General features: G+C 37.4%; 11 protein-coding genes across 21 annotated transcripts; 7 read left to right on the top strand and 4 right to left on the bottom strand.

Annotated features, from left to right (window-relative positions):
• The first annotated feature begins 31,724 nt into the window (after positions 1 to 31,724).
• sh3bp2 (SH3-domain binding protein 2) lies at positions 31,725 to 50,867 on the top strand. 4 transcript variants are annotated; one of them, XM_067398303.1, is made up of 13 exons: positions 31,725 to 31,820; positions 40,253 to 40,392; positions 41,642 to 41,744; positions 43,084 to 43,201; positions 43,301 to 43,368; positions 43,621 to 43,703; positions 44,097 to 44,150; positions 44,290 to 44,818; positions 46,436 to 46,547; positions 47,011 to 47,066; positions 47,309 to 47,387; positions 47,530 to 47,589; positions 48,942 to 50,867. In XM_067398303.1, exons 2-13 carry the CDS (start codon positions 40,257 to 40,259, stop codon positions 49,095 to 49,097), a joined length of 1,554 nt encoding a protein of 517 aa, XP_067254404.1. In that variant the 5' UTR covers positions 31,725 to 31,820; positions 40,253 to 40,256; the 3' UTR covers positions 49,098 to 50,867. The 4 variants fall into 4 exon arrangements, with proteins under 4 accessions (XP_067254404.1, XP_067254402.1, XP_067254401.1 ...); XM_067398301.1 differs by lacking the exon at positions 31,725 to 31,820 and adding an exon at positions 33,023 to 33,554 and having other exon boundaries at positions 46,439 to 46,547; XM_067398300.1 differs by lacking the exon at positions 31,725 to 31,820 and adding an exon at positions 33,025 to 33,554.
• Positions 50,868 to 54,425: 3,558 nt separating this feature from the next.
• vldlr (very low density lipoprotein receptor) lies at positions 54,426 to 78,346 on the top strand. 2 transcript variants are annotated; one of them, XM_067398298.1, is made up of 19 exons: positions 54,426 to 54,739; positions 60,791 to 60,910; positions 65,152 to 65,274; positions 66,302 to 66,424; positions 67,193 to 67,564; positions 67,834 to 67,956; positions 68,465 to 68,587; positions 70,643 to 70,762; positions 70,897 to 71,022; positions 71,994 to 72,165; positions 72,329 to 72,547; positions 72,698 to 72,816; positions 73,620 to 73,759; positions 74,494 to 74,635; positions 74,817 to 74,966; positions 75,498 to 75,539; positions 75,837 to 75,917; positions 77,028 to 77,197; positions 77,512 to 78,346. In XM_067398298.1, exons 1-19 carry the CDS (start codon positions 54,673 to 54,675, stop codon positions 77,545 to 77,547), a joined length of 2,568 nt encoding a protein of 855 aa, XP_067254399.1. In that variant the 5' UTR covers positions 54,426 to 54,672; the 3' UTR covers positions 77,548 to 78,346. The 2 variants fall into 2 exon arrangements, with proteins under 2 accessions (XP_067254399.1, XP_067254400.1); XM_067398299.1 differs by lacking the exon at positions 75,498 to 75,539.
• Positions 78,347 to 80,629: 2,283 nt separating this feature from the next.
• On the top strand, positions 80,630 to 82,785 carry kcnv2a (potassium channel, subfamily V, member 2a). The gene is made up of 2 exons (XM_067395693.1): positions 80,630 to 81,943; positions 82,483 to 82,785. The coding sequence occupies exons 1-2, from the start codon at positions 80,630 to 80,632 to the stop codon at positions 82,723 to 82,725; spliced, it is 1,557 nt and encodes a 518-aa protein (XP_067251794.1). The 3' UTR covers positions 82,726 to 82,785.
• A 1,036-nt stretch (positions 82,786 to 83,821) lies between these two features.
• pum3 (pumilio RNA-binding family member 3) lies at positions 83,822 to 91,507 on the bottom strand. Of its 2 annotated transcripts, none has more exons than XM_067395691.1 (18): positions 91,445 to 91,507; positions 91,096 to 91,171; positions 90,737 to 90,916; positions 90,493 to 90,631; positions 89,807 to 89,882; positions 89,623 to 89,716; positions 89,463 to 89,529; positions 89,075 to 89,249; positions 88,863 to 88,966; positions 87,386 to 87,464; positions 87,205 to 87,303; positions 87,057 to 87,110; positions 86,647 to 86,727; positions 86,382 to 86,524; positions 86,020 to 86,242; positions 85,216 to 85,303; positions 84,922 to 85,012; positions 83,822 to 84,210 (listed from the first exon to the last, which is right to left on the bottom strand). In XM_067395691.1, the coding sequence occupies exons 2-18, from the start codon at positions 91,163 to 91,165 to the stop codon at positions 84,084 to 84,086; spliced, it is 1,890 nt and encodes a 629-aa protein (XP_067251792.1). In that variant the 5' UTR covers positions 91,166 to 91,171; positions 91,445 to 91,507; the 3' UTR covers positions 83,822 to 84,083. The 2 variants fall into 2 exon arrangements, with proteins under 2 accessions (XP_067251792.1, XP_067251793.1); XM_067395692.1 differs by having other exon boundaries at positions 91,352 to 91,447.
• Positions 91,508 to 93,133: 1,626 nt separating this feature from the next.
• trappc13 (trafficking protein particle complex subunit 13) lies at positions 93,134 to 111,797 on the top strand. Its single transcript, XM_067398296.1, has 13 exons — positions 93,134 to 93,255; positions 95,296 to 95,364; positions 98,192 to 98,291; positions 100,376 to 100,460; positions 100,551 to 100,678; positions 103,715 to 103,787; positions 104,084 to 104,128; positions 104,491 to 104,508; positions 107,334 to 107,467; positions 109,355 to 109,553; positions 109,725 to 109,825; positions 109,912 to 110,059; positions 111,660 to 111,797. Exons 1-13 carry the CDS (start codon positions 93,174 to 93,176, stop codon positions 111,765 to 111,767), a joined length of 1,290 nt encoding a protein of 429 aa, XP_067254397.1. The 5' UTR covers positions 93,134 to 93,173; the 3' UTR covers positions 111,768 to 111,797.
• An 895-nt stretch (positions 111,798 to 112,692) lies between these two features.
• sgtb (small glutamine rich tetratricopeptide repeat co-chaperone beta) lies at positions 112,693 to 126,445 on the bottom strand. The gene is made up of 13 exons (XM_067398297.1): positions 126,430 to 126,445; positions 125,364 to 125,478; positions 123,594 to 123,709; positions 120,330 to 120,433; positions 120,118 to 120,193; positions 119,828 to 119,927; positions 119,631 to 119,735; positions 115,849 to 115,987; positions 115,605 to 115,667; positions 114,464 to 114,501; positions 113,687 to 113,770; positions 113,347 to 113,467; positions 112,693 to 112,830 (listed from the first exon to the last, which is right to left on the bottom strand). The coding sequence occupies exons 2-12, from the start codon at positions 125,453 to 125,455 to the stop codon at positions 113,356 to 113,358; spliced, it is 1,029 nt and encodes a 342-aa protein (XP_067254398.1). The 5' UTR covers positions 125,456 to 125,478; positions 126,430 to 126,445; the 3' UTR covers positions 112,693 to 112,830; positions 113,347 to 113,355.
• A 223-nt stretch (positions 126,446 to 126,668) lies between these two features.
• nln (neurolysin (metallopeptidase M3 family)) lies at positions 126,669 to 144,171 on the top strand. 4 transcript variants are annotated; one of them, XM_067398295.1, is made up of 13 exons: positions 126,669 to 126,806; positions 127,312 to 127,568; positions 127,666 to 127,715; positions 129,280 to 129,384; positions 130,180 to 130,282; positions 130,763 to 130,923; positions 131,116 to 131,251; positions 133,068 to 133,434; positions 136,003 to 136,204; positions 136,334 to 136,520; positions 141,793 to 141,921; positions 142,556 to 142,692; positions 143,325 to 144,171. In XM_067398295.1, exons 1-13 carry the CDS (start codon positions 126,763 to 126,765, stop codon positions 143,478 to 143,480), a joined length of 2,034 nt encoding a protein of 677 aa, XP_067254396.1. In that variant the 5' UTR covers positions 126,669 to 126,762; the 3' UTR covers positions 143,481 to 144,171. The 4 variants fall into 4 exon arrangements, with proteins under 4 accessions (XP_067254396.1, XP_067254392.1, XP_067254394.1 ...); XM_067398291.1 differs by having other exon boundaries at positions 127,666 to 127,814; XM_067398293.1 differs by having other exon boundaries at positions 126,691 to 126,708; positions 127,666 to 127,814.
• Positions 144,172 to 144,992: 821 nt separating this feature from the next.
• Positions 144,993 to 222,995, top strand: erbin (erbb2 interacting protein). 2 transcript variants are annotated; one of them, XM_067398289.1, is made up of 26 exons: positions 144,993 to 145,389; positions 182,106 to 182,313; positions 184,416 to 184,533; positions 188,875 to 188,953; positions 189,034 to 189,123; positions 190,249 to 190,305; positions 192,947 to 193,010; positions 193,255 to 193,329; positions 195,563 to 195,707; positions 196,882 to 196,954; positions 198,880 to 199,009; positions 199,689 to 199,804; positions 200,303 to 200,372; positions 204,735 to 204,834; positions 207,885 to 208,006; positions 210,446 to 210,619; positions 210,741 to 210,917; positions 212,678 to 212,795; positions 212,915 to 213,098; positions 213,570 to 215,031; positions 216,069 to 216,167; positions 217,164 to 217,220; positions 218,325 to 218,498; positions 219,317 to 219,409; positions 220,040 to 220,114; positions 220,220 to 222,995. In XM_067398289.1, the coding sequence occupies exons 2-26, from the start codon at positions 182,125 to 182,127 to the stop codon at positions 220,325 to 220,327; spliced, it is 4,149 nt and encodes a 1,382-aa protein (XP_067254390.1). In that variant the 5' UTR covers positions 144,993 to 145,389; positions 182,106 to 182,124; the 3' UTR covers positions 220,328 to 222,995. The 2 variants fall into 2 exon arrangements, with proteins under 2 accessions (XP_067254390.1, XP_067254391.1); XM_067398290.1 differs by lacking the exon at positions 216,069 to 216,167.
• Positions 222,996 to 224,615: 1,620 nt separating this feature from the next.
• On the top strand, positions 224,616 to 236,276 carry zfand5b (zinc finger, AN1-type domain 5b). Of its 2 annotated transcripts, none has more exons than XM_067398287.1 (5): positions 224,616 to 224,766; positions 230,609 to 230,788; positions 230,893 to 231,108; positions 234,520 to 234,648; positions 234,739 to 236,276. In XM_067398287.1, the coding sequence occupies exons 2-5, from the start codon at positions 230,632 to 230,634 to the stop codon at positions 234,885 to 234,887; spliced, it is 651 nt and encodes a 216-aa protein (XP_067254388.1). In that variant the 5' UTR covers positions 224,616 to 224,766; positions 230,609 to 230,631; the 3' UTR covers positions 234,888 to 236,276. The 2 variants fall into 2 exon arrangements, with proteins under 2 accessions (XP_067254388.1, XP_067254389.1); XM_067398288.1 differs by lacking the exon at positions 224,616 to 224,766 and adding an exon at positions 224,773 to 228,731.
• A 1,650-nt stretch (positions 236,277 to 237,926) lies between these two features.
• On the bottom strand, positions 237,927 to 257,791 carry smc5 (structural maintenance of chromosomes 5). Its single transcript, XM_067395690.1, has 24 exons — positions 257,582 to 257,791; positions 257,365 to 257,506; positions 255,219 to 255,271; positions 254,963 to 255,125; positions 252,859 to 252,993; positions 252,622 to 252,762; positions 250,632 to 250,793; positions 250,473 to 250,544; positions 247,459 to 247,714; positions 247,138 to 247,292; positions 246,935 to 247,048; positions 246,481 to 246,575; positions 246,257 to 246,389; positions 245,541 to 245,714; positions 244,843 to 245,012; positions 244,524 to 244,647; positions 244,330 to 244,452; positions 243,985 to 244,113; positions 243,796 to 243,891; positions 241,812 to 241,916; positions 241,608 to 241,727; positions 238,847 to 239,026; positions 238,317 to 238,412; positions 237,927 to 238,236 (listed from the first exon to the last, which is right to left on the bottom strand). The coding sequence occupies exons 1-24, from the start codon at positions 257,731 to 257,733 to the stop codon at positions 238,105 to 238,107; spliced, it is 3,222 nt and encodes a 1,073-aa protein (XP_067251791.1). The 5' UTR covers positions 257,734 to 257,791; the 3' UTR covers positions 237,927 to 238,104.
• A 2,646-nt stretch (positions 257,792 to 260,437) lies between these two features.
• mamdc2b (MAM domain containing 2b) lies at positions 260,438 to 283,571 on the bottom strand. The gene is made up of 14 exons (XM_067395689.1): positions 283,399 to 283,571; positions 283,215 to 283,319; positions 281,015 to 281,265; positions 279,753 to 279,834; positions 279,260 to 279,367; positions 276,440 to 276,723; positions 275,012 to 275,105; positions 274,780 to 274,926; positions 273,843 to 274,108; positions 270,028 to 270,130; positions 268,482 to 268,634; positions 261,583 to 261,842; positions 261,250 to 261,334; positions 260,438 to 261,162 (listed from the first exon to the last, which is right to left on the bottom strand). The coding sequence occupies exons 1-14, from the start codon at positions 283,427 to 283,429 to the stop codon at positions 261,086 to 261,088; spliced, it is 2,046 nt and encodes a 681-aa protein (XP_067251790.1). The 5' UTR covers positions 283,430 to 283,571; the 3' UTR covers positions 260,438 to 261,085.
• Positions 283,572 to 288,358: the final 4,787 nt, after the last annotated feature.

Below are 288,358 nucleotides of genomic sequence, written 5' to 3'. Positions count from 1 at the left end.
GGGCTGGAACCGACACTGGAGCGGACTCGGGGGCTGGAGCCGACAATGGAGCGGACTCGGGGGCTGGAACCGACACTGGAGCGAACTCAGGGGCTGGAACCGACACTGGAGTGGACTCGGGGGCTGGAGCCAACACTGGAGCGGACTCAGGGGCTGGCAATGCAATGGATTGTCTCTTCTTCCTCAGCCTCCTCCTTTGGGCTGGGGTTAAACTGAGTGCTGAGATTTGAGTGGACTCAGTGGTTGGAGTGGACTCTGGAACAGATGTGACGGTCCCGATGTTCAGGGATGTGGAGGGCTTGGTCATAGGCTTGGGGTGAGACTGGAGCGCCCATACGCTTTTGGGATGGAACTGGATGAGGGTGGTTATTGTCCTCTTTAACTTCATCAACCAAGAAATTGAAACCATTTAGCCAGAGGACATAATTAATGGTATTGATTAAGGATAAATTACAATGACCAGGAGACAGGAACTGAATTACCTCATTATCCAGTCTCAAAAGCAAGCATTGGGCATAGTATTGCTCCAACTCACCAGATGGGAATATTCCAAAAACTCATCCGCATACTGCTCCAGAGGACTTCCATTCTGTTGGAGGGAGAGGAGATGATCCTCAGCCATTTTTATTGTTGAGTCTTTATAGTGATCCTGCATTCTGACATGGAGTAGGTTACTGTAATAAAGCGCACGACAAAGGAGATACTCAAGGAGACTTTTAATCCAACACTAAACATACCAAACAAGAGCTAACCTAGGAAAACATACAACCACATATTACATAGAACTTAAACAATGCAGGACAAGGAACAAACTGAAATTAGGGCTTATATAGCCTACACAGAGCAAACAAAGGGTGAAACTATCTAGACACACCTGAACTGAGGACTCTAATCAGTATGTAACAATGGAGACAAACAGGCAGGGAAACTGAGAGAATGGAACCAATTAACAAACTAGAAGCAAAAGACAAAATAGAACAGACCAGGGGCCTCGTGTATCAACCTTGTGTATGCGCAAAAACTTTGCATACGCCAGCTTTCACACTCACGGTCGGGTGTACTAACAGTGAAATTAACGCGAGAATGTGCATTCCTCCACGCCAGTTTCATGTCTGGCGTACGTACATTCCATTGGCGACTCTTACAGGCAATGAAGTGAAGTTGCAAACATTACACAACAAATTGTTCTACAAGTCTATCGCACCACCACCTGTGGGAAGCATTGCTATTAATTTGCAGTTTATAAAATAATTGACACATATTGTCACACCAGCCTTATGGGAATATTCTATCAATTATGCAATTAAGTAAGAACATATAAAAGCATGTGCAAATTGATACAACCCTTAGTCTATGGCAATGGCAGCTTTGGCCTCATTAGAGGACACTGCTAATGGCATAATTCGAAGAGAATGAGTTTTTAGGGACCACAATGATTTTCTGGCCAAGGCTGATGGCAGATTTCCAAGGGCTAACCTCTTGGAGCTCTGTGCTGAGTTGGGTCCGAGAGAGAGACAGCGAGGAGCCACGCAATACCCTTTCCCTCACAGGTGCTGACAACACTTGAGGGCTGTCTCAATCGCAGAATCCTTCCAGGGCACTGAAACGTTCGCTCCCTGAAAAGTCCCACAATGCACCGTGAAAACCAGGGAGCGTCGATGCTCACTATGCTCCCTTAACGGAAGTTCTGAAGCGCGAAACTTGAATCACATGAGCCAACTCACTACACATAACGATACGCGATAGATGTTTTTAAAAATACAAACCGTTATTTTATTATATTTCAGCATAAACATACATCGCTAGACAGGTAATGAACATAATCTAGCTAACATTTATAATTTATTCATGGCTGAAATGTTGCACGTATATGTAACAAGCAAATAATTAATCATAATGTACTTTAAATAACATTACAAGTAATGTCAGAAAACATCAGCTCTGTTGTTGTTCATAAATACCAGTAGTGATGTTGCACAATGAGGACGTTGTCACGTCGCCGGAAATAGAATCATAAGTGTCCCAATGTGTGGTGAACCAGCATCTTTTACTGTCCTTACCAGTGCCCGAATTTGTGTACACGATATACTGATTCACGAGCTCGGGAGCTAGGGAACTGATTGAGACACACCCTCGGTTTCCTGGACACTGGTTCTTTCCAAAGGGAACTGGCAGACCGCTCAGGAAAAAGCCAGTCGTCTTTGAGCCGCGCAATGCCAGCGGTATGGGGCGGGATCATCCGCATGTCTACCAGGTATATAAGGTTTCCATATGATGCAGTTGACCAGCCAAACAGTAAAAATGTCATTTGCAGCGATAGCCAGTTTTCCTAATGTAATCGGAGCGATCAACTGCACATATATGCTATAAAGGTGCCATCTGAAGAAGAATTTGCATATGTGAATCGGAAACATTTTCATTCAATAAATGTGCAGATAATATGCGATGCACAAATGCGCCTAACAAATATTGTGGTAGGGTGGCCTGGGTCAACCCATGATTCATACATCCTTACAAACAGCATGGTTGGGATGAGGCTCCAAGCTGGCAGGGTGCGCGATGGGTGGCTTCTTGATGAGTGATGCATTTAAAGTTATGGTTCTATCTAACTAATTTAATTATTCAACAACCCTTCCCGCGGTTATCCACTAAAGGCGTGGCTGTTAACCCCCCTCACCAACCCACAAACTGACCGAGAGCGCAGATACAATGATGCCCATTCTCGCACTCGGACAATGGGCATCTGTTTTGTACTCAGTTGTAGAGCGGGCGATTGGGCAGCTAAAATGTCGTTGGCGCTGCTTTGACAGAATTGGGGGGGGATGTTGTTATACCGCCCTGACAAGGTGTGCCGCATTGTGCTGGCCTGTGGTGTGCTGCACAATGTCGCGCACAGGCATGGCATACCACATGGTGAGGTGGCAGCACCGCCAGATGACCCTGACCCAGGACCAATGTATGTGCAGCCCAACCAACAAGCCATTCAGGCCCGTCAACATGTGATTGCGACAATATAAATGGTAATTGGAGACAAAGTTCATTTTTTGACCCTTTCCTTTAATGAGTGGCTTATGTCTGTGATATTTTTCAGGTGACTGTATATATCTCTGATGGCCATAACGATTTGCTGTTGTGACTCCAGAACAGCATGCATCAAGACGGACGGGCCTCAGCACTGGGTGGAGCACTGGAAACGCCAGAAACACTGGAGACGCTGGGCATAGTGGGCGCCGACTGTCCAGGATTCCAAGTGCATGCCAGTGGATGTTCTGGCTGTTGCACCATATGAGTCTAAATAACTACAGGCACGTTAACTGTGACTTGAGTCTGTTCCTTATTATTGGGTACACGCATTTTCCATAAATGCAATGGATACGTAAAATCTCTGGTGTACTTTTGCTCAGCTACATTGCATGCATTTGAAAATTAAGTAGGTAAGCTATGTGTACCAAAGTAAAAACAAACAAGAAATTGGTTACCTTCGTGGCAGTCCTGTAGTAAATCCGAGTCTCCCACAGCAGCAGATACTACTCCAGAGAGTAAAGTCAAGTGTCACCCATAATTGAGGCAACTCTCTGCTCAAAGGGTGTAAGTTCATCGTCCCCTTTACCACCGCCTGTTCTGCCCACACTTTGTCGGTGAGCAGCAGTTTTCCGTTTAACGTCCACCTTTATATCGGACCATTTCTTTTTAAGGTCATTTACAGTGAGACTTTAGGATCCCACCGCATTGACGCCATCAGCCAAACTCTCCCACTCATATTTTTTCCGTTTGTTATTAATTCCGGAGGAAAAAAGTTACAAATAAAATGTTTTTTCTCATTTCTACCTCCGATAGTAGCACCTCCAATTCACTTTCTGTGAAGTTTCGTTTCTTGCCGCTTGCTTTAGTCATTTTCTTACTGCTTTCGTTTGCCAAAGTGGACTCATTACCATATTCAAATTGATTTAATTAAGGGAGGAGACTGGGTGGGGTGTTGTGCTCATGCATGTGCGCTCAATTTTAAAGGAACACTCCACTTTTTTTGAAAATAGGCTCATTTTCCAACTCCCCTAGAGTTAAACAGTTGAGTTTTACCGTTTTCGAATCCATTCAGCCGATCTCCGGTTCTGGCGGTACCATTTTTATCATAGCTTAGCATAGTTCATTGAATCTGATTAGACCATTAGCATCGCGCTTAAAAATGACAAAAGAGTTTTGATATTTTTCCTATTTAAAACTTGACTCTTCTGTAGTTAAATCGTGTACTAAGACTGACAGAAAATGAAAATTTGCAATTTTCTAGGCTGATATGGCTAGGAACTATACTCTCATTCAGGCGTAATAATCAAGGAACTTTGCTGCCGTATCATGGCTGCAGCAGTGCAATGATATTACGCAGCGTCTCTCACAAACGTCTCCATGGTTGCAAGGCACGTTCCCTGTGCAAGCAGGGGCTCACGGGCGCTGCGTAATATCATTGCACTGCTGCAGCCATGGAACGGCAGCAAAGTTCCTTGATTATTACGCCTGAATAAGAGTATAGTTCCTAGCCATATCAGCCTAGAAAATCACAACTTTTCATTTTCCGTCGGTCTTAGTACACGATTTAACTACAGAAGAGTCAAGTTTTAAATAGGAAAAATATCAAAACTCTTTGGTCATTTTTAAGCGTGATGCTAACAGTCTAATCAGATTCAATGAACTATGCTAAGCTATGCTAAAAGTGGTACCGCCAGACCCAGAGATCGGCTGAATGGATTCGAAAACGGTAAAACTCAACTGTTTACCTCTAGGGGAGTTGAAAAATGAGCCTATTTTCAAAAAAAGTGGAGTGTTCCTTTAAGTAATTGGGATGTACAAAGATAATGTGCGTTGGATCCTTCGTACACAGAGATTCATACATCTGTTTTTTTGTTTTTTGTGCATACGAACATTTACAGCTTTGTCCGTATGCAATGTTTTAGTATGAATTCAACGCAAGTCTTTGTACATGAGGCCCCAGGAAAATTGAACAAAACAGAACACGTGACAACACAATGTGATTCAAAAGATAAATAATTACCTAATGTCTGTAGGATATTTGTTTGGTATATTTTGTATATACTGCAATACAGTCAATCTTATTATTTATTCATATTTTATTTCACTCTTAAACACACTTTTGTCTTTATATAAAAACTAGCTATTGTTATTAATTGGCACTAATGGAAAAAGGGTCACCCTCTTAAAATTAAAGGTTCTTTATTCATTGATGGTTACATGAATAACATACCTTTAACATACATAGACCATTTTCATTGTATAAAAGGTTATTTATAGTGGAAAAAGATTTTAAAATGTTCTTAAAACTAAGACAAAAAGGGTTCTTTTTGTCTTAAACTGTTCACTGAAAGGTTCTTTGGGGAACCCAAAATGGTTCCTCAATGGCATCACTGTGAAAACCTGCTTTTGGAGCCCTCATTTTCAAGAGTGTAGTAGTGCACTGTTAAACATTTAAACTTTGTATAAACATTATAATTTGTTGCTATAGTTATTAATATAGGTGTTATTACCACAACAAACATGTGTTAACAAATGGAACTGGATTTTGTAAACAGTGATTTTAAAAAACAAATTGAACTTGAAGGAACGTTTTATTTTAAAACTGCATAATAGTTCAAATGCTTGATTCATTTGTAACTGTACCAAGTACCCTGGGAAAGACTAGCTTAAGTATTTAGACACATTTCCTTAACATTTGGAGACAAAGGCATTAATGAAGGCATTCAACCATCATAGTATATCTATGCTTATAGTACTTTCTAACTTACAATTTTAATAATTTAAGCGTTGCACTATTGTAGGTGCCATTTCTGTGGTCATCTAAAAGTAATTGTTCAGTTTAATGACTTGTGAAATGTGAGTTTGTCCATCCAGGCCAACATTTAATCTCATTCATGCCAACATTAAGTCAACACTATCATTAAAAACAAGCTCATTAGTTTCACCGCAAAAAGACCTTAAATGTACTTGTTAAAAAAGCAATTTAATGTTGCATTGATGAATAGGTGCAATGTGAAGAATTTGCATACTGTTAAAATAATTCTTTTCAAACTGAAAATACTGCAGAACATGGTAATTAGCACATGATAACTTAGATGATAGCATTATAACTGTAAAAATGACATTCATGAGCCTACAACAGAGGTCACAAAAGATAATTGTGTAGTAAATTGTATGCTGCTTTTTACAAAGCATTTCAAAGATCTTATTGTAAAGATTTAGTTTAAAATTTGAATTTACAGTAGTAGTTTCACATTATTTATTTGACATAGAAATAGTATTCAGACCATATAGGGCAGGGGCAGGCAAGTTCGGTCCTAGAGAGCCACTGTCCTGCAGAGTTTAGCTCCAACCCTGAAAAAAAAAACCTTCAGCTGCCTATAGCCTTAGTAATCCTGAAAAGCTTGATTAGCTTGTTCAGGTGTGTTTGATTAAGGTTGGAGCTAAACTCAGCAGGACAGCGGCTCTCTAGGACCGAACTTGCCTACCCCTGGTATAGGGCCAGGCCATTACTATATTGTAACAGCATTGTACTGTAGAATCACAATGATCACTTTATCTGCTTTTCCCAGCATGCACTGTGGCATATATTATGCCTTTTTTGCCTTTATTATTTGAACATTAATTACCATAATGGTGACTTAACCAAAAAAAAAAAAACTTAATTTTTTTGTTTTGTTTTTTACAGTGTTGGCTGAGTTTGGTCAACAATTAAGAAATATGACTTATGGCTTTCTGCCAGTTTTATGAGACACTTTATTGGCATGTAGTTGCACAGTATAAAAATATATAAACATGAATACAAACATCTGAAGAACTTGCTGAAGAGGAAAAGCACTTAGGGAATGGGGTAAATGGGTGGGATATGTAGGGGCCCTACAAAACATTTAAATGTACACTAAAATGTACTGTTAAAAGTCTCTTAATGTTTCACAGATTTTTTTTTTATTTCACATTTCATACTTTGCTAAAAACAGTTTATGGTTGGTATTAAAAACCATTTTTGCCTTACTCATTGACAAAAACATCTTTGCTTATTATGTAATACCTTCTGTCCCTGTCCATGTCTAGTGTTACTTGTTTTTTTAAAACCAGCTCCACAAAATGTCAATCATTGTAAGAAATATTTGCTGTTGGATTGCTGTTCAGTTCCCTAAAGACCACATACTGTATAGAACCTGAATCAGGATCCAGCTTGTCAGGCTAAGTATGTACAGTACGCAATTTTATCATATACATGTCAACACATATCAAACATGCATACACCATTAAACCTCTGCCAAAGGCAACACATTATAATGGTGTATGTAGTAAATGTAGACATTCAGTCTAGGGTGTTAGGGTGTTTTTTGTTTTGTTTTTTCTGGCCAGCCCTGATTTCAGAGGTTATCATAGTTTTTACTTCACTCATATTAAGATTTTGCTAAAGACACACATTTTCAATGTGTTTCAACATATAACATTTTCTGCTAAGGACGCACATTTACATGCTTCAAATAGGTTTTAAGAATGCATGGAATGAAACTTAACCTTACTCTTACTTCCATATAAACATTTTTATAACCAGAAAGGTTCCTCTATTATTGAATTCTATTCATTTTTATCTTCAAAAAGCATTTACTGCATCATTTGCATTTCAGGCATCTGGTACATTAGTGATGAACACCTGCTGTTAACAAGCAGAATCACTGAAGAAATAAGAAAAAACAAGAACTACAAGTGACTTAAGTCACAGCCTTATTAATTGCTTAATTATCTCATTAACTTTAACTCTGCTTCAGTGGGACCATATGTACTCTGAGCAGAGTTGATTTAACTGAATTTTGCTGTGTTGCAGGTGTTCATCCAGGCTGAAATGTCTGGCAGACACAGGATGAGGTGTTTTACTGACTTATTTATCATCCAAGTAAAATTTAAAATTTACACACCTTTACACACCTTGTTGGTGTAGTGCCATTAAAAATAAATATTTCATTATCTAATCTTTCCATCTTTTGTGCAGCAGGTGGGACATGAACCAGTCATGACTTTTTTGTGGGTATGACCTCAATAATAAATATGTACCACTTACATATACTGAATACTGTTAACAACATTTTGACATCATAAAAAAAAAAGAGAAAATCAATTTTTCAAAAGATAATCTAGGAAACATCTCACTTCCACAATATATCAATGACAGGAATATTGAACCTGCATAAGCTGGACATACATGCAATATGAATATCTCCACATCTCCACTGAGCATTTACTTTGCATGTAAGTAATACACAAATAATGTTTTTTCAGGGTTAAAAAAATACATATATTATGTTTATCATAATTATGGTAAGATGAGTCATTCTTTTTTCCAACAGAGTCAAATGCACCATATGCTAAATGTGGAACAGCCTGGGGCTTGGTTTTCAGTGTGGGTTCTCTTCAGGCACAAGTCTTAATATTTCATTATGCTATAACAAGGTGTACAAATTGTACAGCCAAAATTTTATCCACAAACTTTCAGTTTTAAGTTGAGAAATCCATTCATATATTTATAACTGTGAGTTGTCTTTGCCTTACCAAATGAGGAATTTCCCTGAAGAGGTATATATGTCTCTTCGATGCTGGGAATGAATGTAAGCATGACTGGTAGTAACAGGAAGAATCCATTCAGAAAGTATATATTTGTCACATTTAGTTTGATTGTGATCTGTTTTTTCTGTTCTGGCCTGAGTTTCATTGTTATGCTGCCTTCACATGCTCTTGGAGTTATTGTAAATATGAGTTTCCTAGGTAAAAATTGCACATGAACGCTCTCCAATTTTGAAGCTTTGATGCAATGAGGTTGTAATCACGACTTCAGAAGTGAGAATTATCAAATTCCCTTTAGCACATGGAGGCAGCATTAATCCTTCTTGCATGTTAATTAGTTCATTTCATCTTCTGTTCCCTATCTGTTTGTCTCCAAGGTTACTGATTGATTAGGGACCTCAGTTCAGGTGTGTTGATAATTATCTAGTTAGTTTCTCCCTCTTTTTGCTCTGTTTAAGCCTTCTGTTTCAGTTAGTTCCTTGGCTTGCTTTGGTAATGTCTACATGTAACATTGTTTGTGATTCTCCTTGGTATTCGCTTGTATTTTGTTTGTCTTCTTCATTGTGCGTTTCTCCATGGCCACTAACCGTAACAATATTCATGTTTTTTTTTTTCTGGTAAGGATATAGCAACATCATAAGATGTCTGTTTTTGACAAATGTTGCTGTTTTAAACATGTCAAGTCCACTGGTTTATTTTTAATGTAGTATTCTTCTATAGCAGAGTGAACAAATGTTTTAATAGATGTGGTCATACCAGTACATGCAATAAAAGTCCAATTAAACAAAACTGTAAACGTTCATTTTTTTCATAAGAGGAAAAAGATTATCAGTAAAAGTCGTAGTTAATGAATTTACCACCAGAGAGACAACGTATTAAGAATAGAAGTCATAAATTTCATATCAGAATGCCAATGGAACAACTGAGAAAAATGGAAATTCCCAAGAGAATGAGACCTCAAGAGAGCTTTAAAAAGTTATGATCTCTTGCTGAACACATACACAAATGTGCACTATTACTTCATAGCTTCATAATTTTATGACTTATAATATAGTATCCTGACCTCCAATTCAGATTGTTTATAGACTATGATTATGTATTAAAGTTCAACTGAACTGCATGCTTGTTTTCAACAAGAAAATATTGTGTAGCGGGGCGATTTTATTGAAGGAAAAAATCTTCATATTGTTCCTTATAATTCTGTATTAAATGAATAAAACATGCTTTTAGACAATTTGTTTTATATTATTATTTGTAAATTAAGTATGCAACAAAATGTAATGCATATATACACATTACTGTTACGTTTATGATTTATGAGTTCAAAAACAATGTTTGTAATTTATTATATTTATAATTTGCACAGCTTTTGTATATTTTAAGTAAATTAAAACCAAGCTCCAATGCCCAAGGATTCAAATTTCTGTATCCAAGAATATGTCTAGATGTGCCAGGGCAAGCTTCAAATAAGTGAAGGGAACATAAAAAAAAGTTTTGCCCTTATAAAATATGTTTTTCGAGAGCCTCAAAGACTTGACAAAACAAATGAGCAAATATATAAAAACGTGTTCATGACCATTATGTGGAAATATGTCCCATTATTTCTAGGAATTTAGAAAAAGATGTAAACAAACTTAAATTCCTCCCACACAAATCTCGTTTTACAGTGACTAACAGGAGAGGTCAAGCGTGCAGAAACTAACTGTGGCTGTTCATTAGTAATGTTTACTAAGTCAAGCGTCATTGAGGAGTCACAGCTTTTTGAGGAAAAGTGTGCCATTACTTTTCTACACAAACATTTTTTTTTTTTTTTTGTATGATAAAACAGACAAAAATACCACAGACATACATTGAAAAGGTCAAAGCCTAGAGACCACTTTGTGTAGTAGTCTGTTATAATGTTGTCTTTATTCAGGAATAACATGGGGAAAAGGCCAGCAAAAAGCCTCTTTTCTTGGGCAGTGTGTGGGAGAAGGGTGTTCATCGAGAGAAGTCTGTTGCGGTCGACAGTAAATCCTCTACGGCTATAGCTGCTGGAGCCCCACACCACACAAATCAGTTCCATGGGCTCCCTAAACCTCTGGCACAGCAGTCTGTTTACTTTGGGAGCAGTTTTCTGTCTGAGAGAATACTAGGAATTTTGTGTATGTACGACATACAGTTTGGCTGCTTGTTACATAACTGTTGATTTGTGCTGCTTAAAATGTGTTGCCTATGGCAAGAGATGTTCTAGAGGAACATCTATCTATCTGTATCTATTTTATATACAGTAGCGTCCAAAAGTGATGACCTAGGGAAATTGAGTTCCCTTTCGATACTTCACTCGTACTGCGTATGGGGAAAGGTCTCCCTTTTTCCCCGCTGCTGAAGCCTTTTTCAATAACGCAGTGTAACTGCACCGTCATTGGTTCACTCATAGACAAGTTGTTGAACCAATGACGGCGCGGCATAGCTGCGCGGCCTATGGCGACAAAGCGCGCGAATATTCCCGCCGAAATGGGCGGGGTTAAGGGCTATATAAGCAGGCGTTTCGCCATAGGATTTCAGTGTTTTCTCCTTCAGCGACGACCTCATCATCTCCTCGCTGATCTCCGCCTGAAGCCGAGAAGCTCGCCGCCTTCCTGACTGCTCTCGCCGCCGTCTGAAGAGGCTCCCGCAGCGGACTCGCCTGGACTCGCCGGACTGAGGACAGCGCCGGCGCCCTCTCCGACTGCAGCGTCAGCGCCGTCGCCGAGTCGCCGCCTCCCGCTTCCCGCTCCCGGCCGCTTCCTGTGTGTCCCCTGCCGCCATCCGGCGCGCCGTCTTGAGAGCTTCACCGCGGCTTAACGCCGCTCTAAAAGAGCGTATTTCAGCGGTTTTCACCGCTTCTAGAGCTTCCGCGGCCCTCGCCGCTCTAAAAGAGCCACCCAAGTGCCGTTTTCACGGCAACGGCGTCTTCTCAGATGCCCCGCCACTCGTGTGGCACGTGCAGGGCCCCCTGCACGACGGTGATGGTCACAGCGAGTGCGTCGCTTGCCTGGGCAAGCCCCATGCAGACGGCGCGCTCGCTGGGGACTCATGCCCGCACTGCGAGTGCATGAGTCTCAGTTCCCTGCGCTCGCGGGTCGCCTTCTTCACAGAGGGTGATCTCGCCGCTCGCGCCCTCCCGTCTCCTTCCTCCCGCGAGCCGGCTAGGAAGAGACAGCGGGGCAGAGCGACCCAGCGCCAGGAGATAGGCGAGCTCACGCCGGCCCAGCTCCCGCGTGCCTCGCCCTCTCCTCCGAGGGAACCCTCTCCCGTCCTGTTCTCTCGGCCTGAGCAGCGTCCCTCTGCGGAAGCGAGTGACCTCGTCTCATTCGGTGGAACAGACGACGAGCAGGACGACTCCATGTCTCTTGCGGCTTCCGAAGCAGAAGTGTGGGCTGGCGAATCGGACGATCCCGCCCCCCCGCCTCCCTTGGAGCCCATTGAACATGGCCAGGGCATGGATGCCGAGCTCTTCCGCATCCTATCCAGAGCCGTAGAAGAGCTGGACCTCGACTGGGCCCCACCTGAGGAGCCGTCGCGCAGTCGCCTTGACGAGTGGTTCCTGCCTGGCCGCCGCCAAGCCCCTCGCCAGCGAGCAGCGCCCTTTTTTCCCGAGGTCCACGAGGAGCTGACGAAGTCGTGGCGCGCTCCGTACTCCGCCCGCCTTCATACCACGCACCGCTCCGCCCTCACTGCCGTCGACGGCGCAGAGGAAAAGGGATACGAGCACCTGCCACCCCTTGACGAAGCAGTGGCTGCTCACCTCTGCCCTCCCGCGGCTGTGGGATGGAAAGCTAAGAGGTCACTCCCTTCCAAGCCCTGCCGGACTACTTCCACCTTAGCTGGTCGAGCTTACACTTCGGCAGGACAGGCCGCTTCTGCGCTACACTCCATGGCCATATTCCAAGTCTTCCAGGCCAAACTCCTCCGCTCTCTGGACGAGTCTGGGATTGACGCGCCGGCTTTCAAGGACCTTCGCAGCGCTACTGACCTTGCCCTGCGAGCCACGAAGGCTACGGCTCAGGCCATCGGCCGTTCCATGGCCAGCCTGGTAGTGTTGGAGCGCCACCTGTGGCTTAACTTGACGGAGATCAAGGACAATGACAAGACGGCCTTCTTAGACGCCCCGGTCTCTCCCTCTGGTCTCTTCGGCCCTGCAGTGGATGGCTTCACTGAACGCTTCACAGCGGCACAGAAATCGTCTCAGGCCATGAGACATTTCCTGCCCAAGCGCTCCAGCTCTGCTTCCAGCCGCCCCAGGACTGCGTCGGCTCAGCAGCACAAGCCCGCTCCACCTGCAGCACCGCAGTCAGCGCCACCTAAGGAGCAACGCCAGCGCTCGCGCTCTGCCAAGCGCCATCCCTTCCCGAGACGCCAGGGACCCCGGCCCAAGATTGTGCTGGACCCGGTGCCTCCGAAGTCATCCTGATCTGCCAGGAAGGAAGAGGATGGGGAATCGTCCCGTCGCGACCGGACCACCCCAAAAGCTCCCACGAACATTTTCCCCTCCGCCTCGTTTAAATCCGGGCGTGGGAAACATGTTTCAAGTGACAACTGGGCCCACAACTGTTGCGCCCACTCCAAACGCCGTTTTCACGGCGAACAAATTTTTATATCATCTAAAAGAGAGCAAATTTCCTCTTCCGCTACTCTCGGTGTACAACCCCCTCAGCGGCGGTCTGTCACACGATATCATTCAACCCCTTGCCACTCGGGCCGAGGCTTGGCAGGCCATCCCCGATGTGTCAGATTGGGTCATGGGGATCGTAACTCAGGGTTACTCGCTCCAGTTAGCACGCCGGCCCCCTCGCTTCGGCGGGGTGCTTCAAACTTTGGTCAATCCGGACGACGCCCATGTCCTCCGAGCCGAAGTCATGACGTTGCTAAGAAAAGGAGCTGTGGAAATAGTTTCCCCCGCGGAAAGCGAGTCAGGCTTCTACAGCCGCTATTTTCTGGTCCCCAAGAAAGATGGTGGTCTCAGACCCATCCTGGATCTCAGACTTTTGAATCATTCCCTCATGAGACGGAAGTTCAAAATGCTGACACTGAAACAGATCCTCGCGCACATCTGCCCCGAGGACTGGTTCTGCTCGCTGGACCTGAAGGATGCGTATTTTCACATCCAGATAGCCCCTCGTCACAGACGATTCTTGAGATTCGCATACGAGGGAGTGGCATACCAATATACGGTCCTGCCCTTCGGGCTGTCTCTGGCTCCTCGCACTTTCACCAAGTGCATGGACGCGGCACTTTCCCCTCTCAGACAGGCGGGAATCCGAGTCCTGAATTATCTCGACGACTGGCTCATTCTAGCCCGTTCGCGAGTCGAGCTGGAACACCACAGATCCATGCTCCTCAGCCATTTACAATGCCTGGGTCTCAGGGTCAACGCAACCAAGAGCTTGCTGTGCCCCACTCAACGAATATCGTTTCTGGGAGCAGTTTTCGACTCAGTCCATATGACGGCAGTAGTCTCGCCAGAGCGCGCTCTGACGATTCAGCAGCTCACAGCCTCAGTCAAGAACAGAGCCTGCCTCCCTCTGAAGTTTTTTCAGAGGCTGCTAGGGCTAATGGCTTCCGCCTCTCCGGTACTACAGCTCGGCCTTCTTCGGATGCGGCCTCTTCAGTACTGGTTGAAGTTCCGGGTTCCTCCCAGCGCTTGGCGGCACGGCCGCCTTCGCCTCAAGGTCAATCAGGCCTGTCTTCTAGCCCTGAAACCTTGGACGAACCCTGTATGGTTCAAGCGCGGAGTGCCCTTACAGGCGGTCTCACGAAGGACGGTGCTAGCAACAGACGCCTCCAACTCGGGTTGGGGCGCTGTGTGCGACGGCAGACCGGCCTTCGGCTCATGGAGCCAAGAGGAAAGCCTTCTGCACATCAACTGTCTAGAGATGCTAGCAGTGATGAAGGCCCTTCAGTTCTTTCAGGCTCATTTGACAGGGCGTCACGTTCTAGTCCAATCGGACAGTATGACAGTGGTGTCATATTTAAACCACCAGGGCGGTCTCTCGTCCAGCCGCTTATGCGCTCTGGCGAAACGTCTACTGGAATGGGCTCTTCCGAGGCTTCAGTCGCTCAGAGCGACTCATGTTCCTGGCAGGAACAATCTGGGTGCAGATATGCTGTCACGGAGCAACGTCCCCTCCGACGAGTGGACGCTCCATCCCCAGGTTGTCCTCAGGATTTGGGAGCTCTTCGGGAAGGCAAAGATAGACCTCTTCGCCTCAGAAGACAACTCTCATTGCCCAACATTTTTCTCGAAGGAGGTCGACGCTCTGGCCCATTCATGGCCCAGCACGCTCCTTTACGCTTTTCCTCCGATCGCCCTGATCCCTCAGGTCATCAGGCGCATCAGAGAAGACCAACACAGAGTCCTTCTAGTGGCCCCGCTCTGGAGGAACCAGATTTGGTCCTCGGAGCTGTTCAAGCTCTCTCTGAGAGCCCCGTGGCCGATCCCCCTGAGACGGGACCTCCTCTCTCAGGCGAACAGGGCAATCTGGCACCCACAGCCAGAGCTCTGGGCTCTGCACCTCTGGTCCCTCGATGGGAGCCTACTAACCTCCCCAGGGACGTCCTAAATACCATTTCTCAGGCTAGAGCGCCGTCCACGAGATGCCTCTACAACCAGAAATGGTCGGTCTTTGCTGACTGGTGTTCGTCACGCAACATAGACCCAATGGAGAGTGACGTATCTTCTATACTGTCTTTCCTCCAAGAACGCTTGGAAATGGGGCGCACCCCTTCCACGCTCAAGGTTTACGTAGCAGCCATTGCAGCGTTCCATGTTCCTATTGCTGGCCAATCAGTGGGACGAAACGGACTTGTCATCCGTTTCCTGAGGGGCGCTAGGCGATTGAATCCTCCTCGCCCCCTCACCGTTCCCTCCTGGGACCTGTCTTTGGTCCTCAGGGCCTTAAAAGGAGCCCCATTTGAACCAATGGGCTCAGTCGACCTCAGGCCATTGACGCTAAAAACCGCCTTGCTGTTAGCACTGGCCTCGGTTAAGCGTGTTGGCGATTTGCAGGCCCTCTCTGTGAGCCCTGCATGCCTCGAATTCGGGCCTGGAGACTCTAAGGTCGTTCTGAAACCCAGGCATGGCTACGTCCCTAAGGTGCTCTCAACGCCGTTTAGAGCTCAGGTCATCTCGCTCTCTGCTCTGCCCCCTTCGACGGAAGAGCAAGGGCTGGAGTTACTCTGCCCTGTCAGGGCATTGAGGACCTACATAGAGCGATCGCAGTCTTTCAGACAGTCAGATCAGCTCTTTGTCTGTTTTGGAGGCCGCACCAAAGGATCTCCGGTCTCAAAACAGCGCATTTCTCGTTGGATAGTGGACGCTATTACGCTGTGCTACTCCTCACTGGGAGCCAAATGCCCCATAGGAGTCAGAGCCCACTCCACTAGAGGGATGGCCTCCTCATGGGCTTGGTCCAACGGAGTTTCCATCCAAGACATCTGTGTGGCGGCCGGCTGGTCTTCGCCGTCCACCTTTGTCAGGTTTTACCATCTCGATGTCCCGACCTTACAGGCTCGAGTCCTTTCAGTATGATTAGCGGCCTCAGATGAGCTCCGCCTCACGCTATCATGGAAATAAATTTCCTCTAAGTGTAACGCAAGGGTTCGGTAAGGGCTTGCCCTCTCGCTTGTCTTTTTGGCCCCCTCTCAGGTGTCCAAACTTCAAGCTATATCGTTCCCAGCCGTGGCACGGCGTGGTTGAATTTGTTCCCCATACGCAGTACGAGTGAAGTATCGAAAGGGAACGTACTCGGTTACTAACGTAACCTCGGTTCCCTGAGATACGGAACGAGTACTGCGATACTTGCCGTGCCACGAGGCTGCGGCTCAGGGTCGTCGCTTCAGTCGAATGACACTGAAATCCTATGGCGAAACGCCTGCTTATATAGCCCTTAACCCCGCCCATTTCGGCGGGAATATTCGCGCGCTTTGTCGCCATAGGCCGCGCAGCTATGCCGCGCCGTCATTGGTTCAACAACTTGTCTATGGGTGAACCAATGACGGTGCAGTTACACTGCGTTATTGAAAAAGGCTTCAGCAGCGGGGAAAAAGGGAGACCTTTCCCCATACGCAGTACTCGTTCCGTATCTCAGGGAACCGAGGTTACGTTAGTAACCGAGTACGTTCTTCACCCTTCACCCTTTTTGTAACGGAATGAAACATGCTAAACTATGCAGACATAATTTTTTTCCAAGCTGTCATTCAAAGAAATTATGAACACATGCAAAAACAAGAGAGAACCAACAAAATATTTAGGGCTGCTACAACTTTTTGATAAAATTGATAATACTCGATAATGAAAATCATCGACAACGATTCTCATTCGCGATTAGTCGGGTCTGCCCACCGTGCACTGAAAACATCTGACAGTCACGTCAAATTACTGCACCGAATAACGCATTTCTATGGACAAAAATGCATCTAAAAATATTGAAGGAAACAGACTGAGCAGCTGCGGGAAAGGTATAGTTGTTGTTTTTTTCAGATGCCCAATTACAGTCAATAACAACAGACTGTTATTAAGATTTTTTTGGATATTATGTGTGAATAATAATTATTTATTTGTTTCAGTTTGCTATTTACGGAGCCCCTAAAGGGACGTGGTGGTGGAAAAAAAAATTAGCAAGGAAGGAAATTTTAAGTGCTGGTGGAAAAAAAAAATGGGGATGGGAGGATTTTTTTTTTTTTTTCCCAAAACTTTTGCGTTCCCCAGAGAAACTTTGCGTTCCCTCGCAAAACTTTTGCATTCCCTCGCAAAGTTATAATCGTTCCTTTGCTGTGAGCTCGGACAAACACTTCCTCTGTAATGTCCCGCTGGCTGGCAGTAGTGTTTCAGTTAGTAACATACGTTAATAATGCACACAAATAATGCGCTGCTCATAGAGTTTGAACGTGTTGGACTCAAATATAAAGAAATGCGGTCAGTGTTTATGTCAAGCAGTTCAGTAAAGTTGGCAATATTCACAGATTCAAGCTTCCCGGATCAATAACTCATGAGCTAAACGTTGTTAAACACAAATGCAGCTACTTCCAATCATAGTAACCTAGACAACAAGCTACAACAACCCAATTTTCCTCAAATATGCTTTATATTAAATTGGTCCAGGCGGCGGAGATACACGTCTGAAGGGACCGTCTGAAAAGTGCATAACCCAAAACCCTTTTGCTCATTTTATATTATGAAAAATACTCAATAACTTCACTGTAACACACTGTACTGTCACCAAATTTAGTTCATACATCACTGCTCTCTTGCTGGTTAGGTACTGCAACACTTAGTTTGGCAAGTAGCACATAAACTTTAGCACCTTCTTTACAAAAATGATGTTGGTACACAGCGTACATACTTACAACAGCTTTTGCATGATAATTGCTTAAATGATTAATTGCTGGATTTGATGGCATTACAATTTATTTAATATTTTTTACTAATAACAGTGACGTTATTGATTTTATTTAATAATCATAAAAGTTATGCTTTTTTTTTTTAATCAAACTATAAGTGTTCCAGTACAGCCAGCAGGAGAGCAGTGATGTATGAACTAATTTGGTGACAGTACACTGTGTTACAGTGAAGTTATTGGATTTTTTTTATAATATAATATGAGCAAAAGGATTTTAGGTTTTGCATTTTTCAGACGGTCCCTTCAGACGTGTATCTCCGCCGCCTGCTCATAGAGACCAATTTATTATAAAGCACATTTGATGAAAATTGGGTTGTTGTAGCTTGTTGTCTAGGTTACTATGATTGGAAGTAGCTGCATTTGTGTTTAACAACGTTTAGCTCATGAGTTATTGATCCGGGAAGCTTGAATCTGTGAATATTGCCAACTTTACTGAACTGCTTGACATAAGCACTGACCACATTTCTTTATATTTGAGTCCAACAAGTTCAAACTCTATGAGCTGCGCATTATTTGTGTGCATTATTAACGTATGTTACTAACTGAAACACTACTGCCAGCCAGCGGGACATAAAGAGGAAGTGTTTGTCCGAGCTCACAGCAAGGGAACGATTATAACTTTGCGAGGGAACGCAAAGTTTCTTGGGGAACGCAAATGTTTTGCGAGGGAACGCAAAAGATTTGAAAAAAAAAATAAAAAAAATAAATTCCTCCCATCCCAATTTTTTTTTTCCACCAGCACTTAAAATTTCCTTCCCTCCTATTTTTTTTTCCACCACCACGGCCCTTTAAGGGCTCTGTAGGCTATTTGCCTAGTAATAGGCAATAACATTTTTAGTTTTAAACAAGTTTTGATATATTCATAAAATATTTGTGTTCTCTCTTTATTATCACAGTCTAATAAATTTAGCACTGTATGTTTTTCATAGCATTCAATTGGCACATTTGTTTAAAGTACATTGGGCAGGATGTGCAATAATGTGTTTTTTGTCCCAATAATTAGTGCCATTTTTTTTTTTTTTTTTTTTTTTTTTTTGCCTGTAGTCAATGTATGTTTTATCTTGTGAGCTTTTTATTTTTCTATGCATTTTTTTTTTTTTTTTGCAAAGCAAAATAAAACCTGTAGCTGTAGTTTTGCCATACAATTGTGTCACATAAATTAACAAAGTTTAGTGTTTTGTTCTTTCCTCATATTTAAAATATTTATACAATAATTTACTTATATTTTGATGGTTTAATCGAACTTGTAGGATCATTAAAAACAAATATCTTATATTATATACACGTATTAGCAGAATTCTGACCACATGTAAAATAATGTATTGTGTTTAATTGCATTTTATAGTGGAAATTGCATTTCAAACATTTTTAAATAAAATTGTCAATTTCTCAGACTTGCTTCTTGTATTTTGAGTATCCTAAATACAATTAAATGAAATTTTAATTTACATAATTTCATAAAATTATAGCTTAATTGGAAATGACACAATAAAATATTACTGTTCAAGTAATGTTCATTTGTTATATACATAAGCTTTATTTCAAGCTCACACAAGCAAATATGCTTGTGGTGAAAATGGAAGTCTGGGTATAACAATAAAATCTGTAAAAGGAATTTGAAAAGCTTAAAACTGTTGTTTTTGCTAGCTGCTTTTATATTCATGTTTAAAATTAAGATCACGCATAGGCGTACACCCGGAAATCTAATCCGTATATACATTAAAACATTCTTTGCTACTGTTAAACTTGCTTTGAAAAATATAGTCTGTCCTCTGTGGGACAAACATCTCTAAAATGAAATGAACAAACAATAGCAGACCACAGAAATGTAAATAATAGTGGTCAATAAGTTTTAAGTCCATTTGGACATCTAATGTAAGATTTTTCACAAATTCTCAATTATATGTCCAATCGAAACATTTATGTTACACTTAACCCAAAGAGTCAAATGTCATCTGCAAACCTACTAGATTTATAGGCATCACCCTGACCCAAAGAGTACCCATCATTCCTGCATCCTGTCCTTTCTCTAAACACTGCAAGTGGGTAAAGCTGTAGCATAAGCTTCCTGGAAGCTGCATGTGGTGTTGGTTTGTCGCCGCCAACGCTCACCCATTACTGGGCCTCTTCAAAGGTAATTACAGAGTCACACGGAGGCTGCGAGATCGGCATAAGTTCAGCCTTCTCTGAGGAGGAAGTGGCCTTACATGGTCATGATTGGGGCGACGCCCATTGTGTTGACCTGTTCAGACACAGGCCACCGTGCCAACCATCACAGCCACATGCTGGTGATGATTTAAGAAAGGTCAGGAACGTGTGGTGTTTTCAAGGAGTGTGGTCTGTCTATGTGTTTGTCTATTTTTGGTAGCAAGTCCTCCTCTGCACTCTTTTTTCCTAAAACATCTAACATGTTTTTTCATGGGTCTGTGTTTCATTTTAGCGAGCATTCCCAAAAGCTTCGTTAGCCAATTAACATCGCAAGTTCTGTCATTACAAACATAGTTCAACGATTTGGTGTTTCCCGTGGTGCTACTTGTGTGGTTGGAACAACAATTCTCGAGCTGTGGTTAGAAGCATAGTTTCTTGTTTTTATAACATGTGGACTTAATAAATAATTATCTTGAGCAAAATAAGCAAATATACAAATGTCCTTTAAATATTTTAGTTTGTCAAGAGATTTTAAGCACCATTTTTGAAGAGTGTGCATGAGCATATGTTCTGTAGTACGTAAGGACAAGCCTGAATCTGGAAATAAAGCAAAATAACTGAGAAAAATGAGAATTAGTCCTCAGATGCCATGTCCATAATTTATAGCAAAAAATCTAGCATGGCTGAAAACAGGTCATTGGGAGACACTGCTTATGATTTATGGGGATTAAAAAAAAAATAAGTGGGTGGATTTTTATCACTATAGGGTGGTTGTGTACACACACTGCCAACACACATTTATGCCCAAACACCAGCAAAAGGGAATTTTGCATAATAGGTCCCCTTTAAGCAGCGAGTTACATCGCTGTATGGGAAACGCACCCCTGTTTGGCTCAGGTCTTTGTCTTTCATTGATGTTGTTTAGTGTAGGCTTGTAGTGCTATTCTCCATTGATTCTCCTGTGCTACCAAGTGTCTTTGTTTTGTTTTATTAATTTAAATAAACTGCTGCAAACCGGAAAAATATATATTTTTTGTTGTCATTTGTGAGGAAAATGCTTAGTATAGAATTGCTCACACTCAGATTTTAATAAATTATAATGAGACTTTCTGGTAGAAAAATCAATGCAGTGACTCACTCATGACCAATTATAATAAGCAGTGTCTCCCAATGACCTGTTTTCAGCCATGCTAGATTTTTTGCTATAAATTATGGACATGGCATCTGAGGACTAATTCTCATTTTTCTCAGTTATTTTGCTTTATTTCCAGATTCAGGCTTGTCCTTACGTACTACAGAACATATGCACATGCACACTCTTCAAAAATGGTGCTTAAAATCTCTTGACAAACTAAAATATGTAAAAGACATTTGTATATTTTCGAAATAAAAGCTCTACATTGTACTTAATGTCAGCTTGCTTATTTTGCTCAAGATAATTACTTATTAAGTCCACACTCATGACCAATTTTATATATATATATATATATATATATATATATATATATATATATATATATATATATATATATATATATATATATATATTTTTTTTTTTTTTTTTTTTTTTGGTGTTTTTGCATTTTTCCAAGCACAACACAGTGAGACTAACGAATGTAGGACAGCTTCTTTATTATTATTCTAATGGAAAAAGTAATATTTTTTATGTGCTTGTCACAAACTTAAAGAACAAAAATTTCACAGTGTCTAATAACCTTCAAAGGGCATAATTACCGATATATATAATTGTTGTTATATAAAAAGAAATTTACAAACAAATTACAAACAATACAACAAATACTATAGAGATACAAATTAAATAAACTTGTTTTTCATATACAGTAGGTTTATTTACCTTGTATACATTTATTTAAAAGAAGCTTATGGCCCAGTTTTACAGACAGGACTTAGATTAAAGGATTAGTTCACTTTCAAATAAAAATTTCAGTCAAAAAGAAATGAAAGTTTTTGATGAAAACATTCCAGGATTATTCTCCTTATAGTGGACTTCAATGGCCTCCAGACGAAAACCTCACTTTCGTTTTCTTCAAAAAGCTTACGCTGTATGTCCTACGCCTTTCCGTATTCTACGTACGGAAAAAATTGAACTGGCATTTTGTTTGTTCCGTAAGTTGAATAGGGAAGGAGTAGGACATACAGCGTAAGCTTTTTGAAGAATATGAAAGTGCAGTTTTGGCAGAACCACTTGGAAGACAATCATTTGTTTATATAAAGCATATACATTTAATTTTTTTTCGAAAATGACTGATCATTTCACTAGAAATGATCGCTACTGAAACTGTAATTTTGACCTTCAACAGTGGAGTCCATTGAAGTCCACTATAAGGAGAATAATCCTGGAATGTTTTCCTCAAAAACCTTAATTTCTTTTCAACTGAAGAAAGAAAGACATGGACATCTTGGATGACATGGAGGTGAGTAATTTATCGGGAAAATTTTATTTGAAAGTGGACTAATCCTTTAAGCCAGGATTAGGGTTTAGTTCAATAAGGGCATTTAAGTAGCTTTTATAAACATGCCATAGAAAAAAACATTACTGGTGTGCATCTAAAGACAAAGCAATGGCTATGACATATTTTAAGATATGTCAGTGCAAGTTGCTTTCAGTTAAAACAGCTCAAACATGCATTTTAGTCTATGACTAGCTTAAAGGGATAGTTCACCCAAAAATGAAAATTTGATGTTTATCTGCTTACCCCCAGCGCATCCAAGATGTAGGTGACTTGTTTCTTCAGTAGAACACAAATGATGATTTTTAACTGCAACCGCTGCCATCTGTCAGTCAAATAATGCTAGTGGATGGGAACTTCTACTATAAGAGTAAATAAAACTTGCTTAGACAAATCCAAATTAAACCCTGCGGCTCGTGATGACACATTGATATCCTAAGACACGAAATGATCGGTTTGTGCGAGAAAACAGTATTTATAAAATTTTCATTTTTGGGTGAACTATCCCTTTAAGCCTTGCCTGAGTCACTGGAATAAATCAAAATTTCCACCACTAAATTTTAATTTCTCATCTACTTTCAAGGCAAGGAATTTGGCATCTCAAACAGCCTAATATATTTTGAGATGTCGGGTCGGTTTTAATGGGGAATACTAGGCTTACGTTGTTCACTCTTACATGTCTGTATACAGAAAACATCTGAGGTTACAGCTGTAACCATGGAGATGGTGAACAAAACACGGTCTGAATCAACGCTTTGGGGAATGCCACCAGTGTGACTGATGTCTGAAGCACTTGTGTACACATGACAATTTCATTGGCTGACGACAGCCCATGACGTCACTACTGGAGCACCCTTTAGTATAAGAGGGCGCCTGCAATAGACTCCACCAACTACTTTGTCTGAAGAAGACGCGCAGGCAGGCCTGAGGCATGGCAGCAAGACGAAGTGTCTTATTTCCCTTGTCAGGGAACCATGGTTATAGTCGCTGAAGGAATGCCTGCCTCATTTGCTGTGCCTATGCACAACCACAGTGGGCATAGCATTATTGACTCTACAGACTTCATACAGGGTGCATCCTCATACTCAGACCGTCAAGTGGTAATATTCCCTCAACCATTACCCAAGCTCATAAGCCCCATGACAGGAAAGTCCTGACCTTTTTAACCTTCCCCTCTTCCTTATGGGCCCAGCCTCAGCCACCTATGGCCCAGGAGCAGAGCTCTAAGTTTTAGCTATGCGAGCTTCTTTAGCTTGACACTGATATTCAGGAATTCTGGCCCAGGAATACCATTTCAATACACTACCCTGGCCTACCGCTACCAGTAGAGGGAATCACAAGGGTTTCATTTAAAATAACTATTCATCCTCCTTGCTACTAATAACTCTAACCTTTAGGTAGCCACAAGGGAGCTTAAGCTCTACTGCCCCAGAACAATTCAGGGAAAGCTCTTGAATGACTAGTCCAGGGCCCCAAGACTTCCAGCACCTGACAAAGGTGCCTGATAACAAGAAGAGCAAATTAACCTCTACTTGCCAGTGCAGCAAATTAACTCAAAGGGGAAATATTAATAATTATTCATAACTCATTATGATTATTAATTATGACTAATTATGAATATTTGAATCAGTTAATCAGATTAACTTCATGTAGCAACATTAAAATTAGAATCAATCAATCAGTTCATTCTGTGAACACAGTATTGTCGAGGCCTAGGCAGAGGAGAAGGGGAGGAGGACCCTTCTTCAAAACACAACTGTCGTCCAGAAGGCCTATATTAACCCCTAAATTTAATGGTAATACATTTATTATTGTTATCTTGTTACAGGTCCATATGATCTGTTCATGTTAGGTCATTATTTAAGCATTTAATTTAATATTGACTGTTTAGTACATTATATAAGAATATACTGTTCATCTTATGTTATTTTAACCAAGGGGCCCCCAAATAAAATTCTGCTTAGGGCCCCATAAAGGCTTGGGCCGGCCCTGATCAGTCGTCTTCGTCCATTCTTTTAACCCAATACCACAACTATTCTTGTACATGCTCTAGTTACTTCACTCATTGATTACTGTAACTTTCTTGTACTGTACATGTCAAGCCTTTAAAAACATTTTGTTAAAAAAAACTCATAAAAGTCATATTTGTTCCATAATAAACCATTTTAAAATAGTATTAACATTTCATAAATATACAATTATTAATTATTTAATAATTATACAATTATATAATTCTAATTATTTTAATAATTTAAATAAAAACTTTAGAGATACAGGAATTTTATTCTTGTCCCCTCACATAATATTTTGTTAAATCAACAGATGTTTTGGTGTGCTCTTAAGAAAAAAGTTAAAGTGGTTTATTAGTGTTTTAAGTATAGGAATCTCTAGCCCTTCTTGGTACTTTTAATAGGATTGTATCTTTTATTTGATGCTATACTTGTCTTGAGAAGCGGCTATTTTAAGTGGCGACCGTGGCAGGGGTTTCTGACATACTTTTTTTCCATTTCCTGTCAGAGACGTGAATCCTGTAAAATGTCTGTTTGAGGGACTTTACAAGGGCTGAGGAGGGAGCAATAGAGTAGCAATGTCGGTTTCTCACACAGTGCAAAAATACTGTTTCTTTTTTAGTATTGCCTTCTGGGGTAACAATATTATCCATATTCTTGGCTTCTGCTTGTTTTTGTTGTTTGTTTATAAACTACATATCTCAGTTTAAATGAGTACTGAGGAAAGACAGTGACCTGCATCAATTGACGTCAAAGAAATAAAAGGTGTTGATGTCTCAGCAAATTGCTGTAATTAGGGCCGTCCCAGACCCTGTGAGCTTAAGTGATTGCCCGTTTTCCCATATTACTGGTGCAGTTAGTTATGTAGTGGGACATTATACCCACAATTTTAAACAGAAATCTGAAGGGGTTTTTTTTGACTAATATGACTAATATGCATAAATAGTATGGCTGTGTTGTCTATGGTATGCATGTGAGGGGTTTCATTTTGAATGTAAGCAATAAGGTACGAGGGGCTGTGCTGTATTGTGAATAAGTCACGGCTAAAGGGTGCTGTTAGGCACGACGCAAAGCAGAGAGCCTGCAACCCCTTCAGCCATGACTTATTCACGCCTCGAGTACCTTGAGTATTGCTTTTATAAAACAGTTACCATACAATACAAATATTGAAGCCAAAAATATGTATCAATGCAACTTTCATGAAGTAAACTTTCACTTAAAGCCTTCCTTCCACTGGAAAAAATAGTCCCTGACCGTGAACAGCAACAGAAGTTACATTATTACGCCATTAGATGGAGGCAAAGACTGTCTTTATGAGTGAGTCAGTCAGTAGCTAAGACTTTTACAATGAAAAGTCTGAATTGTTGTGAACACGGAAAAAGACACAATAGACAAATGCTTTAACTAGCGACTGTCAATTACGGGAAAACCCTTTAACTGTTAAAAGGACAAGATAATACATCGGATATTTAAACAGATTTTTTATTACGAACACAGGACTGACCTGAAGGAAAATGCTAAATCTGAATGCAGGTAATAAACTCACTCACTCGATTTCTTTCTCACAATACTCTTCTACACTATACAGTAAGCTTCAATGAACAATATCAATTGTGAACAAACAGTTTACGTTGTTAAGTGTGGCTGCTAAGGGTGTTGTGTAGTGATACACAGAACCGTTGGGTGAAGCGGCCATAGCCGTGTTTTATCATGAATAAAACACAGCTATTGACCAATCAGAATCAAGGACAGGAACTAACTGTTTTATAAGATAACAATATATCGTAAAATAAATTTTAAACAAAGAAGAAGAATTGTGGTAAAGTGATTAAAACACTGCTGAAAAATAATAATTAATTATTAAAAATAGTAAACCTATCAAAAATTTTATTTATTTAACAGTTATGTACTTTGCAATACTCAAAACATGATTAGTAAAAAATAAAATACTATTTATGTTTTATCTACTCTGCATTGTTTTGTTTTGTTTTGTTTTGTTTTGAGGCATTCCAATGTTGTTTGCTGGGTAAATTGCTGTAAACAACCCTCAGTGAATTTACCAAGACAAGTCTGTCTGTTTTATATTTGGAAGGTTCACTTTTTTTTTTTTTTTTTTTGCAATATGTGTCTCCAACAGCAGGTGGCGTCATTGACTAGAAGAAGGTGTTACAGCAACCAAACTCAGTATTCTGTGTAGGGATTTCCTGTTAGCAGTGCTGTTAAGTGCATGTATTATGACACTTTGTTGTGACAGAAAAACTATAGAAAGTACAGATTTATGTTTCTATACAGATTTATGGATACAGATGATGTGTTTACTTTGCATATAGTTTTGAATCCAGAATAAATCATAAGCTTTATCTTTTTTAAATTCAATAGAAGAGAGAAAAGTGTCTTTAAACTGAATTACTTTTTTTATTGTCACACCATATTTTTTCAAAAAAGAAATCTGGTCTTTTGATTCATTGTCAATATTTCCTTTGAATTGGGAGGTAATAATAGAAACTGGTCCCAGATGCGTGGGCTGAAGACATGCGTCAGACGCACTCTGAGATGTGGGTAGACATGCATCGGACAAGCTTTCACTTCCTCTCTGCATCAGTTCAGTTGTTATTGAATCTTTCAAAACAATATAATCATACACAGTTTTTCAGTACAAAGATAACGGACCAAGATTAAACACTAAAGAATCCTCTAATAAGCCCCATCAAAGAAGATGCATTTAATCAGATTAGTTTACTTCCTACCTCCACTAACTCAAATCACCTATGCTGTGACTTGAGTACTTTTAATAGAGAGTAATTAGTGGTTCTGCTTCATGACCTACTTTAATGCACCGTTTGATGTTCATTAATCTGCAGAATTCAAGGGCTCCTATGATGTGGCTTTGTTTGGTTGGCCGCACAAAAAAACACTTTGATATTTAACTGTTATTGGATTGGTATTTAACCCTAAATGTTTGGTTAAAAAGGCTACAGTAATGAGAGAAATACACAACATAAAGAGGACTTGTGAGAAATTCAGCATTAATTTCATGGAAGTTTTATAAAGTAGCCTACATCGATCTCATTTTTGACCAGACATGCACTACAGTTTAAAAATTTGGTCAGAAATATATATATATATATATATATATATATATATATATATATATATATATATATATATATATATATATATACATATTAAATATATCAAAAGTAAATGCTAAATTATTTCAATTTCAAATACATGTTGTTCATTTCATTTTTTATGAAAAAAACAAACAAACAAACAAACAAAAAAAAAAAAACAGTTTGACAACATCCAAAAAAGTACAAATTAAATATATATATATTTAGCTACCACTTGTAGTACACTATGGGTTCAAATGTACTATAAGTGGTATCTAAATATATTTTTTAAATACAGAGATAGTATATTAAAAGCACATTTTAGTTCATATTTCATGCTGTCTCAAAATAGCACAGTTAAATACACTTATATGTTCTTAAGATGATCTTAAGAAGTACTAAAGAAGATTTTTTAGTATATTAAGTACAAAATTAGTGCACGAAAATAGAGCACTTTAAATATATTATAGAAATGTACTTTTTTCACCTGGGTAGCATAGTTTACGGGTGGGACATGTGGGACATGTCCCCACCACTTTTTGCCAGGGTCGATATTGTCCCCACCACTTTTTGAAACGTCTTGTGGCACGGATGTATCTAAAACATCTCTAGAAACATCTCTAGTTGATTAGCAATTCATTAATTTGTGTTAATAATAATAATAGGCAATCTGGCACTGCAATGTGTTGTTTTTGAAATTATGTTGAGTGTTCGTTGCCGCTGTTATCAGTGGCGCAACAGTGTTCTCTTGGCGCTCGTGCACACTGCGCATTCTTCACAAGGACGAACACTTCAATCTATTGCTACTCTCTATTCGTTCCGGTGAAATCACAAAACACAATGCACATACATGTATCCCTGCTCTTGATATACAATCACTGACCCTGATATTTGGTTTTAATGAGAAAAAAATTTAATATATTATACGAGAGTGGATTAGAACCCAGAACTTCTAGCACGCTGAACAAAAATTCTACCGCTAATCCATCCGGACAATCTAATATTAGGGATACACGTATTTATTGACTAATGTAAATACTCTCAAGACTAACAATATATAGTAGTATAGTAGATATAAGGATGAAATATTAAACGAGGTCTATGTCAGTAAATTTTGTTAATTTATTATTGTAACAATACAATTACAATACACCCACACACACACTTTCTGCCTGTCCCACCCACTTTTTAAAACAAAGTTACGCCACTGGCAATAAAAAAATACATTGCTGATTCTGCAATTTGTAGCATAGGGTTATAGTGCATGCGGCTTGAAACTCTTAAAGATCTTCAAGTGGAAAATGTTTGTCACTGGTCTTGACTAATCGTTTTTCACTTACTATTGCTATCAGATTTGTTTAGGAAAACATACAGACCGAAATACAGAGCTATTTATATAAAACTATTTATGGTAAAGTTTACCTACTAATCTGTTATTTATTTCTAAAATGTATCTTTCTGTTGGAGTTTTTTTTTATGTCTGTTCTTTATGCAAATGTTCTCAAATAGCCCCGTGTGGGTGGAAGATAGTGGTAAGTTACATGGAAAACAAACAATAAGACATTAAGACACTCGCAGTCAGTTCTCACTTCACTGTGCTCATTTACATGCCACTTGCTGGAAGTCTACAACCACACAGCCTCTATAGTACTTCCTCTCTTTGTGGGCTTGTGTCGTTGCTTTTAATCAGTTTTTTTTTTCTTTTTTCAAAAGTGTAAATTATGCGATAACGGACACAGCAATGTATCATATATTATAAGATCGTTATGTTTATAGCGTGATCCATTAAAACGTACAATATAGCCTAATTCAGACAGATACTATTATTATTACTCCACTAGGTCTGAAATATATTGTTCGCTGCAAACATGATGATCTTAAATTTATTAATTATTAATTTACTATTAATAAATGTGTAAAGTTGCATAAAATGGAAATACTCAATAAAGTAGGCTAACTACGTTACCTCAGATGGTTGAATGGTTGGATTCCACAACTGGTAAAATAAAACATATATAAGACATATATACAACTGGTAAAATAAAACATATATAAGACAATACAACATTTACTGTAGGAGCCATACAATTTACTGATGACATAATTTTAAAAATTGTTCTATTGCGCTTCTGATTTGGCAGTGAAAAAAACTTTAACACTATTCTTCAGCAACTTTCCAACCACTGGCATTTTTCAGGAAATCTAGTTTTTCCAGGTGGATGATGTGACCCAAAAATATTTTCGACTGTAAAAGATATGACAGTACTTCTCATTGCTAGACACGAAAAACTTTCAAAAAACAAGAATTTACATGGTTACACTTTATTTTGATGACACTTTAGACATTCTACCAACTATAGTAACTTTGCAACTACATGTTAACTAACTCTCATTAGAGTATTAGTAGACTGTTAGGTTAGGTATAGTAGAATAAGTCAACGTGTAGTTGAAAAGTTACTTATAGTGTGTCTGTTGGAAAAGCATCAAAATAAAGTGTTAGCAGATATTAAAGGTGCCCTAGAACTTTTTAAAAAAAGATGTAATATAAGTCTAAGGTGTCCCCTGAATGTGTCTGTGAAGTTTCAGCTCAAAATACCCCATAGAGTTTTTTTAATTCATTTTTTTAACTTCCCTATTTTGGGGCATAATTAGAAATGAGCCGATTAAGGGTGTGTGGCCCTTTAAATCTAGTGCTCCACGCCCCAAGAGCTCGCGCTTGCCTTAAACAACATTAAAAAAGTTCAAACATCTAATATAACCCTCAAAATGGATCTTTACAAAGTGTTTGTCATGCAGCATGTCTAATTGCGTAAGTACAGTATTTATTTTGATGTTTACATTGATTCTGAATGAGTTTGAGGCTATGCTCCGTGGCTAACAGCTAATGCTACACTGTTGGAGAGATTTATAAAGAATGAAGTTGTGTTTATGAATTATACAGACTGCAAGTGTTTAAAAATGAAAATAGCGACGGCTCTTGTCTCCGTGAATACAGTAAGAAACGATGGTAACTTTAACCACATTTAACAGTACATTAGCAACATGGTAACGAAACATTTAGAAAGACAATTTACAAATATCACTAAAAATATCATGATATCATGGATCATGTCAGTTATTATTGCTCCATCTGCCATTTTTTGCTATTGTTCTTGCTTGCTTACCTAGTCTGATGATTCAGCTGTGCACAGATCCAGACGTTCTGCCCTTGTCTAATGCCTTTCATCCAGACGTTAATACTGGCTGCCCTTGTCTAAAGCCACAATCATGGGCTGGCATATGCAAATACTGTTACGTAACAGTCGGTGTTGAGATTCGCCTGTCTTTTAAACAAATGAGATTTATATAAGAAGGAGGAAACAATGGAGTTTGAGACTCACTGTATGTCATTTCCATGTACTGAACTCTTGTTATTTAACTATACGAGGTAAATTATATTTTTGAATCTAGGGCACCTTTAAGCAAACTGTCTACACTGTAAAAAAAGAATTGTTGTTTTAACTTAAAAAAGTATGTTACCTGGTTGCCTTAAAATTTTGAGTTCATTGAAATTAAACATTTGAGTTACAATGAAGACAATTGGTTTAATCAATAGAAACTCAAAATATCATGTTATCTGAACCACAATAATTATTTAAGTTAATTTGACAAAAAATGTTGTGATAATAAATCGTGAAAATATATTTTTTTACAGTGTACCAATATTCTAATGACTGCTAGTTGACATGTAGCCTACTGGACCATGTCAAATAAAGTGTTACCCACATTGAACTGAATTGTTAGAATTTGACCATATGGAACTGTAAACTAAATATTTGTGAAACTGTGATAATTTTGCAGTTCAAACAATCATGCATGCACTCATCGATGTGCTAAGATATTCAGTGGGCAGCACGGCTGATGAAACCAGCTCTTGATGAGCAGCAGAACAAAAGCAGAGTTGTAAATGGGAGGATCATAAATAACATTTTCTAGTGCAGCAGAGAGGAAGTACACTTGTCCTCACTACTAACCACTTACAATAAGCGTACAAGCCAAGCCTCCATTAGATAATCTCAATGGGTAAGTACTTTTGTTATTCTAAAACAAATTTATCTTCACTCTGTTAATAGTTGCTTTACAGTTTTTGCTTTTGTGTTAAAATACTGTGGTTGATCATGGGAATCTGTTGAGGCAATGCGACTTGTGTACATCTCACCGAACAGATGAAAAAGAGAAGGAACTCGTTTGAGTTCGCATCCTCTATCAGGGGATTTCAGCTCATTTTATATTTAGAGGATGTTGTAGAAGGCACACTTTCCTTTCCTAAATGAAACCAAAGTCTGGAGGTATAATGTCATAAGTGTAGTGCCAGCGTTGTAATTGCCATGGCAGCCTACTTCAGTTGAATCTTTCATTTGAATGTATTCAAATAATTATGTGATAATTTAATGATTTTGACTACGGTTAGGTTCAATTTTTATTCGCCGTTTAAGTGTGGTTTGAGGAGGATCAGGTTGAAGATCAGTTAGATTGTGTTGGGTGTCACATATGCAGATATACAGTATTAACTGAAGTTTGAAAAAAAAAAAAAAGGTTTTTGACACTGTTTCTATTTGAAAGATTAAATATTGTTTTTCAGTAACTTCATGGTGACACTTTTCAAAATAAATGAGGTACCTGAAATTGAATTCTCTGTAAAGTCTGATGCAAAAAAAGTTTGCTCAATATTGTGTTACAAATTTTGATCTGTGTGTCATGATCACTTGGGGTATATTATTTAGGCAACTGTGTTCATGTAATAAGGAAGTAAGAAAACACATTGTTTACCTGTGGGAAACATCCATATTTACCTTTCCGTTTCAGGAAGCTGACCATATATGACTAAAGACTTTTGTTCAAAATGTAAATGCAAACATTTTTTTACTTTTAAAATTAGTTGTTCATACCTGTTGAAAAACTTGGTGCCACCATGCAAGGCCATTGTAAGTGGTTGCTAGGGCACTTGTAGTCTGTTCTGGGTTGTTAATAGGTGGTTGCTAATTGGTCAAAGAGTTTCTGATACAAGATTTGGCATGGGCCTTTACTTCAGTGTAAGACTAAAGGATTTTGTTGCCCATTTTGGTGACAATTATATGTCTGATTGTTAAAAAAAGTTTAGTACTTAGGATTGATTAGGGGATTGGTTCAAATCTTTAACCTTAATATGAGCAATACTAATAGGGATAACCACTACCTGATGACTGCCTACTTACACTCAACCATGACAAAGTTTTTTCAAACAGAATACATCTGTTCTCAGGCTTTGGTAGACGTATAAGTCATTTGGGTACATTGATGAACATAGTGACCTACAGTTGAGCTTTGAAATATTTCTAGAAATCAACAAATGCTGTTGCAAGTTTGTCAGAGTAGTCGTGTTAACTACGTAATTTCATGTTAAAAGATGTGGAAAGTCCCTGCCAGTGAATTCAAGGCCTGAGATCTTCGGCCAATCAGTTTGTCCATACAGCAACCAAAAGGAAGTGACTTTGTGACACAGAAAAAGAGCACACCAGTGTGGGCCCTGAGAGGAAATGACTTGCACTGTGCATGAGCCTGAGATCACAGGCCGTGTCTGCTCGTCTCCGCTCTATCAGTCGTGGCTGAACCCTCAACTAACTCATTGAACTTCCGACTGTACATTAAACATCAACCAGTAAAACATGGTGACAAATACCAGCCAATACGAATGGCTCTATCGGTGAAAAAAAAGCGTTCCTTCAGTCATTTACAACAGTCGTATGCGAAGATGTGCATCCAAGACCTCTGTAACAAGTAAGTATGCGGGTTTCTTCACTTTGATGTCTTTGTAGTCCTCCTAGAAATCCATCCAAATGTCTGCGACATCTTTGATGTACGAAAGAGTATTTTGTTATCAGTTTATCTGCTGCCAAATTCATGTCTAAACGTCTTGTTTATTCAACTACTACTTAAAATTTTAAAGTTGTAAAGTTGCAAAAAAAGAAGTGAACGTAACTCCCACAAGTTTGGGGGTTACTACAGTATTGTGAGCTAGTACTGTGATAGACCATGTGTGTTGGGATACATAAAGTAAATGGGATACATTTTTAAGACGTACATTGAGAAGGTGGGTAGTTTGTGGTTGTAGACTGAAATGAATCAAATTACAGTTCTACCTATGAGTGTTGTCCACATAATGTATAATCTGTTGTTTAACTCTGGTCATGTGGCTCTGGTCAAATTTAGGTTGCAGATTTAATGTTAAGAAAACGTAATTTCAAACAAACATGTTTTTCATTCATAATGATTTAGTGAATTGTGGGGAAAGTCCCTGCCGTACTCAAGGCCGCAACATGGATGTTACATTACACCTTTACCACTAAACTCCTACCCCATGTAAATAGTGTTTACATGACCTTTTCAGACAGGGTACACTTGCGTTTCTACACATTAAAATGTGGGGGCACATCCAGCAGACTGTGAAACTATGTTGTTCTGACTAACCTGTGTAGGCAGATGTTTGAAACAAACCGTTGATGGAGGCTGTGTTACATGTGTACATCATCTCCCATTTAAAGCAGGACTCACACTGTATTTACAAGGACATTTGTTGTTAAGTGAAGTGTACATCCGACTCTTGGTGATTCTATGGCCATCTATCGCCATACGCGAAAGACTGTCCATGAATTTTCTTGTCAATGTTTCTTCCAGGGAAGGTTGCCGGGTCTTTCCCCAACCCTCCCCATTACATGGCTTGGGACTCACAAATGCGTTCACACCTACGGCTAATTGGGCATGTCCAATCCACCTAACCTGGATGCTTTGGACTTGTGTGGGGGAAACCAAGACACGGGGAGAACATGAAAACTCCACATAGCAAGGACTCCAGGCTCAAAGTGCACATATTAGATGACAGGAAATAAAGGAAGGATGTACGTGCAGAACAAAAATAATAACTGAAACTGCTGCCCACAGGTTCTTTCTTACCTTTGGTTTGTAACATAAATTAACATAAGAAACAGTCCCCTCAGTGAGAAAACCTTAAGTAGCTTGAGATAAATCAATTTAAAAATGTATGTTTTTATATTAGATTATACTTGAATCTTGTATAATTAGAACTTTTTGTAGCAGCATAAAGTCCAGTCCACTTTGCAGCCAAGAACCGCCCATTTAACAGTCACATTTATCGTTGTTTGCTGATTTTTTGCAGCTGAAATCCAGGCATTTCAATAGAAATCTACGCGATTGGGAATTTCGCATGAGGGAAAAAGATTTCACAACAAGGTTAAGTTTTTCAGCCGCGTTGACCAACAGAAAGCTGTTTGGTTTTTAAAGTGATTTCTGTGTGAGTTGTGCAATAGACAACGGACCATTTTGCCTGCAATTTCGCCAATTTGATCACATATTTAGAAAGGTAGAGATTGTCTGATTGACATGTTCAGTGACCAATGAGAGTTTGTTTTGTTTGATGTGTCATTTAGGCTGGGTAAATGTAAAATGACTGATATTACCATAATAGACCAGCATGAAAAAAAAAAAAAACTGACCCAGCAGTCCGTGAACAGCTGTACAGAAAACACCAGAAAGAATTAGCGGACAAGTACCAATTATCTCATAGACATAGTAGAATACAGAGACATCCGGTGTACTTACTCTACTACTAATATTTCATTCCACTAATCTGGCAAATCCTGGTTAGTTCATCCTCAGAAGCACTAATTTTATCATTGTACCATATAAATCTAGATAAATAAAGACTAGCCTAAACCAGACTAGACAACCTGACACACTGGTGGCTAGCTGTCACAACTTCGCTTGAGTAACATATTTTCATCATTAAAGTCAAAAGTGAAGATATTAGTGATCATGTTAGCTAGCTGTTGGCTTCATTAACTCTGATGAACTGGATGGATGACATCCTAGATTTATTATAAAATCAAACTGACTTTCATTTGTCACTTCTCGTACTCAAAATTGTCTGGTTGCTCAGTTAAAGGTGTCTTTCAGCATTTAGTTATGTCGTTTTGGTCACGTCGGGTGGTTATTTGCCTCCACGTCATGCATTAAAATCATTTAATGCACAGCTAGCCATTTATTAACTATTACTCACTCACCCACACTTTAAGAGCAGGTCAAGTATTGGTCCCTGATGGAATAATTGAAAAATGTCACGATCTTGCGTGGAAACTCTGACACACCACTGAGGTATGATATAGTATATTGCTTTCTGAAACTGAATAATGCTATCGCAAATGGAAAAAAAACAACTTTATTAATAATCTTTAATCAAAATGTAATAACTTGCTCTGCCTCTGAAACAACTTTACTTTTCCTCTGAATTCATCATAACAATGTGGGTGGGCAAAATAGCCAAATACGTTTCAGTGCCCTTATTCTTTTTCTTGTGGACTGGTTGGCTTGAACTTTTGTACTTTCAAAATTAAAACTACATTAGAGAAGAACACTGAAGATGTGTTTTCATTCCGTAATGGTTCAGTTTACCATGTTTCCTTCTTCGGTTCCCACATTTCTGGTCTTTTTCTGACTGATTCAAGTTATTATACAGATTTTTTTAAATCTAAATGTAATAATTTGATTGCCCTCCAAAGCACTGCGGCTTCTTCTCTAACCATGTGGCTCCATTCTAGCATGTAATGCCCACTTTTCATAATCCAGTTGATTCTGGATTGATAATCAAGATCTTTTACATTCTTACCCTCTGAAATTCACATCACATTTAAAAAATAAATTCACTTGTAAACTGTGTTTGACTTCCCAGCACTTCATGCTAAGCAGCACATGGAGTTACATTTCAACCAGCAGGATCAGGAAGTTGTTTGAATAGGGCTGAAATCTTCCCCACCCCACCCTGCTTTTTTTTTTGCTGTTTATATAGAACATGACTATCATGTGCCACACTGTGGATCATTGTGGGGTTTTTTTGTTTGTTTGTTTGTTTTTTTGTTTTGTTTTTTGGAGATTTACGATTAATACTTCATAACTTAGAGCAACCCATGTGTTTGTTTACAGTAGCAGGGCATTGCTGGGTCATTCTGAGTAATAGGTTACTTAAAAAAATGCAGTTGTTTATTTTATTTTTTCTTTATGTTGGAAATTGAATTAGTCCACATAGAGATACATAATGTCAACAAAATAGTAAATATCAAGCGATGGTTACAAATGGTAATAAACAATTTTCGAAATCACACAAACATATTTTTTTATTCGATTTTTTAGCTTTTAAAAAATATTTTTGTTTTGGCGTAGCACAAACAGTGCAGGATCAGTTATGCAGCCTTTTTAATACTTTGGGTCAAGAGGATGTTCAAACAATAGTGAGGCTGGTTTAGTAAACACCACTAAAAAACAACACACTCTCATTGTAATTTGTAACTATTATACGTTTTGCTTATTTAATGGCTAATTTGTATGAATTAGTACAATCTCATTCATATGTTTTTGTATGATCAGCTTAGACCCACTGATTTTTACTGTAGTTCTTTCAATTTCCTTGAAGTGAAGTCTATAAGAAGGTCAAGAGCACTTTTCTGACAGTGCCACACGAAACTTCTACTTAACTCCTAAAAATAGAATCCTCTTGCCACAAGCACGCTCCTGAACCATAATTCTTTGGTTGGATATTATAATGTCATGATGAGATGCACTACGCTACCATTAGACTGCTCATTTAGTTCACAATTGTCCCATGGGATTCTAATCTCGCCACTCCACCCAGTATTAGATGGACTTTCCTCTGTTCCCATCTATATCTGCTGACTGGCACTCAGACGTCCAGCGTTACATGTCGGAAAAGCAAATTCCGCTGTATGCTTGACAGCCCAGGAGGGGCTTGAACTTTCCAAAGGAAATGTAGAGTTTCCTGTCCTTTCAGTGTCCTGGCCAGATTCAAGGTTTGAAAATTTTGTGGTGGAGACGAGTATGTCGTCAACTCTTGGTAATCTCTAGTCTCTTCGGGCAATATGTTTAGAGAGAGTACAGCAGTGCAGAGCATCAGAAGATGTGTCAGCAGAAGGTAAGCGTTGATTGTGGACTGAGCGAGCAGTTTCAGGATTGTGGGACACTGTGGGTGGGTGTTTGGAGAAGTTTGTTTGAAGTTGAGTTCTTAACTGAAGTACAATTATGTGGTGTTTATGATTACATATTACTGTTTGTGATTATGTAGTCATATTCCTATGAATGCTCTTGATATTACTAATACGTTTTGTGGAAATTGTGGATCTATAGCTGGAATTTTATTAGAGTTCCAGTGATTGTTGGTCTCTTTACACGGTTGTTGTGTTTTTTCATTGTTTATGATAATAGACTGTCTGTGTCATCTCTATGTTTTGACTGAGTTTGCTCACTTTGTTTATGAGCATGTCCTTTTAATTTGTTATGTCTGTAACTTGTTATGTCTGGTTCCAATATTATCGATGTTGATGTTGAAGGTTTTTGTTTATCATTTAGTTTTGCACAGTGGTTCTCAAACTTTTTGACTCCAAGGCCCCCCATTGACACAATATTCAAATATTCAAAATATTCATAGTTTTCTCTATAAGGATAAGGATTTATAAAAATGCTTTCACTCACACACAAAAAAAGAAGAAAAAAAAAGAAAAATTTGAGCTTGGCATACATAGAAAAAAGTATATTCATAAAATGTATTAAAAAAATTGATAGATTTTATAAAATTACTTTGTTTTTCCAGGTCTATAAAAATAACACTTTTAAAATTAGGCTACCTGGTTTATCCAGGTTTAGCTCTTTGTTTCAAGTAACATTATCTATTTCCAACAATACAGACATATGAAAAATTATCTGGTGTTTTCAAAAGATATTTTCATATACTTAGCTTAGACGGTGTATCCTCACAGCATTTACATACAATAGATCGCTTGCCGCTGCATAAACACAGCTGCATAAACGCTGCAGCTTATATGCTTGGTAAATCACTCCACAAGACTGTTAAACATGACGCTTAGTTTAAACTAAGTAAGTTGTTGTGATTGCTCATTTAGAAATGAATAAGCAAACTACACAATATGTACAGATATATGGGTTAAAGTGTTCACATATCTTAGATGCTGAGTTCAGATGCTTTCTGAAAGCAGACTGCTAATAGCAAACACTACCAGCAACCAATCAACTGCACTAACTATGTGATCACTACTAATAAAATGAGTTAAGGACCTATCAGCCTGCTCCATCTAGAGTCTCATGACAGAACCAGGTATGGATTTTGAAGCCTAAATACAATCGGCAGATGTAAAAAGCTAAAAGTAAGCTATAAACAAACTACACCACGTTTGCTCGACTTCAAGGTCACCCTCTCTAAGCTTTCGACAACTCTTTCAGTCCTTATTTAAAAAACATTTTCCCTTAAGCCTTGAGTCAGAAGAGTTTACCTGTATGGCCTGATGACATTTAATCTCCCTGACAACTTCTGTAGTCCCATTTAGCCTCTTGTTAGCAACGTCATTTTTCAAGACACGTAAAACTTAAAAAATGCACTAAATATCTGTTCATAACAGACTTTATTTCAGTCATTTAACCAAAAAACATTTAAAAAAACCAAAAAAAAAAAACCATTGACTTCAGGACGATGGAACCGGAAGCGCTAAAATGCTAACTCGCTTCTGGGATTTGGCCTACAAAAGTACATCATCCCTATTAAAGGTACATTGGAATTCTGGCCTCTCTATTGCCATCATGTTAGATATATAAAATTGCACGTTATTTGCGGTGGAACATTATTTCGGTTTATTACATTAGTTGTGCTTCAGAAGTGCATGGGTGAATCTGATGGTTTGAGGTTTACCAAATATCAACATTATGTCAGAGAGAATCTAATTATCTACACCAAGATCACTGGTAATAAGAAAGTTCTACAAGATGTTTATTTTAAAATATGTCATCTGAACAAATAAGCATATCTGCTGTCATTGTAGTCAGGCCTTCTTTTCTTTAGTTAGTTGTTGGTTTGCCACAGATTTTTTGGCTCAACAATTCTTTCAAATGAAATGAGAAATCCTCTGTAATGTAGGCCTAGCTATATGTAGAGATGTACAGAGAGAACTTAAGAATAGGCCTACTAACTTGTAAAGTTCATTAAGATAAACTTTAAAAGTTGGTGTGTCAGAGCTCTGAAACTTAGCTTAACAGGTTAACTTAACTTAATGTAGGTTATAAACTTTAAAAGGTTTGAAAAATTCTGCAGCGGGAGGAGAGATTTGATTTTGAAAGTTATATTTGCTTTGAATAGTGTTTTATACACATAATATCGTGATATAGGCTGAATATCAGCACAGTTGTAATTTGGCCGTAGACATGTGGCCACAGGTGTTGTGGCTGTTGGGTTGTTGCTAGGTGGTTACTAGAGTGTTCTTGATGGGTGTATAGATGTTTTCACCTCCTGCAATATGGTGATCATGAAATAAGACACCCCAGCCCTTCCCTATAGAAAGGTAATAGTTGAGTATAAGGCTAAACAACATCGCCTTTCCTGCTTTCAGAAACATGGCTGCTACAGTGGTCTCCTGGCCCATTCCCATGAGGGCTATTGGAGCTCAGAATCTGCTCACCATGCCGGGAGGAGTCACCTCATCTGGATATCTGCACAAGAAAGGAGGAAGCCAGTTCAGCCTGATGAAATGTGAGTTCTGCATGGCTTGCTGGAATCCATCAGTCAATAGACAAAACATCAAACATGTGGAACAAAAAATTTTCAGGCCAGTCTTGAACACAAAGGGCAAAACAAACATTTCCGAAAATTTGAAATAAATTCAGGGTGAATAAATAATGATTAAATTAGGGAGTGAATAACCCTTTTTAAGGTATACCCTCAGGAATAATTCATCCATGGACAGGTTCATTTATGTAGAAAAGTAGTAGCAACTCACAGGGCAGTTTTATACAGCATTATAATCCAATGCTAACCAATAGCTATTATGCATCAATTTAGGCTAATGTTGTAATACAGTGTTTTTGAAATATTACCAACAGTTAATCCCAAAATGTAATGGTGGTTAAGGTTATTCCATGCAGGAGTTCAAGAGATAGTTCACCCAAAAATGAAAACTCTGTTATCATTTACTCCCCCTCAAGTTGTCCCAAACCTGTATAAATTTCTTTGTTCTGCTGAACAAAAAGGAAGATATTTGGAAGAATGTTTGTTACCAAACAGATCTCGCCCACCTTTGAGTACCATAGGTTTGGTTACAAACATTCTTCCAAATATCTTCCTTTTGTGTTCAGCAGAACAAAGAAATTTATACAGGTTTGGAACTTCTTGAGGGTGAGTAAATGATGACAGAGTTTTCATTTTTGGGTGAACTATCTCTTTAAATCATTTTTCATTTTTTCACTAACTTGGAATATTCTGTAAAATTTTACAATAAGGATCAGTTTGTTTAAGGGCCACTATTATACTTTATTTGGACGGGCCTACTAGAATAGGTTTACATGATGATATGAAAGAACGTTTTATGTTTCTTATAATTTACTTTGTTGTAGCATCTGCTTTCACTGTCTGTCTAAACTTTCTGTTAGATTCGTTTTCTTTTAAAACCCGCCGTCCAAAAAGCTTAGTCTGCTCTGAGCGGCTTAGAGCGTGTGTCGGAAATGTAAGACAGTTGGTGAAAACAGATGCTGCAACAATGTATATTATAAAAAGAAGTAAATTATACAATTATGTAAACCTATCCTAGTTGACCCCATAAACAAAATAATGAACCTGTAAATGAGCATATTAGGGGCCCTTTAACTAATGTTAACAAATGGAAACTTACTGTAAGGTGTTACAAAATATTCCTATGAGAAGTGAATGCTAAAGTATTATAAACACTTCTCTTTTCCATTTATGTACTGAAAAGAAATAAATTGATTGTCTGCCAATTCCACAGGGCCGCTTCGCTTCATTATAATCCACAAAGGCTGCGTCTACTATTTCAAGAGTAGTACTTCTGCCGCACCGCAAGGAGCTTTCTCCCTCAGTGGCTACAACAGGTTGGTTATTCTGCATATTTCCATTGGTTATTTCCACCAGTTCACATCAGTTTCCCTTACAACACTGCGTTTGCTCATATGAACTTCAGGAGAATCTGTGGTCATCCAAGCAGAGAAAGTTTCAGTAGCGCACCTCTCTTACTAAGTTTTGCAATCTGTATGTTAAGTTAAGCAGTGGCCATCTCGGCACTATCGGAGGCCACATCCTGTCCACAGCTGTGCTTTCTTCATGCAGCCTTTTTAAGTGCAAGAGTTTCGATTCTGCACAGAATTGGCCTTCGTATGTGTTTCCTGTACATTTCAATGCATGTTGTATGTTCAGTTTATTGTCATATGTTCCGTGATGTCAATGTTATGGAAAGAGCGGTGAATCCTGCAGTAGTTTTTCCTAAGCAGGTTCACTGTGCCATATGGTGAACATGTAATTATTGTGAGTAAAAATAGCACTCTAAATTAATACAGCAGAGCACAGGGAGTGTTCGCGGATGAGCAAGACCTTCCCTTGTGAAAAAAAGAAGCACACTTTAGCATACTTTTAAAAAGTGTACTTAATACGGAAATAATATGCTTTAAAAGAATATTCGTAATCGTGAACTGAATGTAATGTTTTCAGACACATAATTGCATGTTAATTGCAATTATGAACCGTTTAGCCATGTATCTGAAAAACTATTGGTTAAAGCACACTTTAAAATCTTTGTACGGTGGGGTTTGTTCAAATCACTTACCCTCAATTTAAGCATTCATTATTATTATTATTATTAAAATATTAAAATAACAGTGATGCTTGACCTTGGATGCAGTGTTATTTTAGTTTTTATTTTAGCTTTATTATAGTTTTGTTCAAATTTTGAATAAGCTTTTATTATTATGTTTTTAGTTTTCATGTTACTTGTAGTTTAATTTTTAGTAATTTCATTATGTGCTTTTGTCGTTTTATTAGTTTTTTTTTTTTTAATATTGCTATTTATTTAGTTTTTAGTTAAGTTTAGTGCTTCAACTTAAACTTATTTCAATTTATTGTCATGGCAACATTTCTACTTTTCCTTACGTTTACATTTTTCAGTATTTATATTTTATTTTATCTCAGCTTTATTTCAATTAACAGAAATGTTGAAATGTTAGTGAATGATACGAATCCTGCTTGCAAGCACTGCTAATGATCAGCAATCAAAAGGTTAAAAATTGATGTTTAGTGAATAAAAGTGTTAAAAAAAGAAAAAAAAACGTACTGACCCTGTTTGAACAGTAGTGTACATTTAAATTATTCTTATTATTTAATTATTCTTATTATTCACCGTCAATTTAACTTCCCAACGTTGCTTTTTATGCTTGTTAGAGTTCTGCGGGCAGCAGAGGAGACGACATCTAGCAACGTTTTCCCTTTTAAGATCGTCCATTTCAGTAAGAGACACCGTACATGGTATTTCTCAGCAGCGAGTGAGGATGAAAGAAGGGTGAGAACACCTCAAACAGCATTGCACAACTATGATTTTTTTTTTTTTTTATATATATATATAAATTCAACTTAAATGTGTATTTTTTCATTCTGACAGAAATGGATGAGGCACTTAAGAAAAGAAATCAACCATTATAATGATAAAAGAGATTTGCCACTTCCAAGGTAAACCTACAATCTGCTCACATTAAACACTGAAAAGCTCAATCACAGGTATCAGATATTACGTCATGCTGCACATATAACACATTATGCTTACACAACATGGTTTTTACCTCCCTATTTTTTCTAGGATTTTTTTTTCCACATGACAGTTGTCACCTCTTCCTCTTTCTTTCAATCACAGCTTGTTAATGTAATTCTTCATTGACGTGGTCTGAGTCACTTTTCTCACGAATTTCTTGTGTGTTTTAATAGTGATGACTTGGATTCTGAAAGCATATATGGGCATTTAGAGGAACCGCTGGAGATCAATCCTACTGAAGATGACCCTGAAGCAGGTATGAGGACATGCAGGGCTTTAAAATCACTATGCTTTTATACTGACTGTAACAATTATTATAAATATAATAATCTTTATTTTACATTGTCCTTGTTGCACATATTACATATAGTTACTATAGTAATTACAATGAATTGTCCATAATTATATACTACTTGTAGTTAATATTACTCAGTACTTAAATATTTAAATATATATACTCAAATATTTAATTTTTATTTTATTTAACAATGAATTTAACATTGCATTAACTAATGCATCTTTTTACAGTAAATAATAAAAAAAAATACAATTTTTAAAATCATGCATGAGCATTTAAATTAATTTATGTTTTAATTTCATTTATTTTTAAAGTAATTTTCATTTCATGTCATTTAATTATTTTATTTAGATTACATGACACAAGACGAAGACAGTGATGAGGACGTATCACCAACGTCAGCAGGTAGATGCTTGATTCTTTGTAACTTCTTGGCATATATTATTGATTATCACATTTCAGTACATCACTGTAGTTGCATTCAGATTGCCTGAGAACCTGACAACACCCACTCAGTGGAATTACTGTTTGATGTTTTTTCCAGGTCGACCCACGGTTCCACCTCCACCATACCCACCACCACCTGTTCCTTTTCAGCAATCTAGAGAACCCCGTTTCAAAGGACCTCCACCTCCACTACCCCCTCCATTCAAAAAACCTTCACCTTCAGCCAAAGGTCCTCCTCCGCCCCTACCGTACGCCCCACATCTAGAGAAATCAGACTCACACACTTCAAGCAGAGGCCCCATTGGTCCCATACCTCCTTTACCCCCACCAAACAGCATAAAGCCAATGTCAGGCCCGTTTTCCACAATGCCTGCTTTCGAGAAGAAGAACACCTCTCTCATTGGGAATACCGCGGCTACTTTACCCATCGTTGAGAACTTGCAAAAAGTGATTCTGAACTCTGGAAATAAACCATCATTTTCTAGCCAGCACTTGGGAGTGAAGTCCCCATCTGACCACAGGCCCGTCTCGCCTCACCTGTCTACTGCTGCAAATAACAAGACTCTGGGTCAGATACCCAAGCCTCCGTTACCAACCAAACCTAAGCCCAACAGACCCTCGTTCCAGTAAGTGTCTTTCAGTTTTCATTGCTGAGAACCTCCGTGTCTGTTTTGGTGTTTAGTTGAGATGAACCACACAGACTTTTATGGGGCTAAATACATTTGTGCTCATGCACAGTCCAGTTATAAAAACAGACGACAACCTAACCGCATTCTGTAAATGAAGTAACTATTTACCCACATGTGTGAGAGTTTAATATGCGAGAGGATGAAAGCATCAGGAGTGTCGCAAAATGCCTAAACATTTAGAATTAAAAAAACACTTTACAATTAAGTCTCATTTGTTAACATTAAATAATACATTAACTAAGATGAAACAATGAGCAATATATTTTTACAGCATTAATTAACCTTTGTTAATGTTAGTTAATAAAAATGTTTCATGTTAGTTTACAGTGCATTTACTTAACAGATTCAACATTTGATCTTACAAATGTTTTAGTACATTTTGAGATTAACATTGACTGAGATTAATAAATGCTGTTGAAGTGTTGTTTATTATTATTTCATGTTAACTAATGTTGACAAATGAAACCTTATTGTAAAGTGGTACCAAAAAATCCTTCATGTTTGCATAAAAGAGGGTCCACGATAAAAACATCTAAACACATTTACTCTTTGTATTCTGGTTTCATAAAGTTTTGAAAAACTTTTTTGCAATTTTCAAGAAATGTAATGACTCTCAATACGGTCATATGGTCAATTAAAAATTAAAAGTAGATTTACTTTACACCTTGAATACATGCGGGTGAACATACCTTAATCATTAGTATAAATATTTTAATAAGTTGAATATTGAATGAATATTTATCTGATGTTGTATTAAATATTTTTCGAGGTAAACAGTATTTTCATAAATATTACGTTTTTGGAAATTCTCATGACATTTTGAAAACAGAGCTAACCTTGCTTACTCATGATGATATGATGATATGATCTCTTCTTTCTTTTTTTTTCTCCATATATCTGCGTGTTGGTCGTACCACATGACATTGATTTGGTGAACAAAAGTTTTTGAAGTGAAGAATTTTTAAACATTTGTTTGTTCATTGTTAAATGTTAAATATGTATTTTGTAAGAAATAGCATGTTCATCTACTTAAAATAATGTTAATTTTGACATTAAAAACATGCTCATTACAGAAGAGATGTATTCAAGTGACTATGTAGCATTTTTAGATTTTTTTCGATTAACATAAATAATAGAAAAAAAGGCGTAATGACAGTATATTTTTTCAGTCACTATTGTTACAGGCATTACTTGTGAGATAGTCATGACTTCTGTCACACCTTCGTGAAAACATTGCGCTATCATTCCTAAACACTGAATATGTATGAACATGACTTAAATATCCATTGTGTTTTTCCAAGGTTATGACATTCAATATCTGTTCATTTGTATAAGACAACTGTCATTCATTTAGCTTGCTCTTATATATATATATATATATATATATATATATATATATATATATATATGTGTGTGTGTGTGTGTGTGTGTGTGTGTGTATGTGTATATATATATATATATATATATATACGATATAAAACCTAAGAACTTTCTCATTAGTAATCTTTAGACTGAAAGGTTATTTATACAAATTGTCTGTGCCTTTCTTGTCAGAAGAGCATCGCCGGATGGACAGAGTTTTCGTTCTTCTATTGAAGAGAATCCTTTAAAAAAACGAGTGCCAGGCAAAATTAGTGAAGACTCAGACGATGATGACTATGAAAATGTAAGTTTACATCGACCAATACGGTCATAACTTGTTCCATTCTGTTTTTATTAGGCAGATTTTTAATGAAACACAAAGCATATTACGTGAAATGTGTAGGTGGTGCATGTGCAGGTGGAAACCCTGGAAGTCTTAGGACTGTGTACTTCTTGGTTATTTGAACGAAGTCTTGTTATTATGCAGTTTCTGCTTCAAAGTTTCATCATTTTAAGGAGTGATGTTCATCATCTCTATAGCATCATCTCTGACTGTCTGTATGTTAGCTGCTGCTTTACTGAAGTAGAAAACATGAGTCACTTCCTCAATGATACCCAAAATAGATTGTGTGGGATTTGGCATAATTTCTCAAACTATCTGTACTGTTTTGTTTTGCTGTTGCAACATTTACCAAGATTTTTTATTTTTTTTATCTCATTTTCTCCTAACGGTAATAATACCTTTGGTCACATGTTTTTTTTATCAGGTGCAGTTGCCTCCCTCTGTCTTCGTGGATACGATGGAAACCAGTAATGTTGAAAGGTAAATCAAATATTTGTGTGAACAGAAATATGTGTGTGTACAGTTCCACCCCCTAGTGGAAATTAATTGTAATTCCACTGTAAACTGCATCAGTACTTTCTCTTTAGAGTTCACACAACTGCTATTCTTTTTTGCTTGAGGACCGGACATTACAAGTGTTGACCCACCAGTTGAGAACCAATGATCTAGTCCATGCTTTTTTTGACTACAATATTAATTGCGTTTTCACTTACTGATTGCAGAATATTTAAGGAGATGTACAGCTTCCCACTAAACGGTCTGTACTGCATCCGAAAATCAGGAACAGGGAAAACATCACAGGTATTGTCAACTTAACATGCATATTCATGTATAATATATATAGACTGGCAACAGGATTTCTAGATTTAATTAGAAATTTAAAAAAGTTCAAAAATCAAATTTATCTGTTTATACATGTTCACTTTTTTCACATTTGACACAGGTGCTGGTTGTTTGGGACACGGGTATAAACAAAGCCAGAAATTACAGGCTCTTTGAAGAGGTTAGTATTTTGCATGAGCTCTAAATCAGCAATATATGTAGGCTAACTGTATGTTCTTATAATATAATCATCCTGAAAGTTGTTCACCAACACAAGATTTGCTATTACCAAGTGACATGAACAAAATGCTAACTGATAGTATTTAAAATTTGCCACATAACTTGACCCACACTGTTTGGCATATAGTTTTTGCCCATAAAACGATAAAGCAGATGAACCCGTTATTAGAGACCATATCATAGAGATCAGTAATTTACCATCTAGCAATGACCCAGGAACCCCTATTAACCACAACGCAGCATGCTAAAAAACATTCAGAACACTGCATTAATAAGTTTAGAATATTTAAGTACTGTATTTCAAAGATCAAAGTGCAGATAAATGGGAGTTTTTGTCTTGAAAAAGAAAGAAGTGATTCTGAACTGCCTGAAACACTTCATCTTACTTCCTGCACAAACCTTTGTGGGTTTGTAACAAATTTGCATAATTCCAGCCTATGTCTTCATTGGCTGCCCACGAACAATGTCTTCTTTGACCCTCAAACACTGTAGTTGTAGATTAGGAGTGGAAGAGTTTGGTTTGTGTAGTCAACATGTCAAGAAAATAGTGTTTTCTGCTCTGCAATAGCAAATCCACTTTGATGCACTTCCAACGAATTAGGACTCAAAATGATAAGTTAAAACCGACGCCATCGTTACTGTTCATATCACTGTCTATTAAAGGATTAGTTCACTAGAAAATGAAATTTACCCCAAGCTTTACTCACCCTCAGGCCATCCTAGGTGTATATGATGACTTTCTTCTTTCTGATGAACACAATCGGAGAAATATTAATAAATATCCAGATGCATCCAAGCTTTATAATGGCAGTGAACGGGTCCAACAAGCATTAAGCTGAAGAAAGTGCATCCACCCATCATAAACGTGTACTCAACACGGCTCTGGAGGGTTAATAAAGGCATACTGAAGTAAAAAAAAAAATATCCACATTTAAAAAGTTATAAAGTAAAATATCTAGCTTCCGCCAGGCCGCCTTCTGTATTCAACTTAGGAAGAAAGCTTTGCTCACGTCGCGTCAGTTATGCTTTTTTTCGTAAGTTGAATACAGAAGCAGAATACCAATCAGAGCAGAGTAGACCAATCACAACAGACTGGGCCGTCTGACCAATCAAAGCAGAGTCGACACATAGTAGTGAGCAGAGCAGTTAGTGGCTCTGGTAGTGATAATGCTAATGCTATTGAATGTTGAGGAAAAGCTACTCTAGCACCCTAATTTCCTAGTAATTAACCAAAATGTCAGAACAGATCATACTCATATTATTTTCATATTATAATCTCTTTTATATTTACAGGACCAGAGGGTTTACCTGGAGACAGATCTGACGTTCCCCACTTTAGCTGCCCTGGTTGAACACTACTACATCAACCCTCTGCCCAGCAGTAACAACTCTCTGCCCAACTACTCCCTGTGCTTAAAAATACCTTACGGCTACATCCCACCCAGGTGACATCGGGCTCCTCTCCTGTGCTGAAACACCTACCCGCTCTGTGCAGCACAACCGCTGCTCTGTCCTGGACCAGACTACTGCAGACAGCTCCCTCTACTGGTTATTATCACACCTGAGTGCAGAATGAACTGAATGCATCTCATGAGGATGTGTCGCCCGTTTTACTCTGAATATCATTTGGATAAGAAATGAGTGCAAATTAACTGTTAATTTAAATCCAGTGGGTCCATATGGACACATTAATAGTAAGTCTTGCGAATTTTCAGGGAACTTCCAATTTTAGTTCGAGTTCCAGTGAATTTAACAGTATTGAATAGAAAATGTGTACATTAGTGCACGTATAAAACAGCTAATTCTGGCTAAAAATCGCCCACTTTAAGCAAGAATCATCTGACTGACATGTAATGTGATTAATCACAGTTTGCATTGGTTATACATGGCATTTGGAGGAGGAGTTATCTGTTACAGTAAAATATCTTGTTTAATTGCTATTAAGTGCCTCAAACAAAACGTTCAAAGATTTGAAGCCACAAACCTTGATCACTTCTCAAGTATATGCCCAGATCATATTTCTATCATAGATAGATAGATGGATAGACAGATGGCTGGCTGGATGGATGGATGGATGGATGGATGGAAAGAGATTTTGTTTGCTGAAAGAATATTTATTGTTATTTTGCTGAAAGAATGTTTATTTTTAGGACCATTAGGATTTGTATTACTTTGCCGTTATTGCATAATGACAATTTATTTCAATTAAGAAATATTTGTATCATGACAGATTTAGTATAATGCTACATTTTATTTACGCTTATAGTAAATAATAGTAAAAAATGTACTAAAGATAGCAAAAACATTGCTGAATTATTGTAATGATATGTAACAAAAATTCATTAAGAATAGTGGAAATTACAAAAAAAACAAATTATAGTATTGCACTACAGTAATGACAATTTGGGGGGGGGGGGGGGGACAACAAATATTAATGGTACTACAAATAGGCTTAACTTTTAATGCAAAAATGTATTTTTTTATTTTTTGGTGAATGTATTTTGAGATTTACCCGACTGTATGAAAGCTTCTTATGAAATGACAGTTTAATCACAACATTCATGTGATACACAGCACAATCTCCAGAGTTAAATCAACTCTGTGAAGAGTACATATGGTCCCTCTCTAAATACTGTTAAAATAACACTAAAGCAGAGTTAAAGTTAATGAGATAATTAAGTGATGATTGTGCATTAGTTATGAACACCTGCTGTTAACAAGCAGAATCACTGAAGAAAAGAGAAACACAAGAACTACAACATGTGACTTCAGTCACAGCCTTATTAATTGCTTAATTCTCTCATTAACTTTAACTCTGCTTCAGTGTTACTTTAACACTATTTAGAGAGAGGGACCATATGTACTCTGAGCAGAGTTGATTTAACTCTGGGGATTTTACTGTGTAGTGATGTCAGTCAGCTTTTGTTATCAGGTGCTGCACATGATCCAATATGACAGATCTGAATATCACACAGGAACCGCAATGCTTCTTCACTGAAAGATAACACATGGTTGTTTTTAATTCCAACGTAAAAAAAGCCTGAATGTTATTGCAATATTTCGGTCATCTATGTTACTTTATTGTATAAATGTTGTATTATATTGTACATAAATCATGTAATAACTGGATGTTTTTGTTGTGTTTGTACTTATAACACTGTACACAGTTGTGAAGTGAATTATACACATTGAAAATAAAAATGGTTTAGCAATGGAAAAGGCTTGTTTTACTTACTAACAACACAATATAATGTTTTTCTCACATAACATTATTTTACCTCAAATTAGTATTTATATTTGTTAAATTGTACTTTCAGACGTGACAAAACTGGCAGATCTACTGGCAGAATTCAAAATGGCCTTATATATACTAACATGTTCCATAATTTATGTGAAACCAAAGTGAGCAATGCATTAAAGGCTTCATAAAAGCATATTCTACAAATTACATATTAATGACCTAAGTATTTCAATCAGTGTCCCAAGTCAATATGTTTCCCACACTATTTTAAATCTGTTATTTTCTATTCATTCTAGTCTTAGATTTACATTCAGAAAGCCATGTTGGATTCAGAAACAATTTACTTAAATCATGATTAAGGCAGAGATTTAATATGCTACAGAGAGACTATATTTAAGTGAAGCTGCTAAATAAATGATTATAATGGACGATGATTAAAATTTAGCGTGATTCTTTTCCTCAAGCAAATGGAAACTGAGCTGTAATAGCAGGACTTCCTGAAAGGAATCTTTCATGTCATCACTACCCATGATACACTATCATTCAAACGTCTGGGGTAAATAAGAAAAAGAAAGAAAGTCAGCAAGGATGCAAAAGTGACAATAAATATATTGATAATGTTACAGAATAATTCTATTTTAAAAAAAAAAAAAAATTCTATTCATCAAAGAATCTTGTATCCTGAAAAAAAAAGTATCACTGTTTCCACAAAAATATGAATCATAACAACTGTTTTCAACATTAATAATTATAAATGTTTCTTGAGCAGCAAATTCTCATATCAGAATGATTGAATGATTTCTGAAGGATCATGTGACACTGAAGACTGGAGTAATGATGCTGAAAATTCAGCTTTGATCACAGGAATAAATTACATTTTAAAATAAATTACATAAGAAAATAGTTCTTTTAAGTTGCAATAATATTTCACAGTTTTTACTTTATTTTTACTGTTAATTTTAACCCGGCTTCCCCTGCGTCCCTTAGCAAGCACCACTAACCATTAAGTTATCACCTCACAAGATAAATAGTATATTAATTCCATATTCCTCAAAGCGTTAATCAAATGCGAGGAAGTGAAGATGTAGCAAATGAGAAGAGAAGACTCCAAGCTGTCAGGGCTGATGATTAATGAACAGGGTAAATATAGTGCTTGCTCACTGGTTTGTCTGGCTTCTGCTGACAGCATTGATCTTCTCTGAATAAAGGATCAATATGCATGAGAGGTTCCAGTGTATGTTCTGCTCTGCTCATCTTTGTGTAAACCTGTTTTTAGAGAGAAAAAACACCTTGAACTTTGATCACTACTCTTCTTCTCAGATGTTTGATCCACCCTCCCTGATGTCTTTATTGTTCTCAAAGTGATCATATCCAGGACAGTCATATGCATCAGAATATTTTATATTTTATAAGTACTTTTGAAGAATTCATAATGATCTAGGTGGATTGATCCAAAATTCCAGCTGATCTGTCAACATTTGTCAAAGGAACAGGAACTTTATATAAAAGATAATTGTCAAAAGACTGCATAAAAAATCAATATGTAAGAGATTTCCATTCAACCGCACTTCAGTCTTGTTATTCTATATTATATTCTTACATTCTTATATAAATATTTATCTGATGACGTAACATCCAGGTAGGTACGCCCTCACATGATTATGATTGGTCGATTGATACGCTCAAATCTGATTTGCTAAAGAGTTTGATGGACACAAATACGAACTGAGACCTGGCCGGGAAGTATTAGGGTATGTTTACATGACTACGATGTACTAAAAATCTAGATCCATAAAACGACTAAAAAGGCTGTATTATGCTGCCAGGCCAGTAGTTGGCAATGTCACTTTGTAAAGAATTGATCCACGCCTATAGACTGTATAACACGTAATGTGCATGACTACACTGTTTTCACAAATTCACAATTTTGTTTAAACAGAGACAATAACGGTATCGTTTCCAAAAACGTACACTCAAAAGTTTGAGTTTTTCAGGCCCATTTCAGGCACGAGGCCATTTACGCGACACCGTTTTCATGTAAAAACTGAAAACTTAGTAGGCTATGCATTTTAGCTGGTTAATTTACACAACAACAACGTTTTGGGGGCCTGGAAACACAAACTTTTGAAAACGGGTTTGAAAGTGCAAGTTTTTGAAAACGATCCCATTATCGTCTCTGTGTAAACTACAAAAACATGAATTTGTGAAAACGGTGATGTCATGCATATTACGTGTTCAGTTTATAGGCGTGTAGTGTTTCTTTACAAAGTGACTTCGCCAACTACTGGCCTGGCAGCATAATACAGCATATTTAAAGCTGCTGTCCGCAACTTTTTTTGTGTTCAAAATTGACAAAAATTATGTAATAAGAATGTACAACATGAATCCATTTTCCAAACCGTGTTTTTGTCTTACCCTGAATAATTATGGTACCCTTATAATATAAGTGTTTATATTCAGACTATTTCAGATCGGACTGGTAGGACCCGCCAAAGAGTAACTGCGTGACTCGCCATAGACATACACAGAGAAAAGTAGCTCCGGCTACAATGTTCTTCCGCAAACGCATGCAGTTCTGTTTATTAACCGCTAGAGGGCCAAAAATCGCGGACTGCAGCTTTAATCGTTTTCGTGGATCTGTGTGAATGAGGATAATTTTGACAACATTGTCATCTGTTTGGGAAAAAACGCAAAGGAAAATTTTTTTCATTTTTAGTACATTGTTGTCTTGTACACAAACAAAATCCAAGGTGATTCACAAATGGAGGACGATTTGCACATTCCAACGCTATCTTAAGGTAATCCATACATATTTTACGACGTGGCTAATTCGTATGACCTCACTCATACAAATTTGTGCGTTTCTTGCTAAATAATACGTATTTTACCAGTTGCCGAATTCGTATAAATTCGTACGAAAGACCTACCCCTAACCCCGCCCCTAAACTACCTGTCACTGGGGTTTAGACAAATTGTATGAATTTATACGAGTGAGGTCGTACGAATGAGGTCAAATTAGCCACCTCGTAAAATTCAGTAACAAATTCGTAGATTTTAAACGTTCAAAACTTTATTGAGACCAATCTGCCTCTATATTTATTGGCATTGCTAAACATCCATGCAAACTGTGATTAAAAGGTTCTTTACAGAAAAAAAAAGTTCTTCAGATTATTAAAAAGTTCTACACAAAATGATAGCTTTAATAGGTTCACTGTGAAACCCCACTTTTAGAACCTTAATTTTTAAATGAGCAGTTGCTATAGTTTTTGTAGTCTATTGTGCTTAGTTATTTTTTAATCAGATTAAAAAACTTTAATTACCCATAATTTGCTGACCTTCAGTTTGGTATGGTACCAAAACATTGGCCTATCCCTCAATTTAAACTGACAGCAACTTACACAGAATGAAAAAGAAGTTTTATTTATTTATTTATGTCTTATAGGCAAAGAGAGACTGCAACTTGTAAGGCAGGTTAGTGGAAGATATGGTAAAGAAAGGGTTAACAATGTGTAAATGACATGTTGAAGGAGAAAAAAACACGCCTGTGTTCGGCAGTGGCGCGGTTATTCACTGCAGGTTCACGCTATCATTAAATTAGGACATGGATTGCGGTTCCGTGACCGCTTCGTTTGTGTGGAGAGACTGACCGGGGAACTGCCTAAATGAGATAAAAGCTCGTGGATCACGCCGCTTTCTGTTTGTTCCACGAAGACATATCGGCTGTGCTACAATATCAGGGACGAGGCCACAGACAGACAGCACAGCGTTCAGCTCTAGCGCGAAATGGTCACGTCTATTCTGGGGCTTCTCATCCTGCCAGTATGTCTTCAGCTGTGTGGATTTTCGCGCGGTGAGTGTTTAGAAAGATGATGGTAACAATGGTTGCCATGGGAAGATCATATAGAACAATGCCGCGTTCTCACAGCGTTTGTGGTTACAGTGTTGCAATCTAATTCTCAGAAGGGATTTAAATGCCTTGTAAAACTGGGCTGTTTGGTATCATTCGTACTTTATCTGCTGGGAAAAAAAAATGTGTTCGTGTGAATCTTTCAGTGGAAAATCGTTTGATTGGATGGCCATTGATCGCTCATTTAAAATGCGTCTAAATGTATGGGCCCTTGCAAATAGTATATAGCAATCCACCCTATATACACATTATTGGTGTTATCATTTCTGAACGCGTTAACTGACTGATATAATTTCCCCTTTTAAATATAGCCTAATCATGTGCGTTTTGAAAGCGTAGCTGAACATATCTGCGCCAACGCCTTCTTGGTTTAATCGTTTATTTATGTATATGGGCCTGTTGTATTAAAACCTATAGTCTTTCCATTATTCGTTTAGAATGCTAGTTTAATATCTCAATCCGTACGCACGCCGCTTCGCTCGGTAAAGAAACGAGGCGTGTTTGGTTGCGGTAATTAAACAGGTGACTCCGGTTGAAGCGCGTGTGAAACGCGTATGCCAGCATGTATTGTAGCAGCGGTCCGCTTGGCTTGTTTATTTGCTTTGGGTTATTGCACTTTAAAGAGTTATGTTATAGGCAGCTTGCTTATGATTTATATATGTAAACTACACAATCCAAGCAATGCGTTATTGGGACGCGTTCTTGCGTTCAAAAACGGCTAGACTGAGCGCAATATAAGGGGGCGTTTTCATAATACGCGTATATGCGTTCTGTCTGAGATTTTTTTTCTTTCTTTAGTAATATCCTATGTAAACATTAGGCAGAGAATCGCAAAGAATCGAGCGATTCTGATCCCTCCAAACGATTCCAAAGACCATTTCTGATTACAACAGTACTCATATTGTGTATCTCAATATTGTCTTTGATTTCATAAAGCATTAATTTACATACATTAATTTTGAGACTAGTATCTTACCGTTCTATAAAAGCCTAGTTAAATGAGTAACCACTTTGATTGATTCATAAGTGTTTATCATTGACTAAAAAGAACCGATTCCTAAGATTTATTCATTCAGGAATCGGACCGGACCAAACCAACGCTCTTTCATGGCAATTCATGATGGTTTTACATTTTGGGTAATTCGAATGAATTTGTATAGTAGCCTATCATTTTTTACAATTTTGTACAATATGCTTACCCCCCACAGATGTTGGGTCGGGTTAGGGGTGAAGCTTCTTGATTAAAAAAAACATGTTTTCGTACAAATAAAATCATTCAAATTCTTGTGAAATCGCTGCTCCACAAAATAGCTTAATAGACTAAAAAGAACCATCTCATATGATTACTTTGTTTTGGGAATTGGCCTAAACTAATGACACTGCTATTAACTAAAATTAATCATCTTATGATTTATTACTTTGGGAATCTCAGATTATGCATGTTACATGTCAGGGGACTCATTTTGGTGAGATGTTTTTGTAATTTTCATCACAGCTTAAACTGCAAGTACAAGGTTGGGGTGACTGTGGCACAGTGGGTATTTTAACTGAAAGGTTGTTGGTTTAAACCCCAGCAGTTTATCTGTGACCTTTCTCCATTGTGCCCTTGAGCAAAGTCCTTAGCCTCAAGTTACTCCAATGGGACCTGACCTTGTGATGAGTGGTACTGTAGATCATTTTGCATGAGAGCATTTGCTAAATGACAGTTTAGAAGTACTAATTGGTATCATTCTGCTGATGAGGAAAGATAGATGGCTTTCATCTCAAGGAAGTACTACTTGATATTTCCCTCATAAGGCAATATGTAATGCTGATATGTGGAAGGTTTGGTTTTGAGACTTCTGTTCATTCTGTCATTTATTACTCACCCTCATGTCGTTCCACACCCGTAAGACCTTTGTTGATCTTCGGAACACAAATTAAGATATTTTTGATAAAATCCGGTGGCTCAGGAAGGCCTGCATCACCAGCTATAACACTCCCTTTTTCAATGATCAGAAAGCTACTAAAAACATTTTTAAAACCGTTCATGTGACAATAGTTGTTCAACCTTAATATTATAAAGCGACGAGAATATTTTTGTGTGCCAAAAATAACAAAATAGCGTTATAAAATAACAAAATTTTATTCCACATTATCTAGTGAAGGGCAATTTCAAAACACTGTTTCATGAAGCTTCGAATCTTTACAAATCATTTTGTTTTGAATCAGTGGTTCAGAGCGCGTATCAAACTGCTAAAGTTACATGAACTATTGAAGTTTCAAAACGCTTATGACGTAACCAAGCCTCGTTTACTGAAATCATGTGATTTTGGCACTCTGAACCACTGATTCAAAACAAATGATTCGTAAAGTTTTCGAAGCTTCGTGAAGCAGCGTTTTGAAATCGCCCATCACTAGATATTGTGGAATAAAGTCACTATTTTGTTATTTTTGGAGCACAAAAAGTATTCTCATCACTTTATAATATTAAGGTTGAACCACGGTAGCCACATGAACTGTTTTAAATATGTTTTTAGTAGCTTTCTGGGCATTGAAAAAGGGAGTGTTATTGCTGGCGATGCAGGCCTTCCTGAGCCATCGGATTTGATCAAAAATATCTTAATTTGTGTTCCGAAGATTAACAAAGGTCTTACGGGTGTGGAACGACATGAAAGTGAGTAATTAATGGCAGAAATTTCATTTTTGGGTGAACTAACCCGTTAAGGTCAGGCTGGTCCAAATGGTCCAGCAGTGCTTTAGATTAAGGCTCCTACTGCATTCTTAGCATCTGTCAGCGATGAAGCAAATTTATTCTGATGAATCAGAGCTTTGGGAGTCTTGTGGTAAATGTTTTACTTGCACATATATGAAAGAATAAAGCTTCTGGGCCTTTCGCAAGCTCAGACTCTGCTAGCAGGCTAAAATGTTACAAGCGGTCTTCATCTTAAAAGTGAATCTCGGAGCTGACATTTTCTTTAAGGAATGTTTGCAGAGTGTTAGTGCAGCATTTTGTAAACAACAAAATTATCTTTAATTGCCAAATGGTTTGCAATGCACTCTTTAGTTGACTTAGTAGCTTTGTATTATTTGGTAGATGCTTTGGTATTTGGGATGAATGCTATATACATTCAAATATAGTTTTAGAATAGAATGGAGCTATAGAATAGAGCTATGAGACTTTAAATATGCCTGTGCTTTTAGTCTAGAAAATGTACTCAAGTGTTATTATTGCTATTAATAAATAATATTGAAAAAGTTTATTGTAGTATATACTATATACTGCATCAGTATTCCATCAGTAGAGCCATTCTTTGAAATCACACATGCAGTTATGCAGCTGTGAGAAGATTCTCAAATGCGGTCATGGTCAAGAACAGCTGTCCTGCAGTTTCACAACCTGATAACGGTAATCTGAAACTGTAAAACACACTTATTAAAGCCAGTAGCTAGTTTAGAGACCTCTACCATGCCGTTTTTAAGTAGGTTGGTAGATTGATACAGATTTAATTAGCATTGACAGTGTTCCTAACTGATCTTGGATTGAATGGCAGGCAAGTCACATTGACATTGGGTAATGTCACATGTCACACATTGGTGCCCATGAAGTGACCGCATTGTTTCAAAGGACTGGCTGCACTCTCTCATTCAGAAGACATGCAGGCCATTTTATTAAGAGATTTATGTTATCTGTGGTGTTTTTTTGCCAGTAAAGAAGGTGTGAATTTGAAATGACCAAGTTCCAGATATAATATACACTGTAACTGAAGAACATTAGTCTTGCCAAAAGCGGTTTCTTTCCAGTTTGCAGTTAACACATGTAAGTTCTAAACAATACCCTTTTTGATGGGCTTTTAGCATCAAAAAGGGTATTGTTTTTAGCTTTTTTAGTAGAAGCCAGATCTTCTACAAAGAGCATTATAACTTTGCTGCAGGTGCTTGGATCTCTGATCAAACCATGTACTTTATAGTCAGATTATTGTATAAACATAAGTGGTTGGGTCAGGTTAGCAGAGACCTTTCAAAATGTTTTGGTTGTCAAGGGTTATGTTGATCTTTTGTTCACAGATTAATTTCTGAGAACTTTCGCACCACTAAGCAGCACTAAACCTAATTTTCAAACAGGTTTCATGAACACTCCCCCTATCAGCTAAATTGGCCAGATGAAAAAGAAATGGTTGATTAAATGGTTGATGGTTGATGAAATGGTGCTAGTTAACATGGCCCTGTTGGTAGATGTTGGTTTTCCAACAAAACCATTCCAGTGAAACTTTTTATGGGTATTCCGTGCCAGATTAGAAATGATAGAAATGCTTTATGGTGTATGTATTGTATGTCTTTAAAACATAGCATGTTTTTATCTCACACGATGTGCTTAAAATGACAAAGCTGACAGCTCTAACTGGTACAGGAAAAGCTAGCACAAAACAATGCTTTGTTTTTGACCAGGCCTTGAGAATTGGTATCGGCTCTTGTAACTGCATCTAAGATGCAGACACAGAATGTGTGCTATAAACAAAATTGGTATGTAAATACCATATAAAATGTATGAAAATGGCTGAAAGGCTTGTGTGATTCACCAAAACCTACATTCAGAACTTACAATTCAGAGTTTTTCTTCTTCCTCTTTTTAAGGATAATGACATTTACTCCTACTTTATGGGTAAAAGGTCAATGGAAAATGCAATATTGCAATATTATAATGATTCATCCATGCCGAACATGATTTTAAATGTATGTGCCCTCATGTTCTTGAATTGAAATAACTTTCCCTCCCTCTCTATTCTCTGATTACGTTTACTAGCGCGAGGGTGGGGTACCTTTCACTCGCATGAGATCAACCAATAGCAAACCACAACCATCCAATCGATTCTCCATGGAAAAAATCAAGCTTCACCCTACATATGTTCTTATTCAAGAAGCCGTTTCCCTCAGATATACATAACAATAAGGAAGAAAAGAGTCACAACTTTTATTTCACTCCAGATTTAAAGGGTTCACACAAAAATGAAATGTCATTAATTACTCGCCCTCATGTCGTTCCACACCTGTAAGACCTTCATTCATCTTCAGAAACAAATTAATCTTGATGAAATCAGAGTTTTTTTTTTTTTTTTTTTTTTTATCCCACATAGAAAGCAACATAATAACTAAATTCAAGGTCCAGAAAAGTATTAAAGATATTGTTAAAATGTCAACCACCGTAGTAACGATCAACCTTAAATTTATGAAGCAATGCGAATACTTTTTGTACATCAGAACACCGACTCGGTATTGGCCGACGCTGTTCATGATGCATGCGTGTGATGCTGACGCAGGAGCCGGCCAATAATGAGCCGGTCTCATGACGTTGAACGCAGAAGCGCTGAACGTAAACAGCATAGGAGAATGACACGGAAGAGAAGATATTGTTGAATAATATTCAACAATATTTTTTTGTTTTTGCACACAAAAAGTATTCTTGTCGCTTCATAACATTAAGGTTCAACCTTGAATGTGGTAATTGCGTTGCTTTATATGGGGGATTAAAAAAAACATTTTTTATATAAAATATGAAATATTTTAATTTGTGTTCTGAAGATGAACAAAGGTCCTACGGGTGTGGAATGACATCATGGTGAGTAATTATTGACAGAATTTTCATTTTTGGGTTAACTAACCCTTTAATGGAAACTTGACTAGTGTAATATTCTTGTGGCTCCAGTTAGTCACATGGTATTTACAGCTCAGGTCATTGCTTGAAACAATTTGGCTGTAGAACTGGGCGCCCTTGGGCCTTGTGCAAAGATGGCAGATTTCTCCGCACATAAATCTGGGATGGGAGAAAATTGATTATCCCATAAAATATATTTTCATCAATATTGCACACCTCTATGCTCTGTTTTTTTTTTTCTTCTTTTTTTTATGTACAGAACTTGATAATGGGGGAGATTTAGCCGATTTTGTACATCAAGTTGTTACAAGACTGACTGTAATGAGCTGAAGCCATTGACGCTGCCTCCTCCTTCCTAACAGGTTCCCGAACAGAATGTGAGCAGTCTCAGTTCCAGTGTGGGAATGGCCGGTGTATTCCGTCTGTATGGCAGTGCGACGGTGACATGGACTGCTCGGACGGGAGTGACGAGACGTCCTGCGGTGAGTCTGTTTGCACTGGTGTGTATGAGAGCTCAAGACAAGTCATCTGAGAATTACATCAGCTCGACGGCACAACATCCGTCATTGTTCTGACGCGTGGGCGTGTTTGTCTTGATGTGCGCCACGCCTACAAGCTAGTGTAATGCCAGCATGTGATTTTCCCTGATCCACAGTTAAACTAGTCTTGATCTTGAGAGCTGATGTAACTCTTGGGTAATCTGTCGTCATGGGTGCATAAACTGATTGGCATGCAGTTGGGCAACGCACAAAATGTAAAATATTGATGAACTACAGTTTGGCTTTCATCCATACGATTGCATACTAAGTGGTTTTTATGCGTCAAGATTGTCCTACCAGGGTGATCTAACTCTCATCTGCTAACTGGGTCATTGATGCAAGAGAAATTACAGACAAGAGCCGGCACAGATATGAGCTTGAGTCTTTTTTTGGATCCATGTGTTCTCATTTAGGCCTTTTCACCTTTTACTCAGGGGCGTTTCCTCTGAGATGGCTGTACCTCCTTAAAAAATACAGAATGGAATAATTACAGAATAAAAACACATTATGAGATATGAAATTGTGGGTTTAAAAAAAAAAAAAAAAAAAAAAAAAAAAATCCAACAGCGACACCAGCAGATTAAGTTTTAGAGGGCAGCAGCACCTCTTTTGCTTCCCTTGAGGTCATCTTGACAGAGACTATATCCCTGTGTTCACCCCCTTCCCCATTGAATATCCTGTTTCACATTACAAAAGTAAATGGGAATTGCAAAAAATAAAAATTATATAGGTATAGATGATTGATTACTATTGTAGTTTAAACATTATATTTTATAATGGATATAATATTTGAAATATATTTTAGATATTTTATCATGCATCATATTAATATTATTTGCGCTACTGCTAAAAAGTTTGGAATAGTTTTTTTTTTTTTTTTTATGTCTCTTCTGCTCACCAAGGCTGCATTTATTTGATCAGAAATACAGTAAAAATCATAGTGAAAATAATTTTAATTTAAAATAACTATTTTAAAATGTAATCTATTCCTGAATGCATCATTATTACACTGTCGCATTATCCTTAAGAAATCATTCTAATATGGTGCTATAGAGGATGTTTTGTTTTATACATTTTTGCAATATTACTTGAAACTGTCTTTATTAACTGATAAAAGACTCTTTATTAGGTGTACTGAAAGGAATAATATTAATATACATCATCTGTGCACGAGGTAGGGCCTTAAAAACATCAGCCAATCATTTACGTGATCATTGCGTAAACGATTGGCCTTCTGGCTTGTCAATCACTGCCGTGACGGTCCTTGTGAGAGACGAGTGCGGCTGCACGCTCCAGTAACTTTCCACACTCTACAGGCGCCGCATGCAATGTTTTTGTCAGGAGACAGGAGTAATAACTGCAGATTATGAGTTACCTGCGGTGAGTCTGACATAATGAATCCACTAACATGACACAGCGAATGCCGGTGGTAAACACTCGTGTTCCAATACTCGTGCATGAGTTTTGGGAGGCGTTCTGTGAAGGAGGGGGGTTGTTCTTACGCATGCGCTCATTTCAAAAACTCAAGGTGCGTCCCAATTCGCGTACTTGTGCACTATTCTATGACGTTTTTAAGTATAAATAGTGCGAGTAGTGCGTTCACACTGAAAGTTCCAAAAAGAAAAAGTACACTTTGAATACCCTGATGATGCACTAAATTAACGGAAAAAAACGAAGTGTGGAATGTTGGACACTTTGTGCACTCAACTGTCGCAGCTTTAATTACGTAGCAGAGGAGAAGGGAGGATCGGACTCCGTTGTTAAATGACAAAATAACCTCATACAATTCACGCACTACATGGATGAGTGCATAGTGCGCAAGTACATAGTGTATAAGTGCATAGTGTATAGTGTCATTTGGGACGCAACTTCAGTAACAGTCTTTGGATTCTCAGTCGACGAAAAAATCCCCTCTATCACCTTTAAGCACAACTGTTTTCAACATTGATGATCAGCCATGATGCTAACATGGCGTAAAATCTTTTTTAAACAAAAACACAACATTGATGATCATAGTAAATTTTTCTTGAGCATAAAATCAGCATATTAGAATGATTTCTGAAGGATCATGTGACCACTGAAGACTCTGGGAATAAAGTAACCTTATATTAAAAAATAAAAGGCAGTTTATTCAAATCATAATAATATTTCACAATTTGACAATTTTTCACGATCACAATTTTTGATCCCAAAAAAATGTAGCCTTGGAGTTATTTCTAAAACATAAAACATAAAAAAAACAAAAAAAAAACATAATTATTCAAAACTTTTTATTCCAAACCATTTGTGTATATGACAGATACGATTTTAGGTTAATATTAGGTGGTTTCTTGTTGATGCTATGCAGGTAAAGGTTTTACCACAAGCTTTACTCCTGGGAAAACGTGTACATCACATGCAACTGGAACATAATTTTTCACTGACTAGAGTTTAAAAAAAAAAGAAATAAGGCAAAATCAAAGAGGGGGAGGGGGCCTTGGCCTCCATTTGAGAAATCGCCTAACGCCGCATTTACTGTATCCCAGCAGTGGCAGTAAACACTCGGCCCTGTGTTGAGAATGTGGGTCCTGTCAGTTTGTACTACTCCGTCTCCTATTGCCATTCTGTCCGCAGGAGGCCTCCTGCTCTGAGTAGCACTTGTGCTCTGAGTAGACATGAAGAGACTGTGAATGTGTCTGAGATGGGAGGGAGCTGCTCTTTACTTCATATTCTTGGATTCAAAGAGCCCCCATCTTAAAGTGTCACTCTAGGATTGAAGGGTTTTCTTTTAAATCAATATCCAGTACTGAATTAAGCAAAAATGTGCAGGCTTATGAAGTGCTGATGTTTGTAGCCCTCAAACATTTTAAAATGTTAATGGATGACATGAGAACTCAGCAGAGATGTACAGTAGAGGTTATTGTTTCTCCATGTAGTAGATATAAGCAGAATTATGCCGTGGTCACAGTAGACTTTGAGCATGCAAAATTTCTACTGAAACTGCAACTGTCGTGTTATGATGTCACAATCTCTGCCGTCTTTTTTAAAACATAAATTCATAAAAAAAATTAGGGCTGTCAAATGATTAATCAATGCCTAATATATGTGGGTGTACTGTGTGCAATTATTATGTATATATAAATACAAACACATCCATGTATATATTTGAGAAATATTTATTTAAATCTTTTATTTAAGTATATGTATTTATTTATATTTTTATATAATTTATATTATATATAAATACATTTTTTGTACATAAATAACATATTTCTCTTAAATATATACATGAATTTGTGTGTATTTATATATACATATTATTTACACACATTACTCACACATATATTATGCAAACTCAAACTTTTATTTTGTATGTGATTAATCGTGATTAATCGTTTGACAGCCCTAAAAAAAAAAAAAAAAATCATAAATGCACCCAATCAGGACCTTGGCCCACCCTGGCCCCACACCGCATAACAACCAATCACAAAATTGTTGAGATCCAGTCCAGATCCAGTTTTTATTATTTGTTTTTTGGCTGTCGCGATAATAAATGTGTCCCACCAGGAATATCACTTGGCCCACGTTTCATTTCATCTGGATAAGGGCCTGGTCTCTAGCCGAAAAATGATGTAATTTGACAAGAGAAAGTGGTGTTAAACTTTATACGGTTAACACATCAACAAAAATGGCAATTTTTAAACCTCACTCCAAACACATATGAGTTGCATTCTTTTGTGGAAAAAATAAGATTTGTAAGGGTCAACCCCCCCACCCCCCAATTACAAAATTTTGACCTTATATACTTACATATACTGACACATACACATATACACTAGTGTTCAAAAGTTTGGAGGTCATTTTGAAACATCTATCCGATCTGTGCCACATGGGAGGAAAAAAATCGGAATTGGGTCATTTGAACAATGTAATGTACATGCGACCTAAATAATTCCTAAAATGGTTCCACATTGCATTATTTGCTTCTTACGTGATCACACTATGTGCCAAAGTCTAAAATTTGCAATTCCTAAACAGCTTTTCTAGACCTTTGCTTGGATACCTTGGGTCGTTGACAAGCATTTCAAGCTCTCTTGAATTGACATTCTTGTCAGTGGCTTGTTTTTTTATGCCTCCCTTTGAGCCTGTGCTAATTCTACTACAAAGTAGGTTTTATAACTGTTGCGTTTTCTTGACCGTTTCAGTGAGGAAGACTTGTGCCGAGGTGGACTTCGTCTGTCGCAGTGGACAGTGTGTTCCCAAGAGATGGCAGTGCGATGGTGAACCAGACTGCGAGGATGGCTCAGACGAAAGCATCGAAATGTGCCGTAAGTCAGATTTCACCTTTAACGCATCAGATTTATTCACCTACTTCACAGTGGCTTTGCGTTCGCTGCATGAACCCTGTCTGAGTGGGTCATAAATCCCTAGTTACCTTGAAAGCAAGATCATACAGTTTCCTGTTTATTTTTAACTTGAGCGCGAGAGTCTTCTCAACTGTGAATTATATTTAGATACACCCCTGCGTGTTAGTTTAACATTTTACATGACATCCATTACAAAAGCACATGGAAATCTTCTCTTTTTTTGCATCTTTTTGCATATCCTTGTTCTGTTGAATAGAACGGGAAGTAGTTCATTGGTTTGAGCACTTATTACGGCTTAAAAAGTGATCTGCTGCTTTAATAACACACAGTGGCTGTACGTTCTATACAGTCCAGTGCTGAAGTATAGTGTACGTGCAGTTATGCTTGGCAGCTCTCTATATCAAGTCTTGTTTGACCAGCTGTTGGAAAGTTAGTCAGCAGAAAATGGAAAGGGATCAACAATGTGTGTGTGTTCGTGAACATTTGCACATGGGTGACTATAAACTCACAAGTGAACTTTTAAAGATCCAAGATTTCACACATATCAAAGGTTTCATGGATTACGCAACAGACCTATAGCACCATTCCTCCTTTGATTATTAAGTTTCCTGTCGTGTTCATGAGCCGCCAACCTCTCTTAACCATTGCAGTCCTTGGAGGGTTGCCAAAGAGATAAATGTTTAAACCTAATTGTTCACATCAGTCTAAAGGTTATTTCTATGTGAAGGTTTACACCCATGTTATGTGTTGTAAAACAATATTTGTTTATGCTAAGCCTGTCAAGAACTTAGTGTGGATTATTTTGCACAGTTTAACCAATTACGTGAAGGCACTTTCTTTGGAACGCAGATAGTAAATGTTACAGTTCGGAAGGCTAAATTCCAGCATTACTGGCCTAAGCATGGGTCACCAAATTGTCTGTAGAGTTGTAAAATCTGTCATGTAAGGTGAATTAAGTCATACGGTCCTGACTGGCTTTTCTTCTCAGACACGAGAACCTGTCGAGTGAACGAGTTCAGTTGTGGCGTCGGCTCCACGCAGTGCATTCCGGTTTTCTGGAAGTGTGATGGTGAGAAAGACTGCGACAACGGAGAGGACGAGATTAATTGTGGTGAGTCACTAGACACAACCGCCTTTCAATCAATTTCAGTTCCAGTTTTGCTTGCCTCTTCTGCTGCTGCTTTGCATGTAAAGCCAATAATTGGAAGTGAGTCATCGAGAGCCAAAGTGAAACTCATTACAAAGTATATTGTAATCTCAATTGTTTGTTTTAAGCCCTGTTTGAATAAGGCTAGGATAGGTACATTTGTGTTTTACGGACCAATTTGTAATCCAGTCCCAAACAAATATGTCTGTGCTTTTGTCCTGAATAACAGTCTATAGAGTTGTGAATAATAGACTCTTGTGTCTCCTTCAAAGTTTCTTAAACTATGCTCAGATTTGCAATCAGGGATTTTACTATAGTTACTATTTTCATAATTCTTCCAAGACCAAATATATGAACAATGTCAAATATATGGAGACTTGAGATGCAAAAGCCTCTAAGTGCCATCTGAAATTTTCTTATAAAAATGAGCATTTTTCATCAAGCTTGTATGTTTATGTTCAGTTATTTCACTTTAATGGCAATGGAAATTACCTATTTATTGCCATTAAAGTGAAATTACTGAACCTAAACATACGAGCTTGATAAAAATGCTCATTTTAGAAGAAAATTACACTTAGAGGCTTTTGCATCTGAAGTCTTCAAATATTAACTTGCTTGCCTACTTAAAGCTATATTTTCTAGAAATGTTCAGGGATCTCCATGAAATTTGATCTCCATTTGTTGAGCCCTTTTGACAGCTGCATCACACGTTTTCCTTTGTTGTTTTATTAGGTAACATTACGTGCGCCCCTCTGGAGTTCACCTGTGCCAGTGGTCGCTGCGTGTCTCGTAATTTCGTCTGTAATGGTGAGGATGACTGTGGGGATGGCAGCGACGAACAGGACTGTGCTCCGTCCTCTTGCGGCCCCAGTGAAGTTCCCTGTGGGAACAATACGTGCATTCCTAGAAGCTGGCTATGCGATGACGATGTGGACTGCCAGGACCAATCGGATGAGTCGCCAGAGCGTTGCGGCCGCAACCCAACTCCGCCAGCTAAGTGTTCACCTAGTGAGATGCAGTGCGGCTCTGGGGAATGCATACACAGGAAGTGGCGCTGTGACGGGGACCCAGACTGCAAGGATGGCAGCGACGAGAAAAACTGCTGTAAGATCTTTGTTGGGGTTGTTTTGTTTTTTGTTTTGTTTAGTTCCTTTTTATGTTGTTGTGTTGGTTTTGTTTTTGTTTTTTTGCATGTTTTATTTGTTTTGTTTTTGTTTTTTGTTGTTTTGTTTGTTTGTTTTGTTGTGTTTTTTTTAATGGCTGGAATATATTGTGTGTTCCTGTCGTGGAAACATGACCTTTTGTTTACTGCATATTCTAGCTTCTGGTTTTTGGTTAACTAACAGGTCTCTGTTTATCCATGTAATTTCCAGCTGCCCGTACCTGCAGGCCTGACCAGTTCAAGTGTGATGACGGCAGCTGTATCCATGGCAGCCGACAGTGCAACGGGTTTCGAGATTGTGCAGACGGCACAGATGAAGTCAACTGCAAAAACTGTGAGTCTGTTCCCTCATTCACTCAGAATGCTCTTCCTGGAAAAGTAACACACATCCTTAAAATCCAAGAAGAAACAACAGCCTAGTAATATGCAAGATTATGACTGAATATGAAAGTAGACCATTTTATATAATGGCAGAAGTGTTTTATAATTTATCCACCAGCATAAAACTTTGAACAAACACTGGACCAAACATTGAATTAGTATTAGCCATATTACCAAATGGCAGATTAATCTCAGTAAAAGTATGTCAACAACCAACAAAAAAAAAGGTTTTATTTTATTTTAATTAAGCCTATTTTGCTATCTTATTTATGCATGAATATAATTGTTATTATTGCATTTTTTTTAAAACAGAATTGCTATCCTATAATTGGGTCATAACCCACCAATTGACAACTGCTGCTCTACAGTATAATTTTACGTTTTGACTGGTTCACATCAGATGTTTTTGTTTGATTTATTTGAATGACTGAAACTGATGTTCTCGTTGTCTGTTTGCTCAGTAACTCAGTGTAACGGTCCTGACCAGTTCAAGTGTCGGAGTGGAGAGTGCATAGAGATGAGTAAAGTGTGTAATAAAGTCCGTGACTGTCCTGACTGGAGTGATGAACCCATCAAAGAGTGCAGTAAGTGTTTTGCTGTTCTTCTCATTACCAAAGACCATTGAGCTTTCTGACATTAGTTTTTTCTGTATAAATCTGAAAATGTGAGTGAAGGTCTATCACCAGTGCATGCAAAGCTTGGAATAAAATATCTTGTGTGTGTCAGAGAAAAAAGAAATCTTGGTTATTCTTAGAAGTGTGTAATTTCTGTGCTTGACACCTAACTGAATTATATAATAACTGTTTTTAGAGTTTCAGTATTATTTGATGTATAATTTTCAACTTCTCCATCTTTGGAATTAACAATAAATTATAGTCTAACATTTGATTTATGCATGAATAAAAAAAGCTTAGATTTTATTCTGCCTTGCTGAATTGCATCATCGGTTCTGTTAAGTTACACTGGTTTTACAATGTAGAGTTTGCTATAAATTATTAAATGGTTACAAAGCCAATCACAATTAACTATGCAAATAAACATAATTAAGAACACAAATCATTCAGTTTGTGACTATTAAACATTCTTGTAATGCATGTCAGTGGGAGATTTTTCGAACTTTGATCTTAGAAAAGTTTACTTGAAACAGTTTCGGTTGTGTGTAGTGTGCTGATTTGGTTAAATGCAGACTGAAGCATCATGGGTGCTTCAGGAGGGGGAGAACCTGCCGTATAATTAGTTCACACAGCAACAGTAGTCTGTTAGACAGCATTGTTGAGTCTAAAGGTTTGCATGAGGAAATTGTTTCAAGCTGTTTGTTTTGACCTAAATGCTTAAGAGGTTCCAGATGTTAGGGGTGTGAACGTGACCGTGGGGACTGATAAGAGGGATGCTATTCTGTTGCAGGATCAGTTCTTAAAAATAGTGACTAAACAGTTGTTGCTAAAAGACTTTGAAATGGATCGCTATGTGAATCTAGTCAAAATAATTCAGATATCTGTGCTTAAAGGAACACATTTTTTTTTTTAAAAAATAGGCTCATTTTCCAGCTCGCCTAGAGTTAAACAGTTGAGTTTTACCTTTTTTGAATCCAATATCATTACCTCTGCTGCACCCATGGTACGGCAGCAAAGGTCCTTGATTATTACGGCAGAATGAGAGTATAGTTCCTAGCCATATCGGCCTAGAAAATCGCAACTTTTCATTTTCTGTCGGTCTTAGTAAACGATGTAACTACAGAAGAGTCAAGTTTTAAAATCTAAACTCTTTGGTCATTTTTGAGCGAGATGCTAACTGTCTAATCAGATTCAATGAACTATGCTAAGCTATGCTAAAAGTGGTACCGTCAGACCTGGAGATCGGCCGAATGGATTTGAAAACTCAAATAAAACTCAACTGTTTAATTTTAGGGGAGTTGGAAAATGAGCCTATTTTCAAAAAAAGTGGAGTGTTCCTTTTAAAGGGATAGTTTACCTAAAAATGAAAATGGTTTTAATTTACTCATAAAATGGAAGTCAGTGGTCACCAAAAATGTTTGGCTACCAACATTCTTCAAAATATCTTTTTTTTTTTTTTTTTTTGGGAACTAAGATTTAAAAGTGAAATAAGATTTTATTTTAATATATTTTCGACTTTGGATGTGTACTCTGTGTGAAAAAAGTCTTTGAGGAAATGAGCAGAACTTCAGCTAAACTCTTAAGTTGGCAACCCTGCATTCATAACAATGTTTTAGTTTCTGTTAACCTTTTTATTTTTTTATTCATAGCTGTTATAGGATACCATGCACAAATACAAAGTAAAATGTCCTTGATCCACAAACCGTTTTTGCCATATAATACAAGCATAGCTTATGTTGTGATCCACAACTAGTTGACACAGGCTCAAAACGTCAGTCATCCAAGCTATAAAACACTGAGTGTTGTGGCTCATTTGTCTAGCATGGAGTCAATATTGAGTAGCACGCTCCATGTATTCAAACCTGATTCAAGGACATAGTTTCACCCTGGGGGATGTTCATCATGTGGAACCCCTCTGGATTATTGATCCCTGTGAATCTCAGCATGTCATATCCGTGCATCTCCTTTGAATGTTCTGCATTGATATTCCAAGTGTGTAACGCAGCCATCCACCTTTTGTTTTAGATATGAACGAATGCCTGCTCAATAACGGAGGCTGCTCGCACATTTGCCGCGACCTGACGATTGGCTACGAGTGTGACTGCACGCCAGGACTCCAGCTTATTGATCGCAAGACCTGTGGTGGTATGAATAGCCACATGTGCTGTACAAATGTAGTCAAAAAATGAATTTAGTATTGATTTATCATGGGTCCTAAAAATTGATCTTTGTGACTATGCTCCTCAACAGGAACTGAGACTATGATTGTTTCTCCACAGATGTCAATGAGTGCCTCAACCCTGGTATATGTAGTCAAATATGTATAAATCTTAAAGGAGGCTACAAATGTGAGTGTCACAATGGTTATCAGATGGACCCCACTTCTGGAGTGTGCAAGGCTGTAGGTAAGAGCTGGTCAAGTTCTGTACTTCACTTAGGGTTCAACTCAGTTTTTTTTTTTTTTTCTTTTTAGCTTGACTGAATTGATTCAACAAATGGTGATTTGTTTTAAACATTGGATTTCACATTCAAACAAGTAAGGAATAATTGATGACAGACCACTGAGTTATTGAAAATTTAATGCACACCAATGGTGGCAGAGGAATTTTTCAGTGATTCAAACATGCAGAATCATGTAATAGTGGTACATGTGTTTTCAGGTTTTCATCTTAAACACTCCAATTATAAAAACTGAAATAGATCGTTTTGAAACAGCCCACACAATTACAAATGCAAGTTTTGTTTCCAAATGACAAAGAGTAAAGATATGGTCTCAATTTAATAACATTTTAAATTTAAAATCCAGCCATCTAATTCACAATGAAAGCATACAAACTGCAGTATTTAACATGTATAACAACTGCAAAGCTTCCAATATGTAAACAATATGATTTACACACATAATCTGCATATCTGCATTACTCCTGCATAATCTGCATTTTTTTTAAAACACTCATGTGACTACTTGCACCTCGCAACGATTGACTCCTGTCTGCCGTTTTTTCACATTGCATAAAGATGAGCATTTCTGAATTTTTCGACATCTCTGATGCTCTCAAAAGATCCACTGTCAATCCCACAAGCCACGTTGCTGGGTTAGCATAGAAATTAATTAATTAATTAATTAAATTAATTAATTAATTAATAGCACTTCATTTGCAAGCAGCACTGCATCTTTACATCAGAGCCCCTGGACACAGCAGTGTGGAACGGTTTAAACATGCTTTCTCCAGTCTTTCATTTTTATGTGCCATTTAAGACTTTTTGGCCTTAAATTTAGAAAAGGTGAATTTTAAAATATTTTAATACTTTTTTACTGAACTGCAGACACTAACTTTTAACTCCTGCATTTATAGTACTCATTTTGCATTTGCAGGTAAAGAGCCATGTCTTATTTTCACCAATCGAAGAGATATCCGTAAACTAGGCCTGGAGCGCCGTGAGTATACTCAGATTGTGGAGCAGCTGCGGAACACGGTAGCTCTAGATGCCGACTTCATTCAGCAGACGATATTCTGGGCTGACCTGGGGCAGAAGGCGATTTTTAGGTAACTGCTGGCTCTCTGTCACCTCTGCCTCAATTTAAACTAGAGCACAGTTGTATAGGAATAAGTATTTGTGCATAAATGTTTTTGCTCTCCGAACTATATGAATGGTTTACAAACCCATATTTGCTTGGTGATTTGGTGCTTTTTTTCCCTCCCTCTGCAGCACAGTATTGGATAAGCAGGAAGCAAGTCATATGAAAGTGATCGACAATGTTCAGATGCCAGTTGGGATTGCTGTGGACTGGATTTACAAAAACATCTACTGGTCAGACCTGGGCAGTAAGAGTATAGCTGTGGCCAACTTCAATGGGACCAAGAGGAAGGTGCTCTTTAACAGCGGCCTGAAAGAACCAGCCTCTATTGCTGTGGATCCTCTTTCAGGGTAAATTGATTGGAATAGGTATTATCAAAACACTGTTCTCTAAGTTTCCAAATTTGACAGATTTGCTCAGGTAAAGCCTTTTTAAAAGTGACCATCTGTTTTGAGCTAGTATAAATTTCAGATAATTGCATATTTGTCCTTCAATTACAGATTCCTGTATTGGTCAGACTGGGGAGAGCCAGCTAAGATTGAGAAGTCTGGTATGAACGGGATTGACAGACAAGTCCTAGTTGAGACAGACATTCAGTGGCCCAATGGAATCACTCTTGGTGTGTGATTTCACCTATTTATTTATTTTTTTGAACCATTAAGTCAGGGTTAGCCAAACCTACTCCTGGAAGGCTACCTTTCTGAAGACTTGAGTCAGTGCTGACCTTGCTCCAACACACCTACCGTTTATTTTCTAGTAATCTTGAACACCATGATTAGCTCTGCTGGATGCTAGCTCTCCAGGAGCAAGGTTGGCTACCCCTGCAATCAGGGTATTCTGCTTAATACCCTGGGTAAACTAGTGGTGTTTGCCCATTTGTTTGTGTTTGGGACAGGGATGTCAAACTCAGCTCCTGAAAGCCCCAGAGTCCTGCAGAGTTTAATTTGAAAATTGCTAGAGAACTACAGGCTGGGGTTTTGGAGCAGAGTTGGAACTAAACTCTGCAGGACTGTGGCCCTCCAGGAGTGAAGTTGGACATCTGTGGGTTAGGGGTTTGTGGAAGCATTTGGACTTCAGTTTGGACCATTTCTGATGGGTCAGTGGTGCCAAATGAGAAGACCATAGTCCTGCACAGTTTAGCTTCAACCCCAATTAAACACAATTGATCCAGCTAATAAACTCCTTTAAGATTACTTAAACTACAGGCACCTCTGGTCAAATTAATTTCCTGGAGGGCCACAGTCCTGCAGACTTTAGACTTTAGACACTGGTTCAGGTGTTTAATTAGGGTTGGTGCAAAACTCTGAAGGACTCCACTCCAGTTGAATGGGTGGTGGGCTCTTTTGACTTGGGAACTGTGTGACCAACTAGCAACCAGACAGAATCATAAATTATCCCCTGACCATGCCTCTTGTCTTGTAGATTTGATTAAGGGAAGACTCTACTGGGTGGATTCCAAGCTGCACATGCTCTGTAGTGTAGACTTGAACGGAGACAACCGCCGGAAGGTGCTGCAGTCACCAGACTACCTGGCCCACCCTTTTGCCCTTACTGTTTTTGAGGTACACCAACTAGATCTATTAAAACTGACATCTAATGCCTGGTTCATTCTGAATTCTTGTTGTGTCATGGACAAGACTGTCAGACTACACGTTGCTTTCCGACCAATCATCGCTTGCCGTCTTTAACAACGTGTGTGATGTCATCGAGAAGGCAGAAATAGAGACTGACTTCAGAAGAGTGTAAACAAAGGTTGTACTAGCCTAATGCTAATTCCAGTACTTACTGGTTTGCTGAAGCACCTCCGCTATCGTTTGCCAGCATGTATCTTTTTTTCACTTTGTTGTGGTACTCACTCGAGGAAACATCATATAGGCAGGATTATTATTGCCACAAACCTTTCCTCCATTGCATAATTCTAGCAGCAACAATACAATCGTCTTTCATTTCGCCATGTTTGAAAGTTGCGCACGGAAGAGCTTCTGTGCTCATATTGGTCAACATTACAGATATGATGGAACCTGTTGTGGATGACTGAAAAAGATAAAACATGCTAGTCTTTCTCTCGCGACGTCGTGAAGCGTCATGGATACATTGTCAGTTGTCACTATGACACTATACGAGATAAAAATTATTGATTACGTCAAATGGATCATGCCAAAATTGGGCTGATATTGTGTAGTGTGAACCCGGCTTAAAATGGATCAAGTATTAAATTGTGCTATAGCAGTAAGTGAGCATTTGTTGATTTGATTTTTTTTTTCTTTCTCTCATCTCATGGTTTCCCCCATTTCAGGATCGAGTGTTCTGGACAGACGGTGAAAATGAGGCCATCTACGGCGCAAACAAGTTCACAGGATCTGATGTTACTGTGCTGGCCAGCAACCTCAACGAACCCCAGGACATCATTGTGTACCATGAGCTAATACAGCTGTCTGGTGTGTCCTGAATTTATCTAAAACGGCAACAAACGGTTGTTTGTTTTGTTTTTGATCGTCTTTTAATGCTTTGCTGATTCCGTGACTCACAAACGCCTCCCTTGTTAGGAAGGAACAGAAGCTTTGAAGTCTTTGAGCTCTGATTTAATATTGAAGAGGTTTTGTTGTCTTCTCAAAACAGGTACCAACTGGTGTAACGAGAAGATGGAGAACGGAGGCTGTTCCTTCATGTGTCTGCCAGCTCCACAAATTAACAAACATTCCCCTAAATTTACCTGTGTGTGTCCGCAAGGCCAAACACTTGCCTCGGATGGCCTGCGCTGCATACCAGGCATGTAACTTTCACTTCGTAATATAAGTGAATGTATTGCTGATCAAGCATTCATTTGCATTCGATTACATGTGCACCATCCATATTTGTCATTCATCATCCTTCTTTGGTGGTCATCTTGGGCCTGTTCTTACTGCAGCAGTAAAAACAATCACAGGTTACCATGAAGTTAAAAAAAAAAAGACTGATTGATGTGATGACTAATCTAATAAAATCACTACTTTGAGATTTTAGGAACTTCAATTAAAACTAATCTCTCCTAAGGTAAACACTGATTGATATGGGATATATAAATATTTGTAAAATTTCTGGAATTTCTACTGGTTGTAACTAAGGTCTGCTAATTTTTATTTCCTGCTTAAACTTTAGATTAATAAATGGCAAACTGTAAGTCTATAGATGTTCTACATTTTGCCAATAGTATACTGACTGTGGTTAGATTTTGGTGAATAAAATGGTTGAGCATGTTATAAGTTATATGGAAAATGAGCCTCAAGTGATTATACTTATAAATATAATTTTGTTTTAAAGCATCTGCGATATCGAAGGTTGCCTCTGAACCAGTTCATGCTGGTAAGGCTAGTTGCCTCCCATCTTCTTGAATCTTAATCTGAAAATTAAACCATAACTGTAGTCTTAAACACTGCATTTAGAATAGATCCTATCCATTCAAATAACAGGAGTGGAAATAGTGGCTGTCAAGGTCCGTACCCCCCACCCTATTCATCCTTTTGCTGCTACTTGTTTACTCACACCCTCATATCCAAACTTCATTTTTGCCCTTTCTCATATTATTTTGCTTTGCTGACTCTTGATATCTGTTTCAATCTGTTTCGTAGTCTTTACATTTGACTTTTTCTACTTTTTTAGAAGGAAACATAAGCACCTCCATACATGAAGTAAATTCATCGGCCAAAGGATCCGCTGCTGCCTGGGCTATTCTACCTGTGTGTAAGTACATTGTTTCAGCTCCTGTAATTATATGCTGTATGCAATTGTAATATTTGATTTTCTACATCTGTGTTTGTTGGTGAAATCAAATGACAACAATTTTGAACCTTTTTGAGACTTTTCAATTCACATTTATTTGTATTGCGCTTTTCACGATACATATCGTTTCAAAGCAGCTTTACAGAGAATGCATGTCAACATTACAATTTAGAGTAATCTGGTATCGGAGGTGACTGTCCAGTGTATGTGGTTTCAGAAATGTACATATAATCATGCAGTTAGCTAACAAAGTAATAATTTAGGCTATTTAATTTACAATCACTGTTAGCAGTTTAATTGAAGGTAGAAGCAATGAGCTCCTGGAAATAATGGATTACATTATTAAGAATAATTAGGATATATAGAAATTTGGGAATGTGCATGTTGAAACAGATGTTGCGTAATCTGAAGTCCTCGTAGGTGCCGTCTCTTTAAAGGTGTTTGTCATCTGAGGTCTTCTTAAGAGCCTGGATCCAAACCGAAGCTGATGTACTCTCTAGTCCCGGGGTAAAACAGAAAAGCAAATGGAGAATAATTGGTGTAGTTGTTGTTCATAACATTAAGCAAAGATAGTCATGTGCAAGTGATCTGATATTAGATGCATTATGTGAATGCTTGGCTAAAAAGATGCGTCTTTAATCTATAAACTGGGTAAGCAAGTCTGACTTTTATTCCATGTATGTTAGCTTTGAAGTCATCTGTATGTTAATGTATTCCTAAAAATTGTCTAATCTTTAGCAGATTAACCCATTTGAAATGTGTACTTCCTCTTCTAGGGAAAATTGGCCAATAACAGGTGTAGTGCAACATTTTTGGTCCATCAAATGCTCTGTAGATTGAAAGCGTTATTCCTAATAATACCACCTTTAACCAGCTAGCAAGTAGCAAATCATGTTTCATGATGAGACTTCAGTATTGAAACAGAAAGTTTGGGCTTGTCACACGGGAAAGAACTGCATTTGTCATGATAGTTTTGGAGCTTTAACATATTTCTTCTCTAAATATCACATATTTGCTAAATCATTTTCACTGTTCTTTCGAGTTATTAAATTCATTGTTCTTTGCCTACAGTGTTATTGGCCATGGCTGCCGCGGGTGGTTATTTAATGTGGCGCAACTGGCAGATCAAAAATAAGAAGAGCATGAACTTCGATAATCCAGTATATCTGAAGACCACAGAGGAAGACCTCAATATTGATATCAGTAGACACAGTGCTTCTGTAGGCCACACGTATCCTCCTGTGAGTAATGCATAATCATTATCTGCGGTATGAGATGAATGAAATTATAGATTGGTCATCTACCTCATTGTTACAAATATTAGAAATATGGATTTAATAAAATGCTTTTGAGATAGCAAAGAGGATATGCCATAATGCCAAAATGGAAAAATGGCGATTACTTCTGGGATTATTTGTTTGTGGAATATGGATCTTATGTGTTTATTTTAATGCCAAAAATCTGTTTAATTTTTTCTAAAAGCTTCATGTTTTCCTAACAAGCTGTAATGTATCTGGACCTTCAGTTCACTAATTTTCTTGTCTTTTTCCTGCAGCTTTCAGTGGTAAACACAGAAGATGACTTGTCATAACCCGAACCCCCACAACCCCAATTTATTTACTAGCCACTTGGCACCAATGGCAACTGCTGCCGTTTCAACGGTTTCACAACCAGCTGCCTTCTGAAGTGCATTTCCAAGTTTTTTCACCCAATAAGAGGATGTCAATTGTGGTACAAGAAAGTATTTGCATCCTGTTCACGCCAAGTCTGTTCAAAGCATCAAGGAATTCCGAGGGTTTGGGTTTTTACCTTCACTTACACCACAATGGTCCCAAAATGATTCAACAGCCTTACTTTCCTTCTTGCAAGGATGACGGCATAGCTGGAGAACAAGAATGCAGATTAGATGGCCGGCAGTGTGTGGATGCCTGAAATATTTAAATGGAAAATGCATATTTTAGATGGCCATGTCTTTAAGATGTAAGTTTCTTTCTTTCTTTCTGTTTTCCTAATGAACATTATTTCTCAGAGACACATTATTATGAAGCTTTGTGTGTCTTTCTGGGTTAAAAAAGCTCTATAGGGGAAAGTGCTGTTACAACATTTGTAAAACATTGTATATATCACTCTCTGGAAAACATAATCAGGATTCTTCAAGCACTTTGATCAAATGTTCCTCTGTAAATAAGATTGTATACATTTGACTGAGACAATTTTGTTATGGTTGGGCAATGTACCGGGGTAGAGGAAAATGTATTTAAAAAAAAAAAAAAATAAGTTTGTTAAAACTATTTTGTATGTTTGTGTGCTGTTCCTGTGAACTTTTATAGCAGTGTACAGGGGAACAAAATGCTCTGTATTGTGAAAAGGAAACATTTGCAAACGTAAAATAAAATTAAACTTTAAAGTAAATTCATTTATTGGTCAATTTAACCTTGGGATTGAATATTTAATTGCATAGATTTTTAAAAAAAAAATTTAATAGGCTCCTTTGAGCCTAAGATTAGGGGAGACTGGGCAGGATCTGAGCCAGACTCAAATTCTGGTTCCTTGCACATAATGCTATGTTGAAATCAGTATGATAGCATTTATATGCTCTCATCACGTAATTACCATCAGTGTGATGATTACTAGTGAACTCAAGACTTTCTTTAAGCCCTGACTCTTTGAGGTGTCAATTAAAGAATCATGATGCAAACTGATATTTATAACTTCATATTCGCAGTGGCAGCACAAGCGTAATGAAATGTGTAGATATAACCTCAATTACAACTGGGTTCATGTTACAATTTTGCTGTCTAAGAGACATTTCACGTTTGTAAGATTTCTCCTTTTAAAGGATTAGTTCACTTTCAAATTAAAATTACCCCAAGCTTTACTCGCCCTCAAGCCATCCTAGGTGTATATGACTTTCTTCTTTCTGATGAACACAATTGGAGAAATATTAATAAATATCCTGACACAAACAATGCGTTTGTGTAAAATATATAATATAATATAATAAATATAATATAATATATAATAAAATAAAATATATATACAAATTTAACAAGTTATGAAGTAAAATATCGAGCTTCCACCAGACCGTATTCCACTTACGAAGAAAGTGTAAACTAGTGTTGTGTCAGTTACACTTTTTCCATAAGTTGAATAAGGAAGGTATATGATGTAGCGTAAGCTTTTTGAACTGCTAGAGTTTTACACTTTCTTCGTAAGTAGAATACGGAAGGCGGTCTGGCAGAAGCTAGATATTTTATTTTCTGATAAATCTTAACCTCCAAAGAAGTTTCCAAAAGTGTCTGGGCTGCTGGAACCAAAATGTTGACTGCGATGTGTATTGTAGAGTCTGACACAAAAGTTGATGTCGTACTTGAGCTTTACCCAAGATCTCATTGGGATCATTATATGCAGTGTGACAAACAACATTTGTAAAAATTATACAGTTTGTGCTTGGCTTAATGTGCATATTTGCTTTTTATTTTGTCATACTAGCACTAAAATAGCTTCTTGTTTTTGGCGGGAAGTGCGGGAGAAGATAAATTGTTAAATCGTCACGTTGTTCCAACCAAAACCACTTTTATTGTTACACCATCTGAACTCTCCAGTAGGACCTTCTCGGGAAGGCTTGATGACATAAGTGTCGGCATGAAACAGAAGTTGCAATAGTCTTCTCCTATTGTGACGTATTTCTGGGTCGCCATGATTTTGCCAAGTAAGACATGTTCCTGGAACAACATACCTGTCCAAAAACAGTCCTCCTAACCCTACCCATACATTATCCCTAAAATCAGAGAGAAATGATAACATTAATGTAGAAGCACCTAACCCAGGTTGTAAGCCTAAACTTGATATAAACTCTAAACTTGTCCCTCAAATCTGATTGGTTGATTGGAATGTTGTTCCAGGATCAACAAAGATGTTGATCAAGAAACATGTACTTGGTGAAATTGCGTTAATTGTATTTCTGAGTGATGCAGCTTCTCGAAAAGAAAGCTGTTGGATTTTGATCATCTGGAATTGATTGGATCATTGGATTGTTGTTTGCTATTGTTGCGAACTCATGTGATTGACAGGTTGTCTTGCCATCATGCCGTTAAACGCGTCATCAGAGAAGAGATGTCGCTGCAAAAGAGGGGAAGTTATTTTGATTAAAGATTATGAGGGCATAGGAATTTTAAAAAATGTGCAAGGATAAATTATTTAAAATGAACCGCAATATTCCAGTAAAAAAAAAAAAAAAGTGTATAAGAATAGTCCATTTTGATTTTGTGGTTACTGTAAGTTTTTGGAATGTTCAGTCTGATGTGAACTTCTCACTGATTCCTAAGGAGATGTTTAGAATGTGGTCTGATATCCGTCCAGAGCTCTGTCTGGTGCAGGGTACGAAAGAAGATGACCTCTATTTCTGTAGTTTATAAACATGGTGTAATATCCTCATTCTGTTGGAGATTGGTGAATGTATGGCAAATGAAAGACATCATGGTTGATAGAGAAAGTCTGGAAGAGGATCATAGTATTTAAACCTTTAAGCACTCAGATCCTCTCTGTCAGCAACATTAGTCTGTTCTGCTTCCTGCAGTTGCTCAGGGGTCTGACTCAGAGGTATTAGAGCTATGTAATGCCTCTATACCTCCAGTAACGTGCATCTGCCAGGCTGAGAGGACGTTAGCACCATGATCAAGCTTAAAGGCAGGAGGCAAAGCCTTTTCCCCAACTATAAACTTGGGGTCACAGCCCCTGCTCCCAAGGATCCAGAGGACTCTGAGCTTCCTTTTGGCCAGAACAACTGGGTGAAACCATGGAATTCGATGCAGGAATTGAGTAAGGATATTTATGACATCTACGCAGAGTATGAAGACGATGAAGAGGATAGACTGCTGTCCACCCCTAGTAAAATGTCCTCTCCAACTAAGAACTACATGCTCAACATTAACGTAGGAGGCAAGGTCTACCAGATCTCTTACAGGGTAGCAGCAAAATATCCCAAGACAAGAATTGGCCGTCTTGCAACGTATACGGACCACAACAGGAAACTTGACCTCTGTGATGATTACACTGTCCAGAATAATGAGTTTTTCTTTGACAGGGATCCAGACGTCTTCCACAGCATCTTTAACTTCTATAGGACTGGAGTTCTCTGGATTAAAGATGAATTGTGCCCACGCAATTTCTTGGAGGAGATCAACTACTGGGGTGTTCGTATCAAGAACACTCATCGCTGCTGCCGTATTTCATTCGAGGAACGGCAAGATGAACTTAATGAACAGCTGAAGGTGCAAAGGGAACTTGAGGCAGAGGTGGAAACTGAGGAACATGAGGACCTGTTCCAGGATATGGCTTTTGGTCATACACGTTTCCTCATTTGGAACTTGATGGAGAAGCCCTTCTCATCGGTCATAGCCAAGTTAATGGCAGTAGCATCCAGTTTCTTTGTGCTGGTATCCCTTGTGGCTATGACACTCAATACAGTAGAGGAAATGCAGTATAAGTCGACCGCTGGCCAGCTGAGTGGGAAGACCTACTGTGAGTATGTTGAGACTTTCTGCATTGCTTTTTTTACCATGGAATATCTGCTCCGGCTTGTGTCCACACCTGACCTCAAACACTTTGGAAAAAGCGTGCTGAATGCTGTGGACCTGATTGCAATCCTTCCATTATATATTCAGATGATCCTAGAGAGTTTTGAAAGTGAACACCAGGGGAGACATGGTAGCGATATCGAGACTGTAGGACGGGTTGGTAAAGTGGGGCAAGTTCTCCGCATCATGAGACTTATGAGAATATTTCGTATCCTAAAACTAGCGCGTCACTCTACTGGACTTCGAGCCTTCGGCTTCACGCTCCGGCAATGTTACCAACAAGTGGGATGTCTTTTCCTTTTCATTGCGATGGGAATTTTCACCTTCTCTGCCATGGTGTATACTGTGGAGCATGATGTACATCACACAAACTTCACCAGCATTCCACATGCTTGGTGGTGGGCAGCTGTAAGTACATGTTTTTTTCACGTTTGTGTCTGGTATAAAAAGTACTGTGGTACCATGGTGAAGGGATGGTAATGGGTGATGATGCAATGATTCTTTAATATATACCATAGTGCTGAATGATTATCCATTTACAATAGGATGTACATATAGTGCACCGAAATACGTGTAACATTATGATGGTATATTCATGGTACACGTCCAAAAAACATGGTAATATCATCAGTACTTTTTTGTATAGAGTACTGACAGAGCCAGACTACATTTGTGTTATAATGCTATTAAATGCTTCCTCCAGTTGTAAGTCCAAGTGGAACTATTTTCTGTACTTTCTGAACTACTTTTAAACTGTCTGTCATTAATGTGTTGCTTGCCCACTCTGTGTAATCCTCAACTGCTCTTCTTAACCCTAGTTCTATTTAGCTCTAATGACGTTTATGGCATTTTAAAAATTTGTTACTGATTTTTCAAACCTCAAAAGATTGTGGTTCATCTGTCATTTTACTGCACATTCAAGTATTCCTTGTACATTTATTCCACAGGTGAGCATCTCCACTGTGGGCTATGGCGATATGTTTCCGGAGACTCATCTGGGCAGGATTTTTGCATTTGCGTGCATCTCGTTTGGAATTATTCTCAACGGCATGCCAATCTCCATCCTGTTCAATAAATTCTCAGACTACTATTCAAAGCTGAAAGCCTATGAATACACCTCTAATATAAAGAATCGTGGGAAAGTGAGGTTTGTGAAAAGGGCTGCAAAGACTGTTACAGAATGTTTTTAGGGTGACCAACTCTTTCCTCCCACTGACTGATTTTTAACTCATGGACAACAAAAAATTAAAACCAACCAGCACATCTAAGTAAATGTCTTCAAACAAATTAGCCATTGCAAACCGCTAACCATGTTGTTTGTGCTAATGGGATACATTTATATTGGAAAAACTTTTGTACTATACACCTTTTAAGCTATTTTTATGCTGAATCAATGCATTTAGGCAGGTAGTGATGCAGTTAATAACTTTTTGTAGCACCAATTTAACGGTCAGTGATCAACTTTTAAAAAACATTTTTTACTGTGCCATAAGTAATAGTAAGAAAAAAAATGCTAAAAATGTTTTATTTATTTTTATATATGGGCTAAGGGCAATGCTGAGACAAATAATCCAGTGTCGACAAACTGCTTCATATAATCATTTGAAGGTTTTAACATCTGGCCAAGCACAAGCTCAGCATCAGTACTTTTTACAGTATTGTACAGGCATTTGTGTAAGTGTCAATCAAGAAAAGCCGATTTATGATTTATATCAACTAGTTTCCCTCTGGAAGCACTCTGAGCTGGGCAGATTGGAAAAAGATCTCATAAAAGGTTAACTGCTGTATTGGCAGGGCTATTTTATGACTTACAACCAATTTATAGAGGTTAACCTGTTAAAATGAATTCAGAGCAGACATCCTCACTACAATAGCTAGGCATTGTATGTGACTTACAATTACAAAAATTTGCTGACTTAATAAAAGAGTGGCCATTGGGACGTCTATAAGAATGCAGAGAACTAGAATGTAATTAAATCTGAAAAGCATGCTCATGCAAACATTGATAATCCTTGAAAGATTAATCCTTGGGGATCATTGAAGTCCCAAGGACAGATGGAAGTAGAGCAGGGAAACAAAATTAATTTTCAAGCACACATGCCTCCATACTCAAAGCTAAAGCTACTAATATATATATAAAAAATTTATATTTTACACAGAAATCTCTATTTTCTCCTGAAATGATCATAATAAAGAAGTGAAATCACCTGTTCTTGACAATTGTTTTTAATCAGTATATATTAAATTTAGTGCAATAAATATAATTAGGATGTAAATATATTTCTTTACACATTACAGTATCCTTTGCTCAATTCTTAAGAAAACGTCTCAATGCGGGGGAAACATCCACTGATTTTTGGATGAAATGACTTGGACATGTTCTTGATTGGTTTCATGAGATTAAAAAAAAATAATGATAATAAAAACTCAAACAGGCCCAGGTATTCTTGTGTATATTGTATTTACATACATCAGCATATAAATTCACAATTAAAAATCCAGAAGAAAGAAAAAACAAAACATTGATTTGGGAGATCAATCTCTTTCTTTAAGCCAGTTTTTCTAGCAGAACCTCAACTCCTTTAGAGTTCTGGACCTTCTGTAGTTCAGGAAGGATGGATTTCAGCATAACTTTCACTTCTTCAGCAACACTTTCATCTGCACTGTGGAGAAGGCTATGGAAACACAAAACCAAATTAAGCAGCTGAAACTTCAATCAAATGCAACCAATGCAAAGATCCATTCATAGATTAAGTGTTTCTGCATGCAGCATGGGCTTCAAATTTGTGAAATGTGATTGGTGGAAAAAGAAGTGACATCAGAATAAACAAACAGTCCAAGCAGAGAATATAAAGAAACAAATCTCTCACTGCTTAAAGTCTTAGGCAGATTATAAGAGGTCATGCACAACGACTGAGGCTGAGACAGGGAGTGGAAAGAACCCATAATCCTTTGCGGGGTGTAACTCAAAGGTTTGCCGGCCTCAGTGGCAGCTGGGAGCCACAGTTTAGCCCTTTATTAGCATATAGACAACAGCATGGAATAATGAAGCAGGACTGTGGAAGATGTGCTTAACCCAAAGCTCACTGCAGGGAATTCCTCCAGCTAATAATCGACCGCATGATAGAAAAGCAGCAAATTTGCTGTGATAGAGAGCTTGGGATGTCATAGGATAAGCACTTTTGAAGGCTTTGTGAAGCAGAGGCTTTAAACATGAATGAATGTACAGGCATGTTCTTCTGTATATACATTCAGCATATTTAACCAACGCTCAAAGAACAATGGCTGTGGTATGCTTACGCCCACCAATTCAAAAGCAATTCACACAAAAGGGAGTGTATTTTGTTATTTATAGATCTGGTCATTTGTGACGGTCATAAACTTACCAACAAAGAACAATGGCACCACGGTTGACTGAAGCCCATGTCTTGAGGTTCTCTAACCCCACCTTCTCCAGAAGAATCCTGGAAAAACGCTCTGTGGACCAAAATAAGGCAGGGCACACCAGTAAAACATTTGTTTTCATGTAAAACTGCTCACTTTGTTTTTATTAGTAGGCTTACATAGACAAATTACTTCTAAGAATAGAAAAGGAAACCCAAAAGTATCGTCAAAATTCCCAGCAAGCTTTTTAGCCCAAAGCTGTGAGTGTGTCAGGGTTTGAGACATTTTGTACTTGCCCTCTCTTGCTGCCTCCTTCATCTTAGCATCCTGCTCGATCAACCATTTCAACACCAGGTGACCAGCAGGGTGTTCTGCCATATGCAGCTACAGGAAACAGAATAATCAAACCATTACCCTAAAAATAATCCAAAATGTTTTATACCTGAGCCCTGTAATGGTTCAGTTTCCAAATGTTTCCATTGAGGAAAAAAAAAAAAAAAAAAAGGTAACTTTACAATAAGGTCCCATTAGTATATGTTAGTTCATGCATTAACTAACAATAAGTACATATATAATTTTTTTTTTATAGTATTTATGTAATCTTTGTTAATTTTAGTTAAATACAACTGTTCATGTTAATTCACGTCCATTGCATAATATGAATAGATACTAATACATTTACTAAAATCAGAAAAGTTGTAAGTGTTATAGTTAAGTAATGTCAATAAATGGTACCTAATTGTTACCAAAATATTAATTAAAAAACGAAATCAATGCTACATGTTTCATCTGATGTGTTTACTGGCGTGAGATCCACCAATAGCAAACCACAACCATCCAATCAATTCCCCATGGACAAAATCAAGTCCCGCCCTATTTTGTTCTTGTTCCAGAAGCTGTCTCACTCAGATATACGTCACAATAGGAAACAAAAGACTAGTGCAACTTCCGCACCATGCCAATTTTAAATAAAGAAAAAAGGATTTAAAGACAAACTACAACAATTTTTTTATTCATTTTAAAAATATGAATGATGATGGTTGATCCAAAGTCACATATTAATACTGGTATTACTCACAGTACTGCAAAACATTAGTTACCTGGCCATCTTCTCCACCTGGTATGAGAGGCCCGGCTGCCAGAGCCGCCACAGCCTCCATGGCAGGTCTGAGATCTCCAATGGCGGACCCCAGAATGTCACTCACAGCCACACAGCTTGCTTTATCCATCACCATAGACTGAGTGTTTTCACACAGGTGCGTCAGCAGAGGAGGGGACACGGCTTCCAGCAGCTCCTTCCTCCTGATGGCTACATCCTTCTTACTGAAAGAGGGAAAAAAAACAATATGCTTCAGCATTTGAGTGGTGCATTTCTTCATTCTTCTTTATTGTCCATCTGACACTGATGATTCAAATGCTGTACACATTCATAGAAAAGTTGACATTTTCTCATATGACATACCTGTGTGCATTGCCGTCACCTTTCTCAAGCACCTGAATGATCTCGGGTAAGAGGTGTGCGGGGTCTCTTGGGCTCAGGAGGTAAAGCAGCACTTTTTTACCATGCTTATTGCTGATTATGTCAGATAAGGAACTAATCATTTCCTGAGAGCAAAAGAAGACAGGAAAACACATACTATTAACAATATTAAATCATTAAAATATTGGGGAAACCCCCCCCGAAAAACTGCCAATAAAGAAATAATATCCAACTAAAACACACTTACTGAGATAATAATTTGTTTAACCAACTTGGTGTCGTCAATGCAATCGAATGCAGCCAATAAGACAAGATGAGCATATTCACCCTGAAAATGAATAAAAGTCATTTTTATTTCTTTGAAAAATTTAATGGACTCAAAAAAAAAAAAAAAAAAAAACTAATACAAATGTGTCCAGGTCATCTTTCCCCCCGAAAATCAAATTAAAACAGAAATGATAATTTTCTTAAAAGTAACAAATATATATATATACAAATATATATTTAGTATATGTATATATATATATAAATATATATATATATTTATTATATATAAAATGTTATATACACACACACACACACACTGATTTTGGGGTGAAATATAATGCATACTTATTTACACATTCATAGATTGCACAGAAAACAAAGGCGGCTTACCATTGCAAACTTTGCAATGTATGATTTCATTGTTTTTACTATAACTTTGCGGTCCTGAAAAAGAGCAGAGACAAAAACATGTCAGTCTAAAAGCAAACACTAGCAATCATGAACTGTCTAATATGGTGTTTTAAGAAGTGCTTTGGACCTTTGGTGTGCCGTGCCATAAACAGTGCATGGTCACTCTGGCTCCATCATGTGTGTGTGCCATGTACACGACCGCTTCTCTGATGGACTCGATCATCTCCTGAAAGGACACCCCACAACAGACATGAGTACAGACAGCAGACGGTAATAAGATCTTTAGTCAAACTGGGCACAACACTCACTGTTCTCTGTTTGGCGGGAGCATGCTCAAAGAAGTCCAGAAAAACTTTGTGGACCAATGAATGTTTAATGACGGCCTCTCTGTGGAGGGAATGTAATGCATCAATTCACTCAGAAATAAAGTACTAAGATAAGACTCTATCATCACATGCCAGTACAGATGGGCAGTATAAACTGTATGATAGTAAACTGACAAGTGGTTTATGATAGCTCGGTGTTATTTTAGTATTTTTAAAAAAATATATACTATATTTTGAATTAGCTTTTATTTTAATTTTTTCATTTTAATTTTAACTTAAGTTTTAGTAATGTTATGTGCTTGTCATTTTTATTTGTTTTCAGTTTTATTTAGCTTTCATTTATTTTTATTTTAAAAAGGTTCACCATGTAACTTTTGGCCCCCTAGTGGTTACAAGATGTAATTTAAAAGAACACTCGACTTTTTTGAAAATAGGCTCATTTTCCAACTCCTCTAGAGTTAAACAGTTGAGTTCTACCGGTTTCGAATCCATTCAGCCAATCTCCAGGTCTGGCGGTACCACTTTTAGCATAGTTCATTGAATCTGATTAGACCGTTAGCATCTCGCTCTAAAATGACCAAAAAGTTTCAATATTTTTTTAAAACTATTTAAAACTTGACTCTTCTGTAGTTACATTGTGTACCAAGACTGACAGAAAATGAAAAGTTGTGATTTTCTAGGCCGATATGGCAAGGAACTATACTCTCATTCTGGCATAATAATCAAGGAACTTTGCTGTCTTACCATGGGTGGAGCAAACACAATTATATTATGCAGCGTCTCTCACAAATGTCTCCATGGTTGACCCGGAGATCGGCTGAATGGATTCAAAAATGGTAAAACTCAACTGTTTAACTCTAGGGGAGTTGGAAAATGAGCCTTTTTTCCAAAAAAAAGACGAGTTTTCCTTTAAGTCTCTGGTGTCCCCCGAATGTGTCTGTGAAGTTTCAGCTCACAGTTTTTTGATCATTTATTATAGCTTGTCAAATTTGCCCCTATTTGGGTGTGAGATATGCAAACATATTATGAGACATGCACAGGCCAGTGACGCATGTACACAATTTCCTGTGAAAACAATCCCGACAGGTCTAAAATATAAACACTTAACATAGTGAATCAGATGAGAACACATTTTGGAAGAAGGATTGATAATATATTGACAACATTTCTAATTTTAGTTTATGTTTTTCATCTAATAATTTTATTTTATTTCAATTTTATTTTAATTTAATTTAGTTTTTAATTCAGGTGTTACGTAATGTGAGGCTGTTTTTGCAGAAATGCAAGAATTATTCATTTGTTCACATTCTACCATGTGCACATAGATAAATGGACAATTTTAAAAAAGCAATTAAAAATAAACAAACAACAAAAAAAAAATTGGTTCCTTATATTTTGGTATATTTTGGTCATACTGCCCATCCCTACATGTCAGCTTTAAGCTTTAAGAGTAACTCACTTCTGTGCCATTGGTGTGAGGATCTGCTTCATTTCATCCATGATGCCCTCCATTTTCTCTGGATTTGCTTCCAATACCTTCTCTAATGTAGGACAAACTGAGGACTGACAAAAAAAAAGAAGCAAATGTTTTCATTTTTATGGACAACAATCACACTGATCTATCTATTTACATGAAGCTTTTAGATATCTGAGAGCGGATAGCACATGTACCTTGCAGACTTGGAATATGTTTCCATAGAGTTCCTCAGTGAGCATGAGTCTCTGGGAGAGGATGGCCTTATCGTTGTAAGCATACTCAACAACTGAAGACGCCTCTGAGTGCCTGAGCATCTGTCTGACCTTCCCCTTAAAAGCCAACATCACTTCCCCCACCTGCTGTTTACTCCTACACCAGAAATTAGTTTATTATGAAACGACTCTTATTTGAATGCATCATAAAAACATTGTCTATCATTCTGGACTGAGCCTATAGACAAACATAGCAAACACTTGTGAATAAAGAATGTGATTCATACAATTCTGTAAAAGTAACTGCATTATAATTTACTTTTTCTGAACCCAACAGATAAAGTGATTCATGAAAATGGATGTGACTTACCCATACATTAGAAACTTCTTCACAATGTTTCTGGCATATTTCGATTTACTCAAATCCACAATATGCTCTAGAAAGCAAAGCATCAGGGTAGAGAAGGGTGATGAGAGACGATCACTTCACATAAACACATGCAGTTCATTACACTGATGGGAAGACCAACCTTTGAGTTCATCAAAGACCTCCTGCCTCTGCTTCTCACTGCCAAACTGAATAAAACACTGAAGCACTCGTGTGGAATCATGAGCAAATGCAATCTAGCAAAAAAAGACAACCACAATTTCAAAAAATACTGTAATGTAATTCCACAAAATGACTGTTCAGCTCAAAGAAGAGTCTTTACGTACCGTTTTAATTTTTCCCTTCACAAGATCCTGTAGTTCTTTCATCAGTTTGGTCCTCTTTTGTTTGTCACAATCTTTCCTGTATTTCCACAAAACACACAGATATGAGTGTTTCTTCAGCCTTTGCACTTATGTCCCAGGCTTTTGATATTTATTAAAACTAACTTCTTTTGGTTTTAAAAAGGTCACGTTTCTTGAAATCATTTTATTATGCACATACAGTATAATACTTTAATGCTAAAGACAATCTTTACTAAGAGAACCATATACAAGCCATTTCAATATTTACCGTCAAAACAATTTACATAAATTTTGTCCATACATTTTTTTCTAAAGTTAGTGTACTTGGTTACCAAAGAGATAACCAGTCAAAAGCATCATTAATCATTTCAGATTAAGCTGTAATTTTGACAAATTCTGCAATAATATTATTTAAATGCATGTATTTAGGACACACAATTATTGATTCCACCAGAATGAACTGTGATTTGAGATGTGATGAAAATGACTGTTCAAAATAAAGGCAAAATTGCACTATGATGCATATACATCTGTTTATATGCATTTATATATTACCCAAATTTTATTATTATTTTTTTATACGTGTCAACAGGGCTAAAATGCTCATGATTGAAGAAAAACCTATAGTATAAACAAAATTCTTGCATGTAATATCCATAAACACTTACCGTCTTACAATTTCCCACACTTGTTTGGCTCGGTTTACAATCTGGTAACTGTCCTTTTTATCGTTCTGTTGACGATTCTGCTTTAACTCTTTCTTCTTCTGTTTGAATTCATCCCATTTAGGTTTCTTCCCTTCAGAGCCTTTGAAAAAAACATTAATTCACACCAAAAATCACATAACATCAAAACAGTTACAGCTATTCCCAGCCAGGTAAAACAATCATAGAAATACTTTGACATTTGTACCTTCCTCCTGTTTGCTTCTATCTCCAGGGTATTTTCTTTTCTTTGTGAACTGTCCATCTGTTGGTTTTCTGTTGAATTTCTTTGGTCCTCCATCTCCACCTGATTTTTTAAAACCCTTTGCTTTGTCTGCGTTGTGAGGTTTGAATGGCCGTTTGCCTTGTGGTTTTCCTCCAGGTTTACCTTATGAAGGTGAACACTCATATTAATGCACTGTAAGAATATGTCAGTTGTCGGAGATTTTGTCAGTGTAGGCCTGTTGTATTGTGGATTCTTTACAATACCATTGCAAACTTGAATATGAAGTTTAGGTGGAGATCTTACCACATACTATAAAAAATAATGATGTAAAGAGAAGTTACCTTTCGACTTGAATGATGTTTTCTTTCCCTCTCTAGGCGTAAATGACTTCTTTCTCGGTTTAGCCTCCATACTGGACTGCAAAAGGTTGATAAACTTGTCAGATCATTGGTTTTACAATTGTGTTTTATTCTGGAGGCTGGAATGCATACAAAATTTAATCACGATCAATCGAGAATTCCGTGTGTCTGAATGACACCTTTGACTACAATAACCTAAAAATAACGACAGGCAAGTAGTTTAAGAAATGTTACATACATATATTTTTACATATCGGAACAGTTCTCATCATGAATAAGAGGAAATTTCGTTATTCTTTAACAAAACGTCGAAACACGTTTTACAACTCACCCATGTGTACAGACAAATCACTTTACGGCATCTAATTTACAAGTGTCGTAAGGAACTGGGAGCCCGTTTGCGACAGTCTGTCGCAGCGTACCAAGACAACTTAAAAGTCACTAGCATATTTGTTTAAAACATCTTTACTAATTTATTTTAAAATACTGTTTAAAATATTTGGACATTTTAGTTGTTATAAAAGAGCTTAAAGTTTTTTCATTAAGCTGAAATGGTAAAATAGCGAAAGGACTTTTTTGAGTCGGTTCTTTTAAATGAATACGTCATTTTTTTTTTATTTATTAACCAGTTAGTAATGTACAAACAACATGGCATTATTAACACACCGTTGCATTACAATTTACAGAACAGGTGAATGAATACGTCAAATGGGTTGAATCAGTTGGTGATTCAGTGTGAATCATTTGATCAAACTGAACAATGATTCACTGATTTATTTGGAGCCGTAAATTTTATATATATATATATATATGCGTGTGTGTGTATTATATAATAACATATAATATATATAATTATATTGTAATATAATTATATAATTATAATAATAAATATAATTATATTAATATAATAATAATAATAATATAGCCAACACACATTTTTTGCACATCTTTTTTACAGTCTATGCTACACACACACACATTATGTAAACACAAACATTATGTTGCGATTAATCTGAATGAATCGATTTGACACGACTAAATTTACAAAAGTATTTAAGGAGTGAGTACATCAAGAATCCATCTTACAGTCTGTGTTTTTGTCTTATCCTGAATCACTACAGTACGCATATAATAAGCGTTTATTCGGACTATTTTAGACTATTTCTACTTAGCGGAGTAGCCCAGTACCTGCCTGACCAGTCATATCTACATAAAAAATGAGAAGTAGCACCGATACAAGACTCATGCGGTTTGTTTATTATACGCTTGAGTTCCAAAAGTTACATAGTGTACCTTTAATATCTTTATTTATTATCATTAACATACATCATGTCCAATAGCATATAACAATAAAATAACATAACACCATGTCCAATAAAAAAATGCAGTAAACATATTGAATTAATTTGGTTTAAAAAACGGTTACTTAAAACATTAATGCAATTTTGTTTCTTAAAAAAGAAACTGTAAACATTAATATTTAATGTAAAAAAAAAAGAAAAAAGATTGATTTAGGGAAAAAAACAAACAAACAAAAAAACAACATACGAATTCAGCCAAAACTCTGCAAACATGACATCTCATGACATGAATACACTAACAACAAAATATTTATAATATTCAAAATATTATCCCATTTAAATAGCTGGTTGTGTTAAGAATCATATATAAATGATGTACGAGCATTAATAAAGTCATAATGAGATGCTGTCTGGATGCAGCAAAAACACAGTCGCTCTCTGGAGTACGAGAGCCATCTCCTGGTAGAGTTGAGCTTCACTGAATGGGATGAACTAACTAACTAACTAACTAACTAACTAACTGAAGTCTGTGTATATTAAAGCAAGTAGTCTGAAAGGTGATTCACCTGCGGATCATGAATTCATTATTATTAATTTAGCTGATGATACAACTCTTTATATCCTATTTGAAGTGCATATTAAACGAGTAACAGTAAAGAGGTTCATCTGCAGTATAACAGGACGTGCATTTATAATTTACTGACGGCTGCTTTCGCTGAAACGCGGTTTGTCCCTCTGTAGTCGCCGTGAGCAGCTGATATGCAGGTGAAAGGTCCATCCAGTGCAGCAGACAGAATGGATGTCAACCAGGCAAAACAAGAGCATCTACTTGCATTAAAAGGTACTGTGTGTTTTAACCTTTTCTTACTCTGAACAGTGTTGCGTGCTTACTTACATTCATTCATTCATTAATAAAAATCACCGAAATGCCCGCTGTAGCTGAAGTGATTATCACTGCTAGCTGTAATGCTAATCATTGCTGATTATTACAGAATGGATTGTATCTCAAACCTCCTGATGCTCACTACGGTCGTGGCACGGTACATGTTTATTAGTGTGCCTCGTTTTTCATAGTTTATAAGAATCAAACAGTCTGTTAATGCGTGTTTAGTTTTCTACTGGTATAATTCACCGATGACAGGTGCTGTTTTGTGGAATCATCAGATACACACATTTCTGTCTTTTATTTATTCTAGCATTGAAATTGAATCTAGTAATAAAAAGCACTTAGAAGTGATGCTTTATTAGTCATCTACGCAATCACTTCTGGGTTGAATGTCAAATAAGCCTAAATCTGTCATACAATACTTGCTGAAAATGTCATGGCATAATTTCTGACTGCCAAACTGAATGAAGATCAATACATGAATTTATTCTCCACATTCATTTTCTTTTGTTATATTTAGGTTAGTGAAACTGGTATAAAACAAAATAACATGTTTTTAATACAGAGAATGTATTAATGTATTAAATATAGATCATGCTCAGTAGTCAGTGCTACAGGAGCAGCAGACAGAACTGCTTAGTGCCAAAAGAACAGTATGATAGTGTGGTACAGAAGAACATAAAAAATACAATAAGAAATTCTGTTTTGCAGAAAGAAAATGAAGTCTTTCTTTTTGAACCATTAATAATTTTTAACCCTAATAATTACGTCGCACAGACTGACCAACGTAACACACACATAACACATTTTTTAACAAAATTAATGAATTTTGTTATAATATATATTCTTTAATATTTTGTATTTTGAGGGGAGTTTATGGTACTAGACAGAAAATATTTACTACTAAAATTCTAAAAAAAAAAAAAAAAAAACTATATAAAATAATACAAATATCTAAAAATATTTCATAATATTTTTAATTAATACAGTGTTTAAATTAAAAATACAACAAATGTATGTAAAATCCAATGCATCTAAGGCAGATTGGTGTCATCTGGTGGGGAAAAGTAAAGAAAGTCACATGTAACAGAAACATACAAATTCTAGTTATAGGGCCCCAACACACCAGCTATGTGCTTATTTATTTTTGTAGACCTTATTTTACTGTTTCTCTCATAGCTTGTAATTTATTTACCCCTTCACAACTTGTCTATGGAATAGTGTAGCTAAATTTAGTAAATAGTTAGTCAACCTGATGTTGTTCTAAAGCTGTATTAACCTTATTTTTTTTTCGGATCACAAAAGAAGAAATTGGTCTGTATTTCCTTAACCATTCATTTAGTTTCCTATGTTAGTCATTTTTGATCACAAGTGTGACTGTTTAGCCTTTTCTAATCATGTTTTGTGTGTGTGTGTGTGTGTTAATATAGCAAGTGCTTCAAAAGTCACCAATTTTCACACCATTGTGATTAAGTAAAAAAAATATTTACAAATTCAGAAAATACAATTTTTTTGGTCTAATTTACTGGCAAACACTGGAGGGTTAAGTACAATTGTAGATACTCATCATGCTAACAATTTAATTTTATTCAGATTTTAATTCGATAGATTAATAAAAGTTATGTCAGAACAGGATGATTTTTCAATGCTGTGATAAATGCAGGTGTCATGAAATAATTTCACAATGCTAACAAAATGAAATATTAATAGTTTATGATTTGGTGCTGTATGAGGGCTGATGGGGATGTGAATTCAGGGCACGTGAGGATTAAGACATCTAGTGCACATCGTAAATATCACTTTATGGCTAGGTTGGTCTTTGGATCAACTGCATCAACTGAGCATTTAAATTTAATTTTGTTACTGTTACACTTGTCAACTTTAAATAAATTCAAGTAACTAGACCCTCCAAGAGCTAACTGTACATCATGTGTGTTTGATACTAAAATATTGTAACTATTTCATATTTACAGTCTCTTATGTTTCTCTCTCCAGTGATGCGCCTGACCAAACCTACACTTTTCACGAACATGCCGGTAACATGTGAGGACAGAGATCTTCCAGGTACAATCCAACAACACTTAGATGAACCGTGATTTCAACACTAATCAGGAAACAGTTGAAGAATACACACATTTTGTGAAATCAGATACTGATTCATTGGTAAAACGCTTGTGCTGCTATTGAAGTGGGATACGGGTGAGGTTAGGAACAGGTTTGGTGGTATGGGTAAGTTTAAGGGAGGGTTAAGTTGTAAAGGAAGGGTCAGCAGTGTAATTATAGATGTATTAGGTTGTTTGCACGATGTCTGCTGCAGCGCGAAATGCGGCTGGAGGGCAGGGAGTGATTTGTCTATATAGGAATCCTATCAAAAACTCAAAATTCGTAAATTTTTGCGTCGTTTATGGTTGTTCAAATCGATCAAACCGAGAACCTACAATGAGCTTTTATCGTTTACATAACTTATATCGTTTTTTAACTTTAAAAGTTGTCTCCTTTTTATAGTGTTTTGCATCTGCTGATACTGAAATAAATATGGATACCTGCTTACCTTTTTTTGTTTTTGACTTGGTTAAGTATTCACATTCTTCATGCTATCGTTTGCAGGTTAGAGAAGCTATTTGATCCCATTGCATGATAATTTGGTGTTTTCACTTCAGTTTTGTAGAATTCCGTTCACAATTTGATCTGGTTACCGTGAATAGTGTTACGCGCTGTTGCTTCAGCCATCATATGGTAGAAAAATGTCCAAATAAATAAGCATTTAACAAGTAGTCGATCTATTTCTTTGTTGGAAGGGTGTAAATGTAACCGTAGTTTTAATGTTTTCTTTGTAAATATTCACTTTCCCATATGACCATGGAGGAGAATCGGAGGATCACATTCAGCGAACAGACACCGACACACTGAATTTATTTCAACAAATGACAACCAAAATCAAACCCATAGAAGCTTGTGAACAGTTTTGAAGTGGCTGCGTGCAAGTTATACTCATTTACAAGCTGAGTGAGAGTCATACTCGCAAATGTGGTGTTAATTATTACACCAAAACAAAATGCAAAACTTTCAAAAACACCCATCTATGTGATTTATTTTATCAAGTGAAAGGCAGTGGGTTTAATCAGTGACATTATTACATTTGCTATACGCCGTCTTCCCGTCACCTCTTCAACCTGCTTCCCTAAGTGTGTTTTTACACGTAGAAAAGACAAAATTGTATTACACCATTCAGTTTTTCCCTGAACGATGATGTGAGTTACTGTTGCAATTATCGATTTAGCATAAATGACTGGCGACATTTTTCACAAATACTATCCTTAATAGGGTTGGGTATTGTTTGAATTTGAATGATTCCGATTCCGATTTCGATTCCTTGTTTCGATTCCGGTTCCTAACGATTCTCGATTCCGATTCTTTTAAGAGGCAGGGTCAAAAAAAGTTTAGGATATTTTAAATGAGCTAGCTAACCAATGGTATTTCTGAATGAAATAGTCTGACCTTCTCCATCAATTAATTCTATGAACTTTTTACTTTTTATCTTCTTCCAGTCGGCGGACTGGGAATCAAAACTAGGAATCGAAATTTAAACTTTTGAACGATTCCGGGAAAATCGCAAAGCTAGTCCCGGTTCCAATCGATACTCGATACCCAAGCCTAGTCCTTAACATCGCTAGCAGAAAGGCAGCGCGATATAAACAAACCAGACTAACTTGTGACGGCAGCTTCACATTCTCTATATCAGTGATTCCCAACCACATTCCTGTAGGCCCCCCAACACTGCATATTTTGTATGTCTGCTTTGTCTGACACATCCATTTCAGGTCTTGGAGTCATCTACTGAGCTGATGATGTGAATCAGGTGTGTTTGATTAAGGAGACATGGAGAACATGCAGTTTTTGGGGGGCCACCAGGAATGTGGTTGGGAACCTCTGCTCTATATCTGCCTCCTCGATCAAAGTCAAGTCTTTCAATTCAGTAGAAAAGTCGCTCTTCTTCATAACATAAGGATCACGTCCAACTTATGTTGTGATTTTCTGTTTATACCTTTCTAAACCAGCACATTACGAACTTTTCTCCATCTCTTCCATTCAAATTTTCACTGCTTGCCCTCAATTTTGAATTTTTATTTTGAACTGTTACAGTGCATGAGATGAATTTAACTCTAAAATATACAACATTTTCTTCCGGTGGGAAACACTGTAAAATATTATACTGAAACATTTGTTGTTGTAGTGCAACACATGAAACCATTGCTGAGCCCAGTATTGAGTTTCTCTGAAAGCTATTAGCAGCAACTCTGTCTCTGTGAGAGATCTGGTATAATGCTGACCCCCCAATATGGCCCCGGGATATATCAGCAGTTTGCAGTGTTTGTTTTCCTTTTGCAGGTAACCAATGCTCTGAAATGCGATCGCCAGCGGCCGTGCTCCAGAACCGCATGTCACTATGACAGTTCTGAGTAGCACTTCTATATATAAAAGGGCCTGAAATATGTTCCCCTATAAATCTGCATGAATGAGATTGTAATGTTGGATAGATGAAGTGAATGGAGTACAGATACCACTTCGTGTTATGCTTCAAATTTGTATAAATAGTTAGCTGAATCAAGGTCTGCAGATAGATTTGTTTGTTTTTTACTCATAATTTGATGTCTCATACAGCATGATTTTGTATTTGTGATACAGGAGATGTTATATATTTGGAAATTTACATATGTTGGCAAGTCATGGCCTGAGACTTGCATGTGTGGCCTTCTAAAAAGTCTTGACTATACATAAATAAGGCTCAAATTAAAAGAGCTGTTGATTTAGATGTCTCTTGGGGGTCTAAAATCTAAGAGCCGACTGTCAGTCAAGAGGTTTTACAGCTCAGCATATCACATGTCTGCAGGTGATTTGTTTATACGACTCATGAAAGACGATCCGTCTACTGTAAAGGGGGCAGAAACACTAATCCTTGGGGAAATGCTCACGCTGCCTCAGAATTTTGGGTAATGTATATATTTTTAATAACTGAAATTTTTATGATTTATTTTTGTTTTTATTGAGTTCATGGCACTTTCCACAACCACGGTACACTTTGGTATCACATGACTTTTTAAAAGATTTAGAGGCAATAAATCACATCCATATACTGTTTATATCTATATATCTATATCAATATTGATTTCTGTCAATCTATAAATACACACAAACACTCACCAGCCACTTTATTAGGTAACCCTGTTCAACTGCTCGTTAATACATATATCTAATCAGGCAGCAACTCAATGCATTTAGGCATGATATGGTCAAGACAATCTGCTGAAGTTCAAACTGAGCGTCTGAATGGGGAAGAAAGGTGATTTAAGTGACTTTGAACGTGGCATTGTTATTGGTGCCAGATGGGTATGAGTATTTCAGAAACTGCCAATCTACTGAGATTTTCACACACAACCATATCTAGGGTTTACAGAGAATGATCTGAAAAAGAGAAAACATCCAGTGAGCAACAGTTCTGTGGGTGAAATGCCTTGTTGATGCCAGAGGTCAGAGGAGAATGGCCAGACTGGTTCAAACTGATAAAAAGTCAACAGTCACTCCAATAACCACTCATTCCAGCTGAGGTCTGCAGAAGAGCATCCCTCAAAACACGTCAAACCTTGAAGCAGATGTGCTACAGCAGAAGATCACACTGGTGCCACTCCTGTCAGCTAAGAACAGGAAACTGAGGCTACAATTCACACAGGCTCATCAAAACTGGACAATTGAAGATTGGAAAAATGTTGCCTGGTCTGATGAGTCTTGATTTCTGCTGTGAGATTCAGACTGTAGGGTCAAAATTTGGCATAAACAACATGAAAGCATAGATATATCCTGCCTTGTATTAATGGGTTAGGTCACCCCAAAATGGAAATTCTGTCATTAATTACCCGCCCTCATGTCGTTCCACACCTGTAAGACTTTCGAGAGAGCTCAACCAAAGAGCTCATCCAAACCTGCTACAAGCGCTAGAACAAACCTCTTCTGGAAGCTCAAACGTGCTGTGTAACACACGAGAATGAACCTCATTGGTTATGCAGCATGTTTGAGCTTCTGTAAGAGGTTTGCTTATGTTCATTGATCAATGATTACATGCAAGTAAAAGCCTAAATTAAATCTGTTCATAACAAGCGATCGATTCTCTTCAGAAAATTTGGACTAAAGCATTTGGTTCATATGGATTTAATGCATTAAAATCATAAACAAACAACCAAACCACGGTATACCATCCTCTGATGGCTTCTTCCAACAGAAACCAGTTTGAGATGATTTGAGCCTTGTGACGTCATAACGCTCAAATCATTTCAAACTGGTTTCTTTTACATGACAATGAGTTAACTATTCTCAAATGGCCTCCACAGTCACCAGATCTCAATCTGATAGTGCACTTTCGGATGTGGTGGATCGGGAGATTCGCATCGTGGATGTGCAGCCGACAAATCTGCAACATGTGATGTTATCAAGTCAATATGGACCAAAATCTCTGAGGAATGTTTTTAGCACATTGTTGAATCTATGCCAAGAACAATTAAAGCAGTTCTGAAGGCAAAAGGGGATCCAACCCGGTACTAGCAATGTGTACCTCATAAAGTGGCTGTGGTGTATATATAGTATGTATAATATTTTACATGTACTACAATATAATATAAAATGAAATTACTTTGCATGATAATCTAGTTTTAAACTCATCAAATGCCAACATTCCCATCCCCTAATTCCTGTAATTTTGCAATTTTCAACCAAACAAATTGATTTTATTTATTTATTTATTGTGGCTAAATCACATTATAAATGCTAAATCACACAAATCAAACTGTTAAAAAAAACCTGGGCATTTTTGGGTTTGTAACAGGGTTACAAAATGCAAACGTTACATAAACAGAATAAAAATAGATTGGCGCATATAGTATTTTGATTGACCTCCTGAGGTTACTGATCAACGTTCTCAGCAGGACCTCAGGTCCTGTTCTTTGTCCTATTAGTGGAAAGTGCCACATGCCCATTTGAATCCCAAAGCGCTCCAGTGATTGCATTCACACCATTTCCTGTACAGAAATATTTTCCTTGGCGAGACCTTCTCCAGTTACATCAGTGTGCACAATGACAGCAATCAAGTGGTCAAAGATATTCTCGTAAAGGTAACTGCTCATGTGAAGTAATAGAATGCTTAATGTAGTTGTGTCAGTTTTCTTGTCTCACTACTATGCCATGATTTTCTGTCTTCGCAGGCGGACCTGCAGACGAGCTCCCAGAGGTTAAATTTATCTGCTTCAAACTCTGCTGTTTCAGAACTCAAGCCAGAGTGCTGCATTGATGACGTCATCCATCATGAAGTCAAGGAGATCGGGACCCACATGTGTGTAACTTCTGACGGACTCTAAACATACAAAGCCTTCAGATCTTAGTCATTTAATGCTGGGTAGCGTTAATATAATTAAGGTTATGACAATAATCTCCAATAATTATTTTTTTTATGGAGTAGTCCTCCACAATCTAGTGTGGGTGTTGTTAAAGGGATAGTTCATCAAAAATGAAAATTTTGTAATCATTTATCCACCTTTATGTTGTTCCAAACTTATAAGAGTTTTTTTCTTCTGTTGAACACAAAAGAAGATATTTTGAAGAATGTTGGTGACCAGACCATCGATGTTAGCCATTGACTTCATTGTATTTTTTTTTTTTCCCTAATATGGAAGTCAGTGGCTACCGTCGACGGTCTGGTTACCAACATTCTTCAAAATATCTTCTTTTGTGTTCAACAGAAGAAAAAAAAAATCATACAAGTTTGGAACAACTTAAAGGTGAGTAAATTATATCAATTTTCATTTTTGGGTGAACTACCCTTTAACAACAACTAAATCTATTAAAGGGTCATGAAACCCCCCTCTTTCCACTCAAGTCTAGCTCACAATCTTTTTGAAAAATGCAACTTAAATGGGCGTGGTGGCTGTGAGAGGAGGGGAGGGGAGAGGAGAGGAGAGGAGAGGGGGGAAACTCTCATTGCCAGTAGCCCATGCATATCGACTGTCACTAAAAATCAGTGGTAAAACATGAGGAAATACTACATTAAAAAAAAAAAAAAGAAAAGTTAAAATCTAATGAAATACACTGACACTTTATTTTTGTCTTTTCAAGAGTTAATGTTACTGAATGCCCTGCTACATATATCCTACAGTAATCGTAATTCTATTTAAAACATATTAATGTACATGTGTAATTACAGTCATTATAAAATATATAGTTGTTTATATACACACTATACATGCATATATTTGAAAAAAAAAAAAAAAAATGATTAAAAAAAAACATTGCGTACATAGCATAGATCTACGTGCCGAACCTGCAACACGCTCAGTCAGTCAGGCTGCATGTCGACTGGAGCAGAACAAGCGACCAGAACATTTTTAGATTCATTCCTATGGAAGTTGAGCGTCACATTTAACTTACACGCGGCTCAACTTCCATAGGAATGAACCGAAAACACTCGCGCTTACCCGCTCGCTCCGCGCCAACGGACACGCACCGTCAGTCAGTCAGTCTCTCTCGCTGTTTAGTGCCGTTAACCGTCTTCGTCATTGGAAAGATCCACGTGGTGTCATGAATAATTAAGAGTGTCTTCTCATTGGATAAAAAAACTCAGTCTCGTTAATAATTATGAAACACCGATGAGTCATCAAAGCACTATCGTGCTCTGCCACGTCACAGCCTGTGACGTGGACAGGATGAAGATTTTAAACCCGGAAGACGAAAATAGCGTATAAAAACTAAAATTTAACCATTTACCCCCCACTATTAAATCTAACAGATGCTAACATTGTCTTCAATGGTGTTCAACACACATACCTCTGTTAAAATCTCAGAAATTTTGGTTTAGGGTTTCATGACCCTTTAAAGGTGCCCAAGAATGCTTTTTCACAAGATGTAATATAAGTCTAAGGTGTCTCCTGAATGTGTCTGTGAAGTTTCAGCTCAAAATACCCCATAGATTTTTTTTAATTCATTTTTTTAACTGCCTATTTTGGGGCATCATTAACTATACACTGATTTTGGCAGCGCCGCCCCTTTAAATCGTGTACTCCCTGCCACACGAGCTCTCAGCTATATTACAGTGCATTTACAAAGTTCACACAGCTAATATAACCCTCAAATGGATCTTTACAAGATGTTCGTCATAATGCTTCGAATTATGTAAATAAAAAGTAGTTATTTTGATGTTTACGTTTGATTCTGAATGAGTTTGAGGCTATGCTCCGTGGCTAACGGCTAATGCTACACTGTTGGAGAGATTTATAAAGAATGAAGTTGTGTTTATGCATTATATAGACTGCACATGTTTAAAAATGAAAATAGCGACGGCTCTCTTGTCTCCGTTAATACAGTAAGAAACGATGGTAACTTTAACCACATTTAACAGTATATTAGCAACATGCTAATGAAACATTTAGAAAGACAATTTACAAATATCACTAAAAATATCATGCTATCATGGATCATGTCAGTTATTATTGCTCCATCTGACATTTTTCGCTATTGTTCTTGCTGGCTTACCTTGTCTGTGCACAGATCCAGACGTGAATACTGCCTTTCCTTGTCTAATGCCTTGAACATGGGCTGGCATATATGCAAATATTGGGGTCATACATATTAATGATCCTGACTGTTATGTAACAGTTGGTGTTACATTGAGATCTGCGTGTTTTCTGGAAGTCTTTTAAACAAATGAGATTTATATAAGAAGGAGGAAGCAACGGGGTTTGAAACATGTACAGTACATGGTCTTTTCCATGTACTGGACTCTTGTTATTTACCTATGCCTATATAAATTCAATGTTTGATTCTAGGGCACCTTTAAAAATAGTTTTCAGTAATTTAAATAAAGCAGAGATGAAATAAATATAAATATTAGAAGAAAAAAATGTACTTGAAAAAATATAAATAAACTTTAAATGAAAATTAGAAATATTTCCTTGGCAGCTAACTGAAATATATAAGTTGAAGAAGGATTAAAATCATTAAAACTGAAATAAAAATAAATTAAAGCTAAATATAAATATAAATATTTCCAAAGCTCATGAACTAAAACTGAAAATAAAAAAGAAAACCATTGCAAATTCACACTCAGATCTGACCACACCTATTTTTCGCAATCCAATTAATTTCAATTGGTAAATTCAAGTTCCGCCCCAACATTTTTTTGGTTTGATATCCTCTAAAATTATGTTAAAATACGTCAGATTACTGAGGTAAAATGGGCTGCAAATGCTGTTTCATATTCATGTTGCTACCAAAAGTAAAAAAGATAAAATTCCTCAAGAAAAAAACTACACAAATAAGAGATGTATACAACACACTGTTGTCCTCACCATATTTGTGTCTGATCATCTGATTCCAGCTTGGTCTGTGCAGTCAGTTACACCACTCAGACTGGAGAGAAGCTATACTTTAGAAAGTTCTTCAAATTTCAGGTGAGCTCATTTCCTCCTGATTCATTCTGCTCTGTGATTGGATGCAAGCTCTACGCATCTCTCGCAAACCACTTTGCACAGAGCCGAGACTTTTAATTTACACTAAAGCTTGACATTTGAACTCAAGCTTGAGATCTCATGCTGCTTTGCACATCCTGAAAATAGTCAGCTGAGAACTGAAGCTAAGTCATTGAAAGCAGTCTTGAGTTTTGTGATGAATTTAATATTACATGGATTCTGTTGAGGTAGAATCAAACTGCAGCTCAAACTTCAGTTTTAACTCTATTTTGAACCAGGTTCTCAAGCCTCTAGATGTAAAAACCAAGTTCTACAATGCTGAGGTAAGTTTTCATTTACCAGTTTGAGCTATGTTTTTCTAATATTTAGAGAATATATACAAAAGCAAATTACTCACTTATAGTCTATAGCATTTTCCATGGTCACACTGTTTAACCTTCCTTTCTGCACTGCCTCGCAGCTGTTGAAATAATTTATAGTGAGGCTATGCTTTTTAAGAACCCATTTTATACTTTATTTGTTTCATTTGATATCCCTTTTTGTAAGTAGTGTGTGTGTTTCATTCATAATTCACTGTTTTGTTCATGTTAATGCTGCCTCAAGAAGAAAACTGACATTGTCATTTTCTTGTGCATGTAACCTTCACTTCTCTAATGTTTATTTTTGTGTTTTATTCCTCCATTAGAGTGACCTCAGTTCCGTGGTAATTGTTTTCCCTTCTCATTGCAACTTTTTTTCAGCATAACTTATTTCTTTTCTTCTTCTGAGCCTTTGAAACAAGCAAGGGGAAAACATAGGAAAAGTATTTTGGTATTCAGATAACAGGATAGTATTAAGATGGAAAATATGAGATTATTCTCAGAAGTCCAGACCTATCCTATTAGTAAAAGTTTTCTAATTCATATTGTTTTACATTATTGCCGAAACTTTCATTGCATTAATGTTAAATAGTTACTGTATTATCTATTTTAGAAAGGCTACGTTACCAACAGTAGTAGCCTAAAAAGAGCCTAAATAGCTTTTAGGCTATTGGTTATTACTAACCAGTAACCTGAGAAACCAGGGTGACATGACTGATGATAGATTAATGAACAGATGGATGGATGGACGTATAGATAGATGGATGGACGTATAGAGGGTTGAACGGATGGATGGATGGATAGAGGGTTGAACGGATGGATGGATGGATAGATAGACGGACAGACGGATAGATGGATGGATGGATGGATGGACAGACGGATAGAGGATTGAATGGATGAACGGACGGATAAATGGATAGAGGGTGGAACGGATGGATGGATAGACGGACAGATAGATGGATAGATGAATGGATAGATCTACGGATGGATGGACAGACAGACAGACGATAGATAGATAGATAGATGGATGGATGGATGGATGGATGGATGGATGGATGGATGGATGGATGGACAGACAGACGGACGGATAGAGGGTTAAACGGATAGATGGATGGATGGACAGATGGATAGATATATGGACGGATAGATAGATGGACGGACGGATAGAGGGTTAAACGGGTGGATGGATGGATGGATGGATGGATGGATGGATAGATAGATGGATGGACGTATAGAGGGTTGAACGGATGGATGGATGGATAGAGGGTTGAACGGATGGATGGATGGATAGATAGACGGACAGACGGATAGATGGATGGATGGATGGATGGACAGACGGATAGAGGATTAAATGGATGAACGGACGGATAAATGGATAGAGGGTGGAACGGATGGATGGATAGACGGACAGATAGATGGATAGATGAATGGATAGATCTACGGATGGATGGACAGACAGACAGACGATAGATAGATAGATAGATGGATGGATGGATGGATGGATGGATGGATGGATGGATGGATGGATGGACAGACAGACGGACGGATAGAGGGTTAAACGGATAGATGGATGGATGGACAGATGGATAGATATATGGACGGATAGATAGATGGACGGACGGATAGAGGGTTAAACGGGTGGATGGATGGATGGATGGATGGATGGATGGATGGATGGATGGATGGATGGATGGATGGATGGATGGATGGATGGACGGATAGACGGACGGATAGAGGGTTAAATGGATGGATGGACGGACAGATAGATAGATGGACGGAGGGATAGAGGGTTAAACGGATGGATGGATGGATGGATGGATGGACGGACGGATAGAAGATTGAACGGATAAATGGATGGACGGACGGACGGATGGATGGATGTCCTTAAATGGAATTATTTGTACATTTTCAGTGTAACACTAAAAAAGTTCTCATTTTAATTGGCCAAATAATGCACATAATCTTAATAAACAAATCTATAAAGAGAAAATGAGATAAGAGAAATATTTTTTTCTGTTTTCCTTTGCTTGTTTGCTCTTAATGCTTTTGCTTTGCTGCCCATTCATCTTACCAGTGCTAAACTAAACCAATTAAACTTTGTGTCTGACTCTGGAGAAAACATTCACTCTTTTTTTCTTAGGATGGGAGAAACTGGTGCTTGTTTTTAATGATCTTCTATGCCAATTGATGTTTTCTTTGACAGATTTAATTCACTTTTGTTTTGAAGTGCCTTAAACCATGTTAACAGTTTTATATTACATTAATAATGGTGTGATGAGTTTAAAGACTTCTTTAGAGTGACATGTTATAGTCTAGCTTCAAATGCATCTTTGCAAAGGTTTTATTTGTTTGTTTTTTTTATTTGGGGGCTATTGAATTAATCAAGCTTGGCATGGGATCTTTGCTTCATGCTGTAACAATAACAATGTTTCTGTCAAAAGGTGCTGTTGATCCACAGGCATGAACTAACCTTCACTTGTAACACCAACTTAAAATATATTACTAATCTACCGGCCAGAGATCAACTGGGCAAACAGCTGCTTTATTTGCCTCTTTGCAAAAATTCAATAAATTACACTTAAACTTGTCTGAAGAACTTGATTTGATGGGCCACATTCAAATATTTTTTACACGATAATGATTCAAATTCAGTGCCATTCAGAACCAAAGAAATAGGCCTGTTTATTGTGATATTACTATATTGTAAAATAATGTTGTAAATTTAGTTAATTTGTATGGGTAATAAGGTATGTATTTGTAATACGGTATAGTTCACCCAAAAATGAAAATTCTCTCATCATTTACTCACCCTCAAGTAGTTCCAAACCTGTGTGAATTTCTTTGTTCTGCTGAACACAAATGAAGATATTTGGAAGAATGTTTGTAAACAAACGGATCTCACCCCCCCATTTACTACCATAGTAGGAGAAATAAATACTATGGTAGTCAATGTTTAAATGATGACAGAATTTTCATTTTTGGGTGAACTATCCCTTTAAGTCTTCATGTAAAGCCCTTCAAATAAAGTATCCCTCCAGAATAAAGTGTATAAAATGTGAATTTATATACAGTACAATACTGCATGAAATCTTACCAGGACTGAGAAAAGGATTTTGATTGGATCTCGGCAGTTAGTCTGATTTTATGCTTTTAACCTTTAACCCTACAGACGGATGAAGTGTTTCTAGAGGCACAGATTCAGAACATCACTACATCCCCAATGTTCATGGAGAAAGTGTCTCTGGAGCCTTCTATGATGTACAATGTCACTGAGCTCAACAATGTGGCCTCTGGGGATGAGAGGTAACATTTACGTATACTGTTGCCCTCGTTTTGTGCATGTATTTATGATATACATACGTTTTGGGTAATTTATATATACATTTTATGAAAGATATGAAAACTTTTATTCAAAAAGACATATATCATGTTACAAAAGATTTCTGTTCAAATAAATGCTATTCATTTGAACTTTCTATTCACCCAAAAATATATCAATCTCTACAAAATATGAAGCAACACAACATATTAACAACAAATCAGCATATTAGAATGACATGTAACATTGAAGACTGGAATAATGATGATGAAAATTTAGCTTTACCATCACAGGAATACATTTTTAAAATATATTAACATAGAAAACAGTTATTTTTAAATTGATAATATTTCACAGTATTACTGTTTTGTTTTATTTTTGATCAAATAAATTGGTGAACATAAGAGACTTCTTTTAAAAACATTACAATTTTTACTGAATCCAAAAATTTGAACGGTAGTGTAGGTAAATAAAAGAATGCATTGGGTTCAATACAATTTTCATGACAATTAATTTGTGGCATTATAAAGTTTTAAATATATTTTTATGTTGTAATACTTTCACATTGTGTCTCCAGAATGATGTAGAAACAACATTAATATGGTATATTTGAAATATTTGTTTAATGGCATCTTTTTACTAAGCACTATGAATGAAGGCCAGTATCACTGATACCAGTAAATGTCAGTGTTATAAAACATTGTAATAAATGTCACATTTAGCTGTGTCTTTAATATATCAGGGCTTTTTTTCTATTGGTCCAGTTCAGATTTTTACCTGCCCTGCTAAAATGAACAAAAAAGTGATTGTTTATATTGTTTTTGACCCATGTAACCTTGTAAACAGTGCTTTAAGGTTTTCAGGTAGATCTAAAAGGTAAATATACAGAAATTGAATTATTGAATAATAAACACTGCACAGTATTCACTGCATAAATTATAAATTAAATATAGATCTTTATTAAAGCTACAAATGATTAAAGTACAGATTTGAGTTCTTATTTTGGCCCTTGAATGGTCTAATAGCACTCGAATGAATGATAGACGGCGTGATCATATACTGTAGTGCAACCAAAGGATTGGAGAAAAAAACGAATACTGCATCAATTGCGTTAAATATTTTTAACGCACTTAACTGAACAAATTTACCGCATTAATGCATTAATTTTGATAGTCCTATTAAAAACAAATAAAAATCATATTTACAGTAATGCACTTACTATGGAAGCCAATGGGGTAAAACATTGCAATGTTACAATGCGTACTGTTTTAAACAGTAAGTTTTAACTTGAGACTAGTGTGAAAATTACATCCAATCTTTCAAACATACACAAATCTGATTTTAACCCTCTGAAATGTCTTGCCTCATTCTATTGTAAGTGCATTATTGTAAATGAGACAATTGTTTGCTATTATAAACTGAGGGACAAAATGATTTTCTTTGGTAATTAACAGGATGTCACAGAAGTTAATAGAGTTTAAACTGAACCCAGAAGATTCCTTTTATTAGCTGTTACTCTTATGTCCTTTTGTGTAACCCTGTAGAGTGTGGTCACATGAGCAAAATTTGGGCGTAATTTCGTGGGCAGAATGGTCCATTGTCTATTGTCAATAGAGTAGCAATGTATGAAGCACAGCTGACACAAAAGTCACTTTCAAACCAAGTAGCTTTCTGTTGGTCAACATGAGGAATTTTTGCAACCAACTTGAACCTGTTGCGAAATCGTTCGCCCTCATGGAATAATTCCAATCATGTTCACTCCCTATTGAAATGACTGGAATTTGTAAATGTGACCGCACTTTAAAATGGTACAGCAACAGACTTGTTGACATTATTAAACTTATGTGCAACTTTTTCTTCTATTTCTGCAGAGAGTCAACATTCGGGAAGATGTCGTATCTGCAGCCCTTGGACACAAGGCAGTATTTGTACTGTTTGAAGCCCAAGCCAGAGTTTGCGGAGAAGGCCGGGGTCATTAAGGGGGTGACGGTAATCGGCAAACTAGACATTGTGTGGAAAACTAACCTTGGGGAGAGAGGACGTCTACAGACCAGCCAGCTACAGAGAATGGTATACTGGGTTCAGTGTAGATTGAACCAAATAGTCTTTAAAAAATAAAGATTTGCTCAAAGTCACTGTAGTAAATCAAATGAACTATTTCACCCATACCTACCACACAAATCAGTAAGAAATTGTCTGTAGGCTTCACAGAACACATTACATTCAGGCCTTCTCTCCTAGGCTCCTGGTTACGGTGACGTCAGGCTTTCCCTTGAATTCATCCCAGACACGGTTAATCTAGAGGAGCCTTTTGACATCACCTGTAAAATCACAAACTGCAGGTAAGAGCATGGCCGTGAGCCTATCAGGTTATAGATGAACTCTTCTGGAACCTGTTAGTTTTAACCGCTGGTTTGCCTGTTGTCAGTGAGAGGACCATGGATCTGGTTCTGGAGATGTGTAACACGCGGTCTGTCCACTGGTGTGGGGTGTCAGGCAGACCGCTGGGTAAACTCAGCCCCAGCGCCTCGCTGTCCATTCCTCTCAAGCTCCTGTCATCTTTTCAGGGTTTACAGGTAAACTCCAACACTCCAGCATGGTGATTGATTGATATTTCAATGGGCTTTTCAATGGATTTATTGCAGAGTTGGCAAAATGTAAAGGTTGAATAGGATGTTGAAACAAAATTAGAATGACAATAGATATTTAGAGAATTACAATATGGGTTATGTGCAATAAACTTCCATATTCTGTTGCAAAAGAGGTTGCATCTTAAAACGTGAAGTTTCAGACAGATTGGACATTGAATGGCCGAGTTACAACAACTTCCTGTTTCATTGCAAAACATCGAACTTTGCCAGGCCACCACGGAAACGCCCTTCAGCGAAAACTCTAGATCTTCTTAATTTAACGTCTCAAAGGCCTTTTGATTAGACTTACCAAATATGATGTTGATCTGAATCAAGCTCTAGGAGGAGTTCACATAAGTATGTGTGGAAATGGCGAAAACTGCAAAACCTTTGCAAATTTTGAAAATTCTAAATATCTCACTTCATGTTGGGTTTACAGATTTTGCACCCAAGGGTGCTTGATTGAAATTTTGTAGGTGGCGCTATCGAGCCTAATTCTGAAACTCATATCAGATGTAAATTTTCACCACTTCTGATGCATGTGCAAAGTTTCATGAGTTTTTGAGCATGTTTAGGCCCTCAAAAATGTGATTCATTTTGGAGAAGAATAATTGGCTGAGCAAATACAATAGGGTCCTCACGCCATCAGCGCCCGGGGCCCCTAATAAATTTACACAGTTCTATAACAGAGGAATTGAATTGGTCCAACATTAAGTTATGTGACAAATGTAATGCAAATTGTTTTTAGAATAGTTTATAAAAAATAAATATTGGCAAAATCTCCCACATTGGATTATATAGAAAATTAATTTATTAAATGTAATGAATTTAAAAAAATGACAGCGATTATATGAATTTCTATTAGTTTGCAGAAGCATGCACATAATAAATACAGTGAATGGAATTTGAGCTGCTGCAAGGAAAGTAGGGAGAACACCCTTGTAGATCTAGGCAGGTGGTGCTGGGGAAGGTGGAGGGCTAGGAAAATTCCCATGGCGCGCTACACTGAGTTAACCGGTTTTTGTAGATCGGGGTGCCCAATCCTGTTCCTGGAGATCTACCTACCTGCAGAGTTCAGATCCAACCCTGATCCAACATACCTGTCTGTAATTATCAAGTGCTCCTGAAAATCTTAATTAGCTGGTTCATTTGTTTTTGATCAGGGTTTGAGCTGAACTTGAGGAAGGTAGGAACAGAATGGGCACTCCAAACAAATAGATGGATTGTACAGTGGTTGGCTATATATATATATTTTATTTGTTTATTTATTTATTTTTTTTATTTATTTTTTTTTTTCAAAATATGTAATTCTACATATAAACTACAATTCTGTGTCCTGTTCGCCACTTGAATTCAAATTCAAAAACCTGTTTTGCGATATTTAGCAACTTGCCATGGCAAATGCTGTCACATGCCACATGCAAAGGGGCCAATCATAACAGCAGTCATTTACAGATAGGCTTGTATTAAAGGTACAGTAGTAAAAATGAAATGAATTATGATGTTTGACTATGATACATCTATGTCATTTCTGTTTTTCTTTTAGAGCATATCAGGACTGAGACTAACAGATACCTTCCTGAAAAGAACATATGAATATGATGACATCGCACAGGTCTGTGTGGTGTGTCCTTACACGAGTCCAGAGAGCTGAACCCCTGTGGCATTTTGTACTGTCTGTTTCAATGGACCAACTTCCCATCTGTTCTGCATCTATTATTATAACACCTTTTGCTCTTTACCTTTAAGGTTGTTGTTTTAAAATGTCATTTTTAAAGCCCTTAATCATGAAATGATTTTAACTGTAAATGTAAATAAAACATAAATAAAAAATCAGCATATGATTTAAATCAGCTTGTGTTAAAACATTCATATGGTTTGCTATACAAAAGTGGGTTGTTCGGAAGCACATTTCTGATGGATGATAATATGCAAATATCATAGTGTTTTGCCACAAAGGACACTGATATTTACAGAATGATTTCAAGACACATTTATTAACATTATTTTTTGACAAAAACATACTGCTCTATGTTTTATAAGCTTCAATCACTCATCTGACTGCAAATATCAGATTATGGAGCATGCAAAAGAAAATTGCAAATGCTGAGATTATGAATATGCTTATAGCAACATTTTGTCAATACCAGTGAATAAAATGACTAAACAAACAAGTTTGGTGAAACAGCCAACATAGTGATTATTGCACACAAATGTCTCTTGTTCCTAAAATGAACAATATGTAGTAAAAATAATCGGAGAATGTGTTAAAGGGTTAGTTTACCCAAAAATGACAACTCTGTCATCATTTATTCATCCTCATGTCGTTCCAAACAATGAGTGAATTGTCATTTTATGGATGAACTATTCCTATACAATGTCCTTGGATATTAATAACATGGCCCCACATCTAGTCAATAGGCATAAACATATGATCAATCATTCGTTTAGTAAAATAAAGTCAACTCTGATGTGTCATAACCAGCTACATTCATAAAGAGAGGACTGAAACATTATCTACACAGACAAACACAAAGAAACCTCAGTCAGTTATTAAGATAATGTTCTCTGTGTATAAGGTGATTTTGAATGTTTCCCCCCTGATGTCTCCATATAAAGTGCCATTCCCTCCGTCTTGGGATCATCTCGAATAGAAGAATGAATTTAACGATTGCACTCACGACTCTTTTCCGCCTGCCCTCCTCTGATTCTTGATCCTGTATAGACCAGAAGATTTATAGTTATTATTCTGCAGGATACACGGGTGCGTACACATAAAATTCCTGTCCATGGAATATATTTACAGCAGTATAAATGTAATAGGAAAATCCCTACTAGCTACAGACAGTGAAAAGAGAACTGGGAAATGTCCAACACAGGCTCACTGGAAAAACGTGCTTGTGGCGACATTTCTGCAAAATTATATCACGTTGCTTTTTGCACATTTCGTGACACTTTTAAAGAAAAATGTCCAGTGAGTGGTGCTAAAATCAACAGTTTAATCTGAAACAGATGACTCTCAATCTGTCAACGTTTTTATTTTAAGTTGTTTGTTGTACATATCGTGGAAGTTTGGAGATAAAATGTCAGCTGAGTGGTGCTAAAAGATTAACGCTCTATCGCATTTAAAAAATAACGTACCGCCTACACTAAACCAATGAGTGCGTTTACTCACATCAGGACTGCATGTAAGTGTACAGTTATTTAAACAGGATGAGTGTGACATCTCAGACCTGCTAGGATCAGGAGTGTTCCTCTGCACTGCCGCTGAAGGAGCGACTTCGGATGTGGTTCCTCAGCTGTTCAATCAGTTCTGGATTCTGCTGCTGGATCTGCTGGGCGAACTGCTGTCCACTGAGAGAAACATCAACATCTCTCAAAACACAGTGTCAGAGTCCTAGTTTATGTGGCACATCAAAGCTTCATGCTATGTGTTTAATTCTGCTTGGTGCCTCTGGTGCAGCAGTATATTATACACATCACCTCTGAATATCAATGTACCACATCATTCTTAAAACCTTCTGAGGAACACATGTCAAGTCATGAATCAAATGTCCAAGAGAAGATGCTCACGCTTCAATGAGACTGGATATGTCAGATAATCCACCCACTCCTGCTGCAGGTCCCCCCACCGCGTTCGACATCATGCCCGACATGCTGGTTTTGGACAGTTAATCACAAACAAACTGTCATTACATTTCTAAAAGTATAGCATTTGTAACTTAAGAGTCATCTGTTGCAGTATTTGCTATATGAAGGGATAGTTCATTCAAAAAACTATTTCATGTGTGCCTGTAGCGTGAGAACAAACCTCGTTGGTTCTCACACACACACAAGAAAGTATGGTTGAGTTTCCGTTTACTATATTTGATCAATTAATAAAAGCCTAAAACAAATCTGTTCATCAAATAAAGTGATTGTACTGCTTGGAATAAATTGCCTAATAACAAAAATATTAAGCGGCACACAATATATCAACAATATTAAAAAGATTTCTTTAGGGTCATGTGTGTGTGTCAATGTTTGTATGTGAATAAAAGACTAAAATACATCTGTTCGTCATATAAAGGGATCACACTTTTGGAGAAATTGCAAAAATGTATCAGTTTACAATGTCTTCATGTACGTTTTGAAGCTGGAAAATGTTGACTGCATAGACTTTCGATGGATGGAATTACAAAAAATTACAGAATATAAAAAATTTCTTTGTGTTCCAAAGATAAACAAAAGTCATACAGGTATGGAACAACATGAGTGTGTGTGATAGAAATGTCATCTCTATAAATTATTTAAAAGGTTTAATTTGGAAGGTATACCACAAACATGCAGAGTTGATTTATTTAAACTTACAGTTGTTGAACCTGCTGGTTTTGCATCACACTGGCAGCCTATAGTGCAAAAGAGAAAGTGTTTGAGTGGATACAAACATCAAATTTAAAGAATGCATAACAGTGTCTGTTAGCTTCAAAGCCATTTAAATGCTAAATAAATAAACTTACAGTAGATGTACACTACTGTTCAAAAGGTTTTTTTTTAACAAATTAATACTTTTATTCAGCAAGAATGCATTAAATTGATCAAAAGTGACAGCAAAAGATTTCTATTTCAAATAAACGCTGTTCTTTTGATTTTTCTATACATCAAAAAATCCTGAAAAAAATGTATCGCGGTTTCCACAAAAATATGAAGCAGCACAACTGTTTTCAACATTGATAATAATCAGAATTGTTTCTTGAGCATCAAATCAGCATTTTACAATGATTTCTGAAGGATCATGTGACACTGAAGACTGAAGTAATAATGCTGAAAAAACATTTTTTATCACAGGAATAAATTACATTTTAAAATATTTTCACATAGAAAACAGTTATTTTAATTTTAATAATATTTCAGAACATTACTGTTTTTGATCAAATAAATGCAGCCTTAGTGAGCATAAGAGACTCTTTAAAAAATAAATAATAAATAAATAAATAAAAACACTTACAGACCCCAAACATTTTAACAGTAGTGTATACATTTACAATTTAGTCTTTCACTTCCTTGATAATAGAACTTTTTGTCCAATAGAATGCTCTGCACAGTATACATGCTATATTCTGCAGAGTAGTACTGTATGGTAATATGCTACTCCAAACATAACCATGGGGTCTTTAAGTAGCATAATTAATCCCTAGAGCATGTCAAATTTCTCATATCTCATATCCTCACATTTTTCCTTTCTCTGCACCAAAGCAGACATACCCTGCATTAGATTTTGCGCATTTAGGTCTTAAAAGTGTGTGTTCTTTTTATGAAAGTGTCCCAATTTCTAGACGGCTGCAGTGTGCTAGAAACCACACGCTCACCCTCAGTCTGATTCAACTGACTGGCCCTTTAACTCTGGCATGGGCTGCATTCCATTGAGATGAAAAGGGTCACAAGGTCGATTTATGACCCATTTCATAAATACTATTAACAGAGAAATGCGAAACCACACACTTGCACATACCATGCTAATGAAAGCGGGGTTATTGATGAGGCTGGCCATGTCAAACCCCAGTCCTGTGGCCGTCTGTGAGAACACATGTAAAAGCTAATGTTAGGAGTTATTATGGGCTAGTTCTCATATTTAATTACTCAACTGGGATACTCAATATACATTCATTAAAAACTAAGATAGACTGAAGTTCTTTATAAGGTGTATCAGATATCAGTGTAATGATTTACATATGACAGCAGCTTCTTCTACTCACAGGACTGGATGCTTCTTTTTGTTTCTGCTCTGCAATCTTTAGGTTGGATTTGTAGGTGTCGTTTTCAGGATCTAACACCAGAGCTTTATTAAAAAAAGATATCGCTTCTGGATACTTGCTCATAGAAGTTAGTGCCAATCTATAATCATAAAGAGATCAAAGAAGATAAAAGTACTGTAATTTTGAAAATTAATAAAAGTGTAACATACTGGTTACTTTTAAAATATTTTAGATTAACTTTTAAATTCTGTTGTATAACTCAGCAGGAATGGGAATCAAAAGGAATGTACTTATTCTGGTTTTAATTCTGATTCACCTGATGATTCTAGTTCCATAATGATTCCATTAATGATTTTTAGTACTTTTGAGAAATCGCCCTCTCCTCAATAACTGTTCCTAACCATATATTACACAAAAAAAGTACAGGTGTAGCCAAATATTCAAGACTTGGGTGATAACCCATGAGACTGATTTATTTAATACTCATGAGACTGATTCATTTGATTCATTTAATACTCATGAGACTGATTCATATAATACTCATGAGACTGAATCATTTAATACTTATGAGACTGATTTATTTAGTGCTCATAAGACTGATTCATTTAATACTCATGAGACTGATTCATTTAATGCTTAGTTCACCTAAAAATGAAATTTCTGTCATTAATTTCTCACTTTCATGTCGTTCTGCTGAATGCTGTTTATGTTCAGCGCTTCCAGGTTCTATGTCAGAACACCGGCTCAGTATTGGCTGAGGCTGTAATATGTGAGCAGCACGATGCATGCGTGTGATGCTGACGCAGGAGCCGGCCAATAATGAGCGGACGTTCTGACGTAGAACCTGGAAGCGCTGAATGTAAACAGCGTAGGAGAATGACAGGGAAGAGAAGATATTGTTGAATGAAGTCGTTATTTTTGTTTTTCTTCACAAAAAGTATTCTTGTTGCTTCATAACATTACGGTTGAACCACTGTAGTCACGCTGACAATTTTAACAATGTTTTTACTACTTTTCTGGACCTTGAATGTGGTAACTACGTTGCTTTCTATGGGGGATAAAAAATAAAAAAACCTCGGATTTCATCAAAAATATCTTAATTTGTGTTCCGAAGATGAATGAAGGTGTGGAACAACATGAGGGTGAGTAATTAATGACAGAAATTTCATTTTTGGGTGAACTAACCCTTTAATACTCATGAAACTGATCTATTTTAATGCTCAAGAGACTGATTCATTTAATGCTCATGAGACTGATTCATTTAATGGTTATGAGAGTGATTCATTTAATGGTTATGAGAGTGATTCATTTAATGCTCATGAGACACACATTTAATACTCATGAGACTGATTCATTTAATGCTCAAAAGACTGATTCATTTAATACTCATGAGACTGATTCATTTAATACTCATGAGACTGATTCATTTAATGCTCATGAGACTGATTCATTTAATACTCATGAGACATACATTTAATACTCATGAGACTGATAAATTTAATGCTCATGAAATTGATTCATTTAATACTTATGAGACTGATTCATTTAATGCTCATAAAACTGGCTCATTTAATACTCATGAGACTGATTCATTTAATGCTCATGAGACTGATTCATTTAATGCTCATAAGACTGGATAATTTAATGCTCATGAGACTGATTCATTTAATGCTCATAAGACTGGATAATTTAATGCTCATGAGACTGATTCATTTAATGCTCATGAGACTGATTCATTTAATGCTCATGAGACTGATTCATTTAATAATCATGAGACATACATTTAATACTCATGAGACTGATAAATTTAATGCTCATGAAATTGATTCATTTAATACTTATGAGACTGATTCATTTAATGCTCATAAAACTGATTCATTTAATACTCATGAGACTGATTCATTTAATGCTCATGAGACTGATTCATTTAATGCTCATAAGACTGGATAATTTAATGCTCATGAGACTGATTCATTTAATGCTCATAAGACTGGATAATTTAATGCTCATGAGACTGATTCATTTAATACTCATGAGACTGATTCATTTAATGCTCATGAAACTGATTCATTTAATGCTCATAAGACTGGATAATTTAATGCTCATGAGACTGATTCATTTAATGCTCATAAGACTGGATAATTTAATGCTCATGAGACTGATTATTTTAATACTCATGAGACTGATTCATTTAATGCTCATGAAACTGATTCATTTAATGCTCATGAGACTGATTCATTTAATACTCATGAGACTGATTCATTTAATGCTCATGAAACTGATTCATTTAATGCTCACAAGACTGGATAATTTAATGCTCATGAGACTGATTCATTTAATGCTCATAAGACTGGATAATTTAATGCTCATGAGACTGATTATTTTAATACTCATGAGACTGATTCATTTAATGCTCATGAAACTGATTCATTTAATGCTCATGAGACTGATTCATTTAATACTTATGAGACTGATTCATTTAATGCTCATGAAACTGATTCATTTAATGCTCACAAGACTGGATAATTTAATGCTCATGAGACTGATTCATTTAATGCTCATAAGACTGGATAATTTAATGCTCATGAGACTGATTCATTTAATGCTCATAAGACTGGATAATTTAATACTCATGAAACTGATTCATTTAATGCTCATAAGACTGGATAATTTAATGCTCATGAGACTGATTCATTTAATGCTCATAAGACTGGATAATTTAATGCTCATGAGACTGATTCATTTAATGCTCATAAGACTGGATAATTTAATGCTCATGAGACTGATTATTTTAATACTCATGAGACTGATTCATTTAATGCTCATGAAACTGATTCATTTAATGCTCATGAGACTGATTCATTTAATACTCATGAGACTGATTCATTTAATGCTCATGAAACTGATTCATTTAATGCTCACAAGACTGGATAATTTAATGCTCATGAGACTGATTCATTTAATGCTCATAAGACTGGATAATTTAATGCTCATGAGACTGATTCATTTAATGCTCATAAGACTGGATAATTTAATGCTCATGAGACTGATTCATTTAATACTCATGAGACTGATTCATTTAATGCTCATGAAACTGATTCATTTAATGCTCATAAGACTGGATAATTTAATGCTCATGAGACTGATTCATTTAATGCTCATAAGACTGGATAATTTAATGCTCATGAGACTGATTATTTTAATACTCATGAGACTGATTCATTTAATGCTCATGAAACTGATTCATTTAATGCTCATGAGACTGATTCATTTAATACTCATGAGACTGATTCATTTAATGCTCATGAAACTGATTCATTTAATGCTCATAAGACTGGATAATTTAATGCTCATGAGACTGATTCATTTAATGCTCATAAGACTGGATAATTTAATGCTCATGAGACTGATTATTTTAATACTCATGAGACTGATTCATTTAATGCTCATGAAACTGATTCATTTAATGCTTGTGACACTGATTCATTTTTATAAATTCAGCATTGATTGTAGTTTAAGTTTTTGTCATTTTTATGGGCTTTTGTATTTTTTTATATTATTTTAATAATAATACTTCAATGTTTTTGAAGTTTACCGTTTTATAATATTTATAATATAAAGTTATATTATATATTAATATATTTATAATATTATAAACTTATCTAATATCTATTTTATTTCAGCAGTATTTCAATTAACAAAGATTTATAATAGTTTAATTTTAGTTTCAGTTACAATAACAACACTGATGTTTATATAACACCAAAATTAAACTATCTCACCCCATTCTGCCATAAGCTTTACTGTATGATGGGTCGATCGCAATCGCTCGTTCACAGTCTCCCGTAGCCTCTGTGTAGTTTCCAAGTTTACTATGTGCCGCAGCCCTGAGAGAGAACAATCCCAGCAATCAACACCAAACATCAACATTTCCTTCTTTATGAGTGACACATTCTCAGTGTGAAATCAAAGCTTTCACCTGTTACAGTAATAGACTGCATTTCTTTGGTCCAACTCAATGGCTTTTGTATAACAGTCCACAGCACTGCTATAATTCTCCTCTTTCATGTGGTTATTCCCTAGTAAAGAAACACAAAAGCATTTGAGCATACAGAGCATTGGGAATAAATGATGCATTAATGATTAATCATGTTTTTATTTGCATCATCACAGTGGAAAAAGGTGATGGCAGACAGTTATACACAATGCATTCTGTAATATGATTCTGACAGTGTTTTGAGTCTAAATACATTAGGAAAGTTGACATGCCCTCATTTTTAAGCTGCTCAGCTCTCTCAATATCCTCTGCAGAAGGAAACGTCTCAGGTAACGTAACAATGTCATTCTGTAAACAACAATTAGACAAGAAACTTTGGAAAAATGTATCTAAAATAATGCTTGTTGCATAATATACTGTATAAGTACAACAGTAATCAAAATAATGACAGAAAAACAAGTTGATATGTATAAAATGTTGTTACTTTGAGGAGAGAGTTGAGGAATATCTCTCTCAGTGGCTGAGGGGCGGCAAGATGGCAGTCACTGGAGCTGATCTTGAACGTGGTCTCGAGACACTGTATGGCCACTGTAAATAGAGAATAATGCATTCGTATTTTTTTTAATTTTGTACAATTGTGTATTTACTATATAATTACATATTACAATGCTGATATGGTTTGGTTTTTCAACAATAGCCACCTTTAGGTGCCAGTGGTTGACTATTCCAAGTATTTCATGTTTTTCTTTGAATGTTTTATGATATCATAAATGTGCAATATTTTATATACAGCCTTTATTTAACTGACAAAAGTACAAAGAAAAGATTCCCAATATTTTCACTGACCAATTTAAGTGTATTTTGTAAATAAACAAATTTTGATTATGATGGCTGCAACACACTTTACCACTGTCACATCACCTTTCCTTTTAAGTGAGAATAGTACTAATTGTTGCATTTTTGCAATTTTTCCAATCTCACTGGATACAAGACAGCTTCTCAACTGTCTGTGGTTGTCATTGATTCTCCTTTTCATGATGTGCCATTCATTTTCAATAAGAGACAGATTTGGTCTGCAGTCAGGCAGTCAAGCACATCCACTTTATGGTGTAGAGTGTCTAGAAACCACTCTGATGTATCACGTGCAGAATGAGGCCTGGCATTGTCTTGCTTCCCAGGAAAGATGTCATTTTGATGGCAGTATATGTCTCTGTACAATCCCAGTATATGTCTCCAATTCAATGTCATGCAGTTTGCACTGATGAACCCCCATACCATGACGGATGTTTGGTTTCGCACCTGTCACTGATGAAAATCTAGATGGTCCCTTTCGTTTTTGGGACTAAGAACTCAGTGTCCATTTATATCAAAAACATGCTGAAACGTGGACCAGAACACACATTTACACTGTCTTTTGGACCATCTGAGATGAGCTCTTGCCCAGGGAACTCAGTACATCTCTGTATAGAACTGATGTATAGCTTTCTCCTTGTTTAACAGAGATTCGAGTTGCATTTCTTGCAGCAGCAGACTGTGTTCAGTGACAATGATCTTCCAAAGTACTCCCGGGCCCATGTGGCTATTTTTAACACATTTAACAGAGGTTTCCTGCCTGGCCCTACACGGACTGATATTTCTCTGGATTCCCTGATACTTTCCACAATATTATGTATGTTAGATGCTGAAAGACCTAAATACTTTGCAATCTTGCATTGAGAAATGTGATTTTTGAATTGTTTAAAGCTGCTGTCTGTAACTTTTTTTGGTTAAAAATTATCCAAAATCAATTTCTGAGCAAGTACATATCCAGCCAGTGTTCAAAACTATCTCACAATGGTAAGCTTGTAATAATGTTTTATAATAAGAGAGACATGGTGGATTTCCACGGGAAATTCAAGCATGCAGCAGTTCATCTTTGCGTCATTACGTCACGTCTGTAAACAGAAAGAAAGGAGTCCAGGCTGGTCGGCTTTATCATGTGAGGATGCTGCTTGTAGCAGATCATTATCGCCTGTTCTCACAGCAGCTGAAATAATTAAATGTCAATCTGACACTGACAATCATCAGTGACAACTGGAGATTCACCCGTAGTCAAAAGCAAAAGACTTCAGACTGCCGTGTGGTTACAGGAATTGAAATGTACAGGTAATGCTAATATACACTAAATACACAGTCACGCAATGTTGATGTTGTTAACATTAACAATTTGAGAGCAAAGTATAACAGTAATAATAATTTGTAGCGCAGTAATAATAATAAGTTATGCTAATGCTCAGTTGGTCAGAACAAAAGTCACACTTTCAAGATGTAGAATCTGTGATTCTGAAGTACAGTATCTACACCGGTGCGGTGAATGACAGCAAACATTAGATTCATCCGCGGTGAGCCGTGCCGAGGCACAATGCACATAACAATAATAATTCCGCATATGACTGCAGTTGCAGGTTTCAAACAGAGATGGCGACAAAGAGGAAAAATGCCAGACTGCAGCTTTAACAACTCTGTCATGATATTTGGCACAAAGAAGTGAGCCATGACCCATTTTTGCTGGCAAAGGCTGAGACGCTCATTCTAACCCCAATCACGATACCCTTACCTATTACCAATTTACCAGCAAATTGTGGACTGTTTAACTTGGATGTTCTATAACCTTTTAACTTGTATTTTGCCTCTGTCCCAACATTTTCTGAGTGTGTTGCAGTCATCAAAATTAGTTTATACTTACAAAATACAATCAATTTGGTCAGTGGAAAAATTTGAAGTCTTTGGAAACAAATCACTGACTCTTGATTTTTATTGCGTTTAACAAAACTTTTTTTTTTTTTTTTTGAACTGGGGTTGTATATTCTCATAATAAATATTTCAATATGTATTGTGTCAGAACTATTTATCCCTTTTAAGCCCCAGGTATACTTCATTTCCGTCTGTCTAGTGCACAGTTGAGTGCACAAGCCTTTCAAAGTATACTCCTTTGGCCATGAGCGTTCAAGTGGACTTCGTTTTAAAGCGCTCAAATCACTCACACATGCTTTGTTGTACACACACTGTCTTCACAGACACAAAAATTGGGCTGCAAGCAGAAACTCCTGATGATGGAAATTACGTAACGTGGACAGAGCATGGAACGTGGATGGCCGAAGTATACTTTGGGCTTTAGTGTACTTGGTACAATGTCAGTGAAGAGCATGCTTGAGATGAAATATAAGACCTGTGATGTGTGAAGAAAAGTCAAAATAAATATTATTAATTGAATATATTACTTTAAATATTACTTAAGAATTTCTAATTAACTGTACTTTTGTTAAATTATTAAAAAAGTATTTAAATGTGATTTGGTTATTTAGGATACATAAAATGCTAGCTATGAAATCATTTTTAGTAAGACAAAATATTTGAAATTATGAAAAGTGTACTGTCTTCAAGTACACTTAAGTAGCCTTTTTGTTTCATTGATATATCATATGCAAGTAGTACAGATTTTTTTTTAATTAAATTTAAGATTTGAAGTGTACATTCAATACAATTAAGCACACCATTTTGTGATGGCCAGACATTTGCCTGTTAATCTATCTGATATATCAGGGCAATATATCACTAATAATAATGCCATTAAACAGACCAGTAAAACAGTTTGCAGTGGTTACTTTCAGAAAGTCCTTTTGATCTGACAGTGACCAGAATCTGAACAGCCAGTCCAGAGTAAAAAAGACCCGTGACTTTAAATGTTTTAAACATGAGGGTGACCTACCTTCCAGGCTTTCCTGTTCATCTGAATTCAGCGAGCCACAGTGTGTCTGATCTCTGAGGAACTGCACGATAGAATAGGCCAAGCGCTTTTCCACTGCCATTTTGTCTGGAAGAAACCTGAGGAAAGATTTGTTGAAAAGGGTCCTTTTCAATAGAATCAAACGAGACATTAGAGTAAAGGTGGCAGCTGAAATAGGTCAGCTGAAAAAGGAATAATGATATAACAAGAGACTGTACTTACAAAATGTCAAAATATTCAATAAAACATAACATGTGTACATTTGCAAGTGATATCAGCTGATTATTCTTAACAAATTTAGACACATAATTAGGGGTTGGAATCAAAAATCGATTCCAATTCTGGAAATGGATACTTAAGATCAGGAACTGGATACTTGTAATAAAATTAAAATTCCGATTCTGCTTATTGATTCCTGTGTGCGCATTTTAATGTGATTTCAAACCATTTTCAAGTGCAAGAAGACGTCGCACCGCAAGATGTTTTCTTTGCCCACACATCCAAAGTCGCGCACAGAGAGCCGCCTCTCGTATGGTGCGCAATACTGAATTGAGTTCTTGTACAAGTCTTCTTGTGCATGAACAAATATACTCAAAATTATGTCAAATATCCTTGTAAACTGTTGGTTTTGTCTTATGCGAATGTAAACAGATGAGAAAGAAACCACATGTGTAACAGAATATTGGATCCTACACAAGGTCTTAAAGTGACAGCAACCTAATAATCCTGCTGCCGTCAGTGTCATTATTGTTAATCAAAGAACAAAAGAAAAAGTAAATCAGTCACTGCTCTTGATTGAATAACTTTTGTAACTTTAATAAGAATTTTAAAAAAAAATGCAGTGTTTTACATTTGATTACTGAACTTTGTTCAGTTACATTTATTTATTAGTGTTTACTTCTGTTTAATAATGTTTAAAATGTTTATATGTTAGTCCAGTAGTCTTTGTTGTGGCATTTTGTTAAAACCATAGGGAAATGTTAAGTTTTTTTTTCATGTAAATCAGCTGCAACAAAACATTTTACCAAAAGACACTTTTATATCAAATAAGTTTGATATAAATGTTTAACTAAGTGTTTACCTCACTAGAAATGAAACCGGGAATCAATAAGAATCAGAATCGATAAGCAGAATCGGAATTGCTAAAATTCAAACGATACCAAAGTCTATATAAAGTCTTTGATGATACCCAACCCTACACATAATGCTGCATGTTGTTGCAGTGGTTAATTACATAACATTCTTCTATGAGATATTTCATCAGCTTTTGCTCATCAAACCCATATGGTTGTAATCTGAATTATAAAACTGTTCAGGTCCCATATGTAGAGTACATAGAATAGTTTCCTGCAAATGTAATGCACAGACTGTTATGCATGTCCCTGGATAACAAAAGCCAAACACATGATGCAGTTATGATGTAATGCTGACAAAGGAATCACAATTCATCCTACAACATGAAATATCATTTAATCTGATGTATATTTAAGAATAAACCTATTCTTAGGTAGATCAGCAGTAGTCTGAGCATCACAGATGGTCTATGTTTACACTGGTTTACACAGATGAGATTGCAGGAGGTAACGTTAGTGCAATGGCTGAAGACATTCGCAGTTTAATTAACGGACAGAAACAGAAACCTTTGCAAACGCAAGTCTCGGATATTCTTCTAGACCCCCGCATCTCACATCACCGCACAATATCAATAACATTATAGTCTTGTGGATGCTGTGCGCGCCCCCGCCCACCTACCTGGAGAAAGTGCCCGCAGCGCTCGTTTCAGCCACCGCGTCATGAACACTCGCGTGAGACAGATGATGATGATGATACGCAGCACAGCGCATGCGCCGTCTCGCCGGAAATAGCTCTGTTCAAGGACTACAATGAAATGTAGCTGTCCTTAAAAATATATATCTTTTTTAATTCTACCTTTTTTAAAGTTTATTATCTTTCGAAAAACATCAAAAAGCAGTGCAGGATACATATAACATATCTTTATATTTTCTTATTTGTAGTAATGCAATTTAGCTGTCTACAAACCAAAAGTTTATGGGGCAAACCATTGTGTGTGTGCGTGTGTGTGTTTGTGTGTCCATTATTTCATTTAATTTAGTTATAATACTTTTGCACATCAGATGTCTTAACTAACTCGATTTAAATAATTAACTCGTAATATTACATTGAAATATATTATATATGAACTTTTAATGTTTTACACTTCCATGTCATTTTTATGTATATTTTAATATTTATAATTAATTTAGTCTATTTCTATTTTCAGTGTTGGGTGTAATGCATTACTAAGTAATTAATTACTGTAATTGAATTACTTTTCCCTTGAAAAAGTAAAGTAAGGGATTACTCTTAATTTTTCTGTAATTTACTTCTGATGTAACTGCATTAAATAGTGTATCTCTTATAGAACAATTCTATAAAACAAAATAACGTCTAATGATAAAATATATGTTTTTAATGTAAAGTTCTCCCTTTAAATATTTTGGACAGTTCAAGAGTAACTTATTTAACTGTATATTGTTTATTTGAAAGAATTAAAAGAGCAGTTTCATGTCCTTGTATTGTTCAACTGGTTCAACCGGGATTTAGAAAGTATAAGTAATTCAATACTTTTTAGAGAGAGTAATTAGTACAGTAATCTAATTTCTAATTATTACACACACACAAATGTAATTAGTACCGACATAGTAATTAATTAGCCTATTTTTTAAGAGTAGCATACCTAACACTGTCAATTTTGAATACAGGAATTAAAAAAATTCGAGCCACGAAGAAAAGGAATTGCATATAACATTGCGCTTACATGCTGTTAACATGCTTTTCTTTCGGAGTTGTTGTTCATGTAATGTACGTAACGAAAATGAAGTTAAAAAACACATGTCAGTCTATGTTACCTGTTTAATATTCATAAGTCAATGTTTCACCACATTCATTAGTTCGCCAGCTGACTAGTTCCCAACGTCTACCTTGTAGCCAATCAGAATGTCTTGCCGGGCGAACGTCGGGTTACGTAATTAATATTCAAATACCAAGCCTTCATCGTAGTAGTACTAGTATTGGTTTGTAACAGTCGAGTGTGACGGTAGGAGTCGCATCCCATTCTTGCACGTTGCACGTATGAAGTTATAGGCATGCCATGTTTATCTTCGGCATTTCTGTGGTGGCACGAGCGGTAAGAAGGTATTGTGAATTGTGTTATTTAACACACTTTATGCTGTATATGTTGTTGCCATCGGTACTACTAACCGAATGCTTGAATGTGACTGCGCTCACATAGACAGGCTATAAATGCTCGGACTTACCTTACAAAGCTTTAGTATCTGGTTTAGTCAGGTTATCTCATTGACTTCTCTCAGAACTAGGCAATGTAACTGGCATATGTGAAGTAATATAAGTGTAGCACAAGCAGATCAGGTTCGCATTCTCTATTTTGACAGACATGTGAAAGTGTGTCCATCGTTAGTACGAAAAACATTCACAGCATGCGACCCTACACAGCACACAGTTTCTCTTCTGTCAGTATTATGCACAGTAATGTGTAGCTTTTCTTTTTCTAAAGTTACAAGAATTTGCATACAAGTGCCAATGCAATGCATGCAGGCTTGCTCAGTGGGCACTGGCTCATTCTTTTTTACTGAAAGAAATAAAGTGAATTAATACTGGCTCTTTCTTTAATTTAACGCAGAGTCATTACATCCAGCTCAAAGCTCAAAATGACACTTCAAAATGCATCAGTCATATCCACCCACAGCTGCTCCAGCACAGCTGACAAGAACAACAACCTGCGGTGGGATCTGACCCCAGAAGAGATCCAACATCGGACACAGAGACTGATCCAGCGGATAAAGCAAGCCTATGACTCAGTGGGGTCAGTGGACATTGAGAAGGTGTGCTTTGAGAATACTCTGCAAGTCATTGCAAATGCAAAAGCAGATTATGCCGGTGAGTGTTGAATGGTAGCGTTCGTGTTGTGTTAACGTGAAGTTCTTTCATCTGCGTCTTTGTGCTGTCATATTCACTTTTCTGTTCTCTGTTTCAGCTTCACGTCATATGTTGGACTTCCCCCAGTATGTCTCTCCATGTAAAGAGGTCAGATTGGCGAGCACCGAGGCTGATAAATGCCTGTCTGTTTTCGATGTGGAAGTGAGCATGAGGGCGGATGTGTTTCAGAGACTTATAGCCCTGCAGGTACCACACACTACAGTGTGATGTTGTATTCTGATAATTCCAGTGTAGTTCCTGAATAATTATGCTATTGTGTGCTCATCCATTTTATTTTATTTCATTTTATTAATGGTACAGTGGACAGAGTACAGGAAAAATGGGCTGGGTTCGAATTCACGTCACCCGTATGATTTTCATAGCTTAATGTGTCAGAGCATGTGCACTAACCACTAGCCCTCCATCCAAATATCTCCACTATTTATACAAAAATTTCTATATCAAATTACTATAATGTCTAAATATGCAGTACTCATGCAAACAGTCCCCAGATGATTCTTAAAGAGATAGTTCGCCCAAACATTCTGTCATTATTTACTCTCCCTTATGTCGCTCTAATCCAAACCCACTCATTTTAAAAACACAATTGAAGATATTTTTAATGAAACCTGAGAGATTCCTGTCCCTCCATTGAAAGTCTATTTGTCAAAAATGAAAAGCTTTAAAAAGTTCATAAATCGTAAGAGTAATCCATATGGTCAATGGCAGCTCAGGCCAGACTTACAATGAGACTTTTACATTAGCTTACTTGTTTTTGCATGTCAAGCAAGCACATTTCAGTCTCCATTTACCAAATCTGAATGCTCTATATATGTGTGTGGATGTGAATGTACCTTTTTAACGGTCGCAAAGTTTCAAACCAAATTTCAAAGCAACCTACTGAACAGTATGCGCTTTTGGATGCAGTTTAGGTTTAAATCTATTCATATGGATTACTTTTACAATGTCTTTATGAACTTTTCAAAGATTTGGTGTAATAGACTTTCAATGGAGAGGCAGAAATCTCTAACAAACTGATTAGTAGTTTACTTTATGTAATAAGTTGATTTGAATCAGTATTTTTCAATGTTAAACTTTATTTATTAATATTGTTACCACCTGCTTATTACAGTTTATTGGGCAGTTTTCTTGAATGAATGACCTCTGTCATCACTCATCAATGGAGAACTTAATCTCTGGGTACTAAAACGACATCTGGCAAGTTGGCAACCAGGTCCAGTTTCATAGGGGTGACCCATAAAATGAGGCATTTGGCAGTGTTGGCCGAGCTCATTGAGGCTTTGTCCAAAACAGTTTCATATTGCAAATTTCTCAAATTCAAATGATTATTTGAGTGGAAATCTTTTTTGGAGTGAGCAGTGACACTAGTTTGCGCCATTTTACTCCAATAACAATCATGTAACGAGGCTGTCCGCACTCCAGGGCATTTACATTTAATTGAGCTGTAATGAAGTGATCCCACTATTTCTTCTGAAGGCCTGTATGGAGTCCTCATTGACCCTGTGGAAGATTCCATTCACAGGAAATCATGTGACGCTAGTACGGTGTCGGGCCCATGTCAGTCTGGCTTGGTGTCAGATCCGTAGCAGTAAACATAACTTCAGGCATTCACTGACGCACTGTCTCAGCATTTCCCTCTTTATCTTTATAGGAAAAACAATCCAGTGATATATTGCCTGAGTCTGAGAGATTCCTGGGACGACTGATAAAATTAGGGAAACGGAATGGATTGCACTTGTCTAAGGATATACAAGAAGTAGGTTTGGTTTGGTGTGTCTCTATTACTATTGGTCATACTTGACAGTATTTAGTTTTTAGTGATTTGAACAAATTTGAAATAAACCTCACTATTACACTTTGGTGTGTAACTTGTTCTGCCATAAAAATGACACAGACACCATCTGCTGCTAAAATCCTCTTACATATATAAAATAAAATTCCTCTTACAATGCACTTACATTTTGTTTAGAAAACAGTGCTGGTGTCATAGCCATGTGGATTTGAACTGTATACATTATAGCTATTATTGCAAAAAAGAAAACTTAGCATTGAAAAAAAACATTTATATGTGTGAAAAATGTATAATAATCTATTTTTTAAATAATTCGAAAATATTAAGTAATAAATGTAAAATCATGTTTAAAAGTTGTTTTTACATATAAAAATTCTAATTTTAAGTTTAATATCTAAATGTGAAATTATTCATATAAAAATTAAACATAACATTAAAATTATAAATGTACATATAAATTGATACATTTGAGCTATTTTAAAAAACACTTAGCATTGAATAAAATACATTTATATTTGTCAAAATTGAGAAATACAAATGTTAAATCATTATAAATTATCTTTATATATAAATTAATACATTTAAATTAATAACAAATTATAATTTATAATTTTGTGTTGGGGTCAGTGAAAACATGAAAGCATTGGCAAGGCAAGGAGAAATTTGGACTTTCGGTCTGATTGAGCAAGCAGAAAATCTTCACTGGACAATGTAAAAATCTAGTTATTTTTATTTGTCTTTCTATGTGTTTTTTCTCAGGAAGTCAAGTCAATCTCTAAGCAAATAAGTGAACTCTCCATAGATTTCAACCAAAATTTGAATGAAGAAAGTACAGTGCTGTTGTTCTCGCAAGAAGAGCTCGGTAAGCATGTTTATCTGCAGTATAAGAGCTGTTTTAAGGGGCTTTCGCACTGGAGGAACATTTTCATAGTTCCTATAACTATTGGAGGAAGTACACGCTTTTTGGCGTGTTTATACCGCAGGGCCTGGGAACGATTTTGTTTATAGGAACACCTTTTGAGGGGACTAAATTAGTTCCTACTTCAGAGTAGGATCTAAACCAGCACAATAGGAACTACCAGTGACGTAAGTATACGTTGATTGGCCATACACACGTCATACGAAACTCCGCCACCCGCCATTTTTAAAAAGTTTACATATACTTACTCCACAAACTCCAGGAACATGGAATGCAACTAGGAAAATGGCCCTATGTGAATATTGAGTTCGCGAGGGACCGTCCTGTGGCTAGTTCCTATTACTGAGTTCCTAGAACTACCTGGTGCAAAAGCCCCTTTTGTGAATTTATCTTGGACACACTTTTCCTCCTTCCTTTCTCAAGTGGGTCTTGTGGAAAGCTACGTGAATGGTCTGGAGAAAACAGAAGATGGGCGGTATATAGTCACCCTTGCGTATCCCCACTACTTCCCCCTGATGAAAAGATGTCATGTTCCCGAAACCAGGAGGAAGATGGAGATGGCCTTTCACAGCAGGTGCAAGGATGTAGGTTCAACTTGCATGTCCTTTAATGAGACTTTGGGTTCAGTTAGGCTTCCAGCACAACTGGAATGAATAAATTGTTTTTCAGGAGAAAAGGGAATTTGAAACTGTTTTTCAGCCTTGTCAAGTCATAGAAATTAAGCCTAAAAGTCGTGTCCTTGTTATGCAGTATTAACATTTTTTCAATGTTTACAGGTGAACACTGCTATTCTTGAACAGCTGATTGAGCTGCGGGCAAGGCTAGCCAAACTACTGGGCTTCAGCAGCCATGCCAATTACGTGCTGGAAATGACCATGGCCAAAAATTCAGAGAATGTGGCACGATTTCTTGGTATGTATTCTTTGTCTTTTTATCCAGTTTATTCTGTGAAGGATCAGCACCTACATTCAGGCATGCACAGGTTAAGTCTGGAGTGACAGGCAGTTTGGTGACCCTTGTCCTCATGTTCAGCTGTTAAAGTGACATGACAGTTTTACTATGTTGTCGTGTGTCTGTGGTGTAGCATAGACTCCTCTTGTAGTTTTTTGCTTGTGGTTTGCTGTAGTTTATGACTATTTATTTTTAATCATAAAATGATAGATACTATATTAAATTAAATGGACAATATTAATCGATAGAAAACAAATTTCATTTATAGGAATCTGACAACTAGTGTTGTTTTGACTAAAATTGACAAAAATATTGTTTTGAATTTGTTTAGTGAATTTTGAGTAGAAATACTGGTAACACTTTTTAGTGTCGCTGTTACATAGTACTTACTATAGTAATAACAGTAAATTATGCATAATTACAAGCACCTAAACCAAACTAACCCTAATTATGTAGTAAGTACGTGTAGTTAATTAATATTACCCGGTACTTAAATGTACAATTACATTGTAACAAGGACACCTAAAATAAAGTGTAACCACAATATTGGTTAATCAGTAAATTATTTTACACATTATTCAGTCAAAAATATTTGAAAATAACTAGAATCAAATAAGAACACCTATCTGCAACATTTGAACGCATAAAGAAATATTAAAATGTACAGTATGCAACGTTCAGGGTGTTTTAATATCATTACATTGCAGATATATAAGATTCTAAGATTTGTTTTTTATATTTTTTAAAGAAGTCTATACTGCTCACCAAGGCTGCATTTCTTTGATCAATAATACAGTAAAAACGGTAATATTTTTAAATATCATTACACTTTAAAATAACACTATATTTTACAATGTCCTTGTTACACATTACATGTAGTTACTTAGTAATAACTATAAATTATGCATAATTAAATGCAACTAACCCTAAAATAAAACTTAATCCTGACACTAATACTAAGTACATGATGTAGTTAGTTAATATTACTGTTTTTAAATGTATAATTAACACAGACACTTAAAATAAACTGTAACCTAACTGTTTACTGTTTGAATATATTTTAATATTTATTCCTGTGATCAAAGCTGAATTTTACGCATCATTACTCCAATCTTCAGTGTCACATGATCCTTCAGAAATCATTTTAATATGCTCATTTGATGCTTAAGAAACATTTCTCATTATTATCAATGTTAAAACAGTTGTGCTGCTTAATATTGTTGTGGAAACTATGATACATTTTTCTTATTTCCATTTTTTTGATGAATAGAAAGTGGTCAAACATTATGACCACTCACAACACAAGCGAAGCAAATCGTGGTGATTATTTTGTATCAACTGCATGTGTAAAACTCTGGGCTATATCAGTCGGTTGTCATAGTCAATGTGTTAGACGTGACAGAAAAGGCTATGGCAGCATTCAGCAGGATAATACATCCTGTCACCCAGAACACACTGTTCAGGAATGGATTGAGTAACTTGAGTTCTGGGTGTTGCCCTGGCTTCCAAATACCCCATATCTCAATCCAATCCAAAGCATTTGTGGGATGTTTTGGTACATAAAGTCCTAACTGCAGTCACTTCACCTCACAATGTGCAGGGGCTGCTGCTAATGTTTTGGTGCCAGATATCACAAGGCTCCTTCAGGAGTGTCATAGATCATTGCTTCAGCAGGTCAGAGATATTTTGGCAGGTGCTCATAGTGTTTAAGCTCTGAACAGTTTTCCACATGTCTAAATGAGTGTTATATAACCAAAATGTTTTTGGTACTCAATAGATGAGTTGTATAAGAGGTTGAGACCAGTGGGCGAGCAGGAGCGGCAGTACCTGTTGTCACTCAAACAAGCTGACTGTGAGAGGCGGGGCTTGGCCTTTGACGGACAGCTGCACGCATGGGACATGCCCTACTACATGAACCAGGTGGAACAAGTGAAGTTCGCGGTGGATAAGGACAAACTGATCGAGTACTTCCCTCTGGAGGTGGTGACTGAGGGCCTGCTAAATATATATCAGGATCTGTTGGGTCTGACGTTCCAGCAGGTGGAGAACGCCCATGTGTGGCATGATAGCGTCAAACTGTACTCGGTGCTGGACTCTGTGACTGGAGATGAGATTGGACAGTTTTACTTGGACTTGCATCCCAGGTAAACCATTCTAGTCATTCACTAAAAGTGTTTCTTTTTTTGCCAGCATTTGTTATGATTCGGATTGTCTAATTGGTTTTCCTTGGTCAACAAGCTTTAGCAGAAACAATCAGCTTTATCAACTTAGTTTTGCTAGAAAACAGAATAGCTATGCTGGTCCACCAAAGTCAAGTGGTGCAACCAACATTCAAAAACAAACAAACAAAAAACACTTAAAGCAGGAAATTATATCATAGAGAGGAGATCCATGTCAATAAGTCTATATATAGTTGCACCACATCAAATTATAAGAAGAGAAGATTAGTTTAACTGTATAATGTCATGTGGTGTGACTCCCAAAAGCATAAGTGTCACGTTTCCGCCCACTGCTTCCTTCCACTCCTCACCAGAGGTCACTGTTTCAACGAAAAGACTTTGCACACATGCAGTCACTTCACTCTGGACTACATTTCCCACAATCCCTCAGCTAGGCACTGATCACACTCACACCTGTTTCCCATCAGGTTCCCTTTAGAAGCTGCACGTCTTCACACATACTTGGCTGAGTATTGTTAAGTCTTTGTTCAACCTTGTCTCTGTGTTCCTTGTTCCTTGCCTTGCCTGTGTTTTTGACCCTGGACTCACGAAGATCAGCTGTGACTTGACTGGATCGTCGTGAACCAAGTCAAATCAATTCTGAGCTTCGTGAATCCAGTCAAGTCACAGTCCAGGGTCAAAAACACAGGCAAGGCAAGGAACACGGAGACAAGGTCGAACAAAGGCATAACAATACTCAGCCAAGTGTGTGCGAAGGAGTGCAGCTTATAAAGGGAACCTGATGGGAAACAGGTGTGAGTGTGATCAGTGCCTAGCTAAGGGATTGTGGGAAATGTAGTCCAAAGTGAATTGACTGCGTTTGTGCATTGAAAAAGTCTTAATGGTAAAACAATGACCTCTGGTGGGGAGTGGAAGGAAAAAGCGGGCGGAAACGTGACAATAAGTATACATTATAAATTAAAAATAAATTTAATAACTATGAAATAAAAATTCATAAATATTAAAAAAATAAAATTACCATGAAAAATAATGATTAAGATGTGTTAAATGTGTAAGGAAGATATCTTATTACTTTTTTCCTTATGGTTACTTCACATTACATTTTTAGTCATTAAATTAAACTTGTTTAAGTTTCAAAACCATATGAAAAATGACACAAAGAGTTCAGTTCTATAGATTTTTTTAATCATAAACACTTTTTTTATGTCATTGACCCATGACCCCTGGCCAGTGTTGTTATTGTTAACTAACGCTAATAAAATTTTAATCATGTTAATTGGAATGCACAAATAAAATAAAATATTACATTTAAAAGCTTAAAATATTAGATTAAGTTTTAGATTAATTTAAATGAAAATGAAAAATGATGCCTTGGCAGCTAACTGAAAAAAATAAGTTATTAAATTATTAAAACTGAAATAAAAATAAATTAAAAATAGAAATATTTAAAAAGTGATAACACTTTACAATAAGGTTTCATTTGTTAACATTAGTTAACTACACAAGTTAACATTAACCAACAATGAACAACACTTCAGCATTTATTAATCTTAGTTGATGTTAATCTCAACATTTACTAATACATTTTAAGATTGAAAGTTCTATCTGTTTACTTTAGTTAATGCAGTGAATAAAATTAATATGAACATTTTAACATTACATAACATTAACAAAGGTTAATTAATAATGCAGGAATATATCGAACATTGTGCCTTAACTAATGTTGACAAATGAGAACTTTCCTGTCAAGTGTTACCCCCCAAAAAATGTATAAAAATGATGGAAGCACTTTAACAAATTACAAAAATGTAAAAAAATTAAAATGAAAACTAAAAATATAAAAATACAAGCTATACTAAAATAGTACATTCTGTGGATTCTTAAAAAGTCTAAAGTCCATCTAAAGTCATCTGAATTTTAGGCCTTAAAATGTCTCAAAACTGGCCACCTCAAAGGGCCATTCAGACTGAAGGATTTTGAAGGGTACAACTGAAGGACACTTCGCTTCCATGATTGATTGTGCAGACAAGCAGCATATACACTTTATGCGACAATGGTGCATCCTTAATTGGCTTGGCAAGATGACGCAGAAGTGCGTTCCAAGGAATGGAACGCAGGGCCAATGCAAATTTGGAAAATGGGTTTACAAAGCCATAGAAAATAGTTGTTTCCTTTTAACATTTTATTTGTTATTTTTTATTTTGTTTTAGCCCATCAGTTTATTGATTACACACAGTTCTGTGTAGTCATATTGAATGTTCATGTTGAATGTGAATTGAATCAATTTTGGACATGAAATAAGTATTAAATTGCATTCATAATGGTCTTAAAAAGTCTTACATTTAGCCTGTTGAAATCTGCAGAAAACCTGCATAAATAATACTAAAAATAACCCTGAAACCATAACTTACCACAGCCCAGTGCAGATCTGCAGATCTGATTAATACTTCATGACCTTCTAAGGAACTTGCCAATGAAGTAATGACCTGAAATAGTCTTGATCCAGATTTATTGGTCTGTTTTACTCTTCAGGGAGGGTAAGTATGGCCATGCAGCATGCTTTGGGCTCCAGCCAGGATGTCTTGGGCCTGATGGGAATCGTAGGATGCCTGTGGCCGCCATGGTGGCCAACTTCACAAAACCCACAACCAACTGGCCTTCCTTACTGCAGCACCATGAGGTGGAGACCTTCTTCCATGAGTTTGGACATGTCATGCATGAGCTCTGCTCCAGGGTACGTCAGTATTCTCAAACATAAAGAGGGTCCAAAGGCCTGAGACTACACTGAATGAAAATCTCAAATCAAAAGAAATATAACTAGTGGTACCAAATGTGATTTTCTGTGGCAACTTGCATGTCCCAGACCCACTATGCAGAGTTCAGTGGGACACAGGTGGAGACTGATTTTGTGGAGGTGCCATCTCAAATGCTAGAGAACTGGGTTTGGGAGAAGGAGCCTCTCAGGAGGATGTCCCGCCACTACAAAGATGGCAGCCCGATCCCAGATGGTCTGCTGGATAAACTCATTGCATCTAGAGTGGCCAACACAGGTCAGATTTGACCCCACATTCACACTACATCTTTATAATCAACATCTGTATGTTTGAATGTTTGAACTAGGGGTGTGCAATATCATCTACGATAATATTGTTTAACGATGTGCAATCTTACATTATCGAGTATGTCCCTCACTTTGCAAAAACCAAACAAAACCATGCCTAGTGAGTGCATACAATAGCCTTTTTGGTTTAGGTTAGACTACTGCGCAAGTGCATTTAGAGTGCATGCTCCCGCTGCATGATTTACTTAAAATGTAGTAAAAATGCCCTTGTATGAGTAAGCAATCAGACAAAGAGTGCCGTTTTTTTCTCAAATATTTGCTTGATTGCAAATGCAATATTGATTTTATACAACAGTTTAAAGGTGACGTAGAACGTCTTTTTAAAGATGTAATATAAGTCTAAGGTGTCCCCTGAATGTGTCTGTGAAGTTTCAGCTCAAAATACCCCATAGATTTTTTTTAATTAATTTCTTTAACTTTGGGGCATCATTAAATATGAGGTGATTTAGACTGCGGGCCCTTTAAATGCTCACGCTCCCCACCCACGGAGCTCGCGCTTGCCTTAAACAGCATAAACAAAGTTCACACAGCTAATATAACCCTCAAAATGGATCTTTACAAAGTGTTCGTCATGCAGCATGTCTAATTGCGTAAATATAGTATTTATTTAGATGTTTACATTTGATTCTGAATGAGTTTGATAGTGCTCTGTGGCTAACGGCTAATGCTACACTGTTGGAGAGATTTATAAAGAATGAAGTTGTGTTTATGAATTATACAGACTGCAAGTGTTTAAAAATGAAAATAGCGACGGCTCTTGTCTCTGTGAATACAGTAAGAAACGATGGTAACTTTAACCACATTTAACAGTACATTAGCAACATGCTAACAAAACATTTAGAAAGACAGTTTACAAATATCACTAAAAATATCATGGATCATGTCAGTTATTATTGCTCCATCTGCCATTTTCTTGTTTGCTTACCTAGTCTGATGATTCAGCTGTGCACATCCAGACGTTAATACTGGCTGCCCTTGTCTAATGCCTTGAACATGGGCTGGCATATGCAAATATTGGGTGCGTACATATTAATGATCCCGACTGTTACGTAACAGTCCACAAAAATCCACGGCAGAATTTTTTTGCGACTCTGAGCGATACACAGTGGTGTTGAATGAATCAGTCTACTTGAACGAATCGGTTGAATTAATGACACAATGAATCGCTCATTAAAAATGCCTTGCTGCCACCTACTGTTGGCTTTAGTTTCATATTTACAGTTTTTTTTTATTATTGCTTTGGTGCAATTTTAACAAGCAATTGGTAAATTTTCAAAACTCTTAGTACTAATATCACAACAGATAAAAGTCACATTTTATCTGTTTATTTAAAAGTGCACATCAAAAGTGCACTTTTTTCAAACATTTCAGCATGTTTTCAGTTGTGTTAGTACAATACACAAAATAACAAAGTATCCTTTTCACTATGCAAAATAAGTGTTTCACCTATATAAATGTTTCATTCACAGTAACTGCTTTTCATACTGCAATTACTATAAAACTTTTCATTTGGATCTCTTTTCGTTCAGTTTAATACACTTGTCTATTATTTAATCCAATTGATCTTAATGGTTAATCAGTGGATCATTTGGTGATTTCTGTAAATACAGATTGTATAGATATAGTTTCTACTTTGTTTGAATTTTTCGATACAGATAATCATAAGTAATTAATTTTTATTTTACATTATAAGTTATTTATCTTAGATTCTAACCACTATGTTCAAAGTGTGTGTGTTGTCATGGTATTTCCCTACGTTATGGGAACCAAATGCTCCCACAAGAATAGTAATACCAGTAAATTCTGACCTTGTGGGAACATTATAAATCATACAGACATCTTTTTTGAAAATCTAAAATATCAGAAAGTTTTCTGTGATGGGTAGGTTAGGGGTAGGGGATAAAATATACAGTTTGTAAAGTATAAAAACCATTACAACAATGGAATGTCCACATAAAACGTGTGTGTGTGTCTGTGTGTGTGTCTGTGTGTGTGTGTGTGTGTGTGTGTGACAGAAATATTTGCAATTTGTGAACAGAGCAGGAAAGAGTACAAGGGAAAACAGGGAAACAGTCAATGACTTTATAACATCAGATTGATCAGATATACATCAGAAGAAGAGCAGCATTTTACATTACAGTATGTATGTTATGTGACACTGTAAACAGATTACCATGGTAGAGACTGCCACATTACTGTAACTCACCCTTCATCTGTAAAGATCAACTACAGTATAGATTCAGTCATATGGTACAGTGAGAACATTTCCTGTATTGGCAGCACACTCTTTCCTCACACAAAACCTCATGGCCATTTCATAACTTCATCACACCTTTTGATAACACACTGAATAGATACAATTGCAAACATGGATTTTATGCCAATTATGTAATTTAGGTAATGTGAGTGTATTTTCTAATGTGGCATCATGTAACTGTAATTATTTCAGCAACAAGGGTGATTTGAAACATGTATCTTGCATTGTTTGCTATTGAATGAACTGATTGTTAAAAGTACTAAATTGAAAGAAGATCATACTGTTGTGTTTCGGTGATTAAACCAAATGTTCTCATTGCATATCACAATGACCTTGTGTTTTGAAACAGTGATTATGTGAAATGAAAATAGCTAGAATGAAAGCATGAGATCAAGTTTTGAAACAATGACTAGCTGTGTTACAAGTGTGATCGGTTTTGGTTTTTGTACTAAGAGTTTTGAAAATGTACACCTTAGATGTGAAAAGAGTACCAAAGCAAAGTATCTTTTCAATTTTACAATCATTTCGCTAGTGTTTTATTTTTAAAACATCAAAACATTATGCTTTTGTAACTGTAGGTTATATGCATTTGTCACTTCAGAACTGCATTAAACCGTCTGTGTAAATGCATCTGAATGCCACTTCAGATACACTTTCTGGGTCTCATTCATGAAACATTGGTAAATATATGAGTAAATATGTGAGTGATTTGCGCGTAAAGAGACCTTCCCGAAAACTCTTCTCCTGTTTCACAAATACTTCGTAAACATCAGAAGTGATAGTGAAATGTTTGTGTGTGTGTGTGTGTGTGTGTTAATGAATTCCAATCAGTCGTAAATGGGACGTGTGTGCACGCTCATTCTCAATTACCATAAATCCCGCCCATTAAATCCGACTGACAACTATATATGGGCATCATATTATGACACAAACGAAGGATTTTGGCCATTTTATAGGAAACAAGTTCCATAACAATTAAAGGGCCATTAGTTTGCCCAACCGTATTGAAATCAATGAATTATTTGATTAAAGTGCTCCGTTTGCAGATGCTATTACTGGCTCTCACAATAAAAGTAAAAAGAAAAAACGTACATAATTACTATATAAAATATTTTTTCAAAATGCTGTGTAAATATGTACCTTATTAAGGTGAATTAAAATGCAGCCTTATTAATGAGCAAAACGTTCGGATGTTAAACGCACTATTTACGCGTGGCTGGGAGCAGGTGTAGATTTCTTTTTCGTACCAACTAACATTTGGAAAATACTAATATTTTAATGAATCCGAAAATTTACGCCAGAACCACTTTACACACGATTTACACAAAAATTCATTCTGCTCATGTTTCATGAATGAGACCCTCTGTGTTTCCTCTGCATTGCAAGGATGGATTTTGTTTTGTGTACTGATTTCATTTGATCTGTAACAGCCCTATAGTGTCATATTATGCCAATTGAATTTATTGATTAAATGTAATAATTTCACATAATAAATGATGTATAGGTGACATTTAATTGGGTAAGAAAAAATACCCTTATAAAGGTAAAAATGGAGATAAAAGGTAAAAATCTATTTAAAAATCTATTTTTGTTGGAAATTGTATTTTTTGTTACTGCTGCAAACTAACCACCACAAAATATGAAGAATGACAAAAACTGTAGACAGCTGTCCTAAACCTGCCAAGGAAGCAGCACAATGACACACTCAGCAGAATATCATCTGATCATCGTTATCAACAAAATCCCAGAAAATATAGAGATCTTTTTTGTAAATATCGCACACCCCTAATTTGAATTTATTTTGAGGGAAGATTATTCAGAGGAATGTAACATATTTAGACCGAAAATTATAGGCCTAACAAATATTAACATAAAATTATATTTTGCATAAAGTAGCCTAAATGAAGCCTATAGGAACATTAAGATAGGAACACAAAGATTTTTTAATTCTCATTCTCAATGGTGATTCTCATTAGATTCACTATGTAATGCTTTTTTATTTATTTTATTTTTATATTTTATTACGTTTTATCTTATTTTAAATTTTTTTAATAAGAATAAAGGTAGTACAACACATGCAAATTTTTTTTTATATAATTCTGTATTATGTGGACCAGACAAGTAATTTGGCGATGCCACTTTGTAAAGAAAGTCTAAGCGTCTGCGCACATACACATTCAAATGCGCATACCTGCAGGCTAAGCACATAAATAAACAGCAAGAACGCATTAAAAGTCTTCTGTTTTCAATTAAAAAGGTGTCATGTAAGCGGCCCCTAAATTAATAATTAATGATTTTTACAACTGAAGTGATTCAATCAAAAACTTATATAGCTCGATAATAACTTTTTCCTAGAGCTGCTGTAAAGCCAAAACAATCTCTGTCCATTAATTTTTCAATTATCACTGTGAAGCTGCTTTCTGTATTGTAAAAAGCGCCATATAACTGAAGATGACTTGATTTGACTTATTAAAGTAATGGGAATTTGGGAATAAATCTGCTTAGTTGTCACTAAAATATCACAAAAATATTGTAGTGGTCTTAAAAATAGGATTTTCTTAATTTAAAATATGTTTTCTTTATGTTGATTTTGGATTAATACAATGGGATTAGTCTGAACACTGTTTTTAAAAAACAAACTACCGATTAAAGATCAGAGTACTATTCGTGTCTTAGTTATTGGCCATATTATAAAATATTTATTGGTTACTGACAGATTAGGTCATCCTTGCATTAGATTAGTAATTGTAACCTGACGCTTTGTTTAAAAACAGTTAAACTATTAACAGTTTACTACTGAAACATTATTCTGATCTGACAGCTTTTCCTGTTACTTTAAATATCTTCTATACATACAGCATTTGAGGTAAAGTGGTAAACACACAAAAATAATGGTTTTCAAATATACATCAGTTTGTCATTTTCAAACTGTCTCTGTCCGCAGGTCTGATGAACCTCAGGCAGATTGTTCTCAGTAAAGCTGACCAAACTCTCCACACTAAAGACAGAGCAGATACTGCCGCCGAGTTTGCCAAGCACAGCAAAGACATCCTGGGAATCCCAGCCACACCAGGTCATAAACACATACACAGGCAATGAGTCTCAACACACTTATGACACCTCATCTATGAGCACATTAACACATCAGTGACTTTTCAGTGATCAGCAGCTTGGTGTGAACACTCATTTCACATGCAAAGAGCTTAGCTAATCACAACAGCTCATCTGCATATGGAACTCTCAGTTCTTCGTTCACACAGAACACGTTTTTCCTTTTCACTACGCTGCTTTTCCATTCTTTTTCAACATAAACTTGTGATAAACAGATGTGTTTTAGTGTTGCGTTTGATATGGCTAAAGAAATGGCGATGACCCTCTTGCTTGATTTAAATTGTATTACTCAGAAACCTTTTTCTCTTCCCTGGTGTCTTGTGTGTTCTGTGCGGGGTGGGGCAGTCTTAAAAATAGTGGTTAAAAACATTTTTATAAATTATAATTTCAGATAATTATTCTTTGTAATGTGTGAAAAGTATTGGTATTAAAAGTTAATTATTTGTACATGATTGTATGTTTTTTTTTTTTTTCATAGTGTGATTTTTGGGGAATTGTATTAAATTAATTTAGGCCATACAGGCTGTAACCAGAAATCGAACAGTGCTTGAGGGTTAAGCGTTAATTCCATGTTTATTTCTACATGTTTTCTGCAGGCACAAACATGACGGCTAGTTTCAGTCATTTAGCCGGAGGATATGACGGTCAGTACTACAGCTACCTGTGGAGTGAAGTCTACTCCATGGACATCTTCTTCAGTCGCTTCAAAAAAGAGGGGATCTTGAATCCAAAGGTTTCAGTCTTGTTATTTTAGCTTTCCATTGTTGAGAGTGAATTGAGAAAACATGTGATTCATGTTTAGATTGTCTCATCATGGCAAAGTACATTTTAATAGAGAACCGTCATTGAGAACTGAGTCATAATAGCAGATGATAGTTACCACATGACTTATTTACCAGCATTTCCACATTTATATTTCCATTTAGGGCATGTAGCAGCCTCTTATCAAGACTGACGCACATGATCATTATGTGAAACTGCTGTAGAGTGATTATCTTCCAAGAATGGATAAATAATATTTAAAATAATAATAGATACCTCATGAATAGTATTAGCTAAAAATGTTCATACAATTGTTGTGCAAATGAGTGAATGTTGTGTCATAGTTAGTCATATTACTGTTGAAGGATAGGTCTGCAATGCATTTGGAGCAAGATTATTTTTGTAGCGCTTTCACAATACGTGTCGTTTCAGCAGCTTTACAGACATCGCTTGTTTCGTTGTTATAATTTAGATTGGATGAGTAAAATGATATCGAAAATTGCAGTGTATCAGTGACAACATCACGTAATCATATGTTATAATTATGTTTCAGTTTGTCGTCTTCTGATAAACAGATGTGTATGTGTGTGTTTTGACGTGCAGGTGGGCCGGGAATACAGGCGTGTGGTCCTGGAAACGGGAGGTTCAGTGGATGGCATGGATATGCTGAAAACGTTCCTGGGTCGTGAACCATGCCAGGATGCATTTTTTCGTTGTAAAGGACTCGTCCAAACAATTACAGAACAAAACTCTCATTGACATTGGACTGTGAACTACAGCAAACCAACTTTTCTGAATATATATAGTCCAATGACACATATATCCTTAGTCTTAATAATTCTACATTTCAAGTTGTATTCCTTCCAGGTGTTTTGCTTCATTAGTAATCAATTACAAATTTGAATAAAGGTGGGTATATGCTTTTATGCAAATTGAGTCCTGAGTGAAAAGAATGGTGCCAAAAACCTTTTTTTTAGTGGAAAAACAATTATACACTAATAAAATACAATATTAAGTTAACTTCAAAACTAAAGTTAAGGAGAAAAAGAGCCATTAAGTTACGTGAAATTAAAGTGTAAAGTGCAAAAAGTAAATCTGTATTTCCATGATAAACATTTGAATGGATTTTCAATATAAGCATCATAACATTATGTAAATAAGGATGTAAATACATTATTATGGTGCTGCACGCATGTTATTATAAACCAGACTTGTACTGCCTCATTTTATGCAGTACTTCATGCCACATCCACAAAGGTTCACTGGCCTGAAAAGTCGAAGACTCCCGTCATTGACGATTTAAAGTGACAGTGACAACAGGTGGACACTAGGGGGAGACAAATACCAACCGTTAGATATATGAGCCACTATTAGTCCTTTAAATAAACAGATTTAGACGTTGTTTTTGAGCAATAAAGTTTTTCAGCAACAAATATTTTGTCATTATTACATACATTATGAACTAGATATTAAATACCACTACTTTTCTGTTGCCATATTGCCATTTTCTACAATTATTTTACGAGCTCTTTGTAAGACATTACATTCTTACAAATTAGCCATTTGTTCACTGAATTCGCATTCTGACCTAACGGAGAAAATTAATAAATGTTGTCTTTTTGCCCCTCTTAGTGTTAAAGCCATGATAAAACCAGGACTCAGACCCCTGACGAACATTCACATTTGAAATTCTCTGAATAAGCAACGAAGTCAAATTACAACGCATAGCAGAAATCCAGCCAACCAACCAACTAACCTTGCGACGGAAACGTGATCGAGGCTCTTCCTCCCGTTGCCTTCAATTGGGAGATAATAATTCGTTACCGGAGACTCACATTTTCCATTGGATTAAACTGTACGCCTGTCAGCTGTTGCTCTGTGTTGGGGTTCGACGGAGGCCAATTGGACCTGATGTAACCCCCCCAACCCTACTTTAGCATCAGAGCTGAGAAGTACGATTCATTTTAGCGAGTCGGTTCGTTTCGAATGATTCATTTCAATAAGATTCACTGATTCATTGAATATATCACACACTGTTCCCAGAAATCCCCACGGGACAATTTAAGTGTTCGCTTTTGTAGTAAAATAAATATTACAGTTTGTTTATTTTAAATAATCGTTTAAATAAGCTATAACGATTACTAATCGTTCTGATTTTCCAGTCGAAGGATTTACAGAATCGGGTAGATCGAATCATTCAAAAGAACCGGTTCGCTGGCGAATCGAACATCCCCATTAGCACAACTGTAGTGCAGAGTGCAGACTATCCAGTGCTTGAGCGCTGCTTCACTGCTCCATCACTTCAATGACTGCTCCTCCGCGGCTCAATGTAAATCAATTGTCCCGGCGACCTTTTTGGTCGCTCTTTTTATTATAAGGACACTTTTTACCTAATTCCATTGTCTCGTCGAACCATTTTCTTTTGTATCAGCTAGGAAACTTCCAAGCAGCTGTGGGCAACTTTCCGTCGCGCTGTGAGGTGAAGAATGCATTAGCTCGCTCAGCTAGCAGCAGCAGCTTTCTTCGGCTTTCCAGCATCAAGCGCAGTATTTCGCGTGGTTTGTAATGTTTTTCCGTGTCTCCAGTCGTGAACTAACCTTCATGGATTAGCTGAATGATTTTTATCCCTCGTAAATGAAAGGAAAATAACGGAAAGGTTCAGTTTAAGGTGAGTACAAGACATTTTATTTGTCCTTCAGCGTCTCGCCTCAGTGTTTTCTGTCTTCCTCACTGTTAGCCAGATAATGCTAAGAACGGCGAGAGACGCTTATTTGTTTTCTACTTCCCACTGCGTGTGAAATCCGAGGGTTTTCTGTAGCATTATGCGATTAGGGCTTTGTTTTTTTGTGTACATATTCATACACCAGCGGGTTTTCACAATATAACGAATTGAGTATCATGACTGACTAGACGTGAGTATGTTTACTGTGTTTAGGCGGCTATCCCATGTGTATGTCACAAAACATCACATTTTAACATACTTGATGTTTTCGAATGAACATAAAAGGTGTTATTTGAACAATATCGACAAATATGAGGTTTAAATGTTCAGGTGCAGTACATCAACCACCTTCTGTCATACACATCCTGTTTTCTATTCTGTCTCCTATCGAAAGACAGTGTGGTTTACGCGGCATATCTGCTGCAATCTCTCATATATTGTGTTTAATGAGTAATTTACTGTCTTTGTATCATTACGCAGGTACATTAACGCTTCATGCCTTTGTTTCACAATCACTTCCTGCTCGGAACAGGTTATGTAGGTAAAAGCAGGGTTTGTGTTGATGGCAGATGATTACTGTGAACAGATCCTTTCACTAAGTGATCAGATTAGTTTGTCACTGGTATTAAAGGCTTTGAGAGTATAATGATCGAAATCAGTGAATCAGTCCTGATACTCGAGTTCCGGAATGACTGCTAACGTCTCTGTGTGTTTATTCTCATTTTAGGCCCAGTTCAATCTCATAATAAAGGAATGAATGGGTGTACTGCATCCTCTTGTCATGGGATTTTGAGAAATGCGATCAAAATGACCCTGAGGGAAATGTCATTACTTGGATAACGTTACTTAACTCTCATAGTTCTTATTTTCTCATCAATGTATCAAGTTTCCTTGTAAAAATTAATTAGGAGAAATAGAAACCATTCACCAGGAAATCAAAATAGACCCTTGTCAGTTCCTTATTATTTCAATTCATGTGCCTCTTAATCTTTAATCAAAATAATTTCCCCTCCCTCTTGCAGCAACAGGACCACCTGTCACTCACATGAGATCGACAAATAGCAAAGCACAACCATCCAATCAATTCCCCACGGACAAAATCATGTCCTGCCCTACATTTGTTCTTGTTCCAGAAGCCGTTTCACTCAGATATACGTCACAATAGGAAAGAAAAGGCTATCGGAACTTACGTTTCATGCCTATTTTAAGACCGTTGTTGACATACTGTAAAACAGTATGTAGACTTCACTGTGTAAATTATATGCTGGTTCATGCATATTAAGGCTACTGAAGTTATTCAGTGAAGAGCAATAAGTGATTTTTTTTCTGTCTTTTGTTGTTTGATTAACATTAATGACACGCAGAATCAGGTTTATTAGGCTGCTGTCACTTTAAAGGTGCTTTATGTAAGTTTTTGACTGTACTAAAGCATAAAAAAACATATGTTGGCAGATATTTATTAAACATGCTGAGTTCACAAACTCATTTCTCTGAAAACCATTGCTACAGCCAGTTATTTTACTTTGAAATTTGCGTTCCGTGTCGGAATTTCTGTTTTTGTTTCGGTCTGGGCAAGAGTGCACATTGCCAATTTACCCAATAGTATTTCGTCACCCCGGGTTGCTGGTTGGCGGAAAACGCATGCAACGAATTGCAGCCATGGAAGCCAGCGAACAAACTGGGTCAGAGATCGCAGATTCTACCTGACCTAAAAAGCCTCAGCATCCATCTAAAAATCTCTATGAACAGGAGCATATTAAAACATGATATCAACTCATCATGAATCAATAAATCAACTAATTATCTTGCAGTGTTTAAGTCTCCTTGCCTTCCAATGTCAGTTGAGCTCGCTCCTTTTGCGTGTCTTCAAACTGGCAACCCGTGAGAGCGTAGAGTCTGAGGAGGAGGGGGCGGGGCAAACAATATTTTGAACTTGGAATGCAGTACCCATTTCAACCACTAGCTGTCATTCTTACAAAAAGCACCTTTAAAACCTCATGCACGGATCTAATATACAGACGTAACTGACTGTATTTATCTAAACCGTGTGTGGTTTAATGCACTGTAGCATAGGGCTGCACGGTACAAAAAATAACAATGAAATCGCTCTAAAATGCAATTAGTGCGATTTTATTTATTTTTTTTATTCGCAGCTTGTCAACGAATTATGGCTCCAAATGCTAATCCATCTGAAAGCACTGCAAGTTTGAGTCGCTTATAATGTACATTTGAAAAAGCAACATGCGTTAAACATCTTTCCAGGCATAAGAAGCATGTTGTCCAACAAAATACAACATTTAATAACTCCCAACTGTTTACTCCAAACTCACTTCATAAGATGAGTGAGATGTGAGATGATGTAGCTTCTTACACAGAATACGTCAGTCTTGTGTTTATTAGTCATGTTTTATCAAAGCGTTTCAGTGTTCTGTTTATTCAGCTACAGCCATAGTATGATGCCCATAGGGATTTCCTGGAATGAGGTGTGTTGTCTACTTCTGTGCCAGGACATATTTGGATTTTCTGCGCAAGAGTGCCCTCTGGCTTTCAGATGGAGAAGCATTTACTACTGATAACAGAGCTGTACAGCTCTGACAAGCTGTGCGAAAAATAATCGCAGCCTTTGCCAAATCGCTTGCGATACATCATCCAGCCCTACTGTAGCACAATACTTCTTCAAAAGCAGATCGCGGAGACATTCTAATCGTTCACGATCAAAAATCGCGATATCGCACAACCCTAAGCAAAGGTACATTCCATTTAATGCCATTGCTGTTGAGGAGAAACAATTGAGATATAAGAGAGCTCCTTTGTGGTTTTCGGTTCCTATGGGCATTTGCATTGATTTTACCCAGGATATCAACGGGGTTCTCTGCTGATGGCTGTTGGTCTAGCAGATCGTTTTAGCAGGTGATAAATGGAGCTAATAGGATAAGATGGCTTCAGGGAGATTATTGCCACTTGCTCGGCTCATCTCCCTTATGGCTAATCCCTATTTTCTGCATCCAGCAACAAACAGATTGGACCCGATCCGGCAAGTGTGAACTTGAATCAGGAAAGATTCTGCTCAGGATTTGTCTGTAGGTTAATACCAGATTGTTTTGAGCATTTCAATTAATGAGGTCTCTTTGAATAAGTCACAAGGATTCAGTTATTTAACAGACCTGAACTGTTATTTTCAAAATGTGAGAAACCCTGTGCTCTCTTATTAAGGCATGTGATTTCATAAAGCGATCTCGTCTGCTGGACGATTAGTCAGGAGTTCCAGTGCAGGTGTATTAGAAATGCAAACAAGAATTCTCTCGTCTAAATAAAGAGTAATAAATGTGCAGCTCAGATGGTTCTGTACTTAGAAGAGAGCTTGTGCAATGTGTAAAGGTTATGTTTTCAGGTTAATATAAAACCTGGGTGTAACTTCGTTTAAGAAAAATAGTTTAATTTATATCTTGTGCATGCGTGTCTGTTTGACATGAATCATTCTAATGTCGTATCCCACAATGCATTGCACTCCACATGACCTTCTCTTTGCAGCTTGACAAGTGATAAGCTGGCAAGAGTTTGTGCACATAAATGGACTAAAAATGCACTAACCTTATTTTTTCATTATAATATAAGGTTATATTATAATGAGGATTCAGCATGCAACATTGTGTTATATGACGACATTGACGACAACATACTACTGTTCAGTATGTTAATTGTTTCATAATGCACATCTTTTTGCATACTGTTTTTTTTTTTGTTTTTTTTGTATGCAGTATATAAGGCTACTGCAAGCAGCATTATGCAAGTATTTCATTCTGAACAGAGTCTGAACTAAAGTGCTTTTTCTTGTTTAAGTAGCAACAAGGTGCTTCTGACAGACAAGAACTTCTGTTGAAACAAGCCACTATAAAGCAGAACCTGAAATGCTCTCTGTATTCAGAATATTATAAGATGTGGATGTCTTTCTACCTCATGCATCTGATGTCCAAACCGAACCTTTATTGTACAGACAACAACACAATCATTTCAGATCTCTTAGGAGATTGGCTGCTGTTCATACTGCTGTACTTCACATGATACACTGATTCATTTGAGTCTTTCAAAAAAAAAAAAAAAAATCCCCGCAGCATTTTATGTAGTTTATCGCAGTGTTTTTAATTACGTAGACAGTCTCAAACAGTGCTCCTGTGGTTTATTGGACCTGTACTTTACTATTACTATGCTTTTTTTGGCCAAGTACTACAGTGATATTTGCGTGTTTTCTTTTTTCATAAGGTTATGCCCTTCTCGTTTTACACTTCGTGCATGTATACTGAATATTAAATAAGTTAGTAATGATATTATAATGTGTATCATAGTTATTTGTACAGAGGCTCTGTAGATTTGGACTTAACAAGCATAAACAGACATGTGAGAGAGAAAAAAGTTTTTGTTCAAGACTTTTGTTCAACTTCCAAACACAAATGAAGATATATATTTTTTTTATGAAACCTGAGCGATTTCTGTCCATACATTTTAAAAGTCCATTCCTCTAAAACTTAAAAAAAAAAAAAAAGATTCAAAAATGTCATAAAGGCATTTTTTAAAAAAAAAATTCAAGTGGTCTAATCTAAATCCAAAACTTCTGAAGAGACACAATGGCTTTATACGATGAACAGAAATTGCAATGCGCATATACTGAAGTAAACAGACATTCAAATGATTGCATGACACGTGAAAACAACATGAGAGTATGCAGAATTTAAATGTTTGGATGAACTAACCATTTACAGTTTGGAAATAATCATTTTGACACGCTTTCGAACTGTGATCGATTGCACTGATCATCTGAAGCGCATACATGAATCAGTTCAATCGAATCACTCAAATAACCAGCTCAAAAGAATAATTTGTGGACTGAAAACAAAAAAGAAATCTTCTCCAGCTATTTCTATTGCTTTAGTAAAGCTGTTGAGCTCAATAGAATCAGATCAAATGACAAAGATTTAACAATGGAAAATAAAGCATTGAGTCAAACTCACAATCTTCACTCCAAACTGTGCAATTAGAGATTTATTGTGTGTTCCACATAACCCGTCTTTACCTCTTCAAAAATGTGTTCTTCTACAGAGAAAATATTTTGACTGATACATTCTAGATACATTTCACTGCGGCCGTGTGTTGTGTGTGTATGTAAGAGAGAGAGTTACAGTATGTGTCAGTGCTATGGAATGTTTCCATTAAAATCAGGAGAGTGCGGGAGAGGGAATCTCTTCCCTGAGTGTTTCTGCAAATTCCCTCCCGTCCAGAGCCCCTCACAGCACCATAGATTTTGTTCCCACACTTGGTATCATGTGATTGCTCTGCTCTATTGCGCATCCACTTTTTGTCGTAAATGTCTCAGACCTCTCATATAGAATGAGTTGCCATTGGGCTGCTGGGTAAACATTTCATTAGAACAAGAAATAGTCTTTTGACCAAGAGCTTGTTATGATTGTGAAAAACTGGTGACATGGTTTCTGCTGCAGTGGTTACTTCTCAGGAGCATGTGTTGCAGTTTGACTGGATATACAGGTTTCAGTTTATGAAAATGAAAATCTGTCATGTAAAGTTTAGTTTAGTTACTAAAGATAACAGGTGGTGGTTGTTGTAAAGATTGAATCCCTCTAAAATATGTCAGTAATATTTCAATTTTTTTCACAAAGAGAATGAAGCCTATTTTAATATTTGTAAGCAAATTTTGGGGGTATTGAAATATGTCCCATGTTCTTCTTAAAGGTTTGCTTAGATTCACCCATTAGCACAGGTTCACCCCCCCCCCCCTCAATTCATGAATTGTCAAATATGCAAATTTATCAGGCATCTATGTAGTTTATACTGTGAAACATACTTTGAATATTTCTGTTGTTTTTCTACTCATTATAGTACTGTACTCTTAGATGTATTATATACCTAATTATTAATAAATAAAGTATTATTTTTTTATTTTTCATTTTCTTTAAAATTTTAGTTCAAGTTTCCAGCGGTGAATAACCCCTTTTAATGACTTCTGGTCAGTAGCTGAGTTAACAAAATTAATCCTGCTAACCATCATGAAATGTGATATGCAAAGCCACACTGTTGAGCCAAACTGATTTTCATAGCTCATCTCTTCAGGCCATTGTCATGTACAACTGTACTGGGTGAACAAACACACAAGTTTTCTCTGCCTATATAATCAGGCACTCTGAAAGATTGAATATTGTGTGCCTGACACGCATGTTTGCATTTAGTGCATTGTGTTTGTAAGAAATTATGTGGGCCATGTAATTCATTTGAGTCAAATCATTACATGCTTCTTTGCTTACCTGTAGAGCAGAGCTTTCTTTTCAGATGAAGTTGCTCATATAATTTGATGTCATGGCCTACTATTCTTTTACGTTGCCAGCTACAGCGAGGCCGCATGCTTGCGATGCGTTGCGATGTGGGCCGAACATTTGCGTTTGCGTACTTCTGCAAGTAGGTTTCTGGCCTTGGTTAATGTGGTGTATTAAGATAATGTGTATTCAAAAAAAAAATATAAAAATCGGCCAAGAAAATTGCAATCAGTGCATCTCTAACTGAAAGTAATTGTCACATCACTTCCAGACAAACCTGGAACTGTGGTGTATTGGGAAAATGTGTATTCGTAATTGCCTGATTCATGTGTTGCATTCATTGGTTCCTGTTCTTAGGAGCTAGTTCCTACCACACAGGTTTGGACTGGGAACCAATGAATGCAACACATGAATACACATTACGAATACACATTTTCCCAATACGCCAAAGTTAACGCAGACATTCTAGGGAAAAGGTTTGCCTGGAAGTGATGTGACAATTGCTTTCAGTTAGAGATACACCGATTCAGCAATTTTCTTTTTTGTTAGTGTGATCTGCCGATTTTACCGATTCCGATTTTCTATAATTGACATTCTATGAAACGTAGTTTTTCAGATTGAGTAGGTTTTTATTCAGGTAACAAATACTACAGAAATTACAGTAATCAAATGTAAAATAATACTGGATAGTCTTCATTGTAAAAATTGAATACAGATTAATACTTAGACTTAAAGTTATAAAACACATTTAGTCAGGAGCAGAAAGTGATTTTCTTTGTCTTTGGTTCTTTGATTAACATGATCGACAGCAGCAGGAATATTAGTCTGCTGTCACTTTAAGAGTTTATGCACGGACCCAATATACCGTTACACAACATGCGTTCTCAACTATTTAATGTGCCAAACATTACTGTTTAACTGAATACTCACCAAGACGGGCATTTTGTCATTTTGTGTGTATTTGACCATTTAACTGCAGTAAGCCACTTATTTTGGTACTTGTGACTCCAAAGATGTTTGAGACTGAGAAATGGCCTGTGCCCTCTACTTAAATAGATCAGTGGTGCACGTGCTTTTGGTGTGAGCGCGAAACCTGCAGGAATTACTAAAATTATGCTCAATACAAGCACTATTTAACCGGAGCGAATGAGATGAATGAGACGAGTGAGAGAGAGCAGGCGAATGTGTGTGTCACTTTGCACTTCGCATTTCTACTTTCAGTTTATTCTAGAGACCCTGATCTGGAGCATTGAGGAGCTAGCTGTGTTAAAGCCATAGAAAGCCGTGTGTGGGTGTGTGTGTGTGTGTGTGTGTGTATGTGTGTGCACATGCACAGATTTCAGGCAGATGTTGTTGTGGCTGGTGCTTAGAAACAGTTTCACACAAAACATATCATTATTAAATCAGAAGAGGGCAGAAAGAAATAGCCAGATGTTTAATTTTTAGGTCAGATGTGTAATTTGTATTCATCAGTTTTGTTTGGAACATGATTTCTGTTTGCACCTCTCGGTGTGTACATTTGTCATTGGCGCTGAGGGCGTTTGATGAGGTCAGCTGTGGAAATGGCTAAGGATGTGCAAACTTGCTAATGACTCTGTGTGTGTGTGTGTCTCAATTAGGGACGTGCTGATCCGATACTCTGTATCAGTATCGGCTCCGATACTGCCATTTGTGCCGGATCGGGTATCGGTCAAATGAGGCCGATCCAAATCCGATATTGTGCGTATACTATTCTGTGTTATTAAGCCCCACAAAAGGCACAAAAAAATTAAGCACCATAAGGTTTTTGTGCACTATATTTCAAGTGTTCTGAAGCCATTCCATAGTTTAACCTGAGGTTAAGAAGATGAATATTTAAGTTGTTAAATTCAAGTTCACATAAATGTTTCTTCACGTTGTGTTTGGTTACAACAGTCAAACACAATGAAATGCTCTCCAAGAGGATTCAGTGTTTCTATTATTATACTTGATCTGTAGATAAAGGTCTGTGGTTTTGGATAAAAGGACTTTATCTTGCTGGAGTTTATTGCGGTTTCTAAATCATGTTACTTTCTCCCAGGTGTCTGTCAGATCACAACACTGGAGTAGAGAGCACTATGAATTGTTCTTCATGCACACAGTAGACTGAAATTTAAAACTGTTAAAAGAAAAGGCTCAATAAACTATTGCATTGATATAATTCACTACGCATCAATATCGCTTCCCTTTGTGCTTTTGAACTTTTGCGCGCTGTGACTCCTTGTTCTGTATTGGAGACTTTATACTTTTGCTCAATGAAAGATTATTAATGGCCTTTTTTGTTCTGTCCTATCTATCATATTTTGCTGTCTCATTAAAAAGCTGTGCTATAAATTTAAAAATAAATGTCTTTTTATTTTATAGTATCTATATATATAAATAAATGTACTTGTTATTCATGAATGAAGGAGTCAGCCTGACTCCTGTTTATTTTGAATATCTACCAAGCAAGTGAATCTATTGGTTTATTTACAGTTGTTGTACATTCATATAGTGTTTGTGTGTGTCTTGACAGTTACAAATAAAGCCATGATAAGCTCATGGTGCTAACTTGTCAGTCATTTTCATGGATGATGCTGAGAAAACTCTGATCAATAAGAGGACAGTTGTTCTTGCATAAACACACTTTTGTACGCTTTGAAATGTTGCCTTGTGAAAGCAAACCGAACCAAGAAAAAAATGCATCATTGTAACAAATTTAGTCCCTGTTTTGGAACAAAACAAAAGATCCATAGCTGTGAAAATGCCTTAAATGTTTGTGTCAGGAACAGGATAAAATTACTGTATGGCTTCAGAAGATTTGAAATATAGTGCTGATTTTTGGAGTTTGACTGCATACATACTTACATTTGAATAAAAAAAGAGCAGCTGGGACATTCTGCCAAACGTCTTTTATGACGTGAAAATCAGTAAATGATGGCAATTTGAATTTTTTTGACCTTTTTTTTTATTCTGAAAGCTGGAATGCAAGCATGAAAACGGTTATTTTTAGATCACAAAGTTGCCAAATGTCCTCCTTTTTGAGCTAGTGATGCATTTGCATTTATTGTTACTGTAAGTGAAAAGCCACAGAATGGATTCAATTTTTAGAACAAAAATAAGCTCATTTTGCTTGCAGACCTGCTGAAATTGATGTTTATATTACGGGAGGCCCGATGTGTGGGAGCATTTACTGGGCGACGTCAGTTTGTGTAACATTTGACATTTGAGTCTGTCCGGCAAATCTCACATCTGTGCCGACAGCTTTGCTCCGTTGATACGACTGTTTCTGTGACCCACTTACCTCTGCATTTGCCTCTTTTCCCTACCGCATGGCTGTTTTAGCATCAAACTCAAATCCTGCTTATCAGCCCCATTCATGCCATATGACACAAACAAATAAAAGCAGATGTGACAATCTCACTTTTATGACTGTAAACATGGATTTAAAATTGTGCACAGTGAGCGTTCACCTCTGTGATGAAAGGGCTTTGTGGTTTATGCTAACTTTTGTTTCAGCATGTGAAAACATTCGAGTTTGCTAAGTTCCTGTTGAATGGCTAATGAGGGGAGTCTCAAGGTTTCTCTTTATCTCACGCGTATGTGGGTCAGTGACGTGATGCTCTTTTTTTTTTTTAATTAAATCTATTAATTAAATTTAAAACTTCTCTCTCATGCAACAAAATCTTTGAGTAAAGACAAAATCACTTGAAACTAAAGACACGTTTCTGCATTCATATGATAATATGACAAGATCTGGTATGACAAAATCCTGTTGCAGTAGAGTGTGTGTGTGTGTGTGTTTGTGTGTGTGTACAAGACAGTAAATCTTTGACACAAGAGGCCGATAAAAGGACCCAGGAGGAACTAGAGCAGAAGTAACTGTCAGACAGACCAATCGCTGCAGTTTCAGCCCTTCCTCCTTCACAGCTGCGGTTTCTCTAGCACCAGGGAGATGCATATATGTCATACATCACACTGTTTAGGCATCGCCAGCAGAACTGTGCACAACACTCTTTTGTTTCCCTTTGAAGTTTGACTTAGTCCAACTTGTGGTTCTGGATTTGCATAGTGACTAATTTTAGAAGCGTCATTCTCTGTTTCATGTACGCACAGTAGCTGTGCTATCAGCAGTGAGGTTTAACATACATGTTGTTCCGTATGTGGCACTTCATATTCAGAATGAAAAGTTTGTGAGTGGTAGACTTGATTTCAAAGATAAAAACATTCATAAAATGGCTGTATTATTAGAAATATTTCAGATATGTGTGTCTGAAGACAATATGAAGATATTTAAGAAAAAACAACTTTGAAACGCTTTAGTGGATTTAGTTTGTTAGATGATTTTTTTTTTTTTTTAAAGACTTTGAAATGAAAATTCTGTCATTTCCTCCATCCTCATGTCCAAACTCATGAGTCTCCTTCTTACATGGAAAACAAAAACAGACCTTTTGAAGAATATTGAATGCATGTCTTGACCAGGAACTGTTATGCTCCAAAACACACTGATTCATTTGTGCTCCGATGCTTCATGAAGCAGTGTTTTGAAATCGGCCATCACTAAATAAGTCATTATTTAGTTTTTTTTGGCACTCCAAAAATATTCTCGTCGCTTTATAATATTAATATTGAACCACTGTACTCACATGAACCGATTTAAATATGTTTTTAGTACCTTTATGGATCTTGAGAGAGGAAGTGTCATTGCTCCCTATGGAGGCCTCACGGAGTTATCGGATTTCAACTAAAATATTTTAATTTGTGTTCTGAAGATTAACGAAGATCTTACGGCTGTGGGACGGCATGAGGGTAAGTAATAAATGAAAGAATTTTCATTTTTGGGTGAACTAACCCTTGAAGTTATATAGCCTACAAGTTGTTTTATTGAAACAGACCCTGAACACAGTCAAAACGTGCCATCGGTGAAGCGCTAATTAAATGTCTGTTTCAGTCAATGATTTCTGACCTCCAAAACCATAGTCAGAATTTTGGTGCATTCCTAATAATTTGTATATGTACCACGCAGAATTATAGTAGGCTGCTGTCACTGTCTAAAATACTGTTAAATATCTGGTTGTCTTTCTTAATTGTTTAGTTCACCTAAGCTATAAGCAACTGTGTTTACGAGGATACTCTGTTTTACGTGCATTTTGACAATTTTTTTTTGCTTGTATGTGTACGTTCAGGCGCACATAGACGTGGAAGAGAACGACATTCGTGTTCATGTCCAGAATCGAGTTCTTTCGCGTCTTCATGCACTCAAATGGTTTAAAATCGCTTGAATGTTTAAACTGACAGGACCTAAAACGCGTTCAAATGATAATGTTTAATTGTATGATGGTCAGACTTTGCAATTAATCCAAGAATCACATGCGTTTTGAACCGCGGTGTCTTGTCCATTGGGATTGACGATCCCTATCCTGCGACGTGATTATTGCAGATGTGCACATCGCGATTTCAATGCTAAAATGATATATCATGCAGCCCTACTGTATATATTGAAAAACTGTTAATAGTTTAAAACTGTACTGCCTGAGAAAAAAATGTCCTGATTCAGTATGTGTGATCAGATATGTTGTCAGGCTGTATGCCAGTGTCACTATTTCTAACGTTATTTTTGTAAAAGTGAACTTTCCTGTAGTGTCAGCTGTTATAATGTGCTCCTATCGCTCACTCAACTACACGCGCAAATGCGGTGGCGCTCACTGTATATCATTTTAAATAAAGTGCAAAAGAAATTACGAGCATGCAGCGTCGTAGTTCTGTTGTCAATTTATAAGTCATTAAAGTACAAAAAAGTACCAATAAATTTGTGTGTTAACTGGGAAGGATTTGCATGTTTATTCTATTCATCAGTTTATTAATCAGTCTGACAGAAGAGTCAACAGCCTTCACTCACTTCTTTCAAAAAAAAAAGTCTTGCATCAGAAAACCCACTTTTGGGTTGCGGCCCACTGGTTGAGAAACACTGTGTGCTTTACAGTGTAGCTTGACAAACCCTGGTCATTGTATGCACTGTGTATGCACAATACAGCCTTTACATTACCATTCAGATAAAGTAAAGCAGATAAAGGGTGTTTATAATCTTACATGAACTGAAAATAATCTTAATGCTGCTTATCGCCTGGACTTGGTACTGTTAGCATTCAAAACAAATGTGTAATCTGTTACATCTGTGACCATTGGGTCTCATGGACTGAATGGCAAGGAATCAAAATAGATTTGTTGTGTTTTCTAGTAGTTTGCCATGACCAATTTCAGATGAGTCCGGTTTGTGATCATTGAATATTTTTGTGTTCTGTTATGGTTTCATAATTTGAGATAATAATTTGTTTGGGGGTTAATTTTTTATTATTGTGTGATGTTTTGAGTATTTTGTCATAATTTGGATTGCAGTTTTTATTGTTATGTGATGGATAATATGTCATATATTTTACATTTATGGGAGGATTGTATTGTATGCTATTATATCGATGTTTTGGTACTCTCCTGCCCATGGACAGCAGATGAAATTTAGCTCTGGAGCTAATTCTAGGGCAGCTTTTTACTGTCATTGTCCCTGCCAAATAAAGAATTAAATTAAAATAATTTTTTTTAAAATGTATGGGATATATATTATGGCCTTTTTAAACAGCAGCTCATTTCTTATTCCTAACACAATTCTGAATTTTCAGTTAATATCTCTAATCTAGTTCAGTAGATCAAAGATTGATGAGAAGAAAGGCAAAGAATGTTTTGGGGATGAGGAGAATTTTTTTTAGAAAAGTAAGAAATTGCTTAAAAATAACTAGCTTGAAACTTGTCCGAATTTCAAATCACAGTGCATTTAGTAAAGAGTACATTTTGGGAAAACTTCAAGAAAATAGTGTAGTCATTTCTTTATAGCAGCTGTTATGAATGACTGTTACTCAGTCATCAGTTCAGGGAAATGATTGCAGTGTTTGAGTATTTGTTTGTATTGTCATTGATCAGCTTTGGATCAATGCAAATTCAGAAATGAAGTGCCATCACAGTCCGTATTGTACAGTATTGTCTATTATAACAGGGTTCAGATTGCATTGGTGAAAAATGAGCTTGTTGGTGGATTGTGTTTTCTTTGGTCAGCATTTGCATCCTCGGCGACGGGTTGTATTTCCAGGCTGAGAGAAATGGCATGTCTACAGTTCTGCTTTGTGGCTACACTGTAACTCATTAAGGAACATCAGACATTTCCTTGAATTAATTTATTTTTCCCTCATTCAAGAACCCATCTGTCCTTTCATCCAACATTTCTCGTGACCCATCCAGTAGTCTCTCGGAAAAAAAAAGCGCTTAGCCACAATAGCAGCGCTTGTCCCTAGAGCACTATCTGTACGAGACGTATCGCTATCGTCTGATGGAGACACGTGACATTACAAAGCAGAAATGAAGCCAAGCGTAAAGACGCAATCTCCAATCGAGCAGTCATTCCCAGGCCCGGAGCTGCAGGGCTGTCTTGAACTGTGGCCTCTCAGTGCTCATTAAAACCTCCTCTCTGGACCTCACACATCAGGAATATGCCACCACTTCAGTTAACTTCGCTTTCCGCCCTCAAGTATTTTGGATCAATGACGATGTCTGTGGACAAGACACTAACAGCTATGAGTAATGCAACAACACATGCCTCACTTTTCTTCGAGATCTGGCTTTAGTAATCCCGTGAATATGAGGCAGCGGTGTAACGAGACAAATCCAGACTACAACCAATGTTCTCTTGTGTTTGCAGTGTAAATGATGTGTGGGCATTCAGATATGCTTATTTTAGCTAATGTGATATGGAGAGTGCTGGTTTAGTTGTGTTAGGGAAGACGTGAACTAGTTATAGACTGATATATTGTCCAGGTCCAGACCAGACAACATAGTTTGAAACGCATGTGATTCTCGGATTAATTGCAGTTTTCTGATGTGCGCAACGACTAATTTCATAAACGTTTAAACGGAAATTTTTTCAACCGACTAGTCTAACCCCACTGCCCGGAGACAGTCTGTAGGCCTGTATGTGAACAATTTGAAAGAACACTTAATCTATGAACAGTCAAATCCCATAATGAATGCCACTAAAAATAGATATAGCCTATGCGATGTGCTTGCCTTGCATTATGATCATTGTGCATTAAACTTTAGCGTTCACTTAAGCAACGTTAGCCATTATAGACATAGGCCTATTCAAATCAACTGAGTCAATAGGCAGCACAGGACCAATAAGTTTAAACCTAATGGCTTATTATAAACAGATTTCCTCAAATAGAAGTTAATCCAAATAAGTCAGCGCATGAAAGTATTATTGTTCGTTACCACAACAACCACTTGCGTGTCCGGGTTTGAACGAACTTCTCGTGTATGAAAATTATCATAAAAAATTGAAAGAAAAACTCGATGTGTACTGCCAACTACTTTAACCACATTTACTTTGTTAGGATGTTGATCTAGCAACTGTTCAAGCGTTAAGTAAGTTTCATTCGTAATGTTTCTCCTTTAATCCGATAAAACCTTTCATAGTGCATTGCCCCTCATAACCGGTAATTAGTATAACAGCCTTAGCAAGCTTAATTGTTATACTAGTTTGACATGACATTGAAGGAAACTGAAAAGTTTTGTGCAGGCTTTTAAAATCCCTCACCTTGCTCATCTTCCGATTGGACATTTCTCTGAACCCGCCGCGAGCGCCACTGAGAAAACCAACGCATGCAAAATCTGAAGTAAAATTAAATTATTTTGTTTTCCGCTGCAGATATACACTTCTCAAAATGTAACATTAACATGACAGTAATTTAAATGTAGCCTTTGTAAAAATATAAAGCAAAACATTAAATGTGCAAAAAAAAAGGAATGTTTAAACGACTAGTGTTTTCCAAGTCAACTAGCAGCAGCAGTATCATTTAATCGACTAGTCGGCTAGTCTGGCACATCCCTAATCATTATATTGGATCCACGCATTCTGTCTTAAAGTGACAGCAGGCTAATATTCTTGCTGCTTTCTGTGTCCTGAATGATATCGAACAACAAAATACAAAGAGAAAATCACTTTTGCAAAATCACTTTTGCAATATCGTGCAGCCCTAGTACATGCATGCCTTTTTGATCATGCACTGTGAAGCCTCATATAAGGCTCTGCGGGATATAAGACTTAATATAAGACTTTGATTTCTCATTAGCATATTGCAGTAGTGTGTTGGCATCATTCTATTGGATTCAATGTAACAAACACAACATTAACATTGCAATAACTATCTGATATCTAATAGAGAATATTTGAATTCACGTATTGTTTTAATGAACACAGCAAACACGTTCAACAGGCGTTTCTGGAGCTGATGTCTCTTGGGAATGTGTGATAGCTTGGATGCAGCCGCTAGTATTGCAATATGTTATTTGCTCTTTTCCAGAATCCTTTCCTGGCATTGGCGTCGTGCTTTCTTGTTTGTACCACACCACCATTTTGTACATCCGTTCATCTTCCAGACTCCTGCTGTAGGTCTTTACGCAGCAGATCCAGGCAGATGGTAGACATGTTACCCGCATCCAGTCAGCAGGCTCAGAGACACCCTCTGTGGCCGGATTTGGCAAACACAGCGCTTTTCAAAGGCAAGGGAACACCATAGCTAAGATCACTGTGCCAGCCTGAATTGTTTACTTCAGTCTGCCATTTTCCTTAATAGGTCATGTATTGAATTATAGATTGCTGACACATTGTTCACATCATAGACGTTATTGGTGGTTTTTCAATGATTGGTGGCGATAGAGTGAGGTGTTACTAATATAATTGATTTTTATTTGGCATTGTGGGGAAATACACATTTAAAATTTAATACATGTAATGGTAATGCCCATGTTTTCACGTGGGGAGTGTTGCTGAAAGTGGGAGAAGGGTCTGTTTTATCTTGGGATGGAGTGGGAGCTGCTGATGTCAACCTCCTCATTCCTACCAGTGTGGGCGGCTTCGATTAGATTCTCTAAAAGGGACTGAATGCATGAACATGTGCCATTTTCATTACAACACAAAACTGCAGCCAGGCTATCGCAAAATGCTCAACTGTTTCAAATAATATAGTTACTATCGTCATGTTCATCTTCTCTAAAATAGTTCTGCTATCATTGTCGTTCCAAACCCGTATGCCTTTCTTCTGTGGAACATGAAGTCAGATGTTTCATGATGGTTTGTGTGTTGCGTTAAACTCCAAGAATAACAAAAATACACCAAAGTATTCTAAGTCATTTAAGTGCCATCAAAGCTCATTTGTGTTTGCATATATTCAAACTTGATGACCAAATATGAGAAAAAGCAGCTTTGTTGTTCTCGGTAGAAATTACTTGTTACTTACTAGCAATGCAGCAATCCAGTAAAAGAGAATGTGTTATTATATGGATATTACGGGAGATGCCACTGATGGCTGTCTTTACAGTGATAAATTACAGGCTGTTTCGAAGCCCTGTTACTGCTTAGGTCCTACTCTGATAAATTTTCCACAGCAGGGTGGTTGGTGCTGTTGAATATTAACCAGACAGATTTAATGTCAAGTTGTTTAGTGGCAGGCTGTGTCCCGTTACGGACATTGTCCCGTTATTATCAGCACACCTCTGATGCCTCTCACTTCATTTACCGAATCCAGTAGCCCGCAGTCATCTCTTACAAAATATTTATGCCAGGGTGTAAAACTATTTGTACTGTTTTTTTTTTAATGCATTATGCATTTCATGTAAAGCATTGTTATTATTTTTCATACTAAGTAGTAAACTTCGCCACGTGCATTAACGTAACGTAATGGTTTGGGGTCGGTCCAATCCAATCACACTCCAGCTGTAAAACAGTGTTGGATTGGTCTCTACGCATCGTCCATACCCACTATACCCGAGATCCAGTGTCCATTGGTTGAACTTTCAAATGATGATAGAAAACACTGCGGCATTATCACGACGTGATTGGATCCCGGAAGTCCTTTAGCTTTATCCAAGCAGCATGTCATGTCACTCCGTGAGGATTTTCTCAAGATCTGCGCATGGTCATGTTGTGTGTGCGTGTGTGGGCTTGTTTGAATCGAGACAAACTGCTCTAAATAAAGATGTTACTATGGTTTACTAATGTTTCGCGAAGTTACAAAGCAGAACGTGACACAAAAACCGTATACCGTTTACATGTATGTCGGCAGCAGCTTTACATCATCAAATTGCGATCGTTTCATGAGATAAGCAGAATGCTTATCTTGTTTTACTCATTGTGCTTTGAACCGGTATATTGAATTGTTTTGCCCGTTGTTTAGTCACTGCAGTTTTGTATTTGAAAGAGCTGATCCTGAAGGTCTGAGTAATCGACAGGTTCACAACCAGGATGAAGGCAGTGCTGGCCGCGGTATGAAACTGTTTATGGTGTTCAGGGCCAGAGACGTTCCTTAATGGAGCCGGTAGCCACTGGTTTTCCTCCTGCTAATTAGCCTGTTTCGACGTCCTCTGCTTAAAGTATGCAGATCTCAGTGTTGAGGGGTAACCAAAGCTGCTTTCTTCCTGTAACACTCTACTTTTTCCATCAAGCAGTGGTGTAGCGTGACGGAAGTGCTATATATCACTACTTTTTTCACATTGTATTGTCCACACACAGCTTTACAGTTGAGGAAGCTGAGATGACGCTTTCTCCTAAAATATTCTTTCATATTAGGTACAGTCATCTTAATGTAAATTAACTGAAACAAAAATAGACTTACAGATTTGCAAATTCACAAATTAGGGTCCTAGATATTTGCTATTCATCACTGTTTTTGAGTAAATTATTACATGCATTAGACTGCAATATAGTTTTGTTTTCAAATTTATAACGTTTTAAATGTGTTCTTAATAAAGTTAAAAAGATAATTTCATAATTTCATTTGCGTTCTGCGGCTGCGTGTAATGAAATAACTGTCTACATCAGCAGCTATCAATAGTCTATTTTCAACATTCAAAAAGGGAAACCGAAACTACGACTGCAGATATATAAGCCGTAAACAAAGCAGTGCTCATTTACCGTTTTGATTATCAATTAGGCTGATCACTTTCTTCATTCCACTCGGCTTCTGTTGTTGTGAAAATATTCGCGCATTGGAATGTTTTGGTAAGATAATGTAAAATTAGAAAAGCTTTCTGTCTGTGCCATCTTGGCTTCTTTGCTCGCTTTCATCACTTTTAGATTTTATAGCTTTCATCACTTCTAGCTGTTTTGTGCATTGACTTGTTTGCTAAACCGAACAGCCCATCAGAGTTCTCTCTCTCACCGACGCTCAAAAGCGGCCCGGCATTGACCGAAGGCTGAACATTGACTTGGTGTGTCTTGGGCTTTACACATGAGGTGTTTGGTGATCGTCCCCATGACCCAGGATGCCTTTGAGGCAGGGGGCGTCTTAACTTGGTTTCATTTTAAATGATAGAGGGTTTGTCTCTTACGTCCATCGCTCCAAGGCCATTCTTATCCTCCCTTCTTGAGTGTTCTTTGAATTGCCTTTACAGACGGGACTCGCTCTCACTTCCTTTATCATTCCTGCAGTCGTGGCATTCAGTGTTTGGCATCAGCGTCTAAGATGTCCTCACACTCCAGATAAATGCCTAAAGGTGCCATGTACTGCATATTTGTAATTTCATTTTATTTATTTATTTATTTAGTTACTGGAGCTACCCCCTGAGATTTTTAAATTAAAATTTTAATAATTTAAAACCAATTTATTTTAATAATTTTACCTATTTTTTTATGGTTATATTATTTTTACTAAATTATTATTTATTTTTTTTAAACCCTGAGGGGTTTGTGAACCCCAGTTTGGGGTTACAGCATTACAGCACAAAAGTCTGATCATATAGTCTGACCAGTGTTTGCACTCTCAAGTCCATTTTTGTTGGTTTGTTCTTAGTTTTAACTGGAGATGATGTGAAAAACAAAAGTTCCCACTTCCCAAATGTTTGCATGCACTGCATTGCAACAAGGCCTGTGTGTATATTTAGCTGTGAAAGTGAAATTGGGCACTTTTTTCTTTTTTACAAATAAATGAAATAACAAGGATGCATTTTTATCTTTAGGGTCAGTTGAGCACAGTGGATAAAATAGATCACACACAATTGAAAGATGTGCTGTGGGTAGAAATGAAGCATGATGCCTGTACTAATGAGCACATTTAAATACAGATTTATCAGGGACGACTTCGTTATCTGTGTCTCTCCCATATTAAATGAGCTAGAAATCCCATAGGCTTACACTGAGAGACCAGACTAGAGACTTGTGGATGGGCTCTTTTGACCTGAGACATTAAGTAACCTCCCAGAAAACCCTAGCAACTCCTTGGTAACCACCCACAACACTGTAGCCTCAATAGTTGTGCCATTAAACTTTGCCATGAGTCGCTTTTCAATGAAAATAAAGTTGTTGTTTTTTTTGTTTGGTTTTTTCCAAACATCTTTGTTTCTTTGTTCTCTGCATCTTGGGTGGTCATAAAATGTCCCCTTCTTTTGAGTTCATCTGGATTGTCTACTAAAATTAATGTGAAAGGATATAATAAACCGCTAGATGATCCTCAGGTACAGCAGTGGTTAGTTTGCATGAAGATGATAGGCTGACCTGAATGTGTCTGTTGTAGTTAATGCACAAGAGGAAGTTGAATGTTTTTCTCTCTTCATCTATGTCTCCATCAGAGCTGCACATGAAGATACAGCATGAGATGTTTGATGGCAGATTTTGCTGCTACATTGACATTTGCTCTTCGTTTAGAGGATGTGATGTGTGATGCTCAGTGGCCATGCATCCGGAGGTTTAATAAAAGGAAAGTTCAACCATTAATAAAAATTGTCATCATTTACTCGTCCTCATTTCATTTCAAACTTTTATGACCCTTTTTTTTTTTCTGCGGAAGACAAAAGTTTGTGAAGAATGTTTCAACTGAACTTTCCTTTTAACACTGAATAGGGTGCTGTATTAGTGCAGGCTTTTTTCATAAGTGTTAAGGAAGTCTCACACAAGCTACTGTACTAAGAGTGTATCTGGAAGCGCCACAGGCTTTTATATGCACAGAGGTCAAATCAACGCCTACAGCTCACGCTATCACTTCTAGCCTGTAAAAAAAACACATGCGCTTCTGAATGGCTCAACACTGAGACACTGGCAGTATTTAGTAGCTGAAGCACCTACACACATGCAGACATTACTCACGCTTACACTAGCCAGAATATTGTGAAATGATCAAGTACATCTTGTAGGCAATCTGACGTGTTTGTTTGTGTGTGTGTGTGTGTGTGTGTGTGTGTGTGTGTGTGTGTGTGTGTGTGTGTGTGTGTGTTTGAGGTCAGTAAGATTTGGTAGTTTGTTTTTGTTTGTTTTTTTTATGTTTGTTATGTTCCCCAAGGCTGCATTTATTGATCAAATACAATAATAATTAAAAAAAAAAGTATTTCTGTATTATAGAATAGTATACACTGTAAAAAATGATTGTAATTTTAATGGTAAATGACTGTAAAAATGCTACTGTGAAAAACTATTAATTGTACAACAGAAAGTTTTCATTCTATATACGGGGAATAACTATAATAGATGTAACCAGGGGCGTCGTTTGGAAACGTCGTTTTAGTATTGTCCTTCTCAGCTGGTGGAAAAACTGCTTGTGATGAACTTTGATTCATCATGTGACTCATCAACACTGTGCTCGGTGGTTGTCAGTGCATTATAAAGGTACAAAACAAATATAAGTTCTTCAATAGGATGGTAAATTAGCATTATATCAGTTAATGAAATATGGTATTTTACTATAAATTTAGGTTAAATCCGTAAAACTTAAAATGTTGCTACTGTATTTTTTACAATACATTTCTGACAAGCACATTTTTTTACAGTGTAGAATAAAAGTATTTCTTTAAAAAAAAATGCTTTCTGACCCCAAACTTTTGAATAGTAGTGTACTTAAGTGAAGTCTGTAATTTCTGTGCCTCTCTGTGGCACATGTAAAACTCTGAAATCAGTCTGAAAGAAACACTTGCCAAGCACCATGTATTGGCATAGTTGTGAGCAAGTCAAATCTGTGGTTCACAGGATTTTTTTGTTTTTGTTTTATCTTCGCATACTCTGGGGTCTTCAACTCCACTGGGGCATCATAACAAGCTCCTTGACTTCCACTGGATCTTCAAGCTGCCACTGAAACATGAATTTCCTGGTGCCGTATGAACAGGACCTAGAGGCATTTGTTTTTCAGCGTTTTTCCACATTTTCAGCTAATCTCATATTTAATTAAAAGCTCAGCAGCTGACGCCGGTTTAATGCGGGCTTCTTTTGGCTCCATTTCCCATCCCGTTTCAGAGCGAGGTGAGAGGATTGCACATCTAAAAACAGCAGCTCACTCATAATTGATAAGGTCGTGTGGAATAATGGTCAGATATCTGCCACTAAATGCAAGCGCAGGACTTTTTAATGAGCTCATGCTGCTTTTCCTCTGCAGTACTAGCAAAGGTGTTCAACAGCAGTTTTTATTCACAGGAAGGGGATGTTCTACCTTATAGCATTGTGAGGATGGTCTGTCTTGAGCTAGATATTTTGAAGATTCAGTCTCAGGAGGAGGACGAATGATTCATTGATACTGCTGAATCTTTATTTTTGGCAATTTTACACTTGAGATGTTGTTTTGAGCCAAAGTCCATTTGACTTTTGACTGTTTAATTGGTATGAATTAAACACACTGATCCCTTGATCTATTTGCATCCAGACTCTTAGATGCATCTGGGTGGATGGTGTGAATGTGGTAACTGAAACTTCATTTGACATTTAGGGATAGAGACAGAGGGGGTTTGCGGTGATTCGCTGTCCTCTCAAGCTCATATTTCTGTCTTTTGACTCACCCCCGGGCATTCTGCACTGGTCAGTTGACCGTCACAGATAGAACGATGAGGTTTCTTCTCCATTGTGCCCAATACCACCCATTAGCCTTGGCCTTATATCTCATTTCGCATTCTGTCATATCTTTTTGCATAACTAATGAAATGGATAGTTCAAAATCTAAATTTGAGTCTTCGAAGCCATTGGAAAATAACCGATATATACCCGTGACCGCATATCATTTGTTGCTCGGCAATAAATGTAAATAAGCTACGGTTAAGCTATTGGAGTAATTTAACTCAGCTTACAAGCTGTTTATGGTGGCTGTTAATAAATTAACTTAATCATTTATTGGACGTTGATGTCTTCTCATATTGCTGTTGTGTCTACGCTCTTAAAAATCAAGGTTCTTTATTGGCATCTATGGTTTCATGAAAAACTTTTCACATCCATTATACTGGAAAAACATTCTATATTTTTTTTAAAATGTTCTTCACACAAAGGGAAAAATGGCTTTTTTAAGAACTGTTCTCTGTAGGGCTGAAACGACTCATTGACGCAATCAATTACGTCAATTATGTAAATTAGTCAATTTGCGTGGAATGTGTCAATTCGTTGCGCTGTTTGTTCATCCCCAATGATGTTGGCTCTGACTTTCAGGCATGCTGAAAATCAGCCGTTATTACAAAAATATCAAGCCCAATCTAAAGTGTGGGAATTTTTAAAACGGAGACCAAATAAAGTGATCCTCTGTAAAACTGAAATGGCATTCCTTACAGCAGCACAGCTTCTATGTAGGTGCATCTGAAAAGAAAACCTCACGGGGCTCTCCTACCTCAAAACAATGAGACAGCAACACAAGTATTTGGACTATTAATGTGCAATTTTTACACAGTACTATAATATGGTTGTCAGTCCCAAATTTTGTGCTTAATACATTCATACAGCATTCAGTTTTAAACAAACTGCAGTGGGTGCAAGGCTGTGAGACGCGTGGCCCAAACGTACTCTCTGCAACCAGTTACAAAGCATTTAACACTATTGTTGGTCATTTAAAATATCTAATGGATAAATTCATGCCTCGATTGGACTCATTTTTTTTTAATGACGCGCTGTCAATTGTTGTAAAATTTCACGGTTTTATACACACCACCATGTTTGATACTATGTCCCCGCTATGTTACCGCTATGGTTAGTTGGAATGCATTTGTGACTTCAGGTGTTCTATCATACAGCTGAATGAACATATTCAAGCTTGTTTAATCTCCTGAATTAACAAAACATTTCAGGATTTACACTTGTAAGCATTTGGTGCTGTAACTCCCAAAAACTGACTCTGAATGCAACTTTCCTTATTAGGTTTACCCATAAACCCTATTTTTTTGTGATAAATAGTATTATTAGGTAATTCGTTATAAGTTCATACATAGATTAGTTACGGTGATTATTTATTTGTAAATTAACCAAAGGATAAATCGTCTATTCAGAAAATAAACCGTAGATTAACCAGGAAAAAATAAGTTGGATTATTTTGATTAATCTAAAAAAAATATTGTTTGTTCCAGCCCTAACTGAAAGCTTCTTTGGGGAATCCAAAATAGTTGTTCTATGCTGTGAAAAAAAACCTTTTGGGGATCTTTATGGCTCTTTTTTTAACTTGTCTCAACAATAACCTTTGGAAATAGGTAACCTAGTTTTAGTGTCATTTCCCGACTATGCATTGCTGGCAGAAGAATACAGACTTTGCAGTCTGACTACAATGTCAATGCCAAAAAATTATTATCAGCACTATATATCACTCTCAGCCAATGTAGGTTTTGGTTTCAAACACTACGGCCTAAATTATCTCAAAGGAATTAAACAGCCAAAAAGTGAATTGACAAGTGCAAAGGTCCCTCTCACAGTCTCCATACACGACAAGGTTGCATTGAAGCTGATGCAGCACAGGCACAGCGCATCGAGCTAGATCAGATTACCCGCCCTTCGTTCAGAAAATATCCGCCAAGACAAAAGCGGTTTTGTTTGCCTTACTGCTGCAAGACCACTGCGCTTTGTACAGAACGGTGAGAACCAAAACCAAAACAGTGGAGCACAACTGGACAAACCGGTTGTACTGCTTTTGTCACCGATACCAGTGGTTTTTTCACCTCTTTTATTCCGTGGCTTCACCCTTTCCCAAGTTAATGTTTTGTACTAAGGAATCCACGTTGCATCTGTCAGAGATGTTCCCCAAGCGGCGCCTTCCTACCTGTAGGCTCGGCATCTCTAAAGCGATTTCTGGCGCTGAATTATTGAGAGAGGCCTCAGCCCCTGCTGTGTCAGGGAGATGGCCTTGTCAACCAGTGACAGAATGAAACGCACACCCAGCCTTCCTGCTGCTCACATACAACCTCTCACCTCTGAGCTGGACACACATACACCTCAGCCGACGAACCTGACACCTGACCCCTGCTGTATGCCCAGACACATGTTTGAGCCGGCCCAAGAACAGGCCAGATAAGAACAAGATGATTACAGTACTTATCAGCACTGATCCAGCATACAAAACAACTTACTAAATGCTTTGTTAAAGGAATAGTTCAGGCAAAATAATTGATTTTATTTACTTGACTTTCTGGAGCCCCCTTTAACATACAGTTGAAAGAACTCTATTTTAATTTGAACAGTGCCATTCAAAAGTTTGGGGCTGGTAAGATTTTTTTCATGTTTTTGACAGAATCTCTTCTGCTAACCAAGGTTGCATTTATTTGATCAAAATACTGTAAAAACAGTAATGTGATTATGAAATATTACATATTACTATATTATTACATATTGTAATATATTTTAAAATGTAATTTAGCGTTGTGATGGTAACTGGCATGCTGGAAACTAAAATTTCAGTAATGTCAACAGGAAAAATAATTTTTGAGTGCTGTTGTACATACTCTATTGGTTCACATTCGACCAACATAATTTAATCTAGTAGTGTTGTCAAAAGTACCGACTTCGGTACCTAGTCGGTACTTTTCACGGCTCATGGGATATGTCTGTGATAGGCTTCAATGATCAACGCTGTAAAAACGTTGTAAATAGTCATCAATTAATCTCTTCACGAAGCGCTTACACAGATACACACGGGAGCGTTTGAAAGCAGGCGTCTATCGCGGATCGGTCCACTGTTAGACGCCTGCTTTCAAACGCTCGCGCTCCCACTTTCAAAACGCTTTCAAATTCAAACACTTCCGTGTGCTTTCAAATGCTCCCACGCGTTGATCATTGTAGCCAATCAAAGGCATATCCGATGAGCGCGTCAACACAACGGCCAATCAGAGATGTTTATGAATCCGCTCAACAGCACTCAAAGCGTCACGTTTTTAAAATTTCAGTACCGACTAGGTACCGAAGTCGGTACTTTTGACAACACTATAATCTAGTAGATTGGACATTTTAGAGAATTACATTGATCTAGTTAGAATTTTCTTCTACTTGACCAATTGATTTTTGGATGACTAGTGAACCTTTTTGATCCACCCCTGCTTCCATGTTTATATTTTCAACTGTGCTTCCATAATATCATTTTAATTTACTTAACATGTTAAGCCACCAGATTTGAATATCAGGGAACACTTGGTTAGAAAACAAGGGTAACTTTGTTTACTTCTTCTGCACTGACCAGCTTGACATCGTCAACCAGTCTGACCTGTTTCTGTTTTGATGGTTATAATTTCAACTCTATGCTCATAGTGTAATTTTGGCGTTTTACTTTAGAAGTGTTAGTCCAGCCATTAATGCTCTTGATTGAAACCCCCAGAAGCAGGACTTTCCATGTTGACTTCCTTGAATTGAGTTAAATAATCTTTCCTGCGGTATTACAGTATTCAAGCAGAACTTGCCCTACATTACTTGTGCCAAGTGATATAGATTTCCAGAGAGCTGTGACTAAATTTCAGATCATCAGCTCATGCTCCAACGTGCTATTTTCAGTTCTTCCCTCCAGACTGCATATTCTCAGGGCTATGCTTGATGTTTTCTGTGTTTTTCTCTCTCTCACTTTCTCCCTGGCTTTTTCTGTTCCCTCCAAACATGGCCTATTTTTCAAACGCGTCGCCCCAGCTTTCCTCCGGCGAGCTCGGTTTGGATCAAAACGCTTCGTGCTGAAGTGTTACCCAAATCCAGCTTCCCTATAAATATCTTCAGCACTGTCAGAAACTGTACATTTCAGTAGGATCTGACCCACTACATGTCAGTCGGCTCTTCAAGTGCTGTCTGTTCGTAGAGCCGTGCGACAGGATCTGAAAACGCTTCCTTCTCACCATCAGGAACTGAGAACTGTATACGTCAGCACCCGCAAACAGGCTAGCGTGTAGTAGCAGGGGCTGTTTCATGGTGACACGTCAGTTTCTTGGCGATGCTTGTGCTCTGTTTAACATTACGCAGGCTCAGAGATGGCAGCAGTGCTTTGCATCAGAGAAACTGCAGACGAGATCTTCCTGTTGTGAGCAGAGAGTCTCTGATAACCGCAAGCTGGGGGAGGGGTGGAGGCAAGCAAAGCCATGTTGTATTTAAAATGTGACCGTTGTCTAATTGGTCATCAGAGCCGGTCCATAGAGCTGCGGGAAATGGGTCACTGAGTTCCCACAAGGTGGCTTGGAGCCACGGAGACCCTCTGATTCATGCCGAATCATTTGCCTTGATGATCTTCATGCTGATCAAGCCATGCTGAAATCTCAGATGGGTCACCGCTGAAAGGAACGGTTCGACCAAAAATTACAATTTACTCACAATTATATCGTTCATGGTGACTGGAGCTCTTGAGCTTGAAAATATCTTCTGAAGTCAAGAATTTTGGGGGAAAAAAATGTTTGTGAACCCTTGATTCTTAATACTGTGTGTCATTACCTGGACGATCTACGAATGTTTTTTTTTTTTGTTTTGTGATGGTTGTTCATGAGTACCTTGTAGCAGTTAAACTGCCATATATACTTGAGAGAAAATCTTCTTCCGATTTCCAGCATATTTATCAGAAATAAACTAAACTTAAAAATAAAAAAAATGAACACTTGAACTTACATAGTCTCACGTCCCATTAGATTACATGGAGGAGAGCAGTACTTACTGTACTGAATCCAGCAACTTGGGGTCTTCACTTTTCAGGACTTGTGTGGCACACTTAATGCTTTTAGTCAAATTCATCTTTAAAGGGTCATGAAACCCCCCTCTTTCAGCTCAAGTCTAGCTCACAATCTTTTTGAAAAATGCAACTTAAATGGGTGTGGTGGCTGTGAGAAGAGGGGAGGGGAGAGGAGAGGATGGGGGAAACTCTCATCGCCAGTAGCCCATGCATAAAACGTGAGGAAATACTACATTTTTTTTTAAAAACTGGAAAAGTTAAAATCTAATGAAATACACTGACACTTTATTTTTGTCTTTTCAAGAGTTACTGAATGCCCTGCTACATATATCCTACAGTAATCGTAATTCTATTTAAAACATATTAATGTACATGTGTAATTACAGTCATTATAAAATATATATAGTTGTTTATATACACACTATACATGCATATATTTGAAAAAAAAAAATGCTTAAAAAAAAACCTTGCGTACATAGCATAGATCTACGCGCCGAACCTGCAACACGCTCAGTCAGTCAGGCTGCATGTCGACTGGAGCAGAACAAGTGACCAGAACATTTTTAGATTCATTCCTATGGAAGTTGAGCGTCACATTTAACTTACACACGGCTCAACTTCCATAGGAATTAACGGAAAACACTCGCGCTTACCCGCTCCCTCCGCGCCAACGGACACGCACCGTCAGTCAGTCAGTCTCTCTCGCTGTTTAGTGCCGGTAACCGTCCTCGTCATTGGAAAGATCCACATGGTGTCATGAATAATTATGAGAGTGTCTTCTCATTGGATAAAAAACTCAGTCTCGTTAATAATTATGAAACACAGATGAGTCATCAAAGGTCTATCGTGCTCTGCCACGTCACAGCCTGTGACGTGGACGGGATGAAGATTTTAAACCCGGAAGACGAAAATAGCGTATAAAAACTAAAATTTAACCATTTACCCCCTACTATTAAATCTAACAGATGCTAACATTGTCTTCAATGGTGTTCAACACACATACCTCTGTTAAAATCTCAGAAATTTTGGTTTAGGGTTTCATGACCCTTTAACCGTTTATTTTTAATCTTTTTTTAGCCGATAAATCACTCAAAATATAAGTGTAGGGAACCATTACTACACAAAAAGAACTTACTGTTGATCAGAACTTCCTGCGGAAACCCCATCTATGGACAGAGGGTCTAGTTTTCACACTCATCTCCTCTCACTTGATTTTGTGCAGCAGTAGTACAACTGTACACTGCTTTTTTCCATTTTATGACGGGTCTATGTTTGAGCTATCAAACAACTGTCGGTGGATTATTTACGATATTATGTGTAGTATTAACATATTTCCTGTTTTAACTATCATGTCAATTCTAGTGTATTGCAACAGTGTATGGCAAACAGTTTCACTCCTCTGATCACAGTAACTTATTTTAGTAATTTTGGTTTCCTGTAAATATAAGCCGACCTGACACGGCAACCTACATGAAACTTTACACTTATTAGCATCTGAAAATACCGCTTTTGACAATTTGGGCCATCCACTTTTTCCCACCACAGTTTTTTTGTTTGTTTGTTTGTTTGTTTTTTGTTTTTAGAAGTTTTTCAGAATTTCACTGTCATTATTATTGACTATATCAATTATTTGTTGCTGCTCTAGATTAATGGGAAAGAGCAATGTGCATATGTTGAAAATTTGTGAAGCAATTTTCCTTTAAAACGGGATTAGAGAATCCCATTCACCATTTCCTGTAAGCTTCTCTAGTCACATTGTTTTTTTTTAACTATAAGCCTGTACTGTTACACAGAAATCCACTGGTAAATGATCCATGGAAACCATCCCCAAAACAGTGGCATGGACTTTACAGTGCCAGCATGCGTGTGAAGGATTTCCTGCTGCCACTTCCTCCTCCTCCTCTGCGGTTCTCTCTAGGTGTGATTTTTACCCCACAGGTTTTTTTTTTTTTTTTTTTTTTTTTTTTTTTTTTTGGAACATTTCTGACCTGTTTTTTTTTTTAAGTCATATGAGCCTGGTAACCTTCAGACGTGCTGCCGTTGTGGAATGTAGCTGTGCTGCAGTGTCTCTCACATTGTCCACTGTTTTCGCTTCTGCCACCATCGGGCCGGCTGTAACCATGGCAACGGCGGTGACCCGAAGGGTTAAAGGCTGCCTGATGGGCTGGCGTTTTCCGGATAAAGAGAGCCGTGTGGACTGGCACAAAAGAGGGATGACAGATTGTGGGAGGTCTGTTTGATGTGAAAGTTGTGCCAGCAGCAAATCTCTCTTGTACATTCCCTGCCCGCTCATACACACGCAAACGTTTGGATGCACCAACATGCACAGTTATGATAAGTTAGACGAATAGTTTCTAACTAGACTTTTTCATTTACAGTTTTTGTGCTTGCAAAACTTTCCATCACCGTGCTGGAGTGTTATTCTTGGTTGCCAGGGTGCTGCTGAGCACTTGCATTTCTGAGTGGTTTTTAACCTGTTGCTGTGCAGTTACTAGGGTGTTCTGGGGCTGTACTGGTGGAGATAGACCCATGATTGGTTACAACTTGGTCACTGGTTCTTAAATATTGTGTCTGATAATAATACATCCTTTGAGACCTGTTTTATTTATTTATTGCGTGTTAAAGGTTATATTACATTTTAACAATCACATGTATAATCAGTTGAATTCATAATAATTACGTTTTTAATGGTTTATTATGATTTTTACAAAAATATGAAAAAGGACATTTTAGTTTTTTTCTGAAATTGTTTTGTTTTTTACTTTTTCTGGATATAGTGCTGTTTGACTATTTTATGTGGAACTGGAACCATGAGGAGATCTTGTAGAAAGTTCCTGGTGTTCTGTTCCATTATGTCTTTGCCAACAGAAGGGGGCTATTGAGCTTGAAAATGCCAAAATACAACACAAAAAGCACCATAATTCTAGCCCATATGACCCGTCTAACTAAAACTAAAACCTTTTTTTAAAAAAAATTAAAACATTTTTTTTACTTGAAAAAAAAAGTCAAACTTTTTTTATTGCAGCTAGTAAATGCAGCTAAAATAAATAAAACTATAAAATTATTTTAAATCTATATGGAGGTAATCAAAGAAGGGCATAAATTAAATTAGAACAATAAAAAAACGTTTTGTGGCTCTTTTGTGTCATGACAGATCACTGTAGAGCCTCAGATCAAGAGGCTCGTGAACAGATTATCTCTTCCTACTAGTTCATTTATAGCATCAAAAAAACATTAATGAACATTAGAAGGAATGTTGTTTCAACCATGGAAAGACATCAGTACACACTATTTTTCAAGTTCAGTCCAACGTTAATCTGCTAACTCGCCTGACTGCTTTGTCGGACATGACGGCGAATTTTGCATTATGATTGGTTAGATCATCTGTCAATCAAACTCCCAGCGAAGGGTCAATTGTACAGCCCAACTTTTGGTATTTTTATGACTGGATTCTGTCTGCATTTTTTGCATCGTGAAAATTATAGGGCCCTTCAATACATGGCACCATTTAATAATAATAAAAATAAAAAAAAAACACACCTAGAAATGGTATTCACAGGAAAAATAACTTTTTATACTTTTTTTTTTTCTTTAGTCATTAAATCAGAAGGGTGATGCGTTTTATGTATCGTTCTCTACAACATAGGGCACATACTGAAAATTAATATGATTAGCCTTTTGCTTGACTATGTTATCAAACAGCTAATAATGTGGTGTTAATGTTACACAAACCATGTTCCCATTCACAATCTCAAGGTGATGATACACAGGGCTACTTTTTTCAGTCTCGCCCAGCGATGATGCTTGTGCACTGTCCCATTGAGAACAGGAAACAAATTTCAATCTAAAGTATCTAGATAGAAATTTTGTTTCCCGTTCTCAATGGGAAAGTGCCCAAGCATCATCGCTAGGCAAGATTGCCCGGCAGTTGCCCCGTGTATCATCACTTTCAGAGTAAGACAGCTGCCTTCTTAAAACCAGCACACTTAGAAATGCTTTGATTTACAGTACACCTAACACAGTCATAAGGTAATGTTGGTTGATATCTAGTTGCCAGGTATCCCCAGATCTCTGATCGTCTGGCCTCTAGATATGGCTCAGGTCCCTCCTTCAATGTGTTTTGCTTAGTGTAGAGGCCATGTGGTGTTCATTACTATTGGCTTGGTGATCTCTATTGCTCCTTAGAGACCGTTGCTTCCTCTCCAAGGGATGTATCGCATGACACGCGTCACATGACGCTGTCAGCACCAATAGGAAGTAAAACCATATTTTCCCACGCACTGCAAATTGCTAAATTATGCATGTCTGTGTTTAGATCTCAAGAGAGTAGATGCCTTGAATGAAAAGATCAGAAAATTACAGTTTGTAAAAGAAATGTGAAGTAGCAGTTGTACAGTCTCGACTGGATGCTGAATAATCTCACAGCTCTTCTCAACTGCTCTAAGTCCTCAGCCTTCCACTTCCCTGTAGCTCTTACACACACTGTGTAGACATCTTAACGTCAGCTACGCTGATTGCTACAGGATCTGGCTGTCATTGTCTGCCAGTGTGTTAAAAGGGAAACACTCAACCGCCGCCCTGAACTTGCTTGCATTCGGGGCAAGCACGCCCATTTCCCTCCGCAAGTCGACGTCACCAGTCGTGTGTTTATTATGACTGATAAGAGGAGGCCTCTAGAGAGCAGCGTGTTCTTATTCACTATCACTCTCTGCCCAAACTTTCCTCTCTGCTCAAACTTTCTGCAACAGCCAAAAATAGATGAAAGATGAACAGCCATGGCATTTATAACCTTACCCAACCTTACCAAAAGGGTTTCACATTTGCATTATCATTGCCTCCAGTAAGTGCTGTTTTGATTGTTTCTTGTGGAACCATGAGGAGATCTTGCAGAAAGTTCTTGGTTTTCTTTTCCATAATTTCTTTGCCAACAGACAGGGGATTTTGAGCTTGAAAATGCCAAAATACAACATTAAAAAGCACCATAATTATAGCCCACATGACCTTACTTAAAACTAAAACTATTTAAAATTAAAATTAAAAACATTTTTGTTACTTGGAAAAAATTGTTAAACATATTTTATTGCTACTAGTTGCCATGGAAAAATAAAATTTGAAGTACTAGAATAACTAAAATTAACTAAACTAAAATACTTAAAATGAAATCAGGAAATATAAAAATAAAAGCCAATTTAAAATAATTATAATAAAGTGACAATAACGCTGGTTTAGTCTCCAGCTCTTCAGACTCTGAATGTTCTTTTAACAAACTTCATTAGAGGTGATTCTGAACACTTTTTCAATTTTTTTTTTTTCTCCCCAGTTGAACTTATGCATGTGTCAGTGACTTTGTCCAGATATATTAATTTATTCAAAAATACATTTATGAATGGTGAACATGTTTTTAATTTTAAATTAAAATTAATTTTCATATTTTTGGGTTGTATAACCGTCCTACTATCAAAATGAAGAAAAACATTATTGAAAAGAAATTGAAGCTATTTTTTTAATTAAATAAAATTTTGACTGACAAATCAGTCACATTGTGCAACCAGTGTGCAGCGTCTGGTAAAAAAAATATATATATATTTTTAAATAAACAGGAAATATCATAGAGAGGGTGACCCCCGCAGACCCATGAGGGTGTTAAGGTCAGGAAGTCTTTTCAAATATATCACATAATTTGACCTTTTTATGACAAGGCAAGGTTGGATCAGGCAGTAAAATGTCATGCCAACTCTTGTCAACTCTAAACTAAAAATAGTTTACCTTCTTAAAAATAATGATTGAGATTTATTCATATGTAACACATGGGAAAATATGTAACATTTTACTTGGTTACACCATATGACATTTGGTGACATGAGCCATTAAGTTTAAACTTTTTTGAAAAGAGTAGTTTTTCAAAGCCAACTTGAATAACAAGAATGCATTCAAGAACTTGGCATATATAGACTGGGTAAACCCAGCCTGATCTGCCGGCGCTTTGATTTCGCCCAGCAACTCAGTCTGGAAACCTGTACATTCATTTCTGCTGCATCTGTTACACTTTTATGGGAACCAATCACAGACTGGCTTATCCACCTTGCTCGCTTTTGGCGGGTACAGAGCTCTTTCTATGGCTCTGGGCGGGTATAACACGATGACGTCTCTAGCACGGCCGTCAATCCAATTCCTTTTAACCTCTTAACGATGCTAAATGACTTATTTAGTTTAGCAAACAAATCGCTCGACTGGGTGTAAATACCACTCACTTTCATGTTTTTTTGCACAACCTGCAAAAATCGCTCGATGCCATTGCTGCTTCTGCAAACCACTGATCAATGCTACAAACTAATACAGACTAAACCTGTCTGGAATTTTCGCATCGCTCTGCAAAAGTACGTCACCCGTTGATCTGATTGGTTGAAGGACTATCCAATTACGTGAATAATGCTCGTTGATCACGCCTCTTGTGCAGTAGGAAATACATAGCAAACTCCCCAGACCAATGTTCAATTTTAAATTGAGCTTGGTCTGGTGATAGATAGACAATGGCACATATAATTTAAACTAGATTTTTAAAAGATTTTTACTTTGCTTCAGCTTGGACACTCTTATTCGTCATTAACCCATACCTGGTCCAATTCATCCATTTCATTTTTGTGTAACATGAAATAGTGTAAAGAAATCAATATTTGAGAAAAAAAAAATATTTTTCTACAAAATGCATTTCAAGCATTTAAGCAGAAGGCTTTCGATCAAAATGTTTGAAATATAACAAAACAGAATTTGTGTACGGTGTTTGACTGGTCGTGTACAACAGTGACTTTTCATTGAAGGAATAATTGTTTGGATGCCCTCGGTCCAAACACATTTGCACATGTGATGAAGAGTTGAGCTGCGTCTGTATGATGAGGAGGAGGAGGAAGAAAGGTCACATTCTCCACACTCTTCCACAAGGATCTCATTGATGGAGCCACATTCCTGAGGCTGTGATGTAATCCCGCACTTCATTGCCCTCGGTTCATCATCATCACATGACCACGAACCAGCACACGTAACAACTGGTTGGAAATGGAAATCTTTCACATTTTCTCACACTTCTCTCTTTGACGCACTACAGTAAAGCCAGAGGCTGAGGGGGCTTGTTTTTCCTCCTGCACTGCTTGCATCTCTTTTGTGCAATGAAATTCATGTCTAAAAGCGGATACTCAAGACGGCCCGTCACAATACCGCAGATCTCCACATAATCATGCCATAGTGTGTAGAAACACAATGGTGCACCTGGACCTACTCCAAGAGGAACTAGGCTCGAGGCCTGTGTTTTTACTTTCCTTAAATGATTCATACAATATGATTCCATCACTCTCTTCATTTATTATCCAGTAGTATTGACATGTCATTTTCATATCACATTACCCATGTGTACCTGACCTTGAGTAGTGTATTACTGTAGCCAGTGTGTTTAATGTCTAATGACCCGACATCAAATCAACTGCTTCTATTGTCTGGTGCATTGTAGCCTAGTGGTCAAAGATCTGGGCTTCTAACCAAAAGACTAGAGTTATTAGGGATGAACTGATTCTATAAATTAGCCCCCTTTTATGACTGAAGTTATTTTTATATTCAGCTGTCCAGTAACTGATATTCGGAAGAACAGATTGTATTTGTTTACTTTCTGCTTGACCATTAGACTACTGAAACTTACATATGTACATAATGTATGTATTTTTTTTTTTTGGTTTGTCTCATTTTTAAGCAATGTTTGTCATGTAATAAAAGAAGCTTATTGAAAAGTAATGTATCATTGTAATGTATTTAAAAAAAAAAAAAAAGTATATTATTGCCTGAGCATCAAACTGCAACATCCGATCATTTTTCCATTAATACTTTTTTAAAATCGATTGCGATCACTTGGAACAAAACCAACCAATATTTAAATCTCTTAATTGTCTTGAACTCTCAGATATGTCCAAGTCTCTCGGCACTCCTATATGTGCTAGACAATACTGTAAACTCAATAAAGCTAAATCTAATTCTGGAGGATCACTTGTATCAATGCACATGCATAAAAATGAGATGTTTACAAATGTAAATCATCTGATATGATTCCCATCTTTGATATTATGCTCTTTGATTTACTTTTACGCATGTGTTTGGCCTTTTTACACATTATTCCTAGAAAAAAACCCAGTCTTACGTTTGTCTTCGTAATCTTTTCTTGAAGTGTAGTAACTACTTTCTGTAAATCAAGTTTCCTGTGACGCTGATGTGATGTGGCCTATTGCATAATGTTAACCACTAGCCAACGAGACTTTTAGGCATTGCTTGAGTGACGTTCATGATCCAGCTGATTTTGATAAAAGTTCCATACTGCATTTTTCTTGTTGAATATTCTGTTTCTCTCAAAAAACATCTCAGATTCACGTAGTTAAATAGGTTGTTGACCAACAATTCACCTTGGCTGTAAAGCCAATGGGGACTGATGTCCTGTGAAAAGGTGCAGAACTGAATTTCAGTGGCCCTGGTTGTATGATTTCAGCTGTTTTCTGTCAGCAGATTTTAACATCACTCATACTCCTGAATAGCATAAGCTGTGGCGCCTCATCCAAATGCAGATTGAAGGGCTCTTCATGACGGTCCACACGCAAACACCGGAGAATACTTGTGTGTACAGCAGGGAATTGTTCTTGCCACTGGGTTTGGATAGCTGTAGAGCAGCGCCTTATAAAAAACACCTTCAATTTATGAGCAAACCTTGGGCCACCCTTTTTGATGCCATATCGAGGCATATTTTTCCATTTCAACAGAATGAAAGGACATTGTATAATGATGCTGTTTTCAGACCAACTTTGAATATAAATGGGTTTTAATGAATGTTAATGTGCTTCCCTCAGTGCTATTGTAGAGTTTGAGTAATTGTCGGCTGCATTAGCAATATTTTTATGCCTAAACCAGTGTTAATCTCACCAACAAAATTACTGAAGGAAACATTTATTTGTTATTTGACAAAATCAAAAAACCCTTCAACAGCAAATTGCCAAAGATGGAGCGAAAAAATGTATCATGATGATAATAAGCGGAGTTTAGTTTTTGTTTTTGTTTTAATTCTAGTAATGCACTAGCAATGTTTTTAGAAAAAAGGAAATGTAAAATTCAGCTGTGATCAGAACTTGTAGCTCATGTTCTGAATATGTTGATGCAACAAATATTTTAAATAATTTAAAATTAGTTTTTTAAAATGAGCATCCATGTAAACAATACTTCAAATCACTTACGGATCATAAAAAGCTGAACCCTGCTCCGGGTGTAACTAAGCTGTAAACCAAGCTGTTTTGACAGCACTATCACGTATCCCAGTGTTCATTTCCTTGAATTATTTACGTTGATTAGATGCTGATCTTGTTCTCTTTCTCTTCTCTAGTGCCTGAGCTGTCGTGAGGATGAGCAGCAAGCGGAGTTTGTTTGTGCGGCTGGTGCCATGCCGCTGCCTGCGGGGAGAGGAGGAGACCGTCACCTCGCTGGACTACTCACACTGCAGCCTGGAGCAGGTCCCCAAAGAGATCTTCAACTTTGAGAAGACCCTGGAGGAGCTCTACCTCGACGCCAACCAGATCGAAGAGCTGCCCAAAGTATGAATGCACTCCTGCACCATTGACGCACTTGCATTGCATGTCTCCAAAAAGTTTGTTTGGTGCTTTGTTAGGTGAAACTACCTTTTTTGTTAGTTGGTAGCAGTGTTGGGGAAAGTTAATTTTAAAAGTAATTCATTGCAATATTGCATTACTCCCTAAAAATTTTACTAATTGTGTGAATTTTACAAATTTTTATTGAAAGTAATGTTGCGTTACTTTTTTCTCATCTGGGCTAGGCTGGGATTGCTTGTTGGTTTTTAATAACAAAAAAAGCAAAAGTTCTATTTTTGGCATATGTAAAGGCCCTTTTCACACCAAAGTGAAATGAATAAACCTCAGGCTGAAGGAAATGTAAATTCATATCTGTACAGTAGAGGGCGCAGCTCAGAAAAACCTTTCAGCTCTTACTTCAGCAATAAAAACAAAAACTGAAACACAAATGTGACCACAAAACCAGCCATAAGGGTCAATTTTCTTGAATCGAAAGGTGCAAAAACATCGAAATATTGAGAAAATCACCTATAAAATTGTCCAAATGAAGTCCTTAGCAATGCATATTACTTAGAAAAATAATTTTTTGGTATATTTACAATATACCAAAAAAAATCTTCAAATATCTTCATGGAATATGATCTTTTCTTAATATCCTAATGTTTTTTTTGGCATAAAAAAATTTTGTGGTCCAGGGTCACAAATGTGATGTTATACTAAAGTCATTTTTGCTTATTCTAATGGTTGAATTAGATCATCGAAGGTCAGCCGCAAAGACATTGCTTAACAAAGTGAAATCAAATACGTTATGCCCAGTTTCACAGAAAGGGCTTAGATTAGGCCAGGATTAGTTTAATTAGGACATTGAAGTACTGTAGCTTTTATAAACATGCCTTAGAAAAAAACATTACTGGTGCTGTGCATTTTGAGACAAAACATTGGCATTGACTTTTTAAGATTTGTCAGTACAAGTTGCTGTCAGTTAAAACGGCTTAAACATGCATTTTAGTCTAGGAATAGGCTTAAGCCTTGTCTGTGAAACCAGGGAAAGTATATTTGTGTTGTTTAACATTTAGAGAGGTCTCCGCCAATACATGGGAAAACAAAGTAACTTACATTACTTATTTGAAAGAAAAGTATCTCTGGTATTCCGTTATAAATTTAAAAGTAATGCATTACTTTACTAGTTACTTGGGAAAAAGTAATCTGATTACATAACTCACATTATTTGGTGTATGGCTATTTTATTTTATTTTTTTTTTTTTTTTTTTTTTTTTTGCCTTTTGATGGTATTCTGTACATTTAAAAAAAAAATTAAAAAATAAATAAATTACATATTTGTTCTGAAATGGTTTAAAATCTGTGATCATTTTTTCAGCAACCATACATTCGTCCAAACTCGCAATTTTGAGAAAAATGACAGAATTGTAAAATTAACTGTTAAATATAAACTCTGAACTGTGAGAAATGAAGATAGCATTGTGTTATAAACTCTCTAATCTGAGAGGGTCTGAATTGCGAGATATAAACTCGTAATCCTGTGGGGGCGGGAAAGGCAGATTTTTTTTTCTTTTTTTTTTTTTCTTCCGTGGTGGGAGTGGGCTTCCATAAAATATTGTAACCTGTAAGTGAAAATAATATTTACAATAATGTTTTACAGAAATATTTTTGAGCCATTGAATCATTATATCGACAGCAAATAATCATGACTACATCATGAATATTCAATATATCACCCAGGCAGGACGTCTCCAAGCGATCAGATTTTCTGTACTTATCATTTAAACCGTTTCCACTGGGCTGGATTTTTGATTGTTTATCCACGTCTTTCTCGTCCTTCATCAAAATTGGCCTTGTGTTGCTGACGTGTTATTTTCTTTAGACCGGATTGAATTAGATTACATGAAAGTCCTTCGAGAACTAAAGTTTTAAACCAGATTTTGCTTTGACTGTTCCACCTAAGCAGAACTAATTCACAAAAAAATCCATTTTAAATGAATCTAACTCCTCTGCAAACTGCTGAAATATTAATATGAAGCTCTATTCTTAATAAAGTTTTCCATGAAGGTTTCTCAAATGTCTGTCTTTCCATTTCCCGTCCTTTACAGCAACTTTTCAACTGCAGTTTGCTATACCGACTGAGTCTACCAGACAACGACCTAACAGCATTGCCACCGGGCATCGCAAACCTCACCAATCTCAGGGAGCTCGACGTCAGCAAGAACAGTAAGCAAAACAGCCAATTCTCCTCTTTTTTTTTTTTTTCTTTCCCTTTTTGGAGTCCAGTTACGCTATCGGACGACCCATTACAGAAGCAGAGGCATACTGATATCTGCAGTGACTCACTGAGCCCTTATCCACTGTAATTCTCTGCAAGCTCCACATTTTCACTTCAACACAAAATTCACCATTAAATCCCTACATGCTCGCGAATCCTAGTAAATTAACATTTGTTTTTTGATTTGTTTGGTTAGCTGTAATCAAATACAAGAAATAATCCTAGTTATATAATCCAAGACAGAGTCAATTATGAGTATATTTTATTCAGTACTGTAAAAATACTGAAATCATTTCAGTCTATTCAAACATGAGCTCTTCGTATGTGCAGTGTGTTTTATGCTTAGCCTGTTAACTGTCTGTCCTGGTTGGCATGCTTTTTTTTTATTGCCTTTTTCCCCCATCACATATTTTAGTAATCATCATAATTAAGAAATCATTTGAAAGTTTAAACATTCAAAATTCATCCTTGAAATTGGACATTGCTTTACTATGGAAAATGTACTTTAAATCCTTTCAGCAGTTTCAGTTTTTGTGATATTAACAGTTTGGAACACAGCTTGGTTAGACATGGCCTTGATTTTCTAGCAATTTTCTGTAAAATATATATATATATATATATATATATATATATTAAATGTTTAGTTCATTTGCTTTACAGTAAACTTTTTTTAACTTTTCTTACATGTGAAGTACTTTCACTTCTGTTATAATCTGCATTCATGAATTACAACCATTTAAGTTCAGATCTATGCTCAAAAAGGGGATTGTTAAAGGTGCTACAGAGGATCTTTTCGTTGACTGAGAAACCAAAGACTTTTAGTAAGTTTTTGAAATGAGCGCATGCGTAAGAACAACCCCCCCCTCCTTCACAGCTCATTTCGAGGGAACGCCTCCCAAAACTCATGCACGAGTATTGGAACACGAGTGTTTACCACCAGCATTAGCTGTGTCGTGTTAGTGGATTCATTATGTCGGACTCACCGCAGGTAACTCATAATCTGCAGTTGTTACTCCTGTCTCCTGACAAAAACATAGCATGCGGCGCCTGTAGAGTGTGGAAAGTTACTGGAGCGTGCAGCCGTGCTCGTCTCTCACAAGGAACATCATGGTAGTGAATGACAAGCCAGGGGGCCAATCGTTTACGCAATGATCGCGTAAACAATTGGCTGATGTTTTTAAGGCCCTACCTCGTGCACAGATGATGTATATTAATATTATTCCTTTCAGTGCACCTAATAAATAGTCTTTTATCAGTTAGTAAAGACAGTTTCAAGTAATATTGCAAAAATGTATAAAACAAATCATCCTCTGTAGCACCTTTTAACCAATGAGATTATTGTGCTAACAGCTTAGCAACATGCTAACACCTCTAAACCTCTGGGTTATGTTTCCTGTCGCTGCACTTCATCTAAATGTATGAACGCATTCTTGGGTAAATGTCCCTAGTAAGGTAGCTGCCTATGTAGACAGCAGCTTTCTAGGGATTGGAACAGAGCCGTTGGATTACACCATGTGTATGTTTATTCTTCCTTTGCTTTGGAACGTTAAATATCCACTAGCTTTGATATGCTGTAAACTGATGGCAATCTGAAATTTGTCACCAGAAACAATTTATTCAATTTTTAAGCACAACTGAAGACCACAATACTAGAAACACATAATCAAATCAGAGTCTCTGTTTACACATCACTTCATCTCTCAGCTGGTGCTTTGCAGAATCTGATAAGGTAATGACAGACGGTGACAAGCTCAGACCTGCACAGGAAGTCTTAGTCAAAACCATTTGAATATGCTGTCAAATCCTAAAAGTAGGGTTTTGAGTAGTTTATGGAGATTTTATTCATACTTTTAGCAATAGTGCTTCAGTTAGCATGATATTTTGCTGTGCTAATATATTTAGTTTTAAACATCCTTAATTTGCAGTTTTTGCATTTTTTAAATTTCCAGAATATCAAAATTAAAATCTTTAATTAAAGTGAAGCAGAGAACAGTGATTGACATTCCATAAGCCAGTAAAAAACAGTAATATTGTGAAATATTATTATAACTCTTTTCTATTTTCATATATATTTTAAAATGTAATTTATTCCTTTGATGATAAAGCTGAATTTTCAGCATCGTTACTCCAGTCTTCAGTGTCGCATGATCCTTCAGAAATCATTCTAATATGCTGATTTGATGCTCGAGAAACATTTCTGATTATTATCAATGTTGAAAACAGTTGTGCTACAGTAATTCTTACACCACACTCCTTATTTTTAGCTGAAAACTATAAATCACATTTTCCTAAACATTCAAAGTCCACATGAAAACAAAACGATTAATTTACATTATTAATATACATTCAGTTTTTTTTCTTGTTGAATAGAAAATGGGTTGCAGGCAGCATTTATTTACTTCATAAATAAATGTCATCACTGGCTTAGGAGTTCATTTCCAGGTTTACATGTTGTTTAATTGATACTTTCTTCCAGGCTGGTCATGTTTGTTTTTAGCATAGCCGCTTGGTTTAATGGCACATAAGAAGTTCTGCAAAGTAATCTTGAGCGCAATCTTGTTGCAGTCACTGTGCCGGGTCACCTGGTGCGGATGTGAGAGCTCACAGATGCGTGAGAGTGCTCAGTGAGTCTGGGTTAATGCAGACCCGCCTGTGGTTTACTCTGCTCGTGGGTTTAGTTTGCATCCGAGTGCGTTGGAGGGAGGATATCTTAACATAACTTTTAATGTTACACTCCAGCTCTTGCGGTTAGTAGGACAGGAAATATGCAGTCTAGTTCTAGTGCTGCATGAGCTTGTTTCTAAAAAAAGCGTTAGGTGTCGTTTTCTTTGGTTGTTGATTTTGAGAAAGATCAAGTTGTTGAAGTGTTTACTTAACATGTTGTACCGTGTATTTTAAGTGCAGCGCAAATAGGAACGGGGCTTGTTTGAATTGCAACTATTTATTTTGGCTCATTCAAATTCGGATTCCAAATAATACTTCCAGTTCCATAACCCCTAAACAATTAGTGTACAGTGATTATAAACTAAATTTACAATACCAGTCAATAGTTTAAAAACTTTTCTCTTATGCTCACCAAGGCTGCAATAGTAATATTTAGAAATATTACAATTTAAAATAACTGTTTTCTATTTTAATTAATTTAAGTTTATTCCTGTGATCAAAGCTGAATTTACATCATCATTACTCCAGTCTTTAGTGTCACATGATCCTTCAGAAATCATTCTAATATTACGATTTGACGCTCAATTATCAATTATTACTGGTATTCCGTTATTAATAATGGTTCTAATCATCATATTAAAATGTGAATCATGTTAAAAACTGTTTTTGCTGCTTAATATTTTAGTGGAAACTGATAAATTCTTGAATAGAAAGTTCAAAAGAACAGCATTTAATTGAAATAGAAATCTTTTGTAACATTTTAAAGGGATTTGTCCTTTTTGCTCAATTTACTGCATCCTTGATAAATAAAAGTATTAATTTCTTTAAAAAAAAATCTTACTGACTACAAAAATTTAAATGGTAGTGAATTAGTTTTCACAAAAATATAAAGCACCACGACTGTTTTCAACATTGATAATAATAATAGTTTCTTGAGCATCAAATCAGCATATATTATAATGAGTTCTGAAGGATCATGTGACACTGAAGACTGGAGTAGAGATGCTGAAAATTCAGCTTTGCATCACAGGAATAAATGTGCTTTTTAAATATATTTAAATAGAAATAAAATAGATGTCTGTAATAAAATATCACAGTGTTACTGTTTTACTGTAATTTTGATCAAATAAATGCAACCTTGGTAAGCAGAAGAGACTTCTTTCAGAAACAACTTTTTTACCGGTAGTGTAGGTCACGTTTCATCAGTTATTTTAATTTATTTTATTTTATGTTTTTACTCTGGACTCAAAGATATAATACAGTTAAAATCAGTGAAATGGATATTAAAATCGAGTAAAATGTATATTGTAACCAGCAATAATAGTGCAATGGATAATGTGTTTGCCCAGTCTTTTTCTCTCGTTATGTTTAATCTCGACTGCTGCTAAAGCTCCATTTATTTTGCTGTGGTGCTGTAGATTCAGTAAACACCTTCGGAATATTTTAGTACATTGTGCTGCTGTCTGCATAAACACAAGAATGGTCTTTCAAAAAGTGGTAACGGAACCGAACTGTTCATTGCGAATTGTTCATTTTAAGTCATTTTTAAACCATAGGCACAACTTTAAAAAAGAAAAAATAATTATCGAGTTAAAAATAATTGTCTTGTTTGTTTGAAATTTCAGGCATCCAGGAATTTCCCGAAAATATCAAGAACTGTAAAGTCCTGACCATTGTAGAAGCGAGTGTGAACCCTATATCAAAGTAGGTATATAGCTAGTAGAGATGAACTGTGTGTGTATGTGTCTCTGTGATGTAATGAAAGCACTGCCGTTTCTCCGCAGACTCCCAGAAGGCTTTACGCAGCTCCTCAGCCTGACCCAGCTCTACCTGAATGATGCCTTCCTAGAGTTTCTACCAGCCAGCTTCGGCAGGTCAGACAAACAGATTTACACTCACAAACACAGAGTCCTAGAGAGAACAAGATAATCCAAGCTCCTGTTTCAGATCAGACAGCATCTAGATTCAAGACTGGCCAAAGTATGTATTGCATTAAAATATAAAACGGACAGAACTATTCTACCAAACACTGAAAGTTTTCCAAGCACACCCAAAACAGGTTTAACTTGAATCCATCCATCTTGTTGATTTTATGAAAGCCTTAAATCTATTGAAATGACATGCAAAATTTCCTCGGAAAACACATCCTAACATTTCCTGGAGCTTGTATCATATATAATAGCTCATAAATTGTGAAATATTAAAATATTGTGGGAAATTGTGACCTAATGGTTAGAGAGTCGGACTTGTAACCCAGACATTGCTGAACGTCGCTCTCTTCCACTCTCATTATTTTCTTTAGTTCTTTATTACTTAACATTTACCTTACATTTGAAACCTCAACCTTCATCAGATCATCCTTGAGCAAGACACATCTAACCCCCAATCGCTCCCTGGGTGCTGTAGCAAAAATGGCTGCCCACTGCTCCGGGCATGTGTTCACGTTCAATACTCACTGCTTATGAGTATGGGACACCATATTTGGACATGTCACTTTCACTTAAAATGCAGTGCAGCAGTAATTTTTTGACATTTAAACATGCACACACAACCTGATATAGACATCAAATGTCACGTGCAACATGTAGCTTCCTGTTTCTTTCCAGAAGGTCACTTAAGGAAAACAATTTGCATACTTCTACTGCATAATAAAAAGAGGACCGTATATTTTGAGTCTGTAGTAAGTCATTATGCCAGTATAGGGACATAAAATAGAACCTTATTCTAGAATCCCCTTGGTCACATAACATAAACTTTTGTAAGCATCTTGCTATTACATTCATTGTGTTAAAATTATTTATTTCTTTATTACTTAATATTTACATTACATTTAAAACCTCAAGTTCATCAATTTTAAACTGAAGAGTCACAAAATACAGTAGTATTTTGTATCAAATCCATAGTATAAAATGCAGCAGCATTGATTAAACTTAGATATCATTTTATGAATGTATTAATGTTTTTATATAAATAACATTTTTCTCTCTTTGTTTCCTCAGACTAACCAAACTGCAGATTCTGGAACTACGGGAGAACCAGTTAAAGATGTTGCCAAAGTAAGTGCCACACTGGGATTCATTTGAATTACTAAAAAATTAAAATGATGATCTGTGCTACTGCACCCCTTCATTATAAATACAGGCAAACATCTCTCTTTCTCTGTCTCTGCGGCATCATATTGTTCAGCCTTGCGTAAGAGGCTCTGAAGTGACATGCTGTGACAGGTTTTATAATCATTTCTGGCTCTGGAGCCAATATTGCATCATTCGAGGGCTTGTTTGCTTGGTTTTGTGTGTGAGAGTGACGATCTCCGTGCCTCCATCTTCTCCGTTCTGCAAAATGCAGGCCTCACGTGTCCACCAGGATCAAAACAACTCATTATGGCACTAAATGTTTTTAACAAAAGCCACTTGAGCAGAATGTCTCTGTTTCAGAGCACATGAACTAACCACAAGGCCACAGCACCATAAATTGGCTGTTAAATTGTGTTGTTGTTGTTTTTTTTTTTTCTGATTTGAAACAATCTTTTGACCTTTTGTATGGCAAAAGAGAAATGCTTTACTAATCAAATATAAAATCAGAGAAAGAGTATTTATCACTCGTGGTTAGGAAATATTACTATTATGAATGATACTTTAAACTTATGCTGTTCGTGTCTGTTCTAATACTTTTCTAAGTGATCAAACCTATGATTTTCATTTGGCGGATGATAAAACGGGTAAAACTCTCAAGGTGTGTTCACATTAGTGAAATTTTGCAGAAAAAGAGGTCTATTGTCAATAGTGTAGCAAAGTAAAAAACACAAGTCACAAAGTCACTTTCAAACCAATCAGCTTTTCAATGCAGCTAATTCACATGACTAACGAAATCTGCATGAGGAAATCTTTCGTCCTCAAGCAAAATTCGGATTCCTGTTGAAATTACTGGAATTCACCTGTGATAAATCACAGAATAACACTAAATGTGACCGCACCTGACGTTAAAGCCATATCTAGAGACCAAAATATCAAAGTCTTTGAAGGTGGAAGAATGTTTTTTTAACTCTATATCAGTAGCCAGCAACCGCATAACAATACTCACAATTCAAGCAATGTTACTGCAAGTTTTGCAATTTCTTCAAAAATTTCTGCAAATAGCAAAACGCTAAATGGATCAGGAAGTATACCAGGAAAACATAAGTAATCAAGGACAGACGGAAAGCTGTCCGTCACATGCATCGCTTACTCATTTACCATTATTACACTTTGGCCTGATACCTTTATGGCTGTGCTGTTTCAGCAGTCCTCTCAGATGTTCATTGTGTGGTTTGTTCTAATGATGTGTGTGTAATTCTAATGAGCTGTGGATTGCTCAGCACTCTGGGGGTCAGCGAGTTTTTTTGGCTGGTTGACTGGTTGCACACTTCACACAGCCCTGCCTCCAAACCCTGGGTGAATGAATCCCTCTTACAGTATTCTAGGCCAACCACCAGTGTGTCTTTCAACACAGAATTTCCTACAAGTCTGCCTTCAGTTTATAAACATTTGTTATACAATTCCTTGTGTCATAAATCATTTTCGGCTTTTATGTCCTCTTTAACTTTTTCCAGGCATATTGTATCCGTGTAGACTGTTGATCTGTGTCCACGTCAGCAGTGGTTTACACCCTGCCCTAAAGCACACCTACCCAAGTAGTTGATGTTATTTTATGGCTGGATGCAGATATAGAGATCTCAGAAGTAGCTTGAAACAGGAGAACAAACCTGGAGAAATGTGTTGTAAAAATGGCAGATTTTCATCATTTTCTGATACCCAAATGATTTGTAAAGCATTCAAGGTGACAGTAAAATATCTGACAGAAAAAAGAGATTAGTGTTTCAACTTTTTAAAAAGAAATAAAGTTAATCATGTGCTTCCATTAGACATCCAGCAAACTTGTATTTTATGTATGTATTACCAAAGTTCACTTCCACTGGCATGTTCTCTTGTCATGTGACTGGATGACAATGATATAATGAACTTTATCATGCAAAATGTCATAGAAATTGGTTCAGCTGATGTCATTTCCAAATCCTGTTCTCATTTCCTGGTCTCTCTCTCTACTATATCTATCTATCAAAAAAAAAAGTGTGGCAAAAAAAAAATAATAATAATAAAAAAAAAAAAAATAAAATGTTTCTGAAACATACAGCCAGTCCAATATTTAGTAATTTGTGACAAGTAAAAGATGTTGATTTGCATAAATAAAGCATATAATTTTAATAAGTTACAGTAGAGGAAAAATACATTGCCTTAATATTTTATGGCCATGAACATCCTTAAACTCTTTAGCTTGACCTTTAGGTATGATCTTGGAGAATATATTTTGGTGTTATTTTAATACAGTTTATATTGACTCTGATTTTATGTGAAACTGGGGATTGAAGTCTAACTGTGTTCTGAAACAGCCAATGAATAGTGGATTAGCAGCAACTACCTGCTCAGGAAATGTCTTTGTCTGCCATTTATTTTCTGTGGAGAGTCATTGTGTGTAGTCTTTAAAAAGAAAAGTTGTGGTTGTTAGCAGTCTGTCTGATGTTTTTCTTCAAACTCTCCATCTCCAGTTCAGCAAGTCCTGCAAAACTGACAATCGCTTAGATGAAAGCTGAAATGTGCTAAATCCATGGTTAATAATGTTAGTAATGTGTGTGTGTATGTGTGTGTGTGTGTGTGTCTGCAGAAGCATGCATAAGCTCATGCAGCTGGAGCGCTTGGATCTGGGGAGTAACGAGTTCACTGAAGTGGTGAGTAGCACCTGCCTGTCTTTCAGGTGTCGCATGCATTACTGCAGCCTGCGTTTACCTTCCAGCTCTCAATGCAGCCAGGTGTCAGATGTATCGACAGTCAATGCAGATGCGTTTATTGAGTCTTTCCCTGTTAGACTGTACCTAATATGCATTTTTCTTCTCTATTGGTATTCATAGAAAGTAGTGGCAGATTTCCTCTTACTGAGAATGAGGAATTGAATTTTGTCTTCCTTCTCTCTAGCCTGAAGTATTGGAGCAGCTCACAGGAATCAGAGAGCTGTGGGTGGACGGAAATAAACTGACGTTTTTACCGGGGGTGAGTCTTTCATTCATTCTTTGTTTTGTTTTTTTGCCTTTTTCTTTGACCTTTTAAAAAGGCAATAGTTCAACATAACAATTTTTTTATTTTTTTTATTTTTAAATAAACTTATTTGGCCTCATTCATGAAATATGAGTTGTGCAAAAAGGGATAATTTTTTGTGTAAATCATTTGTAAAAAGTATTCTTACTTAAATTGTTGATCATGTTTTGTGTGGAACGCCAAACTATGCAAAACTGTGAAGCATGTTAAGCGTGGAACACTAAACAAATTTATTTGTAAAGCAATCTTATGTAAATCATTGCTTTCATGTTTTTTTGTAAAGTGTGTTAATAGTTGCATTGCGTTCATGTTGAACGTGGAATTCCAGATGAGGCTAATTTTATACAGCATAAATCACCATTAAACCATTATTGCTTGCAATATGTAATGCCATAATAATGCATAACAATGGCTTTACAAGTTATTATCGTAACTTAACTTATGTTCAAATTTCATGAATGAGACCATTTTGTTATTTTAGTAAAACTGCACTATTCATGAAACACAAGAACGTGTTATGTGAAAAAGAATAAATTTAATAATATAATTTAATATAATTTTTCATGAATGAAGCCACAGATTTTTCAGATTTTTCCTAAACATTTCTTCAGGATAGTCTTCTCTTCAGACTCCCAGCTCCTTTTAAATAGGTCGTAATTAAGGCATTAGCTTGCCGCTGAGAGCAAACTGACAGTAATTGTGGGCCTTGCTGGCAGGATTCGCATTAGTCTGATGAGTTTCGCATGAGTTTTCAGAACATCCTTTTGAACAAGTTTGACCTTCAAATGGTCTGGATATGAGGGCGGCACCCTGACCTCTTTCCCTCTCTGACCCAAGAGACCAGCTTACTGACGGCATGTCCTTGCACAAGGCCGAACAGCCATATGTTTCTCTTTTTGCAGAATTCAATTTCTCTGGTTATTAGTCGCTTTTGATTAAGCTTCTTACGCCACACCCAGGAGAGCGGTGATTAATCAACAGCAGGGTTTGTCACAGTCGCACACAGGCGCTGATTGCAGTTTAGACATTTCGCTTCTAATCGGCCGTCACCCAAGTGCGTCTGAAGTTCAACATGGAGTAATTGTCCTCTAAACCATCAGGAAGCAGCAGTAAGAAGTAAGGTACACACGTGAAAATGTTTTTTTTTATAACACTTCACCAAACCAACACTACAAAAAAACCAACGAATCACGTAAAACCCAGTAAACCTTGAGATTATTACTTGTGACATTAGAAAAAAATGTATGGATATGAGAACATGTATAAAACTTAATTAAACAACAATCTCTTAAATATTTTCTAATTTCATTAAACATTTAATTTAGTTTCAAGAAGATTATTAAAGTGGACCTTATTCCAATTATTCTAATTTCTGCTATTATAGGCTCATTATGTAAATGTAAGCATTTAATTTAGACAAGCACAACCTGGGTGCAGGTAAGATGCTGGTACAGACATACCTCATTTGTTAAATTGAAGTCGCCTCGAAGTTGTTTATCTTCAGAAGTGGAACCGGACACAAAGTTACAAAAAGTGCCATGCACACCGCCACGCGAAATGGAGTCTCTCCCACTCAACACGCATGACCGCCCACACTGGTTTTTGCCATATGCACGCTGGAAGTATAAATCAGGCTTTATCTCGACAGATAAAATTTGTTGTAACACAACATTGCTGTTGACGATTTTATTACAAGGCTAGATGGATTTCTGAGTGCTTTCAGACTTGTGATTTTTGGAAAGAAGCTACAGAAGGATGGAGCTTGTTTGGGAACAGGAAGACACAATCTGTCCTCATGCATGAGAAATGGATTGAGCCAGCACACATTTGGATTCAGTCATAGATCTTAACCTCTTTCTCAACTGTATTCCTCTTCAAATCATCCATTTCTGCTTCTTCACTGCCTTTTTTTTCCTTCTCAGGAACCATCTTGTCTCTACATAGCAATATACACAAGGCTATGGCTCTGATTTCACCCACCATATTTGATTGAAATTGAGATTTGAGATCAGTGATTTTTTTTTTTTTTTTTTTGCCACAGCAAGATGTTTAAACTGAATCATTCTTCTGAAGCTCTTCTCACAGAGTGGCTCTCGCTTTTGCTCAATTACACAAACTTTTTTCTCAGAAATCAGTCATTTGTTTCAGTAATGGAGAGAGGTGTGGTTTTTTTTTTTTGTGTGTGCAGATGATCGGGGCGCTGAAGCAACTCTGCTACCTGGACGTTTCCAAAAACAATTTGGAGATGGTTGACGAGCAGATATCTGGCTGTGAAAACCTGCAGGATCTGCTGCTGTCCAACAACGCTTTGACGCAGCTGCCAGGGTCTATAGGTAAAACCAACACAAAAATATAGAGATGAGCTTATTTAGTATTTGTGGTGGTGTTTTTCTTAACTGCGATCAGACTTTTCGCCTGCTGGATGGCAAAACGAGTGCTCGTCCTGCAGGACATGAAGCTTGTCCTCTAACAGCCTCTCCTATTTACTTTGTAACAAATGAACAGGTTAGATGTGTAAATGAACAGGAGGATTATGGGTAGAACAGTAATACAATCTCATTACCTAATGAATGACCCAGTCGGACAGCCACTAATGAGCAGGCATGTTGAAGTGGCCAGGTCACACCGCCCTTGAGGCTCGCTGTGAAATAATACCTCCCAGCTCAACACTTAATGAAATCCATTTTAGAGCTCAACAGAGGTGCTCGACATGAACAAACAGACAAGTTTTTGTCTTTCATTGCAAGAGCTTTTCATTAAATGTCCCCAAAGTGTACCAGATTGATGAAAAGTGCCAGAGACCAAATTTAGTACAGGAAGTAAGTGTCCGTCACCTGACAACCACCATGAAAATGGTGAATTTAACCTGTTCCACCTTTAAGTCTTGACCTTCTTAACTGTGTCCAGCAATTAAAATCATTCAACCTCATAATTTTGATATCGTATATCTTATTGTAATGTTTCATAATGGCCAAACAATTTTAATTGTTGTTATTCAACTTATTTTAATTACCAAAAATGAAATTCATTCAACCCTGTTATTTTCAAAAAACAAAAAGTAAAACCATGAAACCATGTAATAATTAAAATATGTAATTCACAAGTTATCTATTTGATTTTGATGTCTAATAAATGTATTGCTAAAAAATTGCAAAGTTGTACAAACTGAGCTTTTAAACCTGTACTAAGACATCACATTTTGTTACAGGGTTGAAACTTCATAGAAAATAATACTGCTCTTACAATTTGCGGACAGTCAAAATTTTCTGACAGTTAAACGCCCCCTTTCACTGACCATATTTTGAGAGAAAAAGGTTTCTGACACTATTTTTGTATCGTATTTGTGGAAAGTGCTAAATATTCTAGTGTTCGGTTTGAATCAATTTCTTATAATATCAAGATTGATTGTCTCGTTGTCTAGAATGAAGTGGATATGGAATGGCCAGTTTCTGTCTGCATGTATAAATTGCCAGTTGCAATACAATCTCTCTCTCTGTGTCCCCACAGGCTCACTGAAAAGACTAACCACTCTGAAGGTGGATGATAACCAGCTCATGTACCTGCCTGACACGATAGGCGGGTAAGTGAGCGCCATTTTACACAGCAACCTGATGAACTGCACTTAAACCATTACCAAGTTCTCCTTAACTCATGACTAGACTCACATTGAACTTGCCTACTTTTTTTCATGTTTTCTGTGCTGATTGTGGGGGAAATCTGCAGAAAGGGTTTAAATATTGCAAAATGTGTCAAAGTGAGCTGTACTCTTGCCAGTCAAGGGAACAATAATAATGACATTTTGTTTCAACGTGAACCCTGTAAATGAGCAGAACCGTAAGCCACTGTATGATACAGACAGAAGGCTTTGTAACGGGCCTGTCAATGAGGGAGGTATGTCCATATGGGCTCTCAGAGAGGGTTTGCTTTATTCTGTGTGTGTGAGTGAGTGTGAGTGAGAGAGAAACAGACTGTTATCCATCAAAAAAGAAGCCAACCATTGTACCTCATTCTCGCCACCTCTTATTTTGAGCTTGTTTCCAAACATGCCGTTTATCCCTTATGTCAGATTAGATTTACTAGTCCGGGGTTAAGAAAATATGCCAAGAGGGATTATGAATATGTGATTGCAAGGATTCTGTTTTAATCCCAGCTAGGATTGTAAAGCACACTGATTAAGCATGATTAATTTTCCATTAGTCTCAGCGTCTTTTCCCATCACACTGATGTAACTGCACATTTCCGCTGTATAAGGACTGATAGTTTTGTGGGTTTTGTTTTGTTTTTGTTTGATTTGGATTTGGTTTTGGGTTGGGGAGGTTCATGTTAGAGTATGTCTTATAAAATACTTTTTTTTTTTTTCTGACAGAAGCTTACATGAGCTTTTTGTATTTTTTAGAATATGAAGCCATCATTTGAGATCGTTTTAGATGAGAGAAGAAACTTCACAATAATTACTAATCTCTTGAGTATGATTTAGAAGGATTGGGATTGGTTTACATCATTAAAGGGTTAGTTCACCCAAAAATTAAAATTCTGTCGTTAATTACTCGCCCTCATGTTGTTCCTATCCCATAAGACTTTCATTCATCTTCGGACCACAAATGAAGATCTTTTTGATGACATTTGAGAGCTTTCTGTCACTCCATAGACAGCAACACAACTAACTTTTACACTTCAAAAAGTTCATATAGGGATTGCAAAACTAATTCTAATATGAATTGAGAGGTTTAGTGCAAATTTTCTTAAGAGACTCGATCACTTTATATGATGAAAAGAGTTAATTTAGGCTTTTATTCACATTTAAACATTGATCAGTGATAATTAACAGAAGCTCAATCTAACCCGCTTAACGTGTGAGAACAGACCTCTTCCGTAACACACGAGTATAAACCTGGTCTTGCATGTCAAGCAAACATGCTTGAGCTTCGTTTACCACAACTGATGTCTGAGTTGATCAATGTATATGGTTGTGTAGCTGTCTATGTTTCCACTGTCAACAATTCCATCAGCAATTTATATTGGGGGTCATAAAAGATTTTGTTGTAGGACAGAATAAGCAGTCTCGTGTCCACATACGGCTGATTTTTTTTTTTTTTTTTTTTTTTTGCCTTCTCGGGGCTACTTCAGGAGCAGAATTGAGATCCACTGGTTTAGTGTCATCCAAACCTTTTAGTTAGTTACTCCTCAAAACTCTTGCAGTGTTGGAGAAACGTTCAGCTGTTTGTTTCACTGCTAAAACCCTTTTAACAAAAATGAATCGGATTCAAAATGCACTCATTCAGCCCTGGCGTTTTCATTGGTATTGTGATTTAAGTTTGACGTCATACTTTTAATGGACAAAGAATCAAGGTCGTTGATCACAGGTTTGTGAACCACCTGAATATAGGCCAGTATAGTCTGATCTTCCTTGCCACATTAAAGGATGACACAATATTTCTTATATAGAGAATTGTTGAGCTTGATTATATGTTAACAGTTATATAACATTTGGGTCTTTTTCTGTAGACTCACGACTCTAGATGAACTGGACTGCAGCTTCAATGAGATCGAGGCGCTGCCGTCCTCCATCGGTCAGTGTGTAAACCTGCGTACATTTGCTGCCGACCACAACCTGCTCGCACAGATGCCTCCAGAGGTCAGTCCTGGCATGATTTATTTAAGACAACATTGAAATGGCATTTAACTTCCATAATATGATGTATTTTATAGTGAAACAAAAAGTAGTGCAGGGTGGGACTTAACTTTGAATTAATTCGTATATTATTTCAGATATTAATAGCTATAGCATGTCGTTATTACTGTGGAACCTGTGCAATTGGTTGCAGTAGCTTTTATTTGTTTGTCAGTTAGTAATGTCAAATTCAAAAAACAAATTGTTCTTCTAAACGGATTCGTATTAATGAATCAGACTAATTCGCCTAGAACTTTGTGAGTGAAGCTTATGCTGGAATCATAATCATGCAACATTTAACAATTTTGAATGGAATTAGTGGTAAGAATTTAATGAAATACTTATTGTGATATTAAAAATCTTTCAAAAATATCTTTCAAAAGAACTTTCTGGAAACACTTGCAATGTTTATTGATATGTTGAATTGGTTTATTGAAATTAACTAACCAACCAACCAAACAAATTCTCACTGCTGTTGTTAGTGTTTCTCATATCCAATGATCCCAGCTTCCTGTAACTAAGTATTTGAAAAGGTCTCTACCAAATCCATCATGCATTCTGATTTAATACATCCTCTGAGCCATGGTAGACATGTCTGCGTATTTTAGTTAACCCTTTATTTGTATGTTTGTGCTTCTGACAGATGGGCAGTTTGAAGAACGTCACTGTTCTCTTCCTGCACTCAAACAAGCTGGAGTCTGTGCCAGAGGAGATGGGCAACATGCAGAAACTCAAGGTCATCAATCTCAGCGACAACAAGTACGTCCCCCTGTACCGAATAAAGCATCGTATCATAGAAATGCCTGCAGCTTATGCAAAAAATCACCTGCTAATTTCTACTTTGTTTAGCTTTTATCCAAAACATAATAGCAGTTTAAGTAAGCATATTATTTTATTTAATAATGTTTTAACCCAGGCATAAGAATTTTTCTTTGCAAGTGAAGTTAATGGACAGTTGACACTTCATGTACGAAACGTTTCAATGTGGAACGTTTCCAACCTGGCTATGCAGCTGGTGTCTGAGAGACATTGCTTCAACATTTCTCTAAGAGACCCACTTTCTCTGCTATATTTATCAGCCTTGATTCACATTACACCAGTCAGGACTTTTTCAATTTAAAGTGTTGTCAATGAATCATGTCCCTTTTTTGTTATATAAGTATTCTGCCATACTAACTTTTTTCTTATGCATCATATCATTTGTTTTTTGTTTTGTTAATTTTTGTCCTTTTTTTTTTTTTTTTTTTTTTTTAACAGGTTGAGGAACCTTCCATACAGCTTCACTAAACTCAACCAGATGACCGCAATGTGGCTGTCTGAAAACCAGGTGGGCAAAGCTCAGATACACACAACAGTCATTATTTTGAAATAAACACCAACGGAGGATCAGGACCACAATGCGAGCAAAGGGTTGTTTTTGACTCTGAAGGAGGTTTGTTTATTGCGATAATGACTGGCTGACTGTAAATTATCTTGCTTATTACACAGCTACTTACTAAATATATAAATAAATTCATGGACATGAAATATTGATTTGAGTTTAAATCATTTTATGTAGAACAGGGTTCCCACGCTCATCAGAAACCTGAAAATGTCAGAGGATTTTAAAATGGTTATTTCAAAAATGTAAAAAAAAAAAAAACATGTATAATATAATATATGAGAAATATCACATGAGTAGGAGTGAGATATGGCTCTACATTTGCACAGCTGTGATTAGGCCATAGGCATGAGGCAGCAGACCGATTGCTGGATATCCCTCCGCCATTGATGCTCGCTTTGATTGCTGCCAAATTGTGAACATGAACGTGATATTAGTAGAATATCGCATTGTTGGAAAATGCTCTTAGCCAATCAGATTTGAGAACCAGAACTAACTGTTGAATATATAATATACTATAATGTTCTTTGGCCTGTGCCCTCAGTAAACTTCCAAAAGGCTGCAGATTGAAGTATTTAAATAAATGTTATATATAAATATATTATCATATAAAAAAAAAAATTATGTAAAATCAAGATGTAAACTGAAATACTTCTGAAATCACAAAATTAATTGTGGTTAATTTAATACATAAATACACCCACTTTCTGTTATTAAAAATGTTTGAAAAAATTAAAAATTATGAAAAATGAATGCTTACAGCATCAATACTGAAAACAGCCTATATGGATATTAAAAGAAACATATCTTGGAAAATTTCTGAAAATATCTTAGCCTTAAAGGGGCTCTATGTAAGATTTTTACTTTAATAAAGCATAAAAATACCCCAATATGTTTGCAGATATTTAGGAAACATGCTGAGTTCGCCTACTTGTTTCTCAGAAACACAATGCTACAGCCAGATATTCTACTTTGAAAATGTGCGTTCCGTGTCGTAATGTCTTTGTTATGGTCTGTGCGAAACCTCGTGCTGCAGTTTATCCAATAGTATTTCGACATCACAGGTTGCCAGTTGGCGGAAAACACAGCGTATTACAACCATGGAAACCAGCAAACGAACTGGGTCAGAGAATCAGGCAATAACGTCAGCTGTGCGTTCTCACTCCATTCTCTGTCACGGTGAAGTGACACACACCCGCGCGGGCGCCTCCTCTCTCTCTTGTCTCATTCGCTTCGGTAAAGTAGTGTTTGTATTGCGCACAATTATAGTCATTCCCGCAAGTCTCGCACTCACACCGAAAGCGCGCGCACCACTGATCTATATAAGTGAAGCGTACAAGCCACGCTCAGTCTCAAACAGAGACAGAAGTCAAACAGACTCACAAGTACCAAAATAAGCACCTTCCTGTGCTTAAACTGTCAAATACATACAAAAGTATGTCAAAACCAGCGGCACAGGCAATCTTGGCGAGTATTCAGATAAACACAGTCAGTTTTGAATCGTTAAATAGCTAAGAAAGTGAACCCATGTATTGGGTCCGTTGAACACAGTTCATAAACTCTTAAAGGGACAGCAGTCCAGTATTCCTGCAGCTGTCTGTCATGTTAAACAAAGAACAAAAGACAAAGAAAATCTCTTTCTGCTCTTGACTGAATACGTTTCATAACTTTAATGGTAAGAATTATTTACCATAAAGACTACATAAATTAAGGTAACCAATGTAAAATAACACTGAATGTTCTTACCTGAATAAAAACCCAGTTAACCCGAAAAACTTCAGTTTCATAGCTCTCTTTATTCTATTGCATTTATTTGAGCTGTTTATATTTTATTACTTACTTTTACTTGTTTTTTTTTAATGAAAACTCTGCATTGAAGAAAAGTAGATTATTTTTTTTTTGTATATGTTGTCAATTATAGTTCTTAGAAAGAAAATCTGAATCGGCAAAAATCAGTATCGGCCGATCACGCTAACAAAAAATCAGAAATCGGAATCGGCCAAGAAAATTGCAATTGGTGCATCTCTACTAAAAAGCCTCTGAATCATCTAAATATCTAGCATATCAAAACAGATAAATCAACTCATCAGCTTACAGTGTTTAATGTACAGATTGACAAATTGACCTCATTTATTTTGTTAGCTCAAATTGCTAGTTTTGTGGTGAACAATTCATCCGTGCAAGTCAATCCACATACAAAAATTGTTTGGCTTCGTAACATTTAATTAAAATCTGAAAATGCTCCTCCCCTCTTCAACGGTGCCCCTTTTCTGATAACGTCAGTTTGACGGCTTGGGTTGAAATCTCGTAAACCACTCCTCTGCAACCGTTAGTCTGCTATGAGCGAGAGATGGAGTGCTAAAGTAAAACTCTGCCCTCTATTCAATATTCTGTTTCACTTAGAAAAACGTCACAACACTGGAGAAAAGTCGTTTGCAACTTCCGGTTCACGCGGACTATAAGTCTCCTCAGCTTTCATTGTCAATTGCACTCCCTATTGTTGCTGGCAACCATATGCTGTAAAAGCTGGCAACCCGCGTACGAGGGGGCAGGCCAAACAATATTTTGAATTTGGACTTCAGTACCTATTTTGAACACTGGGTGTCATTCCTACATAGAGCCCCTTTAAGTTGTTGAAAAATGGGAGGCCTTTGAGTCAAAAAAGTTGGTCATTAATTGCTCTTTTTGAGTTAAGGGGTTTAGTTCACCCAAGAATTTAAAAGAAAATGTCATCAATTACTCACCCTCATGTTGTTCCAAACCTGTAAGACTTTCGTTTATCTTTGAACCACAAATGTAGATATTTTAATGAAATCTGACATTGTGTCTACACCAGATAAAAGCTATTCTTCAAACCGACCGTTGCAAAGCACTTGGACTACGTCAAAAATAGAACGGGGAATCCGTTTACTGCTGGGAATCTGTTGTCGTGTCGCACTGCATCCAGTGTAGACATTATCACCAATTATAATGGATTCTATTGTGTTTTGACGTGTCGCCTTGCGCTGCTCGCGTCCGGTGTAGACATAGAGTGAGAGCTTTCTGTCCTTCCATTGACAGTCTATACTTCTACCACTTTCAAAAAGTTTATAAAGAGATCATAACTGATCCATATGAATGGAGTGGTTTAGTCCAACAAAATATCTTTGTGTTCCAAAGATGAACTAAAGTCTTACGGGTTTGGAACAACATGAAGGTGACTAATTAATGACAGAATTGTCCTGTTTGTGGTGAACTAACAATTATTACTATTTTGCTTGAATTCAAGAAATCAAGAACAAATGGAAAAGTCATAGAAGTTCTTTGATCAAGAAGTGCCAGAACCCTACCGAGAGGAAAGAAGCTGTGTTAGAAATTGGTTTGCCTGGGACACCAGTCAGTTATATTTTAGCTGTCTGTATACATAAATATTTTATCACATTTTAGTATTTCAAAGAGCCATGTAATACATTTACATAAATCACTATATCACAATAATCTCATACACAGTCACTTCCCATATACACTTGAAAAGCTTGTCCTTTAGCAGGGTCTGTGCTGTTGGCAGAGTGATTTGACGTTCCCATCAGTAGAGCTCAGTTTGAGTGGGTGATCTGAGTGATTGTCACAAGTGGCCATCAAGCCTGTGACTAATGCTTATTGAATATAGCAATCACCTCCACTCCCACACACGCCATCTTCCCACCTCTGAGGTTCAACATAGCACATAGTTTATCTTAATATATGATATTAATCAAAGGAGTAGTACATCCAAAAATTAAAATTGCCATCATTTACTCATGTCATTGCAAACCTTGACTTTCTTTTAATTCTCACAAGCACTGGGCTAGTTCAATGCTTAAAGCCTTGGAGGCTGGGACAGATTGCAGGGATTGTTGTGATATTTGCTCTGAAGTGGCAACTAAAGTGATTTCAGCAGAATGCATGAGAACAGCGCTGCTATGAAATAATAAAACACTGGTAGCGCATCTAATCAGTGTGGTCCATATGGCATGAGACTGCCAAGATCCTCTATGAATCAACCTCTCTGCAAGGGTTTCAGCCGTACAGCTCAGCTGGAATATTGACAGTTGATGAAGATTGCACTGAGAATGTGGCACACTGTTCTTTATTGATCGTGATGCGTGGTTTTATAAAGCTGTGTGTGATTAAAGATGAGATGAGTTTAAAGCCAGTGCTGCATGGCTTGAATCTGTAATGAGAGCAGTCCTCATGCTGTGTGTGCGACTTCTGAAGTGTCGTACCCAAGGCATCTAACCGAATTTTACAAATAACTGATCCTTGTCTTATTTTTTTCTCTCTTTCCAGTCGAAGCCCCTCATTCCCCTGCAGAAAGAAGAGAATCCAGAGACGCACAAGACCGTACTTACTAACTACATGTTCCCTCAACAGACCAGAAGCGAGGACTGTGAGTATCTAGTCATGCATAACCTGCAGCTGTCGCCCTCCTGTCACAAGTTTCCTTGTCTGAATGGTCTGAATGTATGCCTTGTACAATGTATATGACTCATTTAGTGTGTTTGTGCGTGTGTGTATGTGTATGTGTGTGTGTATATATAATATATATAATTATATAAATATATATATATATATAATTTTTTTTTACTGTTGAGAATTACGGCCAACAGCTAAAAAAAATGTATCTCAAAATACTAGAATATTTCATTTTAAGTTTGAAATTTCCATTCATACAGTATAATTTCCAGGTATCTCTAGTTCTAGTTTAATACATGCAACCACAATCATTTGGAAGACTGCTGACTTGACAGTTGTCCAGAAGACTATCATCGACACCCCCACAAGGAGGGAAAGGCACAGAAGGGTCATCGCTGAAAGGTCTGGCTGTTCGCGGAGCACTGTTGGAGCACAAATGTGGTAGGAAAAGGTGCACAAGCAACAGGGATGACTGCAGCCTTGATAAGATTCTCAACCAAGGCTGATTCAAGAACTTGGGAGAGCTTCACAAGAGTGGACTGAAGCTGTTGTCAGTGCATCAAGAGCCACCACACACAGACGTCTTCAGGACATTGGCTACAACTGTCACATTCCACATACCAAGCCACTCCTGAACCAGAGACAACATCAGAGGCATCTTACCCAGACTAAGAAGAAAATAAACTGGACTATTGCTCAGTGGTCCAAAGTCCACTTTTCAGATGAAAGTATATTTTGCATTTCATTTGGAAATCAAGGTCCCAGAGACTGGATGAAGAGTTGAAAGGCACAGAAACCAAGTTGCTTGAAGTCCAGTGTGACGTTTCAAAGTTAATGATGATGATTTTGGGTGCCATATCATCTGCTGGCATTGGTCCACTGTGTTTTATCAAGTCCAAAGTCATCGCAGCAGTCTACCAGAAGAATTTAGAGTACTTCATGCTTCTTTCTGCTGACAAGCTTTATGGAGATGCCGATTTCCTTTTCCAGCAGGACTTAGCACCTTCCCACAGTGCCAAAATTCTACGAACTGGTTTGCTGACCATGATATTACTGTGCTTGATTGGCCAGCCAACTCACCTGACCTGAACCCCATAGAGAATCAATGGGGTACTGTCAAGAGGAAGATGAGAAACAGCCGACCCAACAATACAGATGAGCTGAAGGCTGCTATCACAGCAACCTAGGTTTCAATAACGCCTCAGCAGAGTCACAGGCTGATCACCTCCATGCCACGTCGCATTGATTGAGTGCATAAATGAACATACTCTTAAGAACTTGAACCTTTCTGTATTGTAGATCCTTTTTTTATTATTATTGATGTTAGGACATATTCTAATATTTTGAGATACTGAATTTTTGAATCTAGAATATATGAACATTTCACTTTTTGATTAAAAAAAATTAACTTTTCCATGATATTAGTTTTTTGAGATGCACCTGTGTGTTCCAAACTTTTGAATCATAGTATTTATTTATTTATTTGTATGTATCAACAAGACTGCATTCATTGGTTCAAAAATACAGTAAAAACAGTAATATAGTGAAATATCATTACAATTTCAAATAACTGTTTTCTATTTGAATAGATATTAAAATGTAATTTATTCCTGTGATCAAATCTGAATTTTCAGCATCATTACTCCAGTCTTCAGTGTCACATGATCCTTCTTTAATCTAATTAATCTAATATGCTGATTGTGGAAAATAATCTTACTGACAACAAATGTTAAACTGTAGTGGTTTTGGATTTAACACCTGCTAGTTGTGGGTAAAAATCAACAGTGGCATGTAACGCATATCAACTCACTAGCCAGTTTGACACATTATGGTGAATTATGGTTCATAAATTTATGTCCTATCACTATGCATGTCATCGCTATCAGAGCCCCTCCCCAAAGAAGAGCCTCCAACATTAACAAAGTGTAAGGGCCACACACTGAGAGAATGACAGGTCATGGCAAGTCTTGTGAGTGTAGCACAGTAACCACACACTGGTGGCACTACTCGGCATCTCATTGACACCACTTTATTTCTTGACGTGAACTTTTGTGTGTATGGTGATTAGATTCACTATTTTGGACTTCCTTCCTTGACTTCCTTCCTGTTATGGGATAACTGAGATGTGACGTGGCACTTCTCGTCCGGCGTGTGACGGTTAACGCTCTGTCGGAGCCCTGGGAGACAAGAGGCCACTTTTACAAACCCTTTTTCCATCATTAAGCAATCATTTTAGAGTGAGCTGTAAAAGTTCTCAATGGACGGTAACTGTAGTAGCCAAATGCAGGTAGCGGCAGATCTTCGATGCTCAGTCAGCTCTGTAAAATCTCTAAAACAATTATATAGTTTTAGAGAGACTTTAGAGACTTAACTGATCATCAGATGTCTACCACCTGCAGGCTGCAGCCAGAACTTGCTCATGTCACTGTTTTCTCTCTCTGAGACTCAAGTCTGCCAGTGTTTCTGGATTCCAGAGGGGGGAGAGATTAATAAGTCTTAACCTGTTTCCTAGCAACCCCACTCTAAACTCTTCAGAACGCAAACGCTGTGGCTCTGCAGCTCTCAGGAGTCTGCTTCAGTTTGTTAGCATGATTGAGCTTTAGAAATGGTCTGAAGTCTGTTCGCCTACATGACAAAGTGCTCTCCTGAACCCAGATGTCTTTTTAAATGGCCACACAACACAAATAAGAATTGATGTGTGTGAACCGAGTCTGTGCCGCCCACCAAGCTCAGGCAGTGTATTTCAGGTTTTTGCTGTTTGTTAATCATCATAGCAGAGAGACACAGCATTAGTTCATTTTAATGATTTGGTTTCGCTGAATCGGAAATAACTGGACTGACAGAAACAGAAACTGATTCACTAAAACAAATCAAAACAAACTCTACACAGGATTTGCTTTGAGATTCTTGAGCTTTTCATCCTCCACCGATGGCAATGCCATTGTTTTGATTGTTAATGGTTGTTGTTTTGATTGTTAATGGTTGTTGTTTTGATTGTTAATGGAAGCCAATTCTCTTTCACAGATGTGCCCAACTCAGACAGCGAGAGCTTTAACCCGTCTCTGTGGGAGGAGCAGCGCAAGCAGCGGGCGCAAGTGGCCTTCGAGTGTGACGAGGACAAGGATGAGAGAGAAACGCCCCCGCGGGTCAGTTCCCACCGTCCAGTTCTGTCCAGGGTGCTTTCTCGATTTTCTATTTCCCTTTGTGCATGTCTTGCCCTTTTCTCTCGCTTCATATCACCCATCTAACCCCCTTGCTATTTTATTCTGTCTTGACCAGGCACACTTAAAGCACTTCTCTGCCTTCACAAATGCTGAAGCTAAATGCTGTTTGTAAGCCTCAAAATCCCAGACAATTGCAACATATTTGATGTCATTAATTACTCACCCTAATGTCGTTCCAAACCCGTACAACCTTTGCAATGACCACTTTGATGCTTCAAAAAGTAAAGAAAATTTAGACTAAACCGCTTGTTTTAAGATCTCTTTATGAACTTTTTGAAGCGTCAAAGTGGTCATTGCAAAGGCAGTCAATGGACGGACTGACATCTCTCAGATTTCATCATTTGTGTTTCGAACTAACCCTTTAATATACAGCAATGTTGAGTGGGATTTTGGACCAGTGTGGGAGGAGATACCTTGCACATTTTTAAAAAAATAAAAAATAAATAAAAAACTGTTAATTATCAAAATGTCCTGTTACGACCTGCTTGCAGTAACTTTATTGGGATATCAATTTAGCATGTAAGAGACGTCACATGCTGTTTCTTCTATCATAAATGAGACAAACCAAATTAAACACAAAACAATTCTGCCATTATTTATTCGAACTGTGGATAAAAAAGATGCTGCTGCTGGATGCTCTTTTCTGGATGCTGGATGCTTCTTAGTGGCAAAAACATCCACAAAAGTAAAAAACACCATAAAAGTATCACAAATGTCATCCAGATGTACACAAATGTAATTAGAAATGTTGTCGTGGCAATAAACTGAAATAAAATTGAAAAAAGTTTAAATAATAAAATGACTAAAACTGAAATAATAAAGTTAAATAAAAATATTTAAGAATAATTACATTTACAAAAGCACATAAAAATTACTAAAACTTAAGCTATAAACTATTAAATTGTATTTCATTGAAATAAAGCTGCAATAAAATATAAATATTAGATGAAAAACCTAAGTGAATATTAGAAATATTGCCTTAGCAACTAACTGAAATAAAAGTTGAAATAATATAAATTTAAATAAATAATAATGTATAATTAAAATGAAAAATAAATAGAATTAAAAAAAAAACTAATAAAATGACAAAGGTACATGATACATTCAAAATATTAATACTAAGTATATAAATCATTCTAAAAAACAAAATGTCAGGTGTTTTTTGTGAACTAGATAACTGATTAATTGTAAAAAGTTAAATCAAAATAATTATTCATTCACAAAATTACCCTGAACTAAATAACAGCATAAATTTTGGTTTATTACATAAAGCTTTGTATGCCTTCAGAAGACTTGTGAAATATAGTGAGACAGAAATATAGAGTATAGAAATCACTTCAGCTTCATTATAATGTATGGCAAAGAGTGACCAGCAGAGTCTTATATTTTATTGGAATGTACTGCTTTAAAGGCAACATTTTTGTTATAATGATGTGAGTTGATGTCAGTTGTTGATTTTTCATTTCTACTATTTGTACTACATTGATCTTGCCATGAAAATAGCCATAGATGCAGGTATGGCAACGAAAACAAACAAACCAACCAACCAGCAGAGTCTCCAGAATCTCTCCTTTTGTGTCTCACTGAAGGAAGGTTAGAAACGACATGAGAATGAGGAAGTAATGACAGAATTGTCATTTTTGGGGTGAATCATTTCTTGGATATTTTGGCAGCATGTGGTAAGACGGTTTCAGTGGAACAGCCTCACCTGGTTTTGTCAGCATGTCACAGCCTGCGCTTCACTGCATTGCAGTGGAAATCTCATTAAAACTAACCCTGACATGACTCCTGTCAGAAAGTGAAATGGAAGCCTTCACTGTCTCGGGGGCCCTCGAGCATACAACGTCAACCTTATTTTTTCCTTCCACCCCTCATCTCGCTGATATTACATACTCGGTATCTCGTTCCCTCCCTCTCGCACCCGGTCTTGCACCCCTGATGACTCAATATGCCTGTCTGGCTTGTACGCTGTGCCAGGAACACATGCAGGCTCCCAAGCTGTCTGACGGAGCTTCACTATCAGCTCTCAGAGCGCCAGTGTGGCCCTGTCTGGCCCTAAAAGAGCAGCCCTCCTCATTGTGCGTGTTGTAAAAAGCTCGCCAACACCTTCTCCAATGAAATGGTGTCAGTGATTTGGCTAGGGGTTCAGCGACCCTCTTTAAGAACTGACCTGTATTTTCTGTTGCAATGATGTAACTTCCTATGTAGCTACATGACGTGCCCACAAACTTTATTTATTTATTTATTTATTTATTTAAAATAATAAATTCAATATAAAGCATCATTATATATTTATATATAATATGAATTAAATATAATACATCCGATTATTATAACTTAACTGTGTCTTTGTATTTACAGGAGGGCAATCTGAAGCGCTACCCGACACCGTACCCTGATGAACTGAAGAACATGGTGAAAACTGCTCAGTCTGTGGCTCACAGACTCAAAGAGGATGAGTCCGGTGATGAGGCGAGAAAAGAGCCTAAGGCCAGTGACAGGAACCATATCGGAGTGCAGGATGTTGGAGTGAAGGTTGGATTTTGAAAACACTACCAGTTGCATGTCCTATTTTGGGATGGGTCAACATAATTATTACATTGAAAGTAAATCTTGGTGCAGATGTTGGAATAACCCTGAATTCCCTATGTGTCAGGTGATTGAAAGTCCCTGCACTAATGGCAAAGCTGTTGAAATGGAGCCTAAAACAATGATGAACAGTCATCACAATTATGAACCAATAGATTCAATAGACTACCACAGCGTTGAAAGGATCCCTCTCAAGACCTCAGACAACATGAGAACCATGGTGAACCATGATGACACCCTTGAGGTACTATATCAAAGTGTCAACAATGTTAAATGTTATGAATATGTTTATTGAATCAGATTTTTTTTTTTTTTTTTAAATCATTCACTCATTCTTGTGTAGTTTAAAACCTTTATGATGTTGGGTGAATGTGTACCAGGCTGTCAAGCTCCAAAATGACAGGCTGTCACATTAAAAGTAACAAAAGTAGTTCATACAACTCTGTGAAAATGTGCACTGTGAAAAACTGACCAAAATTGAAGTCATTATTGAATTCTTTCCTTGTACGTTTTTTCCATTGTATTGCTAACCTAAATCCAATCAGGCTATAATTCATATTTATATATGGACTACATTTATGATACTGGTATAGAGTTTTTTTTGTTTGTTTGTTTGTTTTTCTTCTTTCTCCTCTTTCAAACTATATGAGGTGAATCCAGTACTAAATCAAGGACTTAATTATTTTTTTATTATTTTGAAAATTGATATGGCCAGGTTGTATATACGAGATGTCGAATTGGTCACTGAAGACTCATATTTATTGAACGGGGAAGAGGAAAAGGTTTTTGATTTGTCTAAGAATTTCTTGAGTGTAAAAATTATTTAATACAATGTTTACAACTTTTTTTTTCTTCAAAAAATATATTAATATATATTTTTTTAAAAGATTTATCCTGGAATAATTTTAGAATTTTTATCATACACTAAATTAAAAGATTCTATATTATTGTTGTTATTGCTATTGTTGTTACTGATATGTATATTTTGTATATTTCTTTTTTTTTTTTTAAGAAAAAAATTGTTAAATTATTGTAATCAATGTATTGAAATATATTATTAAATATTGTAATCATCTTTTTTTCTTTTTTTTTTTTTTTTGAAATACAGTTGATTTTGCTGTGAATGTAGCCATTGCTGCTGATAAGGCATTAAATCATAAATATATTATATATATAATAATATATATATATATATATATATATATATATATTTTTTTTTTTTTTTTTTTTTTTTTCATTTTGGAGTTTGGTATCCTTAGTTTCCATTCATGTTTTACCATCTTTTGTGGTCCACAGAAGAAAGTTACATGGATTTGAAATGATATTATGATAAGTAAAAAATGACTATTTTAATGACTATTTTAATATTTAAGAAATTGTAGTGGTGTTGATCTAATATCAGCAATATGACTTATAAGCAAAATATGTCTATATCACAGTATACTACATGCACGGTCACATATTAGCCATGGTCACATATCCACGAATACTGCTGTGACCTTCACATCTTTCAAGAATCAGCTGAAGACGCACCTCTTCCGCAAGCACTTAACTACCCACACCCTTGAACCAATGCACCTTTGCGTACACACGCACACAAACATTTCTCCTCTTATCTAGCTTGTTTCTAAAATTAGTTGTCAAATAAACCTAGCAGTGTATACTACGCATATTGTTTGCTCCTTGAAGAATGGCTTTTGTTCCTCACTTGAAAGTCGCTTTGGATAAAAGGCTCTGTTAAATCTTTAAAAATAAATGTAAATTATTCTCTTGAATAGTAATTCTCTTGAACTATGAGTGGATATGAAGTTTCTGTCAGGAGACATTTGCTCATATTGTATTATGTGAGATTTATTAATGTCAAGTACCATAGGGATCATTTAAACAAATTAATATAAAAATGACTTCAGTTTACCACTATAGAAGCAGGATGAAAATTGGAGTATATATTGTATTTAAGCATTTGATGTGATGTGATGTGATGTGATGTGGTTGTGTGGTCAGGACTCAGAGGAGCTGTCATCTGATGAGGAGGAAATGAAGATAGCCGAAATGAGACCTCCACTCATTGAAATTTCCATTAACCAGCCCAAAGTAGTGGCCCTCAGCAAGGACAAAAAAGGTAAAGCACTTTCCATAATATTAATAATTCTCCTATTAACGCGGGTAATTGTTTCTGGAAATAGGCTGTGTAATAGAACTCACATATGCATATAATGTTTTTTGTGTCTGGTGATGTAGATGATGGGAAGGATGCCGACTCATTGCTGGATGAGACGGTGGCCAACAGTAACCAGAACAACAGCAACTGCTCTTCACCCTCACGCATGTCTGATTCTGTGTCCTTGACCACAGACAGCAGTCAGGACAACTCCCTCTGCACACCAGAGAGAGAGTCAAAGATGCCTCTCATCCCCAAGAACAGGTACAAACACACCCTGAATACATGTCAAAAACATGACAATAAACCACAGCATTTAATTAAATATTTCTCAGTGAAAAATTACTAAAATGTGATGCTGCAGCTTCTACAAAGGGTCTCAAGTCAGCAAATAGTTTTTTTTACATTTGCATCTAGTCATTTACATTAACTGTCCAAACGAAACGATTCAACCAGAGTTCAAGTCTGAGTTGTTTCCCTAGTTATTTCCATCTCTAGTATCAACTAAAGTCAAAAAGGGGTCAAAAACTTTGAAAAACTTGTTTATCATTAGAAAGATAGATGAAATGAAAGCGAAAGTAATAGTGTGTTGCCTACCTAGACTTGCTTTTTCATTAGCTGAGAACTGTAAAAATCATATGAATTTATAGAATGCTAGACACTAAATCTAGAAAAGCAAGTTTTGGAACAGGGCTAGAGTCTTTCTCTAACTTGATTTGATTTCCCCAAACTCAGACAAGAGGATGAAAACCTCAACCAGCTGAAGCAGATGACCCCTTTACTCCAGAACTGTAACGACTCTGAGACGTCCTTACAGACCATCCTGAAGAACCAACAGAGCTATGAAAGCAAGTCAGACCAGATGGCCGACTACAGTCTCTCCATGGAAGAGAGACTTGCCCTCATTGAAAAGGGCATAAACAATGGTGTGACAGAGCAGTACAGCAAGTGGGATCAGATCAACATGAATGTGGCCAAACTCCCACCTGACAACATGGTGTCGTATGAGGACCTGGAAAGGACCAAGAGTCCCTCAGCCAAGGAGTCCATGTCAAGCAACAACAATGCCATGCTGTCACTCGAGAACCTTGAGAACGGGAATCGGCTTCAAAAAACCCAGTCTGGGGAGAATTTCAATGGCCGAACAGATCAAATTCCTTTGCGTTACGAGTCTACGAGGACCGTCTCGACAGGTGTAACGGCGTTAAGTGATATGAGTCTTTCTCGTAGCACAGAGGAGCTGTCGCCAGAGAAGAAATGTCCACCGGCCCCAGTGGTGAAATCTCAGAGCATCGCTAACATGGAGGTTGGAGGGATGAAGCTGTACTCCATCGAGGGAGAAAGCCCCCCGTATGAAGTGGCATGCGCAACCAGAACATCTGTAACTGCAGCTCAGGGCCAGAGCATCGTCCGGTCCAAATCTGCATCCTTGCTCAACGATCAACCTTTGCAGATCTACCCTGGATCCTCTGCATCATCCTCCGACTTGCTCTCCAGCTCCAAACCTCCGGTTAGCAGCACCCGCTACCCCGCCGGCCCCCCGCCGCAGTACAACATCCAGTATGCCAGTAGCACAGTCCCCAAAGACAACCTGTGGAGCCAACGTACCCCCGTACCTCCTGAGCAGCCCTACTTGCCGGCGCAGCACTCCCTTGCCAACACCAACTACTCCAACCGCAACAACGCCCCTCCATACCCCCAGCCCCAACAACGTGGCCCGCCAAAGACCCCGGACATGTGGGCCAAGGAAAGGATGCTGCCACCTGTTGGCCAGCGTGGCACCTTGCAGAGACAAGGTAGTGGATCCTCTGGCACCTCCATGTGCATGCAGGACCCACGTCGCATGCCAGGAATGGAAGGAGAGTACATGACCTATCGGGACATTCATGCGGCGGGCCGTGGGCCCCTGCAGATGAGTCAGGCTCTCCACAGACCATTGTCAGCCCGCACGTACAGCATAGACGGACCCAACGCTCCCCGGCCACAGAGTGCCCGACCCCCACCTCACGAGCTTCCAGAGAGGACCATGTCCGTCAGTGACTTCAACTACCAGCATGGCAGCCCCAGCAAGAGGCCCAGCATGAGGGTGAAGTCAGAGCACTCACTGCTGGATGGGCCAGTTGGAGGAGGTGGCAGGGTTCCAGCTGACTGGAGGGATCATGTCATGAGACACATCGAAGCTAAGAAGATGGAGAAGGTATGGTTGTTCTTACGAATGATATATACAAAGGCAAGCATAGCTTTTGTTAATACTTGGAATTAAGGGTTTGTTCATTGTCCTGTGGAGTTTAGCTCCATTCCTGATCAAACACACCTAAAAAATCTAAACTATGTCTTCGGTTTTGTTTGAATATTTCAAGCAGGTGTTGATTTGGGATGGAGCTAAACTCTGTAGGACAGTGGCCCTCCAGAACCAAAGTTGTCCATCCCTGTTTAAGTGGGGCAATCAAAATTAGACTTGGATTATCAAAGGAACCCAAGCCGTATCAGAATATCATAGTGGTTTCAGAATATCATAGTGCAGCATTAGCCATCCTGCAGAGTTAAACTCTAACCCTAATCAAACACACCTGAATGAGCTAATAAAGGTGTACAGGATTGATAGAAAAAAGCAAGCAGGTGTATTGGAGCAGGGTTGCAACTGAAATCTGGTAGAAGATAGCCTTCCAGGAGCGGGGTTTGCTACCCCATTGTGTTTGCAACAACATAGCTACGTACTGTGCACATCTAAAAAATTGAATAGGTACTACATTTGATAAGGAATAAACTGCACTGTCGTTCGTAAATCCTCTCCCAGTGGCCTCATGAATCAGTAAAGTGTTCATCAGATGAGCACTTCACAATATCGCTGGAAGTAGTAGGTCATCCAGATACTTTGCGCCTGAATACTATGAACTTTATAGTAGGGAAGTATTCATTTTTGGACACATGGTCAGACCACCATAGCAACCACAAAGCTTTGCATGGGCACTCAGTTTAGTTTCTGAACCTCAAGTCTGAATTTCCACACTCCACCATTCTTCAGCATTAACTGCATGCGTATGGTATTGTTTATTTTCCCTTCTCTTAAAAATGCTCTTAACCTAGTATTTTTCTTCATGTTTCTCTATGGACATTAACACATAAACATACTCTAACCCTTGCATGTTTCAAAGTGTACACATGGTAAATGCATGCCCACTGAAGTCATCATTAAATGCATGTGTGTTTGTGTGCATGTCATCATGTGTTCAGAGCACTCTATCTCGGTCTTTGGCCACTCTCGATGGCAGTCAGAGCTCTCTGGCCTTTAGCGCTGTAGACGGATGGCAGTTTGGAGCTAATGGGCCCAGTGTAAGTACTGCCCCACTGAGACCTCACCTTCCCAAACTCCCAGAGGTGCAGTGGAGTCACTCTCACTCCCCAAAGGGTCATTCTCTCCGCTTGCTGTTTAGCCTGTGTTCCCAACAAATTTAGAGGCATTTTTCACCTTATCAACAATATCTGTAAACACTTGAGCTGAATTTTGAATGTTTTCCAACCATCTTGGTAAAGGCAAGGCCTGAAATGAATGGGAGACATCCGGGAACAGGATTAGGAAAGTCAGTTAAAAGGTTAGATTACCCAAAAATTTCAATTCTGTAATCCTTATGTTGTTCCAAACCTTTATGACTAAATTTCTTCCATGAAATACAAAAAATATTCAACAGAATGTCCAAGCTGCTCTTTTTCACACAATTCTGCAAAATGCTGAAAAAACTGGCTTTTGAGCAGCAATCAAAGTGTCCCTAAGCAGCAAGTATTGACGGGAATGGCCCTTATGGAGCTTAAGACCCCCACCACAAATTCACCATTCTCAGCTTATATCCAGTGTCGGCTGGTTTGCACAATTGCTCCGTTTCTTTGGGTTGTCTAAGTAATACGAGATTAAGAACATTCCTAACCACTAACCCATATACAATAAAGTCTTGGAAACAAACATTCTTTATTTCTGTCAGTGTGCTTAAAAGTACAATCTGAGCTCAAGAAAATTCAGTTTTTTGTTTTGTTTAGCTGAAAGGCTCATGAAATCCTAAAAAATACCTGAAATGTGGTTTAGCCTGATTTTCATAATGTTGAATTAGTAAGCTAATTACAGGACCATAAGTAAACAATCCTGTTGGTTGTTTGTTTTTTTTGTTTTTGTTTTTTTAGTTCTTATTTAGCTGTATGCTTTAATACTATACTCATCCACTGTAGTTAAAAGTACTCAAAAAAACATCCCATAATGGTCAATAATCAAGCATCATTAAATACAGCACAACTTTTCCCATAGCAAACATTGAGACATTTTGTGCTGTTTCCCTGTAGGACGATGTCTTCAGTCCTCATGGACAACAGGGCTACCATATCGACACTCTAAGAAAAGTAAGTGCTTTACACTATGTACTAGTGACACAAAAAATATTTGGACACTTAGAATTTTATAAATGTTGCTTGGTTTATCAAATGAGATGACATTCAGATGTTTTTCTATACACACACATCAAAAACAGTATGTATGCAGTGATGTTAAGGAATATCATTTCAATTTATCCATGTAAATGTATCCTATATGACTGCATCCTATAGAACCTCATCTGTTGGTTGTTTAATGTGCTAATGAACTGGATTGAGATATCGACCTAGTGGGCATGCCTGACTCCAGCTGTGATTAATGAGCTCTAATTAACAAGCACTGCTTTAAAGAAACCTCAGCCATGTTCTAGAGCTGATCTTTCTAGCACGTAAAACCAAGTGTGGATGTTCTCACTACTGACTGCAGTAAACACATGGAAGGATAAAATTATCATTGAAAAATATATATGAAGAGGTGTGTGGAGGTTTTGTTTTGTTTGTACTTGGCGAGTGACTTTTAGACATTGTGTGAAAGTGTCCTTGAAAAACAATTGCAATTTGTTTCATTGTTTTCTTAGTCTCTCGGGAATTAAACCATTTAGTGAGGTGGATTAATTAGAAGTAAAGGTCTAAAAGCATGATGCTTCATCAGTCAACATGGATTTCTTGCTCTAACCAGATTCATGGTTCATTGAAATGTTTACTGGTAACTTTCTGCCCCCTGGTGTCTGAAAAATGCTTCACATCATATCAAGTAGACATTTAGTGACATTTAGACATACGCTTAAAGGACCATCCTTTGGCTTTTATTGAAAATGCCCAGTAATTTCTCTAACTCAATTTCAGTTATGATAAAAATAAACATCACAAATTATAACTGAATAGAGTGTTTTCATTGATTTCACTGAGTGGTTAAAGAGGCCTGTTGGGTTTTCCACATCACAGAAATCTCATCATAGAGACCATAAATCTACAACTATTGTATCTCTGAAAGTAGCCTCTGTCTGGTCCACTGGCCTGTGCCAAAACCTGAGAGTTATATGGAAAAAAAATGCTGCACTGGATTGTTTAAGCTTTGAGGACATAGATTGTCTGTCATCTCTTGATGGTTTGGTGTGTGCTTTTGTGTCTCAGGTGCCTTTGATGAACGGCCAAATGTGTCCTCCTGTGAGACCTCCCATGAGCTGCGGTCAGCCAGCAATGGCACGCCACCCCTCACGAGAGCAGCTCATCGACTATCTTATGCTCAAAGTGTCCCAGCAGCCCCCAGGCCCTCCACGGGTCCCACACGAGACACTGCAGCAGGAGGTGGGCACCAGTCTGAAAGAAATCTCAATATTTTCAATGCATTTTAAATGTAGACACACCTATAGACCATCATGCCTAACAGCATGATTACACCGGACGCAAAAGTTGTGACACTGCGCCGCAACAGCTTGAGGCTTTACGTGACACAGTGACTGTTGTAAATCCATTTGTTTTTTGTGTCAGAAGTAGTGCAAGCGCTTGAAGTACATCAGTTTACTGTTGGAAATTTGTTGTCACGCCACGTCCAGTGTAGACAGCATCACTGATTATAATGGGTTCTATTTGCTTTTGTTGCATCTGGTGTAAGTCAACAGGTAATCAAAATGAACCCTATTTGCTTTAATAAACATTCATGGTTTTATTCCAAATAAATGATTATGTGAATTGTTTTTAAGATCTTTCATTAAAGGAGTATTTGATTATGATTTCACTTTTTTAACTTTAAAAAAGAAACGTCAAGATGAATTCTATAAGTTCTTCCTGAGTCTCTCCATCAGTGTCCGACTCCTGTTTAAAGAATGTAAGGCTGAACACCGTTACTGACAATCGTCATTTTGGCTGCGTGAGATTCTCCAGCTTTGTTGTTGAGCAACCGAAGCGTGAGCTGTTAAGGCTCCGCCCTCTTCTGGAAAGTGGCCGGGAGCGGCAGCTCATTGGCATTTAAAGTGACACACAAAAACGTAAAAATTTAAAAGCCTTTGAAATTAAATTCTTATTCCACTGACATCACCTAGGCTGTGTGGGATATTGGATAATGGTAACTAATAGCCAAACACTGCTGTGGTTTTTGTGACACTCGTATCTGTCTTTGTTCTCAGCTCCATGTGAAGGTCGAGAAGAATCCTGAGCTGGGTTTCAGTATATCAGGAGGAGTGGGTGGTCGCGGGAATCCCTTCCGCCCAGACGACAACGTCAGTATTCCTATTTTTCACTTCAGTTTCTTATTAAATAGGTGTCCACGTCCATTTCTGGAATTTTAATTTCAATTTGTCTTAAACTTAAGGTTCATTAACCTAAACTCAACAGTAAAACTTAATTGTATCTAGATCTAGAGAAACATCATAAAGATATAAACTAAACAAATATACAAAATTATTTTTTAACTTTGCCAAGAGAGCAACCATTTAGGTCTGCAGTCATCTCGAAATGCCTATGCCAAATGAATAAATCCTATGTTATATTATATTTTATAATATTTATTATATTATTATTTCTGAAGGATCATGTGACACTGAAGACTGGAGTAATTATGCTGAAAATTCAGCTTTGCCATCACAGGAATAAATTAAATTTTAATATATTACAATAAAAAAAAGAGTAATTTTGAAGTAGTAATAATATTTTCAATATTACTGTTTTTACTATATTTTTGATTAAATAAATGCAGCCTTGTTCAGAATAAGAGGCTTTTTCTTACCGACCCAAATCTTTTCAACTGAAACTGATGTTCACACTTGTGTGTCTATATACTAGACCTTTATTGAACTAAAGTCTAGCTAGCCTAATGAATAATCAACTCTTAAATCATTAATGATCAACAGGGCATCTTCGTGACGAGGGTTCAGTCAGAGGGACCGGCTTCAAAACTCCTTCAACCTGGGGACAAGATCATCCAGGTCATTTCTACTTATCAATTTTGTCAACTCCTCTCTTGCTATTCACATTTTTGACTTTTCCACACCTTAGTAATTCACTAACATCAATTAACATCCACTTTGCAGGCAAACGGATACAGCTTCGTTAACATTGATCACGGACGCGCTGTATCCCTTCTGAAGACGTTCCCCAGCACCGTCGACCTGATCATCATTCGAGAGATGGCCGCATAACTGACGAAACTGAATGTGCACTGTCTTATTTTTGTACTGAGAGGAGCCAGTGTGCTGTATGTAGTTAATCTGAGCTGATGTAAACAGGACAAGGTTTGACCGTCGGTGAAGAGGGGCGAAACCACTGCATCAGGTGGAAGACGGACAGAGTCTGGAAGCATGCACCTTCACTGTGGGATAGCTTGTTGGTGCACTCCAACTGATATGAAAACCTGTGCTTTTTGTAAAGATAGTTTTTGTTTTTCATTTTATAAGACATCACTTGGGTAGAGTTCTTGTGGGACATGAGCTGTAGCTGACCGCTTGAGGGCAGGGCTCTCTATCAAATCTCACTCGTTTTTTTTTTTTTTTTAATTATTATTTTTAAGCCACTTTTATGACCTGTGTGAGATTTTGAGTTGGAAGACAATGCTATGTGCTAACTGTGGTAATGAATGTAGAACTGGGGTGAGCTAAACTGGACTGGATGTGAAATCTGTTAGCCTGGTGGTCAGATTACCCTTGTGAAGAAAACTTCCTCTCATTGGGATGAATAACTTGTTTCATCCATCTCAATGCTAGAAACTCTTCTAGTCTCTTCAGCTTTCTATACATTCTGGAATGTTCCGCCAGTGAAATAAGGGTCTCTTCCTTCAAACTTCCACCAAACAGAAGTAGAAGACACAAACTTTAGCCCAGATGCCACCTGGATGGATGCGCTGAAATGCTCCCTGTACGTGAAACATGGACAGGAACAAGATGATGAACTTCCATGAGGATTTCGAAAGAGAACAGCCTTGCTAAAAGGCATAAACAGAAAGTGGTTCAAGCTATCTTAACCAAAGCATATTGGGACACTGTGGCTGGGTGGCATGAAACTGCTGACATGTGAACTTCTTTCCTCTGACTTCTATAACACAGCCACCCGATTCCAATGCCACCGAACCAATCCGAAGCATTCGCGCTCAAACATTTTATTTTATTTTATTTTTTTTCTTATTTCATTTTGGAGGTCATCAAAATGGTTTTTTATTCTGTGAAGAAGATTGTAGATGTGATATTTTATTCTCTTACGAAAACATTCTAACATTTGACTAGTGTTGCAGTCATGGACGTTTGCTATTGGGGGCTTCGATGCAGGGCTGAGAAAACGACATGTCAAGTGCCATAGACCCTGAACTGTCACAAAATGGGTTCGACCCAGAGCAATACTCATACAGATCCATGCCGCATATTCAGTGGCCTTATTGGGTTGATGTATGACACAGTGGGCGAAAGAGCAATAGAAAGTCGTTTATTCCATTCGCAAGATGCAGTCAGTTGCATTTTTTTATAAATAAAGAAAACCCATTTCGTATTTCTCGATGATACAGCATTTTATATTGTAAATCTTTTAAAGACGAAAACATAGGAAATGGCTTTCCAAATTTTTTGTAAAAAAAAAAATGTTCGTAAAGTCTGAATAGTGTGCGAATGAATGTCTCGTCACGTCACAGTGGCGATTGCACTGCTGTTTCCAAACACCCCTGTGAAGATTAGCGTTCCATTGTATGTGGATACATCAACTTCTTCAATATCAAATAGATTCGACAAGCTACGAAGCCTTGTAAAACGTTAATTGTAATGTTTGTATTTGAAGTAGTCACGTTGAAAGGCCATGAAAGATTTTTTTTGCCCTGTCTGCATATGAGGAGAATGACCTACTGTCGATTGTAGTACTGTGTGTATAATTTGCATGAAATTCCTCCTTTTGATCGTTTTTCGCTGTATTCTTCGGTAGACTGGACCGCTAAAAGAATCGAAGTAATCAAATTAACATAATGATAATGTGACAAATCCACAATTTGATGTGAAAGAGCACTCGACTTCAGTTCATTTGAAATTGATTGACTATTGAGTTCTGATCCCAGATTTAATTTAGCTTTGACATGCTGCCCTCAAAGTTTGCTATTAAGCCTTGGGTCAGCATTGCGTATGAATTTGTAAATGAATTTCCTACATTTGTTTAGTTTTTTGGGGGGGAGACGGGGGGGGGGGGGGGGGGATGATGATTAATCGCACAGTTTAAAGTACATAACGTTAGGTGATAAAACTACGCCCCCCAATTTTGCTGTGAATGATTCACTCAACACAATGTTTTTGGGGACACTGTTACATTCATTTTGTCATGAATCAGACTAGCGTAGATCCCTCAACTGTCACTTTTTTTTTTTGTCTGCAAAGACATTGTAAAAACGTAATAACGAACAGTGACTAAAAACAACTGGTGTTCTTTTTACTGTCCCACTTTTATTTACGTTGTATTTATTTAGTACACTTTACTTTAGAGATTACTAATCAACATGTAAATACTTTTTTAAAAGGTTTATAATTTGTTCATGGCATTAGTGATTATGTTTTTAAAACCAGCAATAACTTGCATCACAGAAGCAGCCCTTTTAATGTATAGCTATGTCAAAGGTCTCTCCACAAGCAGCTACTATTAAGATGATTGGTATGCATTTATTCAACATTCCAGATTTTGTAAATAAATTTGCTTTCCATGGTGTCCTGTGGAAAGAATAAATCAACTAATGCTCTTTCAAGGTGTATGTTTGTTGTCCTTTTTTATGTATTTATTTATTTTTGTTCTTACAGTTTTGTCACTATTGACCAAAGCTATTTCTTTAGATATTTGGGTCAACTGTCCAAATTTTGTCAGGGTTTTATTTATTTATTTTTATTCGGAAAGCTGAAAGCTGATTTCATTGATCCATTTTTGGCCGTGGTATGAATGTATGATCAGGTGTGCGATGGGAGTTTACCTCGCATGACTATATTATCATTAACAATGGCAGGTTTTTGTTACAAGCCTATACAAAATTTCAGTCCATGATTTCCTTCATTAATCAGAGCTGATAGGGGTTAACGAAGACGTGTCGTTAGATGGGCCTGTAAAGTAAAATTAGATGACTAAAGTAATTTAATCATTGCTTTTATCAGGTGTAACTCAGTACTTTGTTTACTGATAATGCAACTACACTGCTGAAGTAAGAGGAAATGCCTTAAATGGTCAGACAGGTAAGAATATAATCAAGCCTTCACCGCCTTTATTTGCTTCATTCCTTGGCTTTGAAATCACTGAAAATCACAGAAAGCAGTGGTGTTTTTCTTTCACATGGAGTGTGAGTTGGCCTCATATCAGATTCCAGCTCTATATATAACCAGAGGGCAAAATAAGGGTGCTTTAAAAACAGACCCAGGGTTGTTTTGAAATGAAGACAAAGACAAAATCCAACAAAAGACTAATTTCATTGTTTTCCTATTGACAAGATTTCAAGCCAAATGGTTCTTAGCTTAAGTATGGTTATTTTATTATATAATGTATACATAATATGCATTTTATGTCCATTTCTACAATCCTGCTTTCATGTAAATTCATTAACGAGACGAGCGACACACAAAGCTTGGTTTTAAGAAGTCCAAATAAAAAGGCCTCCCCCGTCACCATTGCTGTGCCATTTGAATGTCTCTGTAACACCAAAAAGTGCTGTCTAGGAAGGCAACTCACTGCATTTTGAGACAGCCAGTATTCAGTATGTTCCAGTATCTTCATCTTGCCTCTGCCTTGATTGAAATGTGTTGTGATTGGATCAACGTGTCCTTCAAACAGAGCTCAGCTCTGGCTGTTCTCTGGGTCAGCAGATCACAGTGCGGTGACATCTGATACAAGCTCAATGTAAAAATAACCTTCAGCACACCAATGGACTGCACAGACAGTGTACACTCAAAAAAAAAAATCTTAATATTACGTTTTGGATCTCGATACAATCTGACCTTTTGATATGGCCTTAATGTGCGAACACATTTTGTGCCTTCTCTTACTAAAAACATCATGTTGCATCCAGTGCCATATACTGTAAAATCAAAGTAATATGTATGACAGTGATGGCTCGTTTCAGCAAACTATAGTAACTGATATTTGGGTTGAAATTATGAAAAATTGGCACATTGTAAGGGTGTGCAGATCTGTTTGTTTTATCAGTACTATCATAGTACTCAGAAATCATTAGGCAAAACTCATTCACTTGACTTTTCTGCTTCAATTTGTCAAAACATCTTCAAATTTAGGACGAACCGTCCATTTACAACTCCCACTAATGTAGTGAACAAAATCCAGCATTAGATAATCATGCCAATGCAATGCAACCCCTGTCCATTGCACTAGAACTATTGCTTCAGAGCAGAAGGTTGTTTTTGTACAGTAAACTTGTTATGACTGGCGCAGTTGGCCCCGCCCCGCGGACGTGTCAATCTTCGTGACGTCACGCCCGCTATTAAAGAAAACCAACAAACAGCGGCGAGAAAAACACATATACACACCGAAACACACACGTCAGCGGACTAACGGCACAGACCAACGCGAAGGGTTTAATATATAGTCTCTTTATTCCGGGAGCTTCTCTTTTTACTCAGATAAGGCAAGTAAAACACTTTCCCCCAATTACAACGCTTTAAAAGCTTATGCTAACGTTATAGGAAAATATGATTAGTTTTGGTGAAATAACCAGCTAGTAAGCCTAATATCTTTATTTCCAGATTTATTCGTTGGTATAATATCATGTAATGTGTCAGTTGTTAGTCTAAATTGATGAACTTCGTGAACTTGGCGAGTTTAACCAAATATGGTTGTTAGCTGATGCTAGCATGTTAGCTAGTAAAATTAGCCTGTTGTTCCTTTCAACTTAAAAGCTGAAATATGATACGAAAACAGCAGGCTTATGTTTAAACACGCTTATTTTATTCGTAACGCGCTATTTGCTTCGCATTTAAACTGATTTTGTCCTTCGAGATTGCAGAGATGAAAAATAAGATCGTTTATTGCAGGTAGTGTTTACTCAGATACAGTTAATTGGCTGTTTATGTATTAATATCGTTATTCGAGTAATTTACTCTCTAGTACAATGTTTTCGGTTTTATTTGGTGTCGTTTCGTGTATCGATCGAGATGTTATACAGGAAACTCAAAGCCCAGCTAGTTTGTGTATCTTTATCACTGAGTGAATGAATAAACGTCTTTAAAAATATTTTTCCGCAGTTTGTTCAATATTTTGACTGATTTGTTGCGAATTGACGTTCTGGTGGTGGATCATTGTGCTTTTTTATTATTAAGGTTTGTACTTGGGCTCAAACAGGAAGAGTGTTTGAAACAAAGGAGAACACAAAGCATATTCACCCTGACCCAGATATAAAGTAGATAAACAAGGACATTACCATCCATCCAAACTCATTCATCATCACAAACCCCTCAAACTGAACACCACACACAGTTTGAAGGCAGCAGCTGTTGTGTTGAGTGTTTTTTGTGCTTTATATGCCAGCGTGTGTTTGTTAGCCGTGATGCTAGTGTTAGCATGACTCAGTGGATTTCATTATGAGGCCTCAAACGCTGATATAGCTCTATATAACGTTTAAAAGTACACATACTGTGTGAATAACACACACACACCGTGTTTGCATTGTAAAGTGCAGTTTTAGACTTTGTCTAAACTGTACATGTCGTTTAACTGCTTCATATATTGGTGCATTGAGACACGTGAGCATTGAGTGATCGGTTTTCTGCTGTCTTTCTCCATTTATGGTGTCTTTTGAGCTTAATGGTTTGCTTTTGCTCAAATATTTGACTTTGTTTATCTCTCATGTCTTTGTTTTGCCCTTTATGCTATGTATTTGCTGTCATCCAGACAGGGATAAATGGACCTAGATGGCCAACACACTTGGGAATCGGCTGAAAAAACAGCCCTCTTGGGGCTTTTCCTTTTTTGGCTTTATCAAAATATATAAGGCCATGCATAGGAAAGGAGAGTGCTATGCAAACCAGGTCCTACTAGAGATGTCTGTGATGTAATGGAGGCAGGTCAGGACTATGGGGGGGTATTTATAAGTCAGGACACACTGCTGTTCGCATGGTGGAGGCTCTTCAGGACAACATGTCACATTGCACCCTTGTGACGGATGAAAACTAATCCAGCCGCCCGTGTGAGGGAGTGCGAAGGGCAGCAGGCTCACACGCACGTGATGCGGGCCATGTGGTGGCTTTTCAGGGGAAAACCTCTGATGCCAAAAGGCGGAGGTGAAATGCTGCAATCTTGTTTACTTGAAGACGAGAGGCCCCCCGAAACCCCGGGGGCCCTCGCCGATATGTCAGTCCTGACAGATTTCGGGTTCATTGCTCGAAAGCGTCTGCAGTCCATGTTTCCGCTCCAGGGGCTTTGATGGGGATTGTGTTTGCTGCTGTAATCGCTCTCTGCTTGAACAGAATGTTCCAGCTGTTCCACGTACAGATATATTTACATCTCACACTGCTAGTCAGCATTTACCCTTCAACGCAACTTGGTCGTACTTCATCTGCCTAGTAGGGTGGTCACAATACTTGCGTTTCAGTAGTTCACGCCAGTGCAGTTGGTATTGACAGTTATTTTGATAAGGCAGCAAAAATGTTAAACGCCATTAAAAAGTTGACTATTAATATAAATGGATAGTTATGCATATTGTGACTGTGAAACCCGAGGGGGATGATATGACCCAAATCTTTTTATCAAGCAGCGCTTTTAAGTTTTTAATGTACTGCAAGGTCTATTTAAACAGTAGCTAGTTGTCAAGCATAATTGTCACTGTATGGGGTTTTTTGTTGCTTTATCACTGTAACATGTCAGTAACTTCTGTGCAGCTTAAAACCACTTATTTACATATTTTGACATATTAGGTATAGCAAAATATCTTAATGATTGATGCTTTGATTTGTTGTTATGATGACATATTGTCGTCATCGCCCAGCCCTCATTAATTTCAAGACTTTAGGTCATGCTCTATGGGGGAGTGCCATGAATTTTAACTTTGTTTTAGTCTTTTCTCTCTCTCTCCATCCTTTTATTTTATTATTATTATTTTTTTTTTGCTCTAATGATGAGGTGTTACGCAAAGTACAGAGCCCCTAAAGAGACTTGAAGACAAAAAATTAGATGGAGTAAAAGTGTGGTATTTTGGGGGGGCGGGGGGATTGGGGGCTGGATTGTCAATGCTGTTGCATTCTCTCGCAAATGTTTCTCGAGGAAACGCAAAACGTTTTGTGGGTGAATGCAAAGTTTCTCGAGGGAACAAAAACATTTGCGAGAGAACGCAAAATCATTGTATTTTTTTTTTTTTCACCCCATCTCATATTTTTTTTCCCACCACCTCATTTTTTCCCCACCACCCTCTAAGGGCTCCGTAGCGAAGTAATCATAAAGGAATTCGGAAAGTTCTCTTTAAAACGGTACAGTGTCACTTATTTGGAATTTATGGTGTCGTAGTATGTTAACAACTATCTAAATATTATTGAATTACAACAGTGGCATGTAGACAATGCAGTTGCTGTTGTAAACTGTCAGTAATGGATAAGAAAGGAACCGAATCAGTAGAACAAATAAAAAATAAAAAAATAAAAAAAAAAGTGAAGACGTAAACTTTTTTTTCCTTCATTTTTCATTTCACAGCATTATCAAACATTGAGAAATTCTGAAAATGTTTACCAAGAAACTAAAAATGGCAAACAACCTATGACAGTGGTCCTTAACCAGGGACTCCTATTAGTCTTAATTACTTGAATGTAATTAAAATACTTTTAAAAACTCAAAATAAAGATGCACAACATTAAACTGGCTCTGATTTATAAAACGATTGTATGCTTGGATTTGATCCTAAATACTATGGATTTTATCCTGTCAATATTGAGGAACATCAATATTTATAAAGGCAGAAAGTGACGTGAAAATGTTCTTATGCATATGACAAATTAAGAGCATGCATACATTGGTATTCATATATCAGCAAATCAGTTAAATCATATGAAAATGTTAAGATAAATAGGCAGTCACAACATGCATTAATATAGTTATATGTGCAAATGAGCAATTTTTAAAGGATCATGAAACCCTAAAATTTTTTTTAACCGATCGATGACAGTTTCAATGCTATTTGTTCACCACTGCCTGTTCAGCTTTGCGTTGTCATAACTAGCTGTTTCCTCAATACAGTAACACAAAAATGTTGTTTGCATTTTTGCAAACATAGCTAGAGTTTGACTACCAACACATTAAAAATGACTAACTATTTAGTAACACACGGCGCGCCACGATGTGTTTAATGCTAGCAACACGGATCATATTTTATATATCTGGACCAAAGAAATATGGACATATTTCATATACTGTAGTGGTCTAAACATGAACCAGCTCTGCCAATGCGCATATTTCATAGTGTCTTCTTTAAATTAAATACATATGTGCAAATAAGGACACTGATACAGCGGTACGTCTGATCATGAAGCCGATGACACGATGAGTTATTCTGATACCCACAAGACAATGATGTAGACCGAAAATTCAAAGAAGAATGGACAAAAAAAAGTAACTATGCCTTTATTCCTTCTGTGTTAAACTGATGTTATTTGTTCAAAGATTGTAGTGCTCGTAAACGAAAAGAAAATATTAAACATTTTAAATGTTCTTCCTCATTTTTCATATAGACCAGTTGCTCTGGAAAGTTATAATGCTGATTTAAGAATTTATCAGAACGTATTTCATTTGTTCATGACTGTTGTTACTAGTCTCTACTGATAAAATGTGTTGTCGTAGGGTTATATTTTTTTTAAAATGCATCAATGTGCCCCCAACTTTTTTTCTTTTTTCTCTTCTTCTTTCTCCGCTCATATTTAAATATTCATTTGTCTGTATAATGAGTGTGTCTTCCCTCTTCCCACCCTCTACACTCCCACTTTTCCACAGCTTTACACGCCCATTTCTTGAGTTTTTATTTTTTTATTTTCTCAAATCTGAGGTGTGAACAAGCAGTGCTAAAACAAAGGGGTTTGGATTTCCTTGCCCATTTTTGATGAGTGCCGTTCATCTTCTCGAAGACACATTTGTGGGCATTCTGTAGGTGGAGTTGATTGAGTTTGAATTTAAGATCAGCTGTGATTTATAAAGGGATGCATTTAGGAAAATTGAATTTACAGGCATTTTATAAATTTTAGAAATGGTCTCACGTTCACATTTGTGACCCTGGACCACAAAACCAATCATAGGAGCACAGATATATTTGTAGCAATATTAGCCAACAATACACTGTATGGGTCAAAAGTATCAATTTTTCTTTTATGTCAAAAATCATTAGGATATTAAGTAAAGATCATGTTCCATGAAGATATTTTGTAAATTTCTTACCGCTAATATATACATTTATTTTTGTGATTGGATATGCATTGCTTTTTTTTTTTTTTTTTGCACCCTCAGATTCCAGATTTTCAAGTAGTTGTGTCTTGTCTCAGCCAAATATTGTCCTATCCTAACATACGTCAATGGAAAGCTTATTTATTCAGCTTTCAGATGTATAAATCTCAATTTCAAAAAATTGACCTTTTGACTGGTTTTGTGGCCCAGGGTCACATATAGGCTCATTATTTGCACGTCCAATTAAGGCCCCAGAAGTACATCAGTTTAAATGGGTGTAAAAAAAAAGTTGAGAACAACTTACCTAGAACTTTCTCATGATTGTATGCTTACGTCAGAAAATTAAACTAATTTACAGCTTGTTTGGTGCTAATGATTACTATGTTTTTACTAATGGGTGCACAGCTGTATTTTCAGTGCAGATTAATCATAGTACTCACAGTCCTGTTCTGCTGATGTCCCTTCTTTTCTTTTCTTTTTTATTTATTTTTTTTAGATTTTGTGTTTTTGTCTTTATTATGATAGGACAGTTACTAGACAGGAAGCGAAGTGGGAGAGAGAGAGAGGGGGACAGGATCGGGAAAGGACCACGGGCTGGGACTTGAACTCAGGTTGCCCGAAGCGCATTGGCGCTACATGTTGGCGCGCTGCCCATGAGGCCATCGGCACTGACCCTTCTCTCTTTTCTGATGCAGCCACACCATATAGTTTAATGCAGAATTTAATTGGTTGAATTGCGAAGCAAAACGCGGGCTCCAGGAAGTCTTACAGGTTGACCTACGTGCATTCAGCTCAGTCTGGTTGTAAAACAATTACACATTATCTGTGGCGTGAGTTTGCAGGAACCGGCTTGAATCAGGTGATTCCATGCCAAGATGAGGCTCAAGCCAAACCGACGCCAAAAAAAAAAAGTGTTCAGACGTCTGACCCCAATCTGATTCTTTGAGGGCCTTTATCGGTGTAAATCTTCTTAATGAAGCCAGCTGCAGTCTTTGATTCACATGTCACACATATGTACTGTCATTTTCATGGTCTTTGTGTTTTGTTGTCTGTAGGAATCACCCACTTTCAGAGAGAGATGGCCCAGGAGACCAATCAAAGCCCCGTGCCCATGCTCTGTGCCACCGGCTGTGGTTTCTATGGCAACCCTCGGACCAATGGCATGTGCTCGGTCTGTTACAAAGAACATTTAACAAGACAAAACAATGGGGGCGTCAGTCCTATTAGCACAATGGGTACGTGTTTCTGCTCTTTCAACACCTTCACGATCGGACGTGTTTGTAAGATTGATTGTTCCTTGAGCGTCTCATTAACACTAAGGGTATTTGGTCTCTTCCAGGAGCTTCTAGCAGTGTCACCAGTAGTCCTACCTCTGAAGCATCAGCCATCCAGATCATTGAAGCTACACTAAACAACTCTTCTGCTGCTAGCGCGGAGTCACCCAACAGCACTACCGCTGCCACTGCTGCCCTTCCAGTTACACAACAGATGACGGAGATGAGCATTTCCTGTGACGACGAGGTGGTCTCGCCAAAAGTAGAAGTTCCTGAACCAGGTTGGTATTTCTGTTTCAGATTTGAGGAAGTGTCTCAGCTGAACACATTTCAGGGACTCTAAAACGGTGTTCAGAATAGAGTGCTAGCACACTTTAAAATGTTTATAAAATAAAAATAATAAAAAAATGTATATGACGAAGGTCAGCACAAACATAAAAATAAAAAAAATAAAAAATAATTTAAAATGTTTATAAAAGTCTTTTAACACTTGATAGTTTGAGTCCAGAATATGTTCAAAATAAGTTGAATGCTTCTGGTTCATTAAAAGATTCATAATGGTTCATAATATTGTCAGTGTAAGTCCATATCAAGTTTCTTTGCATTTTGTAGGATACATTATTAAATGCAGTTTACTACTGGTTGTATACTGCACATTTGAGAATATTACAGGTCATTTATTCATGTACGCGTAATGTCTGCATACTATTTAGTACATAATGCAGAAATGGTAAAGGTGCTGTCACATTTACCTGTGCTTAGTCAGGTTTCATGGGTGAATTTCAGTCATTTCAATAGGAATCCATGTGATCTGAATTTTTGTGTGAGGGGGGGAAAAAAGATTTCAACATGCTGATTTTGCAACGGGTTCATGTTGGTCATGTGAATTTGCTGTATTGGCCAACAGAAAGCTCCTTGGTTTGGAAGTGAATTCTGTGTGAGCTGTGCTACAGAAATCCCTACACTCTTGACAATGGACCTTTTTTTGTTTGCAAAATTTTGCTAATGTGACCGCACTTTAAGACTAATTTGCTATTTTGAACACTATCATTTAAGCAGTTTTTGTGCAAACCCCACTCCGCAGCCGATTCTTAATATTTCATTTGAATCTCGGTGCTGATTACTTGCACAACACTGAAACAAATATTAACCTTGAACCTACACCTCAACCTCAGTATAGCACATCCTGATAGACGGCATTACTATTTTTGTACGCGATCTTAGAAATCTGAGCTTTTCTTGACCGATGACTGCGTAATCAATAATATTTGCTTCTGGGCAGTTTGAAAGCCATTGATTTGTTTTTACTTCAATCAAATAAGAGGAATCAAATCAGTGATTCGATGGGCCTCATTTATCAATCTAATGTAGAAACTAGCACCGATCCGAACGCAGAAATAATCTTATGACAGGATTCAGGTGTGCTTCATCAAACACTCATGCTGGCAATCCTATCGTACGTTGATAAATGTGACGGGTGAAAACAATGGTCATTTGAATATCACACCCCTAAAAATCCACGGTTTAGAAGCCTCGCCCATAGTTTATGATACGGAGAAATGTAAGAGGAAGAAATCTCATGAAAGAGAAATGCATCTTACTCCAAAAACAACCATTAACCTCGTAATTGCAAACAATTACATTAATTTATATGTATAATACCAGTCAATAAAACAAAATATTCATAGGCCTGTTGCAGTTCCTTCCACAAAATTAAAGGTATTCAGAACAGAAAAAGAATGAAGGTTATAAAATTATATATTAAACTATAAAATAAAACAAATCAGATAGCATCCTTCACATGTGCAAAAATGTGTGTGGTTGGGTGCTGGGCACATTGATTTACAGCAGACCATTTTAATTTGAGCAGTGTAACTTTTATGTATGGTTGAATGCATTTTAGTTTGAATGGATGAAATGTCAAGTTAGAAAGGCTAGAACTGATAATGTGTGCGTGCGAGGCGCCTGCGCGATCACTTGGATTTAGTAAAATAAAGATATAAAGAAAACAAATACAATGTGTTGATCACAAACGAGCATCGTAGATTTTCTTTTGTCAGTCTGTTAATTTAAATGTAGTGTAGTCCTTTCTATTTTATAACACAGACTTAATTTTATTCAGTTTTTCTGAAGGTGTGTGATGTGACGATGTGCGAATCCTCATTTTCTTTTGTTTATGCTGCTATTTGCACATATAAAGCTAAACCCATTAAAACAAAACAAAATGTGGTATGGTATTTTTAATGGGTCACAAAAACTTGCATACAGGAGTTGAGACCTGACGTGAGATTTGATCGTAGCCACCGCTCATTTCCAAAATGGAAACGGCTGTGTGCACCATTTTTTTTTTTTTTTGTTGTGCGTTCGTTTCCGAAATGACACCCAATATATCCATTAATGTTTTTAGAGCCATGCAGATATTGTAAAATACTGCATTGTTTGACTGACATCTCTGTTTTATTGCTAGAAGAGGTTCTTGGTCAAAGTGGTTAACTTTATTTGCTTCGCAAGTAGTGTTGATAAACTTTAATGAGGTGGTTTAACTAAAGAAATCCACCAAAAGAAAAAAAAAACTCTCTGTGCCTGAAAGTCAAAAATGTCTAGGTGTCTAAGGCTGCATTTACACTGCAAGTCTTAATGCACAGGTCCGATCTTTTGACCATATCTGATTTATTTTTTTATTTTATTTTTTTTGGGCCACTGTTTACATTGACTTTAGACGCGACTGGTATCCGATATCTCTGTGTTTAACATTCCTGCCCCAAAATTGTCATTGATAGTTTTACATGCACATAGTAGATCCTCGGGTTTTGAATGGCCGTGCAATTAAAATTATTTAAATATTTCATCGAGTGGCCATGATTAGCTACCTGTCAGAATGGATAAGTTAACAGCTGTCAGTGTCACGGATGTATTGCAGCGCGAATTCTGACTGAACGAATAGAGACCGGAAAATAAAGGTAATTTGCGTTTGATGTTTTATCTACAGTTATAAGTTTAAGATATAAGGTTTTTTTTTTTATGAATTCGAGGGAGCAAGGGAGAGAGAGCGCGCGTGCAAGGGAGAGAGTAGCTACAGTGAAGCTGTTGGATTATACGAAGCTTTTGGACAGTCTTTTAAATCCGGGCAAAGGTTGACATTCAGCTGCTTAATGTATGTGTGTGTGCAATTTCTTTCTAGAAAAATATATAACATTAGACATAAAGTTCCCACCTAAAGCTGCAAAGTTTAGTGTGAGTGCATACAAGCATGTCTGCTTCATAATACAACATTAAAGAGCCTTTTAATGAGCAAACATTTCACCCTCGCCTTGTGATGGCTTGGAATTCCAATGGGAATCGGATATGCACATTTAGACGTAGGTCGCATGTCCAGAGATCAGATATGTATCGGATTTAAAACCACATTTGGAAGTGGCTCAGATCGGATGCGAAAAAATCGGATCCCATGTGGATTTTTGTTTACACGTGCAATTAATTCCGATCTGTGTCAGATGTGAGCAAAAGATTGGATTTTTTTGTGCCAGTGTAAACGCAGCCTAAGTCACAATAGTTAAAATTGGCAAAAAGTTACAGAAAAGGCCTGCACACTGAAGATGAAAAAAGAATGCCAGATGCGTTATGGGTGTTTGGCATGTAGTTGTGTTCAGGGTGTTTGTTAGATAGATGCTAATTCCTGTGTGTCTTTCCAGTCGTCACTCAGCCAACAGCATCCGCCGCACCTCCAAGCACAGCTGACGGGGAAGAGGCCAAGACACCCGAAGCCCCCAAACCCAAGAAGAACAGATGCTTCATGTGCCGCAAGAAGGTCGGCCTGACAGGTGAGCAGAACCAGCATGTTCCTGCACGTAATGTAGGTTGGATAAAACCGCTCCATCCACGCATTCTGATGCTGATGTCTCTCTTGTCAGGGTTCGACTGCCGCTGTGGGAATCTCTTCTGTGGACTTCATCGCTACTCGGACAAGCACAACTGCCCCTACGACTACAAGGCGGAGGCTGCCGCCAAGATCCGCAAGGAGAATCCCGTCGTGGTCGCCGATAAGATTCAGAGAATATAAGCCTCTCGCCGTCTTCACCTCCATTTTGCGAGAGATCAGATAAAAGGACTCGCACTTTGACCTGTGATTCTAAAGACTAGTTTTTTTTAATTACAGTATGGGAAAGAATCTTGTTTCTAAGCCAATGCATGAGTGATCACTTTGTTTCCATCTTTCTTTTGCTTTCTGTTGTTGGTATATGAGCTTCAAGATAAAACAAACGAGGGGAAAAAGAACAAAAAAAATGTCTATAAAAGGTATGAAGCCAGAGACATTTGCCTCACATGTCTGTTTCTGAGTATCCTGGAATCTGATTCTTGTGTTAAAGGCTGACTGTCCGTCGTGATCGTTATTAGTTTACTTTGTGATCGTGTCTCCTGGTTGGTCTCATGACGCAGGACTCTCTGAAGACTGTTACCGCTCTGACCAGAGCGCCGTCAGAGCAACAGTGCATGGCTGGCTCATGTAGCAAATGGACGCTCTTCTGTTTCCTCCGGGTCGAACGTTTCGCCCTCCCGTTAAGAGTCAGCCTTTTCAACATTTATCATCCACTTTTCTGCTTGAGCATCAGACTACGCCAATTATTGAGCTTTTGGAGTGATGCTGTTTTTTTTTTTGTTTTTTTTTTCATGTTAAAAAAAAATTGTTTTCATTGACAGACTTTGTGAAAAATATATAATCCTGTCCGGATGGTTTAATGCAGCCAGACCAGAATACTTCATGATCAGTTGAGCAATTTGCATCCATGATGCCACGGTGTCAACTATGGATGGGGTTGGACATGGCAACTAACACACAACTCTATTGATTCTCTCACATGATCCTTTAAGTCATTTTTTTTTTTTTTTTTCTCATTTTGTTGTAATGTGACACCAATTTATGAAAACGTGGTTCCTGGGCTTGTTCAGAGAGTTGAACTTTAAGTGGGTGTTTTGCATGGTTAGTGAAATGAGTATTTTACAGTTGACCGCATACTAGAAGTCCATTTCTTTTTTTCCTCTAATTCACCTTTCTTGTGTGTGATTGATCTATTCAGTGGGTATTGAGTGTTAAATTCAGGTAAGAAATTAATGGTATTGTTTAGTGTCATTTAATCAGCCCTTTGAGTGTGCTTGTGTGTTGTGAGTCAGTGTGAGTATGCGACTAGTCTACTCCGTGAACGCCATCTTTTAATCTGAGGCTCAGTCCGTTTCCTGTTTTTGGGTCTGGCTGCACAGCGCTGTTGTTTTATTTTAGAGCTTTGTCAGTTTACACAGTAAAACTAACCATTTGTTCTGATTTGATTTTAGTTATGCAAGTTGTACAAACCATCTTTATTTATTATATGTATTGCGCATATAATCTTGTTATCCGACATTACTGCGAAATTGTATCATGTAAATAAAATTATGTACAGAGATATCATTAAAATTTGTCATGTACTGTTTTGTACTGTACTGGTGTTATAAGTAGTTCATTCTAAGATTTATTTGTGTAAAATCTAACTTATACTCGCTCGTCCTGGATGCTGATTGGTCAATAAATTAAAGGTTGATCTGTAACACAACCAATGAAACTAGCTCTGCCTGCCTCAGCAGCACTTACAAATTTTAGCATTAGTAGAATATAAACTGTATATTGCATTTTTCACTTTTAATCATTTAAAATGTTAAAATTATCTGCAGAACCAGATGTGAAACCAGCAGCTATTCATCGTTCTGACCACCAGAGGGCCACATCGTACAAGCTTTGACACTGATATAAACGGATTGTATTATAAAGGCTGATTTATACTTCTGCGTGGAGTGTACGCCGTAGCTGCGGTGTAGGCTGTGCGTAGCCTGACGTGCACCTGTTTAAAAATGTAACAAGCGCTCTGATTGGTCTGCTAGAATCCCTCCCTCGGGTCAAAAAACTGGCGCGGAGCACTCGGAGAAGAGCGAGCACTTTCAGCTTCACTATGAATAAAAAAAAAAAAACTGTTTCAGAGGACACATACAGTCAAACTGCAACAAAAGTCATTACCTATTTGCCGCTTCTCTGCCGTTTCTGTTTGTAAGATTCTCTGACAACGTACATGACGAGCTGCTGCTTCGGCTTTTGTTTTGATACTCAACATGACCGCGGACACTGCCTCCTAGTGGTCTGCATGTACGTCGACGCCGACAACGACGCAGAAGTATAAATGAAAAGACGCACAGCCTACGGCGCAGAGGCTCCGGCGTAGGTCCGACGCTGAAGTCAGCCTAGAGAGGTGAGAGGGTCTTTATCTCTTACCATTTGAGAAAGCGTAACGGATAACTTGATCACGTGCGGCTCCTCTCAACCGATTGTGTGGCCTCTGGTTTCCTTTCCTGCACACTGGAAGTGTTTACCGCAGCGTTAGCATTAGCTGTTACCTTTTTTTTTTTTTTTTTGGCTAAAGGTTGCAGGCTCGTCATCTAGTGGCTTTGATATAAAGCCTTGACACTTCGCAAAGTCTTTTCACCATTAGAGGCAGCACTGCACTACACAGAAGACGTGTTTCCTTCCTGAACGAATCAGTTGAGTGAATGATTCAATGTCTCACTCAAAGACAGTCGATAAACCGGCAAAACAAAAACTCGCTGAAAAATGACAAACAAGCAGAGTGATCCATATAGTACGGTCATCATGTCTTGAATGAATTAAAGGATTTAGGGAAATAAAGATATAAAAGAATAAAAATTTTAAATTCTTTGCAAAAAATTTTTAAAATAATGATCAATCTTACGCTGGAAATGAACAAATGCTTCTCTAACATACACTTTTGTGCAATTATGAATTACACGAATCACGTCTATTGTAGAACGGTTGGCAAATGTTAAGCGACGTGCTTCATGTTTGGTATCTGAATGTCCCACCTTTTTTGATTGGATTGGCCATCTCAATAACTTAGCCTTGACTTTTTGTCAAAAATTCAAATGTCATAGATATTGGGCTGGGGAGGTGAGCTACAATTTGGCCATTTCTAATTATTTTGGATGTGGGCTTGTTCCCCTTCAATGTCTATGGTGGTTACTGAGTATGAGCAATAATAAGATAATAATCTCCCTGTTGTGAGAATAAACACTAGACTTTGCTGGTTAAGGAAACAGTTGCATTTATTAAATTATAACAAAATCTTTTCATCAGAACTCGAAACATTTTTTACATGTTTGTACATTAAGGCATTCATGAACAGCATATGAACAAATAATTCAACAAGAACTTAAGTCAACATTTAATGTTTAGTTGAACTTCAGGGAACGTGTCTGCGTTTGGCGCGTCTGAGGAAAGCTTTCTCATTCCATTTGTTTGGCGGCAGCATGTGGGGTCCGTTATGAACACAAAGGATGGTCATCTGCTCCGCGTACTGCAGATTCTGTAGCAGCTACAAACACAGACACACATTGAATTACACACTCACATCAGTGAACACATCACACACACAACCTTATTCAGTAAACCCACCTTAGGTGTGATGAAGAAATACTGAGACGTGTTCACACCGCAAGCGCTTCTCACAACAATGTCAAACACTCGTCTCTCATTGACAGGGTCCATCCCCTGCACACAATACAGCAAACACCCATCAAACACAAGAGTCACTGATTCCTGACACACTCCTACATACTCAACCTGAGAATGGAGAAAGTTAATATCAGAACTACTTGTATTTCCACTGCATGAAGGTAAGATCTTACAGATTTATGAATTAATTGCTTGTTTTATAATCTTGCCAGTCTATTGACATTTGTTATGATGTCCGCTTCAAATGTTACAATGCTCATGATAACTTTTGTTAACTCTACAACAAGTAAATCCACCAGTTAATTACTTAGCAACAGAATAGCAAATATACAAAATTCTAAAGAAGGCTGCGTGTTTGTTTTTCCAGAGCATAAGGCCTGTATGAAAGAACATTTTGGCTGGAATCGACTAGGTTAATTTTGGAATCCAACGACCCTAAAGTCTGCATGTGAAGTATTTTGAGTCTTTACCTGGTTGATCTCATCCACCACTCTGAAGGGGCAGCGGTTGAGCTCCTGCAGGGCCATGAGGTACAGCATGGTGGACACGCTGCGCTCTCCTCCGCTCTGATGGTGAGGCGTGAGCTCATGCAGCTGCGTGTTGCTGCGAAACTTCACTCGGATGCGGATGCCATACTTATCATACTCCTCCTGAAACATGTTCACAATGCTATGTTTGCTAGAGTCTGACATGTTTAATTGCTTTAAGTGATAGTTCACCCAAAAATTAAAATTTGATGTTTATCTGCTTACCCCCAGGGCATCCAAGATGTAGGTGACTTTGTTTCTTCAGTAGAACACAAATGATGATTTTTAACTCCAACTGTTGCCACCTGTCAGTCAAATAATAGGAGTGAATGGGAACTTCTACTATAAGAGTAAATAAAACTGGCTTAGACAAATCCAAATTAAAATCCAAATTAAACCCTACAGCTCGTGATGACACATTGATGTCCTAAGACACGAAATGATCGGTTTGTGTGAGAAACCGAACAGTATTTATATAATTTTTTACCTCTAATACACCAGTATGTACATCATAGCGCTCTGATAACGGCAGTGATGTCTTGCGCTTATATTTCAGTGATGTCTTGCGCTTATATGATAAACATCATTTCCGTTGTCAGGGCGCGATCAGACCTCACTAAACGAGTGCTGAACGCAGCTGGACATAGTGGTGTATTAGAGGTAAAAAATTATATAAATACTGTTCGGTTTCTCACACAAACCGATCATTTTGTGTCTTAGGACATTAATGTGTTGTCATGAGCTGCAGGGTTTAATTTGGATTTGTCTATGCAAGTTTTATTTACTCTTATAATAGAAGTTCCCATTCACTCCCATTATTTGACTGACAGACGGCAACGGTTGGAGTTAAAAATCATCATTTGTGTTCTACTGAAGAAACAAAGTCACCTACATCTTGGATGCCCTGGGGGTAAGCAAATAAACATCATATTTTCATTTTTGGATGAACTATCCCTTTAAAGCTGCAATACGTTTGCAGTACTCAAATTGAGAGGGTGGCTTTCACAAGAATCAATGAAAGGAAACTTTGGTACCACGTATCCTTAAAAGTGAAGTATGTTATTGTTAAATACATTCTCTTAACCCAGTATATTTAGGGCCGTATGATTTGTGCGATCCATACAACGTGGACGGAATCGCGGAATCCAGTCGTAAAAATGGAATTTACTATATAAGGCAGAATGTCATGGAATTTGTCAAATTTTTGATGAATGAATTAAAAGCAGGTCAGTACACGTAAATTAAATCGCGATATAGACTAGTGACTGAATATTACACCGCAAAAAGACTATTTAAACATGAATCCTGCATGCCTGTGTGACTCTGAAATGAATGATGCGGAAGCGCAGTTTCATTTACCTCACACCGCTTCACACACAATCGCACAGGCGCACGCACACTGAAGCACGTGTGACGCTCGCTGTGTTTTTGTCCTCTGTCGCCTCACTACATGAACACACGAATTCATCTACAGAGCTGCTTTGACAAAAAAAAGTTTAATTTTTTGATTAAAAGAAATGGTATGCGTTCATTTGATTGCCAAAAATTAAAATACACAACAGAACTTCTAGAGAAAAAAAAAATCATAAAAATATATTTTAATTAATTAATATTGTTGTTTTTAAGAATTAAATTAATTAGACATGCTTTTGATTATTAAAATGGAATTAAACCATTAAAATGGAATCCGGAAAACAGAATTTGGTAAAAATAAAATTTGAAGGGAAAGAATAAAACGTAGGGCCCTAAAAAAAAAAAAAAAAAAAAAAAAATTTTTTTTTAAACTTTTATTAAATTTTTGGTAAATTGGACAAGATTCATTATTTCAATAAATTAGACATGCTTCTTGATTACTAAATTTAATTTAACCATTAAAATTGAGTCAAAAAATAAATAAAACGAAAAAAAAAAACGGAATCTAGAAACATTAAAACGGAAAAAAACGGAATTTGGGAAAAAATAAAACGGATTTCAATAGGGCCCTATATATTAGTATGCCATCCATGGGTTTATCCCCCCAGAAGTGTCAACAGGCACCATCTAAACACTGACAGCAGTCCGCTCAGATCTGTCAATCACTTTCCAGCTCAACCTATAGCAAGAGTTTTGGGCGTGGCTTCTACAGCAGGCTTCTTTTGCCTCTTCTAGCAGTGAAATGGTTTAAAATCTATTGAATGTGTAAACTAGCAAGACAAAACACATGCAAATTATAAACGTTAAGTCTATGGCAGTCAAACTTGAAGTTAATCCAAGAATCACATATGTGGCGAACCCTCTGTATGGATCACGATCCGTTTAACCCCTACAATTCACACTTCACCGACAGACACCAGCCAACATGGACAATCACTAGATTACAGTATGTCACTTCTCTGACATTCCATGACTCGACAAACAAGCACCAACCAACACCAACAGGGGTTACAATGATGTGACAAAACCCAGCAAAGTGTCTGTTGCTGTTGTGTGAATTGGCCTTTACAATCTTAACTACTGCAGTGCAAAATACAGTCACCACAATAACATCCTTCACTGTCAGCTGGGCGGAAATAGAACAAAATAACCAGTCCATATGACCTAGTGTCTGCTGTGTATGAAAGAAGGGTGAGAGAGGGTGGCCTGACATGATGTTATGAAAGCGTATGGGAGCTTCACAGCCAGTGATGGTCATTCTGTTGTAGAAAGAAAGAGGATGTGTCCTCACCTCATTCTCAGAGTGCAGGTCCACCTCTCCAGCGCACTGCATCGAACGAAAGAAATCACTGAAGCGCTCATTTATCTGATCCACCAGCTGCTTCAGAGGATTCAGCCAGCGCTCTTTCGCCTAGGAAACATCAACGTGTTTGATAACTCAATTTTATCATGCAAACAGATAAATAGTTTGTTAGTCTTGCACGGTCAGACGTACCTCAGCTATGTTTTGTCGGTAAGTCGTCAGAGCGTTGGTCTTGTCGTCCAGCTCCTTTTCCATGTTCTGAATCTCCTTCTCGCGTCTGTTATATTCCTCCACAACCTGAAAGTCAAGACCAACAGCACATCAAACGGGACAGGTCTGAATAAAAGCCCTTCTCTTCTTCATCTTCATTAGAACTGGCTATATGTTAAGCAACACCCCCTAGTTATGCTCCTAACTCATGCTAAGAAGTAGTTTGCTATAGAAGACTACATTCAGAATGAGATACTGGGCAATGAAATGCATAACGGAGAGGTTTACTTGAAATTCCAGTAGTGGTTTTATGCAGGCTACTAATTCAATTCACATTTATTTGTATAGCGCTTTTCACGATACATATTTCAAAGCAGCTTTACAGAGAATGCATGTCAACATTACAATATGAAGAATGCAGTCAGCAAATAATGTAATAATTTAGGCAATTAATTTACAATCACTGTTAGCAGTTTAACCGTTTAACAAATGCACACTTCAGAAGATCTAACAGCTGGATTTGTTCAAGTATACAAAGGTTCATGGAATTAAATATTTATTAGATATTTAAAGACTTGTTTCAATGATATAAATGTATGTGCATTTGCTGAATGCCGACAGTTGATTGTATTGTAATTTGTTCGTTAGCCAGTATTATGGCTTTTGCCGGTTTATTACTAATAATAGAAAGGCTATAATATTTTTTCATATACCATTTACTTTCTGTTTAACAGTGCCGTCTAATATTTATTATTAGACAGATGTGTCAAACAAAGACCGTAAACTAATGAAGATGGAGAATGGGAGCTCAGGCACTGGGTTCTCAGCACTGTCAAAATGAAATTCCCACTTTATACACACCGGCCAAAAAGAATCAGTGGTGTTGGTTCCAAAAGTATTTTTTCACTCATTTCTCCCATAGGGATTTTTAAAAAGTCTTTGTGAAACCATGAACCAAGCCAATCAGCTACAAGGTGAATCACAAAACTACAAACTTTGATTTGAAGCCAGAAAGTTTTTGAAAAATCAAAAATACAAAAGGTACAAGATTGTGTACTTAAACAGATTTAGTGAGGGAAAGAACTACAATCCCATGAAGCATTGCGAACAGCATAATCAAATTAAAAACAATGGAGAGATACAAAACTACTCATTTAAAATGTTGTTTATATAAAAACATACAAACATTTAAAGGAATACTCCACCGTTTTTTTCATATTAAACTATGTTATTCCCTTAACTAAGACGAGTTATTACATACCTCTCTCGTCTCAGTGCGTGCACTAAATCGCTCTGTCTTGCGGCGAAACTTTGTTAGCACTTAGCTTAGCCCAGTTCATTCAATAGGGGCCACGGCCCCCGCTCCCTCTCCTCCTCCCTCTCATTTCCGTCAGGGGCCGGTGAGAGGACTTTTCACGAGTGAAGATATTACTGCGCCAAGTCAAAGTGCTCCCGAGCACTTGCGATGGTATTCCGCCATACAATATAGTTATCCATTTTACACGCTTAGAAAAGCGCAGCGTTTTGTTTTGTGTCACTTAGCTTAGCCCAGTTCTAATGAACTGGGCTAAGCTAAGTGCTAACAAAGTTTTGCCACAAGACAGAGCGATTTAGTGCACGCACTGAGACGAGAGAGGTATGTATCAACTCGTCTTAGTAAAGGGAATAACATAGTTTAATATGAAAAAACGGTGGAGTATCCCTTTTAAGTATTTTGAGACTAGGGAGAATTTCGTCATTCACAGTGCTCCACAAGAATGGGCAGAGGCCGCGGAGAAAAAGAGCTCTAGCACATTTTGATTATGGCGACTCTCTGATTGGTGGGATTTTCTGTCCAGCATCATGGGTAAAGTAGTTTTCATGATGTGAGCTTCCAGTGTGAATTGAAGTTAGGACTGGTTAGTAAAATTTTTAAAAGGTGGAGGTTTGGCAAAATGTGAATGATCTGATGTGTTGTTCGTCTCACAGCATCACTGAGGCCGGTGAAGCACTCCGCTCTGGTCTTCTCCTCATTCAACATGGCATCAATCTCATCCAGTGTATTAGGTAACTGATCGAAGGCCTTAAAAGGAAACAACACACAAATATTGTTGTAAAATAATGACTTAAACAGAATGGAGGAGGACATGTGGTGTCCGAGGTAGACAGAGCTCACTGCATGTAGTTCCTCCGGGACTGCCGTCTCTCCAGGGATCATGTTACAGATCTCACTGGCCCTCTTCATCAGGGTCTTACATGTGGCCAGCAGATTGTTCTTTATCTGGTCCAGCTTGGTATATGCCACCTGTTCCAACACACAGATACATTTTTTTTTTTAATTATCTTAATTATCGAGTTAACTATAAATGATCTTTTATGTGATTGCATTAATATATTTATATTAATATATGATATTTGAATAAGAACTGAAAGGGTATAAAAAAAAAACTCATTTTATTTATTTGTTAAATACTGCATTTGGTTGATATGTTAGAAGTGAAATGGGTAGCGAAAGACTAACCTCTGCTCGCTTGAGTTCAGATGAACTGTCTCTGCAGTCCGTCTCCAGTTTGGTTTTCTCAGCGGAGAGACCTGCGCTCTGGAGAGCCAAGTACACCTTCTCCATATTCAACTTGGCCTTCGACTACACACACAAAATCATGAGACAAAGAACATCCAAGAGTAGAAACCAACATGCAGAGAGCACAAACACACCTGCATGTGTCTCAAATACTCCTCCATTATGGCCACTTTTTTGTTGTTTACAGCAGCGATCTTGGCATTTGTTTCCTCTTCAATTGCCTGCAAATTGATCTCATTCTGCTCCATCTGCCTCAAACTACACAGAGAGAAAAATACAAAAGTAAAACGTATAAAAAGTCTGTAACAAAGTGTGGGGTGAGAAAGTTTGATTTGAACAAACCCATAATTTAAAGTTTAAGCAATAGCAATATGATACTTGCCTTAAACAATAATAATAATAATAATAATATGAAAGAAAGAAAGACATTGGTTACTTTTTGGCAGAAGATACCTGTCCTGTTTTGTACTGATTTTCTGCTCCAGTTGTCTCTTCTTGCCTTTCAGCTCAGACAGTTTCTTCTTCTTAGCACGTAGCTCATTATCACGCCGGTCTAGTTTAGTTTGTTGCTCACGAATGGCCGCCATCCGTTCATCAATCCTCTGCACCTGCCTCTCTGCTGCCTGTCAACGAGATGTCAAATGACACATATATATATATATTTTTTTAAAACATTTAGCATATGCAAAGTAAAACAAAAAGCTGAAAGCCCTGCGTCTCAGAGCGTGCAGACAAAATAAATGACAATAAATGCTGTCATGTTATCTTGCCTTCAGATGCTGCTATTTGGGAAAGCAATCATGTGAGACACTTGCGGGAATTAAACCAAATCATTCTGATCTTTGGCTCAGGCATTTCAGAACGATCAAACCAACATTTGAGATGCTGGGCCGTGAAATTGATCCTCTGGTTAGCCCAGTTATCCAATCACACTCAGTGTTTAGGCAAAATATTTTTTTGCTGGGCATCGAGGGATTTATACAGTAAATGTGTTTCGTAGTCTTTTTATCAGATAAAAAAATGAATCCACCATTTTCATAATATATGCGCATCTTGGCGTTTCCATCCAGTGTTTTTTTATGCTATATCCCAAAATGCGGATAAAAATAGGTGGATGGAAACAGCTAGTGTGTGAGATGGGCTTCTCTTACTCTCATTTGCTCCTCCAAGTGGCGCCTCTCATCTGCATCTATGGTCGTAGTGAGGAACTGTGAGGGCCGCAGGGCCGAGTTACTGGAGACCACGTTATTAGAGTAGTAGGACTTCTTCACGGTGTATTTCTCCTCTGCTGTGTAGATCATTCTCAGCTGAACCTCTCGGATCACCTGCCACAGAAAAAATATGAGTAAAAGCTTTTAGGACCCTATGAAATGAGTTTTATTTGTCCTAAAGTCCATTTTATTTCTCAAATTTTGTGCTTTCCATTTTATTGGTTTAATTTAATTTAATAAATCAAAACGCTTTTATAATGTTTTATAATTTAATACAAATTTATTATCAAAAAAAGTTAATGTGTTCATGTCCTCATACAGAGAGACGGCAGTCACTGAAAACATGCTGAAAATGCTTCAGTACGTGTTGTAGATGAAACTGTGGCACTCATTCACACAGAGACATGCAGATTCAATAGCTTTTGAGCTTTAATATTTAGACATTAGTCCATACCGTGATTAGATTAAGTGTACGGTCCTATTTTTGATTTATTTATCCAAAATAGGCCAACATTTTTAAACTAAATTAAATTTTTGTGACTGGATTGAGATTCCATCCACATTTTCTACATCACGAAAACCATAAGGCTTCTGCAGACTACATGATGTCTATAAGGATTTTAAGCAATGTCCCAGCTGAATGAAGGAGAACCAACCATCTCGATCATGCTCTTGGTCTTCTCTGTTCCTATAGGTACATCATTGACTTTGTACTGATAGCACAAGTAACTCATGACCTCCTCAGGAGCATCAAACAGCTCACGCAAGTACGAGAAGAAGCCGTAACGCCTGCCAAAAAATAACATACAAATACATAAATACATATGCTAAAAATGTACTGAATAAGATGTCTTGGTAAAGGTCAAGAAGAAGGTGTTACTTTAGAGTCTCGAGGGATCGTGACGGTGGTCTATTAGAGCAGGACTCCGCTGGAGCAATGACGCTGTTGACTCGTAGCTTCTGTGAGTCTCGCACCTGAAAAAACAAGCCTGATTTTACTTTACGTTTGATTGACATTTGTTATGCTATTATTTTAATGCATAATATTATTTTATGTTTACTGCTAGGAAATAACACATCAATTAAATAGATAACACACAAAAAAAAAAAACACAAATTAAGACTTTAAATTATTAATAGATATGGCAAATTTTGGTAACAGGGTTTCAAACATTTACAAAATTCATGTAAAATGAATTGAAAATTGTTCAGATAATATTTAATTTAACATCCTGAAGTAAACAATCACCATTTTTCCTCGACCGACCATTTGTTGAAATGAAAATAATAATTATTGCTTCAGATTTATAAGTACAACTTGATGAGCTTCTCACCTCTGCCATGAACCTTTCCATGTCCTCCTGTCTCTGAAATACGAAGGCTCTTAAGTCGTTTAGAGGAATGTGACTCTCAATGTATTTTGCGTGCCGAGTATCACGGACATTTATCTGGCAAAAAAAGGGTGAGAACATCAAACCAATCTGCTTGAACACCCATCTCCAGAAAACAGCAGGTGAATCAGCCACTGTGCTCTCACCACCAGCATCATGGGCTCATGGACATTGCCTTCAAAACGGTCACGGTTATTCCTCAGCCACATGAGGGCCTTGTAGGTGTCATTGAAACGACTGCGCAGTTTATCCTCTTTTACCTTCATCATGTCCTCCAGACTCCTCAGACGATTCTGCAAACCTTCAAAAACAACAACCAAAAAACTAAAAATGAGTACAAGACTCAGTATGATAAACTGTCATGCTAAATTTTAGGCAAAGATATTCACCATTATAACTCCAAAATTTCCTGTTTATACAACACATTTTTACGTTTTGTTTGTTATTAAAGTGAACTAAAACATTACGTCTAAATTCTCCATTAGCTTCATCTTTATCTCTGCGCAGGTCCAAACTCTCGCTCTCCAGTTTGGCTTTTTCTTCCTGGATGTTCTTCAGCTCTGCGTTAACAGCCTCAATCAGAGGCGTGACGTCCTCCATGCTGTCCATGTTCTGCAGCTCCCTTTGCAGGTCTCTGATCATGAGTTTCGTGTGTCCAATCCGCTTCTGTCGGTCCGCCTCCTCCGTCTGCTTCAGACTCAAGTCCTGTCTGATGTCATCCACCTAGCGGTTGACAGAGGAGACAGTGATATCATTGTTTTAATATAATTGTCTTATAATATTTAATTGTCTTTAATGGTGTTAAAAGCAGTGTTTCGCAACTGGTGGGTCTCCCAAAAGTGGGATGCAAGACCGTTTTGCAAACAACAACAAATGTAATTCTAAATGTTTTATTGATGCAAGACTTAGTAAAGACTGCCTGAGAAAATGTGTTGTCCTGATTCAGTGTCTACAGTCACATGAGATTTTGTCAGGCTAAATGTCAGTGTCATTATTCTAATGTTATTTTTGTAGCTTGGTACAAATAAAAAGTCTCTCACCTCAAAAAATCTAACTAAATCTAGTGTCCTGTCAGATGTAACTGTTGTTTAAGTAATCTTAACCCAAAATACCACTTTATTTTCACTATAGCAGCGTTTACACTGAAATTACCCCAGAACAATTTGTCCCAGGAACTTTTCCCCCCCAGACCTGTTGCTGTCTGCATTTCCATTGCAATCTATAGCACCATGAACATTACGCAAATTAGTCCAGTAAAGTGACATAGGACTGTGCGTGACCTTCCAGTTCCCGCTGGATTTTGTCCTCCATATATAAGCCCTGTCCAAATACCCACACTTGCAGTCTTGGCCACTTGAGAGCGTGTGCACGCGAAAGGAAGTAAGTGCACAAGACTTAAAAAAGCCCAAGTGCAGTGCCATTAATGCACACTAAACCCACACTATCTTGAATACCGCTTCTGAGCAGTATTCGAGGCCGAGCATATCCCATCATGCATTATGTTCGGAACTCGCATGCCCCGAAATCGCGAGATGTCAAGGAAAACATTTGACTGCAAGTTTAATTAATTATATGATGTTTTATTAACAAAATTCGGGAGGAGCAAGTTCAGATAATTAACCTAATTAGCAGAGGTGGAGAGCATTCAGTTAATCAACTCAACCAATGTCAAAGGTATAAATTCAGCAGACTGACTTCTGTTCATCTGAGTTTATCAGTATCCCTCCTCCACCCCATCTCTTCAGTTATAGTTCTATCTACTTTTACCACACCAGGGGGAGTACTCTGGGTTCGGGCCAAAATTCTGAGCTCGGAGCCCTCTCCCCGGACAGCACGCCAAATACGCAAAACTTTACTCCATTTAATTATATGGATATGTGAACACGTGAAATATATTACATATAATTTGGTATTAAAATATTAAGTTTTGCACATTTTATTAATGCAAAGATGGGTAGGCTGTGTGTATTTTGTACATCATTTGCAAATGCTTTTTATCACTTCAAGAAGCACAATTTTAAAATTGTGTCTTCTATTAGTTATATAGAGACACTGAACAGACATTTAGAAGTGTATTTTAAAATGCAAAGCATTGAAAATAATCATTTAAAAAAAAACTCTTTAAACAATTGCATTTTTTGCAAGACTATAAGTGTGTCCCATCGGGTAATCCGTTCTAAACACACTTGCAGTCTTCATGCACACTTGAACACTTGAGCCAAATACATCAAGTAAGTAGACAAGTGATCAAGTACAAAGAAAGCAAGTGTGGGTATTTGGACAGGGCTATAAGCTTAAAAAAGCCTGAACCTTGTCATCGGTCAAATATTTTAAACTCCATTGTTTATTCGAATAACAAACAACTCTTACTGCACGCACTGCAACACACTTTTAAAAATGCTGGTTGAAGTCAAAAGCTGCGTGGAGTCAACCAATCAAAACGCTGCGTGAACTCAACCAACCACATGTTAAATGCACAAGTCCCACCCCCAACAGTTCCTGAACTTTGAAAAAGTACTACCTCGCGAGCAGGGACTTTCTGAGGGGGAATTTTTAACTAGAACTTCATTCAGACCCTGGTCCCTGCGGTCAAATCACACTAAGCACCACCCCAAAGTCCCTAGTTCCTGGGAAAAGTTCCTGTGGTGGAAACACAGCTTTTGTTTTGTTTTTTCTATATTTTTTATGACTGTGGTGGCTCATACCAACTTACTAACTTTGTTGCATTAACAACAACTAGTTTAGGGCTCCTATTTAATAGCCTTACATATACTGTTTATTCATCAGTGTTAGTGATATTCTTACGATTTATCCATGTATTAAAGGGTCATGAAACCCCCTGTTTCAGCAGCAGTCAGTTCTCACCAGTTTTGAAAATGCCAAACTTTTACACCATGGAAACAAACACTTGTGACCCATGAATGCTTCTCTCATCTATTGTGCGATCTAACAGTTTGACATGTCCGTCATTTGAAAGAACCACGTCGTGTCCTGAATAATTAAGAGACCGTGTCTTCTTGTAGGATAAGAAAACTCAGTCTCATTAATAATTACTATAGTATAATAATAATATACTATATTGGAAATACTATAGTGCACCGCCACGTCACCACCTGTGACGTGTACACTGTGTAGATTTTAAACCGGGAAGACGAAAATAGCGGAAAAAATCTAAAAATTAACCACTTTCCCCCTACAATTAAATCTAACAGATGCTAACATTGTGTTCAATGATGTTCAACACACATACATCTGTTAAAATCTCAGAAAATTTAGTTTAGGGTTTCATGACCCTTTAAGTAAAGTGGTACTTTTGTGTGTCAACCATTTTTCTGAAATAAACAATTGGTTCAAATACCTAAAAATTTGGGTTGTGATGACCATGCAAAAACGTGGGTCCCATGGCCAAACCAGTTGAGAACCGCTGATATAAAGCACTTTCTTAAAATATTTCGCATGTTGTTCCTCTTTCAGAACAAACCTCTTTATTCCGCAGTTCAAGCTGATCATGTTTCTGTTTACATTTCTGCGACGCCTCTCTGATACTGGCGGTCTGAAAAAAATAAACACTGGCATTACTTTTATATTAAGGAGGAGACAAAACAAATTCTTGGTAATAATGTTTGTGATTTGTGCTGACCATCTCCTTCATCTGCTGCTCAATGGGCTGCAGCTGACTCTCCACTGAGCGGATCTTTCTGAGCAGCGGCTCCTGAGCTTCTTTCAGTGACTTCAGCTTCCTTTTCATTTCCTCTCTTTCCTTCTTCACCCCCTCCAACTCTTTACGTGTCGTTTCATACTCCTAAAAATTGGAAACAGAATAGTCTAGAAAAACATCCAGTATGCACATTTGATTTTATCCAAGGGACATATTTTCACTTAAAGAATTAGTCCACTTTTAAATAAAATTTTCCTGATAATCATGATTTATCACACTCGTTTAGTGTTGTTTAAAGCCCTTTGAAGCTGCACTGAAACTAATTTTGACCTTCAACCGTATATTTGATGTTTGTATATTTTTAACTAAAACAGATACGCTGCCTTGTTTTGCATTGTAAATTATTGTATGACAAAACATTTTAAAAATAAAAAGGAACATACCTTACCGTTTCCTTCAAAAACAATGGCATTTTTCACAATGCAGTGATTTCTGTTTTTATTATCAATGCTTTGTGGCAGTTTCTCTTAAACCCACGAGATGAAAATGGGGCTTTATTGCCAAACAGGGTTATAGTGTAACAGAGGTCGAATGACTTCAGATTTTTTAGTCAACATTTATGTCATTAACGAACAAATAAGCCTGAACCTCGAGCTGAGACTCCAACGCAGGTTGCCCTGTGGACAGCTATGGCATATGAAACAGCACTGCCCACAATTTTGATGAGTTCTTTGGGTTGTTATATTTCTTACAGATTCATAAGATTACATTTATATGAATGCATTAGTGAGAGCGACTGCGTGATTTAATTCTACCTGGCAGAGTCCCTACTAATAGTGAAGCTGTGGTTTTTAGTTACTAAGAAATATAAGCTAGAATCTTTCAGTATTGTATTGGTAATTCGCAGAACAGTGTTGACTATACATTTCTGCGCAACTGAATGTTTCTGTATGTGTGCGATCTGCACGTATGAGCTATAGGCTGTTATATGTGTGTGCGTTACAATGTAGCAGCCCATTAGTTTAGAACGGCAGTTAACTTACATGTACAATAAGCTGTTTAAAACACACATTCTCCCAATCATTTATTTGTCATTTTAACTATTTGGAAACGGAGTGTAAAAGTGGACTTCAAAGATTTCTTATCCTGTTGTGCCCTCTATAGGCCATGATCAGCGACTAGTCGAGGTCAAGCTTAAAGGTGCTAAAGAGGATTGTTTCGTCGACTGAGAATCCAAAGACTGTAACTGAGTTTTTTAAATGAGCGCATGCGTAAGAACAACCCCCCTCCTTTCAAGAGAACGCCTCCCAAAACTCGTGCATTAGTATTGGAACACGAGTGTTTACCACCAGCATTCGCTGTGTCGTGTTAGTGGATTCATTATGTCGGACTCACCGCAGGTAACTCATAATCTGCAGTTGTTACTCCTGTCTCCTGACAAAAACATCGCATGCGGTGCCTGTGGAGTGTGGAAAGTTACTGGAGCGCGCGGCCGCGCTCGTCTCTCACAAGGAACGTCACGGCAGTGACTGACAAGCCAAAAGGCCAATGATCGCGTAAACGATTGGCTGATGTTTTTAAGGCCCTACCTCGTGCACAGATGATGTATATTAATATTATTCCTTTCAGTGCACCTAATAAATAGTCTTTTATCAGTTAGTAAAGACAGTTTCAAGTAATATTGCAAAAATGTATAAAACAAAACATCCTCTATAGCACCTTTAACTCATAAATATTTTATGCAATAATTTGGGCACCATGAAATAAAAATTGGCCATTCTTGTTTTGTTCTTTTATTTTTTTTTTTATGGAATAATGCAGCATTTATTATAAATGATTTATCCATGCACATCATTATTTAATTCATGTACCCTCAAAGTCTTCAATCAGAATAAATGATTTACAATCAATCCCAAAGAAACCTTCCACTCTGGTTTTGGGAAAGTTTAGCCTAGTTAGATCGGACACTCACCACCCAGGGTTTCTTCTTCTCTAGCATCTGGATCCTGTCCAAGTGTCTCTTCTTCATGTAGTAGCGTTCCACATCCAATTTGTTCCTCTCATTCCTCTGTTTGGCCTTCTCTAGGAAGTTGGCTTTCTCCTTACACACGTTCTGTTCAAGCACCACAAACAGCATAGAGTAAAATTAAAGGCCTAATGGGGACTATAAACACAATATATTGGATTTCAGTACAAGAAAATCATTTACCTCCAGTTCCCTCTCCTTGCTGCGAAACGTCTTGAGCTCACAGTGAAACTCGTACATTTCTGGTGGACCGACAGACTTCTCAGTGGCTTCAAGAAGCTCGACGTTAGTCATCTTAGCAAACTCACCGACTTTTTCCTGTAACACCAGATCAAAGGTGGAGTATTAATAAAAGAGGACCTATTATGCCCTTTCATAAAGTCTTGATTTTGTTTTTTGGGGTCTGCTAGAATAGGTTTTCCCATATTTGACATTGTTGCAGCACCTCTCTTCCCAGTCTGTCAGTAACACTCTGTGGTGCGTTTCCCGTACAATGATGTAGCTTGCTGCTTCACTACCATAGTACGACACATCGTTGAAGTAATCAACTAGCTAGTCACGACTGTTTCTCAAAACCTTATTGTCACAAACCTGTCGTTCAGCCAAGCTGAAGAATGATGTATCGCAGGTGGCGGAGTAATAACTTCTTTAAATGAATCCGTTTGAGATTGAATTAATGCTAGATTTTTTGCTATAAAATTACAGACATGGCATCTGAGGACTAATTCTCAAATTTCTCAGTTATTTTGCTTTATATTATATATTCGTTCTTACGTACTAAATGGTGGCTTCAGAAATGGTGCTTAAAATCTCACAACAAACTAAAATATGTAAATGACATTTGTAAATATTCAAAATAAAAGATATACATTGTACTTCATGTCAGCTTGCTTATTCTGCTCAAGATAACAACGTCGTAAAAACAAGCTGTCACTCCAACATCACAAGTTTGCGAACGTTCGTTTGAACGATGGTTTCAGGAAACACCAAATCGTTGAACTATGTTAGTAACAATGGATCTTGTGATGTTAGATGCTTTCGAGAAAAGCACCCCTGTTTAGCTCCTGTCTCTATGAAGCCCCTCCTTCTGAAAAGCACACTGTGATCTGATTGGTCAGCTGGACCAGTGTGTTGTGATTGGTCAAACATTTTGATCGTGTTTGGGAAATGTCACGCCCCTCACCATAACCGTGAGTTTCAGCACAATACTAACCAACTCAATCAGGCCCCGCCCCTTTATTTTGCATGTGCCTTGGACAGGAATTATTTAGAATGAGGAATATTGTGATGTGTTCGTTTCCAGAAGAAAACTCGGGACTACAATCTAGATGTTTCAAAAATAAACATATATATAAACATATAATTTGGAACGCAGGGACAGTCACACACAAGAAAAAAAAAACATGCTGTGTATCTTGAGTTATTTGAGTTGTAATGTAGTTTTCCAGTGAGCGCCGGTAGTAACAAAACCCCCTTGTATAAACAAGCGTTACAGTAAACAACACAAAGAACAACATTAATGTCTATGTGTCGTTTGTGATGAGGCAATATAATAATGCACCCAAAGTCAACAAACTGATCTGTGGAAAAGAGCCATACAGTCATAAGTGTCTGTCCAGTCCAGATGCAAGTGAACTTGGTACATTTGGATATTATATGCATATGCCAACAAATACTTGGACAGAAAGCAAGCCTCTAGACAGCTGTGCAACACTGCAGCTCCCTTTAGATTAATTGATTGCTTTTCAAATTAAATGACACAAAAATTATCAGATGCATCAGACGTGTGTATAATATAATGCTTGTTTGGTGTGATTAGAGATGAATTGTGATATTCGCTGCTGCAGGGAATTAATGAATGAGGAATGAATAGTAAAATGTGGTGTTTCATGCGGTCACGGGGTAGTAAAGAAAGAACGTAATCGGGAATGCATACCAAAATGACTTTTTTTTTTTTTTTCACGAGTCGCTGTCCTCAAGTCCAGTTCAAGTCTTGAGTCAGTTGCTCACAAGTCCAAGACAAATATTAAGTCTTTTTTTGTGAGAGTTAAGCTTACTGATACAGAGAACTCCCCTTGGCGTGATTTTGTGCTTTGTAACTTTGCAGAACGTTTTCATGCTCAAACAGCAACATTACTCACTAAAGAAAGTTGAACATGTCAAAAATCATAATAGGTCCTCTTTAAAAAACAAAACAAAAAAAACAGTAGTTCTTTAAAACTTTACAGACATGTTTGGCAATATATATAGAGCAATAAAAGCTCCTCATTATAATAACAGCACTCACCTGTGGTAGGAACTGACATAAGTTCCCGACCTGAACGTGCAGCTGTTTCACAGCCTCCTCCACAGCCTTTTGACTGGCGTGTTTTTTATTGAGCATCCATGATGACTGGTTGTTCTCCACCTGGATCTCTCTGGTGATTATCAAGTTTCCACTCGCTCTGTATCTGGACACAAAGAAAAGCAGATGAACTGAGGAGCTCTATGTCTCTCCAAAGACTTTGAAAAAGGAAGTTGTACAAATATATGTATATACTTACAACTCAATTTCAACTGAACCTTTATTACACCCTCGCTTCACATACAGACCAACCTAGAAACAGAAAAATATCTAGTTCATTTATTATTTATTGACAGTGCTATTTTAGTATCATCATGATATAATATCATATATGATATATTTTAATTTTATTTACAACTAAATGTTTATTTTTATATTTTTCATTTTAAAGTTATAGTAACTTTGTTGTTTTTGTAATTGTTTTTTTTTTAGTTTAAGTCTATATAGTTTGTTTTATTTCCGTTTTCGCTATTTTAGAACTTGATAAATTAATTACCGTTAAGCTAAAATAAATGAAAATGAGAAATGTTTATTATGCAAATAAGCTGACATAAAATAAGTTTAACTTTTATATTTTATCTCAAGAAATGAAAATATTGTCATGGTATTAGTTTTAGTTAGCGATAATAAACCTTATATGTGATAAGATGTTTCTACATATAATATCTGAAACTGTTTTCAAAAAAGAAAACTATCATACATTTGTTAAACTGCTACACTGTAAAAAAATATATTTTCATGAAACAACATTTTTTCTTTTGTCAAATCAACAGATAATTAATGTGGTTAAGATTACCAAATATTTTGAGTTTCTGCTGAATAAATCAATCACCTTCATTGTATAAACTCAAATTTTTAATTTCAATGAACTCAAAATTTTAAGGCAACTTACTTTTTTTTAAGTTAAACCTACAATTTTTTTTTTTTTTTTTTTTTTTTTAACAGTGTAATTAAAAGCACCAATTCCTTAAAATCCACATTATTTGAGTTAAAGGTGCCCTAGGATTAAAAATTTTATTTATATTGGCATAGTTGAATAACAAGAGTTCAGTACATGGAAATGACATACAGTGAATCTCAAACTCCATCGTTTCCTCCTCCTTATATAAATCTCATTTGTTTAAAAGACCTCAGAAGAACAGGCGAATCTCAACATAACACTGACTGTTACGTAACAATCGGGGTGTACGCCCCAATATTTGCATACGCCAGCCTATGTTCAAGCATTAGACAAGGGCAGGACGTCTGGATGAGCACAGCTGAATCATCAGACTAGGTAAGCAAACAAGAACAACAGCGAAAAATGGCAGATGGAGCAATAATAACTGACATGATCCATGATATCATGATATTTTTAGTGATATTTCTAAATTGTCTTTCTAAATGTTTCGTTAGCATGTTGCTAATGTACTGTTAAATGTGGTTAAAGTTACCATAGTTTCTTACTGTATTCACGGAGACAAGAGCCGTCGCTATTTTCATTTTTAAACACTTGTAGTCTGTATAATTCATAAACGCAACTTCTTTCTTTATAAATCTCTCCAACAGTGTGTGATGTTAGCTTTAGCCACAGAGCACGGCTCAAACTCATTCAGAATCAAATGTAAACATCCAAATAAATACAATTCTCACATAATCTGATGCATGCATGCAGCATGCATGACGAACACTTGGTAAAGATCCATTTTGAGGGTTATATTAGCTGTGTGAACTTTGTTTATGCTGTTCAAGGCAAGTGTGAGCTCCATGGGCAGGGGAGCACGAGATTTAAAGGGGCCGCAACCTATATATCGGTGCATAGTTAATGATGCCCCAAAAGAGGCAGTTAAAAAAATGAATTAAAAAAAAATCTTTGGGGTATTTTGAGCTGAAACTTCACAGACACATTCAGGGGACACCTTAGACTTATATTACATCTTGTAAAAAAACGTTCGATGGCACCTTTAAATAAAGTCTAAAACATTCTGTTCCTCACGGGACCACATTTCAGTGTGTATTAAATGCAATTCCTGTGGGTTTTTTTCCATGTAAAAACTCCCCTTCTATTAGTATCCCTATTTATATCATGTAAAAGTTAAGATTTACCAGCTTGTACACTTTGCAACCACAAAATCTCGGCACAACAGCCTCCAAAATATTTACAAATGCAAAAATTGCATTCACATATATTTGTAAATACTGTGTGCACTAAACTACATAGATATGATTATCTGTGTGTATTTGTGAATCATATTGTGAGCTTCAGGTAAAGTGTATAAAAAAGCTGGACAGTTGATGTAAAATGAAACGGTCTAAAGCCTAACACAAGCTGTCAGATAACAGACTCTGGATTAGATGAGACTCGCCTTGTCCCCTCGGCCCAGGACGGCTGTTTTTCCAGCCAGGCCAAGGCAGATGGCGCACACGATACTGGACTTCCCTGTGCCATTGGCTCCCACGATCATGTTGAGTTTGGGTCCGGGGAAAACTTCCGAGTGATCGTACGTGCTAAGAACAGAGATGATCGTAATTACAAACATGATACCGCAAGACTGAATTTGACAATAGCCACAGGACACTTACAGGAAGTTATGCATGGTGATGCGGAGGATAGAGCCCTCCACGAAACCACCTGCTTGGCCATTTGTGCTGGTGGATGGTGTCGCTTCGCGGTTGGAGGGCTGTGAGTTGGTTAATTCGTGACTTATTCGTTTTCTCTTCTGCGGCAGCTCCATTTCTCTTCCCGTCGATCCCACTGACGGTTCACAGCAAGCAGTCACACTTCACTTTCGTTTCGCGCCTGTGCTGTGAGTAAGTCGCCGTGTGATTGGCCCACGGTAGTCACATGAGGTGGGGGGTACGTCATACGTTAGGGGTGATTTGTGTTCATAAGCACTAGATGGCAGTAAAGATTTACATTCATTTAGCAAAATACTATCACCATTTTACAGCATGTAGTGTATAAAGTACAGGACGTGAATGTTATGTACTTACATATGATTTTTTGCCAAACATTTTGCTTATATTGAGCATAAATACTACTTTTATCGCACTAGCAACTACTTTTACTATTACAGCATATAGAAAGAAATTGTCTAAATAAGGTGTCTAGGTTCTGAACAAACTTTCTTCCACTAACGTTAATGTTCGTTCAATAATTTTTTCATTATCGTTAATATCGTTTTTGGAACTTTTTTCTGAAACGTTTAAGTTCGTCTAAGTTTTTTTTTTTTATGTTATTGTTTCAGAATGTAGGCTACTAGAACATTCAAGAGTAACGTTCCTATAATGTTTGCAAAATTATAAAAGGGGATGTTCCCTTCACAGGTGAAAAAAAAACTATAGTAAAGTACTTGAATTGATTGTTGTGGTGATTCTATAGTTGCTGTGATAATATAACTATAGTAATATAAACAAATTACTTTACCCAATACTGTACTAAGTTTTCTTTAATCTATAGGATATATTATACTACAATACACTACAGTTTACTGTAGTAAAAACTAAAGTATAGCCTACTACAGTATTTATTACAGTTGATCAATTCACTATAATTAATATTACAGTATGCTGTAGCATTCATTAACAAATTGTTGTTAAGACTATAATATATACAGTATACTACAATTTACTATGATTCAATATTTATATTTATTTACTATAAATAACTATAGTATTTTTTAACCTGGGTTAACATATGTATAATAACCAAGAAAAAAATGCTTTTAAAACCAATTAACGTTCAAGTAACATTTAGAAAACATTTTCATAACTTAATGGGAACGTTAACCTTCTTTGAACACATTTTCGTTAGCTGGGTATATATATATGTGTGTGTGTGTGTGTGTGTGTGTGTGTGTGTGTGTGAGTGTGATACTAATAATTCAAATGATTTACTTACAATTAAATTTATTTGACTAGTTTTCCTTAAATAATTTCTTCAATTCCATATATAGGTGCATCTCCGTAAATTAGAATATCATTTTCTTTTTCTGTAATTTAATTCAAAAAGTAAAATTTAAATATATTCTAGATTTATTAGGCATAAAGTAAAATATTTCCAGTCTTTTTTGTTTTCATTTTGATGATTACAGCTTGCTGCTCATCAAAATCAAAAAATCAGTATCTCAAATTATTAGAATATTTAATTTCAAGGTTTATTAAATTACCATTATCAGGGTATAAATACTGGGTTTAGGTCAGTAATCCCAACAGCAGTCATGGGGAAGTCTGCTGACTTGACAGTTGTCCAGAAGACGATCATTAAGACCCTCTACAATGAGGGTAACCCACAGAGGGTCACTGCTGAAAGAGCTGGCTGTTCCCAGAGTGCTGTGCCAAAGCATATTCATGGAAAGTTGACTGGAAGGAAAAGGTGTGAAGGAAAAGGTGTACAAGTGACAGGAATGACTGCAGGCTTGAGAAGATTGTCAGGCGAAGCTGATTTAAGAACTTCAAGAGAGAGCTTCAAAAGGAGTGGACTGAAGCTGGAGTCAGTGCATCAAGAGCCACCGCACACAGACGTCTTCAGGAAATGGGCTACAACTGTCACATCCCACGTACCAAGACAATGTCAGAAGCATCTTACCTGGGATAAGGAGAAAAATAACTGGACTGTTGCTCAGTGGTCCAAAGTCCTCTTTTCAGATAAAAAATTAAATTTTGCATTTCATTTGGAAATCAAGGTCACAGAATCTGGAGGTACAGAAAGTGGAGAGGCCATGTTGCTTGAAGTCCAGTGTGAAGTTTCCACAGTCAGTGATGATTTGGGCTGCCATGTCATCTGCTGGCATTGGTACACTATGTTTTCTGAAGTCCAAAGTCAACGCAGCCGTATACCAGGTAATTTTAGAGCTCTTCATGCTTCCTTCTGCTGACAAGCTTTATGGAAATGCTGATTTCATTTTCCAGCAGGATTTGGCACCTGCCCAGACTGACAAAGGTACCAAAAGCTGGTTCAATGACCATGGTGTTACTGTGCTTGATTGGCCAGCAAACTCGCCTGACCTTAACCCCATAGAGAATCTATGAGGTATTGTCAAGAGGAAGACACCAGACCCAATAATGCAGATGACCTGAAGGCCGCTATCAAAGCAACCTGGGCTTTCATTACACCTGAGCAGTGCCAAAGGCTGATTGCCTCCATGCCACGCTGCATTGCTGCAGTAATTCAGGCAAAAGGAGGACCAACCAACTATTGAGTGCATAGAAATGAACATACTTTTCAGAAGCCTGACATTTCTGTTTAAAATATCCTTTTTTTATTGAAGTATTCTAATTTGAGATAGTGAATTGGTTGATTTTTGTTAAATGTGAGCCAAAATCATCACAATTAAAAGAACCAAAGACTTAAAGTACTTCAGTCTGTGTGCATTGAATTTATTTAATACACAAGTTTCACAATTTGAGTTGAATTAAACTTTTCCACGACATTCTAATTTATTGAGATGCACCTGTAATAATACATAAAAATACATACAATATATATAAAATACATGATGATGTATTTTCTGTATTTGACTGTTTACTCAGGCACTCTCATTCTCACATTATAAAATAACTCACATTAATATTTAGTGTCCATTTCTTTTTATTTATGTAATTCGGTAGATGTGTAATAGGCAAGATATTGTACAGTCAGTCGGTCATTATTACAAAAGAATAGGATAATCAGGTATGGTTGTTACATTTAAACCTCTTACACGTTTCATTTCACACCCTCAAGGATTAACATTTATTCACATATTCAGATTTTCAGTTTTATTTGAGATTAAAATAATCACCAGATTTACATGATGATGTCCTAAGGTACAAATTAAAACAAGCAAATAAGACATCTGTAAAAGGGCTTCCTAAGGAGACTAATATGGTTTCTGTCTTTAACACTTTAAGGCATATGATACAGACAGCATAACTGTAACGAACCAATAGTTCATAAGTCAAATACACAAGGAAAGTTTGCAGGTGATCAGATATGGTCATAATACAGTCGTCTCCTTCCCTTTCATCCTCACAGAACACTGCTCTCCAGCTGTACTGTAACATGGTTACATTCTCTCTCTTAAACATTATTTTCTTTCTCTCTTTTTATTTAAAATTCATTGACTGAATATCATTATTATTCCCAGAGAGTCTCAGATGGGGGATATGGTTATCAGCATATTCTGTGGAAAAAAGGATGAAAATGATTAAAAGATGTTCATGCTAATGGGAATAACATATTTATTTGATGATCAACTTATCATGAATACCTCTGCATGGTCCCCTTTCAAAAATAATATCATCAATTGCAATATCACTCCTCACTGATGCACCTCTGGTGGCTTCGAACACAATCTAAGTATGCAGACAAAATACACAGATATATTAATGAAAATTAATATATGATTGAATGTTGAATAAATTTTAAACATTTTTAAAATAATCCTTAAAAAATGTTTAAAAGTAGCTGATAGGTCGCAACTAATTCTTAGTCAAATTAAATTAGATTGTATGTTAAACAGTTTTGGTACTGTGTTAGTGTAAAATTTGGGTACTGGAGCAAAACCAGTTGTGAAGCACTAATGCAGTTTCATGCAACTAACCTGGTGTTGTTGGTCATATTGGTAGTTTACTGATGCTCTGAGCCAGGACATGCCCTGTTCTCCATGGCTCGTCCACAATAATTTGCCCTCATTTTCTTGTTCGTTCAGGAGGTAAACGCTCAGCTGGCCAATCCCAGATCCATACATATGGTAGTAGAACTGCAAGCACTGTGGTTCTCTAGATCCACGTAGAGAGCTGGAGAGCAGCCGCGCTTTGTGACCGGGCAGCATCACTGATGCCTCAATGTGCAAATAATGACCTAAAGGTAGAGAAAAGTATGTCGCAGGTACAATAACATTTGATTACCACAGAAAATAGTTGTGCTGTGTCCATCTGTTTGTATTACATAAACAAAAATGTTACAATATGTCAATGGGCCAAGGTACATGCTTGTGAAATAGAAGTGCACTTGAATGTGTATAGTGTACTTCAGATCTTAAAAGTATATTTTTAAAAACTGTACTTGCAGATAATATAATATTAATGAAAAAAGACCACTTACCATAGAGAGTATTTCATTACTACATTTCTTACACTTAAGTACATTTTTAAAAAGTAAATCTGCCTGAAAAGTAGTGTCACGATCACCTGTGAGAGTGCCCTTCAGCCTCTAGAGGGCACTCCTTCCCGGACTCTCTGTTTCACCCATTTCATGAACTACATTTCCCATACATACTCCCCGGACTAATCACTATTCGTCATTGCACTCAGCTGTTTGTTATTTTGTCATTAGTGTCTGTGTATTTAATCTGAGTTGTTTCTGGCTGTCCTTGTGGTTCATTGTTTGATGTCATCCTTGGTCTGTTCCCTGTTTTTTTTTCCTTGTTCTCCCGTTTTGGTTGGTAGTTTTCTCGTTTCTTGTTTTATTTTTGGACTGTTGTTTGGATGCTGACCCCTGCCTGTACTCTGGATTACACCTTTTGGATTGCCCTTAATAAAACCCCTTGCTGCACTTGGATCTTCCTTTTGCCTTTCTGTTCCGTGACAGAATGAACCACCACTTAAGATCCAGCAGCACGAGGACTATTTTATCAGGCACATGCAGGGAGCGTGTGGCTCTGCTTGGGGCAGTGATGGCGTTACGCCAGGAGGGTGAAGAGGTAGGATGCTTTGCCAAGGTCTTTTGGACGATGGCGGTGGGGCTGAGGTACAACGATGCGGCGCTGAAGGATATCTTTAATGGCTGCATTGACGATCCTCTACCTCGGTGTGAGATGGAGGGATTACAGAACTTGGATTTCTGGAGATTCGCCGCCTATCTTCGCTACCGGGTAGATGGGGCCTCAACAAGTCAACCAGGCAGTGTGCATGCCCCTGACCATGAATCCATCCCTGAAGTCACCGGGGAGGTGGGCACTGAACCTCAGCGTCACCCCGGTAAAGCGAGGAGGAGAAGGAAGGTTTCCTTCGGACGTCAGGGTCCAGAGCCCGCTTCAGCCAGCGAGTCCGCTCCAGAGCCCGCGCCAACGAAGCGCCTCGCCCTGCCGCCGTCGCCCGGACCTTCTGCCCTGCCGCCGTCGCCCGGACCTTCTGCCCTGCCGCCGTCGCCCGGACCTTCTGCCCTGCCGCCGTCGCCCGGACCTTCTGCCCTGCCGCCGTCGCCCGGACCTTCTGCCCTGCCGCCGTCGCCCGGGCCGTCCGAGCCGCTGGAACTAGCCTGGTCAGTTCCTCCGGCACCACCCTGGTAATCAGCCAGGACTCCAGATCCACTGGAACCAGCCTGGTAATCAGCCAGGACTCCAGATCCACTGGAACCAGCCTGGTAATCAGCCAGGACTCCAGATCCACTGGAACCAGCCTGGTAATCAGCCAGGACTCCAGATCCACTGGAACCAGCCTGGTAATCAGCCAGGACTCCAGATCCACTGGAACCAGCCTGGTAATCAGCCAGGACTCCAGATCCACTGGAACCAGCCTGGTAATCAGCCAGGACTCCAGATCCACTGGAACCAGCCTGGTAATCAGCCAGGACTCCAGATCCACTGGAACCAGCCTGGTAATCAGCCAGGACTCCAGATCCACTGGAACCAGCCTGGTAATCAGCCAGGACTCCAGATCCACTGGAACCAGCCTGGTAATCAGCCAGGACTCCAGATCCACTGGAACCAGCCTGGTAATCAGCCAGGACTCCAGATCCACTGGAACCAGCCTGGTAATCAGCCAGGACTCCAGATCCACTGGAACCAGCCTGGTAATCAGCCAGGACTCCAGATCCACTGGAACCAGCCTGGTAATCAGCCAGGACTCCAGATCCACTGGAACCAGCCTGGTAATCAGCCAGGACTCCAGATCCACTGGAACCAGCCTGGTAATCAGCCAGGACTCCAGATCCACTGGAACCAGCCTGGTAATCAGCCAGGACTCCAGATCCACTGGAACCAGCCTGGTAATCAGCCAGGACTCCAGATCCACTGGAACCAGCCTGGTAATCAGCCAGGACTCCAGATCCACTGGAACCAGCCTGGTAATCAGCCAGGACTCCAGATCCACTGGAACCAGCCTGGTAATCAGCCAGGACTCCAGATCCACTGGAACCAGCCTGGTAATCAGCCAGGACTCCAGATCCACTGGAACCAGCCTGGTAATCAGCCAGGACTCCAGATCCACTGGAACCAGCCTGGTAATCAGCCAGGACTCCAGATCCACTGGAACCAGCCTGGTAATCAGCCAGGACTCCAGATCCACTGGAACCAGCCTGGTAATCAGCCAGGACTCCAGATCCACTGGAACCAGCCTGGTAATCAGCCAGGACTCCAGATCCACTGGAACCAGCCTGGTAATCAGCCAGGACTCCAGATCCACTGGAACCAGCCTGGTAATCAGCCAGGACTCCAGATCCACTGGAACCAGCCTGGTAATCAGCCAGGACTCCAGATCCACTGGAACCAGCCTGGTAATCAGCCAGGACTCCAGATCCACTGGAACCAGCCTGGTAATCAGCCAGGACTCCAGATCCACTGGAACCAGCCTGGTAATCAGCCAGGACTCCAGATCCACTGGAACCAGCCTGGTAATCAGCCAGGACTCCAGATCCACTGGAACCAGCCTGGTAATCAGCCAGGACTCCAGATCCACTGGAACCAGCCTGGTAATCAGCCAGGACTCCAGATCCACTGGAACCAGCCTGGTAATCAGCCAGGACTCCAGATCCACTGGAACCAGCCTGGTAATCAGCCAGGACTCCAGATCCACTGGAACCAGCCTGGTAATCAGCCAGGACTCCAGATCCACTGGAACCAGCCTGGTAATCAGCCAGGACTCCAGATCCACTGGAACCAGCCTGGTAATCAGCCAGGACTCCAGATCCACTGGAACCAGCCTGGTAATCAGCCAGGACTCCAGATCCACTGGAACCAGCCTGGTAATCAGCCAGGACTCCAGATCCACTGGAACCAGCCTGGTAATCAGCCAGGACTCCAGATCCACTGGAACCAGCCTGGTAATCAGCCAGGACTCCAGATCCACTGGAACCAGCCTGGTAATCAGCCAGGACTCCAGATCCACTGGAACCAGCCTGGTAATCAGCCAGGACTCCAGATCCACTGGAACCAGCCTGGTAATCAGCCAGGACTCCAGATCCACTGGAACCAGCCTGGTAATCAGCCAGGACTCCAGATCCACTGGAACCAGCCTGGTAATCAGCCAGGACTCCAGATCCACTGGAACCAGCCTGGTAATCAGCCAGGACTCCAGATCCACTGGAACCAGCCTGGTAATCAGCCAGGACTCCAGATCCACTGGAACCAGCCTGGTAATCAGCCAGGACTCCAGATCCACTGGAACCAGCCTGGTAATCAGCCAGGACTCCAGATCCACTGGAACCAGCCTGGTAATCAGCCAGGACTCCAGATCCACTGGAACCAGCCTGGTAATCAGCCAGGACTCCAGATCCACTGGAACCAGCCTGGTAATCAGCCAGGACTCCAGATCCACTGGAACCAGCCTGGTAATCAGCCAGGACTCCAGATCCACTGGAACCAGCCTGGTAATCAGCCAGGACTCCAGATCCACTGGAACCAGCCTGGTAATCAGCCAGGACTCCAGATCCACTGGAACCAGCCTGGTAATCAGCCAGGACTCCAGATCCACTGGAACCAGCCTGGTAATCAGCCAGGACTCCAGATCCACTGGAACCAGCCTGGTAATCAGCCAGGACTCCAGATCCACTGGAACCAGCCTGGTAATCAGCCAGGACTCCAGATCCACTGGAACCAGCCTGGTAATCAGCCAGGACTCCAGATCCACTGGAACCAGCCTGGTAATCAGCCAGGACTCCAGATCCACTGGAACCAGCCTGGTAATCAGCCAGGACTCCAGATCCACTGGAACCAGCCTGGTAATCAGCCAGGACTCCAGATCCACTGGAACCAGCCTGGTAATCAGCCAGGACTCCAGATCCACTGGAACCAGCCTGGTAATCAGCCAGGACTCCAGATCCACTGGAACCAGCCTGGTAATCAGCCAGGACTCCAGATCCACTGGAACCAGCCTGGTAATCAGCCAGGACTCCAGATCCACTGGAACCAGCCTGGTAATCAGCCAGGACTCCAGATCCACTGGAACCAGCCTGGTAATCAGCCAGGACTCCAGATCCACTGGAACCAGCCTGGTAATCAGCCAGGACTCCAGATCCACTGGAACCAGCCTGGTAATCAGCCAGGACTCCAGATCCACTGGAACCAGCCTGGTAATCAGCCAGGACTCCAGATCCACTGGAACCAGCCTGGTAATCAGCCAGGACTCCAGATCCACTGGAACCAGCCTGGTAATCAGCCAGGACTCCAGATCCACTGGAACCAGCCTGGTAATCAGCCAGGACTCCAGATCCACTGGAACCAGCCTGGTAATCAGCCAGGACTCCAGATCCACTGGAACCAGCCTGGTAATCAGCCAGGACTCCAGATCCACTGGAACCAGCCTGGTAATCAGCCAGGACTCCAGATCCACTGGAACCAGCCTGGTAATCAGCCAGGACTCCAGATCCACTGGAACCAGCCTGGTAATCAGCCAGGACTCCAGATCCACTGGAACCAGCCTGGTAATCAGCCAGGACTCCAGATCCACTGGAACCAGCCTGGTAATCAGCCAGGACTCCAGATCCACTGGAACCAGCCTGGTAATCAGCCAGGACTCCAGATCCACTGGAACCAGCCTGGTAATCAGCCAGGACTCCAGATCCACTGGAACCAGCCTGGTAATCAGCCAGGACTCCAGATCCACTGGAACCAGCCTGGTAATCAGCCAGGACTCCAGATCCACTGGAACCAGCCTGGTAATCAGCCAGGACTCCAGATCCACTGGAACCAGCCTGGTAATCAGCCAGGACTCCAGATCCACTGGAACCAGCCTGGTAATCAGCCAGGACTCCAGATCCACTGGAACCAGCCTGGTAATCAGCCAGGACTCCAGATCCACTGGAACCAGCCTGGTAATCAGCCAGGACTCCAGATCCACTGGAACCAGCCTGGTAATCAGCCAGGACTCCAGATCCACTGGAACCAGCCTGGTAATCAGCCAGGACTCCAGATCCACTGGAACCAGCCTGGTAATCAGCCAGGACTCCAGATCCACTGGAACCAGCCTGGTAATCAGCCAGGACTCCAGATCCACTGGAACCAGCCTGGTAATCAGCCAGGACTCCAGATCCACTGGAACCAGCCTGGTAATCAGCCAGGACTCCAGATCCACTGGAACCAGCCTGGTCAGTTCCTCCAGCGCCGCCTTGGCAACCAGCCAGGACTCCAAGCCTGCCAGCGCCCGCCTGGTCAGTTCCTCCAGCACCGCCCTGGTGTTCAGTGAGGTACCCGGGATCTGGCCCACCATCCCTCCCCCTGATCCTCCTCCGGTCCACCTCCCTCCTGAGTTTTTTGTGTTTTTGTTTGTTGTCTGGTGGAGCGTCTGGTAGCCGCTCCTTTTGAGGGGGGGTAATGTCACGATCACCTGTGAGAGTGCCCTTCAGCCTCTAGAGGGCACTCCTTCCCGGACTCTCTGTTTCACCCATTTCATGAACTACATTTCCCATACATACTCCCCGGACTAATCACTATTCGTCATTGCACTCAGCTGTTTGTTATTTTGTCATTAGTGTCTGTGTATTTAATCTGAGTTGTTTCTGTCTGTCCTTGTGGTTTATTGTTTGATGTCATCCTTGGTCTGTTTTTTTTTTTTTTTTTTTTTTTTTTCTTCCTTGTTCTCCCGTTTTTTTGGTTGGTAGTTTTCTCGTTTCTTTTATTTTTGGACTGTTGTTTGGATGCTGACCCCTGCCTGTACTCTGGATTACACCTTTTGGAATTGCCCTTAATAAAACCCCTTGCTGCACTTGGATCTTCCTTTTGCCTTTCTGTTCCGTGACAAGTAGTCCCACCTCAAAAGGATTTAGACAACTTTACAACTCAAGTAACATTTTTGTTAAGAGAAATCTTAGCACATTTCTGCTTTTAATCTCTCTAGAATGTCTTGCCTCATAGATTTCCATTATAAGTGCAATAGTGTAAACACATTTTTTTTTTTTTTTCAAAAAATCAAACCGATTGTCTAATATGGTAATTAACCATTTTGCTTGAAAATATGTTGCATTACAGAAGTACAATTTTATATTAAACTAGAACTCACTAATACACACTCTTAAAATTTAAAGGTTCTTTATAGCATTAATGGTTACATGAAGAACCTTTAACATCCATGGAACCTTTTCATTGCACATTGTTCTTTAAACTTGAAACCACTAAAACATGGTTCTTTTAAGAACTGTTCACTGAAAGATTCTTTGGGGAAACAAAATGTTCTATGGCATCACTTTGAAAAACAAAAAAAAGTCAAACACATTTTTGCAACCTTTATTTTTTTATAGTGCAAATGACAAGTGTTTCAAGGGTTTTAGGGAAGGTTTTAAGCTCACCCATTCCAGTGCTATGGTCTCCTCTTGGCCCTGTGTAGGATGTTGGTGTGGGTCCTCTGGCCAGTATCCAGTCGCCTGAGTCTCCTTTGTCCTGAGTGTATCCACAGAGACCAGTCTCAAAGTCACAGTGAGACGGGGCTGACAGAGAAGATTCTGTAACAAAAATATCAAGGAATCAACTGTACGATTCACAAAGACGATTCCTGATTCACATGTGGAAAGTTTTGTAATAAATGAACAACTTTACAGTAAGGTTCATTAGTTAACATTAGTTAACTACATTAGTTGACATGAACTAATATTGAACTGCACTTTTACAGCATTTATTAATCTTTGTTAATGTTATTTTCAACATTTACTAATACATTATTAAAATCTTGTTAACATTAGTTATTGCACTGTGAACTAACATGAACAAACAATGAACAACTGTATTTTCATTAACTAATGTTAACCAAGATTAGTAAATACAGTAACAAATGTATTGCTCATGGTTAGTTCATGTTAGTTCATTAGTTAAAGGTGCCCTAGAATGTTCTTTCACAAGATGTAAGATGTAATATAAGTCTAAGGTGTCCCCTGAATGTGTCTGTGAAGTTTCAGCTCAAAATACCCCATAGATTTTTTTTAATAAATTTTTTTAACTGTCTATTTTGAGGCATCATTAACTATGCACCGATTCAGCGCGTGGCCCCTTTAAATCTTGCGCTCCCTGCCCCCCGAGCTCTTGACTATAATACAGTGCATAAACAAAGTTCACACAGCTAATATAACCCTCAAATGGATCTTTACAAAATGTTCATCATGCATACTGCATGCATGCATCGGATCATGTGAGTATAGTATTTATTTTGATGTTTACATTTGATTCTGAATGAGTTTGAGGCTATGCTCCGTGGCTAACATGGCTAATGCTCACTGTTGGAGAGATTTACAAAGAAAGAAGTTGCGTTTATGAATTATACAGACTGCAAGTGTTTAATAATGAAAATAGCGACGGCTCTTGTCTCCGTGAATACAGTAAGAAACGATGGTAACTTTAACCACATTAGCAACATGCTAATGAAACATTTAGAAAGACAATTTACAAATATCACTAAAAATATCATGATATCATGGATCATGTCAGTTATTATTGCTCCATCTGCCATTTTTTGCTATTGTCCTTGTTTGCTTACCTAGTCTGATGATTCAGCTGTGCACATCCAGACGTTAATACTGGCTGCCCTTGTCTAATGCCTTGAACATGAGCTGGCATATGCAAATATTGGGGTCATACATATTAATGATCCCGACTGTTACGTAACAGTCTGTGTTATGCTGAGATTCGCCTGTTCTTCAGAGGTCTTTTAAACAAATTAGATTTACAAGAAGGAGGAAACAATTGTGTTTGAGACTCACTGTATGTCATTTGCATGTACTGAACTCTTGTTATTCAACTATGCCGAGGTAAATTAAATTTTCCATTCTATGGCACCTTTAATACGTTAACTAATGTTTAACTAATGAACCTTATTGTAAAGTGTTACCAATGAAGCTTGTTTACCTTGCTTGTTTAACAGTGCGCAGTCCCCAAGGGTGACTTTAATGTCATCAAGACCAACAGAACCACAACTCCAAACATTTTTGCATGTACTGATGAAAACCACCTTCATCACCCAGACATAAAAAAACACATAATTATGATTAACATAAAATGACAGATCTAAAAAGAAAGACACACACACACACACACACACACAATTTAAAAAGTAAAAAGCATACTCAAGATTATTTACAATATAAATAATCCCCATATTATTTTTCCAGACAAACATTTATTTCTCAAAAATCTTTCTTCTCAATAATCTTTCTGTAATAAAAGTCATGTGAGGCATAAACCCATATCTTGCTAACAGATGCTAGAGCAGTGGGCCAAAAGTCTGTCCAGTTCATTGGAAGGGATCTGAGAGTCTGCATGTCTCTTAAATGATTTGGTGATTGCATTTTTGTTCCTGTCTTGATGCATTTCCTTATGAACAGGAATAACCAATTATCTTTGGTATGTATTTATATACTTTTATATTGCTTGATGTCACTACTAAAAATAATTACTGATAAAGGTCTAGGGACTGTAGATTCATTGTAAAGAAGAAATACACTTTAGTATACTAGAGTACTTATCATGGAAAAAATACACTTTAAAAGAATATACTTAAGTGTGAACTGAATGTGATGTTTTGGGATATTTAATTGCATTTTAATTACAATTAAATGAAAATGTATTAAAAATTTAATTTATATTAAATTCAGTTATTTGGAATTCAGAGTGCTTTTTGACCCAAGTAGGACTTAAGTACATCTTCAATAATTTATATAAAATATAGTTTTTTTTAATTTAAAATATAGTAAGTGTACTGCCAAATGAACTGACAAGTTTGGACACATCCTCAGTGATGAACCCAGGTTCATAGGGTGTTTCGAGTCTTTGATCATCAGACACCCTCACCTGGGCGAGCCAACCAGGGGTGATCAGTCCCCGGTTTGTGTCCAAGGAGCGCGCTACACCACTGGTCTCCCCTTTTCATCCACAGCCACCGTGAGGCCTTTTCAGCAGCTTCACTGATGTTCCTGGTGGCTTTTCTCAGTTGAAAAACCTCTAATACCAAGGAGCCTAAGTGCCCGGTGAAGAGACTGCCCTGTAAATCCCCTGCATCCCATCTCAATAGGTTCACAGCAGGCCCTCCACCCATTTCCTCTGCAAGCCTCCAACAGCTCGAGGTACTTAGCCCTCTTCCGCTCATGGGCCTCCTCTATCCGCTCCTCCCAGGGAACAGTCAACTCCATCAGCATCACTTGCTTCGAGGCATCATATGTCAAAACCAAGTCAGGCCTGAGTGACGTACTTGCAATCTGCTCTGGAAACTTGAGCTGCCTCACAAGGTCCACTCTCGACTGGCAGTCACGAGCCTTGGCTAGAAGTCCTGATGGGACCTTGTGTTCTGCCTGAGGTGCCTCACCTGCCCTGATGAAGGCTATGTTATGACTTGCAGAGTGCTGGTGTTTACTCTGCTGGATTCCTGAGCTGATGGTGTCAGCTACTGCCTTCAGCACCTGGTCATGGTGCCACCTATACCTCCCCTGTCCCAGGGATTTAGGGTAGCAGCTCAAGATATGCTCCAAGGAACCTCTCGCCAGGCACAACTATGCAGGTTGGCTGGACTTGGAAGAACTTTTTGTATTTATTATAAACTATTTATTGCATAACTCATTTATTGTAAACTAAAATATATTTTAATGTAGTTTTTATTGAAACTTGTATGTCATGTATTTAAATATATTCATAATTATACATTTGTAATGATGAAGTTGCAATTTAGTACATTTAAAATATATTAACTTTAAATTTAAAGGTGCAATATGTAAGTAAAATATCCAAAAACCACTAGGACAGTGTTATATATTTTGTTCACTTGAGTACTTACGATATCCAAAATGTTTCCAACTATTTGTAAATCGTGAGAAAATTGCAATTTTAACCATGTGAGGAGTCACCTGTCAGTTGCGTCATACCCGCGTTAACCCTCGGTTTCCGGTTTTATTTTGTAGAAACCATGGAAACACCAAAGACGCTTTAATATTTAAGTGTTTTAATAGGCAAGGGAACATCTGTTTTGATATATTTATAGACAGAAAACTAATTATTGTTATATAGCTCAACACGTTTACTCTTTTTGTTTAAATTCAATTTTCTTGATTTTTTTGCGAGTACCATGCTTTACCATGCCTCAGAGAAAAACTCTATTTTGTGAAGTTGCTAACAGCATATTCAGATGCAGCTTTATTTTTTAGTAACAGTAATACATAATTTTCTCCATCATACAATATGTATTAAAATTAATTGCATGCCATTTATCAACACAAGCCATCCAGCATTTAATATGATATTCTAAAATCGATCTAGTTCACTGCAGTGTGCAACAGTGTCTCACAGCAGCTGCCGAGCGAACGCACAGAGTAACGTTATAACATCATTTTCAACACTCTCAAATGTATCTAATATGATAAACAGAGCTGTGTTACCTCATACTCATGACCGGAAAAGCAAAAGCAGTGCCAGCGACTGTGTCAGAATAAATGTTTCGCTGCTCGTGAGGCGTGTTCAGTTTAGTTTCATTTTCCATGTTTATGTTTGCCTGAGTTCTTATTACTTGGTTGTTTCCATGTTTTCTGATTTTCACACCTGTTCATTGTTCTGTTGATCATGTCGTGTGTATTTAAGCCCTCAGTTCTATTTATTGTTTGGTGTTGTCAATGTTTATGTTAATGTGTAGTGTTTGCTTTGCATATTGTTTATTGAAATCTCTTTGTATCTCTGTCATTCTGCGTCACGCTTCTTTCTTGGGATTATACTACACAGATTACGTAACAGTAAAATTTAATAACACACTACATTTAAAATTTTGATCAATAACTTTACATGTGCTTTAGTATGTTAGTCAACACATCAAAGTAATTGTACTTCTTTAAAGCACAAAAAATGATTATTAAAACATAATGACTTGTACTTTGAAGTATAACTTTAATTTGACATTATTACAAAGTGCACTTAGTTATGTTAAGAAACATAATCATGAACATGTATTGTCTTTAAGTTCACTGAAGTGGCCTTTTATTTCATGAATATTATATTTGCAAGTACAGTTTTTAAAAAAAATATACTTTTAAGTGTCACATTTTGAGTTTGTTTTTTGATCTGTTTCTCCTTTCTGTTCATGTTTTAGTTTCTTTGTTCATCCTCTAGTCTGTTAATTACCTCCGGTCCTTTCTGGTTTGTTTCTATGGTTTCTAATCGATTGAGTTAGTTCAGTTCAGGTGTGTGTCATTATCTTGTCAGCTCCTCTGTTAGCCCTCACACATTTAAGCCTTCAGTTTCTGTCTGTTCTTTATCTAATGTCATGTGTGATAGTGGTATGTTTCTCCTCTGTTGATTCTCCTGAACAGATCTTCTTCATCGTGTGCTTTAATACAACCACCTATCCTTTTACATTAAGATTTGATGTACACTATATTGCACATTCAATACAGAATAGAAATGCACTTCTTTTTCACAAAATACATCAATCAACCAATCTGTGTTTGTCAGGATGCCATCTTCAGAGACTGATGTCTTGCCTGTCTCATGAACAATTATGATGTTTGAATTGGTGGAAAAGGTTTTTTGACTTGCTTTAGCTCAGAGTTTGAAGTCTATCTGTTAGCTTTGTGGCTAGCATTTATATGCTAATATACTCCACAGTTTTTTTTATATTTTTTTTATATACATATATATAGCAGGTAGACAAGCAATAGCAAGAGAGGTGAACTAAAGACTTCTCTTACCTGAAAATTCTTCTGACTTTGAATGGTCAGTTCAACTGCAATCCAAACATTTCTTATCTTCTCATTCTGGCTCCATATTTGTTCTTGTTTAGTACCATCACTGTAATGCAGATACGCTGACAGGACTTGATCTGTTCCACTAAGACTTTGCAGGGAGTAGAAGAACTTCAGGCAGTATTTCTGATTCCCTGGCATTGGCGGGCCAAACAAACGGCTGACATATGCAGACCGTAAACTTAAGCGAGAGTTTGCCAACAAAAAGGATCCTGTTCAGAAAGTAAACTATTTTTAGCCCTTTTCATGCTTCAATGTTATAATCAGTAATATATTTTATATACACTGCATTTATTTGAAATAGAAATCTTTTGTAACATATATGTCCTTACTGTCACTTTTGATCAATGTGTCCTTGCTGAATAAAAGTATTAATTTCTTTACAAAAAAAAATAAAGTAAATTTGTATGCAGTGTTAAAAAAATAAAAATAAATCAGAAAAAACAGCTTTTATAGGCTAAACTGGCAAGTATTTAGTGACCTCCCCTTACACTTGAGTAATAGCAGGAACCTGGCTCTCTTAAACCTAAATGGAACGGAAAAGGACTGGAAGGCCAAGAAAAATGTTCAAAATATGATGAGAAGTTTCTCAGAGTTTCATTTTTGAGAAAATGGAAGATGTCCAGGAGGTCAAACTAAATACTGATTTTTGCTTAAAGAAAGAATTTTGTTCGTTTTTTTTTTGTGTACATATTTCCTGTATTTTCTGTTTGTATCGTAATAAAGAGACTGAAAATTAAATATGGAAGATCATTAAAACATTGCTAAAACAACAAAGCTGGTGGTGGCCTAAGACTTTTGCACAGTACTGTACTATATATAATATATATATATGTATATCACTGACCCCAGAACTTTGACCGGTACATTATTCTAGCTGTACCTGCTCCTGTGGTATGGTCTCCAGTGCTGAAGATGTTGGGCCTGACAGACACTCTCCTCCACAATGGATTACCCATCAGTGTCTGGACATACTGACAATATCCTGACTCAAAGTCACAGTTTGCAATAGATGGCTCAAACGTTGGCTCTGTGAAAACACATATTTTTAAGTGGTCAAATAGGAATTTGGTATTGTTGGGGTATGGAATTGAGCTTTGAGGTGTTAAACAAACCTGTGCCTGCATTACAGAACTCTGGAGAGAAGGAAATATCATCAAGAACCACGTATGCTCCATGAGGACTGTTGAACGCCACCTCAAACACCAACTGGTAAGATATACACACATGTATAAAGGCTAGGGCTATTTCACATATACTGTAGTGTGATTAATTATTATGTTCAACAATTAAATCACAATAAATTAAACATTTAAAATCATTTAAGTGTTTTAGGCCTAGTTTCACAGAGAGGGCTTAGACTAAGACAGGATTAGGCCTTAGTTCAATTAGGACATTTAAGAAGCTTTTATAAACGTAAAAAACATTACTAGTGTGCATCTTGAGACAAAACAATGGCAAAGACATAATTTAAGATATGTCAGTGCAAGTTACTTTCAGTTAAAACAGCTAAAACATGCATTTTAGTCTAGGACTAGGCTTAAGCCTTTTCTGTGAAACTGTTGGTTAAGTATAAAGTCTTATTACATTTAATTTTGTCTTAAAATACTGGAAAAAAAAAAATAATATATATATATATATATATATATATATATATATATATATATATATATATATATATATATATATATATATATATATATATATTTAGGGGTTGTTCTCGACAAATATTGTTATGTGACATGATATAACCTATTTTTTATTTTTTTTTTGCAATTAATTTAATTCATTAATTGGTATATAATCAAAATAATTTGCTTACATTTTTATTCTTAGTTGACAGCCCTAATATATACTTTATTACAAACATCTTATAGACCTTTGTACTTTAATACAAGTAATTAAGTATTGGAATCATTTGTCAAACACTGGTCTGAGAAAAAATAAATAAAAGGGTAAATAGGTACAGCACTTCGTTGACATCTGGATGCAACATGTCAGACAAATCAGGAACTGCAGACTGAAATCTACCCAGCTAACAGGAAACATTATCAGAATTTTGGATAAAGTTGAGGGAAGGTTCTCTCAAACGTTATTCCAGTAGCGTTAAAAAAATTCAGAGTTATCTGGTCTTTAATAATGTTAAAGACCAGAAATAATGTTTTCATAACCTAATGGGAATGTTAGCAAACTTCCTTAGAATATATATTTGTATTTTTGTTAGCTGGGTATTTTCTTCAAAACCCATATTATTTCTTGTGGTGTCCCTCAGGTGCAGCATCAGTAAAACACCACATGCACTTTTATTTCTTCTAGTCTTACAGATTTTAGACTAAATAACAAAGTCTGATCCATATTTGGCAGCTTATTTTGGCCTAGAACTCCCCACTTATACAAGAAAAGACTGTTTGCCTGGTATGCAAAACACCAGTCAGAGATAGTTTTATTTTTATGTGCCATGTAAGGGTTGCACCTGAAATAGATTTTCCCACAATTATAGATCGGCATGATGATATGATTTATTTGTGGTGGTCAGTCCTTACCTCCATAGGATAAGGAGCTTTCAGGTCCACTTGTACAGGTATCCAGACCCTGGCTTCTGGACTCCAGTCCACGTGGTTGTTTTCAGGTAGATCGGCTCTCCATAGTTCCTGATATTGTCCAGCCTGATCCCTGCTGAAAAGGGAGAACAGATGGTCCCCGGCATGATACTGTTGGTACTGGAAGCTCAAGCAGCCTGACATGGGCACTGTGGTCATTGGAGACACCAGCTCGGCCACCTCCTGGAAGCTTTTAGTGTCAGTAGAGTCCACATACATGTACTGACCTGTGTAAATGATATAATAATATGGTCAGACAGTGTAACAGGAAGTGGGTCTTTCATGTATTTGCCTTGACTGGCGGAAGTACAGTTTTAAATAAACTGTATAAGATTATATGAAGCAAAATAAGATTATGCAAAAAAAACTAATTTTTGTATATATATTTTTGTTATCATATAATATCATAAGATAAAACTTTTTTAGATAATTTTAGTGTATATAATATTATTAAAATAAAACAAAATACAACCCAAATTCTGGAAATGCTGGGACTTTTTAAAATTTGAATAAAAAAGACTTTTTCAAATCACATGAGCCAATATTTTATTCACAATAGAACATAGATAACATAACAAATGTTTAAACTGATAAATGTTATATTTTTATCCACTAAATGAGCTCATTTCAAATTTGATGCCTGCTACAGGTCTCAAAAAAGTTGGCACAGGGCAACACATGGCTGAAAAAGCAATACATTTTGAAAATATTCAGCTGGGAGAACATCTAGCAACTGATTAACTGATATCAGGTCTGTAACATGATAAGCTATACAAGGGATGTCTTTTTTGTGGAAAAATTGTGGAATACTTTAAAAACAATGTTCCTCAACGTCAAATTGCAAAGGCTTTGCAAATCTCATCATCTACAGTGCATAACATCATCAAAAGATACAGAGAAACTGGAGAAATCTCTGTGCGTAAGGGACAAGGCCGAAACCTTTATCGGATGCCCATGGTCTTCAGGCCCTCAGACGACACTGCATCACTCATCGGCGTGATTGTGTCAATGACATTACTAAATGGGCCCAGGAATACTTCCAGAAACCATTGTCAGTAAACACAATCCGCCGTGCCATCTGCAGATGCCAACTAAAACTCTCTCATGCAAAAAGGAAGCCATATGTGAATATGGTCCAGAAGCACCGGTGTGTCCTGTGGGATAAGGCTCATTTCAAATGGACTGTTTCAAAGTGGAAAAGTGTTCTATGGTCAGACGAGTCCAAATTTGACATCCTTGTTGGAAATCACGGACGCCGTGTCCTCCGGGCTAAAGAGGAGGGAGACCTTCCAGTGTGTTATCAGCGTTCAGTTCAAAAGCCAGCATCTCTGATAGTATGGAGGTGCATAAGTGCATACGGTATGGGCAGCTTGCATGTTTTGGAAGGCACTATGAATGTCTATTTCAGGGAAGGCCTTGTGCATTTCAGCAGGACAATGCAAAACCATTTACTGCAGCTATTACAACAGCATGGCTTTGTCGTAGAAGAGTCCGGATGCTGAATTGGCCTGCCTGCAGTACAGAGTTGCGTCCCAAATGACACACTATGCACTATGTACTTGTGCACTATGTACTCATCCATGTAGTTTGTGAATTGTATAAGGTTATTTTGTCATTTTATAATAATAATACCTTTATTTTATATAGCGCCTTTACAAGTGGCTTTCTCAAAGCGCTTTACAAGAAAACATAACAGAGAAAACAACACATATAAATACAAAAAATACACATCAAAGAAATAGAAACAAAATAAAATGATAAATCAAGTAAAAGCAATCCTAAAATAGTATGTCTTAAGAAGACAATGCTCTATCACCCCTGGAGCGAAGCCGTTAACAACGGAGTCTTCTTTTTGAAAAGAAGAGGAGATGCTACACCATGGTAAACATGTCCCCGTCCCAACTATTTTGAGACCTGTAGCAGGCATCAAATTTAAAATTGCATAATTTTGTAAAATTGTAAATATCTAAGCATTTGTTATGTTATCTATGTTCTATTGTGTATACAATATTGGCTCATGTAATTTGAAAGTCTTTTAGTTTTCATTTTATTCAAATTTAAAAATATTTTAATAAAATAATTTCAAATCACATAACACTATACCATAAATCTTTTCTTTGTATATTTTTTAATTGTATAAATGTAAACAACTTTTATTTTTTTTGTAAGTGACCGTATAATAGAATATGTATTAAATTAAATACATATAAAATTGTCTGTTTTTGATATTATATGATATATTTGTTTAAATTATGCAGGTTATTATAGAAATTATATAAAAAACATTTTTCGAATTTCAGAATTTATACAACATTTTCTATTCTACATGATTATAATATAAAAAATAATTGATTTTTATATGTTTCAAATCGTATAAGATTATATGACGACATTTCTGAATATGATTTTTTTTGTATTGTGTAAAATTATAAAACTTGTAAAATACATTTTTTTGTAAATAATCACAGATTAAACAGATAAAAAAAACTAATAAAAATGTTTATGATTTGTAGAATAATATACATAATTCATAATTTTTTATTGTTGATTATAATCAACAATAATCAATTTTAATTGGGATTATAACAAAAATATAGAACATTTTCAATGTCGTCTGGGATTATATAATATATATATATATATATATATATATATATATATATATATATATATATATATATATATATATATATATATATATATATATATATATATATAATATGAAAATCTTTTTTCACATCATATACGATAAAGCAGACTAACCTGTTCCATCTATCAGTGTAGCATCATCTGATCTTCCCACACGCCAGTTCATATATCTGTTCCTCTGGTTTGTGTATCCACACAGGTGAGCTTCTTCAAAGTCACATTCTTTGGAGTTACATGACCAGAAAAAGGAGTAATTATTTTAAATAGCTAATTTTGAAGCCCTCTAGTTCTGCATACCTTTTAAGGCCAGTATTTGGGCACAATGCTGACTAACATAAGAACTGAACAGAAATCTGGATTCGTTTAAAAGATTTTCATTTGCCTCAGGAATGTGCACACGGGCAGGTCCCTAGGAATAGCCATCAAAAACATTGTTTAGAAAGAACATCATCTTTTTTCCCTAGTTAATAGTCCTTTTCATGTGGTTGGCCCTGATTTTGGCTTACGTTATTAATGTTACAAAGAAACAAACAAAGTGAAAGGTTGCTGGGCTGTTCTGGGTTGATTCTATCATGCTTTTACTGGCCCAAGTTAAAAGAGCACTTACCTATACAATATTTGTCAGAGATCTTTATCTCAAAGATGGACACGCTGCCTCCTTCTTCTCCCAGTTTGCCTTCAATGACAATCTACAAATGTGAAGTGAACTTGTCATTAGGCTCATGAAAATATTACATACGAATCTAGGGTATACCCAGCTAACAAAAATGTTCTTAAAACGTTTTGCTTATCTTCATATTAAGTTAAGGAAACATTATTTCTGAGTGTTCTCTGAACATTCAAAACACCCAGTTTTTTAAATGTTTTTTCTTTGTTATGTGAACGTTAAGGAAACATTCCATTTGATCATTTTGATCGGTTTCACTTTACAATAAGTTTCATTAGTTAACATTAGTTAACTACATTAGTTAACATGAACTAATAATGAACTGCACTTCTACAGCATTTATTAATCTTTGTTAATGTTAATTTCAACATTTACTAATACATTATTAAAATCTTGTTAACATTAATGAAGATTAGTAAATACAGTAACAAAAGGTTAGTTCATGTTAGTTAATTCATTAACAACGTTTAAAGGGATAGTTCACCCAAAAATGAAAATTTGATGTTTATCTGCTTACCCCCAGGGCATCCAAGATGTAGGTGACTTTTTTTCTTCAGTCGAACGCAAATTATGATTTTTAACTGCAACCGCTGCCGTCTGTCAGTCAAATAACAGCAGTAGATGGGAACTTCAACTATAACAGTAAATAAAACTTGCTTAGACAAATCAAAATTAAAACCTGCGGCTCGTGACGACACATTAATGTCCTAAGACACGAAACGATCGGTTTGTGCGAGAAACCGAACATTATTTATATAATTGTTACCTTGCAGTTAAAATTTGCGTTCGACTGAAGAAAAAAAGTCACCTACATCTTGGATGTCCTGGGGGTAAGCAGATAAACATCAAATTTTCATTTTTGGGTGAACTATCCCTTTAACTAATGAACTTTATTGTAAAGTGTTACCTTGCAAACATTATGGGAACGTTACTTTTGAATGTTCTCTGAACATTCTGAAACCAGTAGAAACATTTAAAAAAGTCAGCATCCAACTAAAATTAAAAAAAAAAAAAAAAAACATTCTATGAACGATGTATAAATCTTGCTAATGTTTGAGAACATTATTAAAGACCAGATAACTTGGAACGAACATTCTATTAACGTTACTAGAAGAACGTTTGTTCATAAACTTGAGTGAACCTTGCCAGAATGTAAGCCAAAGTTCTGAGAATGTTCCCTGTTAGTTGGGTGTAGTTTTCACCTTAAATGTTTCGATAGAGTTCTGAAGGTCAATGCTGGCGATGAGCCAGCTGTCAGACGGGCTTTGGGTCTTCCAGAGCACCTGATCGAAACTATCTCCGTCTGTACGCTTCTGCACCTGCAGGGAAGCGCTGCCTGTGACCTGATAGACCATCCTGAAACAGCTCCAGTCCTGTTGGTCCACATCTGGACCTAAAAGAACAGCCTTTCCCTGATCCTCCTGGACGCGCTCGTCAACTGTGATGAAGTGTCCTGAGTGAAGCCGAAAGAAAATACACATTCACAGCAAGAGTTTGTGCGTACAGCCAAGAAAGCAAAAAAATTTTTTTAGCAGTGACAGGCCAATTATCATCCAAAGTTCAACTATTATTTTCACGAGGTATTTTCACACTTACAAATAAGTCAGATAAAATAAATGGTAAACGCATTTGGCGTTTACCCTCTCGGGTTGAGATGGTGTGATAATTGGATAGCTTATTTGACTTTGTTCCTCCCGAACTACGTTAATAAAACATCATTAATGACTGAAATGCTAAAATACATCCGTCAAGTGTCACATGTGTGGTGTGGGCTTCGTTTGTATCCACATTTGTATTCAAGCCTTACATTTCTTCTAAATTTCCTCTGCTTCAATCAAAAGCAAATGATCCAGTGCCACGTATAAACACAACAATTCACCAATCCATGATGTGCTATTTCATTATCTCCAGATGCTGTAAATATTGAGGCCACGGCATCCAGATGTGGCTCTCACTAAACACTTTTTCTTCACTTTTTTGGGCTTTCAATGCATGAAGTTCAAATGTTTTTCTAACCTTGAAGTCCATGTTTTGACTGATGATACTTTATATTCTGCAGGGCTTAAAACAGTGGCAACCTCAATTCAGAACAACCCATCTGAAACACTGCTTAACACAAGCCTAAAAGTGGCCTTAAAGGATTACTTCACTTCAGAATGAAAATTTCCTGATAATTTACTCACCCCCAAGTCATCCAAGATGTTCATGTCTTTCTTTATTCATTCGAAAAGAAATTTAAGGTTTCTGAGGAAAACATTCCAGGATTTTTCTCCATATAGTGGACTTCAGTGGGATTCACCGGGAAGGTCCAAAATTCCGTTTCAATGTAGCTTCGGAGGGCTCTACATGATCCCAGCTGAGGAATAAGGGTCTTATCTAGCGAAATGATCGGTCATTTTCAAAAAAAAAATAAAATAAAAATTTAGATACTTTTTAACCACAAATGCTTCCACTTCACGCATTACGTAATCATGTTGCAAAGGTCACGCGTGATGTAGGGAGAAGTAACGATCTAATGTGTTTACAAAGAGTAAGTGCAAAGAGTAAGTCAAACAGCCTTTACAAAAAAAAATGGTGTTGCTTTACGCGTCGGACGATTTTGACCTTTCCAACATGATTACATAATGCGTGAAGTCATGAACACTAGTGCAAGACGAGCATTTGTGGTTAAAAAGTATATACATTTTTATTTTTATAGAAAATGACTGATTGTTTCGCTAGATAAGACCCTTATTCCTCAACTGGGATTGCGTAGAGCACTTTGAAGCTGCACTGAAGCTGAATTTTGGACCTTCAACCCATGGTACCCCATTGAAGTCCACTATATGGACAAAAATCCTGGAATGTTAAATTTTACATTTTAATTCTGAAGTGAACTAATCATTTAAAGGGATAATTCACCATAGTTCATCATTATTTGCTCATTCTCGGGTCATTCACACCACATTTTTTCCCCATTGTTTTCTTCCATTCATCCAACACAAAAGAAGAATTTAGTGAAAAATAATAATTTTGCTTATTATATATTGCTTATAAGATTTGCAATATAGTGCATGAGTCACTATGGACTGGTGTTGTGTGGAAATGAGCTGCATAGATTATTCAAAATTTCTCCTTTTCTCATCCAAAAAACAAAACAAACAAAAAAACTGTTCATTTGTGAATTTAAATTCTTAAATAAAAAAATTAAAAAAAAACTGTTACATCACAGATGAACAATACATAAAAATATAGCATTTTAATGTATATTTAATAGATTAATAGATCTGCTAAAAAATATCATCATGTCATTGACCCATAAACAGACATAAACATTCACATATCATCCACTCATGTAATGGTGAACTTGGCATCAAATTTTTCAAAATGCACTGCAATCATTTACAGGCTGCTGAAACTCACCTGATGGGTTGAGGGTCCAGCTGAGAAAGGCCGGGTCAGACATATAGTCACATATGCTCTCCTGAAAGCTGCAGGAACCTGGCAAAAGCTCTGCTTTAGCTGTGACTGAGAGAAAAAAGCACAAACACACACTTATGCAAGTACAATGTTGGACACCGACAATTTAACTGCATTGAGACCTTACCAATAAAGCTCAGAACATAGAAAGAAAGCATCTTCTCTCCTACGTTTTGTCCTGCAAAGATGAAATAAGACCCGTTCTGGCAAAAGAGAACTAGAGCTAGAGATCTAGACTTCACTCTCTCATCATGTCCTTCTTTTTTACGCTGGCAGCATATAAACGAAGCTCAGATGTGATCCTTCTGTCTGGCTGCTGGAGAAGAAAAAGGGAGGGAAGAAGGAAGAGGGTTTCAGTAATGTTGACCAGATTCAGAGGTTCCCTTTTCTTACCTCAGAGCTGCTGACCGCTTCACCTTGAAACACACTTTCATATCCATAATCCATCACATGAATATCAGTTACATCGGATGGATTTTTAGATCAGTTTTCTTCCTTTAAATTTGTGTGTGACATCTTGAAATCAAACAGTCTTTTAGAGTCTCACTTGTAAAGTATTTCCACTATACTGTGCCAACTGGAGCACCAAAATATCTCTCTCTTCTCGTGTTGTTCAGGAAAGAATCCTGTAAGAACTGTGTTCTAGTTATGAAACAGTTGCTAATGATATGAGCACATCTGCATTGAAATCAAAATTGACTGTTCTTATTTTAGCATGGAATATTGCAGTATTTATGCTCATCATTACTTTTTAAATTCAGGTGTTTTGCCGGTGTACTGCACAGATAAGAGCAGCGATTCCCCCCTGGGCGCTTCAGACGAGCAGTAATTTATTTAGAGCAGTTTCCCTAAAAGAGCAAGCAGACGGCTAGTGTCTTTTTAAAGATGCTTTTCCGTCAGTGCATTCCTGGATGCATTCTTCGTTTCCTGTCCTCATCTGACCAAGTACTTGAGTGCATGTCTAGTCGGTCAGCCCTTGTACTGGGCTAGATGCTCCGTTAGCAGTTGTGATTCTCCTTCGGTAATCCCGTATGTGTATTTTTCCACAGTGTCTTTCCCTTGGCAGATCTTGCTCTGCCCCCTCTCTACGTCTGTAGTAGTTCCATCCCTTTTCAGGTAGGACCTACCCCAGAAATTCCTCCATATGTAGGACTGCCCCCTGGTCAGTCCATATGTGTATTTTCCACATGTTACCATGTTACCACCCTAAGGGCAGAGTGTGACCTCTATAGTGTCCTTCTCCATTGGACTAGGCACGCTTCCCCAGCGTAAACAACTCTGGTCACAGCTAAAAACAAGGGAACTGAGTACTGAAGCAACTCTTCCCATGAAATAAATTATATCTAAAGGAACAGCGGCTATGACTGTCTCCATGGTAAACCCTGTCCCTTTGTGAGGCGCTGGGTAGGTTACGACTTAACAAGAGCAGTTGCCAAAAGGGCAAAGATGGTCCTGACTGCAGAACACGAGATCCAGGGGGGCGAGGTTGGATCCAGCACCTCCCACTTTATATATCCCTAAATCTACCTGTCTCCACCCCCTGGATCTGGATCCATCTCTTCCCACATTATATCCCTAAACCTACACGTCTACACCCCCTGGATCTGGATCCTGGATCTCGCGTTCTGCATTGAGTGCATCTGCAACTTCAACACTCTTAACGCAGTTCTGTGGTAGTGACGCTTTTCATAGGGATCCCTAATGACGACTTTTGCCATCATTTCAGTTTCAATGGTCCACCTTCTCTGATTGGTGGATCTCTCTTCAGGATAATGGTAGTGTAGTTCTTGACCAGGAATTTGGCTATTAAACACAGTTTAAAAAAATAAAATTTAAACCACACTGACAAATGATGCAGGAAGATTCAGTGATCACAATTTACAACGTCAGAAATTATTTTGGAATCATCATGAAAGTGTCATTTATTGTCGGCATGAAATGGAAGTTGTAATATTCTTTTCTTCCTATAGGACGGGACTTGATTTTGTGGTAACACTTTAGAATACTGATCCTTCATTAATGAATATCTACACAGGAACAATTGATTAATGCATTATTAACACTCTAGCAACTACTATTAACTAACAAGAAACTCTGATTAATGAATTAGTAAGTAATAGTGCTCAGTTGAACTTGGTAGTTCACTATTAACTAATCAGTAACTACTGTTTTTTCATTCCTCCCAAAGAACTACTAAGTACTACTATATACATAATTAACATGAATGATGCATAATGTATAATTAATTCTAAAGTAAAAGGCCTTGGTAACCCACTAGTAATGAGTGAAGTATTACTAAATACTTAAGAAAGAATTACTAATTATTTGGATCAGTATTCTAAAGTGAAAATCATGATAACTCTCTAGTAACTACTGAAGTCTTTGTAAACTTTTGATGTTTTTGTATGTTTTTGTACAATAATTCCTTATGACATATTTGGTAACACTTAAATAATTACTAGTGGGTTACTATGATCTTCACTTTAGAATACTGATCCAAATAAGAAGTACTTTAGAGTTATATAGTAACTCTTGAGTTATTACTATCCAATACTTTACAAAAAACTCAAAAGTTTACAATGACTACAGTAATTACTAAAGAGTTATCATACTGATCCAAATAATTAGTAATTCCTTCTTAAGTATTTGGTAATACTTCACTCATTACTAGTGGGTTACCAAGGCCTTTATTCTAGAATTAATTATACATTATTCACTATTCACATTAATTATGATGTATATAGTAGTTCTTAGTAGTTCTCTGGGAGGTATGGAAAAAACAGTAGTTACTGATCAGCTAAAGGTGAACAACCTCATTCAACTGAGCACTATTACTTACTAATTCATTCATCAGAGTTTCTTGTTAGTTAATAGTTGTTACTAGAGTGTTAATAATGCATTACTCATTTGTTCCTGTGTAGTTATTCATTAATGAAGGATCAGTATTCTAAAGTGTTACCGATTTTGTAAATGGGGAATTGATTGGATGGTTGTGGCTGACTATTGGTGGATTTCATGTGGGTGACAGGTTGCCCCGCCCTCGTGCCAGTAAACACATCATCAGAGAAGAGATGTTGCTGCAAAAGGAGGGGGAGTTATTTTGATTAAAGATTATGAGGCACATGAATTTAAAAACATGATGTGCACAGATAAATAATTTATAATAAATACTGCAATAATCCATACAAAACAAGAACAGAGGGACAGATCTGGAGTGATTCTATCTATTGGAAAAACTTACATATGTGATGAAGCATACAATTAACATTTTACAATATATGGGGTTTATTTATAAAATGCAATTTCTAGGTGTTGTGATCACTAAATTATTGGAATTTACATTTTCTTTTTTATTATTGCGCACGTCTGAAAATAAAATGTCATTGTACACAATCAGTATTAGGTTCTTCTTTGCTAATTCTTTGCTTTGTTTTTAAATTCTGTGCGATTTCATTTTGCAAAAAGTTTTACATTTTTAAAATCAGTAAGAACTGAATTTGGAACACTGTTCCTCATTCCACACACTCTTACAATTAGAGGATGAAGTCACACCGTTGGGTGGTATGGGCTAAAACATAAATAATTAGAGGCTGAAGTAACATAATGTGGTCCACGGACACAGTTTGGAAACATGATACAAATATGTAATGCCGGCAGAATGTGACACAGAGCCAGAGAAGGCTGAATGTCGGGTTATCTTAACTCAGTGGGATGGGTGGGATTTTTGACCACATGAAGAAGTTCCTCTGGGGAGTCCCAGGAATTAACTGAATACACAATCAGGTATTTCAGAATGACATTTGTTTCAAATTAGGTCCGATTTTGCGTTCTTCCCCCTTCATACACATTGTTGAATATATACAGTAAGTAATACTTCAGCAAACACTCTTTTGCAGTGAGAGTTGAACATATGGTCAAATAGTAAATGATAAAAAAAACCCAAGATTCATAGATGTGTTCGACATGCAAACCAGAATCCTCATGTAAAAATGGTTGAAGCGATAAAAGCAACTGAAGAAAGTAAGCTATATAAAATACTAAACAAAAAGAAGAAGGTAACATTTACTTCAAACATTTAGCTTTGCAGCTATAAAACAATTCCATGAAGCTGTGTGAGTTGTAGGCCTACATGTCATTTTAACTGTTGGAAATGGATCATAAATGTGGACTTCAAAGAGTTTTTATCCTGTTGCGCCCTCTATAAGCCATGCTCAGTGACTAATCGAGGTCAAGCTTTAAAGTACACATGAAATCAAAATTGAACTTATTTATTTTGTTATCTCAAATTGCTAGTTTTGTGGTGAACAATTCATCTGTGCAAGTCAATCCACACACAAAAAATTGTTTGGCTTCGTAATATTTAATCAATATCTGAAAAGCTCCTCCCCTCTGCAGCGGTGCCCCTTCTCTAATGACATCAGTTTGACGGTTTGGGTTGAAAACGCTTAAACCACTCCCCTCCAACTGTTAGTTTGCTATGAGCGAGAGATGGAGAGGAGGACCGCTGAAGTAATACTCTGCCCTCTGTTCAATATTCCGTTTCACTTGGAAATACGTCACAGCACTGGAGAAAAGTTGTTTGCAACTTCCAGTTCACTCGGACTTTAAAAGTGCAATGTGTACATTTTAGGAGGCATCTATTGACAGAAACGTAATATAATATACATTACTACACTGTAAAAAATTTAACGTAAAATCAACAGTAACTTACTGGCAACAAATAGCCAGCAAGCTTCAGTATTTTATTCCACGGTAATATTACTGTAAATCTGACTACAGTAGTTCACAACATACTGTATAATAACTTACAGTATATTTATACTGTAAAATTAATTACAGTTCATGTTTTTGCACTGTATTTTAAAATACAGTAAAGTTACTATGCAGTATAATTGATTACGGTAGTTTTTATATTCACATATACGCATATATACACAACATATAGCTAACTACAATCTGTTACATGCTTAAAAATAATTAAATATAAAGGCTTGTATGCAAAAAAAAAATTCACAGTTATATTACTGATTATTAGATGTCACATAAATTATGACAACACTCAGAAGTCCATTTAAAAACTTTTATTA

Source organism: Chanodichthys erythropterus, chromosome 10 (assembly GCF_024489055.1).
Source record: "Chanodichthys erythropterus isolate Z2021 chromosome 10, ASM2448905v1, whole genome shotgun sequence".
Taxonomy (NCBI): Eukaryota; Metazoa; Chordata; class Actinopteri; order Cypriniformes; family Xenocyprididae; genus Chanodichthys; species Chanodichthys erythropterus.
Note: the sequence above shows the minus strand (reverse complement) of the source record. Positions and strands in the feature narration are given on the sequence as shown.

What these genes read in the sequence shown, in the direction of transcription:
- smc5 (XM_067395690.1), bottom strand. Translation starts at nt 257,733, where the DNA reads ATGGAGCTGCCGCAGAAGAGAAAACGAATAAGTCACGAATTAACCAAC. An exon ending in ACTTGGAGGAGCAAATGAGA is followed by an intron (nt 245,013 to 245,540) that starts GTAAGAGAAGCC and finishes TCTCGTTGACAG; the next exon opens with GCAGCAGAGAGGCAGGTGCA. An exon ending in TCCCGGAGGAACTACATGCA is followed by an intron (nt 243,892 to 243,984) that starts GTGAGCTCTGTC and finishes TTTCCTTTTAAG; the next exon opens with GCCTTCGATCAGTTACCTAA.
- trappc13 (XM_067398296.1), top strand. Translation starts at nt 93,174, where the DNA reads ATGCAGGTGAAAGGTCCATCCAGTGCAGCAGACAGAATGGATGTCAAC. An exon ending in GCATCTACTTGCATTAAAAG is followed by an intron (nt 93,256 to 95,295) that starts GTACTGTGTGTT and finishes TTCTCTCTCCAG; the next exon opens with TGATGCGCCTGACCAAACCT. An exon ending in TCAAAGATATTCTCGTAAAG is followed by an intron (nt 100,461 to 100,550) that starts GTAACTGCTCAT and finishes CTGTCTTCGCAG; the next exon opens with GCGGACCTGCAGACGAGCTC.
- erbin (XM_067398289.1), top strand. Translation starts at nt 182,125, where the DNA reads ATGAGCAGCAAGCGGAGTTTGTTTGTGCGGCTGGTGCCATGCCGCTGC. An exon ending in ACAGACCAGAAGCGAGGACT is followed by an intron (nt 204,835 to 207,884) that starts GTGAGTATCTAG and finishes TCTCTTTCACAG; the next exon opens with ATGTGCCCAACTCAGACAGC. An exon ending in TGCAGGATGTTGGAGTGAAG is followed by an intron (nt 210,620 to 210,740) that starts GTTGGATTTTGA and finishes CCTATGTGTCAG; the next exon opens with GTGATTGAAAGTCCCTGCAC.
- nln (XM_067398291.1), top strand. Translation starts at nt 126,763, where the DNA reads ATGTTTATCTTCGGCATTTCTGTGGTGGCACGAGCGGTAAGAAG. An exon ending in TACTTGGACTTGCATCCCAG is followed by an intron (nt 133,435 to 136,002) that starts GTAAACCATTCT and finishes TTTACTCTTCAG; the next exon opens with GGAGGGTAAGTATGGCCATG. An exon ending in GGGAATCCCAGCCACACCAG is followed by an intron (nt 141,922 to 142,555) that starts GTCATAAACACA and finishes TGTTTTCTGCAG; the next exon opens with GCACAAACATGACGGCTAGT.
- pum3 (XM_067395691.1), bottom strand. Translation starts at nt 91,165, where the DNA reads ATGGAGGCTAAACCGAGAAAGAAGTCATTTACGCCTAGAGAGGGAAAG. An exon ending in TATGGCACGGCACACCAAAG is followed by an intron (nt 87,111 to 87,204) that starts GTCCAAAGCACT and finishes GCTCTTTTTCAG; the next exon opens with GACCGCAAAGTTATAGTAAA. An exon ending in GGTGCCATTGTTCTTTGTTG is followed by an intron (nt 84,211 to 84,921) that starts GTAAGTTTATGA and finishes GTGTTTCCATAG; the next exon opens with CCTTCTCCACAGTGCAGATG.
- kcnv2a (XM_067395693.1), top strand. Translation starts at nt 80,630, where the DNA reads ATGATCAAGCTTAAAGGCAGGAGGCAAAGCCTTTTCCCCAACTATAAA. An exon ending in ATGCTTGGTGGTGGGCAGCT is followed by an intron (nt 81,944 to 82,482) that starts GTAAGTACATGT and finishes TTTATTCCACAG; the next exon opens with GTGAGCATCTCCACTGTGGG.
- zfand5b (XM_067398287.1), top strand. Translation starts at nt 230,632, where the DNA reads ATGGCCCAGGAGACCAATCAAAGCCCCGTGCCCATGCTCTGTGCCACC. An exon ending in CAGTCCTATTAGCACAATGG is followed by an intron (nt 230,789 to 230,892) that starts GTACGTGTTTCT and finishes GGTCTCTTCCAG; the next exon opens with GAGCTTCTAGCAGTGTCACC. An exon ending in AGTAGAAGTTCCTGAACCAG is followed by an intron (nt 231,109 to 234,519) that starts GTTGGTATTTCT and finishes GTGTCTTTCCAG; the next exon opens with TCGTCACTCAGCCAACAGCA.
- mamdc2b (XM_067395689.1), bottom strand. Translation starts at nt 283,429, where the DNA reads ATGCTTTCTTTCTATGTTCTGAGCTTTATTG. An exon ending in GTTCTGTAATGCAGGCACAG is followed by an intron (nt 274,927 to 275,011) that starts GTTTGTTTAACA and finishes GTGTTTTCACAG; the next exon opens with AGCCAACGTTTGAGCCATCT. An exon ending in CGCACTGTTAAACAAGCAAG is followed by an intron (nt 268,635 to 270,027) that starts GTAAACAAGCTT and finishes TTTTTGTTACAG; the next exon opens with AATCTTCTCTGTCAGCCCCG.
- sh3bp2 (XM_067398300.1), top strand. Translation starts at nt 33,469, where the DNA reads ATGGCTCTATCGGTGAAAAAAAAGCGTTCCTTCAGTCATTTACAACAG. An exon ending in CGAGTGAGGATGAAAGAAGG is followed by an intron (nt 43,202 to 43,300) that starts GTGAGAACACCT and finishes TCATTCTGACAG; the next exon opens with AAATGGATGAGGCACTTAAG. An exon ending in CGTATCACCAACGTCAGCAG is followed by an intron (nt 44,151 to 44,289) that starts GTAGATGCTTGA and finishes TGTTTTTTCCAG; the next exon opens with GTCGACCCACGGTTCCACCT.
- vldlr (XM_067398298.1), top strand. Translation starts at nt 54,673, where the DNA reads ATGGTCACGTCTATTCTGGGGCTTCTCATCCTGCCAGTATGTCTTCAG. An exon ending in GCTGTGTGGATTTTCGCGCG is followed by an intron (nt 54,740 to 60,790) that starts GTGAGTGTTTAG and finishes CCTTCCTAACAG; the next exon opens with GTTCCCGAACAGAATGTGAG. An exon ending in CTCTGAACCAGTTCATGCTG is followed by an intron (nt 75,540 to 75,836) that starts GTAAGGCTAGTT and finishes CTACTTTTTTAG; the next exon opens with AAGGAAACATAAGCACCTCC.
- sgtb (XM_067398297.1), bottom strand. Translation starts at nt 125,455, where the DNA reads ATGCGCTGTGCTGCGTATCATCATCATCATCTGTCTCACGCGAGTGTT. An exon ending in GCTGCGGGCACTTTCTCCAG is followed by an intron (nt 123,710 to 125,363) that starts GTAGGTGGGCGG and finishes ATCTTTCCTCAG; the next exon opens with GTTTCTTCCAGACAAAATGG. An exon ending in TCCTCAACTCTCTCCTCAAA is followed by an intron (nt 120,194 to 120,329) that starts GTAACAACATTT and finishes TGTTGTTTACAG; the next exon opens with AATGACATTGTTACGTTACC.